Raw genomic sequence first — 288,358 nt, forward strand, 5'->3', positions numbered from 1 at the left:
TTATTATATCTTTATGATGAATTCAACCTTTTATCATTAAAATGATAGAAGGGCCTCATAATACCTATTGCCATATAGTCTTTTTTGTCTAATATCACTACAAAATATAATTACACCAGCTTTCTTTTAATTAATATTTGCCTGGGATATCTTCTTTATCATTTTGCTTTCATTCTTCTTGTGTCCTTTTATTTTAGGTGTGTCTAGATTTTTAAAACTTTAGGTCTCAAAATCTGCCCTTTAACTGATTGTTTAGCCAATTTATACTTACTGTGATTATTAATAATATTTACATTTCTACCATCTTATTTTTTATTTGTTTTAGTTTTCCAAACTCCTTTCTCTCCCCCTTTCTTTTTTTTTTTTTTTTTTTTTTGTCTAAATTGAGTTTCTGTTTTTGCCTTCTGATTCCATTTTCTCTTATACTGGTGTAAAAGTTATACTTTCTCTGTTTTTAGTGATTACCCTGGAAATTTTACCATTCACATTTAACAAACTCTAAAGTGAATCAATACCTGAACCTTCCCAAAAAGAATACAAAGAACTTAGAACACTCCACCTCCACTCACCAGCCTCACCTCTTCTTCCACCACCTATAAATTATTAGAGTCCAGTATTTGTTCCTTTTTTCAACCCCCAAAATTGTATACCCTTACAATCTTTTATTATTTTTTTCAGACAGTGTTTGGAATTATCCATATATTTACTGATTTCTCTGCTCATGATTTTATCTTCAGTCCTTCTTTATGGGATCCTTTTCTTTTTCTTCCTGAAGTATATCTTCTAGAAATTGTTTTAGCAATGGTCTGTTTGTAATAAAATCTGTTTTTTCCTAAAAAATCCCTATTTCGACTTCCAGTCAAGATGGCAGTGTAGGCAGACATGGCTTGCCTCCTCACATAACCATATCAAAAATTACAGCTAAAATATAGAACAACTGTCGCTCAGAACTGTCAGATATCAAGTTGAATGGAAGTCTGACAACTACGGAATTTTTTAAAAACACATCCATCCAGACTGTTAAGAGGAGCGCAGATCCTGAATGGGATAGTCCCATATCCACACGTGGTGGATAAAAATTCAGGAGCCATATCTCACGAGTGAGGAGTTCCAGCCCCACAACAGGCCCCCAGTTCAGGGTTCCAATGCCAGAAAGATAAGTCCCCACAACTTCTGGCTGCAAAACCCAGCAGGGACTGAGTTGGTGGAAGAAATTTCTGGAGCCCCAAGCAGTTCCTCTTAAGGAAGCCACACATGGACTCACCTACTCAGACTCACTCCCTCTGAGCTCCAGCACCAGGGTAGCAGTTTGAAAGACACCAGTGATATACAGGGAGAAACTGAAGTATCTGGCATCAAAGCAAGCAGAGGCCATTGTCCCTTTTATAAACCCTTCCCACACAAAGCCAGCTAGCTGGTGCCATATCTGAAACCCCATCTACCTGGCTAACACTGATTGACCTGCCTTGAAGATCCCCAGAGACTCCGTCCCACCCAACTTACAGGCCCACTAAAGCTACTTTTCCATATGAATGGCTGGTCTTGGCTCATGATGCACAACTTCCTAAATCCTCTCAAACAAGTACCACCTGGCCTCAGTGAGCCCCAGGCCCAGCACTAGCAGCAGCCAGCCCAGATTCATAGCTTGGCTTCACCTGGTTATCTCCAAACCTAGTACATGTAGCAGCCATCTCATATGTCTCTATAGCTCAGCAAGGGTGGCCTCGGAAAAACACAGATAGTGGCTGACCTTGGCCTGCACCACCCTAGAATCCCAGGGCCAGCGCACCCAGTAGACCACTTCAGACCACCACCACCCTGCCCCTGCAAAGCTGATCCCCCAAGGAGCGGTGGAGGTTGGTGGTAAGTGGTTATAGCCAATTCTTGCAGCTCACTGGCCTGGGTAAATCCCTCCCATTGATCTGCCAACAGCAACCAAGGCTCAACCACAACAGGAGGATGTACTCAGCCCACATGAAGGGTGTACCTTGAGCACCCAGCTTGGTGATAGGGAAGGCTGTGCCACTGGACCTCACAGGACACCTACTACCCTGGGACACACTATCAAGACATGGAGTCAAAGCAGCTCTACCTTTTACATACAAACAAGCACAAGGAGGCTGCCAAAATGAGGAGACAAAGAAACATGGCCCAAATAAAAGAACAGATCAAAACTCCAGAAAAAGAGATAAATGAATGAAGATAAACAATCTATCAGATACTGAATTAAAACACTGGTTATAAGGATGCTCAAGGAACTAAGTGAGGACCTCAGTAGCAGAATAAAGATCCAGTCATAAACAAAGGATACACTAATTGAAATAAAGAACAATGTACAGGGAAACAACAGCAGAGTGGATGAAGCTGAGAATCAAATCAATGATTTGGAACTTACAGAAGAAGAAAAAAAACAACCAGAAAAATAAGAAAAAAATACAAAAAAATGAGGATAGTATAAGCAGTCTCTGGGACAACTTTAAGAAGTCCAACATTCACATCATAACAATGCAAAAGGAGAAGAGAAAGAGCAAGAAATTGGAAATGTATTTGAAAAAATAACGAAAGAAAACTTGTCTAATTTGGTGAAGGAAATAGACATGCAAGTCCAGGAAGTGCAGAGTCCAAACAAGACGGATGCAAAGAGGCCCAGTCCAAGATACATCATAATTAAAACGACAAAACTTAAAGATAAAGAGAGAATCTTAAAAGCAGCAAGAGAAAAGCAGTTATTTACCTACAGGAGAGTTCCCATAAAACTGTCAGCTAATTTCTCAAAAGAAACTTTGTAGGCTAGAAGGATTGGCAAGAAATAGTCAAAGTCATGAAAAGCAGAAACCTACAGCTATGATTGCTCTACCCAGAAAAGCTATCATTTAGAATCAAAGGGAAGACAAAGAGCTTCCCAGACAAGAAAAAACTAAAGGAGTTCATCATCACCAAACCATTATAATATGAAACATTAAAGGGACTTTTTTAAGAAAAAGAAGATCAAAACTATGAGCAATAAAATGGCAAAAATACATATCTATCAACAATTGAATCTAAAAAACAAACTAAGCAAACAAGAAGAACAGAGACAGAATCAGGAATATGGAGAGCGTTTTGATGGTTGCCAGATGGGAGAGGTGGTGTGGAGGAATGGGTGAAGCGAAGTGGTGAAGGGATTAAGAAGTACAAATAAGTAGTTACAGAATAGACATGGACAGGAAAAGGGCAGTATAGGAAGTGGAGTAGCCCAGGAACTTATAATCGTGACCCATGGGCATGAGCAATGGTGGAAGGATCGCCTGGGGAATGGGGGCTGCTGGGGGGAGGTAGCCAAAGGGAGAAAAATCGGGACAGCTGTAATAGCATAATCAATACAAAAGTTTTTGAAAAAATAAAAATATCCCTATTTTACCTGTTTCTGTTTTACACTCATTCTTAACAAAATAGTTTTTCTGGGTTAGCAGTTATTTTCTTTTAGTACTTTGAAGATATTTTTCTGTCTTACAGATTCACTGCTGTTGTCACCGACATCATCTAATTGTTGTTTCTTTGTAAACAATTTTTCCTTTCTCTCTAGCTGCTTTTACGATCTTCGCTTTGCCCTGGCCGGGTAGTTCAGCTGGTTAGAGTGTCATCCTGACTTTCCTAGGTTGTGGGTTCCATCCCTGATCAGGGCACACACAAGAATCAACCAATGAACACATAAATAAGCAGAACAACAAACCTCTCTCTCTTTCTCTCTCTCTCTCTTGCTCTCTCTTTCTCTCCCCCCTAATCCCATCTCTCTAAAACCAATAGTAAAAAAAAAAAAAAAAAATCTTTGCCTTTAGTGCTCTCTGGTTCTTCTGCAATATATCCAGCTGTGCATTTCTTTCTTGTTTAACCTGTTGGGTATATGTCGTGTTTCTTTCTATCTACAGGATCATGTCTTTCATCAGTTCTGGAAATTCTTAGCCATTATTAGCTTTTCAAATATTGCTTCTCCTTCATTCTCTCTCTTCTGTCCTCCTGGGATTCTGACTGGATATTTTTCAGACTTTCTCATTTCATACTCCCTTCCCTTTAACCCCTCATTCAAATTTCTCATTTCCTTGACTCTCTGCATTCTGGGTAATTTTCTAAAATCTGTCTTTCAGTTCATTAATTCATTATTCAGTTCATTCATTATTGTGAGTTATATTGAGATATAATTCACAAGCAATAATATTTACCCTTTGAAAGTGTACAGCTCGTTGGTTTTTAGTATATTCATACTTGTGATGATACCAGTACCACTCTCTATTTCTAAAACATTTCTATCACCCCCGAATACAACCTTTAGTGGTAACCTTGTAACCTGAAGTAGTCTCTACCAACTTCCCTCTATATCTGTCCTCAAAAAAACCCCACAAATCTATTTCCTGTCTTTACAGATTTGTCTATTCTGGACATTTCATATAAATGGAATCATACAACATACAGCCTTTTGAAAATGGCTTCTTTCATTTAGCGTACGCATCATCCAAGGTTCATCCATGTTGTAGCAAGTATCAGTGCTTTGTTCTTTCTTATGGTTGAATAATAGTCCATTGTATAGATACATCACACTTTGTTTACGTATTTACCAGCTGAAGGGCATTTGGGTTGTTCTTACTTTTTAAACATTATAAATAAGGCTGGTATGAACGTTCACGTACAAGTTTTTGTGTGGCCATATATTTTCCGTTTCTCATGGTTACAAACCTAGAAGTGAAATTCCTGGATCATGTGGTAACTCTAAGTTTAACACTTTGAGAAACTGCCAGACTGTTTTCCAAAACACATGTACCATCTTACAATCTCACAGACAAGGTATAATAAATTCCTTTCTCCACATCCTCCCCAACATTTGTTATAGTTTGTATTTTTGATCCCTTGCTTATTTCTATGACCCCCATATTTTATTTATTTAAACATTTCCTATCTTATATCTCATTTTTGTCTTTTATCTTCATTTCCTATACTGTAACTTCTGTCTGATAACTGTAATAACTAAAAATATTTAGAGTCTAAATGTGTCATTTTTTGGATCTTCTATTCATGGTGGCTTATTTCCTTCTGTGTTTGATGATACATTTCAGTAAAAATGTAAGGTAGGATTTCTGTTTTCCTCATTGCTGTATCCCCATCATCTAGAACAGTAACTGATATATAGTAGGTGCTCAGCAAATCTGCTCAATGACTAAATGAGTCCTGAGGACCTAAACAGTAGAGGAAACCCCAAAGAAGATGTGCCTTTGCTTCTGTGGGTGCAAAGATGCCTACTAACTGAGGATATGTTAGCCTCTATCAGTCACGGTCTCATTGAGAAAGTGAAGCCAAACACTCTATGTATTTATTCCAAGTATATTCACTTGTGTGGATGCAAGGCAAACCATCAGCTGCCCCTGGGTGCAGATCACCTGTGCCCCAGAAGGTTGCTTCTTGCCCTTCCAGGGACTGAAGACAGGCAATCAGGAGACAGAGTTAAACTAGGAATGTTTAATGTAAGGAATTATTAAGCTATGATAAGAGACCTATAAGATATATAAAGAACTACAGAGCTGGAAAATAGACTTTGTACAGAGGCTCCCACCCCATAGCTGGGGTTCAGACCTCTCTGGAGAAGATGTGGTTACATCCCACTGGATGGCAAAGAAGTTTTCAAGGTGACTTGGGGCAGAGCCTACTGGAACCCCATGAGGCAGAGGATTCTGGGAAATGTAGTTTCTGCTTCTCTGTAATACAGAGGAGACATGGGGGGTCGGGGAAGCAGTGATGATACAGAATTTCTCAGAGACCTGAACTAAGACGGAGTCTTGAGTCCGATCCCCACACTGCCGTTAGTGCAAGCTTTCCTTTGCTTCCCAATCAGGGCTTCCTACTGCAGTCTCAAATCCAGGATTTTTTGTTTGATTTTAACAGTGAGGGACCTTGGAGATTTCCCCTACTTCCTGAAACCCAACAATACATTACAAATATTTTTTCCCGGGATCCAGTTGTTTTATATGAAGGGAACTCTTCTGAGAATCTAGCCCATCACACTGCCAAAAGCCGGAGATCCAGGCCACTTTTAAAAAGAATGATTCCAACATGGAACACTCCTCTAAAATCAATGGAATAATTGTAATGCTATTGCTTGCAACAGAAAAAAAAAAAAAACATAAGATATAAGTGATTCAGACTTTTGGCTGTATCACAGGGTTCTTTGAGGATCTGATGAAAACTAGGCATTCCATAAAAATAATAGCCTTAAAACATGTTGCATACAATTTCAGGTGGTTCGAAGGTCCCTGATGCCCATTTGTCGACCTTGTCCCTGGAGGGTAAGAACCTGATCAAAGAGAAATAAAGTCAAATACAAAAAAATCTCAGTCCAGCTTTTCTATAGAGGCCAAAGCCATCAGAAATTTTCTTCAATGCTTTTCTGACCATAAATAAAAGCATTTCCAGTTAAGTGTTCACTGCTTCTAGCATTTTCATTTTGTATTATATTAAAAACATAGAGAAGTTTTTCATTTTGCATAAAGTATTTGGCAGTGGAATAAGGCTCCTCGTCTACAATGACTTCATGCCTGTTTCATAACGATCACGTGTAGTTTTACTAATGTTATTATACATTTTTATATTTGTAATGACTTTGCTTATATGAGATTTTCATGACTTCCCTTATGTCAAGACCTTAATCAGGAAAAAGTCCTAACTCAAACAATGTTCTTATGGGGAAAACTGAGTTTTATGCAATGGCAAGTTTTTTCAACTGTTTTCAGGGATGCCCTGAGTGAAAAACTGGATTGTCTTATTTCCTGCAAGTTAACCTTGGCCCCTGCCCCCCGACCCCCTGCCACCCTCTGTGTTCCCCAGGGAAGGGCTGGCAGAGCAGGAAGAATTGGGAGTCCACTCTTGCCTTTGGCTTGATAGCCTTGGGCAGGTTAGTTTACATCTCCAAGTTTCTGTTTAATCATCTGTCAGAGAGCAATGACAATAGGCACATAATGGTCGGGAAGGACGGGAAGGTTGCAAGAAATATTGGTGTTGTGGTGCAGCTCAACAAATGCTCACTGACTGACTGGGAAACTGAGAGCCGGCTCTGTCTAGCTAGGAAAAAGGATCCAGCTTTGTCTGCTGGGTCCACTTATAGTTATGACTAGCCCGTTGTTCGATGGAGGATCCTGTAGCCAAACAAATAAATAGTTAATTTAAAGTCAAGCAAGTAGGGCTTTTTGCTTTGTATGGAAACTTAATTCCCAGGCAGTCCATACATTATGTATAGACTACCTTGACCTGAGCCCAGCACAGGAAGTCACAGAAGCGGGGGAAGAGCAGAGGTGAGGTGGGGGTGAATGGCCTGATTTAGAGCTTCCCTCTCGTATTGCAGGGATAAGGAACCTCCAAGGCCGTAGGAGTCGTCCGGAGGATATCAAGGTGCTTATTTCTGCTGTAGTCCACAATCTTTCTTGATTCCTATTGTGATGCAGAGTGTCATAAATTTTTAAGGTTAAAGATCACTTGAGCCCTGGCCCAGTGGTTCAGTTGGTTGGAGTGTTTTCCTGTACTCTAAAAAGGTCACAGGTTTGATTTTCAGTCAGGACACATAACTAGGTTGTGGGTTTGATCCCTGGTTGAGGCAGGTACCAGAGGCAACCGATTGATATTTCTCTCTCATATTGGTATTTCTCTCTGTCCTCCTCTCTCTAAAATCAATCAACATATTCTCCTCCCGTGAGGATTAAAAAAAAAAAAATCACTTGAAATGGCTCAGCTACTTCGGAAGACAGTCAGCAGTTTTTTATCAAGTTATGTGTATACTTACCATGACCTAGCAATCCTATTTACCTAAGACAGTGATTTTTCAAACGGTGTGTCCCAAGACTTTTTAAAACATGCTATACCTGCCCTGGCTGGTGTGGCTCAGTGGACTGAGCGACAGCCCACAAACCAAAGAGTTGCTGGTTCAATTTCTGGTCAGGGCACATGCCTGGGTTGCGGGCCAGGTCCCCAGTTGGGGGCATGTATGTGAGAGGCAAGCAATCGATGTGTCTCTCACACATTGATATTTCTCTTTCTCCCCCTTCTCTTTAAAAATAATTAAATAAAATCTTTATAAATAAATAAATAATAAAACATGCTATACCTGACTATTTCATCAGGGGCACTGACTTCCTTTGGACTGTCAAATAAAAATGACAGCAGCCAAAACAACAAGAGCCGTCTGGTGTGAATGAATCAAAATTATACCTATTTTTTGTCAGATCGGCAAAAAATATATTTTTGTGTGTGCTGCAGAATTTTAGTATTCGTTTATGTGTGCCATGAGATGAAAACAGTTGAAAATCGCTGACCTAAGAGGTATTTATTTAACAAAGAGAAATAAAATACATGTCCACACAAACGATTTGTACACAAACATTCCTAGCAGCTTTATCGCAGTCACCCAAACTGGAAACAGCTCAAATGTCCTTCCACTGGTGCAGGAATTAACAAACGGGGTACATCCAGGTAATAGAATTCTACTCAGTAATAAAGAGAACTGAACTCCTGATACATCCGGTGAGACAAATAAATTTCAAAAGCATAATCTTAAGTGAGGAAACTCAGACAGAAAAAACTAGATTCCATTTATGTGAAACTTAAGAGAAGATAAAAGATAATGACATAAAAAAGACCAGCGGCCGTCAGGGGTTGGGGCGGTGGAAGTGACTGCAAAGGGGCACGAGGACATTTGTTAAGGAGATGGAATTATTCTGTGTCATGGCTGTGGTGGTGGTCATAGCGAATATACCTTTGTCAAAACCCATTGAATTATACTTTAAATTAAATAATTTTATGTGTAAATTATATTTTAATAAAGCTGATTTTCACAAAAATGACGTGGCTTGAAGCTCTCATGTTTCTCAACAAAACCTGAGACTAGTTTATTTAAGTTTAACCTTAGACTCATTTATCAGGCAGGTCAGTGGGTCTCAGAAATTCCTGAGGACCTGATTTTGGTGAGAAGGGCTGATTAGGGCTCTAAAACCAGAACTTCTATGCTGGTTTCTGCTCTGGGAATCCAAAGGTTCCACGCCCAGGAGGAAATTCGGGGTCACTCCTATGATGTGGAACAGGATATTGAACCACCTGGAGGGGTTAGAGGGGACCCAGGTGACAGCCACCCCTTAGATGACCTCACATTGGTGCTGAACTTCAAGTCTTTGTGTCTCCTCTGGATTAAGCATTGTCTTCCCAGAGCTTCCCACTGGGAAACACACTTCTTGCCACCAGGGCAATGATGAGTTGTCAAGCTCTACCACCTTCTCTGAGCCCCCCAACAATCTCAGAAGGGGGCATTTGTGATCATCCCCATTTTACAGGTAAAGAAGCCAAGACTCAGAGTGTGGGTGGCTTTTCTAGGATTACACGCCCCGAATCAGCCTGGATGGGGCCAGATCCTCCCTACAGCTTCTCTCTTCAAAGCCCTCGATTTCGGCAACATGACTATCTGTTCCAGGGAACAGCTCTTCTACTTTGCCAAGGTGAGGCCTATGAAGATACCTCCAGGAAAAGCCAAGAGTTTCCCAAGACTAACAGCTTCATGTTTCTGTAGCACTGCAACAGCTGATTAAATGTCGAAGTCCGACCACCCTGATTTCAGAGTTGACAATTCTTAAACAGCTTTTAAAAGCAGATATTTATTACTCTTCATTTGTCATGGCTGTGGGAAAAAGCCTCGCTCAAACCTGCATGGACTGTCTGGCCAGGCTGTTTTTGTGGTGGTTTCCGAAGCACACAGTCCCCGGAGGCAGGCTGCCCACGTTCACTTAAGGCTACACTGTGGGCAGGCTGTGTGGCCTTAGGTGAGTGGCTCAGCCTCTCTGTGCCTGAGTTTCCTCATCCGGAAGCAAGGCAAAAATTATTCCTACCCCCTAGGGCTGTTGTGAGGGTTAAACAGGATAATCCACATGAAGACTGGAGCCCAGGGCACAGCACAGAGCAACTGTGTGGTAAATGTTAGTTGATGGGAGTGAAAGAAAAGAAAAAAACCCTGAATTCCTTTCTGGGCTTTGAACCTACAAACTCCTAAAACATAAAACACCATGTAAATTCTGGTTTGAGAGTCCTGCCGTGAGCCTTTCCCCCCACAGGCTCAGAAGCAGGTCCTTAGGAATTCTTCTGAGGCCCACTGATCTGCCTGAAGAATGAATCTAAGATCAGACTTAAGTAAATGTTGCTATAGAGTTCACGTAAGTGATAGGGATGTGACATTAGGAGAGAGGCAGGCCCTGGGATCCCCTCTCAGCTTCTCCCAGCTCTGAGCAGTGGGTGGGAGGGAAGGGGATAGCTGGGAGCAGCTCATCTGGGCCGCAAGGGGGGAGGCAGCCTTCTGGATACGAGTCAAATTTATACCCACATGTAGAAGAGAGTGATCTCTTCCACTGAGGAGGAAGGAAAGAGCACAGAATCTACTCTCGAGGCTTTTGCGCAAGTGTGCAAGCCCAAGGTAGTGAGCTGTCCTCTCCTCCCTCCCTCGTCTGTCTGGTAGGAGAGGGGACAACCAGAACTGTGCACCACCTGGCCTCTCTGACGGGCCCCGGTGAGCACCTGCCTCCAGCTGAGCCAACCAGAATCCCCCCATGGGAATTCACACTCATTCTGCCTGTCACTTGGGTAGGAGATAAACTTGGAAGCTTCCATGCTTCCTAGGACACAGGAAAAGCTAGTCTTCAGAGAGACAGAAGGACAAAACAGAAGGGGTTGGAGGGAGGTGACTTGCTGGGTACTCTAAGTCCCACCAGTTCTTGTTTGTACCCAAGGCCCAGCTGCATCCTTATGCTTAGATTCCTTAAGATGCCCTTGTACCTTTATAATAGAAAATCCACCTGCCCCCCCCCCAAGAAAAAGAAAATCCCATTTTCTCATCAACTTGTCCCTAGTTGCTTTTCTTTTTAAAAAAAAAAAAAAAAGATTTTATTTATTTTTAGAGAGGGGAAGAGACAGAAACATCAATGTGTGGTTGCATTTTACATGCCCCCTACTGGGGACCTGGCGCACACCCCACACATGTGCACTGTCTGGGAATCGAACCAGCGACCCTTTGGTTCGTAGGGCAGCACTTAATCCACTGAGCCACACCAGCCAGGACCCCTAGTTGTTGCTGGCAGTCACAACCACAAGAATCTTAATGAAAGCAGCATGAGGCAAACACCTCTTCTCTTTTCCTACAGTGTGACTTCTGGATACCCTCCCAGCTTCCTAAAGAGTGACTTTAGCCTGGAGAAGGGTGTCCTATAGGTGACATCAGCTAACAGGGACAGTCAGTCCCCACCTCCTTCTATGTCCCCTTAATCTCCCTCCAGTACCTGGGGCCTGTCCTCGTGCAGCCTTCTAACCATGCACAGTCCATGTTTCCCACATGCAGGTCCCTAAATCAGGCATAACTGACCCTTCCTTGTCCATTTCCTTTGTCCTCCTGGGTTCCAACATCTGAGTTCAGGGGTCACTGTGTCATGCCTCCCAGGTGGTGGCTGCAGTCTAACAGGGGTCTCCAAAGCCTTTGGGGACAACCCAGTGCAGGAAGATGTTTCGGGGGAAAAAATTTTTTTTTAATTCTTAAATTGACTTGATGGTAAGAGAGCTGGAGTAGGAGTAAGGAGTCTGGATTCTGGTCCTGGCTTTGCTTATAACTTGCATGTGACTTCAGTCTTCAGTTTCTTCAGCTGCAGAATAAAAGAAATGGATGAGATCAAAGGCTTCCCAGGGAGCCCTGTTGAGATCATCACCTTGGAAACCGCTAGGGAAAAGGTGATGACACCCGGGGCTCTGCTTCTCCGCTCTCAGTGCAACCCCACTGGTACCTGTTTTATCCACTGAACATACTTGTCAGATGCTGTCTTAACCCAGGTTCCCCAAGAGGCAGAGTTTGAGGCAGAAGCGTACGTGCTAACATTTTAGGAGGGCATGCAGTGCCAGGAAAGCTGACGGCAGGAAAATGTAGTGAGACCAAGAAGAATGAAGAGCGCACCAGTGCATTGCTGAGCTGGCCACGATGAGCATCAGCTGATGCAAGGTCTTGTGGAACCTTCTTTAAAGAGGCCACGTGACGCTTAGGGCAGTTCCTCCAAAAGAAGGAAAAGATTGTGCCAACCCGTTTCTTGTTGGTCAAAGGTTCACTCCATGGAGTGCCCAACACTCCTGCACTTCTGAGGCCAGAATTTCAGAGGAGGTGGGGGGTGCAGCTGGCTTGTGCTGAAATGAAACAAGTGGCGAGGACCTGGAAGACAGCTGGGGCTGAGAGGAGCTAAGGCAGTGCATTAAAAAGTATCTGGAATAGCTATAATTGAGAAAGAGTGAGAGCATCTGCTAAAATAAAAGTCAAAACCACTGGGCTGCATAATCTGAAAGGGCCTTTCCAGCTAAAAAGTTCCTTGTTGCTGTTCACTGAAATGGCAGCTCAGAGGACCGAGATCATTTACCAAACTTGTGTGCAGGAACTGAGTCCCCAGAGTCACAAGCAATATCCCTGGAAATGTGTATCCTTCCTCGGCCAAGAGTTGGGCCAATGTTGCTCTACCCCACATCCCTGAGAATTTCCGTGCAATCTTAGGGCTCTACAGATGGTGTTTTTAAAGAGTCCTGTTAGGAGGGGACAGAGAGGGACTCATATCTCGCCAGGCTGCAGGGAGTGTTCATCTTGTTCTTTCAGGAAAGCCTGGCTTCCCTGCCAGCCTGGACTCCCTTCCACTCAAGGGCCAGCTGCTGGCTTCAGACAGAACACAGATTTGTTGGTATTTAAGGGATTGGAGGATTAAATGGGTCAGAGAGGCCCCCTCCACAGAGCCTCATCCTGTAACGGCTAGAAGCCCACCCCCGGGTGTTACTAAATCCATGATCACATCCTGGGTGCCTCATGTCCCTTCCTTAGGAGCCCAGCAGGCTTTCAAAGCGAATGAGAAATTGGGGTCAGTGCGGGGAGCCTCATCCTTCTTCTCAGGTGTGAACACAAATCAATCTGCAGATGGAAGATCTGACTCACCAAAATTAAACCTGGGATCCAGGCTGCCATTACAGGACCTTGGGCACATGACTTCAGCTCAGGAGACTGATTTCTCTCTGCTTCAGAATAAGGACATCACCGGCTCTGCTTATGAGTGGTGGGAAGCAAGTGAGAGGAAAACAAAAAAGCTACAAATCAAGCACACCCTTCAGTGGAGCAGGAGGGGAGCAGTCCTCCTAGGGAGGGGCCTGGACTGCTAACTGTGAGCACTGCAGTGTGGCCTGTGGCCTGTGGCCTGCTAGAGCCCAGTCTGAGGCCGATGGACAATGACTGGGTGCAGGCACCTCCCACAGCTGAGATAGGACATTTGGGCTCTGGTCAAAAGAAGAAAAAATCCAATGCAAGTGTCCCAAGAGAGAACGCAGGGAAGAAAGTAGAACGGAAATAGGCATAGTTCTGACCCCTCACATCATGGAGGAACCATCAGGTCTAGGAGACTACTGTAAATAACAAACCCACCAGAGCCAGGCTCTGCGCTAAGTGCTGCACGTGCATCACTTCACTTAATCATCACAACCCTAATGGAGTAGATGCCACAGCCTTCTTGTTACAGATGAGTAAACTGATGCTGAAAGGGGCTGAGCAATTTGCCTAAGTGTCACAGATACGGAGGAATAGTTCCAGGATTGAAACACAGGCAATCTGCCTCCCAGACTCTTGTCGGTCTTTGCCGCTTGTCTCTCTTCTCACAGGGACGCTGTCTCCCCAGGAAGCCTCTTAGTTTCTGATTGTCATCTATATTCCCTTGACACACAAGTCTGTCCACCCTGCTCACAGGTCTGGCCTAAGCTTCAGATCTAAGGGTACAACAGCCTTCAAGATTAATGTGCCCAAGGATGAATTGTCACAGCAAACCTGCTTCCCACTTTCCCACCATGACATTCAAGTCACAGCTAGGATACTTCCCACATGACTCAGTGTCATCAGCTTTCTCCTTCCCACTGTCACTGTTAGCAGTACAACCCCCTCACTAGAACAACTACGCCCCTCACGCCCTACCTCCCCGTCTCCAGTCTTGCCTTCTCTCATCTATCCCCACGCTGTGACTGGAAGGGTCTAAAACGCAATATGGCTGTGCCACGTCCTTCCCCTATACCCTTATACAGCTCCCGATTGTTCCCAGGATAAAGGCAGGGGGCCTTACCCGGGTCAGCTGTTACTCTTCGACCCAGCACTCTGGCGCTCTCACTGAACTTGTTTCCGTTCCTCCAAACACCAGCATACCTCTGGATGCCGGCCTTCCTTCCCGGCTGTTCCCACTGCCTGGAACATTCTTCCCCACATCCCGTCGACCCCTGCTCAGACCTCACTGTCAGCTCATAAGCACAAAGTCACGTCTGGGACGTCTGTCCGCCAAAAGCCTGTCCGACCCCAAGGCCTCCAGGTCTCTGCCCGCACAATATTCAGTACTTTCTGCTTCACACCACTTACCAAGCCTCCGCTCCCACCCCCAAACCCTGCTAGAGCGGGGTTTATCTGTTCCTGCCCGAAGATGCGCTTCTCACAGCAAGAATTTAGCACACGTTCAAATGGGAGAAAGGGAAAATGACATTTCCAATGCGACAAAGTCCAAGAGGGTGACAAAGACAGAATTGAAATCTGCATCGCCTCCCCGCCCCCCAAACTGAAAGAATTAGAGGGTCCTCTGAGTGCTGCCCTCCTATCCCACCGATTATTTATTTCCTAGCGTCGAGGGCCAGAGAGGTGACATTAAAAAAAGCAACGTCTTCCATCTGAGGAAGGAAGGACATGAATCCCCCAATCTTCCTTGTCCTCACAAACTAGGGAAACCCGCCTCGCCTCCTCCCTAGGGGAGCATTGGGGTTAGCCTTTCCGCAGGTCCCTACCCAACTCCAGACCAATACTCCGGCCTCCACCGGCTCTGGGAAAGCTTCCCAGCCCCGCAACGCTGGCGACCTCAGCAAACCCCAGCCCCTACTTGTCCAAACGCGCAGCTCAGACGGGCCTCCGCCCCCGCTTCTCGCCGGAGACACCGAGATCGCTGCGTTCTTCCCACCCACCGCGAGCTCGCCCCGCCTTCTTTGCTCCTTGGGTCCTTTTCCGGGTCCCTCCCTCTCTAACCTCCGCCGTCAGCCCCGCCCCTGCGTCTCTGTCTCCCGCCCAGCCTCAGGCCTTGAGCTCTCCCGCCGGCCCGCCCCAGCCCGCCCCAGCCCGCCCCCGCGCGCGGTATTTGTTGTCGCCGCCGTCAGGCCAGTCGGGCCCTCTTTGACTTAGGAAAGCAGGGCCGAGGAGCCGGCCGGCTGGCGGCGGGGCAGCCATGGAGGGCACGGCGCGGAGGCGGCAGCAGCCAGGAGCGGCGGGCGCGCAGCCGGGCGCCTCCTTCCTGCAAGCCAGGTGGGCGCGCTCCGGCGGAGTGCAGCGGAACCGCGTCCCCGCCACGTGATGGGTGCGGGCGGCCCGGGTGGACCGGCTGGCTGCCCGGCACGGCTGGAGCGGGCCCCGGGTGGGTCAGAGGCCGCCTGCGGGTCGGGCTTCCCTGCTCTGCCTTTGCAGTGCTCTGTCGCCTGAGCCTCGCCTCCCATTTCGTTCTTTTCTTGGAGGCGCTCCGAGACCTGCGACCTGGCCGGTGCTGAGACAGTCACTCAGCTTGGAAGACCTCCCCAGGGGCCTTAAACACTCCGGGCAGGGGCGGCAGTCCCAGAGGACACCACTGCTCACTCGGGACCCCGACGCGCTTGCAAACCTGAGTGCCACCTCCAAGATCTCGGGACCCCGCAACCCTGATTAGGACGTGGATCCTGGTGTTATTGAGGAAGCTCACTCCTTGTCCCGGGGAACCCAAGATTGAGAATGTAAATGTAAGAGGGAGAAGTGTGGACGCTCCTCTCCAGAGAAAGAATGAGGAAGGGCTCTTTTCACGTGGTCGCCGTCTGGTTCTCAGCAAGGGGAAGACGTTATTGGTTGATGTAGTTGGGACCAGGCAGGGTGGAGGAAGAGGCGCGGAAGCCACCTTTTAACCTTTCCCTCCATTCTGCTTTAATCCCATTTAACAGACTAGAAACATTGTAGATCAGCAGGCATTCATTGATCATCTCTAGTGCCCAGTGCTGTGCCAGGCACTACGGGGGTGGACAGGGTGAAGCCGGGAGGGGCTCACAGTAAGGAAAGAGGAAGGAGCTTCGAGGGCTTCGTGGAGGAAGGGGTACTTGAGCTGATTCGCAAAGGACTCGGTAGGTGTCACAGGGAAAAAAGGCTGTTCCAGAGGGAGTCTGGGGAAGGGCAAAGAATGCGATGGTCCTGGAGCTTTCTAGGTGTACAGTGGCAAGAGGATGCAGACTGGTTGTGAAGGACCTTTAATGGCCAGGCTAGGACCAAAGTGCAGAATTTAAGGAGACACTCTAGGGACATGGTACAACCCCGAGAGTGAGTGCCTACTTAAGAGTTGGGCTCTGTGTGCCTCACACTAGTTCCTGCTGTAACTGGCAGGTTAAGGATGCTGCCTTTATTCTGTAGGTACAGGAGAGTCACAGAACGTTCTCTTGAGAACTAGTGTGCTCAGAGTTGATCCTAGGAAACTTGTGGTATGATTTCTGATGAGGTGGGAAGTCTGAGGCTTGGCTGAGGATAACTCTTTCTCCTGCTACTGAGGGACATCTCGGGTCAGGATCCCTTTCACGCTGGGAGTCTGAGTGCTCTGAACTGTGGGAGCTCAATTAGAACAGTCTGTGGGTATCAGATGTGGTCACCACTTTCTCTCAACATGTGGGCCTTCCATGTGCAGCATCTTAGTCTTTTTGTATTTTGCATATGGGGAAACTGAGACCCAAGAGTTTACATCATTTGCTGGCAAGAACCAGGGCCTAAACCCAGGGCTTCTGACTTCTGGCTTCTGCTCCTACTACTACACTTTAGCTGCTAAGGAGCAATGCCTCTCTTTACTCCTGCACGGGCTCCCTATCAGTTAGGATGCTCCCTGGGGATGGGGTGAGAGGCTGGCTCTCTCTCAGGGTGTCTCTGTCCCCTTCACTGGGTGCCTCTGGGCCTGTTCTCCATATCATTGCTGCTCTTCACAGGTAAAATCATCCTAATTCCTAGGATGCATGAATTTCCTCTGCTGCATCCTTACACACCTCTAATGACAAGGTGCTCATTACCTTTTAAGGTAGCCCATTCCTGCTCTGTTGACAGGTTTTTTTTTTTGGTTGGTTGGGGTTTTTTTTGTTTTGTTTTTTGGGTTTTTTTGGGGTATTGTAATCAAACTAATACATGCCTGAGATCCAATAAAATACCCAGAGGGTTAGAGTAAAAAGCAACGGTCCCCTGTTTTACTTCTTTCTGGCACTAGACACAACCATGTTAGTGTCTTTTAGCTGTTTCTACCCATTAGTCATATATCTAAATAATAATAATAAACACTATGTAGCAGTTTCTGTGGACCATGCCCTGCTCTTAAGTTTTTGCACATATTTTGCACATCACCCACAACTCTTGATGTTGGATCTATTATCCCCTATTTTACAGATGAGAACACTGAGGCCCAGCACGTGAGTAGCTTGCGGAAGATCTGGTTAGTGGTAGAGCTGGGATGTGAACCTGAGTAGTCTCCAAAGTCTGCACTCTTAAAAGTTCTGTTTAGCTGCTATTTCTTGGTTTATCAGTTTCACCTTTTAAGCTAATGTTTACCAACTGGCTTCTTGCGCCTGTGAGTTAGCTTGCTTCTCCCTCCCTCACCTTCACAAGATGATGATTTTAATCACTATTTTTAGTTTTTCTCTTTGTTACCATTATAGCTTCAGAGAATACTATATACCATTATTTCTTTTTTGGTCAGTTGTAGGCGGCATCTCTTGATAACTTTTCAAAAGGAGAATGTTAGTCCTCTACCTACTCTACCCTTTGGCTATCTTTACCCTTTCCTCCAACTCTTGTTATACATAGTTTACTTTAATGTTGTCAAGGTTGACAATATTCAGCTGCTGTTTTTTAACCATATTGTCTTCAGTGTTTTTATCTGGATTGATTCTAAACTTTGAAAATCAACAGATTTCCATTAAATAAGCCATATAGTGTTCCCTACAGAGCCAAGTCATATTTAACAGTTACATTGGCTTTCTTACATTGCTTTTGTTTTTCTTAGAGTTTCTAATTGCCTTTTTTCCTCCTATTTGCCTTTATTTTCTCATATTTTGTGGAAACTTTGCATCGTGTCAGGTATTTCACCATTCTTTATATAGAACCTAACTTACTCTGTGAATAGCCCTCTTCGTGGTCCCTGCTTTACCCCACCATGGCCAAGGCCTCTTCCTTTCCTGCTAGGCAGTCTCGCAGATGCTGCCGACCGCTTTGAATATTTCAGCTGCATGGTATGCGCTCCCCAGCTGTTGCGGTATCAGTTTCCCCATATGGTAGACTTGGAACCCCGTGGAGGAAGGAAGGCCAGCCGTGTTTCGGGTTACCTGCCATTGTGCTGTCACTCTTGTTCTCAGCAGTAGTCTGTGATGATGGAGACCTAGAGCTGGCATAGACTTGGGGGCAGGGGGTGTCAGGGTGTGAAGTCTGTGGAGTCAGCAACTTGGGACAAGCTTATGGTTGTTGGTCCCCAGGACAGGGTAGGCAGGAGAAGATGACTTCACCCTCCGTGATCTGCCTGCAATGGTCAGAGATCCAACAGCAAAGAACAGATGCTGATCAGCGTTTCCCAAGTTGGGAGTCTGCCCCATACCTGTCCCATTTTCCCTGCCCTGCTAGGCCAGACTGGACTAATGGCAGGGATCCCCCTTAACTGAGGTACCTCCTGAGGGGAAGGAGGAAGTAGTTACTGAGTCCCTATGTGGACACAGCTTCCTGAGACCCACGCCTACATGCTTTTCCCATTAAGAAACGCCGATTTATTATTCTATCCATCCATGCATTCATTGGTTTGTTTCTTGTATGTGCCCTGACTGGGGATAGAACCTGCACCCTTGGCGTGGCAGGATGACGCTCTAACCAACCAAGCTACCTGGCCAGGGCAGAAACATCATCTCTTACCAGAAGAAGCAGGGAATGGGCAATGGGGTAACCAAGGAATAGTCGCTACAGCTCTTTACTACAGTAGGCTTTCAAAATGCCTTTATTCCCTGTACCAAACATCCTTCTCTTGGCCCAGTTTGGAGGTTTCTAGAGCAAAACACTGCGGGGTCTTATCCTCCTCCATCCAAGTTCTTCAGACCCAGCGGTTATCCTTATCTGCTGCTCTTGGAGGCCTTGCCCCGTGGTCACTAAGGGGGAAGGGCAGGGTGGAGCCTCCATACCAGTCACTGGGCTCAGATCCCTGAGCAGTCCTCCCAGCCAGTTTCTGCACAGCTATCCAACCTGAGGCTCAGCCAGCCCTCCGCCCTTCTCTTTCTCCCTTCCATAAACCGGGCATCTCAACTCCATGCAGTGCCTTTCTCATTTCCACCTCCAGGCCTTTGATCCTGTTCTCCTGTTGCTTTTCTGCCTGGTTAAATCCTCCCGTCCATGCTTTGGGCTCCCTTCCTCCTGGACTTCCTGTACCTCTCCAGGCTGCCCTGACCCCTCTCTAACTTGACCTCCTAATGTGCTGCACAGCATATTCTAATGAACAGAAACAGAATAGCAAGCAATGAAGAGCACAGGTCTTAAATTCATGGCGACCCGGGTTTGAATCCTCTGCTCTTCCGCATTCTTGGGTTGCAGGTGACAGAAAGCCAGTGTGAACTGAAGCACCGTCAGCAAAGTGGAACGTATCGGCTCATGTGGCCAAATCACGGGCCTTGGGGATGCCTGGACCTGGGTGTGTGAAGACTCTCAGAGCTTTTTCTCCTGCTTTTCCTTGGTCCTTTCAGCAGGGCTGCTTCATCCTCACTGGGCTGTCTCTTGAAGCTGGAACCTCGGCCACAGGCAGCTCTAGGTTTGCATCTTAGCCCCCCAGCACCAAAAGGGAAGGAGGGCTTTCCACAAACTCTAGTTAGAAAAGTCCCACTCGGTCCAGCCTGGGTTACTGGCCATCTCTGTGGCTAAGGAAACTTTTTTTTTAATTGATTTTAGGGAAAGGAAGGGGAAGAGAGAGAGAAAGAAACGCCGATTTGTTATTCTACCCATCCATGCATTCATTGGTTGTTTCTTGTATGTGCCCTGACTGGGGATAGAACCTGCAACCTTGGCGTGGCAGGATGACGCTCTAACCAACCAAGCTACCTGGCCAGGGCAGAAACATCATCTCTTACCAGAAGAAGCAGGGAATGGGCAATGGGGTAACCAAGGAATAGTCGCCGCAGCTCTTTACTACAGTAGGGGTGACATTGGCTAAGCACTTATTGCATGTAAGCCTCAGTCTCCCCATCTGTAAAACGGGGGTAAAAGCCCTGCTTCCTCGTATTGCTGTAAGGATGAGATGAGACCGTACAGGTGAGGCTCTTGGCATAGCACACAGTCAGACTCCATCCGCGGTGGGGACACTGCGTAGAGGGGACAGGAAGACTCCGCTGACCTGGGAGGGCCCGCGCCACCTGTCTTGTCTGTGACCAGAGGATGATGAGATCCCTGGGAGCTCGCCTTCCCAGCCTCACAGTTGCTCTGCCAGCCCAGTGTGGACCATCCTTGGAATTGGCTGTAAAGGATTCTGGAAAGTCAAGGAAGCAATAGCAGCCTTGACAGGAAAACCTCTGGGGTGCCTTTAAGCTAATGTTTGCCACTAAAAAGAATGAGTAACTGGTAATTGAGACTGTTTCAAACCAGCTAGTAATCACTGAACCTAAACCAGGTACTGAGCTGAGAACTCTGGAGAATACAAATCCATGCCACACCGTGTCTGTTCTCAGCATAAATGGAACAATGAAACGCACACCTCAATCATCTTAAGAAGTAGTGGGCTGCTTGTCCCTGGACATGTGCAAGTAGTGGCAGGGATGCTGAGAAGTGGATTTAGACTGACGGGAAGGTGGGTGAAGTGAGAGAAACCAACGGTCACTCCTCTTTCTGAAGGTCTGGATAAGAGAGGAACACTCCCGCCCTGTGATGGGTCAGGCTGGGAGTCAGAGATGAAGCGCTCCCTGTAGTGGAACTGGTGGGGCTTTAAGAAAAGCTTCATCGGGGAAACCTTCCTGGAGAAGGCGGCACATGCACTGTGGCCCTTGAACTTCAGCTCAGCTGTAAAGAGCAGAAGGCTAAATGTTTTGCCGGGGTGGGGGGGGGGGCATCCAAAGATGTATTGTCGTGTGGTGCTCCACTTTTTACCGTGGCTGTCACACCAGCTTGTCCCTGCTGGCTTCCTTCTTAGGTTTCACTGTAGACTGGTGGGAAGAGGGATACCAGCAGCCCCATTCATACCGGCTCCTGGTTCAGGAACCAAGTGGAGGGAGGCCCTGTTCATCCAGAGTCTACAGTCTTTAAGGAAAATTTCACGAGAGGGCTGCACCAATAAGGTGCAGCTCAAGTCACACGCCCATCCCACAGACCAATCATGGGGCACAGTGATAGGATGGGGGTTAAAAATAGAAGCTCTGACACCTAATCATGTAGATTCACATATGTGGCAATGTAACGGGGCAAGTTACTTAATACCTGGGGTCTCCATTTTTTCACTTGTAAAATGGGGGTAATAGCCCAACCTCAAAAGGTTTCTGTGAATATTAAAACGATTAAATGAGATGATACATGTAAACAGCTCTAATACTGCCTGGAATACACCAAGTGTTCAATAAAGGTTAGCTGCTACCATCCATCATCATGTTCCATGTTTTTCAGCTGCGTTTGTATCCTTTGCCCCATTTGATTTCCTCATCCTATAGGTGAGGCAAGCCGACACGTACTATGCCTGTTTGGCAGCTTCCTTCCTGGATCCCAGAGGAGCTTAAGTCAGGGCAGCTGGAGTTCACTCCCCGGCCACCTTCCCGTTGGCCACAGGCCCAGACCCCAGTATTTCCTGCAAAATCCTTTTCCTAGAACTTAATTATGTGTGTTTCCTTCTGCTCCCAAATCCCCGGACCTTTGTGTGGCTCGCTGGTGGCGGGCGGCGGGGAGATGCCCATGGGAGGAAGGGAGAGCACTGATGCTCGCCTGGTTCGTCTGCAGGCACAGCTCCATCAAAGCCGATGAGGCCGCCGGCACGGCTCCCTTCCACCTCGACCTGTGGTTCTACTTCACTCTGCAGAACTGGCTTCTGGACTTTGGCCGCCCCATTGCCATGGTGAGTGTGAAGCTGTGGACAGCCCCAGCCAGCAGTGAGGAGGCTTAGTGAGACTTGAATTAGCTGAGTGACCTTAGGCAAGTCATTTCCTCTACTGGTAAACAGCAAGAATAGGCCTGGATGGTTTCATGTCCTTTGACTCTGCGACTGTGGCGAGGCAACTGCCAGCAAGCAGGGGAAGGGGTCAGGGAGCCTGAGCACTCACACTGTGCCACCACTTCTATCTCACCTCCAGGCCACCAAACTAGAGGAGTATGGGAAGGGAGGCAGAGCCTCCCCCCTGGCCATCCCCACAGCCTCGGAATAGTAGTATTTTTCTGGAGGTGGAGTATAGGCTGATTTTCCAGATAATGTATGACTCTGAGTCTCAGGTAATTTTTATGCTACCTGGTGAAACTCCCCTTCCCTCCAAGGCTACTTCATGTGTCAGTGTACAGTGGTGGCCTCCACAGAGGAGATTAATACTGAACAAGCACCAAAGCCCCTCACTTGTAATAGACAGATGGATAGACAGGTAGATAACAGAATGTGAAAAAATTGAATGAGGTACCACCACGTACCAAGCTGTTAATTTTTGTGTGGCGGTGGTAAAAATAATATCCTCTGCTGAAACTGACCCCTTATACATGCTAGTGATAATGTCAATTAGCAAAGTCCTTTTGGAAAGCAGTTCATCAAGGTGATAACTACTACCTAGAATAGTGCCTAGCACGGTAAGTGCTCAGTACACTTTCAGTGAGTGAATAATAATCGTAGTAAGGTAGAAATAGCAGCTAACTTACATTAAGTGCTTACTTTGTTCTAAGCTCTATGTGGTTAAACTTATTTAGTTCTCACATAAACACTACATTAATCTCAACTTTATAGATGAGAAGACTGGAGGACAGAGAGGGTAACTGGCTCAAGCTCACCCACTGGCAAGCGGGCGAGCCAGCATCTGCACCCAGGCACTCCGGCCCCACAGCCCACCCCCTTCCCTTCATGTGTCTCTCCAGGACCCTGATATGTTCATCCCTTCTGACACAGTCAGATCTCTTCCAAGAATCTACCCTGAAGACGTAATCAGCCAGAGACATAACCTCTCTACCCAAAGATGTTCATTTCAGCATTGCTTACAATAGCCAAAACTTGCAAGTGATTTCAGTGTCCAGTAGCTGGGACTGGGTCAATCAGCTTCACTGTACCAATTATAGAGAATACTACCTGGCCATTAAGCAGGGATAATGGATACTATAGAGCAACCTGAAATGTTTAAGGAGAAAAGAGGTCCCTAAGTGGCATGAATTATTGACTGATTACAAGTCAGTTACGATCCTAAGAATCTTTTTTGTTCTTTATTTTTATTGTTTACGTTATTACAGATGTCCCCATTTCTTTACTCCATAATCCTAACAATCTTATTATATACATGTTTCAAAGACGAAGGGGACGAAGAAGAGCTTTCCTGGCAGTGTGTCGGGGAGGCATTATGGTGGATGCTAGTTCTCCTTTCTGCAGACTTTTTTTTTTTTTTAATGTAGGAGAAAGAAAAGGGACAGAGTCAGGAGTCAGGGCATCTGATCAGGCTTTGGGTGACCATGGGCAAGCCATTGTCACTTGGGCTTCGGTTCTCTCATCAGCAAGAAGACTGGCAAACTAGCTGCTCTGAGCCCCCTTCCAACATGAAGGTCCCACATATCGGAGGACAAAGGAACTGCCCGTCAGACTGGTGTTCTGGGGACAGGAGAGATGGGGCCAGGACCAGGCTCATGGCTTTGCTTACTCATTAGGACTCAGTCTCACCCTGCCTAGAGTTGGACTTGTGGGGAGAAGACACATTTGAAAAGCTCACGTATACACGGGAGCTTTTCAAATGTACGCACGATAGCCCCAAACTTCTAATAATTACAAAATTAAACTATTTACCAGTTTTTAAAGTAATAAATATTAGCTGTAGCAAGTCAGTTCACACCCAGGTGTATAAAGTAGTGAGACTCTCCCTTTCCAGTCCTGCCCCTGACAGTTTGGAGGACACTCTTCCACTCCTTTCTCTACTCATACAGACACACGTGCACATCCTTTTTGACAGGCGGTATGTTTTACAGGTTTTTATAACATATAACACATCATTTCTGTTAATGGCTACTGAACCTTCTTTATCTATAATAAATATGTACTATAGTAGATTTGATTAGTCCTATTTGGTTGAAGAGTTGGCGTGTTTCTGGTATTTTGCTAACACAAAGAGTATTTCAGCCACCATACAGGTCTTGCTATAAATAAAGATAAAGTGCTACACACAGGAATAAGAGAGAAAGAAAGAAATTGAGATTTCTGTATCCTAGGAATTGTATTTCCGCAGATTAATCTCTTATCCAGTGTGGCAGTTTTGAATTACAAGAGTAAAAATTTTTAAGTTTTTATTGAAATTTTGGGTCATTACACATGTTCTCAATCAACGGATACTAGAAGTATAGGTTGGCGGTGTGTGTGTGTACAATACTTTGACCGTGAATAAGGATGTTCACTCTGACCTCCACAAAGCCAGGACTTCCTGGGGTAGACCAGAAGGATGAACTGCCCCTGGCCTGCTTCCTTTCTCCAGGGAGGTAGGAAAGGAAGAACTAAGGCTACTTTGGAAAACTCACTTATTTTCTCCTTTGTTCCCTGATGTATTCTCTTGATCCGGTTTGGAAGTAGTCCATCTGCTCAGTGGATAGGGCATTTTTCCATACCTGGGCCTAGTAACCAGAAGAGCTTGTCATCATCAGAGGACGTGGAGTACCTGATCCTTAAGAGTCCCTGTAGACCACTTGGGCTACATTTCTTATGTTACAGATGGGGAAACCCTAGAGAGGGGAAGGTCACCAGGAAAGTTGGTGGCACCAATGAGTCCCAAAGGAGCCTCCAACTACCAGGCCAGTACCCAGGGACATTTATTTAGTACCCACTGTGAGAGGCACAGGCTCAGGCCTGGATTTGTGTGTACCGTGTGCCTGGGGACAAGTCCATTTGAGTTCTCTGCAACTCTGCTTCTCTGTCCAGGGACTGCCAAGGGGATCCCAAGAGATCACAGAAAGAATGAAGAGTGTGTGAAGGGGGTGGGGGCTGACTCCCCAGGGGCCTCGCAGGGCTCTGCCTGGCGAACCCACTCCTCTCCTTGCTCCCCAGCTGGTGTTCCCTCTCGAATGGTTTCCGCTCAACAAGCCCAGCGTGGGGGACTACTTCCACATGGCCTACAACATCATCACACCCTTCCTCCTGCTCAAGGTACAGTCCCAGTGTCCCTGCCCTTCCTTCCCACCCTCACTGCCACCTCCAGCCAACAGGGAGCTGGTACCAGCCCTGGGCATGCCCTAAATCAGGCTTGCCTGTGATAGGGGGACACACCAAGAGCCTGGGGGCCCAGGGGAGGCAGGGTGCCTCTGGCTGGGAGGGGTGGAGACGGCCTCCCCAAGAGGAGGTGTTTGATTTGGGGTGAAGGAGGAGAGGCCTTCAGGCAGAGGGCCTAAGGACAAGGCCATGCTCAAGAAACCAGAATACATTTTGGGAGGCTGAAACAGGAGAGGCTGGGTTGCCCTGGAAGAGGGCAGGGACCAGTTAGAAAGGCAGGCGAGGGCCAGGTGACAGGAAAGGCAGGAGCAGAGGGGGAGCTCTATCCTCTGGCCTGGAGACCCTGACTTCGAGATGCCACTGGGAGCAGACTTAGCCAGGGCTGCCAGCTTTGCACTTTGCCACAATGAGGGCTCTTCACTATCACCATCTACTATCCCCATCATTTTGTTTTTAAATATTTCAAACCTCTGAATGTCAGAAATGTATAATTGCAGAATTCAGAGGAGTCCCCAGTTAAATAATGTAACTTTGGAAGCACCCTCCCTTATCCCATCCCTGTCATTCTTTTTGTGCTTGCCATGGACCAATTGCACAGAAATCCGTGGGTCTCTTCAACAGGCCCGCCCAGCCACCCAGGGGCACAACCCTGGGAGGTGGGAGGACTGAACCTGGCGCCCCGGCGTCTGGGTGGAAGGCCTAGCTGTCACTTCCAGGACATGGCTTGTGTGTCACCTTGAGCAATGAGCGGGCCCCTCTTTCCTCTCTGGGGTACGGAGGTGCTCTTTCCATGGCCCTGCTGGATTTGCAGGTATCATGTGAGACTCCAGAGGCTGGGATGGCCCACTAAAGGGACCCACAATTTATGAGTGACTTCCCAGCGGGTGGCGCCCATCCCACCCCAGATGCGAGTGAGGGAAGCAGGCAGAGGTGTCTCCTATTGTGATGGAGGCGGGATTAAAGCACTGGGACCCCCTGTGACCGCAGCTCATCGAGCGATCACCCCGCACCTTGCCTCGCTCCATGGTCTACGTCAGCATCATCACCTTCATCATGGGCGCCAGCATCCACCTGGTGGGCGACTCCGTGAACCACCGCCTGCTCTTCAGTGGCTACCAGCACCATCTGTCAGTCCGTGAGAACCCCATCATCAAGAATCTCAAGCCCGAGACACTGGTGAGGCCGCCTCGCCCACTGCACCTAAACCCTGGAGGCCAAAGAGATGCCCCCGCCCGTCACTGTGCCGACCCTCTGCCGAGGGCAGTCTGCTAGTGAGGGCACTGTCGCAGCACAAGGCAGGACACCTGTTATTAGGAAATGCGCGCTGAATTCCAGCTGGGCCCCGATCCCGACCACCAGAGGGCAGCGTGTGGGGATTGGGGAAGGGGGCGGACGTGGGGGAGAGTGGCGACGAAGTGGGGGGGCTGTGTGGCCACCCCTCTCACCCTGTTACCCCTATACCCTCAGATCGACTCCTTCGAGCTGCTTTACTACTATGACGAGTACCTGGGCCACTCCATGTGGTGAGTGATGGGGCCAGTCTGCCTACGCAGGGGCCCTGGCGCCCCGCCAACTCTTCCACGGGCCTCAGAGACACCGGGCCAGATTCTGTGCGCTTCGGGCCTCCAGGCGTCGAGCGCGGCAGCTGGAATGGGTTCACCACCCCTACGCGGGCGCGGTGAGGTCCGCTCGGGTGAGGTGCCCCGGCCCTGGCCCCTCCGCCGCCTCCTGCCGGACGGTGCCTGCGATGGCCACTAGAGGGCAGCGATCAGCCGTCCCGCCCTCGCCCGGAGCCTGCAGCTGATGGGGGAGGAGGAGGCCTTCGCACTGATAAACATCCCCCCCCACCCCGCAGGGTGATGCGGGGCTGAAGACCCCCACCATGTCGTGCCGCGGCCTTTTGAGGGTGGAGGAGAGAAGCAGCTGAGAAGGGCCAGCTAGACCAGATTGGGGGGGGGGGTGCTGTTTGTTCTCCCCCCACTCAGAACTCCGAGGGAGAGCCCCTCCCCCTACCCCTCCACTCCGCAAAATTGGGGGTTCAGCCACAGGACATTCAGAGCCTAAGCTGGGAGCAGTCACCCAGTCATCTGCTCCAACCCCACCCCATCCCCCCACTTACGCAGGATAAGCTGGGGCCAGTGGAAGAAGGTATGAGCATGGGCTGACAGCTAGGTAGTGACAGCGACAGCCCTGGACCTGGGGGCCTCGCTCCTCTGTGGGGTGGGCTCTCAGGTCAGACGTGCCCTACACTTGTCACTGTGTTTCCAGGGACTTTCAGAGCCTGCAGGGTTGCTCCTGCTGGCTTGGGGGGTCCTGGACAGGCCTCTTGCCAGCTCTCCCTGACCTTTGCCAGAAGAGCCTTCCCGTGGAAGGCTGGAGAAGGGGGAAGGAGAGAGGCACAGAGGCCTGAAATAGCAGGAGAGGACAGGGGACTGTATGAGGGCCAAAGGAGGGGGAACGAGAAGGGTGGGAGAGGAGACAAGAGGGGACGTGAGAAAGGAAAAGGGGTGCCTGTGTGGGGAGGAGAGAGGGCGGCCCTTTGGAGTGAGTTGGGGAGGGGAGTGCAAGGGTGAGGCTGTGGGCTGAGTGTGAGGGAAGGGGCTTCACAGAGCCCCTCGAGGCCCCCAGCAGGTGCTAGTCTGCTTTTTACTTCCCTGGACCTCAGGCCGCTCTCTGCTCAGCCCTGCTGCGTCCACCTGTTTCCAGCCAGTGAGAGGCCGGGGCTGCTGTAACCCTACAGCACCCTACCTCAGGCGTGACACCCTCTGACGCACATGCCATAAGTGAGGTGGCCAGAGCAGTGTGGAAGGGACATCCCGACCTCCCCAACCCCCGACCAGCCTGTGGGCCTCTTGAGTTGCATGTGCCCAGGGAGCCGGCCTCATCTCCCTGCTTCCTGTCCCACCCTGGACCCCCTGCACAGGAAAGGCTGGCAGGGACTGCAAGTGCGCTCCCCCAAACCAGGCATTTTGTAACCCATGAGGTGACACTGCACGGGATGTTGCAAGAAACCAGTACAAGGACTCATGGGAAAGAGGGTCTGGGAGGGGCAGCGGGGCAGGCCTCTGAGGCACTGGCTTCCCTGTTGCAGGTACATCCCCTTCTTCCTCATCCTCTTCATGTACTTCAGTGGCTGTTTCACTCCCACCAAAGCCGAGAGCTCAATGCCAAGGGCAGCCCTGCTCTTGATGGTGCCCAGTGGCCTGTACTACTGGTGAGTGGACACTGGACCAGGGGCACGGGATTGGGGGGACTCTCAGTGAGCCAGGCAGTAAAAATGCTCCTGACCACAGAGCTGGTATGTGACCCCAGGTGAGACCTCACCATATTGGAGCCCCTGCTTCCTCCTCTTCTGGGGGGCAGTGACAAGGGCATGTGGTGGCCAGTCTGTTACCCAAAAACCAGGCCTAAGGGTGCTGTCTCCATCCTCATGCCCCTCTACGCGGTGCCCCACCTGCCAGATCCCCAGTGCTACGCTGGGGCCAATAGACTCCATGTCTAACACCAAGCCCTGTAGAGCGCCCTGGGTCTCAGTTTCCTTCCCTGTGGAATGCAGGTAATACCTGCTTGCCTCCCTCTCAGGAGACAGCGAGAACCCAGGGGGAGACCAAGGGGGTTTATAAACTGCAAAGCACCACAGCGATGACAAAGACAGATACAGGGAAAGCCCATGGCCCGTAGTTCTCTGCCGGGTGTCTACTTCCCTCCAGCTCTCTCTTCCCATTAGAGAGGACCCAAGCTCGTACCCCTCCTCTGTCACTTCCACCCTGAAAACAGGCTCCCCCGTGGGATGGTGAGTGTCACGGGAAGGACTGACCCCTCTCTCATGGGAAGCCTTCATCAAAATGGAAAGGACCTTCTTACCTGGAGCCAGCTGCAACCCACCTCCAGGTGGGCTGAGAGGGTCTGCCAGGGTGAATCTGTATGCCCCCCTGAGGACAGGATTGAAAGAAATGAGTGTCAACTACAGCAAGAGGGAAGGAGGGTAGACGCAGGGAAGAGCTTCCTGCCCAGTTTGTACACACAGTGTGTTGGTGCGGTGATAGCTACAGCAGTAGCAGCAACCACTTGTTGAATGGTATGCTTTCCTAACAGAGAGGTACACAGCTCTTGTCAGGAACCTTGAAAACAGGGCCATTTATGCCCCCTTTCTGAGAAAGAAAACAGGCTTTAAGATGTCATGTAAATTCCCAATGTCACACAGCCACAGAGCTATAGTTCCTTGAGTGGAGTGGGTCACCATTGGGTTCTCTCGAGAGGCAGGGGAGCGGACCAGATAACCTCTTAGAAGCCCTCCAACAGGTGTCCCTGAGTTTCTGACCATGTGCTAGGTGATGCCTGTGGAGCTGCAGGGAACCCTGGGAGATCTGAGACGAGATTGTCCCAGCCTTCAAGGAGACAGTAGTCACAACCTCTATAAATTGCAGCTGCATTCCCAAACTCAGGTGTACATAGGAACCACGCTGGTAACGGGAATGCATCAAGCAGACATCAAGTGAGGCAACGGGGAATGGTGGGGATTGTGGCAAACTAGAGTAATGCTCTAATGGGGGCACCTGCTTTCCCCGCTAATTATTGTCATGTGGGAACACAAGTGGAATGTGACCAGAGAATCCAGAAATCCCTATTTTCAGGTATTTAGTTATTTAACTATTGGCAACAAACTCGACATTTTAAAAAATAGTAACTCTGCAAGCCAAGTCACTGTGCTGCACGTGGGCAGTGGCTCAGAGCGGGATGGCCCCGGGAGCCCCTCGTTAGACGAGCTGTTCTGACTGACTGGCCGGGGCCGCCTGGTACCCGGATGGAGGGGAGACACCGAGCAGAATAGGGCTGTCTTAGCGCCCACCTCACCTCACCCACTGGCCCTTTAGGTACCTGGTCACCGAGGGCCAGATCTTCATCCTCTTCATCTTCACCTTCTTCGCCATGCTGGCCCTTGTCCTGCACCAGAAGCGCAAGAGCCTCTTTCTGGACAGCAACGGCCTCTTCCTCTTCTACTCCTTCACCCTCACCCTCCTGCTGGTGGCGATCTGGGTCGCCTGGCTATGGAATGACCCTGTACTCAGAAAGAAGTACCCAGGCGTCATCTACGTCCCTGAGCCCTGGGCCTTCTACACCCTCCACATCAGCAGCCGACGCTGAGTCCCTGGCACCGGCCCCCAGTGCTCTGTTGGCAGGAGATGGGCCATAGCGGGGGCGTGAGCATGGGGGGCCGGGGCTGCGCACGCACGTGTGCATAACCATGACTGAGAACATGAGTGAGAGTACACATTGTGCACATGGAGAGGTAGGTGTGTATGTGCGCGCACATACGTGTGGAGTGTATCATCGGAAGACTCAATTGTTTTGTTCAAGTTTCTGTTTGGTTGGGATCTCTCCAGGGTGGGATTTAGTTTACAGGCAGTGTGTCCAGGCCAAGATATGAGCAGTGCCTTCCTGGGAGCCTGCCTGGAGTCGGGGCCCCTCACTCTCACTGCTCAGGGCTGATCCTTCCTTCCTGGGAAGCTCCTGGTACCTGTACAGGGGAGCCCTGGGTGGGGCTGTGGGGAGGGGATTTGGCATGTCATCTAGCCCCTGGCCCACTCCTCAGACCCACCCTGACCCTGGAAGCCAGGTTACATATGTTACATGAACTTTCTGTGTATTACATGAACTTTTTGTGTATTACTGAGCAAAACATGTCCCTTCTCTGGGTTTCATTTCCACTAGATGGGCCCAGGGTTCCAAAGTGGGTTGGTGGGCTAGTTGCAGTCTCCTCTTGGGACAGCCTGGGAATCGATGAGTAGTTTTATATGGTCACTGTCCTTGTACCCTGAAAGAGGTATGTGCACCCCAGGCCCTCACCCTGCCTCAGGTTGTGCGGGGTGTTGAGCCACCCGGCCCCAAGGATGCACATGCCAGCCTGCTCACCTACTCCCCAGCCAGATGTTGGGGTCTGGCGATAGCAGCTCTCCAGCCACCTCCCTCTGCCAGAAGCTCCGTCTCCATCTTCCAGGAGGGTCGTGGCACTCACTTCCTGTCAGCCTGACTGCAGGTTTTTGAGCTGCAGCTGATGGCAGGGTCCTCAAACCCTTGCCCTGTTCCCTGAACTCCTTTGGGGGGCAGGTATTGAGGCTCCCTGCAGTCGGCCTTGCCTCAGTCTGAACCTCAGGCCTCCTGCCAGGGCCCTGCTCCCAGAAAAGGAAGGCCTCATTCCCAGCAGGACGCACCCCCGCTTCTCCAGGCGCTATGTACAGGTCTCCTCACAGCTGCAGGGATCACGGCCGCGTTCCCAGCCAGCACTGGCCCACGTGTGCTTGTGGGTCTTGAGGGGCCTGTCTTGCCTTCCCTGGGCCCCACCTCCTCCTCTGTTCTCAGGGAGCCCCATGCCTCGGATTCTCCTTTCACGTTGGGGCCCCTCTGCAGCCACTAGGGTTTCCCCAGCCTCTGGTCGGTCCCTGTCTGCTGGCAGCATCGGGTGGTGAGAGGTGTGAATAAAGTCAGTGTGAAGCTGTGCCTGGCTGGGGCTGTTGCTTTGTGAATTTGGGAAGCAGGAGGGAGGGGGAGTCCCTAGAACAAGGTGAGGAGAGTGGCTGGTCTGGGGCCCGGGCAGGAGCCCTCAGCAGACCCCAAAGGCCCCCTCAGTCAGACCCGGCTGAGAGTGGTGCTGCCCCTGGCCCTCCATACCACTTTGTAGGGTCCCTGAGTTGACAAGTGGGGACAAGAAGGGCCTGGGTCAGTCCCAGACCTCTTCAAAGGAGTATGGGGCGGGGCGGGGGGGACTGGCATTGTCAGATAGGGCATCTCCTGGCCTGCCTCTCAGACATGCCACCAGCCCGGTTCAGAGGCTGAAGCAGAGAAGGTCACCTTGTAGGGGGGTTGGGGGCCTAGTTTGTTGAGGTTGGTACTTAGCCTTGGCCCAGTCACTTATATCGGTGCAGCGGCAGGCGGGGCACGGGCCTCAGCCCTTGATCTTCAAAGGTCTCAGCCTCTCCAGGCAGGCAGCCGGAACTTACCGGGCTACTGTTATCAAACACAGCGGAGGGGCAGCTGGGAAGGAGGCTTCCCACACCATTAAGCCCCAGTGCTCCTACCTGCCCAGCAACCTCATTTGATTCCTTCCCTACCTCAAGGACACTGCCCCTCCAATCCCTCTCGGGCCTAGTCACAGAAGGACTTAATAGGCATTGTCTGAGCAGGCACAGGCCTGGTTGTATGGGAACCTTGATAAGAAATCAGTAAAAAAAAAAATCAAATAAAATAAAAGGGATGAAAGTGATTTTAGTTGACCATTGAACAACACGGGTGTTAGGGACACTGGTACCTGCAGTCAAAATTCTGCAGGGAACTTTTATTTTTAATTGTCGCCCAAGGACAGGCCTATTGACTTTTAGAGAGAGACCAACGGATGGGGAGAGAGAGGGAGAGAAACATCAACTAGCTGCCTCTTGTGCACACACCAACCAGGACCAAACATAACCCCGGCATGTGCCCTGACCAGGAATTGAACTGGAGGCCTTCCAGTGTATGGCACAATGTCCAAGCCACTGAGCCACACTGGCCAAGGCCCACATATAACTTTTGACTCCTCAAAACTTAACTGCAGTCAGTCCTTTATATTCTTGGGTTTCACAACCATGGATCCAAAGAGCATTTTTGCTGACTATACTAATAGCCAACTGTTGACCAGAAGCCCAACAAATAACTGATATTTTGTGTGTTATATGTATTATATACTGTATCCTTACAATATAGTAAGCTAGAGGAAAGAAAATTTCATTAAGAAAAGGAAAAGAAAATATACTGTATTTATTGAAAAAAATCCACATATAAGTGAAGCTGCGTGGTTCAAACCCATGTTGTTCAAGAGTCAACATATTCCAAATGGAAAGAAATCACAGTGAATTATCAGAGGCTTAGAGATTTCTGTCCCTTTTGACAGAGAACTCTGGGTAGCTCACTGGAAACTTTCCCTAGCAATACTTTTTAATTGACACCTGGCTTCACTCCATCTGCTGAATCAAACCTGGTGGTGGGACCCGTCAGGGGAACAGAGTCTCAGCCCCCCAAGCGGGGGGGAGGGCGTCCTCTGTATGTAAGTGTAGCATGCATACAGCCTAGGACAGCGGCAGTTGGATGAATTTTTCGATAGTGACCCCTCCTGCAGCCACCACCCTTGTGCAGGTGCTTCAGTCATGTAAGAGACACCCCGCAGAGACACCTGAAAACCTAAGGGAGGAGTTGGCAAGGGCGGGTCAGTAAGGATGCCTTTGGGGCACATGGCTTCAGACCCCAGCCCACACTGGCTCAAACCCAAGGAAATGTCTCGTCCCCATCCCCAGCCCCTTCCAAACACAAGGTGATTCCGACTGTGGGCACTGGCCTGGTCGCTCCAGAACTTCCCCCAGGCCTTGGCCCTGTCCCCTGCCATCCCAGGGCCTGGCCTGACTTTCCTTCACCTCTTCCCCCTGGCAGAGCTGTCAGCGAGAAGCTCCCCTCCTCCCCTGCCTCCTGCCCCGGGCCAGCCTCCTGTCTCCTCAGCCCTGCTGGGAAGGAGTGAGAATCCTCCAGCTGAAATCATCTGGGTCTAGGAGGTGATTCAGCACAGTTTGGGGGAGAGGAAAAACTTCCACGTGGAAGTGGTCAGGAAAGGAGGGAGGGAAATGGACCAGGGGCAGGCCCCACTTGTCCAAATGCCTCGTACAAATTAGCCAGAGGTCCCTCTTCCTCTGGGCAGCCGCAGCCCCTCACTGGGGCCTACTCGTCCCCTGGGCCGGGCCCCACCGTACAGGGCACACAGCCTGTGTGGCCATACAGACGGGTCCTGACAAAGAGTGGGGAACCCTGGAGGTGGAGCCCCACTGGTAGGGCAGCTACCAGCTGTGGACAAGGAGCTGGAGGGGAAGACCCCAGCCGCCCAGCTCAGCAGCTCTAGGGAAAGCCCCACCCTGCCCGCACTTCCTCAGCGTGTGTGTGTGTGTGTGTGTGTGTGTGTGTGTGTGTGTGTACACAGTGGGGGTTGGGGAGCAGCACAAACCACTGAGGAAATGGGGAGAGTCAGCAGCTTCTGACGGAAGGAGTGAGGACTGCGGAGGGGAGAGAAGGGAAAGGAACAAAAGGAGGAGCTTCCTGGCCCTGGCGGGAAAGTCACACAAGCGGCCGCCCTCTGAGCGCCCTGGGGAGCCCACTGCGGGGCCTGGACCCCAGAGCTGGCCCCCATCCCCATCCCCCCGGGTACCCGGAAGGGAGGAAGGGAACTGACCCATTAAGAACCGTTGGACAGTGGCAGAGGCCATCACTGGGCTGCACCATCGTGGTAGGGTCCCCTCCCCACCTACAAGAGGGTGTGTGATGGCTCCTAAACAAGACGGCATGCTAAGGACCCGACCCCTCGTCAGCCTGCTTAGTCCCAGGAGAGCGACAGGCCCAGGACAGCCCCATTCAGGCCCCACTCTGTGTGTCACTGACCCCTTCTGGGAGTGCAGGGAGGGCTCCCAGCGAGAAAGGGAGGAATGTTTGTCCATTCGCTTCAGAGCATCAGCTTTGCAGTGCGGGACCGAGGCCCCGGCGAGCCCTTCTGCAGCCCTGTTTTCTCAAAACCCAACCAGCTGCTCTGCCCAGGGCTTGCTGGGCATCAGCTGTGCAGGGAGGCTGGAATCCGACCCCTGGCATTGGGCCTGGTCTCCATGGCAGCTGCGGGTTTATTACAGGGGCCTCCACCCAGCTTGGCGGACTTTCGACTTGAAGCAGGAAGGAAACCAAGAAGGCAGTCTGGGAGCGGAGAGCCCAGGGGTGCAGCCGGAGGCCCCGCCATGGTAAGTGAGGGCCTGTGTCACCTGGCGGCTGACCGGGCTGGTGGCAGGGGAGAGGGGGCGCGGGCCGCCCGTTCATGGAGTCCCTTCCTGACTGTTTTTCTCTGTCTGCTGCAGGCCAAGTTTCTTTCCCAGGACCAAATTAATGGTAGGTTGGGTCTTTAATTAGCAACTCACAGCAAAATATGGGTCTCATTAAGCAATTTGCTCTGCTCAGTTTTTGTTGGTGGGAAAAAGGCGGCTGAGGGGAGATTTGGGCCCACCCACAGGCAAGAGCCAGAGGCTGCAGGGGAGGTGGCGCTCAGTGGAGGTGGGGGGAAGGCTCACAGGTAGAAAAGTTGCTGTTACATCTGCCAGGGCGATTTGCAAGTGGGGGAAATAGGAGAGAGGGCTCATTTGATTTTCCTCCAGAACCTGGTAGCTGGATGTGGGGGAGGAGGGAGACAGAGGATGGAGAGAGCAAACACAATTAACTGGCTGGGGCTGAGGGCCCAACAAGAGAAGGGGGGGCTTTGTACTCGGCTGAGCCAGAGAAAAGGGCCCCGATCTGCACTCTCAGGCAGCACCTTCTGCTCTCTGGGGGCCTCGGTCTCTTCGCCTCTAAGGTGGGAGGTCAGCTTAGATGGTCTCAGGTCCCCTCTACCCTTACATCAAGCCTCGTTTTGCTGTTTGGAGCACTTATTCCATGAGTCCCCTAAACTACTGGCCCCCCCAGCAGGTTTCAGTTTCGCGCCTGCAGAGTTCTGCTTCCACGAGGCCGAGGGGAAGAGTTGGGTTACACAGAACGAAGGGGCCCAGGCCTGGATGAGAGGAGGCCCAGCGGAGCCCACGCAGGGTCCTGCGGGCCCGGGGGGGCGGGGCTCCAGGCTGCCTGGGCGGAGATCCCGGCGGTCTGGATACCCAGAGCTTGGTCTAGAAGGAAGAGTGGGGGAGTGGGTTGTAGGCTCCAGGTGGGCACCTCCCCAAAGACCCCTTGATATCCTCACCTCAAGAGGAGGGCTGGAGCGAGGAGCCTTAATGCACAAGGTCCAGGGTAGGAGCCTCATGCGCTGGTCTCAAGGTGAGGCCGGGCGGAGTGTAGCGGCCAGCCTCAGTGCCCCCTGGCGCATCTGGTCCCGAGGCCCACTGAGCCTTCCTCTGAAGCCCCCAGAAGAAAGAAGGCAAACTTCCCTTTGTACCCCAGTGTCTGACACCAAGAAAATGGCCACTCATGTTTAATGAATGAATGATAGACTGGACAGGGGTGGCCTGTTGGAGTGGGAAGGACAGGCGCCTTGGAGGTAGCGGGCCTGGGGCCTGGCACCTCTGAGCCTGTTTTCTCACCTGTGAAGTGGGGGTAAGGACACCACCTCACAAGGCGGCCGAGAGGATATTAGCCATGCGCCTGCCACTGGGCCTGGGGCAGCCCGGTGTCACCAGGGCACTAGCTGGCATCAGCCAGGTGGTACAGTGAGCTGGTTGTTAAAATCGGCCATTGTTAAGTAATGTAAGATTAAACAACATTCCACCCCCTGCATTTGTACAGAAAAATGAAAAAGATGGCCCTATTGCAAACAGCAATGCTAAAGATTTGAAAGAGGTTTTAGTTTAATGGATATAATTTGTACAAGGGTAAGAAATACTTCAATAGTAGATCACTTATCCAATTGAATAATAGATTTCATTGGAAAAGAGTTGCATCTTTGGCAGGTGACCTCACTTATCAAATCGCAGTCCCCACTCCCCACCCCCACCCCCCCAAGCAGAGGCTCCACCTGGGGGGCTTTTGACCAATTCTGATGGCATGACGGCAGGCCCCCCCGCCCAGGTCTCGAATCAGAATCTCTTTGGGAGGGTCCAGGGATCTTCCCGGGCTGCCGCTGGCCTCGTTGTTCCTCCAGAGCTGGGAGATGGGGGTGGAGAGGCGGTGGGTACCCTGCTCCGCTGGGCTGTGAGAATGTGGCTCTTGGGGCTTTAGCTCCTGTGGGCATTTCCTGTTCATCCAGGGAGAAAGGGCTCGAAGAGAGCTGCAAGCCCCATCTAGTCAGAGCCCGGAAAACATCCTGGTGGCACCCCTTGAAGTGCTTAAGAACAGGACCAGCACCTGTGTCAGAGGGCAGCTTGCGAGTTCGCAGTCTGGAGGCTGGGGTCTGGAGCAGTGGGTTCAGCACTGCCTATCACTGTAATAACTGTCACCACATATGAGAGCCACTGTCTGCCAGGCCTTCCCCAAGGTGAGGGATTTCTGGGCCTGCCAGTAACACAGAGACATTATGATCCTCCTTCCCCATGTAAGTTGTCTTTGCAAAGGTCCCCTGGGTGTCTGGATGCCCTGCTGCGGGCTTCTGGTCTCCCTGGACTGGACCTAGAGGAGGGGAGAGCTTCCCTGTGGTTTGAGTCAGTTGTGGGAGGGGAAGAGAAGGAGCAGAGAAGGAATAGGGTTGCCAGGTAAAATACAGGGCACTCAGCCCTGGCCAGTGTGGCTCAGTGGGTGGGAGGATCATCCTGCAAAGCAAGAGGTTGTCGTTTGACTCTGGACAGAGCAAGTGCCTGGGTTGCAGGCTTAGTCCCAGTTGCGGGGGAGGCAACCAATTGATGTTTCTCTCCCTCTCGCTCTTTCTCCTTCTCTTTCCTTCTCTCTAAAATATAAGTAAGTAAAAAATACAGGACACTCGGTTAAATTTGAACGTCAGATAAACAATCATGCAAAAATTTGGGACATACTTATACTAAAAAAATATGTTCTTGTTTATTGGAAGTTCAGTGTTGAACTTGGCAGTCCTGTATTTTTATTTGTGATGGGAAGGGGGACAAAGGGAGTGGGTACAAGGAGGAGGAGGGAAGAAAAAAGGGAGGAGAGGACGAGGGCGTGGGGGGTGAGGCGGAGTGTGAAGGAATGCTCTGCTCCTGACTCCCTTTTCTGGGCTGTGCGCAGAGTACAAGGAATGCTTCTCCCTGTACGACAAGCAGCAGCGGGGGAAGATAAAAGCCACCGACCTCCTGGTAGTGATGAGGTGCCTGGGGGCCAGCCCGACACCTGGGGAGGTGCAGCAGCACCTTCAGACTCATGGGATAGGTGAGTGGGCTGGGCCAGGGCTGGAGAAGACGTGGGCTGCGCTGGGGGGAGGGCCCTGAGCCCTGCGTCTGTGGTCCTGGGCAGGGGCGCGGCAGATAGGTGCAGGCGATAGAGGTGTGGACAGGTCGGAGAGCTGAGGGGCAGGTGGTAGGCGGAGGTCACCAGCTGGGAGCTTTAGAGGTCTTCGCCAGTGGCCTCTGAGCCAGACATCGCTCAGGCTCCCTTCCATCCTCCCAGCAGCTGGTGACACCCGCATCTCAGAGCGGACCATGGGGTCTAAGCTGTCCAACAAGGTAATCACAACTCTGCAGTGAAGGCAGGGCTAACAGTGATCCCAAAATGGCTTTGACAGGACAATTTCCTTTTGCTGAGTATTTGTCACGTGCTTAGCTCAAACAACCCGATGAAGAAGGCACTGTTTTACGGGTAAAGATCAAGGTTCAGAGCCATTTGGTCACTTGCACAAACGCATACGCCAATGGTGGAATCAGAGCTGGGACCCAATTCTTCTGATTTCAAAGACTGACCTTCTAGAAACTATGCAATTCTGGGAGAAACAAACAAACAAACAAAAAAAGGTGGAAGAAAACTCAGCCAAAACATTGCCAAGCGGTTCTCTCTGGGATGATTTCCATTCCTCATGGATGATTGTCATTCCCTTTACTGTTATTTCCTGTATTTTTGACAGTGGGACCATACAGGATTTTATAAGTGGAAACAAGTTGGTTTTTTAAAAAGAAAACAAGAGGGGTATCCATGGTTGGGGTGGCTCGCACAAGGAAAGACTAGCCCAAGAGAGAGGGGGTGGCCCAGCAAGAGCACTTGACCAGGAGGCCATCTGGAACTCAGTTGCCTCACCTCTCAGATGGGTTCCCGCATGGGCTGGCGTTACCCCAACCAAAGACCCATCAAGTGTGCCTGCAGCAGCGCTGGGAGCCTGTCCAGGGCAGGCCTCTCAAGGCCTAGAGCCCAGAGATGGGGCGCCAGTGACAAAGACTCCCTGTTTCCACCTCCAAGGGGTGGTGGTTTCCTTTGGTTTCTGTCTCCTCCAAACAGGGAGCTGTGGTCAGGGCAAGTTCCAGTTTCCTGTAGTTATACCCCAGGCAGGGGCAGGGCCGAGCCCCCCAGGCATGCTCAGAGGGGGAACATGGGCCAGGGAGCCCGGGGTGGTTGCAATGAGGGGAAGGGCAAGCAACAGCCCAGGCAGGACCAGGAGGTTGACACATAGATGTACTTCCCTGCGGTTCAGGGCATGAGAGAAGCACCCAGAAGGGAGCAGAGGAGGTGGTCCTCCATCCTGGACCTGCCACTGCTCCAGGGGGTGACTTCCCACTCAGAGCGTGTCTCCTTAGTGGGCAACACGGGGTGATGATAACCATAGACCCTGAGGAATGTGGGCAGGATTAAATGAGGCATGTCTGTGGTAGGAACTCAGCAGAAGGGGCTGCGCCTCTTCGCCACGACCACTGCCACATCAGGGCCTTTCCTGAATTGGGTGGCCCTTGAGCCGGCCAGAAAGGCTTGGGTAGGAGGCCGGCTGGCTTCCCCAGCAGGAGCCTTTTCCTCCCTGTTCACTCTGCTGTGTTTGGGTATTTCCTAGACAAAAATGGAGAGCTGGATTTCTCCACTTTCCTGACCATTATGCACATGCAAATAAAACAAGAGGACCCAAAGAAAGAGATTCTTTTGGCCATGTTGATGGCAGACAAGGAGAAGAAAGGCTACATCATGGCGTCTGAGCTGCGGTCAAAACTCACGAAACTAGGGGAGAGGCTCACCCACAAGGAAGGTAATGGTCTGGTTCCCTCTTTCCCCACAGCTGGAAAGGATTAGGAAGTTGTTGGGGGTGGGGGTGACCCCCCGCCAAGCATTGTGCAGACACTGCATTTCACACATGCCCCGGGAGGCTGTGCCTGGATGGTGAGGCGGGTGAGCTGTGGACTGGTGCCCGAGGGAGAGCTGGGGGGTCTGGGGTACCCAGAGGAAGGCCAGCCCGGTGAAGGGAGGGCCTGGGGAATCCTAGCAAGGACCTACTTGGGCCTCCCCTTGAGTTTAAGCTTTCACGGTGGGCCTTTATTTAGAGCTATGCCACCCTGGGAGCACTAGAGCCCTCTTATAAAGACACAGGGGAACCAAGTGGCTTGCAGTGGCAGAGCTGGGAGCTGGACATAGGTCTGCAGGACATTTGTTAGCTCCCCACACTCCCAGGCCACCTCAGGCTCTTTTCTTTCACCACAGCTGTATTCTTAAGTCATTGCTGATGCCAGGTGCCCAAAATGAGCTGCTACTTCGTTCCCTCTCCTCGTGCCTCAGCCAGCTCTCACGGCTTTCCAGGGCGGTGTCCAGGGCGGTGTCCATGGCGGCCTTTGCTGGGACTGCTGGTCCCAGAACCCCGTGAGGGGCCTTTGCCCGGTACCTCCCAGCAGCCCAGCATGCCTTCCTGCCTCTGAGCCGAAGGGCCTGGGTCTTCCAGGGAAGCCCTTCACAGGTGGTACAGGGCCACCCCCCATGCTGGCACTTGCCGGCGTTCTTCCAGCCTGTCCGGCTAGCCTGTCAGTCCTGCCACAGCAGCCATTTCGAGTCACCAGCAGAGTCTGCGCCCACTGACCCAGGAGACTGTGATTCCCCGTCAGGCTGCTGGGCTTGCAGTGGTTGGGACAGGAGGCCTTAGCCAGGACACCGTGGGTGCAGGAAAGAGGCTTCAACCACGCCAGGCCTTTCGCCTTCGGTTAGATCACAACCAGCCAGCGGAGGCGGGGCCAGGCTGTGGTTGGAATTAGATTTGAATCCTTGGCTCGCCCTCATCCTGGAGGACCTCAGTCGGGTTTCTTCACCTCTCTCACCCTCCTCAGTTTCCTTGTTGGGAAAAAATGAGGTTACAATAAACAATCCCTCAGGTCCCTCCAAGAGCTAACATTCTATAAAGCTGACTGCTTAGATTTTATCTGCAGCCACAAAGGCACAGCGCAAAGCATTTTAAAATCGTGCTACAGAAGGCAGATTCAGCTGCACCCCCCGCCCCTTTTCCTGGCTGGCAGCTTTCGTGCTCTTGCACTGTGGCTGTTTTCATGGGAACAGGGGAAACAGGGGCTCGGCAGCCCTCTCCGGCTCTGACGACACTGCTCGTAGTGCCTTTTATGGACCAGGTGGAGTGTTAGCAGAGACGGCCAGCTGGGGCCTTAATTCTTATGGTTAATGATCTCTGTCTAAAGTAATACCACGGGCCCCAAACTCATACATATTTCTCATTTGTTTAACCAGTTAAGAAGCATTTCAAAGAAAATGGCAACGTATTCCCGACAAGCTAGGAGACAGATTTCCCTTCCGTTGGCTGTGGGAGACAGGAAAGATGATACTAGGAGTCCTTTACCCTGATAGAAAGAAAATGTTCACTTTTATTAGAAAGCATCCTTGGAGTAGCTGGAGAAGGCTGTGAAGGAGACCTCCCTTCTAAGGTCTGGGACAGGCTGACTTCAGCACCCTGGTTCTTTCTGGGTTCAGCATGAACCACCACAGTGCCCGGCAGGCAGACCCCACCCCCCGGCTGCCCAGTGTGGGCCCTCTTCTGGGGGCGGGGGGGGGCGGGGAGGCTGTATTTGGCAGGGCAGCTGGTGTTGGACCAGTCCACTGGGATGGTTTGAACCAAGTGGCCTGGTGGGTAGAAGTTTCTCCTTGAATTAACTTACATTCTTCCTACCATTCTAAAAATATTCAGCACTCCCATCAGCCTAGGCACACAGCATAGTAATTACAGTTCAGAGAAGGCTGGTTAGGCAGAGAATCACAGGGTACTTTCTCACTGTCCAGAGTCCTGTATCAGGGACGTCTGGGGCTGAGGAAGTTGACATAGGACAGTGAGACAGTTTCTGCAAGAGGGTCCAGGTAGTTCAAAGAGCCGAAGGTATGTTGGCCCCGAGAGGCCACTGTGGAGAAGTTTAAGCTGAAATGGCCCTTCTTGCCAAGATCTGGGACAAGCTAGTATTTTGTTCAAGGAATCCAGAAACAGAAGAAATAGTAAATGAAGTGATTTTTTTGGAGCAGCATCACAGAGAACAATGGCAGTTTTGTACCCTTTCAGCTTTAGACACAGTTGAATTTATTTTCTCTCATACTCTCCCCACCCCCAAAACACAAACTTTTTAAAAAAGGTGATAGTGGCAGACACCACTTCTCAGCAAGTCCTCTCTTGGGGTGGGACATGCTCATTTGGAAGGGAAGGCCCAGGTGGCCCAGGATGGAGCAGCTGAGGGTGCCTTTTCAGCTGGGAGGGTGGGCTCTGGAAGTAAAACCCATGCCGAATGCTTCCACAAATATAGGTACAGGAAATATAGGCCATTAAAAAAAAAAAAAAAAAGGAGGCACAAGTGGGCTTCAGTGACTGAATCCTCACCAGCCCCTGCAGAAAATGCAATAAACTCCGAATTGTCTCAGGGGTCCCCAAGGGGTAGGGGGTGGGCTGTCCCGTTCCGCTGGCTGGCTTACTTCCTGGTCTACGTGAACAGACAGCTGGACACTCAGGGAAGACCTCTGGGGAGCCCCAACCCCCAAGAACTCGATGTCCTATAATGTAACACTAAAGCTGAACTGAAAAATTAATGTGATTTATTGCAGTGGATGATCTTTTCAGGGAAGCAAATATCGAACCAAATGGCAAAGTGAAGTATGATGAATTTATCCACAAGATCACCATCCCTGTGCGAGACTACTGAATACTGAATGAAGAGAATGTAAGAAAGCCTCCCCTGGGCCTGAAAAATCAGATGGATGAATTTTAAAGAAAAGTGTTCCTTTCACTCTAGGGAGGCAACACAGTGGCAAGATGACATTACCTGACTGGAGCAGAAGGGAACTTAGCAAATGAAATGATTTCAGCCATGGAATTAGCCTGCCTCTTGTCTTTAATAAAAGAGTTTTCCTGATTTTGATCACTGCCATTCGTCCAGCCCTTTACAGCCGGGAAAGAGCTTATGGCTTGGAGTTGGACCTGGGTTCCTCTCCTGCCTGCCGTTTCCCAGCTGTCTTTGGGCGAATCATTTCATCCCTCAAAGCCTCGGGATCTTCACGAAAGTTGGAGTTCTATTTCTTACCTCATGGAGCCTGCTGAGGATGGTCTGAGTTAAGGACTTGAAAAATATCTTTGCAAACTGTAGAGTACTGTGCAATCCTGAGTTACCATGGTAGTGCTTCTCCCGAGAAGGGCAATTACCCGAAAGACCAGGTTCTGTATCTGGTGCTGGAATCATCTTCCACATTTCCAAGACAGCCAGTGCTGGTTGAGAAATAGCAATACGCAGAACTAAAGCAAAGAACTATGGCAACATTTCTTGCAGCACCACAGGGCCACTTACAAATTCTCATTTCCATCTCAACACACAGTGACACAATTGAGATTAATTCATAAACACCAAGTATATTGCCCTGATTGGCGTGGCTCAGTTGATTGGGTGTCATCCTGAGAAGCAAAAGGTGTCCTGTACCTACCTGGATTGCAGGTTCAGTCCCTGGTCAGGGCACATACGATAAATCAATGTTTCTCACATTGATGTTCCTCTCCCTCTTTCTCTCTCCCTTTCCTACTCTTAAAAATAAAACCTTTAAAAAAAAAAAAAAGGCACTGAGTATAGGGTGGAAACATTCACAGTAAAACAAGGCAGCCTCAACTGAACAGTGGGAAGAATGATCTGCCTTTACAGCCTACATTGAAGGAAGACAAAGCAAACCAGGTATGACAAGGTCTCGCAGAACTTAAAAGGCCCTTTCTGATGCTTCGGTCAGAATTTCCAGGTCTTCCCTGGCCTACTACCAGAGAGGTTCACAAGCCTAGGACGTGTCAGCTCAAGTGGGTCGAATTGATCATGGCTTCAAGCCATTTCCCCAAGACTAATGGGAATTAATGAGGGGACGTAACAGGACATAACTATGATACAGCAAGAGCCCTGGGAGATAGTGGTAGGGGCACTGGCCCTGCTGGGAGCAATTCCAGGTCAAGTGGCTGAGCTATGTAGCCAGGAGGTGCCAGGCTGGTGCTGCCTGTGTGATCCAATTTGTGGATCCACTGGCAGAGTCAGCACGACCCTAAAAAAGGCTTGGAGTCACATTAGCGTGTTGAGGGGTAGGAGACAGGGCAGAGCTCTGAGTAGAGATTTTCATCCTTATGACATATCAAAATTGGGCTCTCCGGGCTGTGGCTTTGTCTAATGGTGCTTAGCGGCTAAAGCCTAAGAAAATAAAATTGAAGGAAGTATGTTTTTTGGGGTGGTTACATAAGACACACATCCAAGGGCCAGGCACAAGGGAAGCTGCAGGGGACAAAACAGTCAGTCTTAGTGCAACTATCTCACAGAGCTGTGGGCTTCAGACCAAACGGAGGTCCTGAGAAAGAACTCTTTTCATTGCCCCAACAGTGGAGTTACCAATGAGAAGAAATCCCTAGGAGCTGTAGAGAAGGGTTTTGTGGAGGGCAGGCGATAAGTGGCCCAAACCACCAAGTAGGTGAAGCTGTGACCATCTAGCTGCGGAATGCAGGTTCACTGCGCAAGGGCAGAACCAGGTTTTGTGCATTCCGAGCTTGTATGGTTTGGCAGCCATCTTTCAGAATGTGGAAACAAATACAGATTTGGTGGAACTGCTCCTAGGACCCTGTAAGAGGCCAGAGGAAGGGGCCCAGGTGCTTAAACCTCATCATCATCGTGGTCAATCTCCTTGAGGGGCTGGTTAGATGTTGGCACCCCATAGAGAACTGCTTCATTTCCCTTTCAGGCAAGGCTCAAGGGTCCTAGCCTACATTTCTTAACTCATCATGGACATTAGGAAGCAAATCTACACGGCCAATCTGGAATACCAAGGATTAGACAGCAGATACCTTTGACTTATTAGATGGGACAGGGCAAGTAAGTTCTGGGATATAATGATAAATGAGGGTACTTTCCCTTAAAGCCTTTTTGTTTTTATCACTGAGTGGCCCCAGTATGGTTTTAAAGGAACTTTTATTAAGCCTAACAGGTATCTTAAGTATAGCTTGCCAAAAACTTACTAAGTGGTATGGAGTGGTCATCAGAACCTGGGGCTCATCTCAGCTGACTCAGTGTCCCTAATTAAGAGTGTTCAGTGGCTAGGATTCTAAAATCCTAAGACATGTCCGATTTAAACCTCTATCTCAGGAAAGGCTTTTGGACCACGCCATGTCCAGGTTTTATGCTCATTCCTAAAATTCCAGTCGGTTCACCTAGCCCCTAGTCTTGTTTACAAAGAGGCGACAGTGCTCTTAGCTCTCCAACTGTAGCTTATAAAACAGATTTAAAACTAAACAGATGCTGTGGTTCATGACAAAGCTAGCCATATTCCAGTAAGAAAAGGGAATGATGGCTGTACATTCATTACCTCAAAGCATGATGCAAAACAATTACTTGTCACGCTTTGAAATCTCGGGATGAAAGGTGCTTTGGAAGCACAAAGCCTATCACTCTTCTCATACAGACTGTGCCCTTGTATACCCAGCCGTGTATTTTACAGAAGACAAATTAACTGAAGGCTTTTCTTTTATTACATCTAAAGAGCTCTACATAAACAGGTAACATTCAATAGGTAAACAATTTTTTTCCAATGCATGTAATAAATATCTTCACTTGGTACTTTTATACAAACTGACATTGGTCTACTATACATTTTTAAAAGCCATTTTACTGGTTTGGCATGCGGTATGGAAATTCTAAGAGAGAAAGTCTTAAGGCAATGAATCACAGATTTAAGTTTATGGAATTTATGGTAACTTTTATATCTGTTTATATACATTTTCCCCTTTGTTAACTGAATAATCAACAGCAGCATACTCTGGAACCACCGGCTATTCTCCCTTTCTGAAATCTAAGCTTTGTGTGTGTGTTTTTTTAATTAAAAAAACAGAATTCAACATTTATTGATAAAACAAAATTCTTACTAAAATAATTTCAAATGTACTCTAAAGTTCTGAAGATCTTGAAGTGTTTTTCGTATTTCAAACTGGAATTGTTTAAAAACAACATTCCTTTAACAATCAGAAATTAAAATTGGGATATATTTTCATTCAGTTTCAGACATTTGACTCAAAGGAAAATCGGCCAAGATACCACATTTTTGAGAAGCTTAAGTGAATCTTTCCTAAGTTGGTAATGATACAGATTTGTGAAAATGTCTAAATATAGAAATTTTTTAATGTTCAAAATAAATTAGTCAACCAAGTGTGGCATGGTTAAACTTCAGATTGTTTTAAAAAATGTGTCCAATAATGCCCACAAAAGTAACTAAAAGCCACTTCAACCCTGCTAGTCCAACAGCTATGTTACCAAGTGTGTGACACACTCACACAGCACTGTACAGAAACACACACATACACACCTATGATGAAAGACCGTGGCAAGGGCGATGCTGACAACTTGCCCAAAGGTTCTGAGAATCACCATTTGTCCACAAACAGCATGTCAATGTTGTCATGGGTGAGTGAGGGAGCGAGGGTGGGCTAAGGAATAAAGAGATGAAATGACCATATGCTTAAAAAAACAAACAACTTAGAAGATAAAGGTGCAGTGAATGACTTGCATGACTCTGCTAATAATTACTACAGATCATGAAAATCTGACTAATAATATTGGCCATGAGACCAACAGAGTAATAGCCACTACTACTGTCAACATTTTGAATGGTCAACAACTGAAGGGAACAAACTCCTTAGAGTATAGAGTGAACTAAAATAAAGAGACAAATGAATGGTTAGTTTCTCCTGTGGAGACCTGACCAAAGCCACTAACTAGACAGACATTTATTTCTCCCTATTACCTATTCTTCCTGTGGGTTGGTATAACGCAGGATACTAAGGGGAAATTAACCCTCTCCAAAATTGGGCTGAAGTAAGACGGGTTTTCAACTGGATTATTCAAAGAGTTTGTAATTCAGCATCATACACAAAGTTATTGAACAGAATTTTGAGACGACTTAAAACCAAGGAAAGAAAAAGAAAAAACCAGAAATAAAGAAAACTATTCATTTTAGGTAGTTGAATTAATAGAAATGTCTCCTATAGTAATGCAAAATAAGAAGCAACTCCCCATAATTTAGGTAATTTCTATTCCAATTCGAATTTAGACACAAATTATGATACTATTAAATATTAGCCTAAGTTAAAGTATTTTCTTACCATAACACCAGATTCATTTAAAAACTTAACTATTTCCTGTTTTAACCAACAATAAATCTTTTTTTATTGCGAATTGTTTAGTGACTAACTCAGCCATGTATGTGTGGAATACACATGCGTTGGGGAAGACTATATAACTCACTTGTCACTCACACACACTTGTCTATAAATACATATATACACACACACATATACATATCAACACCAACTTGTTTTTCAAAATTCAAGTCAACAATTTAGTGACAGAGAGATGCTGTAAGAAACATATTATTTTTAGATGCCACATAGTCATGTGAACCATTAATTTTATCATACAACCAAAGATACAGCCATCTTGAAGTCTACCTGGATTATAATGGGTCATTTTGTTACCACTGCAAGGTTTAAAATGACAATCTTATACACAAAGGTGGTCCTTCATCAACTCTGAGAACATAAACAGTTGTGGTATAAAAACCCAGTCTGGAAAACTGGTAATCATTATGCCCCTTCTTTATCTTTTCTGTTAAACCTGCTAAACCTCTCAATCAGCTAAAAAATATTTCCCATACCTTCAGTTATTCCCTGGAGAACGTAACACCTTCTCTCATAAGGATTTGGAACACAAGTAGAACCGCTTTTCCTTCCCTCCAACCCTCACTCATCTCCTGAAAAACAGTTTTCAATATATTTACATGTTCCATTATTAATAAGAATAGATCAGGCTGATCCACGAATTCTAAAAGAAAAAAAATTGACTTTCATATGTCATGCTTGTTTTTAAAAGGTGAAGAAAAAAATAAACAAGACAACTAAGAAAGTAAGTACACTCAGAACAGAGAGTAAAATGACTAAAAATCAAGCCCATTTGGAATTTCAGCTGTCGACCAGAAAGCAGATTTCTACAGACTGACATGTGTGGTACACTGTACTTTCTGAAGAGAATATACTTTCAGGATAATTGACTTTTTTTTTTTTTGAGATGACATAACCTTACTTCTGTCAGCCGCACAAGACACCCAACAGGGCTTTCTAAGCTATTTATACTTCTCATTTTGGTATGAAGATCTTACACGAAAACTTGTTACCCTGTGGCTAAAAAAGCAGGTGTTCACAGACTTGGTTTAAGTACATAATACTGGCAATCCAAATTTAGAATAAAGAACTAGACTAAAGTGTATTATTTGCAGGTCTGCTAAGCCTACTCCTTATCCAGACAGCTTTACTTCAATCTCTAAAAACATATTCTCAGGGGTATCTAGCAAATAAGAGCGCGTGTGTCATGGAGAACATGCAATTGGGATAGTCCATAAAGATGCTCCTATGTGAGTTCAAGACCCTCAAAGCACTTTAAAGGAAGCAGGCTACTGATTTATCAACTGAATGCAAACTCGGGAGAAGGAACAGTAATGACAGAAAAATACAGACACAGACACACTGAACACACACACCCACGAGCTATGTCCTGGAAATACACAGGGAATGCAGTGGGACAGATGAGGTTTATAACTTAAGGCTGGATAAAATATGCATACACACAAACAGAATCCAAGTCTGTCATTTTTAGAAAAATGGAAATTAAAACTATCCCCTCAGGCCCCTCCCCATAACAAAGAAAAGCCCACAATTTAAAACTTCATACATGCAATTCCTTTTCTGTTATTGCAAATAAAATAATGCCATTTAAGTAAAATAAAACCAAAACCATAGGACAAAGAGTGAAAAAAATCTTCAGAATCCAGGAAAATTGAACTGAAGGTGGTTTGTGGGTACTTGTTTTTTTTCTTTTTTTTCCTTTTCTTTCCTTTTTTTGGTTTTTTTTTAAACAAGTGTTTTTATCAGACAGGCAGTCTTAGATTTATATACAAAAGTAAAACTGAAAATATAGTTTTGTTCTCTGTACATTTCTTTTAATTTTTTTCCCTAAAAAAAGGAAAAAAAACCACACACTTGTGTACTTTTCTAAACAGAATAAGGTAAAACATAGCACAAAGTCCTTTCTTTCTGCCAAGTTCATTTAGTCTGGGGAGGGGAGGAGAGCAGCACAGGCAAGGAGATCAGTCCAATGAAATAATGTCTGGTATGATGCCGAAGATGGACGCTGTGTCCGTGCTGCTCCTGTTGGCGACGGTGTGGCTGTGGCTCTCCCTCAGGCTGTTGGAGGACACGAGGCTGCTGTTACTGCCACTGCTGCTTCCGTTGGTGGTTGGCAGAGAAGTGCTGCCTCCTGCATTTAACTGATCGAGAAACATCTGCGAGGAGGTATACGGAAAAAACCGAGACGAGTGTAAGAGGTCTTGATCATCTGAAACTGCTGCAGCGGCAGCGGCAAGGAGGGAGGTGTTATAATGCTAGGGAGGGGGAAAAGACAAAACAAATGTTAATTATACTTATAAATTCATAACCTTTCTCTTAGCAGAACAAAGTCCTAACTTTAATATATTCTGAGAAGCTAGTGTTTTTGAAATACTTAATAAAAACATTTTTGCAAAATCAAACGGCCTTATGAAATGAATGCATCGTTGATCCTGAGATATTTTGTGTTTGAAACAGAAGAAAAAAATTTTTAAATTGTTTTAATTTGTATTGCAACCAATTTTCAAAATTCGTTTTCCAAACTGGTACATGCTCAGAAGTAGTAGAAAAGAGAAGAGTCTACTCTTTCTCTTATGGAGACATTTGGCCAAGAATTTATCAGTCAGTATGATTCATTCCTCTGTTTCATTTTAAAACAGCACTGGAAACCAACAAAGAGATAATGTTCTTACTATATACTCAGGCACAGTTGACAAAGGAATTTTTATTTAAATTCTTAACACCTTAACGATACAGTAATGGGTATGACTACTCTGAATTTTCTAAGGAAATTTATTTTCTTTCCCCTGGCTACATATTACACTTCTAAATATTTTAATATACAATTAAAATAACCATAATTTTTTCATAAAACATACCTGATTGTCTCCTGATAAGAAAGGAAAGAAATCTAATCCTGTGGGAGAGAAAAAAAAATCAGTTTTGAAAACCACCACCAAAACTATCCCAAATGTCCCAGTACTTCAAAAATATATAAAAATCTTAAATGCTAATTCTAATTCATTTATAATTTTATTTAAACATGAAGAGTTGAGCTGAATGCTTTACATCCTTCCCTTCTCTAGATTACTAAGCCTGAAGTCCAAGCATTAGCAATGACTTGCCCTCCGTCATGACTCCATTCATGGGACTTGGCCCCTTGGTGCCCTGTGAGACCTAGCACTGGCCCCGTAAACCGACTTAACGCTTTTCACCGAATGCTCTTGTTGACACCTCTTCAGTAAACTTTCAATCTATTCTACTCCTCACAAGCATCTTATGAGATACGTTAATTGTTGCCCCGATTTTTGTAAATGAGAAAGTTTGAAGGTGAAAGGAGTTAAGCAGGTTGTAGCCCAGATTTTCTTTCTTTCTCAAATTTGCTCACTTGCCACTCACTCTCTGTACCGTATTCTGACTCAGGAGTCTCCAGGGCGTGAGGGGCAAAGACCTGAGAGGATGCCCGACGGCTGGGGTGGTGGCTATTACAGAAGGGTCAGCTCTGATTCCTGGCTGCCCGGGAGTCACAGCAGGCCCGCCCTTTCCAATTCACATTCTTGGCCACATTGTCTAACAGGTAATACAACGAAGATCAAGTAAACCAACGTGAATAAAATGCCTCGTTTATGACGTCTGAACTTGGGGAACAGTATAAGCAAAGCTGGATAAAAATATGACATCGACACACATACTTTGGGGATCCAACTCCTGACTACACTAGGGCAGACTGTAACGTGAAGACCTGCAGTTGGGCTACATGAAAACTAGGGCTGCACTGTCCAACAGAGTAGCCACTCACCAATGATATGGCTATTTAAATTTACTAATACTGAATAGAACAAAAAATTCAGTTCTTCAGTTACAATAACCATGTTACAAATGCTTAGTAATTACATGGCTAGTAGCTACTGTACTGGGCAGTAGGTTACATGATCTCTATCACTGCAGGAAATTCTGTTGGATGGAGTTGAAATAAGCTTTTTGTTACAATCACTTAAAATCCACTCAACTGTCTCAGCTCCTAAGAGTCCTTGCCAAGTGGCCTGAGTTTTTCTATTGGGGAGGGGTGGAGGGAGACTTCCACTTTGATTTTTGTAGTAAATTTTCTACAATGAGCCTATATGGCTTTTTGTAATAAAAAAGAAAAATGTTCTTAGATTATATTGCTTACATACAAATTATTAAATTATAAATATATGAGAACTAATAATTCTTTTTGATAATGTAAATGATACATTATTAACTCAAAATATGCTGTACAAATGAGTAATGACAGTTCAAACTACTTAAAAAAAGAAGAATCGGTTTCACTGGAACAAAAATTAAAACCGTGCAATTTCTCAATTCTGCATTACCTAAAAAATAATACAATATAGTACCCACAAAGCCTGTTGCATCATAACTGGATTCAGGAAACAAAACTAATACCATAAATATCACAATTCAAATCAGCACATAAGAAGTCATTCTAAAACAATTTATAGAATACTTTGAAGTTCACAAAACCTAAAGATCACTGCATTAGTTTTACCACTGGTAGTAAAACACTGGCTATTGATGAAAAGTACAAACAAGGAAATGGATTTGTATTTATTTATGACCTGTTCTGAGGTCCAAGCCCATTTTCCCAATCTTTCATTTCTTCCTTAGATTCACCCAGAAGACTATGTAAATCAAAGCCATTTAAAATGCTATGTGATGATATACAAGAACCAGTGACTCACCTTGCAAGTCATAAGGCATGGGTGTCATGTGGAAAGGATGCCTGTAGTCTTGGATGAGGGATGCGTTAATGTAGCTTGTGTCTACAGCAGGGAGGCTTGGGGTGCGGGATACTGGAGATGCTTGATGTGGAAGACTTAATATGCTAGAGGGAAAAGGTTTGCATAATTTTCATGAGTCATTTGAACTTTTAAGTCTAACAAACAAAGGAGCTGCATCTCATAATGAGTTCTAACTTTTCTGCTAGAAATAAAAACAAAAGAAAAGCAATATATATAATTTAGAGTATTATAATTACAGTTGTTCTTTGGTATGCACAAATATTGGTTCCAGAACACTCATGGACACCAAGATCTGCAGATGCTCAAGTCCTTTTAGTTAGCCCTCTGTATCGTGGGTTCTGCATCTGTGAATTCAAACAACTGTAGACTGCAGATGCAGAACCTACAGATACAGAGGGCTGACTGTATTAGGAAATAATCTGTATACTTAATAGCATTTTGCAGAGGTTATTTTGGAGAAACGGATGGATGCAATGGTATCCAATATTCACAAACCCTATGCTGTCTTAGGATCATCATACCGCATTTTGCTGTGTATAATGTACACTTAGTTTGCCCAAATTTTTGAGGGAAAAATAAGGACATGAATTATACATGTGTGTAACAATTACATACCATGGATAGGGTATAATCTGTGTATAATGCGTACAAAAATGTGGGTGCTCGTTATACGCAGCAAAATACGGTAATCTACACTTTCAGAATGCAGGGGGAAGGCAGGGCTAAGCTACTTCAATGGAGATGAAAGGTATTTACAGCAGATGATATTCTGAAACCTTTTAAAAATAAGCACTGGAGTGTCAGCTAGTAAAAAGGACACACAAGTCCTTGCAAAGAAAACACAGGCAAGACTGGAGGATGTAGCAATCTGATCAGTGAAGAGGTAACAGCTGGCCTCAAGACTTGTAAGCTTTTATGAGAACAAAAACTAGATACTCTTTATCTCAGTATATATCCAACGCCCGGCACAGTCACCAGCACACTGTTTGCATAAAAGGCCTGCTGAATGAAAGCAACAAGACAAGAAGAGATGCTCCAAAATGAACAGGTACAGAGAGTTTTTAAAGGGAGAACAGTATAACTGCAAAAAGAAGAATAAAAAGTGGAATTCTGCAACAGTGTGAAATGTTTAAGTAGCTGAGTAGTCAAATTATTTATTTATTTATTACAAAATATTAGGCAAAAAGCAAAAAGGAGGAAAAAGAAAAAGAAAAAAAAAAAAGAACTGAAATGATTTTGAAAAGGAAAACAAAGAATTCTAAAAGTCCTGAGTGCAAACAAAGGATCATATGGTACCCAACCATTAGGAGACTAATAGGTAAATTACAGAAAATAAATGGAAAAACAAAGCATAAAGAGTCTATCTTTTGCTTTTAAAACTTCATGTACAGTATGTGGGATGTGGAAACGCAATTTCAATGAGTCAGAATATTTCAAAAGATCCTAAGGTTGGGTTTCCAGGAATAGAATTCTGGCTATGACCATCTACCATATTTTATGAATGGGATACTAAGCATAAAATACACTCTCATTTGCTTCATTAAAACAGTTCATCTAATGGAAACAATTAAACCTCTTGCATCTATAAAAAGTATCATTTTCCTTTAGCTGTCTCCTCTGACAATGCCAAAGGGATTTACAAAGGAAAAAAAGGCAGCTGAAATTCTAGTCTTGGTATACCCAACAGCAAAGGGAATTTCTGGATGAATACTAAACACTCAGTGGCTGAAGACTGCAAAGTGTTTCACATTTACTTACTTTTTTCCCTCCAATTCCCGCCTGAGTTCTTTTCTTTTTTGTGATAACATTCTGAAATGCATTTCCCCCTTTACAATACACATAACAAATGCAATATGCTGGCTTTAGGCTTGTATTATTGCTTAGTCATTATTGTAAAATGGCCACTAGTGTTGAATATGGCATTATTTTTCTCAAAATATCATAAACTTTCAGATTGTTTTATCTGAAAATAGAGAAAGATCTGGCACTTGCAAATACTATGTCTGGGTTCAATCATGCACTGGGAAGCTCAGGAAGTAGTTAACGCATCTAATGTAAATTTTGAAATAAAATAAACAAAGCTATCTTTGGAGAAACAGCAGTGTACATATCCAAAGAAGAAATGTTAGATTTCTGCACACTCAAAAAATTTCCTTTAAAGAAAAAAGAAAATATTCAGACAATAAAATTACTGCATAGTTTATGTATAATCAGAGGTAAAAATGTTCATAAAGTAGGATTTAAAGTAGAATTTGTGTTTATTCATTTTATTTAGAATAATATTGCTTTTAATGTCTTTATTTCTGTCTATGCTGAGATAAGCTATACTACAGTGAAAATACCAACCTGTGTTGTTTGATTATGAAGAATTCTGAAATAGTCAAATTCCTCCAACAAGCAAGGAGCTACATTTATGACAATTGTGCTTTTACTGTTGCAATTTCAAGTAATTGCAAATATATTCAAATAGAAGGTCATTTTATTTCATCAAATAATACCAAACCTGAAAATAATTTAACTCCAAGCACAGAAATGCCTTCTCTTGGTCTGGTGTTAACTTTTTTTCTTGAACCCTGAAATCTGTAACAATGCCTTCTGTGGACTTTCCTTCTTTCACTTACATTCCTTCTTTAGGCAGTACTGTTTGTTGAAAGGAGATGTTTTTGAATATCCCATACTCGGTTATAATAGGCCATGTAATTCCCCGGATATAAATACACCTAAAAGGGGGCACATCTATTTCTAACCTTTAGTGAGTTACAATTGTGCTTCAGCAAAGCATGAAGTCTTTTTGCTGAGAATCCCCAGTCTGTCTCATGAGACCAACAGTCTGTTTAAGAGTACAACTAGAGTTAGCTACTTTTTTTTACCATCTTCTACAAGGTGTTAAACCCTTTAAGGTTAGGACTGTACTTATTCATTTTATTATCACCCATTTTTATACAGCATGGGGTGTCTTACATAAAATAGATAACAGTATTTCATGAACTGAACTGAAGCATAACCACGGCACATTATTATTGATATGAGACTAATGGGAAATAAGCCTACAAAATAGAAAGCAGTAAGTGTACTACAACTTAAGTCTTTGGCTTCTTTCATTGCCAGCCTCACACACTCTGAGACAGGTTGAAAGCATTTATTTGCTCGTCCTCTACTTTCTACTTGAAACACGCCACTTAGGGTTAATTTTACAACGTACACTTTCCAGATTTGAGTAAGTGTTCTAAATCTTATGAGTAACATTAGAATCATTTGGAAACTTATTTAGAAATATAAATTTTCTCACTCCCTATTCCTAAGTCAGACATGATGTGGGCTGGGAAGTAATGTGTGTTTTAATAAGCCCTCTGGGTGATTCTGATGTACCCTGAAGTTTGAGAACCAGTGAACGAGACCCATCGTTTGGTATGATGGATACTATATCCAAGTGACACCTTTAATGCATTATCTCAACCCCTCAAGAATATCACACACCTGGGAAAAATTTAACCATTGACTGCTAAAATTTAATCTTTGATTGCTAAGGTAAGTTTTATAATCATGCATAATAATTTTATTTGGCATATCTTTTAATCCTATTTGCAAAATTTGCAGTGTCCTTTTTAAAGGTCTCAGCACTTACCCTTTATTATTCAGTGGTGATGTGGGAGATAGGGAAGGACAGGTCCTCTTGGCAGATGGCTCTTCCTCCTCTTCATCAGATGAACTGTCAATAGTTAGGTCAATCACCTCCACTTTCTTATTTTTACTTGAAGACTGGTGGTGAGAAGCCACCTGATGCTCCAGTGTGGAGCTCAAGCATCCTGTGTGAGAATGATTAAAACAGAAGGCAAAAAAGACCTATGACACCTCTCTTTATTTCTCAGTGTGCTTATTACAGTTTAGACTTACAGTATTGCTGGGGTCAGAAAGTAGAAAACCAACAGTGGTTCTGTTTCCCTATGCTTAAAACTACTACTTATTACTGGTTATTAAAAGGATTTTTTCTTAACAATTTTGAATCAGGACAATCAAAATGTATGTCCATTTCAAAACAAAAGCAGTTTTGAGGGCAAAGACGACCTACTACATATGTTTACCACTACAGAACATGATATACTTATGAAACGTTATAGTAACATTTCTAAAAAGTCATAGCCTCACCCTAACCAGAGTGGCTCAGTTGGTTGGAGCATCATCATCCTGTAAACCGAAAGGTCACAGGTTCGATTTCTGGTCAGGACACATGCCTAGGTTGCAGGTTCAGTCCCTGGTCAGGGCATGCACAAGAGGCAACCGACTGATGTTTTGCTCCCTCTCCCTCTCTCTCCTTCTCCCTTTCCCCTCTCTAAAATTTAAAAAAAAGGAAAGAAAAAAGTCATAGCCTCTCTTCAGCAAAACCATACTAAAAGCCAGGGGGGAAAATGCAAATAAAACAATGTTCAACAATCTGTACCAAATCTGTTAGAAATTTAAAAGGATACCATTTCAAAAGCATGACTTCACAAAGACTTATTAGATTTATGTTACTTTGAAATCTTATACCACACAATTTTAAAAGCTGGCAAAAGTGTATTTTAAAGGAGCTTTATTACTTCAGAACATTTAATCAATAATTTAATAAGAGTTATTGAGCTATCCATAAACTGCTGAGTGTTTTTTTGGACACAATTTGAGCATTTTAATACTGAAAACCAAGGCTTTACAACAGCAAGAAGAATGCTCCACTCTTTTGGAAAACGGACACTCACCATCAACTCCATTGTAAGAGGAAGAAACTTCCTGCACTTCCTTTTTTGATCTCATTGGTGCCCAAGAGCCATCCTCCTTAAACTGTATTTCATCGCAATCTGTACAGTACTTTAGGATTTCCATAAACAAGCTATAAAAAACAATTTGTCCTTTGAATATCACATGTTAAATGGAAGATAGATTGGAATTACTACTGTTCAAAAACCAGTCAGACCCTCTGTACAGGTATAAATGTGAAAGAAGAAAGTAGACCTGATAAGTTATATCTGTTCTCAAAATTTAGGGCTAAATAGAAAGTAGTTATTTAAACTATGGTACCTTTATGCAGAGGAACATTATGTAACCACAAAAACTGAGGTTTCCAAACATTTTTTAATATGGGAAAATGTTCACAGAAAGTGGAAAGGGGCCAAAAAAAGAAAACCTTACATTTTAAAAATAAAATTCTGTATACATGTGGTAGAGAAAGAATGCTTATCTGAGCGGTGACACTGTATTTTTTTTTTCATACTTTTTTTTAACACAGTCCAAATTGCCTATGAAAAGCCCAATTTTTAGTGAGCTTAAGTTAAACAGAGTTTCACAATTCTTTCGTTCTTTCTCTAGTATGGTCCACATGTCTACGGAGAGATGGATTCATGTGCAGAAAATGTGTAAGCACAACCTGTTGGAACCACTGGGGCTTAAATGGTAAATGTCAAGAGGCAATGACAGCAAAGCATGTATTTCTAAAACAAGAGGACATCAAGTTAAAAAGGTAAAATGTTCAAAATATCATTTACTTTGAAAAAATACTGATTTCTAGAATCATGAAAATCCTAAAAATAATGTAACTCAGAGAACATGACCTGATAGAAAACAAACCCAGGTAACAGATATCATTTCGAGGTACAAGGAAAAACTGTAAATGACATACCCATCAATAATAAGGTGTTCATATGGGGCCTTCTTATCACAGACAGGACAAACCCAAGTTGGTTTCTTCTCATTCATCTGAATATAAAGAGTTGCATCAAAACACTGCAGATGAGAACACGTAAGGGCCCGACATGGAATTGTCAGCCGCATTTTACCAAGCTTTAAAAAAAAAAGACAGAAGTAAATATCAGACCACTGTTATTCAAAATTCAAATTTAAAAATTTTCTGAAGCATAATGTATATGTGTTCTGATTTAGAGCATACTGTGTTTACTTTTCACCAATACGGAAGAACATTACACACATTTTCTGTGAAATATCTATAGGTTAAAAGATTACAGTATTTCTTTAGATAAAAAACGCACTATCTAAAAGTCTACAGCAAGGGTTATTATTTACCCTCACAGCTCACAGATGGGCTCTTGCGGGGGACTAAGGGCCATGAACTTCTTAAAATAATACATAAAAGTTTGTAAGTAGGTGCATTTTTCTGGAGAGAGCGCTTCAACCAAATTTTTAAGAGTAATCCCTGATCTAAAAACAGCTAAGAATCATTCTACTGGGGACCTGGAAATGAAAAAAGTTTGTCTTATTAAATACCACAGTATACAATGGCATTTACTGTCAACCTGGTATCTGAATGAAAGTAGTCTGCAGATCAAAATGAAATGAATGGCAAGCATTCCCCACAATGTTTGACTTAATTGCCAAATGACAGCTCTGGGTGGAAGCCAAATATGTGCACTCTCTGTATTTCCTCCCTCACTGGGCACTATCACAAGCGATGCAGCAACATCCTCGGACCTCTAGCACCTCCAGCATTATTTTAAGATTATCTTACTGCCCTGAAAATGATGCCTAGGCTGACACAGGCTGAGCTTGTCCTATGTACAATAAAATCTGCTGCGTCTGGTCGGTAAGCTGCTAGTGGTTCAAGGCAGAGAAGCTACACAGCAACGTTCTGTTCCGATAGGGAGTTGTCGTATCACCACCCCCTTCCCTGGAGAACACCTTGTACGCTGCAGCTGTATTACCACTATGGGCCCACAGAGGCCACAATGCCCATAAAGAGGCATACCTCATTTCAGTGCACTCTGCTTTATTTTTGTTTCACAGGTGTGCATTTCTTTTTACAAATTGAAGACAAGACCCTCCACCAAAAAGATTACGACTTGCTTTACTGCAGTGGCTTGGAACTGAACACTCAATATCTGAGGTATGCCTGTAGTATAGAAGTTACCTATTTTCAATAACCACATTATTTGCTGAATACCAGGAAAAGATTTTCCACACATTTGCGAGCTTATAAAATATAAAGGCTTGAAAAAGATTGTAAGTTAAATGAAGAAAAAAAAAGAGGAAAAGATTCTTGGCTTAGAATAATTTTGGGGAAATGTGCAATATCCTAGTCTACCAAGGAAATTGTCATTTGGGGCCCTAAATTATTGTTCTGATATCAATGATTTGTTAGCTTCTAAGAAAGATCCTTAACCTTTCTGGGACTCATTTTCTATCTCTGAAGTAACACTGTTTCCTCCTTACTTCAACAGGATATAGTGATGAAGAATAAAAAAAGGGCACAGAATGTGCTATAAACTTAGGAGAAAGGAGCAATGCCAGTTTACAGCATAGGAAGCATGAACAGGAGGGATGCAGAAAAAATGACAGTTCCCTTCTCTGTGCTCCTAACTTTCTCCTGCATATGATTATACTATTTATGTGCATGTTCCCTCCTACTAGAAGCACCTTGGACTCATCTCCTTATCTTTGGCACTTGAAAATGTACCTGCGATACAGCAGGAAGATGGTCTGGTGTACTGACAAAGGCCTCAGCTGTGTAGGGTGAGCAGTTTTAGGAGGCCCCATTCGTGGAGGCTGTACACAGCACTTCATGAGGCAGTCCTGAAGAGGAGTCTAGAGTTAGACTACCTAGGTCTGAATCCCAGCCTCACTACTTACTTCTGAATCCTGAATGTTATTTAGTCTCTCTGAGCCTCAGTTTTGTAAAATGGGGATAAAAACAGCATCAACATTAGAAGGTTATGGGGTTTAAATGGTTTATTGCATAGTGCCTGAAACATACTGAGTACTCAATATATGAGATCTGTCCATCTGGAAAAGCCCAGGCATTGTTAATAAAATGAGTTTGCGCAACACTGATGTAACCTGGCAGCCAAGAAGAGTGGACTAGAAGGCACATGTGTGAACAATGACAACTTCACTGTACTAGTCACTGGGGGCAGTAGATGCTGTTGAGAATGTGTACTGTGTGGTCATCGCATTCAAAATGACTGAGTGAGTAGAGCAATGAATCTGCATTAGATTTTGAGTGAAGTTTGAACATTTCTCCGCAGAAACCATCCAGCTGATTCAGAAGGCCACAGCTATGGGTAACTGGTGACTGGCAGCTTCATCATGACAATGCACCCACTCATGCATCACGTCTGATGTAGAATCTTTTGGCAAAACATCAAATCACCCAGGTGATTCAGCCGCCCTACAGCCTGGATTTGGCACCCTGTGACTCCTGGCTTTTCCCAAAATTAAAATCACCTTTGAAAGGGAAAAGATTTCATATTGTCGATGAGATTCAGGAAAATACAATAGGGCAGGCGATGGCAACTGGGAGAACTGTGTGAGGTTCCAACGTGCATACTTTGAAGGGGACCGAGGCATCATTGTCCTATGTACAATGTTTCTTGTATCTTGTATCTTCTTCAAAAATTTTCTCTTTTTCATATCATATGGCTGGATACCTTCTGGACAGACCTCGTATGTCACCCATTATTAAAGTACAGCAACATATCTGCTTCAAATCACTTTGCAAACTATTAAGAGACCCATCCAAACCTCAGCTCATTCTTCAATTCTGTACTGATACAGTATTCAACAACTTCATTAGTCCCTTTGTATACTTCTATTCAATTTTTATAGTTTGATTTATATAAGCACCTGACAAAAGGGCACAAAGAACAAACTAGCACTTAGAAAGGAAAAAAGCATTTATTTACCATTAGCCAAGGCATGCTTCATCAGTCCAAAGACCAAAGACATTTTCCAAATAACACTATGGTTGGTGGTGCTAAATTAAATTTTTACATTCTAAATCAGAGCTTAATTTATCTGTGAAGTGGAAATTCCTACCGAGTAGGTATTTTTGTTACTGCCTTAATACTAAGTAGGGAAATCAGAGACTATGAATCCTAGACAAATACATAGTAGTAGACACGCTCATGTACTGCGTAACTAGCAGGCTACTTCTGATAGTTTATGAAAACAATAGATAAGAAGACAAGGTCTTCGTCTCACATACCTTCATCCCTATAATCTCCACCTGTCAGCTTATCTTTTTGGTGAGAGAGCAACTTTACCGCCTTTATGATCAGCCACATTGACATGTTTACCTACAGAGTTTTTAAGGAACACTACCACATGAGTGGCACAGGAAGAACATTTATAAATAGGTGTAAGAAAGGAGAAGTTCACTTTCAAATGCACTGTTTATTAGCTGTCACACAAATGCCTTACTACAAAGAATCACAAAGTAACTATTTAATCCTCCTCCTGTTCCTGATTTTTAAAAACAGTCACTCAATTCTAAATACTTCTCTACAAACGGGCACTGATTTCTTTAACTTGGTATCACTACAGAATCTGAGCTTTGAACATCTTTATCTTGTAATTACAAATTCCCCCTACCCCTTTGTAGGATGTGGTGGATATCTGCTATCATTTGCAAATACACACTTTGAAAACAACTACCAAATGAGTTTTTGAATGCCACTAACCTTATTATACATAGTAGCTCTATATTAGTAATTGATGATGGTGCAAAACACCCAAGCTAAATTTAAGTTTAAACCAGCTTATATCAAAAGGACCCTTTTAGCCAATAAAATATGTATTAACCTTGTAAAAAGAAATAGTGATATTAAGAATAATTTCACAACTCTTTCTTCATCATATTTCATAAATAAATTTCCAAGGATTTTACTACTACTTCTATCAAAGCCAAGTCATTTGTATTTGAGTTTACAGGTCTGAGGAGTATCTTACAAAGCAGGGTCTCAAACATTCTTCTAGCTCTATTTTTAATAAATCAGAACTAAAATTTCCCAGGGAGCAAAAACATTTTCAATTATTTTCATTGCCTTTAGTTCTATGGCACACAAACAACAGAAACTCATTTATTCTGAGCTGTGTATATCACAACAAGGGCAATTCAAATGCACAGTCAGATATCATATTTACATATTTCAAAGGGAACAAATCTCTTTTATTATTCTATAAATTTGATATATAGATGAATTGTCATTATTAAGTTTTACTTTTTATAGAATAAAAACACACATAATATATTGCCTTACTATTCCAGAATCATTGTAAAGGGGATTGTCCCTTAGGCAAAATAAAAATCCATAAAATTATTATAATTATGGTTTATAGTTTTTTCTCTATAATCTGAATTTTGAAAGCAGATGTCAATTTCAAATGAACTGCTAAAATTATTGAAACTAAAGAGGGATTAGCAGGGGGAATATGGAAAGAAGCAAAAATTGACCCACTAAATTAAGAGGTTCAAGGAAGCACAATGTGATTATTAACATTTTCTAATAATAGCAAAGATATATGAATTATAAAATTCAAAACTAGTTCTAGAAATAAAAATGTCAAGATTTGTACTGTAGTGCTTGCTTATATGAATAAATGCTTCATCTACATGTTAAATGACAAAAATGTCATATATACATTAGCACAACTGTAACTTTTAAAATGAAACTGCAGGAGAAAAAGAGTTCTTCCAGTAATTTAAATGGAAGATGAAGCTTATGAATTTTCTAAATTTTTCATATTCTCTGTACTGATGTTTTATAATGGAATGGGGTGCAAGAAATCATGTGGAGGAGGAGGGTGGAAATCAAGATTTGGGGGAAAGAAAATAGGATAAGCACAGATCCCCCCCGCCATTTTTTTAATCTTTGTCTTCTCATCCTCCACTTACCTGGTCTGTGAACTATTTTTCTAAATGTTAAAAAAAATACCAGATTCCTTTTACAGCATAGCCTGTTAAAATATTTATCTAGTTACTCAGGAATCCACCACACATACATCTGGCCAGTATTTTTTATTGTAGTTTTTAAAAAAACCATAGTATTAAATTTACCACCTTAACCACTCTAAGTGTACAGCTCAGTAGTGTGAAGTATATCCACATTGTTATACAACAGATCTATACCTACTAAGCACAAATTTCCCCTCACCCCAGTCTCTGGTAACCATCCACTTTCTGTTTCTATAATTTTTAACAATTTTATGTACTTCACATGAGTATAATCATATAGTATTTATGCTTTTGTGACTGGCTTACTTTGCTTATCATGATATTCTCAAGGTACATCCATGTTGTAGCATATGACATGATTTCCTTTCTTTTAATGCTGCGTGATATCCCATTGAATGCATATACCATGTTTTCTTTATCCATTCATCTCTCAGTGGACATTTTGGTTGCTTCCACATATTGGCTACTGTGATAAACATGGATGTGCAAAATTATCTCTTTGAGATCCCACTTTGAATTCTTTTTGATATATACCCAGAAGAGGAATTGCTGAATCATGTGGTAATTCTGTTTTTAATTTTTTGAGAAACCACCATATTGTTTTCCATAATGGTTGCAGCACGTACACTCCCACCAACAATGCACAAGGGTTCCAGCATCTTGACATCTTCACCAACAGTTGGTATCTTCTGTTCTTTTCATAGTGGCTGCCATGATGGATGCGTAGTGATATCTCATGTGGTGTGGATTTGCGTTAGTGGTTAGTGATGCTGAACATCTTTTCATGTGCTTATTGGCCATTTTTCTATCTTCTTTGAAGAAATGTCTGTTTCAAGACCTTTGCCCATTTTAAAATCAGGTGTTTGATTTTCTTGTTGTTGAGTTGTACAAGTTCCTTATGTATTCTGGATATTAATTCCTTATCAAATATATGGTTTGCAATTATTTTCTCCCATTCCATAGGTTTTCTTTTTGCTCGGTTGATTTCCTTTGACAGGCAGAAAATTTTTAAGTTTGGTGTAGTCCTTTTGTCTATTTTTGCTTTTGTTGCCTGTGCTTTGACATCATAGCCAAGATATCATTGCTTATTCAATTGAAGTTTCCACCCTGCCATGTTTTCTTCTAAGAGTTTACTAGTTTAATGTCTTATGTTGTAGGTTTTTAATCCATTCTGAGTTAATTTTTGGATATACTGCAAAGTAAGGGTCCAATTTCATTATACTGGACCCAAACACACAGTTTTGTTTTCCTAATGTCATTTATTGAACAGACTGTCTTTTCCCCACTGCAGAGTCCTGGTACCTTCGTTGAAAGTCATTTGCACATATATGCAAGAGTTTGTTTCTAGGCCTCGTATATTGTTTCACTGGTCTATATTATCTATTTTTATATCAGTACCACACCATCTTAATTGCTGTTGCTTTGTACTATGTTTCAGTCAGAAGAGGGCAAGACCTCATACTTTGTTCTCATTAAAAGACTGTTCTGGCTTTTTGGGGTCCTTTGAGATTCCGTAGAAATTATAGGATGTATGTATGTATGTAGCCAAAAATCGCACTGGGATTTTGAGAATGCACTGAATATGTAGATCATTTATTTTGTAGTTTTCAATGTATTAGTCTTTTATCTCTTTGGCTAAGATTATTCCTAATATTTTATCTTTTCTGATGCTATAGTAAATGGGATTGTTTTCTTAACTTCCTTTTCAGATTGGTCATTGTTAGTGTATAGAGAGGTAAATAATTCCTGGCTGTTGATTTGTATTTGTATCCTACAACTTTTCTAAATTTGTTTATTAGTTCCAACAGTTTTTGTGGAATTTTTATGGTTTTCAACATAAAAAATGTCATCTGTGAACAAATCATTTCCTTCCTTTCCAATTTGTATGTCAATTCCTTTTCTTGTCTAATTGATCTGGCTAGAACTTCCAGCACTATGCTGAATAATAGTGAGAGTGGGGATCCTTGCTTTAACCCTTCTAAAGTAGGGGTGTCCAACCTGCAGCCCACGGGCCATATGTGGCCCAGGATGGCTATGAATGTGGCCCAACACAAAATCATAAATTTAATTAAAATATTAGGAGATTTTTTTGTGATTACGTGTCACAATGTATTTAATGTGTGGCCCAGAGATGCCAAAAGTTTGGACACCCCTGCTAAAGATAGGTATTTCAGTTTTTCCACATTATGAAATTCACTGTGGGTTTTACTCAGCTGACTATTATTCAGGAAGCTTCCTTCTAATCTAGTTTGTTGAGTGTGTTGATCAGGAAAGTATGTTGAGTTTTGTCAAATATTCTTCTACATCAATTGAGATGATCACATTGTTTGTCTTTCATTTTGTTAATATGGTATATTACATTGACTGATTTTTGTTTGCTGAATCACCTTTACGTTCCAGCCATAAATCCTACTTGGTCATGGTGTATACTTTTAATGTGCTGATAAATTCAGTTTGCTGGTATTTTGTTAAGGGTTTTTTGCATCAGTATTCATTAGAGATATTTGATGTAGGGTGTTTTTTGTTTGTTTGTTTGTTTTTTTAATTTGTCTGTCTGATTTTGGGATGAGGGTAATACCAGCCTCATAGGAGTTTGGGAGTGTTCCTTCCTCTTAAATTATTTGGAAAAGTGAAAAGAATTGGTATTAATTCTTCTTTAAATGTTTGGTATGATTCTGTAGCGAAGCCACGGGGACCCGGGCTTTTTTTGGTCTCCTCACTAGTTAGAGGTTCGTTCGGTTTCTTATTTCTTCATGATTCAGTCATGATAGGTTGTTTGTAGAAATTTATCCATTTCTTCTAGGTTACCCAATTTGTTGGCATTTAACTATTCATAATAATCTCTTATAATCCTTTTTATTTCTGTGACATCAGGTCTCATGTCTTCTTTTATTTCTAATTTTAGCTACTTGAACCTTTCCTCTTTTTTCTTAATCTAGCTAAGGGTTTGTCAATTTTGCCTATCCTTTCAAAAATCAACTCTTGGTCGCATAGATTTTTTTTTATATTGTTTTTCTATTCTCATTAATTTATCTCTGCTCTAATTTTTGTTATTCCCTTCCTTCTGTTGACTTTGGGTTTAGTTTATTTTTCTTTTTCTAGCTTCTCGAGGTAAGTTAGGATGTTGATTTGAGATCTCTCTTCTTTATTAATATAAGTATTTAGTACTATAAACTTCCCTCCTCCTGCTGCTTTTGCTGTATTCCATAAGTTTTGGTATACAATGAATTTTGTTTTCATTTGTCTCCAGATAGTTTCTAGATTCCCTTGTGACTTTTTCTTTAACTCATTGTTTGTTTAAAAGTGTGTTAATTTCCATGTTATTTGTAGATTTTCCTGTTTTCTTTCTGCTATTGTTTTCTAGTTTCATCCCACTGTGGTTAGAGAAGATACTATTAGGATTTTATTTTTAAATTGGTTAAGACTTGTTTTGTGGCTGAACATGCGCTCTATCTTGGAAAATGTTTTACATACACTTGAGAAGAATATGTAATCTTCTACTGTTGGATGGAATATTCTGCCTAAATTTGTTAAGTCAAATTGATATATAGTGTTATTCAAGTCCTCTGCTTCCTTTAATGATCTTCTGTCTAGTTCTTGTATCCATAATTGAAAGTGAGGTATCAAAGTCTACTACTGTTGTTGTGCTGCTATCTACATCTCCCTTCAGTTTTTGTCAATGATTGCATCATATATTTGGCAAAGTATTTTTTTAATAAAAACATAAAAAGCTTAGAGTCAAAATATTTTCTCTAAGGAATGACTATGGTAAGGAATAAAAAGGAATAAAGGATAGGATTTGGTGTTTTTTATTAACTGTATTTTTTTCTATAGTTTACAAAAGTTAAACAATGGAGTTCCTTTAGTACTTACGAGACAAAGTAAGTTTTCTTTAAAAAGAGCTATATACACTACAGTATTATAGACTAATTCAAGAGCGAATGACTTTTTCATTTTGTGTTTGAGGTTTTATAAATTAAGAAAGACTGAGATGTAGAACAAATAACATTTAATTTCTGTTTAATTTATTTGTTTCTTCATTACAGAGTAGTAGGGTTTCGATGCTAAAAACTTTCAGTATCAACCCCGGCTGGGTGGCTCAGCTGGTTGGAGCACCATGGGTTTGATTCACAGTCAGGGCACATACCTAGACACCTAGACTGCAGGTTTTATCCCTAGTCAGGGCATGTATGAGAGGCAACCAACTGATGTTTTCTCTCTCCTTTCTCTCTCTCTCTCAAATTTATAAACATACCCTCGGGTAAGTATTTAGAAAAATAAATATATAAAAAATAAATAAAATATTTTTAAAAAAACAAAGTTTCAGTATCAATCCTGCCTGAACAATCCAAGCAAACCAGGAAACAGCTGTATCCGCTCATTCTCCATACTTTCTCTCTAATTCATATATGATTAATTTGAATTATATAACAAAAGATAATCAAAATGTCAAAGTAATTTAGTTGTTCACATTATTTTTGTATGAAAACCATATTCATTTACCACTCCTACTATTAGTGAGCCTAACATCAAACTAGTTCGCAAATAAACCTTCACAACACATTTTTTGGAAAACATTTTCACAAGTTTAATTATTTAGTATACCTTGGGCCTTATATTTATTCTGTACAAATGATTGATTTTGGTCTCATTTTCTGGTTTAAAAATATATCTAGGTTATTTTTATGTGCATAACCAATTCAATTATTCAGGCTAAAGAGAATAGTTTTTAACTGGCAGATTCTTATAATGTAGTCATTGTTGGCAAAATTGTTATATTGGTAATCATGGTCAGATTTTTTTTCAGAAGGATATTATTTTTAAAAATGAATTTTTATAAGTACACTGAGATAAACATTCCTTATTTGGAGATTTTACACTTGAAACTGGAATACAGTTATTAATCACAAATGATATTTAAATGATTTACTAAGAGTAGAAAAAATTTTATATTTGTAAGTTTGTTCAGATTCCAAATCCAAGAACTAAATAATAATGCCTTTCCACCTTTATAAACTGAAACAAAGGCAGGTACATTTCAAAAGTAAACAAAATTTCTCAAATACTGAAAATACTTATTAAAAGAGAAGTATATGTGTTAAATCTTCTGGAAAGTAAATATTAGTTAACACTTACTGGGCATAGTAGAGAAACCCTTAGGCTGGTTGTAGCTATTTCACTGTCTGGATCCGCAGTCAATTTCTCTTTAACTGACATTAGATGAAGAGAAAACAAACAGAAAAGTTTACAAAGGACACATCACTAATGCATTATAAGAAAAGAACACAGAACTTAAAATGAGGAACCTTAAAAAACAGAACTCAAAAAAATCTGTTCAATTATTTTCCAGTCAACTGAATGGAAAGATAAAAGTTATACGGTTTATAATTTCTATAATGAACAAAGGAAGGAAAACCATTGTCTATCTATAGACTGCCTACATTTCCTGTAAGTTTCCTGTTTCTCATCCATGGAGCAAAAACTGCATTGCAGTAACATAAAGGAAACCTCTATAGCAGGTTGACATATTCAGCTGATGGCAGACCCTGTTTCTTTTAAAACTCTTCCTTTTAAACTATGACCAATATTATCTTAAAAGAAATTAATAAATAGCAACTATAAAACATTTAAAAATTTTCCCAAAACTCAGATAACAAAATACTGTTTACAAAACACATAATTCAAACTTCAAATTATGAAAAAAAAATAGTTCAGCTGCTTTTTAATCATATAATTATTTGAGTTGTACATTTATTTATCCATAAACCAATTATGCTAGCTTGGGCAAATCAATCCTCCTCTCTGAGCTTAATTTTACTTCTAGCAAAATAAGGACCCACATTAGATAATCTCTAAGTCAGTTCAAAATTCCAATGGTTCTTAAGAGAGAGGTCACTAGTAATTTCACTTTTAATGGAATTCTGTTACTCAGTCTAATATAAGAAGGGACTTTTATACTTCTCATGTGGAAACCTGAGGCATCTGTTCTAAAAACTGCAATTTAGAACTTCAATTAAACTGCAACATAAAATTGAGACTGGAGATGCCTCAATGTAATATTCCAATAACTTTTGAACTGTTCTACAATAATTTTCAAGTCTTTATATGGAAAGGGGGCCCATGTGTAGTGACTGTGTACACAGCCAATCACAGAATTTCAGAGCTGCAGCACAACTGTGTACAGGTAGTTAACACAGAGTAAAGAAAATGGGGAGAGAAAAAGTACTCAGACAAAGAAGAATGATTTCTGAGTAAATGCCTGGGTGTTGAAAACCATTTATGGGAATTAAGATTCCAGCCTTCTCTGGCTAGATGGATCAGCTGGTTAGAGCACCATCCCGATATGCCTAGGTTGTGGGTTCGACCCCCAATCAGGGCACATACAAGAGTCGACTAATGCATGCATAAATAGGTGGAACAACAAATCCATCTTTCTTTCTGTCTCTCTCAAATCAACTTTTAAAAATTCTGCCTTTATTAAACATAGTGATCATACAGTCTAAATTTTTTTAAATATTTTATATATTTTTAGAGAGGGAAAGGGAGGGAGAAAGAGAGGGAGAGAAACATCAATGTATGGTTGCCTCTCAAGCGCCCCCTACTGGGGACCTGGCCCGCAACCCAGGCATATGCCCTGACTGGGAATCGAACTGGCAACCCTTTGGTTCGCACGCTAGTACTCAATCTGCTGAATCACACCAGCCAGGGCCATGATAAACAAATCAACAAACAACAAGTGCTGGCAATGTTGTGGAGAAAAAGGAACCCTAGTACACTGTTGGTGGGTGTAGCCACTATGGAAAAAGTTTGGAATTTCCTCAAAAAGCTAAAAATGGAACTGCCTTTTGACCCTGCAATTCCACGGCTGGGATTATACCCTAAGCATCCCGAAACATCAATTCAAAAGAACCTATGCACCCCAATGTTCATAGCAGCACAAATTACAATATTCAAGTATTTGAAGCATCAGTAAATGAGTGGATCAAAAACTATGGTAAGTTTACACAATGGAATACTACACAGCAGAAAGAAACAGGGAACTTCTACCCTTCATAACAGCATGGAAGGAACTGGAGAGCATTATGCTAAGTGAAATAAGCCAGGGGGTGAAAGACAAATACCATATGATCTCACCTATAACTGGAACCTAACCAACAAAACAAACAAGCAAGAAAAATATAACCAGCAGCATTGAAAGAAAAAACAAACCGACAGTAACCAGAGGAAAGGAGAGAGGGGGTAACTGGGAAAAGAAGGAAAAGGGTCAAGTCAAGGAACATGTATAAAGGACTCATGGACAAAGCCAAAGTGGGGAGGACTGAGTAGAAGGTGGGGGTGGGTAGGACAGGGAAAAGTGGTGGCAGGAAAATGGAGACAAATGTATCTGAACAATAAAAAAAGCTAAATAAATAAATTTTTTGAGATGGTCCAAATCTTAGATATTACACTCAACTGTCTCCTAAGTCAGTGATCTCAACTAAGATGTACATCAGAACTATCTATAGAGCTTTCTAACTGATTTCCCACTGAATCAAAATGGGAAAGAGGGACACCAATGGGTAGTTTAAAAAGTCATTTCATGGCCGGAAATCGCAAATTTTTAAATCTATATACCTCATAGGCTGTCTCACAGCTGAAATAACCCCTATGTTTTTAGCTTGGAAAATACAGTTGTCATATCACCTATGCTAATTGATACATGTAAATTATAAAAAGTATGGCTTTCCTATTTTAGACCCAATCTTAGTCAACCCTTTCTTACAAAGATACACTTAACAAATAGTATTTTTTTAATGGTAACAAATAATTGCAACACAAAATAAACATGCAAATAGAATTCTAATGTGATTACCAACATTCCTCATGTCTCCAGTACCCATCACATACACAGCAATGGGAACAGTAACTGGCTTTGGATTTTGTCTAGTTAATCTTCCACTTAATGAAGAAATACCATAGATCAGCATTATGCAAAACAAAGTTCAGTGTTTAGTCATTCAAAAAAAAAAAAAAAGAAAAAAGAAATAGGAGAGGCAACCTGAGGTGGTAGTAGTAAAACCCAATCTAAAACCAGCCTAGGTCAGAATTTTCCCTTAGTCAAGTCATCTGCTTTCTTTATGCCTCAGTTTCATTATTTTGTAAATGTCAATAATAATAATCCCTCAAACATTGGTTTAAAGATTAAATGAATTAACTGAGGTAAAATGCTTTAAAATAATCTAACATCATACTTAGTAAGTATTAGGTATTGTTACTTGAAACAAAATGTGATTTTTATGTTCACTTTCTCCCAGAGGTGGGATAATTTCCCAAAATTATTTTAAAATCAGCTTGTCAATTTGTTTTTTTAAAAGCTCTCTCTTTCACCTTTGCCATTACAGACTCAATCTGAGCCAATCTTTTCATGTAAAGACGCTTTCAAAGATCGTACTACCATCTTGATTGGACTTAATCTACAGATCACTTTAGAGAGAACTGACATCTCTCCAATAACAATAATGAGTGTTCTGATCCATGAACAAGGTATATCTTATACATTATTCAGGTCTTATTTTAATTTCAGCAATGTTTGTTACTGTTCAGCACACAAATCTTACACATATTTTGTGCAATGTATCCCTAAGCATTCCTTATTTTTGGCTGTTACAGTAAATTCTTGCTTTTTGATTTTCAATTTTCAATTGTTTACTGCTAGTAGAAATACAATTAACTTTTTATAAATTGACTGTGTACTTACTATGCAACCTTGCTAAAGGCATGTATTAGTCTTAACAGCTTTTTGTTGATTCTTTAGGATTTTTTCTACATAGGGAATGAGGTCACCTTCAAATACAGAAAATAATTATCCATTCATTTCTAATCTACATGTTCCTTTTTTCTTGCCTTATTGTGCTGGCTAGAATCTTGAGGGTAGTGCCAAACAGAAGTATTAAGATCACATATTGCCTTGTTTCCAATCTTGGGGTAAAGCATTCAAACTTTTTCACCAGTAACTATGATATTAAGTAAAGGCTTTTTATAAATACCCTTTATTACACAGAAGCAGTTCTTTTCTTTTTCTATTTTGCTGAGAGTTTAATCATGAATGGATATTGAATTTGATCAAATGCCTTTCCTCCATCTGTGGATGCATCATATGGATGACCATATGATCTTTTTTTTTTTTTTAGTTCCTTGAGGTCTAAATTATGCTGATTGATTTTAGAATACTGTACTAACCTAATATTATTGGAAAAAGCTCTATTTGATCCCAGTTCTAAATATTTTCCCAAGAGAAATGAAAATGTATGTATACAAAACTGGGATATCCATATTCAAAAAAAAGCTCTACTTGACTTTAAGTTATTTGATTTAGTCAAGCACAATTCTGAAAAAAAGAAAAAGCTGGAAGACTAATTCTAAGACTTACTATCAAGCTACAGTAATCAAGACTATGGTATTGGCAAAAGGATAGATATATATAGGTCAATGGAAAATAACAGAGTCCAGAAATAGATTCATACTTCTATGGTCAATTTTTTTTTTTTATGAAGGTGCCAAGTTAATTAAGTGGAGGAAAAAATAGTCTTTTCATCAAAGTTTATGGAACAATTGTGTATCTTTATAGGGAGAAACGAACCTCTAACCTTCCCTTGCCCATATATATGAATCATATACAAATGTTAACAGACATTTCATCAAAGCTGGAAATATTGCAAATAAGCATATGAACAGATGCTTAACATCTCTAATCACTAAAAAAAATGCAAGTTAAAACTACACTAAGATACTGTTACACTCTGACCAGAACGGCTAAAATCAAAGCAATCTGACAATACAAAGCACTAGTGAGGCTGGGAACAACTCAAAATCTCACACATCATTGATGAGAATGCAAAAATAGTATATGCACTTTATAGGACATTGCTAATCTGTTTTCCATACACTCATCACGTGACACAGAAATCCCAGTTCTAAATATTTTCCCAAGAGAAATGAAAATGTATGTATACAAAACTGGGATATCCATATTCAAAATGTAAATGTTTTAGCAGCTTTATTTATGACAGTGCAAAACTGGAAACAATCTAAAGGTAAATCAACGGATAAACAGAGGGACAAAATATGGTACGAATAAATAGACTACTACTAAGTAATGAAGAGGAATAAACTACATGAAAAAACTTCAAAAGCATTATACTAAGTGAAATAAGCCAGACACAAAAGGGTACATGCTGTAGCATTTCAAATATCTGACATTCTGAAAAAGGCAAAACTACAGAAACAGGAATCTCATTAATTGTTATGGGAACTAGAGGTAAGGAAATGAGACGGGCTGCAAAGAGCCGCAGAGGAACTTTCTGGGGTGAAGGATGTTCTTTATTTTGTGACAGTGGTTCACGATTGCATACACCTGTCAAACTCATCACACTGTATTCTTAAAAAGGGGAATTTTGCCCTGGTTGGTGTGGCTCAGTGGATTGAGTGCTGTCCTATCAACCAAAGAGTTGCTGGTTCGATTCCCAGTCAGGGCACATGCCTGGGTTGCAGGCCAGTGGAGGGCGTGTGAGAGGCAACCACATGTTGCTGTTTCTCTCTCTCTCTTCCTCCCTCCCTTCCCCTTTCTCTAAAAATAAATAAATAAATAAATAAAACTTATAAAAATATTTTTTAAAAAGGTGAATTTTTATTGCTTATAAACTATACTTCAGTAAACATACTGAAAAAGGAAAAAAAAATACCATGTTAAATTTAATCACAAGAAAGTATGGAAGAAAAATAAAGTAGGTACCTTATTCTTTGTGGCCAAGAGAATAAAAAATAAAAACAAGACACAATATTCATCTGGCTGCATCAACCAAAACATGAGAAGTCTTCCAGAAGTTAAAAGTTTTCTTGTATCATTTTGAAACGCTGTGGTAACAGTATTTTATTATATGATCTATAATAAAGTTACAGCTAGACACATTTAAAATGAATCCACCCAGGGATATACTTATTGATTTTAGAGAGAAGAATGGGGAGAGAGAGAAAGAAGTATCTACTGGTTGCCTCCCACACACGCCCTCACAGGGGATTGAACCCACAGCCTTTGGTTCACGGGACAAGGCTCCAACCAAGCTACCCGTCCAGGGCTAAAGTTAATTTTTTTTTAAATTTCTGTTTGTCAAGGCTATGAGAGTTAGTCATTAGTCACATGTGGCTGTATTTAAATTTAAATTAAATAAAATTTACAGTTTAGTTCCTTAGCCTAAAGTTGCATTAGCCACATTACAAGTGCTCAATAACTACAGTTGCTGGTGGTTATCACATTGGACAGTATAAATGTATAACATTTCCAACATCACAGATTGTTTCATTACAAAGTATTGTTCTAGGTTTGTTTTCTGAAGATAATTTCTATCCTTTCTTAATATTAGATTATTTTATAGGCTGGAAACAGCTGAATATATTAAGTCCAATATTTCATTTTAGAGGCAAGGAAACAGAGGTACAAACACCTGATTTTTATTCTAGATCTCTTTTCGCAGTTTACTTCAACTAACATCTGAGGATCTACTATGTGCTAGATAGGCATTATGCTAAGCACTAGGAGCACAAAGAAAAATAAGATTAATTCCTGCCCAAAGGCACTCATAGTCCAGTAGGGAATAAAGATGCTGATGGAGGTACGTTCAGGAAACCAGCTAGAAGTCAACTTATCTACACTGAGGGGTTCTGATATATCTTGTGGAGAATGTGAAATCTAGAAAATAACTAGAGTTTTAGGCAAAGGAGGCAAACAGAGAAGTTTTGAGGCATAAAGAACAATACTTGCAAAGCACTGAAGAAAAAGAAAATAATTCAGTATTCTTGAAACAAAGTATGAGAAGAAGCGTGAATACAGATGACACTGGAAAATAATAAGCACGTGCTGCATCATGGAAAGCTGCACATGTCATAACAAAGTTGGAGTTTTTATTCCACTGGTGGTAAGAAAACATGGATTGCAAGGGAATGGTAAAAGATTAGATCTGTATTAATCACTTAGGTTACTATCAGAAGAGATGTGACAAGAAGCCAAGAAAGGAGAATATGTTATTTAAGAAAAATTTTTTAAAATAAAGGCAGGATATGAGAACTTAAACAAGAACAGTGATGGTACAGAGAGAGAACAGACAGATTTGAGAAATAAGAGTGTAAGTTTGATAGAACTTGGTGAGTTCAGTTTTAAATACTTGCATCTGAGGAATCAATGGATTGTTTCAGTCACAGCAGTTAGCTATACATCTATATATGACATTGAGGGGAAGGTCTGGGGTGAAGATATCTATTTGGGAGTTGGTGCTAGTTTAAACCACAAGACTGAATGTGATTATCTCTAGAGAAAAGTGGACCAAGGATGAAATCCCTGGGAAAACAAACATTTAACATGTTTCCCTTAAGAGAATACGTTGAAGGCAAGTATTGAGGAGTAAGAGTCAGAAGAGAATTTCAAGCAGAAAGTGGTTGGTATGAAACACATACACACACCCCATGAAAACTGGGGGGAAAAAAGCATTAAATTTGGCAATCAGATTTTGCTTTGTGACATCTCTAAGAGCAGTTTCAGTGGAAAGACAGGAGTTAAAGATCACAACGGGTTACAGTGAGGAGGCAGAAAGAGTAAGTATAGACAACTCTTTCAAGAAACTAGGATGAGAACAATAGGAGGAATACAGAGCTCTACCTCCAGAACAATTTGTTTTGTTTTGTTTTTTTAAAGGAAGAAAAGAACTTGAAAGGGAAAGCTGACAAAAAGAGACCGTAGAGAGGGAAATGAAAATACAGGACAGGGAGCAGTTGTATGAGGGAGCTACGTCTCTTACTGCAGTTCCTGAGCATCTCCTTCTGGATGTCTCATAGCCGGATAAAATACCAAATGTCTAAGAATGCACTCCGATCTTTTCCCTGCAACATGATCATTTCAACACTGTTTTTTTTCCATTTCAGTAAATGGCACTACCCTGTAACCTGGTGCTTGTGAAGCCCAGAACTCCCTGACCTCTCCTTTTCCTTCACTCCCCACGTCATCCACCACGATGTCTATCCTTCGACACTTCTCAAACTGTCCGTTTTCCTCCACTGCCATCATTTATGATGATGCATAATGCCTTCACCATTACCTTAGTGGAAGATATATTTATCTCTTATCTGTACAATGGGTTCCAAACTGGCATCACTGCATCAGCCTCACCTCCGCTTCAATTCAGTCATCAGCGATCTTTCTATTGCTCAAATCTGATCATGTCATTCTGCTTAAAAATCCGTCTATCACCTATGTGGCCATCTCTCTGCCCACTCTCCTCCTTTGTACTATCTAGTCCAGCTCCATTGGCCTTGTCTCTTAGCATATCCCCCCTCCCATCTTGGGGCTTAACTGCTCCTCATCTTTATAACCTTCCATTAAACATCACAGCACAGAGAGGGCTATGGTCTCCTGTTGCTACCTCCAGAGTTCCCTGTCTTTCTTCTTTAAGGCACATGTCACAACTGTAATTCATTAATGACTTGTGCAATCATTTAATTCTGCCTTTCCCACCAGACTGCAAACTTCTGGGGGATGCAGAGGTTGCATGTGTCTTGTCTAATGCTATAGTCTCCTGTGCCTGGAACATAGTAGACTCAATATAATTTCCTGAGTAAGAAGAATAAATGAATAAAAGGTTAAGCAGGAAAAGGAACATTTCCTCCTGTGACTGAAGAAAATAAAGTAGGGTAGGGTACAGGTGCAGATACTTTAAGTAGTTATGGTGGCCCTAAGATTAAGGAAGAAATGGACAGTTTAGAGAATTCACATCTGGTAGCAGTGCCTTGCATTCACAGGCACTGAGAGAGTGGGAATGGTGTTTGAGTCAAATATGGCCAAGTTTTAATTAATTAAGTGATTAACCAAGTTTTGCTTAAAGGCAGAGGAAGAGGAAACAGGAACTTGATTGACCAAGAATTAGTACAGGACTATTTTTGTGATAGTTGTTCAAGGGACAATTCTACACAAATGTAGAAACCACAATATAAAAATCTACTTAATCAAATGAATCAAAGAATGAATTTCTTTGGAAAAAGTCTAAATACTATCAACGTTATTCTTTCAAGAATATAGTAGTGCCTGATTTGACTACTAAAACTTTGCCAGTGGACTTCATTGATAAGAGTGACTCATATTTACAGTTAATTTGATTCTTCAAAAATATCTGAGAAACCTGCCAACATTTTCTTCTGTCAAGTTGTTTTACATAATCTTTTAATTGCACAGTTAATATGTTAGGAAAGTTATTTCTTTACAGAGAGCACAAAGGCAAACAATCTGTTCTTTAGTTAGTTAAAGCAAATGTCTTATTGGTGGGATCCAAATCAATGTTTTTTTGGTTCCCAAGGCCAATAAGATAAGATACTAACTACCATAAAAATCCTACCCAATCTGCATGCACTGTTCACTTCCAGCACTGTAGCAGAGATGAAATAAATTGCTTTTGATTTAGGCAGCTTTTGCTGCTTAATAGTGGCTAACAGTGGATACTTCCAGAAAATAAGAGTGATTCTAGGCTCACTTTCCCACTCTCCCTCCAGATGATGCTACAGCTACAAAATGGGAAGGAGTTAAAGAGCTTGCACAAAGACAGCCTGCATCATCATCATCATCATCATCATCATCATCATCATCATCATCAAGTATAACAGCTTCATCTGCCGTTATTTCTTCATATTACCTTTTCCACACAGGCTCACCTAATTCCAGAATGCTTTCTAATTAGATGAGATTCTAGCACTATGAGGCAAATACAGAGAGTCTCAGTAGAATGACCAGGAATGGACTTTAGAGTGTTAAAAAAAATTCTTCTCTTGCATTCTCCTTCAAAATAGATGCTGGATTCTTCTCTTATTTCAGGATCCCCCATCATCTGCTTGTCCCTGCCAAATGGTGCTTCCACTCCCCTAGACCCCAAGCCACTGCTGTCATTCTAGCTCTCCACTATCTGTCAACAAATGCCAACCCAGTCGGCCGAAAGTGTGCACCCCCGACTCAGGATTATTTGCCTGTTTAAAAAGCCTCTAGAAAAATCCTCCAATGAACTATTGTAGATATACAGATACTCAGAGGTAGTGGATCTTTTATTCTGGCATAGAAACATGTTTTAAAAAGACAACAGTTATGTCACAAAAGGAGATGAGAGGAAAGCTGGCCTTACTGTTCCTAACCAAAATCCAATAGTAGGCTTCATTCATCAATTCACATCAAGAATTCTTAAAGGGTAGCTATCTAACTCCTGTCAGTAAAAATTTTATTCTCTAAGCACCCAGCCCCATTCCGAAATCCACCCATGAAAAATCTCTCTCAGAGAGAAGAGAATAAAAGAAGACCTTTGTTCACCTCTTTAGAAAGGCCAACAAACTCTGGCCTTAACCCTCAAATATTGAGGCCAGAAGAATAAATCTGCAGATCTTCCTACTACAGCTCACTCAACAGGACAAAGTGAACTATCTAGCTATTCATTCCTATGAACCCAGACTTTCGAGGGGTTTTAGAAACCATGTGGTACAAACCTAGTTATAGATGAGGAATATGAGCCTCATAGGAGTAGAGTGACTTGTCGAAGGCCACATAATTAATTAACAGCTGAACTTATTTCATTATTATTTCTACCATTCCACTGACTCTCTTTTTGCTTTGTTAATGCAGGGATGTAGTCACCATATATCCCTGCACATTTTTTCTGGATAATCTTATATGTAAAATAATTCTTATGAAATATATGCAAAGATTTCCTTTCCATCTCCTAGGACTTCTTAAACATTTACTTTCTGAGGATTTAGTAAAATATCTATCCATGTTCATGTACTAACTTTACAAAGGTAATTTTAAGATCAGTAAAACACAGATTATAAAATATAGGACATGACAAAGATATTCAATTATTCAAGTCAATTTATTCTAGCTCAAAACAAGGTTTTCAGTTCAGTGTTTTCAATCCTCTATGGTAAAGACTAATTTAAAAAAAAAACAAAAAACAACCCTAAATTTCTTGAGTTTAGAAAATACTACTCTAACCTTTACCAAAACAGTTCAGCTACTCAAATTAAGTAAGTTTATCATACGTACTTAAAGCTCTAGAATGATCCGGATTCCTTATTCCCTTTGCTCGTAACCTCTGAAGAAGAACTGTTGAGGACAATTGTTTTACAAGATATACTGCCATGGAATAGTTCTGGAAAAAAAAAAGATGCAAAAAACAAACAACACATGTAAGTAAATAGTACATCTAATTTAATCACACAGTGACAAGGAAAGAAAACTAATGCTTTTTAAAACATCTACTGTATGCCAAACACTATCTTAGGTGTTTTCATGAAGAGTAATTCTTTTAATCCTAACCAAAAAGCTGCTGAGGTGATCAGAAACCTACTTTGATGGATGAGGAAAGTGTAGACTGTAGAGAAGTAAAAGAACTTGCCCTAATTTTGCAACTTTCCAGTAATAAAGCCAGGTCTCTCATGCTTCTATATTACCAGACTACCTATGCTTGAAGCTAATCAATTTAAAGCACATATAAAAAAACATGATTACAACTAAATATAAACCAAAGCCAATAATATGCTAAAGTAATCATGAGCTGTAATTAGGAGGTAACAGATATATATAAAATAATAGTTATTTTAAAAATTACAAATTAGATTGGCTTCCTAACCTATACTTATTTAATTTCTCTCTATGCCTTTAACTAGTTCTTGAAAAAGAGCCTACTTGGGCTATTATCAAAACAAGCAGAGGGAAAATTAAAGATTCTCAATGAGAAGCTGCTAGTTTGGCAAATGAATAGATGAATATCCATTACCAGCAGAACAACTATCCAGAGATGGAGGAAGGAAAGGGGGACAAAGGAAAGAGTTAATCTACAGGACAAGGCAGAGCGAAGGGTATGTGATTGGGAAAGAGGAAGAAAAAAGGGCCGAGGCTTATGAAGGGTAAGAGAGACCTAAATGAGAAGGCCCACTTCCCGTTTGGTGTTGGAATCAAGTGGAGGATCTAGTGATTTGGAAAGAAGCAAAAGAAAAAATAGCCACTGCCATCATCTATCTTAAACTTACATACAGTTTTGAAGCAGTCAACATTAAGACTACCTACTTCATTTAAACCTCAAGTCCTATGGAACATTAGCATGGTAAGCATTTTTCTAAGTGAAGGTTGATGAAACTGAGGCACAAAAAGATAAGCAACTTGCTCATGATCATGCATCTGCTTGGTGATTAAGCTGGCACTAGAAACCAAGGGGAAAGAGTAGAGATGCCAGGAGAATGGACTTTATGGCCAAGGTCAGTACAGTTCTCCCAAGTTCTTGCTTTCACATTCACTGTCTGCTTTGACTCTCTTAACCTAGTCCAATGCACATTTCAACTTTCAGTTCCTTTCACAGTTTTAAAAAACGCTTTTCTCCTCTTTTGATCACAGAAAAATATCCTACAATACCCTCTGAAAGGTCAGTTTTTCTTTTAGAGTTCATGATCACATGTTACACAAGTTCTAAAAAATGAAGTGTCAAAGCTAATTTACTTTCATTTATAAATTTAACAATTAATGAGGAACAAGTAACCTTAATATCTGCCTAAATTTTAGAGCATATAACATATCAATCTAATATTAAACTAAAGGCTTCTTTTGGGGGGGGAACCTTTATTCACCTTTATTATTTATTTAATTAAAGTTGCAAGTATGATAGAAACTGGAGAAATGCTAATTAACACTGTGAAATTATGTACTGACAGCTGAATCTTCAGAACTAGGAATTACCCTAAGGCTTTATATAAAATTTTAAAGAAAGATCAAGTAGAAACCACAGCTACAAGTATAGTGAAAAGGTATGCTCACTCTAGTTGAAACATGTAACCAAATAGTAAGAAGAAGAAAAAGCAAAAAGCAGTAGTAACAGCAAAAACGACATCAGGTATTAACAAATGCTACTTGTACTGATAATATGGAATTAAATTTTACATCACATGAAAGAGATTCAGCAGCAAAACCCCCAAACCTTAACAGTGGTATAGTATCTCTTCTAGGTAGATGTTATATTGTCCCCATTAACCCTTCAAAAGCACTACCTAACTCCAACTATTGATATTTATTGCATTACACTGATGGATTTGGTGAAAGCATTTGTCAAATGCTTTCTCTGGAAGTCTTCAAAACTGTCTATCAAGTTCATTGGACATTTTCCCCATAATTAAGATATAATCTACTTATTAAGTGCTCTTTATACCAGTATCTAAATAACTTCTCTACAATAAGCATTTAATAAATGCTAAATGCAGTGACTACCGGAGGTAACTGTAAGAAGTTACAATAGAATATCTTTACAAGTTGAATTAAAACTAGTGACTGAAAAACAACTAATAAATTCTCTTTTGGGCTTTGAAAAAGAATAATTTTCTTTCAATGTTTTACTTCAAAAAGGTCTCTAACTCATAGATGGGGAGCCTGCACAAAGATCTTACCTTATCTCACCTCACCTCATAGACCTTCAAGTCACTTAAGATACTGTCTTTTTTCTGAGGTACGGAAGGCAACCCATGGGAAGAGCCCCTCCCCACTCCTCCAGTGCCGTGTGTCAGCAACTACATTCCCTCCTCTCCTACGGTTTTCAGTCTTGTTCACAGTTCACTGTAAACACCCTGATGTTTACCACACTTCTCCAATAGGCTGTACTTTTCACACACAGACCCCCCCCCAAAAAACCCAAGCATTTTAACACCCTCTTCAAAAAGGGGGTCAAAAAGGGGGTCAAAAAGGGGGCCAAAAGGGGGAACTAAAGACACACTAGAAGTATAACATTAAAAAAGATTCAGAAAACCTAAAGACAATAATTAGGCAAAGGAAACAAATGTGACCTTGACAATTCTGAATTGATAAAATTCAAAATCTGTTTCTCACAAAGATATCCAGTAAAAGAGGAATATAGGAATATATCACTGATAAAATTAAGCTCTATCAAAAATTAATAATTATAATACTTAATGTTGTGACACTAGTACTATTCTCATTAACATAAGAAACAAGTAAAGATATGTCCATTAACACTCATATTATTTAACATCGTTTTGAAGGTGCTAGCCAGCACAGTAGAACAAGAACAAGAAAGTATGGCATACGTATTAGGATTATTTGTATAATGATACATCTCAAACTCAAAATTACCTACCAAGAAGTATCAAGAAATCAACTAAAAAGCTATTGGAACCAATATATGAAATAGCTCGTTTTAAAATAAATCAGCAATAAGTAAGATATGGGGGAGTATTGCAGAGCTACATGTCTTTCTGCAATTACTTTTCCAACATGTCCACTCTCTTTAAGCCCCCATTTATTCCTTCAGTCTCAGAAGATTTACCTCGCTTTCTATCTCACAAACATGAGATCTGATCAGAACTTGCTCATCTCTCCAGTATCAATCATATACACTTACCCAGTCCTTTTGTTTTTCCATTAAAAAAAGAAGCTGTCCCTTTGAGCTATCCTGTGTTACTATGTAGTTCACTACTGATTATTCTTTCTTTCTCTTGTACGTTTAATCTCTTCCTCTCAAAAGGATACCTGCCATCATCTTTTATACATGTTAAAGACTCTTTCCTTAAAATAAAAAATAACTCTCACACTTCTCTCCGGCCACACTTCTATAACTCACTATCTCTACTGCTTCACCACCACCTGGTTACCTTCTTGGCTTCTCCTCCCACCATCCACCAAAAAGAGCTCATGCTAAATATAAAGTCACCTTCATGTTCCTGATCCAAAAGGTATTTTTTTAGGCTTCATCATACTTGACTTCTCAACATCTGTTCCATACTGCTTACCATCTCCTTCCTTTTTGAAACTCTTCCCTTTGCCTCTCATGCCCACCTTCTATGGTTTGGACCTTTCTTACCTCTCCAGCCTCATTTTGTATATTGCTCTTCATCTTTCTCGGCTCTCTAGCTACAGTGGCTCCCTTTCAGTCCCTTGAAAACAGGTGCATTCACCCCTGCCACAGGCTGTTGTGCAGGTGGCTTCCTCTGAACCTTCTGCCCGATTCCTTCTACCCTTCTCTTCTCAGCTCCTGGTTCAGCTAACCACTTTATCAGGGAAGCCCTGCCTCATCTCTCCCTAGTTCAAAATATCCTTCAGTACAGTCTAAAATCACACCCCTCTCCTGTATAGTATTTATGATAAATAAGTTCACGTTTTTGTGTGTGTGACCACCTAACCCCTGAATCTCAGGCTCCAAAAAGAGCAATAATTTTTTCCTTGCTATCATACTACAGTATTGTTCACTGCATACAGTAAGCATTCAACAAATTTCAATCGAATTAGTGAATAGATATGAGCTCATATCACAAAACTGAAGTAATTAAAAACATCCTGACATTGTTCCAGAAAAAGAATGGTAGAGTAAGAAACAGTATTTTAAAAGTTCAGAAACACACCCAGGATAAATAAAAATCAAATGTGTAACAAAGGTGTCTTCTGAATCAGCATTTATTTAATGGTATTAGAACTAAATGACTAAAAAAATGAAAGTAAATTTTTATTTCACACCACACATAAATTTACGATGGACTGCATATTTAAAGGTAAAACAAGGAACCTCCCAAGTCTAGGAGGAAATATAAGCAAATGTTATTTATGTAACCTTGGGAAGGGCCGACAGACTAAGCACTGATGGGGGCTAGGAGCAAGAGCAAGACTATACAGGAAAAAAACTGGCTCCATAAATAACCACAGACATAAAAATAAAAGGCAAATAAACTAGAAACAAGTATTTGCAGCATGGGAAGAAAGAATAGGTCTTAATATATTAAGAACTCATAAATTAATGAGAAAAACAATATAGATATGAATGATTTTAACATGTAAATAATCACAAACATAAAATGTTAAATGACAGTAATAATAAAAGGTATACTACTTAGAGCAATGTGGTGCCATTATTTATATATTAAAATTGGTAAAGATTTTTTTAAAATGCAGTGTGGATAGGGTATGAGTCAACAGGCATGTGAATAAACACACAGTCAGAGAATAAATTTGTACAATGCATCTTTTCATAAGGTAATCCATCAACGTACACAATTATTTCTTAAAATTCTGCATGCTCTTTGACTCAGTAATTCCACTTCTAGGAATTTACTCTAAGGAAATGATCACATCCCTATGCAAAACTACAACTACTAGTATATGGTATTCAAAATGCTCTTTGAAGTAGTAATGAATTAATCAATAAATAAATCAATTAGGTACTGACTAGGAATCAGACTAAATTACAGCACACTCATATTGGAATATAAAGCAGCCATTTAATATCTTGTAGATGAGTATGTAATGACATAGGAAGACATTTATAATAAATTGCTGAGTGAAAAGATCAGGTTATAAAACACTGGAATTTCACGATCCCATTTTTAAAATGGGAACATGTTGAAAATTCATTATGAGACAAAAATAAATCCCTTTGCAACTCATTTTATAACATGATTTACATATAAGCTCAGGTAGCCATGGAGATTAACCCACCATAATACAAAAACCCAGTAGAAAAAAAAAGTACTCACTCTTCCAATTTCTGCAGTCCAAGAAACAACAATGGTGTTTGGTACTGTTGTGGACAATCGGACAAGTGAGGTGATATTAATTGGTCGGCTGGGTCGCTTTGGTTCCACACCATTTTTAGTAGGTGGAAGATAACCCTAAGGATAAATATAATTTATTTCTACTTATTATCTCTACAATCATTTCAACTTCCATTTTTATAATCCCCTTACAAATATGCACTAGAATACATGACTATTCCCATTAAAAAGAAGCAAACATTTACAAAAATTTCCTGTGTTTCTCTAAATAACCCTATAATACTATAGTAAGCCTGAAAAAATTATTGGTGACAGCCCTAGCTAGTATGGCTAAGTGGATTGAGTGCTGGTCTGTGAACCAAAGGGTTGCCAGTTCAATTTCCAGTCAGGGCACATGCCTGGGTTGCGCGTGAGGTCACCAGTAGGAGGTGCACAAGAGGCAACCCCTACATTAATGTTTCTTTCCCTCTCTTTCTCCTGTCTTCTCCTCTCTCTAAAAATAAACAAATTCTTTTAAAAAAAGTAAAGAATCAGGATGAGTTCATAAAGATCTCGAACAGGTATATTTATAAGGAATATCTGAAAGTTAACCAATAACAGCCCCTCTTCTCATCCTCTGTTTAAGACACAGCATTCTTCCATTCCACCATAGGCTTCCAGATGTACGTGAATACAGCTGAAGTTTTACTGAAACAATGTCTTCTCCCCAAAATCCAGTGCAACATTTAAAGCACCCAACTCCAAGGCCTTGATTTTGTCTCCAGTGCTAATGTCACAGCTATTAACTGTATATAGTTGGTACAAGTGTTTCACTAAGTGAATATATATCCAAAATAGAGATGTTTTCTCAATGACAAACTACAATCAACAACAGTTGTTTTGACTTATGTAATACCTGTGTTGGCAATGCATTGAGTAAAAATAGCTTTTAGGACTTACTGGAAGGCTGCAAGGTTTTGTATTCACTTTCACACAAAGATTGGGTGGGAAGTGATCTTCTTGTGGACAACTGGTTTCTGATAAGCAAAACCTAAACAATAAAGAACAAATTTAAGTTCCTTTATTAAAAGATGACCTCAATATTTTTGCTCAACAGCTTATCTAAAAGATGGTCAAACTTAATTTAAAAAACTATCAGACTAGACATTTCATATGATGAACAAGCATATTTAAGCATGTTTAAAGTAAATAATTGTCAATGTAGTTTCAGTGGTCATGACTATCCATGTGTGGTTGTCTGAATATTGTTTCCAATCATTTGAGCGTGTTCTGAGGGGATGGAGGAGAAAGGTTTTGTAGTTGGAACAAATTTAAGTAATTCTGAATCAAAAAATAAAATTAAGTTTCCTTAATATAGAACTTCTCACAGCTAGGCTAACATCCATTGTAATTTTTTAAGAGGGAGACATAACATACAGTATTTCCTACCTTTATTTTCCTGTGGAATTGTTTGTTTGTTTGTTTTTAGTGAAATGATCTAAGTCCATCCCCTGGACCTAATTCTATCCACTAATCAAGGCACTACATTATTCCCTGAGAATTGAAGATGTCAAATAATAACATTACTTATACCCACATATATTTAGAATACTATTTCAGAAGCCCACCCTGGCTGGTGTGGCTCAGTGGGTTGAGCACCGGCCTGTGAAGTGAAGGGTCACAGGTTTGATTCCCAGTCAGGACATGTGCCTGGGTAGCGAGCCAGGTCCCCAGTTGGGGATATGCAAGAGGCAACTGATCCATGTTTCTTTCCCACACTGATGTTTCTCTCCCTCTTTCTCCCTCCCTTCCCCTCTCTCTAAAAATTAATAAATAAAATCTTTAAAAAGAATAAAATTAGGTGAATTTTTAAGAACCTCTAAAGAATAGTAACTTCTAAACTGTGGATATGTATTGTAGTCAACACTGTACCTTAACTGGACCTGCACTGTGAAGTCACATTTGGTCCCAGAAATATCCCTAGAAAGGACAGAGTAAGAACTACAATTATTTTCAAAATACACACTTGAAAGCTGATTCAAAGACACTGCTACTCCAGGTAGTTTTTTCAAATGATCAGAAATACAACTGTTTTTAGGGTAACTAACACTATAATAGTATTTTCAATACTAATATTTGCAAGACACTAATACCCAATATGCTGTTTTATAAAATCGCTTATAGACAAAACTAGATTTAAAGGCCAAACTGCAGGTTACACTTGAAGACAACTTACATTGAACTACTGATTTGCTGCACTTGTTGTGGTGTCAATGCAAAAGCAAAACAGGTTTCTCGAAAGCGCTGACTGTTGTCTGATGCTAAAGAAAAAAGAAGAATTATACTTTTAATTATCTTTACATTCATCAATAAAGAACACAATAAAAATAAATAACCAATCACATGCCTTTCATGAACTGAGATGTATTCTACAGTTTAGATAACAAGACAACTAAAGCACTAAATAAGAAATATGCCAATTGTAGAAATAGGCACAAAAATGGCTAATTCCAGAAGATACATCAGGATTTAGATTCAGAAAATATATAATCCAAGAAACACTAATAAAAAATTATCTAATTGTATAAGATTGGCATCTAAAAAGCATACTTGTAAATAAAACATGTTGATATTAATTTTACTTAAAGTAGAACATAAACCCATTTAAAGATAAAGTACATGGTTTCTCAGCTAAGTAACAAACATACTCACCTGGAGATCTGCATAGGTAAGATGACATTTAGTCTTTAAGGCAAATGAAGAATTTTGTCATCTCCTAACTATAACATTCAAGTTTTACCCAATAAACATCATATATAGTTTCTCCTATACTTAAACAACTTGACTTCAGAATCTGCTTGTGGTCACTCACTATCTCAAAGATGAAAAGAGTTACAAGAATAGAGGAAGGGACTAAAGAAAAAGGAGGGAGGGAAAGAGAGGTGGAGAGAGAGAAAAGAGCAAGAGAACAGGCAAGCAAGCACAGGCATAAGATAACTTTTTGGTTAGTGACTATTTCAGTGTAGAGCAGGGATTCATAAAGCATGCTGCTGTGAGCAACAACAGTTCTATTAGCTTTTAATACACATTATATATATGAAAAAATATCAGTGGTCAACATCCCTCTTGTTCACAAATGTTTTCTCAGTGCTTGGCACAAAGAAGCACTGCTTGACTGTTAACGGAATAAAATAATATGAAAATTAAGAAATACCAGATTAAACTATTTAAACTGTACTTTTTCAGGGTAATTTTCTAGAACTAAAAGATCCCTAGAAGTTATTACCAAGGAACTCCTGGTCTGTGGGCCACTTAAAGCTGTGAAGAAAAAGTAGCTGAATTGGGCCAACTCTTGCTTAAAAATTGGGTTTGGTATGACTTGCAAGCAACATTCCCTCCACAACTACCCACCAAACTGCAGAATGCCATGCTGAAAAACCTGTACAAACATTTAACTATGAGAAAGAGAATAGGAAAAATCATTGCTACTCTTTCATCTCAATATACAGTAGGAGTATCTGTTAACGGATAGGTTTGTGTTTCTGATTTCTATGACGTGGGACAGTTTTTCTCTTAAAGAATCTATCACCAAGAAATAGTCACTAACCAAAAAGTTATCTTAATTATGAAGTATCGACCTGGCAAATGGCCGATAACCAAGGACTAAACAGCTTCCTGGGTCAGGCGTAAAGTAAGTAACTCCTTTGTTTCTTACAGATTATGTCTCTATAAAGATTAAATATAGTCCAGTAGGTTTAGCCTAATTTAGCTTTCTGGCTCCATTCTACAACAGTGCTAAAATAACTTCCTGATTACAAACAATCATATTACTCACTAGGCAAAAATTCAAATCATTTTAGAATATGTATGTACAGTAAGTTTTGGACATGCACATGCAGATTTAGAGAAAGATAGGACTAAATAATAAGGCAGTTTCTTGTGCCATACAAAGAATCAGGTTATTACTTAACAATAACCCCTATTTACAATATATCCTCTTTTATATGCAAATTATAATTTTCACAGTTATTACTATTTATCTGGAAAAGCATCTTTTTACACTATGTGGTTTTGAGGCTTCATTTCCACTATGAACACCAGTGAAGAATTTGTAATTTGGGTCTTTGATAATAGATTACCTAAAAATTTTTTCAAGTGACTTAAACTATCATTACCCCTTTCAGAAAAAATTCAGGTGAAATAGAATCATAGAATCTTCATACTAAAAATGACGCCTTAGAAGTCATCCAAAACAATGACTTCCAATGTTGGGGGTATGCATCAATGTGTACACAAGACAATCCATAGGGATGCAGGAAAAAATAGCTACTTGTAAAACAGGAGATTTAAAAGTAGAGATTTTACATAAAAATCTAAAATCTAGTTTACAAAAATATCTAAAATTTTATATGAAAACCTTATACTTCTATTTTTGTGTTTTATAACATACATTAATATAATAGCTTAATTATAACACATATAAATATATAGAGTATATGATAAATTATTCAGCTGAGAGGTCCATATGATCAAATACGTTTGTGGACCACTGATCTAGAGTTAAACCTTATTTCACTTCTTCCATTCATACGTTGTTTGAATCCTTTTAGAGATGGGGAAGAGTGGCCATTACCTTGTCAGTCAGAAGATGGCTGGTGATAAACAGTTTAATTGTAAGAAAGCTTGCCACCCTATAGAGAGCAGCAAAGTTTAGTGGAAAGAGATGAGATCAAAGACCTAGATTCCAAACTGGTTTTGCCACATATCTGCCATATGAACTTAGGTATTTACCCACTCTGAGTTTGTTTCCTTCAATATATAAACACACATACACACAAACCCTAATTTGGTTATTTTGAAGAAAAGAAATGCAGTAGGGTATTTAAAACAATGAAAAATTTCCTTTTCTGTGCCCTTTCCTCCTTACTTATGCCCTTAATGGTATCAAAATATATAATGCTGTAACTTCTGCCCACTGATGTAATACTTCATCCTATTTCCAGAGACAGACATTCTTCAATACTTTAGACACCATTAATGTGCCGTGACTCTTCCCACTGCTTCAGGTGAGATTTCAGAATTATTCACCACCCTAATCTTTTTCCTCTATAAAACAAATCCCAGGTTGTCATACCCTAAAGTGACAGCCAGAACTAGCCACACTCTGTCATAGCACATATTATTCCAAATATTTGCAGCCCCTCTGTACTAGCCCATCCCCATGGGAGGATTCTACCTCCAGTGCCACTGATACTAGCCCTGTCCAATGAAATGTGAGTGGAAGCATACTGCTTCCAAAGAGAATGTTCAAGAGCTATCCTTTGGTTTTACCATCTACTTTCCAGTCTGCTTTGATTTTAGAGTGAAGAGAACATGGAGCAGTCCCACAGCTATAACGTAAGCAAGAAATGAACCTTTGTTGTTTGCCACTGAGATTCATGGTTGCTTATAAACTGACTGATAGATCATTCTAGATAGCATGTGACTAGAAACTATTTATCAACAACCATTTAGTATTGTTAACCCACACAACAATAATGAAGAAAAGGTGTCTACTCCTTTTTTAGATTTAGAAATTGAGATTAAAGTAGTTATGTAACTGTCAAGCCTCATATAAGTAGAATCAGAATTGGAATTCATATCTACTTGTCTTCAAGGCTCATGTTCTTTTCATCACATGCATTTATTAAACTCCCCTAACCTAGGCGCTATACTTCTATAAATGCAGCCCAGTGTTACACTAGATCACAAGAAATAAAAAAAGACTCTTCCCCTCATCATAACTGGTTATCATATTTACATATTTCCTCCCATAATTTGTTTTTATATCAAATTATGTATATAATTTGAAAACTTGCTCCTAAAAAATTATCCTTGTCACAATTATATTTTTCAATTACAATCTATTATCATATTTTAATTATTACACTGTATTCTATGTCCAGGGTATATGAAAATTTTAATTCACTCCCCTGATTAGTCAGTTAGGTTGTTTCTAACGTCTCATTATTTGAAACAATTGTGTGAACATCTTTGGATTTACAGATTTGTTTTTTGAAAGGGAGAGCAACTTACTGCCTTTCAATCAGTCCCAGATGTGGAATTTCTGGGTCAAAAAGAGAGATTTTTATGGATTTTAACACATCACATGTGATTTTCAAATGGCTGTAACAATTGTAACACTTTATTAGCAATTTATGCACCTACTAATTGCACCCTACTCTGGCCTACATGGAGTCGTTGCTAATTTAATGGGTGGGTCCTTCTTACTCCTTAGCAGTTTAATCTGCATTAAGAATTTCCCCATTTTTAATTTCCTATTTAATTGTTTAATCTTGTCCTACGCCCATTTTTGTATTTGCTTAAGGGACACTGACCCTTGGAAATTTGCTGAAAATATTTTTCTCAGCCTGTTGTATTTATTCATTCTGCCTACATTTTTGAATAATATAAAAGTTAAATTTATACGTAATAGTCTAATCCATCAATCGTCTTTGTAAATTCTAGTTGTTCCCCTTCCTAGGTTCAATCAATTAAAAATTCAATTCTTTGGCCTGTTGTTTCTATGTAATTATTAATCTGGAACTTATTTTAGTATGTGATATCTTAAAAATCTAAACTTCTGTTACTACAAATTGCATATAGTTATACTAACACATTATTTGTTAAATAATCCTTTGCTTCCCTATGGATATATGAGCTTCCTTTATCATATATTAAATTCTTATATCCAACATGGTCTATTTTTGGGCTATCTTCCCAGTGGTCTTTTTTATCCTGGTGCTGGCACTCTACTTTTTTTTTTTTCCATCCCACAAGAAGCTGTAACTTTATTAAAGATAGAAACAGTACAAATTTCAAACCAAGCTGCAGTAATTCTTTCAAAACACCAAAAAAAAAGGGGGGGAGGCCCGGGGCCCTCCTTTTAGATGGTTACATCGTTAATTCCATAATAGCATTTACAATATCATTACTGTTGTTTTTCAGGGCTCGGACTGCCTTTGCTCTTGACACATTTGCTTCTGACATGACCAATTCTATGTCTTTAACTTCCACACCTGTTTCATCAACCTCTTCCTCTTCACTTTCCTCTTGTACAGTTGGAGTCTGTGTGTTTTCCTGAATGTTTGAGGCAGCCTCACCTTGAACTTTGAATTTCTCAGCAGCTGCTAGTTGTGCCTGCTGAGATAAATCCTCGATCTTGGCTTCCCCAAAAACTATGTAGGTATCTGAAGCTGGGCTCTTGTAGACATCTGGTTTTGTGAGGACAAAGAGGATATTCTTAGATTTCCGGATAGTGACCCTAGTCACTCCTGTAACCTGTCGAAGACCCAGCTTGGACATAGCCTTCCCTGCCTTCTTTTCACTCCCGCTCTGTTTTGCTTTACTGACTGGTTCTTCATCAATTTCAGCTGCCGCTGCCAGCTGAGCTTGTTGTGTGGTTGCCTGTGTGGAATCTTGTTCCTCGAGCTCTGGTACTGATTCATCACTGTCAGATTCTGTTCCAGACCCTGTCTCAGCCTGGGGCTGTGGCAACTCCTGCTCTGTAGCAGGGACGGTTTCTGTGGCTTCAGTGGGCATTTTGTGAAGGGAACGCGGAACCAAGATGGCGGCAGGGCACTCTACTTTTTAACTGTTATAGCTTCATTATGTTTTAATATATTAGAGCTGAGTTTCTCTGTTCATCTGTTCTTGTTTCAGAACTTTAACATCAACTCAAATATTTATTCACGTCCAACTTTTTGGCATCTTTGTGCCACACTGGAAGGAGAAGAGTTGTCTTGGGCCACACATTAAATACTTTGCAATACATAATATCACACACACACACACACACACACACACACACAAATCTCCCAATGTTTTAAGTAAATTTACAATTTGGGATTGGGCCACGCTGATAGCCATCCTGGGCTGCATGCAGCCTGTGAGCCGCAGCGTGGACACCCCTGAATGAACTTCCAAATCTTTTGCTATGATTTTTAAAGCCCAATGGTATTTTGACTAGAAGTGCAATATACCTATGAATTACTTTGAACTGGTATCTTTATATCTTTAATCTTCCCATCCTCAAGTACAGTACCTGTGTCCATTCATTCCCTCAAAGTTTTGTCATTTTTATTATATAAATTAATTATACAGTTCCCATTAAGAATATTCTGATGCCAAATATTAATCAAAAGAACAAATGAATAAATATTCATATAATGGAATACTTAGTGGCCAAAAAAATAGAGAAAAGTCAGGAACACCAATTGCTGGTTTCTTTTCGAAGGTCAATAAAATTGGTAAATATCTATGAAGACTAATAAGAAAAAGAAGAGGCACAAATGACCAATATCAGAAATAAGAGGAGACATCACTATAAATCCTACAGATATTAAAAGCATGTAAGAGAATATGATGAACACATACATGGCAAAACTTCTGACAACTCAGAAAAAAATTTCTTGAAAATTAAAAATTACCAGCATGAATTGAAGAAGAAATAGATAACCTTAATAGTCCTGTATCTAGCTAACAAACTGAATTTGTAGTTAAAATCCTTCCTGAAAGAAAACTCTAGGCCCAGGTACCTTAGGTCTACCAAATATTTAAGAAAAAAAACAATACCAATTCTACATAAACTGAGGAATTCCATCAAACATTAGAAAGGAAGCAATATAAATTCTAGACAAACTCCCAAAATATTAAAAATTAAAAGGCAGGAACACCCAACTCATTCTATGAAGCTAGTATTCCAGTTCCAAAGTAAAACAAAAACATTACAAGAAAATGAGCATAAACACAAATATTCTTAACAAAACTTTAGCAAATCAAATCTACCTATATTTAAAAAGAATTATATATCACAACCAAGGAAGCTTTATCCCAGAAATGTTGCTTCCACATTCAAGTCACTAGATAAAATTTAATAAGAAACACCGTATTGTCATTTCAATACATGAAGAAAATTCATTTGACAATAATTCAATATCCATTCCTGATTTTAAAAATACTCTCCGCAAACCAGAAATAGAAGTGAATTTCCTCAACCCAATAAAGAATTTATACAAAAGACCTACAGCCAACATTACATTTAAAAGTGAAAGACTAGAACTTTCCCTAAAAAATTAGGAAGAACGCAATGATAGCCACTCTCATCATTTCTACTCAAAGCTGGGCTGGAAATTCTTACCACTGTAACAAAGCAAGAAAAAAAATAAAATCATCCAGATTAGAAAATAATCTATCCACAAACAATATGATGACCAATGTAGAATGTGTCTGATACAATCTACAAAAAGCTATTAGAAGTTAATTTAGCGAGGTAAAGATGATATACAGAAATCAGAAATTGACATTTAAACAACATATTTAGAATAGCATCCTCTCCAATTGAAATACTTAGAGATAAATCTCACAAAGAGGTGCAAGATCTGCACACAGAAAAATTCTGAGCACTCAGAGAAATTAAGGACACATACAAATGAAGAGATATACAGTGTTCATGCATCAGAAGACTCAATGTTGTTTCCAAACTGATCTACAGATTCAATGTAATTCATCAAAATCCTAGCTTTCTTCTTCTAATAAAGAAATAGACCGGGTGCTTCCAAAATTCATGTGAAAATGCACAGCACCTAGAAGAGCCAAAACAACTTCAAAAAAGAACGAAGCTGGAGGGCTAGCACTAGATGATTTCAAGACTTATAATAAAGCTACAGTAAATAAGGCAGTATGATGTTGGCATCAAGATAGAAAATAGATCTATGGAACAGAATAAGAGTCCTGAAATATGCCTACATATACACGAACAATTGATTTTTGACAAATGTGCAAATGTAATTTAGTTAAAAAGAACACTCCTTTTTCTTTTTTTTTTTAATTGAGGTAAACACTGATTTGCAACATTGTATGTTTCACCTGAACAGTCTTTTCAATGAATGGTGCTGGAACAACGAGCTATATGCAAGAAAAAAATTTTTTTAACTCAAAATAGAGTATAAGTGATAGATACCATGGAAAAGGATAGAGCAGGAAGCTCCAGGGATTAGTTCCTCCAGCAAAACAACAATTAAGCTGGGAAAGCCTATCAGGATCAATGAATCTAGAATCCTGGAACCTAATCAAATAGATAGAGCTAGGGAGTACCTGATGAAATTTGTTAAAAGAGGTGTGTGAGTGATCTAAGAGCTATCTCCCATTCCGTAGACTCACTGTGGCTGTGAAGACTCTGGTCTGAATTCCTAGCGAGGCTGGCTGTGCTAGTATGGATAGCAGGGACTTAGACCTCCAAAATTTTGGGTTGTAACATTTTGTTTGGCCTGGCAGTTCCCTAAAAGACCAGAGCAGGTATTTCCCTTTGTTTCAAGACACCCTCAGGCTTCAGCAGCTTCCCCAACAGCATATATCAAAAGATTTAAAAGATATTACAAACTTTATTTTCTGGATCTAGACATTTTAAGAGATCTGTCGGGTCACAGGCTGACTGAAGAGACAATGGAGGAGACACTTCACAGATTACACCCAACAGGAATACACACTTTGCAAAAGTAGTGTGGAAAAATCACTACACAAATGGACAGCTGCAGCCCTCAACAAGTAACAAAAGCAATCCCTGAGGAGAAAGAAAAATGTGATTTCCAGAGTTAGCACAGTAAAATACTCAAAATAGCTGGTTCTCAACAAAAAAAATTACAAGGATAGGCATAGAGGCCAATAGAATGTAAGTGCAAGCCCAGAAATAAACCCTCACATATATGGTCAATTGATTTGACAGGCATGCTAATAATACTATTCAATTGGGAAAGAAGTCCCTTCAACAAATGGTGCCAGAAAAAATGAATATCCATAGGCGAAAGAATGAAGTTAGACCCTTACCTTGTATTGTATACAAAATTAACTCAAAATGGAACAAATACTAAACTTAAGAGCTAAAATATAAAAATCTGAGAAGGAAACAATCTTTATGATTTTGTATTTTGCAAGGCTTTCTTTTTATATGACACCAAAGGCACAGGCAAAAGAAAACAATAAACAAGACTTCAATAAAATTAAAAACATTTATGCATCAAAGGACACTAAAATGAGAGTATAAGGACAGCTCACAGAATAGCAAAAAATATTTGTAATCATATATATGATAAGGGTTTAATAACTAGATAAGGAATTCCTGTAACTGAACAATAACAAGAAAAAAACCCAATTAAAAAATGGGCAAAGAAGTTGAATAGGTATCTCTCTAAAAAATATATGTAAAATGACAACATCTACCTGAAAAGATACTCAGCATCATTAGTTGTTACAAAAAATGCACAACAAAAATCACATACCACATACACAAAACCAGATACCAGTTCACACAGACTGGACTGGCTATAATTAAGAACAAAACAAAATTAAATAAATGTTAGTGAGGATATGGAGAAATTGTAACCCTTCCTCATACCTCGATGGTGGGAATATTAAAATGGTGTAAAAGTTGTGGGAAACAATTTGACAGTTCCTCAAAAAGTCGAACACAGAATTATCAGTAGGACCCAGCAATTCCACTCCTACGTCTATACTACCCCGAAGAGTCAAAAGCATGGACTTAAACAGATACTTGCATGCCAATGCTCACAACAGCTTTAATCACAATAGCCAAAAGGTGGAAGAAACCCAAATGTTCATCAACAGATGAATGGATAAAGAAAATGTATATCCATTCAATATTAATATATTTCTCAGCCATAAAAAGGAATAAAGTTTTATATATGCTGAAACATGGATAAACCTTGAAAAAATTATACTAAGTGAAATAAGACAGGCACAACAGGGTAAATACTATACAATTCCATTTACATGAAGTATCTAGTAAAGGCAAATTCACAGAGACACAAAGTAGATTAGGGGCTACTAGAGCCTGGAGGGGAGAAGGAGGAATAAGGAATTACTGTGCAATGGGTATGACGTTATTGTTTGTGGTGATATAAAACTTCAGAAACAATGGTAATGGTTGCACAACACTGGGAATGCAATTAACATAGTGAATTGTACACTTAAAAATTGCAAATTTCCTTTTTATCATATGTATTTAACCACAATAAAAAGATTAATAAAATATAGACCTAAATTAAAATTTAAAACTACAAAAGCTTTAGACGAACATGTGAAGGAAAATCTTTGTGACTTTGGATTAGGCAAAGATTTCTTAAAATATGATACTAAAAGCACAATCCATTTTTTAAACTGATAAATTCAACTTCATAAAAATTAAGAACTTATGCTCCAGAAAAGACACTGTTAAAGCAACGAGAAGAGAAGCCACAGACTGGGTTAAAATATTTACAAATCACATATCCATTAAAGGACTTGCAGCCAGAACACATCAAGAGCTCTTACAAGTCACTAACAAGAAAGTTAACATCTTAACAAAATTTAAAATGGGCAAAAGATGTGAACAGATACCTCACCAAAGATAAACATACAGATGGTAAAAAAGCACATTAACAGATGTTCCACATCCTTAGTCTGTGGGATATGCAAATTGAAACCACAATGAAGTACACGCTTATTAAAATGTCTACAACTTTAAAAATGACAATACTAAGTAAGCACTGACAAGGAGGAAGAGCAACTGGAAAGCTCATACACTGGTGGTAGAAATGTAAAATGGCCCAACACTATCAAAAGCAGTTTAGCAGTTGTTTTAAAAAGTTAAACCTGCATCTATCATATGACACTTATTCCATTCCTAAGTAGTTTACCCAAGAAAAACAGTAAGTATATAACCATATAAGGTGTGGGCCAAAATTTTCATAGCAGCTTTGTTTTCAACAGCCCAAATCTGGAAATAACTCATGTGTGTATAAACAGGTGAGTGAATGAATGGTGTTACATCCACAAAATGAAATACTACTCAGTAATAAAAAATAAATTACTAATACATTGAACATAAATAAATCTTAGAATATAATCTTAAGAAGCTGGACCTCCCTCCACCCCCAAAGAGTATTCTGTACACTCCATGATTCTATTATATAAAATTCTAGAAAATGCAAATTAACCTATTGTGACAGAAAGTATATCCAATCTAGGGTTTGGGAGGGAATTAGAAGGGGTAGCAGGGAGGGATTACTAACTTTGGGTAGTGATGGATATATTCATTGGAACACACCCCTGGCAAGGAATGTTGTGGTAAATGATTACTACTCTTAATGAACTCGACCTACATAACAGTTTTTTTGGCACAGGGTAGGTGAAAACCTACTCAGAAAAGGTTCACAAGAAAAAGGGAGAAAAGACATCAGAAACAGTAAATCAACACACCCTGGCAAGGAATTTTGTGGTAAAGAAAATGGAGGCATAGCTGGAGGGTAATCAAGAGAAATGCAATTTGTTTTTAAAACGAGAAAAGTTAGCATAAAGTTGTATCTTAATGGGAATACATATAATACATATATTCATTTTGTACAAGCTGCAGTAGTGATGGATTACTAACTTTGGGATTGCGATCGTGATAATGTCACATAGTCAACATGTATTAAATTGTACACTTTAAATATGTGCAATTTATGGTATGTCAAGGATATTTTGATAAAGGTGTTTAAGAAAACAGTGACTAAAGCAAAAAGGCAAAAAAAAAAGGGGGGGGAAGGGAAGGAGAGTTGAACAACCATGGGGAATTGGTACTAATATTTAAGGCTTAAGTCATGGAAGAATTAGCTAAAAATTCAGAAGGAAAAACAGGGGGAAATGGCATTCTTGGTACCAAGGGTAGAGAGTATTTCAAAGCCAGAGTGGACAGTGTTAAATGCTCAGAGGTCAGTTAAGGTATGAATTGGGAACTGGATTTACCAACCAACAAGTCACAAGTGATCTTAGCAGGACATGTTTTAGTGACATGGGAGGAGTAAAAGCCAGACTGCAATGACTTGAGGTATGAATGGTGTGTTAAGTCGCTGCTTGACTTTATTTAACACTTAAATATGAAAGCTTTAATTGTTTTTCTATCTGCAATATCAAATTCCACAAAAATCTCAGATTTGTGAATTATTACCATACTATTTTGAATTATTGTAACCAGTCTTGGAAGTCTCCAAAATTTTATAGTGCATAGTATTTTTAAAATTTTGCTAAGATAGGAGTTTAAATACTGTTTTGAGGATGCAGGATGGGTGTACCTCAGGTAATACCTCAGCCTCTCAATGTGACCTGAATTTTGTATTTGTCAGTAGGTCTCACTGAGTGTAAAAACAGAAGTCACTCATATTTTCACTCATTCTATGTTCCAATTTATTAAAAAAGATGAAATGTCCTAGTACTGCCCTAAATTAAGAACACATACAAAGGTCACAGTTACTTAAAAATGTTCTCTTATGCATATTAAGGGCTTATTGTGTTCATGGTAGATTTTCAACAACCATACCCTCATAAATATTAATTATTAATGTTTCATTTGTAAGAAAGAAAAGCATTCCCCATAATATCCAGGACATAATTATAACTCAAAATACAAAAAATATGCAGAGAAAATTAAGGTTTTTGAAATTTCCTTTTTTACATATTGCTCCACAGAGAGATAAATTAGATTAAAAAAGAGAAAGAGGAATCATGTTGCAATTTACATAAATTCAAAACACTGGACAGTAAAACCTAGATACATAAAATAAACAAGGTTCTTGAGGTTCTGATGATAGAAACACTGAGCTAATCTAAGTGGCTGTACTTTCAACTGCTCTAAAAATATTCGCTATTCTACCTCACCAGCAGAAAGAAAAGCTAAAAATAGTCATCTTTCTGTTATAGAGTATTTCTTGCTGTCTTGGGGAAAGTGAAACTAAAGTACCTATCTACAAATGTCAGCCTTAAAATCTTTAATGAGCTCACTGGTTTATTCACACAAACAAAAACCTGGAGAACTATGTAGTTTTTTTTTAAATAAAGCTCGAATGATCCACTAGACTGTTAACAACCATTAAGACAGAAGGTTGCGCCCTGGAAAGGTAGCTCAGTTGGACCCTAAATTCAGAGCACATATAAGAAGCAACCAATGAACGCATAAATAAGTAGAACAACAAATCTCTCTGTCTCTCTCTCCCCCCGCTCTTTTCTCTATCTCTATTTTAAAAAAAAAGAAAAAGGTTGCAGAAAATTTGTTTCCTCCAATAAAAGGCACAAACTGAATTATCAAACAAATTTACACTGCTTTAACTACTTTACCTTTATAAAAGTGGGAAGTTTTAAAAGCAAACATTATTAATGACATGACAACAGTCGTAAAACTTTAAGGGAAAAAAGGCAAGATATAGACTCGATATGTAGAGCATAAGGACATTTTTATATATATGCATTAAAAGGTCAGTAAGAGTGAGCACAAACTGATTTCTTTGCAACTACTTTTAAAATTCTTCACATTAAAAAACCACTGTATTACCACACACATTGACTATACAGTTGGAATGTTCTACTGCTAGATTTTGAGAATATTCATGGTGTCCAGTATTTCACAATAAAACCTCGATACAGTTTTTGGGGTACAACAAAAGTTGCATATGCATTTTTCTATTCATACAGAACAAAAACTGTCAATAGTCAGAAACAGGAAATAACTGTCACATGCAATATTATTGGTCTGTAGCTCTATAAAACCCTTTGATTTCATCTTATCACACTTTAATTGCATCATTAATTTATATTAATAAACTCATTTTCAGTAAACTTCTCTATGCTTTTTTCATTATCTTTCTCCTCTGTAGTTTAATTCTATCTGTCCTAGTTTTCTTATGTTATGGCTCAGTTTACTGAGTACCTGGTCCCTTGATAGACTTAATCAAATAAGCCTATATAGACTCTTTGGCAACTTTAAAGCTAAAATTATGGCGAATATTTTATCTGGCCCATCTATTCTCTCACAGCTGGCAGGCTATCAGGCTATTTTAAGGCCAGTGGGGTTAATAAACAGGACTGGGTCAAACCAAGCCAATAAGCTATGACTCAAGTCTGATGATCAATGTTTTAATGCAAAAATAGAAAAAAGGAAGCAGACTATAATTGGCAAGTTAGTTTTCCCTCTTTATTTTGCAAAAAAAAACGTTTTTCATCATTTTCTTTCTTTTTCTCTTGCTGGTAATATACAACCATTCCAAGTTAGGGGGAAAAAAATCTAAAATTCTGCTACTTAATGACAGCAGTTAAAAAGCATTTTGATGTATATTCTTTCAGGCAGCTAAAAAGTGTTTTGATGTATATTCTTTAAGGCATTTTCCTATACATACATCTAAGTGTAATATAAACATTCTGTCACTTTAAAATGTGTAATTAAAAAACCCTTTCAATGTCAATAGCATATCTTCATCACCGTTTTAAGTGGTGACATGGTATTCTATTATATAGATGTGCTAAAATTTAGCCAATCTCCTACTGCTGGACATTGAGGTTATTTTCAACTTTTCCTTCCAGAACCAATGCCTTGATGAATCCTTTCCTCCCTCTCTAGGTGTATGGGTATGTGTTTTTCTATAATCTTTATTTCTTAGGGCATTCTCTTAGAAAAGGAATGTGTGGGTCAAACGATATACACATTATTAAAGCTTTTGTACAAGTTGCAAAATTGTTTCCAGAAATGTCCTTTCACTTGGGTAAGTGGATATGAGAGTTCTAGATTTCCTTGCCAACACTGGACAGCAGATAAAAAACATCTTACTGTCTTAAATTTGCATTTCTTTGATTACTTTATAAGTCGACTACTTTTCATATCTTTATTGGCTTTACGTTGTGAATCACTCTATCTGCTGTATTAGTCATCTCTTAATGTTTTCTTTTGATGTTTCGAAACTGAGAAATGATTACTACTCTTAATGAACTTGACCTACATAACAGTTTCTTTGGCACAGGGTAGGTGAAAACCTACTCAGAAAAGGTTCACAAGAAAAAGGGAGAAAAGACATCAGAAACAGTAAATCAACACACCCTGGCAAGGAATTTTGTGGTAAAGAAAACAGAGGTATAGCTGGAGGGTAATCAAGAGAAATGCAATTTGTTTTTAAAACGAGAAAAGTTAGCATAAAGCTGTATCTTAATGGGAAGCATCTAAGAAAGAGGCAAGTAATTGATGATACAGAAAAGAGGGAAGAATTACTAAGCAATATCCATGAATAAGGAAGCAAATGGAATCTAATGCATGAGTGTAAGAGTAGCCTTAGCCCAGAGACCAAAGAGTTCATCCAGGGTCACAGGAGAAAATGTATACAGCATATTGTCAGAGATGTAGATAGGTGAGTATAGGTACTTTTGATAGTGGGAACTTAGAAGTTAACTTTTGATTCCCAGTGCAGAAGAAATAAGCAGCAAAGTCAACAGAGAATAGCGCCATGTGAGATTAAGATGTGGAATAGTCATCTGGCAAAATGAGACAATACATAAACTAGGGTAACACTCTGTGACAGCTGGGTAGGATTAAGCACTCTGACACACAAATTACTCCTCACAGCCTTTCGTACATTAAAGATATGTAATATGGTCATATATTACAAATATTTTCCCTTGGTTTATTTTGCCATTTAATGTAATAAAGGTTTGGGGTTTTTTTGAGTCCTCATAATGAAATTGTCTTGTTTCCTTTCCTTCTTCAATATTATTTACGTATTTTAATGCATTGTTTAAGCATTTATTTAAATACAACCTGTATTTCCTGATATTTAATTTTAAGCAGTTAAATCTTTAAATAATTTTCATATTATTCTGATAAGTTATAAGGTAGGAATCTTACTTTTCTATGCTTAATTACATATTCCTAAACAATTTAACATTAAATTCATGCCACTAATCAGAAATTTCACTTTTATGCTATTTTCAAATTGCAAGTTTTACTTCATTAACTGCTTACTCAGGCACGAGTTCCACAGTTTCAATTACTATACCGTTGCAGATATATAGTATGTTTTATATATGGTATTACACATAGCCCTTTTTCAGAACTCCTCTATTCACCCCCCCCAATATCATACTGGGCATTTTGGTTATGGTACCCACCACATCCAAATTCCCCTAATAGTTGTACCTTTCCAGCATGCACCTCGTACCAGGGAGGCAACTCTAGGCTATTTTCTGTACTGAACAGCCATTAATAAGACTAGGGAGCACAATTTTCCCAGGGGTCGCTTATCCACTGACTCTGGGCAAAGCATTAAATGACTAGGCCTGAAGGGATCCATCCATTAACAACATATTAACTAAAATCAATTCAAACAACCTTCTTCCAGGATGTGGAGTACAGAACATGGAGTGTCTTAAGTGCTCTTTGTACCCAGAGACAAGCAAAACAGATGCTTAGAAAGATATAGAGGTGCCACAGAAGAAGAGGATGCATATAACCAGACAGAGAAAGAACATAATCATAGATTTCTGATTCTGGTTTTGATTCCCATATTTTCTTACAATAAACTTTTCTTAGGTGACCTGAGGTATTATTCATCGTTGTAATCAAAAAAGCCTACAACCCAAAGGAATTTTAGAATTTGATAAAGCTCTCCTTCACTTCCCTTCATCTCCCTCTTTATTAAATGGGATTTTTAATTACAACTACACTACATTTATTGAGAACAGACATCTTTCCCTGCACTGTATCTTTCTATATATTAAAGTTTGAGTTGGGCAGGGCGGGGGAGTCTGTAAACATTTTTTTTTCTTCAAATAAGTCCTGTACATTTGATGAGTATTCTTTTGTATTTTATTTATTGTTACATGAGATTTTTTTTCTTCAATTTTCTAACTAGTTCTTAGCAAGCACATCCATATTTCTCATAACGTGATCCACTGAGAAAATACTTTGAGTTGATCTGAAGGGAAAAGGTTCCATAATCAAAGAATTTTGGGAAGTTCTTGAATAAAGCATCTCTCAGTTAGAGATTTATACAGCACATTTAAAACCCTGAGAAATTATTCAATAACAAAACTTATTTAAATTTAAGTTCTCAAACTTAATGGGACATGGTCAAAGAACACCTACTGGGATCCCAAGGAAGCAATATCCAAGGATCATATTTTGTAAAACAGTGGTATATAAGCTAGTACGCATTTCTGGTATCCTACTTATTTAGCAGTTTCTAATCCCCCAATAGTAACTTGTTTGTGACTCTGAGTATCAGAATGGACCATATGACCAAAGTCTGGGATGAGAAGTACATTGCATTCCCTTGCCAGAACTCATTGGTCAAGGGCTGGACATGGCATTTATAGTAGTTCAATCACAGTGCAGCTCAAGACTTTTTCTGGAAATGTTAGGACAAAGACTCTTCCTCTTTTTGGCTAGATTTAAATCTGGAAGAATTCCAGGTACTGCTGGGGACTGCACACTGCCTAGAAAACTGAGACCAACATCTAGGAAGCAGAGCCACAAAATGGAGAACATGAAACAAATTTGTTACACAAATAGTCACTAAACAAGTATTTATTGAGCACCTACTAAGTGTAAACAAGTATTTATTGAGCACCTACTATGTGTAATATATTATTCTAGGTACTTGGATTAATCAATGAACAAGAGATCAAAACCTCTGCCCTTTTGGCACTTACATTCTAACAGGAAAAAAATATTAACCATATCATAATAAATAAAGTATATTAGAAAGTGGTGAACATTATGGAAAAAATAAGACAGGGTAATAGGAACTCAAAATAATGAGGTAAAATTTTAAATAGGGTAGTCCTGTTAAGTCTCATAAAAAGTATTATCTTGAGTTAAAGGAGATAGCCATGTGGATATCTGTGAGAAAAACATTCCAGGTAAAGGAAATACTCATGCAAAGGCCCTAAGAATACACAGTATATTTGAGGAAAAGCAAGAAAGCTAGTGTGGTTACAGCTAAATTAACATAAACCATGCTAGTAACTGATGATATCAGACAGGTAATGAAGAGAGGGCTAGATCATAAGAATTTTGGATTTCACAGTGAGTCACATTGGAGGCCAATGAAAAGTTTTAAACAGAGAAGTGATATGATTAGGTTACATTTAAAAGAATCACTCTGGCTGACTCTTATTTGTCTATGTGACAATACTGTTAAGGGGGACAAAGGCAGGAGCAGAGGTCAATATAATAATTAAGGTGAGAGATGATGGTAGCTCAGATCAGAGTAGCAGCAGTGAAGGTTGTGAGAAGTGGTCATACTCTGCATATATTTTAAAAGTAGAGCCAACAAAATTTCCTAACTAATTCTGGAATCCAAAATACTAATTGGATTCAGACATAATAAAAGAGAAAAATCCAAGACAACTATACAAATTTTAACCTGAGCAACTACATAAATGAAGATACTCAACCAAGAAGGAGAAGACTGTGGGTATAATTTGTTCGGGAAGAAAGAACAAATCTTTACTTTAGGACGTAAAAAGTTTGAGATACAGATCTAAATGGTGATTTTCTTATAGGAAAGTTGGATGTGAATCTGAAACTAATGAGAGGTCTTGGCTAGGGATACAAAATTAAGATCTTCAATGTTAAGTTACTATTAAAAGCTCTGAGACAAGATAAACTCACTGAGAAAGTAAGTATAGACAGAGACGAAGTCTGGGAGAAGAGGAACAAGGGAAGAAGTGTAAGAAAAAATGACCAGTGAGATAGAAGGAAAATCAAGAGAGAGTAGTGTGCTGAAAGTGACGTAGTGCTTACTGCAAGTAGGAGAACCTGACTGACTCGGTCAAATGCTGCTAACGGATCCCATAAGCTGGGGATTGAACAGAGACCACGAGCTCTGGCATCACAGATGTTCTTGACAAGGGAGGTTTCAGTGCAATGATGAGAGCAAATGCCTGACTGGAGTGGACTTAGAAGAATGGAAGGCGAGGAACTGGAGACAGATGTACAGATTTGCTCACGGAATTTTGCCGCAATGTGGAGCAAAGCAATGGGGTAGAAGCTGGAAGGGAAAGTGGAGGGTCAAGAAAGGATCTTGGTAATGTTTGTTGTGCTCAGCATCAAGCCCTTCATTCTTTGCTTATAAAATCTAATGGATTTGCTTATGTGTTTATATCAGTTTTAAGTGGATTTTTCTATCATTTACAGTTTTAAAAAATACTCATTTTTTTTACATTAACGTTTAATTAGCTCTCATGCTGAATCCTTAATTAGTTCTAACAGTTCCTCACAGTTGATTCTCTACTTTCTTGTACAAGAGTTCTTGTATAAAAGCAGCTGGAAGTTTCTAGCTACACTACCACTCTATACTAGCAAGGGAAATTATTTTAATAGTTTCACTTCCTACCTGGTAGTTCAGATTGCAATGAAATGACTGCGCACTCAGTTTTTTCTTAAATGGGTATCTTCTCTAGATAAGTATAAACACTAAGTATTTACCATCAACCTTTTTCCTGTTTATAAATGTTTGCCACTTTATCTTTCATCAAACAAAACTATTAGTTGTATAATTGCATTTAGATATCATTTAATAGCCATTTTCAAATCCATTCTATACTATACTTTCTTTTTTGAAGTATAAAATATTAAAATTTGAGTAGCAGCTTAAACATCATGAACCCAGAAAGGCTCCAAAGACTATAATTATCTAGTGTAAATATTAGGCATCTAATAACATTTACTCATAATTAATTTATATTTATAATACACAAAGTAGAAATTCCAGGCATTTGAGTAAATACTGATTTGTACTTCTGAAATACACCGCTTAATAGAACTCTACCTTACAAACTAAGTATGTTTACTTTGCTGTAGGAAGGAATGGAATTTCCTTTTGATAAGGATTAAGAGGACTCATGAGGTTGAAGGTGGTGGCAAATGAATCCATATTCAAGCATACTTGCTATGATCAGAGGGGAAAAATAGCTGTAAATTAATGGGTAATCCTTGAAAAACATCTAATTACAAATAAGCAAACATGTACAAATAGTTACAATCCTGGACTCCTATCCCTAAGAAGAGAACCTATCAGTTTCAAAAGTAGAAATGTTAAGAATATCAAGATTAATTTAATGGAGCTGAACCAGAAGAATGCTGAAGCAGATGTGAGCATCTTAGATTTAGCTCATTGTTCAAAACTAGTTTTCCTCTATGGTATCAAATAACCATAAAAATGCAAGATATTTCGTTTTACCACAGTCCCCAGGTAAAAAGAGTTTGGTTCCCTTAGCCAGTCTATTTCTTTGTACCTCTCCTAACAAGAACATCTTGCCATGCTGACTATGATGCTAGTCTTAAAGATCCAGTAATGATTTTTTTTCATACAACAAGCCCCTAAACATAAGCCCACTTCATCTGTGTTCAGCCAAAGAAACAGCAATCTGATCCAATGCTTAAGGAAAGCATACTGTGCAGTTTATCTATTTAAACATGGCACATTATTGTCATAGACAATTTCAACAGTCAGACTAATACCTTGACTTTCAGAACCAACTTCCTTCACTCTATAGATCAGACTGTTTTCTTCTATTTTACAGGTAGTATTAGAAGGAAAATGGACGGGTTTCGTGGGGTTTAACAGGAGGGGCCATCTGCAGACCTGGGGAAAATGCCACAGTGAGGAGCTCAAGAGACTAAACACCTAAGAAGGGGGGAATATGAAGTGGGAGAAGCATAAATAAAGACAAATGGCAAGATGCCAAAAACAACCTCCCAATGAAACTTGGACTGGACCAATTTTGTATATAGGCAAGAAAATAATTTCTCCCTATTGCTGAAGTTCACCTTCGTGTACCAAAACACTCTCCATTCATAGAATCTAGAAAATCAAAGCATAGGTTACTTTTCTCAGAAGCACAGAGACAGGTTTAACCATCATTTTCAGCTTTGACAGGGGAGGAAGGGGAGTACAAATAGTTGAGTTCCTCTAATATATGCATTCTCTTTTCTTTCTCTTCCTCTCCCCAACTCTGGGTACAAATGAATATACTGTGTCTATATACACATATTAATATATGCAAATATATGCATACAAACTAGAGTATACAAAATCAACTGGAAAAGGACACATCACCTTTAATTGAATGAATATCTAAGTTGCAGTTCACTGTATAGAAAAAGAAGTATACTTTGCAATGACTCTCAGTTGAAGAACTGAATCAGGCTAATAATTATAATTTTTTTAAATGATAAAATGTTTAACTGGCGAGGTGATTTCTTAATTATCAAAAAATACTAGTGCCTATCCTTTAATTTTATATAGGAAGTTAATCTATGTAGAGCAATAGGAGATAAAACAAACCACTATCATTACTAACTGTAATTTCATTTTATATAAAGTTAAAATACATTTCAGAAGTTACATTAAAAGCATAACATTAAAAGGCCCGCATGGCTCAGCTGGTTGGGGCATCAACCATAGACCAAAAAGTTATGGGTTCAATTCCCAGTCAAGGCACATGCCCAGGTGGTGGGTTCAATCCCCAGTTGGGGCATATACAAGAGGGCTGCCGATCGATATTTCTCTCTCACATGGATATATCTCCTCCCCAACCCCCTCTAAAAAGCAATGAAAAAAAATCCTTGGGTGAGGATAAAATTTATATATTTTTTAAAGCATAACGGTAAAACTAGAGGTGAAATGCTAGACTGGGGGAGCAGAGTAAAAGTAAGCTGCACATTTAGAAAGGCTAATATAAATTATTCATGAGGTATAAAAACTCCAGCATTTTTTATTCTAGTCACACTAAGTTAAGCATCATTCTCCTCCAAACATTCTTGTGATTTAGCAAATTTAGATCTTAGGGTGGGAAGATGAAAATTAATATGTAAAACATAAATGTTATACATAATTACGATCTTGACTTAAAATTGACTTCAAAACCACTCTGTAATTGCCATGACCTGTATGGCTCTATTGGTTGGAGCGTCATCCCATAAACCGTACAGTCGCAGGTTCGATTCCCAGGCATGGCACAAGCCTCAGCTTTGGGTTTGGCCCCTGGTTGGGGTGTGTGTGAGACGCAGCCAATTGACGCTTCTCTCTCACATCAACGTTTCTCTCCTTCTCTCTCCTCCTCCCTTCCTTCCCCTCACTTTAAAATCAATAAGCATGTCCTCAGGTGAGGAAGCATAAACAAATTAATTATACACAAATATACAAATGATAAATACAAACATATGGCGTGATTTACTTTATCTAAAAGTTAATCATGAGATCAATTTTACAGAAACTCCATTTTTAAGTAAAAATATAAGTTACAGTATCAAGGTTATCTGATAAACAATAACGTATTATTTCTACTAAAGAGGAGGTTTACCCCTCGGTTGGGCATCATCCCACAAAACTAAAGATCACCAGTTTGATCTCCAGTCAGGGCATATGCCTAGGTTGCAGGCTCAGACCCAGGTAGGGCATGTCTGAGAGGCAACCTATCAATGTTTTCCTCTTGAATCAATGTTGCTTTCCCTCTTTTTCTCCCTCTTTTCCCTCCCTCTAAAAATATAAATAAATAGCTGTAAAGGAAAAAAAGGGGATGCTAATTCATATCCCGCATGAAATTTGAAAATCTGAATTCCTAATCTGCTAGATGGATAAAATTACAATTTGACATTTTAAATATTGTTATGGCTCCACTCTTTTGGTTGATCTTTAACTCATTTCTCAATGTATTCATCAGACTTTCTTATCCCCTCCCTATCCCACCTACTTTGAGTTGAATGACTGCTTCTTAGCTTTTTGAATTCTATGCACTAGAGTCTTCTCATATAATCTGAAGTAAAGCACTAAAGATGAATGTATATTTCTCCATTTTATAGCTTCTTTCATAATCATAATTATCAATCTATTTAGACTTTCATTCTCACCATGCAATAGGGGGAAATGCCTCTGTAATGATTCTTATAAGCATTAATTGTTAATAAAAATTTTGAGGAACTAGCCATCTACACAATCCAGACAAAATAAATCAATGAATAAATAAATGAAGAGGGAAAGAGAGACAAAAGAGACATTGGTTTACACTGAAAAATTGTTGATGTTGGTAGGAAATTTTAGGTTTAAAAGTGGTAAATTTTAAATAGTAACTACTTATTAAATAGTAATAGAAGAGAGAATTCCCAAACCATTAGAAAATGGTAGGGAAACAAAGAAAGCATAATTCATTTTACTGAGGTTAGGGAACAAAAATAAATGACAAAAGAAAAAGATGGCAGAACAAAGACCAAATATAGTAGTGATAACATAAAAATGAGAATGTTACATTTTCAGACTGAGTTTTTAAAAAACAAACTATATAATTTCCAATTATGAGAGAGAAACCTACCATGAAACACCACTTCACACCCACGAGGTTAGCTATAATCAAAGAGGCAGTAAGTGTTGGCAAGAAAAAAGAACCCTCATACGTTACTGGTGAGAATGTAAAATGGTGCAACTGCTTTGGAAAAGCCAGGCAGTTCCTCAAATGTTAAACCTAAGAGTTACCACACGACTCAGCAATTCTACTCTTACATATATAGCAAACATAAATGAAAACATATACCCATGCAAATACTTGTACACAAACTTCATAGCAGCATTATTCACAGTAGCCATAAAGTAGAAGCAATCCCAATATCCATCAACTGATGATCAATAAATAAAATGTGGTTATTTCCCTACAAGAAAATATGATTTCCCCATTAAAAAAAAAGTACTGATACATGCTACAACATGAACGAACCCTGAAAATATATTAAGTGACAGAAGCCAGCCACAAAAGCTCACATATTATATATACTACTTACATGAAATGTCTAAAATAGGCAAATCCATAAAGACAGTAGTAGTTCCAGGGGCCAGGGAAGGTGGGAATGAGGAATGACTGATAATGGGTACAGGCTCTTTTTCTGCACTGATGAAAACATTCTAAAATTCATAGTGGTGGTATACTAAAACCAATGAACTGTACATTTTAAAAGGATAAATTTTATGGTATGTGAAATATATCTCAATAAAGCCATTACATATTTAAATGCAATGGACACCCTAAAACAAAATGCCACAAAAGGTTGAAGAAAACAAAACAAAGAACAAAGTTTCTATCAGGCAAATGCTAATTTTTTAAAAGTTAAACAGAAACACAACAAAACAAGGTGGACTTAAAGGGAAAAAGTCTGAAAACAGAAAATAATCAGCTTATCTTGAGGCTCTCCCCCTCAGATTGAAAACAAAGAAAGAATGGTCAGTCTTACCAGTATTATTCAGCACTGTACTAGGAATCCCAACCACTGCAATAAAGCACGGTAAGTAAATGAAAGGCACACAGACAGTAAAAGAAGAAATAAAACTGTTCCTATTTTGCAGTCAGCACAGTAGTCTACGTAGAAAATCCCAAATACACATAAAAAAAACTTCTTAGAACTAAGAAGTGAGCTCAGCAAGGTCACAAGGCACAAAATCAATGACAAAAAAAATCAATTGTACATCTACATACTAGCAATGGACACAAGAAATTAAAATTTAAAATACAATTAACACTTGTGACCACTAAAAAAAGTAAAATACTAAGGTATAGCTCTAACAAGGACACAACTTGTACATTGAAAACTACAAAATGCTAATGAACAAAATCAAAGATGTAAATAAAATAAGAATCATCCCATGTTCATACATTGGAAGGCTCAAATTGATAAAACTATTAATAATTCCTAAATTGATAAGTAGGTTTAATGCACTCCTATCAAAAATCCCAGTAAGATTTCTTTGTAGATAGACAAGATAATTCAAATATTTGTATGGAAAGGCAAAGATACTAGAACAGCCAAAAAAAACCTTTTAAGCAAAATAAAAAGAAATTACTTCTTATGTAGTTATAGTAATCAAGATCATGTGATATAGGTGGGAGACAGACACACATATTAATGGAACAGAACAAAAGACCAAGAAATAGACCTGCACAAATATGGACAAATGATTTTTGACAAAGGTGCAAAATAGATTCAATGAAGGAAGGATAGCCTTTTCAACAAGTGGTACTGGAGCAATCAAATATCCATATGTGAACCTCAACCTAAACCCCACCTTATATATAAAGTAACAACAAAAAGATTATAATTTTAAATGTAAAACATAAAATATAAAACTTCCAGATAAAAGCATAGTAGAAAAACCAGATATAGGGTTAGGCAAAGAATTCTTAGACTTGATACCAAAAGTATGATCTATAAGAAAAAAAATATTTTAGTTTTGTTTTCCACAACTCTATTAAGAGGATTTAAAGAACTACAAAGTAGGAGCAAACCACATATTCAAAAAAAAAAAAACAAAAAACTATTATCTAAAAAGATGTTAAGAACTCTGAAAACTCAATAATATAAAAAAACTCTAATACTCCAATTAGGAAATGGACAAGAGATATAAAGGGAAATTTCACTGAAGGGATATTCAGAAGACAAAAAAATAAAAAGACATTCAACATTATTAGCCATTAAAAAACAATGAGATATCACTACAAATCTATCAGGTGGTTAAAATAAAAATTAGTGATAAAACCAAATACTAGCCCAGGATGCAGAAAATCTTGGATCACTTATTTGTGACTGGTAGGTACAGTCATTATGGAAAATAATTTTGCAGTTCCTTTTAAGACTAAAAATAAACTTACTACATGGCCCAGCAAGTGAACTCTTGGACATTTATCCCGGAGAAATGAAAACTTATTTCCACACAGAAACTTGTACATGAATAGTCATAGCAACTTGACTCACAACAGCTACACACTGAACGATATGTGTTCTTCAGTGGGTAAAATAGTTAAACAAATGGTAGTATATTGTATGACAGAATACTTCTTGGCAGTAAAAAGAACAAACTACTGATATAAACAGCAACTTAGATGAACCTCAAAGAAATTATGCTAGTGAAAAAAGCCAATCCTCAAAGGCTATATAAGGCATAATTCCTTTTATATAGTATAGGTGAAGTAACATAATTTAGAGCTAGAGAACTGACTAGGGACAGAAGAGGGTGAGTGAAGCTATGAAAGCGTGTAGCAAGAAGGGGTTTTGTGGTATTAGAATGTTAAATATCATGATTGTGGTGGAGGTCATATGAAGCTATACATATAATAAAATTGCAGAGAGCTACACATACACAAATGAGTACATAAAATAACTCATAAAACCTGAATAAGCTCTGTGAATTGTACCAATGTCAGTTTCCTGGGTTTGGTATTTCTCTATGCATAGGAAAGACAACTAACAATGGGGGAGGCTAGGTGAAGAGCACACAGGACATTCCTTCATGTACACTTTTTATAACTTCCTATAAATCTATAAATATTTCAAAATCAAAAGTTTTTTAAAAAAAGAAACACAAGCTACAGACTGGAAGACAATAGCTGCAAACAACATATCTGACTAAGGACTAGTATCCAGAATATATAAAACTCTCAAAATTCAGCAGTTAAAAACAAACAATGCGATTAAAGTAAGTGAAAGGTGTGTGCACGTATTTCACAAAGGAGAATATAGAGAAGGCAAATAAGCACATGCAAAGATGTTCAACATCATTCCCATTAAAGAAATGGAGATTAAGAATACAATTAAGATATCCCTACATGCCTACTTAAACATCTAAAATAAAAAGTAACAATATGCTCTCAAGAATGCAGAAAATCTGGATCTCTCATACACTGCCAGTGGAAATGAAATTATTTGTGAGAGACAAAAATTGGAAACAACCAAAATGCCCTTCAACGGGTAAAAGGATAGAGAAACTGTCATATAACCATACCATGAAATACTACAATACTACTTAGCAATAAAAAGGAATGAATGGTAAATTTCCAACACTAATCATAAAGTCAAAAGATATCACACTGGAAAAAAAAGTTGCAATTTATACATCAAAGCGCTAAACTCCTTTATTCTATGTATCAGAAGAAAAAGCCCAATAATCCAATTTTTAAATGGGCAAAGTTCATGAACAGTTCAAAGAAAAAGAAATACACTCATCTCAAACATATGTTAAAAAAATCTTTACCCTCTTAGGAGAAATGCAAATTAAAACTATAATGAGTTACAAATAGTCACGTACTAGAAATGATCAATAAGTTTAATAACATAATTGCTGAAGGCACCGGGAAAAACATTCTCTGCATAGACATCAGGATTACAAATTAACACAAACCTCTGGAGAGAAATTTGTCAACAACTATCAAAATTTTAAATGTATATTCTTCTTCTAGGAATTTATTTTTTAAAATATTGGATATATTTAGACATGTGTATAGTGATATATGTCACGGAACATTCTCACCACCTCTGTTTTCAATAGCAGGAAAATACTTAAATGTCAATCAATAAGAGAGTATTTAATAAAGCATAGTCCAATCAATCACACACTAAGTAGATGCTAAAAAAAAGAATGAGGCAAATATTTGTATTTGCCGAACTCTCTGGAAAAACATAAAAGGAACTGAAAACACCACCTGTGGTTAAGATAAAGGGAGGAGAGACTTCCTTTTCATTATAAGCCCTTTTTGTAACTTTAGATTTTTGTATCAAATGAATATATTGTCTCTCCAAAAATTTTAAAATAAATAAAAAACTAAATACAATAATTACATGTTAGTGGAGAAATATACAACAGATAAGTGGAATACAATAAGACTGAGAAAAATATTCATTCAAAAAAGTTTGGGAGAAATAAGGGCCTTACTTTCATATTAAAAAAAAAAAAAAAGCAAAATCCAAATTCGGTTTTTAAAACCCCACAAATGTCAGAAATAGAAATGTAATAAGACTGTTAATTTAATCATCTTGGATATAAGGCATCGAAATTCAGGCAAAATCTAAAAGCCATTGTCTAATATATGAAAAGCAATCAGTATAACAGACCGTATTAATAGAATAAACAAAACCAAACAAAAACCACAGGATCATCTCAAAAGATGGAGAAAAAACATATAATAAATTCCAAAACACTTTCATGACTTGAAAAATTTCAACAATCTACAAGAAAAATCCACAACTCACATCATACTTGATGGTAAAAGACTATAGTTGCTTTCCCTCTAAAGAGCAAGATAAGAATGTTTACTCTTCAAATTCAACAGTGTATGCTCAACCAGGATTTGTGGAACATAATAAGCATGGTTTAAAATATGAAAATTAATCAGTATAATATACCACATTAACAGAATGAGGAAAAAAACATATGATCATCCCACCTGATGCAGAAAAAGCTTTTGACAAAATTCAACGTCCTTTCATGATTAAAAACACTCAATACCTAGGACTAGAAGGAAACTACCTCAACATAATAAAGAGCATACATAGCCAGGTGGCTCAGTTGGTTGGAGTCATCTTGAATCCTAAAGGTTATGGGTTTGATTCCCTGTGGGGGTGTATATGGGAAACAACCAATCGATATTCCTTAATGTTTCTCTCCCCCTACCCCCTTCATTTCTCTCTAAAATGAATAAACATATCCTTGGATAAGGATTAAAATAAACAAATAAAGTATATTAAAAACCCACAGTTAACACCACACTCAATGGTAGAAGACTGAAAGATTTTTCTTTAACATCAGGAACAAGACAACTTTCTATTCAACATCACATTAGAAGAACTAGTAGAGGATTCACAGCAATTAGGTAAGAAAAAGAAATAAACAGCATCATGCTGTTTATTTCTTTTTCTTACCTAATTGCTGAAAGGAAGAACATTATCTCTGTTCACATGACAGGATTTATATGTATAAAACCCTATAGAATCCACACACACAAAAGAAAACTAGTAACATAAACAAATTCAAGAGTGTTGCAGGATATAAAATCAACAGAAAATCAGTTTCATTTATATACACTAATAATGACCAATCTGAAAAGGAAATTAAGAAAACAAACCCATTTTCTATTTAAAAAGGTAAAGTACTTAGGAATACTTAACATCAAGGAGGCAAAAGACTTGTATGCTGAAAAATTACAAAGCATTGCTGAAAAAAATTAACACAAGCAAATGAAAACACATTCAGTGCTCATGAATTGGAAGACTTGATACTGTTAAAATGTCCACACTATCCAAATTACAGAATCAACGCAATCCCTTTCAATATCTCAACATAAATTTCTGAAAAAAAAGAAAAAAACTTGAAATCTATATGGAATCTCAAGCGATTCAAAGTAGCCCCAACAATCTTGAAAAAGAATAAAAAGAACAAAGTCAGAGGCCTCATGTTTCCTAATGTCAAAACACATAACAAAGCTATAGCAATCAAAACAGTATGACACTGGCATAAAATCATAGACCAATGGAAAAGAAACAGCCCAGGAAAAAAACCTTTGCACATAAGGTCAAATGATCTTTGACAAGGGTGACAAGACCGCATAGGTGAGAAAGAGCACTCTGTTGAAAAAATGGTGTTGGGGACACTGTATATCCACATACAAAATAGTGAAGTGGGACTCTTCCTTAGGTGCCCAACCCACAGCCCGTGTAAATTTACTTAAAACCTTTTTCCTGCTCATCAGTTTTCATTAATGTTTGTATGTAAACTTAATGTGTGGCCCAAGACAACTCTTCTTCCAGTGTGGCTCAGAGACACCAAAAGGTTAGACACCTCTGCTTGTAGTATGTACAAACATTAATTCACAATCGATTAAAGACCTGAAACTATAAAACTTCTAGAAGAATAGAGGGGGCAGATACTTCACGATACTGAATTTGGCCACAATTTCTTAGTTATGGAACTAAAAGCACAGGCAACAAAAGCAAAAATAGACACCTGGGACTACACTAAACTTTAAAACTGTGCATCAAAGGAAACAATCAACAGTGAAACGGCAACCTACAAATGGCAGAAAATATTTGAAAATCACATATTTAATCAGGGGTTAATATACAGAATAGATAACTCCCATAATAAATAAACAACTCCTATAATTCAACACTAAAAAAACAATTAAATTAAAAAATGAGCAAGGGACTTGAAGAGACATTTCTGCAGAGAAAAATGAATAGATGCTCAACATTATGAATCATTAGAGAAATGCAAATCAAAACCACAATGAGATACCACACTTCAGACCCATTATGATGACCATGGGGTGTGGGTGTAGTGGAGGGGGAAGAAAGAAAATAAGTGTTAGTGACGATGCAAAGAAACTGAACCCGTGTGCATACTTAGTGAGAATGTAAAATGGTATAGCTTTGGAGAACAGTATGGTGGTTCCTGAAAAAATTAAAAATAGAACTACCATACCATCCAGTACTCCCATTTTTGGATATATATCCAGAAGAACTGAAAGTAGGATCTCACAGTAGCCAAGAAATGGAAGCAACCCTAAAGGTTAATCTACAGATGAACGGTTAACCAAATGTGGTTGGTATAGGCATATAACAGAACATAAGTCAGCCTTAAATGGGAAGGAAATCCTGTCACATTGTACAATATGGATGAACCCCAAGGGTACTGTAAGCCCATCGCAAAAAGAAAAGTACTATATGATTCCACTATATGAGGTACCTAAATTAGTCAAATTCTTATAAGAGTAACTGCAATGGTGGTTATTAGCAGCTGGGGGGAGATGAGGAGGAAATTAATTGGGAGATATTTAATGAATAAAGTTTCAGTTTTGCCAAGTTAAAAAGTTCTAGCCCTGGCTGATGTGGCTCAGTGGATTGAGCCCCCGCCTGAGAACTATGAGGTCATTGGTTCAATTCCCTGTCAGGACACATGCCTGGGTTGCAGGCCAGGTTCCCCTCTGGGGGTGTGCGAGAGGCAACCAACTGATGTTTCTCTCTCACGTCACTGTTTCTCTCCCTCTCTTTCTCCCTCCCTTCCCTTCTCTCTGAAAATAAATCTTTTTAAAAAAACATTCTAGAGGTCTATTGTGCAACCATATGAATATATTTAACACTACTTAACAGTGCATTTAAAAATGACTAAGGTAAGTTTTTTGACAATTAAAAATTCTAAAAAAGGAAATTAGACACATCCCATTAAAAATAATTATACTCCTCCCAGAAAAGAATGAAGCACTGATGCTGCTATCACATGGATGAACCCTGAAACCATCATGCTAAGTGAAAGAAGCCAGTCACAAAAGGCCATATGCTACATGACTCCATTTACATACTATCCAGATTAGGTAAATCCATACAGACAGAAAGATGATTAGTGGTATTCAAGGGTTGGGAAGAGTGGGGGAATGAGACTGACTGCTAATCAGTAGTGTTTCTTTTGGAGGTGATAAAAATTTTTTGGATTAAATAGGGTGATCGATGCACCACTCCATGAACATACTAAAAAACCATTAAGTTTAACAAGGTAAAATTAAAGTATGTGAATTATATCTCAATGAAGCTTTTTAAAAAATCCAAACATCATAAAAGTTTTATTTGAGTGACGACTTAATTGCTTTCAAATTCTGTGTAATGGAAGATATTATAAGTTATATAATAAGTGACAAACCAAGATAAAATATTTACACCATATAGTAGAGGGCTGACTAGTATACATTATACAGAAAGCATGAGCCAATAAGGAAAAATACAAACTAGGAAAATGAGTAAAGAACATGAACAAGCAATTCACAGACTAGAAATGGTTAATAATCAAAAAATGTTCAACTTCAGTAAGCAAAGGTCTATAAATTAAAACAAGGTATTATTTTCCTTTTATCAGTTTATTAAAATTTTTTAAATTATTGACAAAACTGTGGGTAATAAGCACTCTCATAAAAGTGTTGGTAGAGTGTGAACTTTGGGGGGTGGTGTGGAGGAAGCAACTTAATAGCAACCTAGAAGTATGGATATCCTTTGACCTTGGAAAACTACTTTGCATTTAAAGAAATACTTAAGTACAAAAACATATATTCTTATATATAAGAATGCTCACTGGTATAGAGCAAAAAATGGAAACAACCTATATGTTCATGGAAAGGATTATACATGATACATTCTGTGGAATTCAAAGAAATAAAACGACTTATCTGGGAAGGTATGCATTAATATCCTATGGTGTTAAATATAATTCAGAAGATGCGGGGCGTGGGGAAATCTCTATTTTTAATAATAAACACCCTCAGTAGTTTTGATTCCACTACTCCACAAGACAAAAAATGTTAAATTCATGCTCTCTGATAAATATAATCCCTTTAATTTTTACCCTATGTTATACCTTTTAGTTTACTTTGCCTTGTGTTTTCTAAGATGAACTAATGTATGTTTGATTCCTCCACATCATGAACTCCTTGAATGTCTTATTCTTTCCTCTCAACTAGAATGAATGGTGCTTAGCACAAAAAATGTACTTAACATATGTCAGATTAATGGATAAACTTTTAAAACTAAAAAATAAGTTATTTTTCATTTATTTTTAATAAAGTCACAAATCTTTTAGGAGAAAGGGTAAAGAGGATCTACTTCCGTGACCATTGATTATTTACATAAAAATGAAAACATGCTTTATTGAGATCTTTGTTCTTTTGGAATGTTTTACAGTGGCTTAGTTCGTATGGAAAGGATAAAAATGAGCAAAAAAGGGACAAACTATGATAGAAAATAATACACTAAATGAAACCTAAGTTCATTTTATATCTTTTAAAATTTTAGAAGAACTTCCAAATTTTACCTATTTTTCCCTATTTTTAAAAATTTTTATTTTTCAAACAATTTGCATTCAATATCATTTTGTATTAGTTCCAGGTATATAGCATAGTGATTGGACAATCATATACTTTACAAAGTATTTACCCCAATATTTTCAATTTCTACCTGGCACTGTACACTGTGATAGCAGTATTATTGACTATATTCCCAATGTTAAATCCCAGTAACTATTTTGTGACTAAAAATTTGAACTTCTCAATCCCCTCCACCTTTGTCACCCAACCTCCCAACTCCACTCCTGCTCTGGCAACATAAGTCTGTTTCCTACATCTATGAGTCTGTTTCTATTTTGTTTGTTCATTTATTTTGCTCTTTATATTCCACATAGAAATTAAACCGTATGGTATTTTTCTTTCTCTTATTTCACTGAGCATAATACTCTCTAGATTCATCCATGCTGTCGCAAGTGGTAAGATTTCATTCTATTTTATGTTTGAGTAATAGTCCACTGTCTATATGTACCATCACTTTTTATCCATTCTATTAATAGGCACTCGAGTTGCTTCCATATTTTGGCTCTTGCAAATAACGCTGCAGTGAACATAGGAGTGCAGATATTCTTTTGAATTGCTGTTTTAGGTTTCTTCAGATATATATCCAGAAGTGGAATCACTGGGTCCTAAGACAGTTCCATTTTTAATTTTTTGAGGAACCTCCATACTGTTCTCCATAGTGGCTGCACCAATATTCATTCCCACCAACAGTGTATGAGGGTTACCTTTGTCTACATCTTCATCAACACTTGTTTTTTGATTAATTGATGATAGTCATTCTAACAGGTGTGAGGTGATATCTCATCTTGGTTTTAATTTGCATTTTTTCTGATGTTGAACATCTTTTCATGTATCTATTTGCCATCTGCAAGTTCTATTTGGGGAAGTGCCAATTCATGCCATTGGCCCATTTTTTAATTGGATTTTTGGTGGTGGTGGCATCGAGTTGTATGACTTCTTTATACATCTTAGATATCAATCCTTTATCAGGTGTATTGTTGGCAAATAACTTCTCCCATTCAGTAGGCTGTCTTTCTTTTTGTTGATGGTTTTCTTTGCTGACCAATGACCTCTTAATTTGATGCAATCCCATTTATTTATTCTTTTCTTGCTTCCCTTGCCCAAGGAGATACGTCAGAAAAAAATATTCTTAAGAGAAATATCAGGTATTTTGCCACCTATGTTTTTTTAGCAGTTTTATAGTTTCAAATCTTACATTTAAATCTTCAATCGATTTTGAGTTTATTCTAATAGTATGAGGTAAGACGGTGGTCTAGTTGTTTGTTTGTTTTTAATATATCTGTCCAATTTTCCCAACGCCATTTATTGAACAGACTGTTTTACCCCATTGCATATTCCTGCCTCCTTTCCTACTATATTTAAGGACACTTACAATCTTCATTTTAAGGTCTTTCTACATCTTGAAAAATACTGTAAATTATTTTAAGGCAAAAAAGGTTTTGCTCCCCAAAATACTAGAAAATCATTAGGAATATTTCAAAATTAATATATGTGTCATTTCAACAGAATCAATCTTAGCAAAAACCTAAAATCTAGACTAGACTGGAAAAAAATTGGTTTTCTTTGAAATATTCAGGTATTAAATTATAAAAGGTCTATAATGTTAACATAATACATATTTGCTGCTTCTTTTTTCTAGTCCTCCTATTCTTCCTAGCATCACTGTCTTTTCCACAGAAACCCTGCCTTCTCATGATGTCCCTGAAGTATGACAGCTTCAATTTTGTTATTTTTGCCTCCAGCAATAGGCTTAATTTGCTCTAGGGCCCACTTGTTAGTCTTTTCTGGTGGTACAAGGTGTCTGTAGAGCTCTCCTCCAACACTATCTTTCAAATGAATGATTTTTTTTTTCTATCAGCCTTCTTCACTGTCCAACTTTACTTTTATACATAGAGGTTTAAAAAAAAACAAAACCTAATGCACAGAGGTTTAAACATACTTATTTAATCAACTGTAGCCATCATTTCCTTTGTGATTTCTTAAATTGTATCTAAATATAAATTACTGACTTTACATTTAAAATTCACATGGGGAGATACTGAAAAGCATAAAATGCTATCAGATATTTATATTATAGATAAGTGATTTCCCTTTCTAATCTACATCTTAAAATCTCATTTTTAAAATTAAAATAAAATTTAAAAGCAGAATTAAAATATTCAAAAAATACAGCTCCAAAATAAAGACTGAAACAAAATTCTAGGAACCACAGAGGTGTAGAGTTCATAAATTTGTTTAAAGACAATTCAGCTTTCTTTTTTTAACCTACTTAATTTAATCCTAATACTGCCTTCAAAATCCAGCTTCTTTTGCACTACAATATCCCCATCCTTCGACTATCTAAAGCTTATTTACATTTTAGTTTCAATAAATTTAGCAGCAGTAATGCAAAAGAATTAGAATGACTAATCTCTGCTCAAAACTATTAGGGTCATCTGCAAGTTCTGTCAGCACTGAAGTATGCCTAAAGAAAGGGAATGGCCCAGATATCTGTCTAGAAAATTCCTTAAAGAAATGGATTGCCAAAATTGGGTTCCCCCTTGGTTGTACCATCCTACCTGCCCTATGATTACCACAACCAAGTCCTTCAGCTAGGCTATCTGCAACTCGTTTGTTAACTAAATTTTGATGAGCACACTGAGCCAAAGTGGTATAGAACCCACTGGCAAATTCTGAAATGCACATCTCAGAATATACACTACACATCGGATTCTTCAATTCCATCCCTGAAAATCTTATACGTTGGGTTCCTTTGTTAGACTGTACTCACTTGCTTCTGAACCTAAATGACTGGCTCATTAATCTCACAATTACAAAACTTTAGTTCATATTTACAATTACACAGAAGAGTTCTTTACTTACTCTGATTGTCAAGATTCCTTTCCAATCAAGAAGTCAATCATTCTTAGTTTCCAAGATAACACTCAAGAATACAGATTCCCATTTATTAAAAATACATACAGCCCTAGCTGGTGTGGCTCAGTGGATTGAGCACCTGCCTGTGACCCGAAGGGTCACAGGTTTGATTCCCAGTGCAGGGCACATGCCTGGGTTGCAGGCCAGGTCCCAAGCAGGGGGTGAGCGAGCTGCAACCACACACTGATGTTTCTCTTCCTCTCTTTCTCCTTCCCATCCTCTCTCTAAAAAATAAATAAATTAAATCTTAAAAACAAACAAAACACTACATTCTTCTGGGCTCTGGGTCACCATACATAAACAGTAATAAAATTATTAAATTCACCAGATAAATGTAGATTTGGAAGGTACAGCTTAAATTTTGTTGTGGAAGTATGAAAAGTTTCTAGGGAAGAAATGTGCCTACACAAAAAAAAAATTATGGCTTTGACTTCCCAAAATTCAAGTACAGAAGATCACAGTTTGTGTTGAATTGTTAGAAGGCAAACTTTCTAAAAGCAGAGTAGAGTGAATCATAAAACCTTTGAATGCCCTTTCGAATACTTATCAGAGCCTGTGTCCTTGAATTTGCATCACCTGATCTCCAAGCACTGGTTATTAGGCATGTGGAGGAAGGCAAACTCAATTATAAAAAATGAGAGAAGAAAACTGAAATATAATCCAATGCCAGAGGAGCCTTTGGCAGAAAACACTGGTAACCAATATTATTAAAATGTAACAGAAACCTTATCCACACCGCACAAAGCGAGATGGATCATTTTAACTATTTAAAAGTACTGAAGCATCTGCGCCTTTTTCCTAAAGGCAAAACCCAAGTCATGTCTATTTTTTAATAACTCAAACCTTTTATACAAATTACTCATACATCTTCCAAAGCCTAAAATAATCATAATTTTCTATACAGAAATATTCTACTTTAAAAAGGAAAACAATCAATCTAGCTTTCTAAAAAACTGTGAACTATAATAAACCCAGTCACCTAGGTTGTTGGTCAGTCTTCCCTAGAAGTATCCATTTATTGTCCCACATCAAATTAGAATTACTTGTGACAGAACTCAAGAATCCAAATACTATATATAGTCCAGACAACAAATATTTGTAATGTTTTATGGAAATGACTGTTTGACAAACAATAAACTTAAACAGAAGTCACCTTCTAACACGTAAAAATAAAACAAATAAATGACCTATTTAATCACAAATTGAATAGTGATATCCATGTGATCAATTAAAATATGTCTCAGTGTTTCAAATTCTTCACTCTGTAGCATCCAAATGCTTTCCAAACAATATTAGGACACTTTTAGAATTAAGAGAAACAAGAGGAGATCATCTTCACAGATAATTTCCAATTTTTATGACCATTTTTAGTTAAAAAAAATTAGAAAAGATGCCTGTGAATTGTTCCATTTTATCCTCATTATTTACTGTCACTGTCCTAAGAATAGGATTAAATTGTATTAAGTTCTATAAGAAACACTACAAACATAAAACTGTACAATAAAATCCTAATTTCCTTACCTCCCTACTCTCAGTATTTCCCCTCATTATAATCTTTCCAAAGAAGGGATAGATAATTAAAAGATTTCTTTTAAAAAACAAAAAACAAAAGAAAAACCTCAACCGTAAAAATTATAATCCACATTGTTCCTCCAGAGAAGAAACCACTTAAATTATTCTTAGGCAAGATAAATAAAACTTCTAATTACATTGTCTTTGAAGAATTAAATAAGAATGGCACAAAAGGAAATCAGTAGAAGCCCTCTTAGCTGACTTCTTGGATTAACTGATGCTTAGCAAGAACCATAGATGTTTATTTTCAAACTTGTTTATGCCAGTTGCACTTGTAATTCCAAAACTTAAATATTACAACACCAATGAAGTGTAAGCGCAAAAAGAAAAGAAGAGTTGCTGTTTTTATAAAAACTAAATTGAATGCTCTGCAAAGACCCAATTAAGAGCACACTGCTTTAAATAACACACATTGGAATTAGGTGAGTGACAACTACAAAGGATATTTTCCCCAGTTTTAACAGACTGTGGACTCAGATTGCTTAACAGGTGTTTAAATGCTCTGTGTCTGCATTGAGGAATCTAAAATTGGGAAATCAGCAGTCTCAAAGGAAAGGCCTTGACCTACATCATAACACTGGCAAGTAAACATGTAATAACATGTTTTGCATTAAAGTAAGATTCTTAAGTTACTATGTATCAATTTTATCATTCATCAGTCTTACCACTTAACTACTGGTTCCAATAAGACAGAATATTATATATCCTTCAGTAATCAACGAGGAAAATACAATTTAGAACATTAGAAACAACACTCAATGTCAACAAATATTCCTCATACCAATCTATAAGAAATCTTTTAATCCATGGATACATGATGTAAACTTATTCAAATGTACTGCCTGAAATATTTAAAAATCTGAAAAGGAGCCCTGGCAGGATAGCTCAGTTGGTTAGATACGCCAAGGTTGTGGCTCCATCCTCATAAAGGAAATCAACAGATGAATGCATAAATAAGTAGAACAAGTCAATGTTTCAATTTGTCTCTCTAATAAAATCAATACATAAAAAGAAATAATAAAAACCTGAAAAGGAAGACATCTCTTGAGAAGATATAATTTAGTTTAAATTTGATATACAAAGCAAAGTTTGAGATGACTCACCAAACTTTTTACATGACTACTCCAAATGAATACAAAGCTGTTTGTTTTCTATATATTAGCCTTGAAGTAATTATTAAATATTTGAAATAATTAAAAATATTTAGAAGAACTATGCTTAAAAAAATGTATTTTCTCTTTGAAAATATACCTGAGTCAGGGAGATAGAAATGACAAAATTTGTAACAAGTAAAAAAAGTGTATTAATGAATTTGGTTATTCAATTCTGAATCAAATAAAATACTGAATCCTAAGAATTACTATTCTTTTAGTCACCAAGAAAAAATTGTTTTTACCATTATGTTCTAACACAAGCCAACTTAATAAATAGAAACAATAATCTTCTAAATAATTGTATTATTCTGAATAATATTAAAGGATTGAGGGTAAATGTCTTGCCTCTAAATTGACAATAACAAAATATTTTAATCCAAAATTATTTATCCATTTGATTTTCATAATTGGGTAAAATCAAATTATGATTGGTGTGGGTGAGATCATAGCTCATCCACACCAAAGTGGCACACTATGCAAATGATACTTCAAAATACACTTTTAAGACATGGTATCCAATATACTGTGAAGAATAAAATTTTTCTGTGCCCCATTATTTATATGAACCAATAATATATGTGACTAAGATCCTTCTGGGTTAAGTCAGTATTTGAGAGTTGCTTCTTCATTAAAACAAAAGCAGACACAGAGAGAGAGAGAGAGAGAGAGAGAGAGAGAGAGAGAGAGACACACACACACACACGCACACACACACAGAGTAATGACTCACTACAGGAACACAATAGAAATTTTTAAAACTTACCTCTAAAGGAGTGTCGATGGATTCTACATTAAGCATGTGATATCTTTGTAATTATGGGAAATTTGTAAAAAATATAGAATATATTGAATATCCAAGTCATCAATTAATCAGAGATCAGAGTTAAGTGTGGAACAATAAAGGGAAGGATACACCTTTTTCTCCTACTCTATTTTCTCATCCCTATCATTAAGGTACTGTTTATGATACGTGGTATGCCTTAATTGTATATGGATTAAAAAATGGTTAAAATTCACTGAATAGAAATAAAAGACTATTGTATTTAAATGAATGGGAGAGCTAATACATACTTACTGAACAACTACCATGTAACAGGTTCACAGTTAGCTATTTATTACAGATGAATACAGTAGAGCCCTTACCATTTCGAGGAACTCACAACAAAATGTAGGAAACTGAAATTGATTCTGAAATGGAGGGTAGGGGGGATAGACAGATTAAGTGGAGAATTTTAGATTAATAGAAAAGGTTAAAAAAGCATCTGAAATGGGCTTCACAGAACAAATAGATTTTAATACTGACAGACAACACACAATATCAAGCACTTTACAACTACCTTGACTTCATCTCCCAATTCCTCTAGTTAACTATGGACAATGAAAAGAATTCTCTCTGTAATATGTGGTTCCAAAATGAACAAAGACCTTAAAAGTACTTTAAAATTAAAGAAATAATAATAATTGTAAGAATGGATATGAATTATCTAATGAAATGGGGGATAATAATTATTTCAATTTTCTCGTAAGATAAACCATGCATAAAAACATTCAGCTTGCATCAGAACACCTCAAAATCTGTTTAAATCTAGTGCTTGAAGCCAAAATAGAAGGGAAATAAGTGAAAAATTAAATTTACCTGTCACCTTCTTAAACTCAAGTGATAATCATGATGAACTGGTTAGCTGTTAAGAGCTTGTAACAATTTTACAATAAAAGTATTGAGTTGGCCAAAAACTCCGGTATGTTTTTTCCATAAAATAAAAGACATTGTTCATTTTTATCAGTAACTTTACTGATTTGGATACTTTGAGTATGGCGGGTATCTCCCACATAGTAGAACACTGAATTTCTCAATTAATGCCTCGATTTGATCAATGTCAACTTCACCTGGTCTAGCATCATCCAGCAAGAAATCTCCAGCACAAAACTTCGTAAACCACTTAACATGTCCATTTGATCAGTCACAGCACTTTCTCCATACAATGCACAAATCTTTTTTTGCGTTTCACGTATAAAGGACCCATGGACAAAGCCAAAGTGGGGAAAGATTGAGGGAGGGTGTTAGGGGTGGGGCAGGGGAAAGAGGTGGCGGGAAAATTTTTACCTTTCCTGAAATAATAAAGCATAATACGCATGAAATGTGTATTTTCTTCCATCTTCAATATTAAAATGGCTACACAAAAATTCACTCATATTGATGTTTTTTCTTTTAATGGATGCTGATATGACAGCTGTCACAATACAATCTAACAAAATTGTTTTGAGTGAAGTTAGACAACTAAGAGCTACTAGAGCCATCTTACAGGGAAAAAAAGAATGAATTTTTTGGCCAACCTAATATGTTTTAGAAACAAAGAGAATGCTGGAAGTCATTTAATTTTTTAGAAAATATTATTTTGTCACATTCAAAACAATCTACTGGCAAAAGTAATCCTTTAGAAAACTGAATTCTATGATGAAGTAAGTCACTTCAATTAATGAAGTACAGAAGTAGTCTTTTAATAACCCTAAAGAATTTTATAGATTTTTTTATTCTTTTTTAAAATAAAAGAGCTTTAAAATATATCTGCAGATTACTCAATCTTTTTTCAATAAATCTTTTTCAGATTCACTGAGCATTCCCCTACCCCAAATTTTTACTGAGTCAGTAAACCCCCACAAATTACTCTCTGGTAAGAAAAGACCTTACAATTACTTCAAATAAATAATTTTAAATGATTATAAGAATAGATAAGAATTACCTAATAAAACAGGGGAATAACAGAAAGATTTTATTTTTTTTTTTTAGAAACATGAACCATGCATCACAAGAACATTCAGCTTACATCAAGACATCTCAAAATCTGTTTAAATCTAATGCTTAATGCTAAAATGGAAGGGTAAAAATTGAAAAATTAAATTTACCTGTCACATTCTGGACTCAAATAATCAGAATTCCTTATTTACCTATTACTATTACATATTAATAAATTCATAAAGATAGATGTTCCTTGAAGTATTAAATAAGATATAAGATATAAATTATGGTATCTTAAGTTAAGCTACAAAGGCATGAAAAGACAATTAGCATGCACAATTAGAAATAAACATATATTCACGCAAAATAATTTAAAATTTTCTTAGTTTAATTTAAAATATTATCCAACACAACCATGTGTCCAGTCCACATTTCTACTCTCTATAACAAAATTTAGATGCATATGTAAACGACTCTTATTCATACCTGTACTAGTAATTTGTGTTAGTGAAAATGAAAACAGCAAGGCACATTAAGTAATTAAGATTAGAAAGAAAATTTGATTGAAATAAGCCAGGGGGTGAAAGACAAATATCATATAATCTCACTTATAAGTGGAGCCTAATCAACAAAACAGACAAACAAGGAAAATATAACCAGCAACATTGAAAGAAAAAAGAAACCGACAGTGGTGTGAGGGAAGAGGGTGGGGGGTAATGGGGAAGGGAACAGGAAGGGTCAAATCAAGGAACATGTATAAAGGACACATGGACAAAGCCAAAGTGGGGAAAGATTGAGAAAGGGAGGTAGCGGTAGGTGGGGCAGGGGAAAGTGGTGGTGGGAAAATGGAGACAAATGTATTTGAACAATTAAAAAAAACAATAGCATCAAAAGAATAAACTACTTAGGAATAAATTTATAAAAGAAAAAGAAAAAAAGAAAATTTGAGAGCTGGGAATCAAGTCAAAGCCACCATCATTCTTTTCCTTTAAATCTCAGGTGATGTTCACTGCAGCATGTTTTTGGGCAGCAAAACACTGGAAATTTTTGTCTTTTAATAAAGGACTTCTTTAAATCATAGAATAGTATACAGTCTGTAATAAGAAATAAGCTAGTATACACATGTTCACATATATACACACCATATAAATGTGTGTACATATGGCCCTCAATTAAAATGGATATATATATAACAGACAAGAATGCCTATAATATACTATGGGGAAAAAAGATATGCCACAGAATACTATGTATAATATGATTCCTTCATGAAAAACAAGAGACATAATTTGCTTATACATATATGCATAAACAATAAACTGCTAACAGGGAAAGGACTTTGGCACTTGCATTTTTCATAATAAGCATGTGTAAGCTTCAGAAATATACAGTAGGTTCTCAACAGCCTACAGTTAGTTTTCTTATTATGGCTTTTTTAAACATAAAATAATGTGATATAAAATTTGTGTTGTTTGGAAATGACTCCTAAAATCTTGATTTACTCAGGTAAATTCTGCAAAATATAATTAAAAACAAACATTTCCCAGTTCAAAGAATTTTAGTAAATGTTTTCAAAATTTAACACTCAACAAACCCCCAAACTGCGATGTTTAATTTTTTTTAACAGGGTCAGCAAACGTCTTCTGTAAGACAGTAAATATTTTAGGTTTTGTAGACATACATGGACTCTGTGCATATTCTTTTTTTTTTTTTAAAAAAACAGCTCTAGTATTTTTTTTTAACATTCTTAGCTCAGATCCACAAAAAACAGGCTGCAGACTATATTTGCCTTGCTCACCACAGTTTACCAACCACTGATTTATAACAACAAACAAGCATCTGGAAATCTGATACTTAAATAAAATACACCAAAAGCATAAGAGATCACAATAGAGTCAGTTTTATTCTTCATTAAATAAAGTAAGGTTGTATTATAGCAATTAAAATTACAAGTTGATAAAGTCTATTAATATGCTAGGTATTAATCAAATAATGGGAAAACACAGTAAATGGTATTTCAAGCATTTGTTATTATATAACCATGATAATGCGTACACCTGCAAAGCACATATATCCACTTTTAAAAGTCAGTTGAAACTGAAATACTACACATCAAAGCTCAAATCTCCTTTTCTAATAATTAAAACCACTGACTTATTTAAATAATCAAAACTAGTTAGTCATTTGTTTTAGATGTCATCAATCCTGGAAAATTAAGAACCGAATTTAAAGGCTAGTAATAATTACTAGGTTTTAGTTTTTTAATTTGTAAGGGTTATAATAAAATATTAATCAACAATCAAAAATATACAAGTTTATATTTGAAAATGTTTTAATATATACTAAGTCAGAAACCATCACTAAAAACTTGATTATACTTTTTTCTTTGTCGAAAAGATAGCTGTTATACATTTGATTCTATCTAAAATTGAAAGATTATTATCATCCGGATGCCATTACCAAATGTAAAATTTCACTTTATATAATAAACTGGGTCAAATTAAAACTCTAAAATGAAAATGTATCCCCCAAAAGTAACCAAATAACCATTATAGAATAATCTTACCTAGACTGGTGGGTTTTATCAGTTCATCCAGTAAATCATAAAATGGTAATTTCTGAAGTTTTATATCCGGATGGACTGGGTGAAGAGCTGATGTAAGGTGTGGGAGTTCCAGTTCATGTTTAGGTCCCAGAAGAGAAACAGGGAGTAATGGTGATGATGCAGGGTGACCATCATAAGTGAGTTGTGGAATGGTAGATGGAGACAAAGTTGCTGGCATAGGACCTGAATGTACGCTGGGGATGGACAAGTCCGCAGGCGTCATGATTTTCTGGGGGAACCTCCGCCTATAGAGTTCTTTAATTTTCATTTGTACAGCAGGACTGCAGCCAGCCTTTAGCAAATGCAGGGCTTTCGTGAGAAGTTCGTGTTTGCGTCCGTGCTTGTTTCTCCCAGCGTAGCCCAACAGTACTTGAAGTTCAGAAACTCTAAGGCTCATAACCATTTGCTTAGAGATAAAACAGAAATGTTAAACATTAGTATTCCAAGAATATAATTTACAATATTAAACAATACTTGATTATACCATTTTTTCTTTATCATTTGCTCAGAGAACAATTCATTTACTATCAATTCTAGGTATTTCAAATTTAGTTTAATCACTTAAGTAATCAAAGAAAATTAATATTAATAAATTCACTGACTTCTACCCAGGGCTATGAAAGATTAACCACATCTCACCCCATCCCACTGTTTTGATGAAATTGTCAAGTATTTATCAAGCACTCACTGAGTCTCCAGGAGAATTCCTAGTACTATATGGATGGCAAAAGATAATAATGAGTCCTCAAGAACATTTGTTTTCTTGGGGGAAAACTGTTAAGTACATATGAAACACATCAACAGCCCACCTCAAACACCAGATGTATGCAGGATATAAATAACATCAAGTACTACATTGTATAATAATTCTGGAATTTGTAGGACTTAAACAAGACCTTTTCTGAACCATGATATGCCAGATACTTTGATATTTACATATTGGTTGTCACTAAATTGTTCCAACTCCACAAGGTGCTAACCTTCTTTTTTTAAATATGAAGAAACTAGTTGAGAAAGGTTAAATAACTTACCTAAGGCCACAGAGCCACTAAGTAGCAGTCAGGACTCGAAGCCAGTTAATGTATGATTCTAAAGCCCATGCTCTTTCCACTAAACCGTTAGGAAAAGGATGGAGCTGGAAACATTATTGAGGCACTCCCCAGCAAGGCTAGACAAAAAAGTCCAGGAATTCAATCCACATGCCATAACAGGTAAGACTAAAGTAAAGAAATCTGTTTTACTTTGTTTAACGCTGTGTTCTCAAACTGATTTAGTCACTGTTTTTCTTTTTCTCCCCAACTACTAAGAAAGGGACTGTCAACAGGAAATGTCTATCTATACCAATCCTCTCATTTTAAAGTAGGGTAAAATGAAATCCATAAAGAAGAAATGGCTTACCCAAGATCACACATCTATTAATAGCAAAATCCTGACTTTACCACCACTGACAGGGTGTAGGTGTTAGGATACAAGACACATGTAAGCTTACCATTTACTATTTCCCCAACTGTGTTATGCCCTCACTTCATACTAAAATACCAATACATAAAGGCTAAACTGCCTTCCTTAATTCCCCACCAGTCCCTGAGATGACAGCCAATCCTCTAGTTCTTTGCATTGCAAAACAGTTAAAGAAAAAAGTAAAATAGAAAAAGAGTATATAAAGAGTTTTATATGCAATATAGCTGGTTAATCAAAAAATTATGAGCCCTCCCCCTACTTCTCTGGCCTCCAAAATGCTCTGTTTCTTCAAAGTCCAGCTTTTGCTCATTTGGCCTGGCAGAACTAATAACTCTCTCCTACTTTTACTGGCCACTTTTCCTGTCTTTATTTTAGCATTTATCTTGCTGTATTTTATTTTCTGTTTATACAAGTGATTCCATGACCCGGCTGAGGTCCCCTAGGGCACAAGACCACGCTGTCCTCAGCATCTAACACTAAGGCCTGACAAGAGCAGAAACTCTTCAAATGCCAGAGAGAAAGGACAGAGGCAGGTGAGGGAGGTTAGAGGGGAGGAGGGGGAGGAGGGGGAGAAGAGGGAGGAGAGGAAGTCAAACAAGAAGAAAGGGAGTGGAATCCACAGTGATTTGTTTTACATATAACTACAACATAAATGCAAATGAACTCCCAAATCCTTACGTTCTATAGAAGGCATGCAGAGATATAATGTAGATATAATGTAGATCTGGAACAGACCTAACAACAAAGTCAACCTGAAAACCTATAAATGTTTCTTTTTAGGTGTCATCAGAGGTTAAATTATTATTAACTATAATGTCAGCAAAATATGAATTTCTCCATACTATTCAATGTCCTCAGAGTACAAAATAGTGTAAAGATTTTTATCCCTTATTTTAAAAGAACAGGGATCTCAACAGAAAAGCAATATATTAATAAGTAAGCCTCTGCTTTTAAAGAAATAACACAAATTATGCCTCAAAAATTACAAGGTAAAAATAAATTTAAGTTGGCATTGGTCAAATGGACTTCATTTTACAGAGAAAACTCTAAGTTTTAGAAAGAAAAAAATGTCTTTCCATTTCAATTCAACTCCATTCTCCTAAGACAAACACAAACAAATACAAAATTTAGAGTTTATTACCATAAACTCTTCACAGATGACAGATTGTGTCCTTATTTTATTGATATATAAAGCTTTAAATGCAGCACAGATGTATTATTGTTCTATTTTTATGGAACAACACATTAACAATTCACATAAAGTAAAAGCTTGTGCTTGATGCTCAAAAAAAGTTAATGTTGGTAAGTATAGTTTTTGTTTTTTACAGGATGCCTAATCGATCATCACAATTTTGGGGCAGGAAGTATCCTCATTTTTACAGATGGGAAAGCTGAGGCCTAGGAAGGTTAAGAAATTTGTTGGTGCTTTGGCTGGTGTGGCTCAGTGGATTTAGTGCCAGCCTGCAAACCAAAAAGTGGCCAGGTTCAATTCCCAGTCAGGGCATGTGCCTGGGTTGTGGGCCTGGCCCCACTAGTTGCAGGTGTGCAAGAGGGAACCGACAGATGTATCTCTCACACATCGATGTTCCTCTCCCTCTAAAAATAAATAAATAAAATCTTAAAAAAAAAAAAAAAAAAAAAAAAGCCCTGGCTGATGTGGCTCCATGCATCCTGCATCCTGTCCAACGACCTATTGGGGGCATGCAAGAGGCAACCCATCAATATTCCCTGCGCACATCGATGTTTCTCTCCCTTTCCTTCTCCCTCTTTCCCCCTCTTTCTAAAAATAAATAAATAACTTTTTAAAAAGAAAGAAATTTGTTAAATGTTGCACAACTATTTCTACTCCAAATGCTGCATTTTTATACTATGAACCCGTTTTTTAGAGAAAATAAGACACATGTCTTTTAATCAGGACACAGAAAAATCTTTTACAAGATTAATTTATTTAGCATTCAATCTCCATTTCAAGCTTCAACATTTTGGCTTTAAAAAAATTGGTGGTTAAGAAAAGAATAACCTAGATTCAAGTTAACCATTGCACCTTATAATCAAGTATACTGAAAGATATAGAGCTGCCATCTATTGCTATTGCTGAAGCAGTTGTTCCATGTTCCATACTCAAAAACTGTAATAAGCATGCAGCATTTTTAAAACTAAATAAAAGGGGTTGGGGAACACAAACACCTGAAGCATCACTCAACTGAAAAGCTTCAGAGAAGCATGGAGCAGTCACATGTGAAGTGTTGACAAGACAGAGGAAAACTAAACAGAGCTGAGATGCTAATCAATTATCAGTGTTTACACTATTACTATGGCTGTAAATAATATTCACAACTGAGCCAAAAGTGTATCATTACTCTTCGTTATTTGTATGACCCTGCTTTCCTTATAGTTAATAATTGCACTGTTTTTGCATTTGCTTTAATTTTCTAGTTTATCTTCAAGCTCTTGCTGCAAGTGTTACTTTCCTATTCCTCCAGTCCCCCTCCATCAGGTTCCAACTTGGACTGCTTGTTGTCTAGGCATGGTACACAACTACAGTCACAGAATTTCCCTTTAACTTATCCTGGTAATTCCCTTGTCTCTCTTCCTAGTGGATCCCTGTTTCCCTGGTCTCACCTCCTTACTGATTTTCTCTTTTTAGTAGGGTATTTCCACCTGTAATTTCCTGAGAATGGAGTATGGGAAAGACGTTTTTTAAATTCTTACATTGTCTAAAATATCTTCACTTACCCATAAATTAAAAACTGAAATTGATTCAATATAGAATTCTAGACAAGAAAACATCTGTTGGAATATTGAAGACCTTTCCTCAATGTCCTCTGGCTTCCAGTGTTGCTGTTAGGAAGCCTAGCCACATTCTGATCCCCAGTCCTTCATGGTCACTTGTATGTCCCCCTCAAGAAGCTTACAGAAGGTTCTATTTATGTGCTCTGAAATTTTACAGTATGTCTCAGGGTTGGGTCCCCCCACCCAATTGTTTGAAATGATAATTGAGCATCTTTTAAATGTAGAGACGAATGCTTTTCAGTTCTGGGGAGTTTTCTTAGAATAATCTTCCTTAGACTTTTTTTCCTACTCTTCCTTCTTTGCCTATTATAATGCTCCTTGAGACTTACCTTCTGATAAACCCATCACAAAATAAAAATATTTTAGGTCAAAAATGCATTCAATACACCTAATCTACTTAAGATCATACCTTAGCTCAATCTACCATAAATATGCTCAGAATACAATATCCAAAAAATACTGGCAAGACAGTACACTGAAGAGTATCGATTGTTCTCCCTGGTGATGGCAGGCCTGACCAGAAGCTGTAGCTCACTGCAGCTGCCTGGGATCATAAAAAAGTATCTTAACCACATACTGCTAGCCTGGGAAAACATCAATGTATATGCCTTCAGCATCATCATAAAGTCCAAAAATCTTAAGTCAAAACAACCTAGGTGGGGAGTCATCTATATATATTTAAGATACTGATGTTCCTACATTGATTCTTTAATTTTCCTTTATATTTTTCCCCTTACATTTTATTGGCCTTGTCTTTTAGCTCTATTTTCTGAAAGATATCCTCAACTTTATCTTCTAACTCTTCTATTCAATTTTTAATTTCCATAAACTCCTTTCTTTAAGCTGTATATTTCTTTTTTCCTCTTTTCCCTACATCTTTTTCTAATTTTCCATTCTCTCTGAGGATATAAATTAGGTGTTTGACGTTATTGCTGCTCTTCTTCTGCTCCCTGCACTGTCTCTGTAACCTGAGTTCTTTTTTGTTATTTGCTTTGGTCTCTGCCTTTCCTGCTTGACATTTTCTTCAGTGAGAGAGAATCCTTGGCTGTACATTTATATCTAAGGATAAGATCCTAAAAAGATCTGTGTGAGCACAGACCAGTGAGCAGACCAGTGTACTTCATTCTAGAATAATCAGGCAAGAACCTGGCTATTTTTAGAATTCTTTTATTTTTCTTTTGTTTGATCACTTTTGACAGAAAGGAATCCTCCAATCTCCTTAGGCAGTATAAGACTGGCTTACAATTGTTCTAGGACAGAGTGGGTAAATGGGAAGAGATGAGGGGGAGGTGCTTGTAATTCAATAAGACAGTTGATTTAATCTCCCTTTCAGATACGTAAAATACTACAAACATACACACGTATATACTGAATACTTATACACATTTATGAGAACACTATTCCAACTACAGAGGCAGGAAGCATTCTGAAAAATATAAAAACAACTCTATATTCAAGCAACATTAACAAGCATTGTAGACAAAGTACTTCTGCGATTAAATAGAAAGTGCCAGTTTTATTGTCTCATAAGTTATGACCTTACATTATTGAAGGTCATAAGAAATTGTGCATAAGACTTAGGTACTTCCTGTAGAACAACATAATTACTCTCCTTCAAACATCCCACTGCAGTGGTTTAAATGATTAGTCATTAGGCAGACTCTGAATTCTTAATCTTTATCTGGTATCAATTTATAATCAATTGTAAACCAAAATGAATTCTAAATATAGACAAAATAGGCATTTAACAATGTCATAATCTCGTAATTTTACTTTCTATCCACAAAAGCAAAGAAATCATCAAAAATTCTTTAACTGAATACAGTAAAGCCTATACTACAGTACAATACAACAAAAATACTTAATTATTTTCAAAGACAGATTTTTTCATTTAATAAAACTGACTTCTGGATCATTTCTAATCATCTCCATTTGAAATAGTTAATAAGCAGCTGTTAGATTAGCAATTTGTCAACAATGTCCAGTCCAACCAGAAAACCTAGTTAGACAGTTTCTACTAAAGCAGCAAGTCAAGTTGGTTACATACTTCTCCATAGTCCTGTTCCACCCAATTTATTTTATTTTTTTCTCAATATTAGATGACTGAAAAATGGCCTGTAGTTCCTACTCCTCTAGCTGATCATCTTCCTCCTCTCCTGATCTATTCCATCATACTGGTGGCATTTAGCTTCCACATAATGACAAAATATGGAGGTCCCATTCTCCTTCAAGCAAAGAATAACCTAACATTCCACTGAAATGGTTTAACATAATTTCCAATTTTTGATAAATTAATCATCCCCATTTATGTACTATCACATCTCATGAAACATAATGGATATATTCCTTCAAGAAATTCCTTCTAAATGATAACTTGAATGCTAAAAATAACAAACCCAACTAAGATCATTTTAAAATTTGGGTATTTTTACTAATAAAAAATGAAGTTTAACTTTTTTTTAATTTAGAGTTTAAAATTCTAACACATTGCCACACTTCTTGCACAGAGGGAGAAAAACATGACTTTTATTTCAGTAAAAAGCTGCTCTGCAAACAGATGTTCAATAAATGTTTTTTGGATCAATGCATAGGTCCTAAATAAGTATGCAGAAAGAGGGAATATAGGAACAAACAATGAACACATAAAGACATGCTAGTCTTCAAAGACAGGCACATATAATTATCGGATTAATTCAAAAGTTACTGAATTCATACTATGTGCTACGTACATGTAAAATATGTAATATACTAGTACATATAAAATTTGGATTCCAGTACTGACAGCCACTAATTGACTAGATCACAGTCTTTCAGGGTTTGTTTTCTCACTTCAAAATATGAGAAATTAACAAGAAGTTCTCAACAGTTTCTTAAAATTTCAAAATTCTATAATGCTACAACGCTATTAAATGAATTCTCATTCTACTCTTCTACGGTTAAAGGAATACAAATAATTAAAACAGTGAAACCCTTCTCTATTAGGAATGTTTTCCATCAAGATTTTAATTGTCTTTTACTTGGGATAATAGAGTAAAAATAATGATAAACCTAATATATGTTAAATGCTTACACTATGCCCATTACATACTAATTACAGTAAACATGATTATCTTATTTAAACCTCTCAAGAACTCAAGGGACAGAGCATTATTATTTCCATTGTCTGGATTTAAAAACAAAAAAAACAAACAAATAAACAAAAAACCCTGACATCTGGATAAGAAAACCCATTCATTTTTCAAATAAAAATCTAGAATTAAAAAAAAATAAGCAGAGCTTTAAGAAAGTTTAAGTCACCAAATTATAAAAGATTGAGTATTCTTTCCCAAACTGCACCAATGAAAACAAACAAAACAATGTATCTGCAATTAAAGTGTAAACAAGGCAAGCAGCAATAAAAGAAACAGCATACTCTATGTGAAGGTTAAGAAGCTGAAAGGGTTAAGAAGCAGAAAAGGAGAGAGAGATAAATAGTAACAAAACAAAAAGTGAGGGGGGGAAATGCTTTCTATAGCTAAACAAAGTCTTTAAATCAGAACCTTCAATCTGGGTCCCACAAAGAGATTAAGGAAAAGCGCTAGAAGGAATGTATCAAAAGAACTATTTCAGAGTAACAGGTGTAATCTACTCAAGGTTATAGAGCTAGCAAGTAAAGGGGCTGTCTCAAGTCAGATGCCAAAGTACACGCAATGCTGCAGAGTACTGATAATGACAGACATTATTAGATAATTTGAAAAATGATGTATATTTTTGGAAATACTAATATCATAACATAAAACAGAACTCTGGACATCTTCTTGTCCAACTATCCATTTGTAACCTCCTTAAATTGATGGTTTCCTAACCTCTGCTGAAACACTTCTCTACGAGTTCACTTCTAAAAGCCTAATTTTATAGCAGCCTACATTACTGAAAAGTCTATGAATTGAAATTTTCCTTTAACTTCCACCCAATGATTCTAAAAGGTTGTCCTGTTTGTGTACCAGAGTCTATTTTTAAAATGTGTTTAGAGGGCTCTTTCGCTTCAACTGGCCTGGTTTCTAGACCCCCTTCTCACCTTGACCATTGTTCTCTGAGCATTCTGCAGTCCGTCCTACTCAGAATGAATGAAATAATCCAGACAGTGGTCTGACTAATTTTGAATACAGCAGTATTACTACCTCTCTTACTATGACCATGGTATCTATACATATGTAACCTAATAAGGCATTCACATTTTAGGCTGAGTGGTCTGTTTTATTTGGGCAAGGGGAAGGATGTGGTATGTTTCAGCAGGAGTGGGAGCAGCAACCACATCATACTGTTGTTCATAAAAACCTTTACTGTTTTTCACATGAAGTGTTATTAGGTTAAACTTCCTTATTCTCTAATACAATTTTTTTAAATTTAAAAGTAGAACTTCATATCCAATACTGTTAAACATTTTTTTCAGTCATCATTTACTTGGGTTATCATCATTTACTTTCAATACCCTTTTGAAGAACTGCACCCCACACCCTCCACTGCAGGACTAATCACACGGTGTTGTAAATCACCGATTTTTTATGTCCTCCCCCCCCACCAGACTTTATGCTTTTCAAGGGCAAGCACTTCTCTCTGTGTATAGTACATGACACCTAGTAAATGCCCAAGAGATGATGATCAACTAACTCCCCTGGATTCTGCCATCTAACATATTCTTCCCAGTTTCATACCACCTACAAAATCTGAGTTTTGCCTCTTAAGTATTCATACAGGTCATCTTTGAAACTGGAAATGTAACAGGGTCAAGACTAGACAGCCCTGTGGCACATCCTAAGAGATTTCCCTCCACTTAACAATAAAGTTTAAGATTACAAATGAGATTGTTTAACTACTTAGGATACAGAGCAATACTTTTCCCCAGGATTCCCCAATCTTAAACGCTGTGTAGGGTACACAAGAAAAATAATCAAGGTTATCACATTTGATTTGTAGATTTCAGACAAAAACAAATTAAGAAAAAGATGCGCATTTATGTTCTAAAATGCCCTGGGAGTGATCCTTCACAAACTATAGAAAATATTAAAAAGAAAAAAATAGGTTTCAAGAAAAAGTTGTTCAAGTCTTGCAATGACAGCTTAAGTATTCTTTTACATCCTATTAGAAATCTATTAATGATAATATTCCTTCGTTTTCAACACAGAATAGAACATTTTTATCCAATTATTCTACTAGTTATGAGAAACAACTTCACAACAAAAAATGCTTTATTCTACATAAAGTGAAACTGCTAACCCACTACAAAACTTACACAGATCATAATCTTCAGAACAGATCATGATGATTAATATTTACAAAGTTTTTAGAGTAGCGAAAGAAAGTTTAAGAAATATTCTCTTTAGGAAAAATTCCGCTAACATACACAAAAACACCTATCAAAGTAAGGATCATAAAAATATACTACACACTAAAATTTATGGAGAAGGAAGATGAGCTAGCTACTCACAAACTTCCAGCACCAAAAACTCTTAACAGCATCCATTTTAACATATCCAAAATACTAACAAGGAACGGAGGGAGGGAAAGATGGGAGGAAGAAAGAAGCAATGCCAAAGTTACTGACAAAGAGTAACTTTTTTAATGCAAAAAAGTAGAAAAAACATGTTTAACTGTTATGTCTAAAGGACAATTTATAAATTAGCCAACAAAGAAAGAAATGTACTATGGTTATACTAAAAGAATATTTTAGCTTTTGTTGCCATTAAAAAGTGAAAACATGAGCTTATCATAATCAAAAAGAACAATAAGCAGAAACTTATTCTTAATATCATTCCTTAAACATATAACTAATCAAACTGCAGTGCATTTCTCTAAATTCTCAAAACAACCAATGTCCTTAAAAATAGAAATTCAATTCTTTATGTTCTAAATCTAGAAGGCATAATTTTCCATTTGAGGATCAAAAATGTAGAGACAGATTCTGTGACAGAAGAGAAACAACACCTATCACTGAATCCTAAATCTAAGATGCTAAAAAGCAAGAAATAAATGCAAGTAGATTGCCCAGTTTGGAAGAAATAACACCAAAAAGGCCTTTTAAAAAACCTGTTCAATAAACTAGTATTTAATTCTCAAAGTTTCCCTAATAATAAAACTGCTGTATTTTTTAGGACAATGTATTTGAGATTCTTTAAACCTTCAAATTTTACTTATTTGAATAGTTAGTTAGCTGCCTAGACATCACTAATCAAAATCCCAAAATAAAACTTACAACTAAGAAGCAGTATGACTGAGCTTCACATTAAAGAGCTCAAATTTAAATGACAGGATACTCCAAATCAGCACTTTCCAAAATATGATCACAGTGTTAATGGATATTCAGAGAAATAGGGTTCTGTGGCAAATTAAATTCAGGAAATTCAAGATTCTGTCATTCCTCATGCTTTCCCTTCTCAAATCATATTAACATATTAAAAGTCCCAAGATGTCCAGCAGGAAAAAAATATTAATTTTACATCTAACATTTTACAAATTTACCTCAGTACGAAACTCTTCTTTATTATCATCACTGTTTAATCTATTATCGTCTCATTTCTTAACACTTCATAGAGGAATAATTCTGGAAAAAATTAAAGGTCTTCCAAGTTTTCCAGGAATTCCATTTTATGCCCGTTGTTCTAGCAAAATTATTAAACACACTCCCTTTCACTCTTAAAAAGTATCCCTGTTCGGATGACAAATTATATGGTCACCCTAAAATTAATACTCTAAAACTAAACACGTATTATAAAACATGTGAACCACCTTTACCAAATGCTACTGCATGCAGTGAAAATGTTTATGTAGATAATGATTAATCGTCATTTGTTTTCCCAAACCTCTGAAAGAATTTCCCACTAGCAATCCTATATAAAGTTTCAAAATACTCTGGACTACCAAATTTCTGCTAACTGAATTCACAAACCAAAGAGCTTTAGACAGTAAAAGATATCTATAATTACATAATTCTAAAAAAGAACCCATTATACCTAATTGTAAGGAAAGGACAACTCTTAAAAACATTAAAGCAGTCCATAATAGATGTTTCAAGTATTAAAACACATTTTAAAAAAATTATTCCAGGCCTTAATTGTGTGAGTTCCCCCAAATTCTTGACTATTTTCACTCAGCCCAGTCTTCCTCGGTGACCTCATCTACCCCGTGACTTCAAAATGCCATTTCTAAGTTAATTTCCCAATCTTTATTTCCAGCTTAGTCTTTGCCTCCTGAATTACAACTGCACTTCTTCTAAACATATCTATGTCCCAGAAGCACTCAATATTTCCAAACCTAACACATCAAATTTCTCTTAAACCTTCCATCCACCTAACCAGTCATCCAAGCCAGAAACTTCTACACCCCCTTTCTCCTTCACTCACATCTATTTACTAAGTCATGGCAATCCTACCACCTTAAAAGGTCCAAGTCCCAACTACCACTTTAATTCAGATTACCATGATCTCTCCCCTAGATGTCTGCAAGGGACTCAACTGTTCACCCCATCTACAGTATTGTCCCCTCCAAATTACTCTCCACACTAGTGGCCTTTCTAAAGTATGTAACTGATCATATCACTGCTTAACTTTTCATTACTCAACTGCTCTCAGGATAAAAGCCACACTTCTTAGCATTGAGAATGATCCAGTCTCAGTCATTGCCATTAACCCCCTTAACCAACTCTTCACCCTCCAGGATTTTTATACACGTTGTTCTTTCAGCCACTAACTCTTTTATTTCTCATTCCAACCTTTTTCTAGCTAACTCCAACTCATTCAGGTCTCAACTCCGATGTCACCCATCACCTTTGAAATACCGTCCTTAAGCCACACCTCAACATTACTGAATTTATCCTTTTATGTACTCTCCACTTTAATCCAATACAACCCTTACCATACTACATGTAAGAAAGGCCCTATTTACTTGTTCTCAACCATACTATAAGCTCTGTCTAGACTATGTCTTGTTTACAATCAATGAATAAGAGTACTGATAGTATGGCATTTTTTAATTATTATGAATCATATTAATAGGGCAAACATATACACATTACCTCCCACAAATACAAAGGACATTGTATAATTCTGCCCTGTGTCTGCACAGCATAAAGAATTTTATTCTTAATCCTACAAAAAATAGAGTGTTAAAAAAACTTTCCAAATTGCATGAAATTCAGGAGAGGGGAAGAGACTGACATAACAAAAAAGTCAATCTGACTTAAGAGTAAATAACTGAAAAGGGAAATTAAGATATGAGACCAATTTAGAGGTTGTTGGTTAATACCAACGTGAAACAGAGTCTGAAATAACGAGGTGGTAGTTGTGAAGGAAAGGAAGACATAACATTAAGAAAGACTCGACAAGATTTGGATGTGGAGGCAGTTTGTAGTTCAGATGGTTCGGAAATATGGAAACCTTCCTTGAGCATTCAAACCAGGTCAGGTCTCCTTGTCACATAGGCTTACAGCATTTTGTCGTTTTCCTTTACAGAACTCACTCCCATAACTACACCTTGGACCTTTCCACCAGAGCCTGCACCACTTCGAAAATCACTAATTTACACATTCTATTCTCCAACTACCACCTCCTATTTTTACTTGCTTAAGTACCTCTACTGCAACAATTCAACTTCACGTGTTATCTCCGATTCATTAATGCTATCACTCTCCGTCGATCGCCCCCTTCAAGTTCAGTGTAGTAAGATTCCATAGTACATCGTTTAACACTCCTTTGCAAAATTCCCTTCCCTCCCTATGCCTGGCACACTCAAATGGTCCCAACTTTACAACTCGGACAGAGAGAAGAATGCATGCATGCACGCAGGCAGGCAAACAGATGTTACTGTACATCCATAATCATTCATCTCAATGGGCACAGACAGCCCACTAGATTTTCCAGTATGTCAGAAATCAAAATCCCCACAATTATAATTTCAGATCTTTTCCTTGCTCTTCCCACAACTCCTTCTTCCAAAAACTATCTTTAAAAAGCATACATAAAAGAAATGACCGCGCGTTAACAATGCACTCAACATTGTAAACTGACATTTTTAAAAAATTTCTAAAATGCATTTTTGCTAATTATAAAAACATGGTTATTGTTAAAATTCAGATACAGGAAGGTGCAAGAGAACCAAACTATTTTTCACATACTTATTGGAATACTAGAATATAAGTTGCACAAGGGCAAAACTCAATCTACTATATTTTGCCTGCATAATGCGCTCCCATGAATAATACACACCCACATTTTTGTGCGCCATTATACACAGGGTTATCATACCCAGGTATAATGCGCATCCTTATTTTTCCCTCAAAAGTATGCATTATACATGGCAAAACACGGTATTTCATTCCTAACTGACTACTGAGCATCTAATACATATATGGCACATAAATCAGTCCTTTTTTTTTTTTTTTTTTTGGAATGGATAAGAACCCTGCTATGGAAGGCCAAACATGAAATAAGCAAAAGGAAGGAATGAGGAAAAGTGCTTACTTATTTTCAAGATTAACCCAATATATACAGCACAGTAAAGGAGTTATTCTTTTTACTTTACATAAAACACTTTTTAATGTATCAAACAAAATAACAGACAAAATATATAAAGTATAACAGATTTTAATGTCTGTGTTTCTATCATTAAAAGCTAAACTTTTCTCATAACTCTGATTCAAAAGTACTTTTCAAGACTTAACCAAGTGTGCATCACTGCCACAATTAAGTCCCTTCTACTTCCCCAAACATTTTTAGGCATTATTGCTGGATTCTATGGGCATGTATATGAGAGTATTCGCCACAGTAAGGCATATTGCAAAATAAGGTCTCCAAAACTTTCGTCTCCACCTCTACCTATAAAATCCTCCTCTTCAAAGAATGCTATATCAAATTTGGTAATTTATAACACTATGTTGTAGTTAAATGGTTTAATTAGAAGCAATGGCTTAAAAACAACCTTAAAGTAAATGATGTAGAAAACTAATTTCACTACCAGTTTCAATTTTATAAGTAACCTATTAATCCAAGTTACCTGGGAGGAAGTGAGGAACAGACAAAATGGGAGTGCACAAATACAGGCCTCGAACTTTTGGAATACTCTATTAAGTTTGATGTTTTATTAGTCTTCTATAAGTTATACATTCTCCTACAAAGTTATACTTATTATTTTGCATATGTTGTACATTTATTTATTTGTTTGTTTTAAAGCAACCTAGCATCCTGATTGTTGTGGCTCGGTTGGGCATCATCCTTGCAAAGCAAAAGTTCACCAGTTCAATTCCTAGTCAGGGCACATTCCTGGGTTGCAGGCCTGGTCCCCATTTGGGGTACATATAAGAGGAAACCAATTAAAGTTTCTTTCACACATCAATGTTCCTCTGTCCCTCCCTTCCACTATCTCTAAAAATAAATAAAAATTTTAAAATAAATATAAATAAATAAAAGCACCCTAGCTTTGTCTCAGAAAACAATTTGTTATCACTCAATATAAATCTTTTTTTAACCATACATAGGATTTTTGGGGAGGTCACCATTAAATGTCTGAATTTTAAACAGATTCTTGGACTGGGGAGCTCAATCTAGCAGCTAATTCAACTTTAGCACTAGTCTAACCCTCAAACTAGCTTTGAAAAGTAGCTTTTCAAAGAACTGCTACATTCACCATGAAGCTCCAAGAGTTTTCCCAATTCAAACTTGGGCTTCTTGAGCATTTTGACTTCTCTAACAAAGACATCATGGAGAGGATAAATAAACTGGCAAGCCTTTTCTGTCTCTCCCAATGGCATCTGGAATCAACTTACTGACAATTTCTTTCAAGTTATTTGTTAGTATTTGTCTGACTTTCATCATCATCTTCTGGATTTGGCAGGCTTATTAATGTTGAGCATAAGAGGTCTTCTGCTTGTTGTTTTTTAGTAAAACCAACATAAAACAGATAAAGCAAATAACCAACAGTGGTAGTCTTGACATCAACATGAGATTGAATCATAGTCTGCCATTTTTTCATCATGCAGGACATTTTGTAAGAGTAAGATCCATGCTATGGAAATTAGTTGCCCTAAACAGCGTTAGTAATGAGCCTGAATTTTCTAAATCCAACTTCATCATTCTGCAGATCAGCTAGGCTCACTTCAAAAACAAAACCCTTGAGACCATCAGATCTAATGTTGGTTCCTTGAATTCTCGTGACCAGTGTTTTCCTAATATTTCTTATATTGAACATAGCCGGTGCTTCACATCTATTTTCTCAGAAAATAGATCCATCACTTTCTTCTTGGCTCCCTTTCTGCCATGTTCATAAGGCACTGGTTCTGCCAACCGCCATGGTGCTGCTCAGAAAGCCAAAAGGGCTCAATATAAATCTTATTTCAACATTGGCAACTACTTAAGAATAGTTATCATATATTAATATAGTTTGTATCATGAGCTTCGCAGAAAGTTTACAATGTCCACAAGTTAAATACAAAGTGACGTATACAACCATCTACCTATTCCCTCACTAAAAAGAAAACAAAGACAGTAAAGAAAGAAAAATTCACAAGGACAAAGAGCAAAAGACAATAACCAACAGATTTAAAAAAAAAGAAAAAAAGTTAAGGCAGTGGTCCAGTCTTCTAACATGAGAAAATGAAAGGGAGAAAATCACCAAATTACAAACAGATTAATACAGGAAAATTTCCTAGAAATAAAGGACATGTGTCTCCACACTGAGTCACAAAGTACCTTAGCACAATGACTGAAAAATACACCAAAGCATTTCATCATGCAGTCTGAGCACACCAGAAATAAAGATCCTAAAACATCCAGACAGGTCATGTGTAAATGGCACTCTGTACTTTCGTTTATTTAAAAAAAAAAAAAAAAAAAAAAAAAAAAAGACTAAAAGAAAATGTCTAACTCTTCAAACAAAATTATATCATACTTCAAATTGTCTAGTGTTTCATCCAAGAGATAAAACTACACTTTAGAAAAAATTATCTGAAAAGCTAAGATTTATCAAAAACTTAAACTTTGAGTAAGATCATCATTAAAGTTCAATATTAACTTTATTCAAACTCCTTTTGCTCCTAGAAGATTTTGGTTACTTTAACTTGACAAAATAACTACCCTAAAAATCAATGATACTTTTTTAAAACCATGAGGCCTGGAGGGGAGGAGGGGGAAAGTAGCTCACAGAAGACACAGGACTCTCAGAAGTAAAGACTTTATGTAAGTTTTTCAAAAGAATGAGTTATGGTAACTAATTTTTTCCATCAATGTAAAACATTCATATGTGAAAGCCGATGAGAACCAATTAGTTTTCTTAAATACAATTCAGAAATGTAGAAATTCGAAGTTAAGCAAGAAGTACTTATCAAATATACATATTGTTGTTGGTCTTAAGCAGATAATTACGATGAAAGATAGTATCTGTCTGTCCACCAGACTAAATTGTTTACCGGCAGGAATTACATTTTAATTATCTTTGTATACTGATGACTAGCACAGTACCAGGCACACAGTTTACATTCAAGTATTTACCGAATAAATGAGTGCATAAAAAGGCCTAACATATAGAAAATAAAAAAGTTCTCTTCAATACCTAGATTTAATGAAGCCAATATTAAGAGAGAGAAAATATTAAAGAATCAATTTGTAAATCAAATCAAAATTTATTTTCATATTAATAAGGTATTATTGACTTCTTCAAATACCCTAAAACCACAGCTAATTAATAAGAGCTTGAATTTAACTATTTGCACTTCACATCAATATTTTTCCCGTGGTTAACTTTATTGGTAGAATTATCTTGGATGGAGGATAAACCCTTTAAATTCCAATAGCATTCACTCACAGCATCCTCACCCCATCCCCATACATACACTAACACACATCACCCTCAGACCCCAATCCTTCCAGTTACAATGACAGATGTTTAATAACAAAAAAGGGCCACTTTTACTAAAGCTACAAATAAAACTGTAATCTATTTGCAAAATAAAATGTTCAGTATCATGCTCCACACCCTCATGAATCACCTGTTAGATCAGCAGGTGCCAGAAAACTAGTAACTTAGTGGAGTATAAAGTGTTTACCTACAAGCAAATACATTCTAAACAATTATCAACCAACTATAAGTAGCAAAGTTAAACCTACTCAACAGAACAAACTATCAAATACTTACAGCACAATCTGTTTATATGCAAGTACTGCTAATTACTAAAGACTTTTCTCTAACATCTTTTCCATTAGGCACAGCAGGGCTGTCACTTGAAAAAACTTTTTAAAAAGTCTGAAATTAAGGGTTATTAATTTCCACTGTTGATCCTTAGTCTGAACTATTCCTTGGATTACTATCTCAACTCAGGAGTGAAAACTAATGGCAATCCTAAAATTCATGTTCTCTTCTCTAAGTATTATTCAATTAGACATAAAATACCATAGTTTTTTTTTAAAAATCCTCACCCAAGGATATGTTTGAGGAGAGAGAAACAAACAAACAAACAAACAAACATCGATGTGAGAGAGAAACACTGACTGGATGCCTTCTTGTAGACACCCCAACTGAAGATCAAACCCGCAACCTGGATATGTGGCCTGACCTGGAATTGAACCCACCACCTTTCGTTCTGTGGGATGACACTCCAACAAACTGAGCCATACTGGCCGGACTAGATTCTTTTCTTTTCTTTCTTTTGTTTTTTTTTTTAAAGGACAGTTTGGTGCCACTGCCTTAACTTGTGCTAATGTTCCCAGCAGCTTTCCCCCTAGTTGCTTTTGCACCAACAGTCCAAATGTCAATCTAGGGGAAACCTCAAATAATATCATATTTTGAAAGACCCCACACTTTGTTAACAGCTAAACTGGAGGAAAGAAACTCAGGAAACAGTAAGGTAAGTCATAACTCAAAGGCTGATGGCCTATAGGAGGGATTAAGAGGGACCTACAAGGAAGGCTTGAAGACAGAGTTCCTAGAAGGAACTGTAGATATCTAAGGGTTGGCAGGTTTCAAAACTGAAGTTTTGTTATCTTAAACAAGGATGCACCCAGCATATTTGACTTTGGAGCTGATCTTTTTATTTTTAATAAACATTTCATTTTAAAACTTTTAAATTTACAAACACAAGTTCCCATATACTCCATGCCCAGTTTCCTGTTACAATGAACTAATGTTGATACATTATTATTGAATTAGCCAAAAAGTTCCATACAGTGGCTCTAATAGTACTTAGTTGTCTGTGACTTCATTCAAAACAATTGTTAGGCTTATTATGATAGCTGTCATATCAGTGCGCATTTAAAAAAAACCTATCAAAATTGGTAAATTTTTTGTGCAGTCATTTCAATACTGAAAATGGGGGAAAATACGCAACATTTTTGGTGCATTATGCTTTATTTCAAGAAAGATAAAAATGCAACTGAAAAGCAAAAAAAAAAAAAAAATTGTGTAGTATATTGAGAAGGTGCCATGACTGACAGAACATGTCAAAAACGGTTTGCAAAGTTTAGTGCTGGACGATGCCCCATGGTCAGGTAGACCAGTTGAAGTTAACAGTGATCAAATCGAGACATTGAGAACAATGTTTCACCATGTGAGAAATAGATGACATAATCAAAATACCCAAAGCAATAAAATTATTGGTGAAAATTAAAAATATATCTTTTATTTTATGGAAAAAAACCATAGACTTTTTGGCCAACCCAATAAATATACATATGAAATATTTACACTGTTGAAAACAATGAGACAATCTCATTTGGAACATGTCATGGAAAGATCTTCAGTATGTGTTGCTAAGTGAGAAAAGCAAATCAAAGGATACAATGCATTGTATGATCCTTTTGTTTGTAGGAAACATATTTATGTACAAATACATTCATTTAATAAATACTGAGTTTCTTCTATGCACCTAGTTTGTTCTGTATCTAGACATATACACATACAATAAATTAAAAATATTATACATACTTAAATACTCACAAAGAAAGATGAATAGCTCAGACACAAAAGGGTACATATTATATGATTCCATTTATTTGAAATGTCTGAAATAGGCAAATCTACAGAGACAGAAAAAGATTAGAGGTTGCCTGAGGGTGAGGTGAGTTGTAGGCAAAGGAATGATAGCTGAAGGGTGCATGACTGCCTTGGCAGGGGTAAGAAAAATATTCTAAAACTGGTTATGGTGATGGGTGTACAATTTGTAAGTAAATTAAAAACTAACTGTGAACTTTACATGGATGAACTGTATGGTATGTAAATTGTCTCAATAAATCTGTTACGCTCTGCTCACCCCCAAAAGAAGAGATACTAAAGTAGTTGGAGGGGGGGAATGATGAAGACCATTAAAACTTGACACTACTGACCTGGCTGGTATGGCTCAGTGGATTGAGTGCCAGCCTGCGAAAGGAAATGTCGCTGGTTCCATTCCCCTCAGAGCACAAGCCTGGGTTGTAGGCCAGGCCCCCAACTGGCATGCAAAAGGAAATTGACCAATGTATCTGTTGCACATCAATGTTCCTCTCCCTCTCTCTCTAAAAATAAGTAAGACCTTTAAAAATAAAAAAAAAAACTTTACGCTGTTTACTGCTATATCATTACAATGAGAAATGTTCTCATTACAATGAGTAATGTATTCATTTATTATCTATACAAGGTAAAGATATAAAAATAAACCAAAACAGTCCTTCATAAATTATCGTGGATGTAATGTCATTCAAGTTCATCTAAGAAACAATAAAAAAGTGTGAATATGTGACTCTATCTCAGAACATTTACAATTTAGATTGACAAATAGACATGTACATCAAGACTTCTCACTAACAAAAATCTTGAACATAATTTGTTCACTTAACAAATATATCTTAAGCACCACTGTGTCCACAGGGAAAGGATGGGTGAAAATGGAGTGATGTACAAAACAATAATGGTCAACAAAAAGAAGCAAACTAACAGCTCTGGCTTTAAGTTAATTAAGGACATTTGCTAGACAGCAGGGGAGACAATGCACACAAGAGTAGACTGGGGTCAGCCTAAAGAAAATCTTAAATACAAAAAACGAGAGCTAAGACTTTATCCTGTTTTTGATGGAAAGCCACTGGAATGACAGGATGAAAGGAGTGTTTTGGGGAAATTAACCTGGCAACCAAAGGGGGGAAATTGAAAGCAAAGAAGAATAGCAGGAAAGGTAAGAAAGAGATGAAGTTTTTTAAAATAGGATCATTAGTAACAGGCCTGTGAGTGTTAGTGATATTTCAAGCTTACTAATTAATGTTCAAAGAGTTTGTTTGTTTTGTTTGCTTAATCCAAGGTTAAGCAGAAAAGGAAATAAGGTGGTTTGTTAATTTTGATGAATTTTAGAAGTGCATAGGGAAGAATTACCAGAAAATTCTGAGGAGAGAAGGGATTTGGAGAGCTATCTTTTCATCTAATACCACTGAAACCAAGAGTAGATGGAATCAAAAGCAATGGGAGTTCCTTAATTTTTAACATGGAAGGGCAAGTGTAGTACAAATATTTTGTAGCTAGAGTAGTAAAAAGTGCGTGGCAGTTAGAACTACTATAAATTGATAGTAAAGGTCAGCTAAGTACTTTTATATTTCTCTATCACCTATTTCCAAAAATCCTAATGATAAAATTTGTTACATAAATGCAGGTTTAGGTGAGGACTAAATTAGACATCAAATTTATAGTATGATCAGTTTCACACCCTTAATTTTACCAACTGTTCCTTCTACAGGCAGTATTTTCAGATGCTATACAAATAATCCTAGTTCACATATACACTTATTAACTGATTTAACACATAAAGGTTCCTTCTTAAAATAGGAAAATGTTTTCATTGCCTATGTAATCTCCTTTCTACAACAGCCTTCTGGAAGCAATCTTATCTACCAATCTAATACTGTGGTATCACTTCTCTGAGATTAAAAAATGAGTAAAGCAAGTTTTCATTTGCACTTTCTGTAGATTAATGTTCAGCATTGCTTTTTAAAATGCCAGTTAAAAACAGATGAGCATCTAAACAAGGCACATAATCTTACAATATTTGATTATTGTGATATAATTTCCCAAAATCAAACATACTTGAAGTACATACTATTTCATAATCCATTTCATCCTTTATTAAATGTTCTGAATCAGAAGAAATGTTCACTTACATTTTATAAAATCTATCTCTGCCATCATTTAATAATCTTATCTAAAGGTTTATAGAGACAAAAATAAAAGTATAGATAATGAACAAATCAAAAATTTCACTCACACTTCATCTATTCAAAACACCATTTGCATTGCTTCCTAAAGCATCAAAAGGACTGTCATATTAATATAGTTAGACTAACACATTTACAAACTTTTATATCATGCTGTTTGTCAAAACATTGTTTAAAACAGCAAGAAAGTAGAAATAATCTAGTTGTCCCATAAGGTACCAGCTGAATAAAATACAATGTTACCTTTCAAATGATCATATAGACCTGTATATTTACTAACCTGGAAAGACAGCCATGGAAAAAAGCACACTACAAAGAGTACTGTGGCATCTTTTTGTGATGAATATACAAACACATATGCTCAGAGAGAGAAAATCTAACTGGATACCCAGATGTTAACCATGTTATTTCTAAGCGCTAAGATTACAGGTGCTGTTTATTTTTCTGCCTAATTTTTTCACTATTCTCTTAAATTTTCCCAAGCAAAATGATATTTCCAAGAATATGATTCCAACTAACTCCAAAATCTTCCTTGCAAAAAACCCAAGTTACATCCCAAAACACCCCAGGGCAAAGAGCAAGAGGGAAAGTATCAACTATAATATAACCAGAATTCTTAATAAACAAGGCACCAGGACTAGCATGGCACCTCTAAGGCAGCTTACAGTACATTCTGAAATCACAAGACCTAGGTTCAAGTCCCTGCCACTTTTATTTGTGTGACCTTGAGCTAGTCTCTTACCCTTTCTGGGCTCACTTTTTATCAATAAAAGAGGTATTATCTGCCTGTCCTATATCAAAGAACTGTTGGAAAGATCGAATGAGATAATGTGATACATTATGAAATGCAAAGCACTATATATTATTCAAACATTTAAAAAAAGGTACTTAATGTCAGAGCAGAATACTTTAGAAAACACAATTCTATGAAGTAATGAACCAGGGGTTTTGTGTGTTTTTAAAGGCTACATCTCATCCTAAATACCCAGTTTTTCAGAAACTTAGATACTTCTTTCCAGTAGCCACTACAATCATTAGCCATGTTTTTCTCTTTTTAAATCCCTAGCTACCAGCAGGAAAGGGTACGAATTACAGTGAACTCAAAAGCCTCAGCAAGAACCACGGAGCAGCGTGTTGATGGAGTTCACTAGGAGAAACCCAAGGTTAATCAGCTATGGACTCACCACTAAGCACTACAGCAATCAACAGGGATTACAAGAGACTCTTTGAAGAGAAAGACAATACAATCGCGCAAAGAAAACGGTGGAGGAAAATGCAGTATTTCAAAACAATTACATGAAATACCTAAAAACTCAAGTGTTCTATAAATTGTTCTTAAATAATGTTCATAAAAATGGTGATCTAAAACAAAAGCCATCTAAATGTGGTACTTGACAAAAATCAAGTTACGGAGATTCAAAAACAAATCCATGAATAAATTGTCAATTTACTTGCTTATATCTAAAATAAAAGCAGAGAATTACACACCACAAATATCAAAATTAAGTGGCTATCTCTTGAAAATAAAGAGGCAAAATATGACGATAAATTTACTGGCATACTTATAATACTTTTAAAAGTATGATTTTAAAAGTATGGTTGTCTTCCCATTGAACTCCACTACTTAATCCACTGAATTGATTATTAACTTATTCCTTTCCACTGTTCCTCCTGTAAGCTAAAATGCCAACATAACTTGATGAGTTTTAATGCAAAAAACATTTGTAATTTTTTTAAAGTACTTTAAAAGAAGGGATACCTGAAGCTGTCAGATAATTAACTTCCAAGATCATCTAGCCATCACACCCTCCTGCTTTTAACCTCCTAAAGATAATAAAATGCTCACTCTTCACATTCTCACAAATGCCATTTACGGATATTCCCTAATGAAAAATTAAACCTTTCACAAACAAATGTGCACAGAGAACTCTTTTTGATATACATGACTCACAATCCAATTTTTATTGGCAATATCTTTAAGTGTTGCAGCTTGCACCATTCCTACAGGGGACATGGATCTCTCCATTTTTCCATCTGATTCTTTGTAGATTTGTTATAGATTTAAAAGGACTCACAAAAATGGGCCATGAGGAAAATAATTATGAATATAATCCACAGCAAAATAATATGTGGGCTATAAATTAAGATAACCAAAAAGTCACTGCATTTACTCAAATCCTCATAGCTGGAAATCCACTGGAAGTAATGTATTTTCACCTAAAACTTTGAAAAAAATCTGGGTTTTTCTTAATTCTAAGTGACTTTCCCTACCTTATTAGGAATAAATGCTATTTACCTCCAAAAGTCATGAAAAACCATCAAAAAATATAATTTCCGAAAGGAGTATCACTGCACAGATCATATAAACAAATTCTAAAACAACTATGATAGGCATTCCTAAGATCATCTTCCTCCTCCAAAAATAAGAGCAAATCTAACCACAATCAAGTATTAACAAGATTTTTAATACAGCTATCACCAGCTAAGCAATTTTTCACAGCCCCTCAAAGTATGGGCACACACAATACAAACCAGTATGTTAAAACAGTTATTATAATTTGAAAAAAATCGTACAACGGGGCCATAAAAGTAGAAAACAACTCCCCTGGAAAACCTCAAGAACATTTTGGAGAGAGCAAAAAAAAGGCGATCAATTTTAGAAAAATGTCTTTCCCCAAGTGTTTAGCGTTTATCTGATACTGGCTCATTTTTGTAAAGAGAAACTTTACCTAACAAGACTCTCACCAGGGATCAGATCTATCTATCCCCAAAGGCACTTTCTTAAAATGAGAAAGAACAAAGGAGGAAATCTCCCAGCATGTGCTTTCCATACCAATTTCTTTGGACAGCATCAAGAGTGACAATATAGCCAGCACAAGCTTTTCAGCTTTACTCTGGTCCATGTAAAACAGAACTGATCAGCTTCATTTGAAAGGATTACTAACAAAATAAATATCAGAAGGCAAAGATCACATAGTGACTACATTTTAAGAGTAAAACTACAGAAAACATGAACTAAAGTTGTGTACTCTTTAGTTTAAAAGTTAATTACCTCCAAATATTCAAATTCCTTAGGCTTTTCCATTTCAGTCAATAGTTGGAAAAAAAATACCGAAACTAACCACTCTAAATCTGCTCTCCCTTAATTTGTAATTAGAAGTAAATTGTAAAAGAATGACACTCAAAGACAGTGTGTGAATACACAAATTTTGGGATATTAACATTGCAAAATTATTGGGGAAAACGATCTTTCAGCGAAGCTTTCCACAGAAAAACTCTCCAGAAACTAAGGTGGTGTGGTGGTTCTAGAAGTTGTCGTTTCATTATAACGTAAAAAAAAATTTTTTTAATGATTTTTACTAATTATAATAAGAAGATTCCTCAAAGATTTACAACTGTATATCCCAATCCCCACTGATGTCAGTTCTCTGGGTCAGGATATAACCAGCTGCTTGGTTCACACATAGGAAGCCACAGAGAGGGGAATATCGCGTTCAGAGCCTCGAAATAATACCCGTTAGTTAAAAACTGCTTGCTACTAAACCAAAATTATTCGAGCGGAGCCCCATTTATCACAATCCAATCATAAGGGTTCCATCCCTCCCCCCACCCCCCAACTGCTTGTATAGTGGTATATTTGCTTCGGTAAAGAAGCCATCATCAGGTAAAGAAGATTGGGGTGGGAGAAAAAGCGGAGCAAAGGGGGCACCCTTTCATCCAATTTCGCGAGGCGTGAGTAATCGGTACAGTTGAGAGGAACGGAGGAACGTTCTATTTATTGGGGGTTGAAGTAGGATGAGGGGAGAATTTCCTTCAAATCAACATGGCCAGCAAGATGTCCCTACAAACAAAAGGCAACGGGGGGATATAAACACGAACCATTCACCTCCATCAGCTATAGCATCGCCATCATGGTGTGTGCAGAGACCCCCAAAGGCTCCTCTCACCCTCCACACTAGCCGAAGGAAAAAAGAGAGGTGCTTCCCACCACCCACGACTGCTTCCAAATACGGTTTCTCCCCCCGACTGCCCAGAATCAGAGAGAGTAACGTCCCGCCCAGGCAGATTCCCCGCTACCTCTCGGCCGAACCCTAACGCCGGCCCGGGGCTCACTAAACTTTACTGGAGCTTCTCCCCAAATACCCTCCCTATCGCCCCAGGATCGTGTTGCCCTCGAGCGGGGCACCCCAAGAGCCTCCTGACAGGCGGGCAGCAGGGGAGAGCCGAGTCCGGGGCGGGGGCAGCGGGGAGCCACGGAGGGGCGGGGCGGCCGGAGCCAAGTTCCCGAGGGTCTGAAGAGAGCGCCTGACAGGAGCCCGGGACTGCAAAGAAGGAAGAGGAAGCGGCGACGGGAAGCTTCCCAATCCCCCCTACATGTACACCCTACCCCAGCCCCCGCACCCCAAGGGGGGGCTGGGGAGGCTAACTGGACTAGAAGAAACCGAGCCTCAGGGGTAGCCGCAGCCTGCACCTCCGACTCCCGATCTCTTCCCCCGCCACCCCCGCCAGGGGCGCCCACAACAATAACACGCCGGCGACGACCCGTCAGCGCCCCCGAGGCACCCGGGGCCCGCGGCCCGCCGCTGCCGGGCCCCCTCAGCTAGGGCCAGGCGCGCCGCTCCTCCCTACAACTCCAGACCCGGGTGGAGGCAGGCCCGAGCGGCCCCCCAGGGCCAGACCCATCCCCCCCGGCACCAGCGGCACAGTCTCCGCGGCCGAATATTAGAAGTGAATTCGAGCTGCGCTTTACCTTTAGTTCCGCACTGTCCGCCATCTTGCGTCTGTCAGCGCAAGCGCACTGAACCTCGCCGGGGGCCGCGGCTAGACCCGCCCCTCTAACCAGCCTGGCCCCGCCCCGGCTCGTCCCCTCTCGTCCCTCCACCTCCCCAGTCCGCCCCCGGCCTCCGCCCCGCTGCTGGAGCTCGGAGCCCCGCCCCGGGCACGTATAGCTGCGAAACGGACACGTAGCATTTAAATAATGGCGCCAAGAGGGGAGGTTTGACAGTTACTCCCCCTACAGCATCCCCACCCCCCATCCTGGCCGGGCTAGCGCCTCCAAGGACCGACCGCTGCGGGAGGACTGCTGGCCTGAGCCCCACCCCTACGGGGCCTGAAGAATCCTTCTGCAAAGTTTCGAGGGCTACAGTCACAAAAAACAATAGTGCCCCCCTCCCCCAATAGCACCTGCTACCTGCGGGGGTACCCGTGGACTAAAAATAACAGTCCGTTATGTTTAAAGATCACTTAATGAAGCATTTCCAGGTTTATTAGCTCAGATCCTCCTCATGACAACTCAGTGAGGTATACAGGGAAAAGATCACAAGTTCCTTGGTATATAAATATGTATTCAGAAATGAAAGCTCAGAGAGGAAAAGTAAATAGCCCAAACAAGCATTTAACAAGGGGCCTAAGACAAAATTCTGAGGACATTCATTCATTAACTAATTTGTTTCAGCAAGAATTATTTAGTGACTATGTACAGGCCCTGTCTCTACTGGTTATGTATACAATGGGAAATTAAATGCAACAAAGTCCCTGCCAACTGTAGTTTTTTCAATGGGAAAACAGACAAGTGAACCAGTAAAGATACTACAACTGGTGATGTGTACCAGAAAAGAGCAAATGGTCCAGTGAAGGAAAAAAGGGGGAGGTATATTTAACCCTGGGAGGGCTTTCTCCACTAAATTAACATTTAAGCGGACATAATAATTATTTCACACCTTTCCCTCTTCTAAAAGCCTCTGATACCTCTTCCCCCAAACCCCACTTTTTGCTGCTCAATTTTGCTTCACACCTCATACAAAAAAACACACACACAAAGCAACAACAACAAAAAACTCCCCTGTCTTCTCACCATCAAAACTACTCTTATAGGCATAGAAACTTGAGGTTACTACGAATGAAGAAGTGTACCTGTGCCTCTGAAGACCAGTCCCTTCACAGTGACTTGGATTTCTTTCCCTTCCACATTCCTAAAGATTTTACTCCTACAATTAATTACCTTGCCTTCCCAGCATTATTACTTTTCCCTCTTTGTATTAGATTACTCCCATCAGCATATAAACATACTAAAATTCCTGCCATCTAAAACAAATCTCCCTTAACTAAAAAATCCCCTCTGGAACTGCCCGATTTCTCTCCTTTCTTCCTGCATAAATTCTCAGAAAGGTTTTCCAAATTCTAAAGGACTTGTTCCCAATTCCTCACTTCACATTTACTTCTCAGCCTACTCTGATCCAGTTTTGACTTCCCTCATCAAGATCACTTATGGGGAGGGGTGTCTAAGGGGACTAAATGCTAATGGAAAAAAAATACAATAAAGGTTAAATTTTTAAAAATCAAGTAAAATTAAATTTAAAAGATCACTTATTGAGATTACTGACGATCTCCACGTTTCCAAAGACAATTGCCAATTCTCTATTCTTATGTAAATTGACCTCTCAGCAGAACTACAAGCCTGTAACAAGCTTCCTTACTTTTAAAACATTTCTTCCCACTTAACTTCCTTCAGTGTCTCACTGTTGGGGTTTTCCTGTTCCTTTACTGGGTCTCCTTTTCAAAATCATTGATTTCTCCCCTTTGACTCAATCTTTAAATATTGCTGTGTACCAAAACTCAGTCCTTACTCTTATTTTCTCTATTTTACTCTCCCCAAGGGATGTCATCCAACTCCTTGACCTTAAGCCTGTAAACTGATGACTTCCAAATTTCTGTCCAGCACAGACCTCTCCAACAAAACGCAGTTAGCTGCTTAATATCCCTACTTCATGACTCAGAGTCATCTCAAACTCACGTCAAAGAGCCTTGATTTTCACCCCCAATCCTGCCCCTTTCCGAGTATTCTCAGGGAATGGCACTGTCGTCCACCCAATTGTTCAGAGCAAAAATGAAAAAATATCCCTCGTTCCTTTCTTTCAACCTTCTCTCACATCCAGTTCATCAACCAGTCCAGCTGACTCTGCCTCTAAACCATATCCCAATCCCTGCCATTTCACTGGATCTCCACTACCATCACCCTTCTCCAAGCTGCCATAATTTCACAAATGGACTGCTGGGAAGGCTACTCAACTACCAAGACCACACTAAGACTTCTGTGGCCTTAGACACTTTGACCTGTAGAGACTGTGGTATAATAAAAAATATAATTCAACTTTGTCCCTGGTTCCCAGCACAGAGCTCCTAACACTCTTGAAACTTCCTTATAGTATTGTCTTTTTGTTATTCACAATAAGCCTGAGTTTATGTTAATGAAGTTACTCATAGTGGGGTTCCTGGTGGGAGTTGTCACTGGAAAGACCAAACATGAGATTAGAGCAGCAATTTTCAACCCGTGTGCCTCAAGAATTTTTAAAACTTGCAATACCTGAGTGCTTAGTCAGGGGTACTGACCTCTTTTCCCTTAGAGTAAAAAAAAAAACAGTAACAGCAGCCAGCACAACAATAGCCGTCTGGTATGGCTGAATCAAAATTATACCTATTTTTTTCCTCAAATCAGCAAAAATATATATATATATATTTGGTGTGCCACAGAATTTTAGTAATCAGTTTATGTGTGCCATGAAATGAAAAAGGTTAAAAATCACTATGTTAGAGGGAGGTTAGTGAACATATGGAAGTACTGGGAGCGGGGTGCCAGGAGAGATATTGGAATCTGTCGGCTCCCCCAGTGCTTTGACCTACGCATCTTCCATTTGGCTGTTCCTGGGCTGTTTCCTTTATAATAAACTGATAAACATTAAGTAAAATGTTTCTCTGAGTTCTGTGAGTTGTTCCAGTGAATTATCAAACCTGACGAGGGGTTTATAGAAATCTTCAAATTGGTCATTTAGGAGTACCAGGGGCCCATGGGACTGGTGACTGGTAGCTGAAGTAGGGGCAGTCATGTGGAACTGAGCTCTTAATCTTTGGGGTCTGAGCTTATTCCTGGAGTTAGTGTCAAAATTGAATTGTTAATATTGAAGAAGTGATGTGCAAAGACGCTATATATTTGGTGTCAAAAGGAATCTCAGAGTCCTCTTCTTCCTTAAAAAACTATTAAAGATTATATTTTACAACCACATTGGTATAAAGACTAATGTAATCCAAATATACTTACTTTTCTTCTGACTTTGAAGATTTAGAACATCTTTGTGGAACCCTAAAACTATTGCGGTCCTCACCCAACACAGAAAAATTAACTTAAAATAAACCATAAACCTAAGTATGAGTTAAAACTACAAAACTCATAGAAGAAAACTTAGGAGTAAATTTTTATTATTTTGGGTTAGGAATAGCTTTTTTAGACATGGAACAAACACATATTTTTGGTAGGAATGATATAGGCACTTTGGAAAATAGTTTCACAGTTCTTTTGAAAATTTAAAAAATGTACTTACCATACAACCAACACTTGCACCCTTGAGCATTTACCCCAGAGAAATTGATAGGGGAACTCAAGCATTAAAGATTTTAGCCTTAGCTATAGTTGATAGGTTTAAGCGATTAATGCATGTGGAAAACTGTAATTCCAGGAATTGGAATGCATGACCTATGTGACTCCATAAAGTCCACAAACAATTCAACCTTTATGCCTTGGGGGTCTGCAAGGATGGAGACAGTATCTGAGTCACTGCCTTCTAGGGAGGGAACACAGATAAAGAATTGTTGATGAACAGATGGAAGAAGTACTAGGAAAATCACCCACAGACTGCAACTCTTATCTCATTAACCTTCTTTTCCAAATGCCTTACCTACCCTTTCTTCTCCTTATAAAAAGGTCATCTTGAGATGAAATGTTAAGATGGTTTTTGAGGGTACATCACCACCATATTCTCAGCTCGCAGGCATCTGAATAAAGTGCCCATATAGATTCAATCCTTGTCTCTACTTACTGGTTCTGATAGTGACAGGCAGCGCAAAAACAACTTTTTTGGTTTCAAATTGAAGACTTATTTTCATGCAGAAGGTTGTACAAGAATGTGCATAGTAGCTTTGTAAGTTCCCCAAACTGGAAACTATCCAAAGCTCCTTAATTGGGTAAACGGCTAAACAAACTATGACATATCCAGCCCTAACCTTCTGGCTCAGTTGGTTGGAGCATCATCCCATACACTGAAAGGTTGTGGGTGTGATTCCGGGTCAGGGCACGAAGCTGGGTTGTGGGTCCAATACCCAGTTGGGGTGCCTATAGGAGGCAACTGATAGAAGTTTCTCTCTCACATTGATGTTTCTCTCTCTCACTGGCTCTCTCTCCCTTCCTCTCTCTCTAAAATCAATAAATATATCCTCAGGTGAATATGAAAAAAAACAACTATGACATATCCGTACCATGGAATACTACTCAGAAATTTTTTTTTAAAAAAAGAACTATTGATACACACAGTTTGGATAAACCTCATGGAAATTATGCTGAGTGAAAAAAGAAAAAATCCCCAAAGGATGCTTATTGCATAATTCCATTTGTGTACCATTAATGGAAAAAACATAATTATAGAAATTTTTAAAAACACACATTAGTGGTTGTCAGGGTATTAGGCATAGAGGGAGAGGCTAGGTCTTGTCAATGTCAATTTCTTGGTTTTTCCGTGACTGATGTGGCTCAGTTGGTTGGGCATCATCCCACAAAACAAGAGGTGGCTGGTTCAATTCCCAGTCCAGGCACATGCCTGGGTCACAGGTTCCATCCCTAGTTGGGGTGTATGCAACCAATCAGTGTTTCCTGTATCAATGTTGCTACCCTTCTCTTTATCCCTTCCTTCTCCTCTCTCTAAAAATAAATAAATACGATCTTTTAAAGAAATTTCTTGGTTTTGATATTATGCTATTGTTCCATGAGATGTTAACTTTGAGGGAGTTTGGGTAATAATGCCTATGACTTTCCTATTCATTTTTTTTTGAAATCTCTTGTGAACCTACAATTACATCAAAATAAAAGTATATATATATAAAAATATATATGTATGTCTAAAAAGTGTGTGTATGTATAAGATGCAATATATAAAAAAATATGTGGAAAGAGGAACATCAGCAAAATGGCAGAGTAGGCAGCTCCCAACTCGCATACCTCCAGATACACACACACACACACACACACACACACACGCGCGCGCGCGCACACAGCCCTGAACTGTCAAATCAACACTTTAGAGTTTCAGAAAACAAAGATTTACAGCAACCAAAGAAATGTTTAATCCAAAAAAAAAGGCAAATGGTAAAAATCTTAAAAATGGAAAGAAAACTTAATGACATTTTTACTTACCCCTGCCCTACTCCATGTCTTGAAAACAGCAGAACACCTTCCAAAGATGGAACCCTGGTCCCTGGCAAGCATTGTGTTTGTTCTAACCTGTCTGGGGCTAGCTGAGGGATGAATTCAAGACATTCGTCTCCATTTTTTTCCTAACCTAAAACCCACAACAGAAAAGAAATGGGCATTGCTTGAAAGCATGGTAAGGTGAACAACCAACCTTCAACTGTCTGAGACCAAAGATTACAGTTGGTACCTATAATAGACCATTTAAATGTCCAGTTTTTGGAATCTGTGGACCACACTGGAAGAAGAAGAGTTGTCTTGGGCCACACATTAAATATGCAGTGACACATGATCACCAAAAATATCTCATAATGTTTTAAGTAAAATTATGATTTTGCACTGGGCTGCATTCAGAGGCGCCCTAGGCTGTGGAAATCTAAAGCCTAAGAGTAAAATCTGGGGAGAGAAATTCACTGGGAAATTAGAGCATTCAAATTCAAAAGTGCTCATGAACACAGGGGCATTTATAAAGCCACCACATGCCTTGGACAAGATGAATGCCCAGAAAAACCTAAAGAAATCCTAAGATATGTACACTCAGTGCAAACAGGAAGAGCAGGCTGAGGAAGAATTTCAAATGGCCTGGTAAAGTGTTAAAAGAATACCTCCACATAGAGCCAGTTTGCAAAGATTGGGAAAGGTTCTTTTATATATGAGTATTTTTTTTATTTTTTGAGTTCCCAGTGTTCAAGGAACTCTTAGTAAAAACATTGGGTGAATACAAACTGAGACTTCAACAGTCAAGAACAGCAAACCCTGCCCTAGCCAAGTAGCTCAGTTGGTTAGAGCATTATCCCAACAACCCAAAGGCTGTGGGTTTGATCTCCAGTGAGGACACATACTAGAAGCAACCAATGAATGCATAAATAAGTGGAACAACAAATTGATGTTTCTCTCACTCTCTCTGAAATCAATAAAATAAAATTTTTAAAAAACACAGCAAACCCTGAGGGAGAGAATTTAATTTCCAGAGTTAACACATTATATTAAAATGGCAGTTTTTGACAACAAAAAATAAATCACAAAATATACAAACAAACAGGTGAATGTGGTCTATTCCATGAAAAAAATTGATAGAAATGATCCCCAAGGAAGCTTGGGCATTGTACTTATTATACAAAGACTTTAAAGCCACTGTCTTAAATATTCTCAGAGAGCTAAATGAAGAAAGGAGAAAGATGTATGAATAAAATAAAAATATCAATTAAGATATAGATCCAAGTAGAAATTTTGAAACTGAAAAACGTAACAAAATGAAAATTTCACTGCAGAGGGATTCAAGAGCAGATTTGAGCAGTGAAGAAAAAAAAAAAACAATTAACTTGAAAATAAGATAACTGAAATTATCCAATCTGCAGAGCAGAAACAAGTGAGCAGGTCCTAAAGGGAGAGGGGGGTACCATCAAGTGGCCCAATATACATACTACGGGAATTCCAGAAGTAAAAGAGAATATTTGAAGAAATAATGGGTAGAAACTTTCCAAATTTGATGAAATTTACCAATATAAACATTCAAGGAACTCAGTGAACTCCAAGTAGGATAAATTCAAATTGATCCATGAGACACATCACAGTTCAATTGTCAAAAGTTGAAGAGAGAGAATCTTGAAAGCAGCAAGAGAAAATCAACATATTGCATACAAGTGTACTCAATCAGACAGCTCATTTCTCATTAGAAAGCATAGATCCTAGAAAGCAATGAAATAACATATTTAAAGCTCTGAAAGAAAATACTGGCTGGTATGGCTCAGTTGGTTGGAGCATTGTCCCATAAACCAAAATGTTGTGAGTTTGATGCCTGGTAAGGGCACGTGCCTAGGCTGAGGGTTTGGTCCCTGGTTGGGTCACATATGAGAGTCGACCAATTAATGTCTCTTTCTTGCATTGATGCTTCTCTCCTCCTCTCTCCCTCTCTCCCTTCCCCTCTCTGAAATCAATAAATACATCTTCAGGTGAAGATAAAAAAAAAAAGTATAAAAAATTGCCAACTAAGAATTCTATATCCAGCAAAATAGCCTTCAAAAGTGAAGAATATAAGACGTTCCACAATAAATAAAAGCTAATAATAAAAAACTTTATTAATAAATCTGCCCTAGAAGAAAAGCTAAAGGGAATCTTTTAGGCTGAAATGAAAGGGCAGTAAATAGTAATGAAGCCCTGTAAAAAAACAAAGAACATTGGTATGTAAAAGAAACTACATAGGTAAGTATAAATGTCAGTATTATCGTACTTTTGGTTTGTAACTCTTATTTTATTTTCTATATGAGACAAATACACAAAATAAGAACTATAAATGTATACTGATGAGCACATATATATATATATATATATATATATAAATGCAATCTATGACAATAACAATGTCAATGGTGAGGAACAGAGATATATGAGAGCAGAGTGTTTGTATATTATTGAAATTTAATTGTTGCTATTTAGATTGGATTGGAGATTCACTAAAATTTGTATAAAAAGGGAAAAAAGGGAAGGAATCAAAAGGGAATACTACAAGACAATCAACCAGATACCACAAAAAGGCAGTAATGGAGGAATTAAAGAATAAAAACTATATAAGTCATAAAGAAAATAGTTAAATGGCAGAAGTCATTTCTTTTCAGTAATTACTTCACATGTAAATGGATTAAACTTCTCAATTAAAAGATAGAGATGTCAGAATGGATTTTACAACCATGATTCATTTATATTCTATCTACCAGAGACACTCTTTAGATACACAAAGAAATTGAGCCCTAGCTGGTGTGGCTCAGTGGATTGAGTGCCAGCCTGCAAACCAAAGGGCCACTGGTTCAATTCTCAGTGCAGGGCACATGCCTGGGTTGCAGGCCAGGTCCCCAGCAGTGGGCCCACGAAATGCAACCACACATTGATGTTTCTCTCCCTCTCCTTCCTTCTCTAAAAATAAATAAATAAAATCTTTAAAAAAAAATTATTAAACCAGCAACCGTTTGCTTTGCAGCTGGGCGCTCAATCCACTGAGCCATACCAGCCAGAGTAGTATTTTCTTCCTATAGCATTGTTGTAGTTTCTTTTTCAATTGGCATGACTAGAAGTTGCTATTTTAAAACTTCTATCCGCCACTTATTTAAGACAAGTATCCTAGATTAAGTTGTTTCATACTATTTTATTTGAGGATGGAGTTCATTTTCACTCCTCAATATATTTTATGTATTTCTCGTATGCTCCTTCACTCATTAGTTCATTTAGTTCTGAAGGGTTACTCAGAGTCACCTTGATCAGCCAAGCGCCTCCATGACCAGATTTGTTGACAAGTCCTGAATTTTCTGCAAAAGATTCATTAATTTCAGTTGCTTCTGGTAGAGGAAAAAAGAGTTCACTAACAGCTTTAACACTTTCCAAAGCACCAAACTCATCTTGTGTGTTCCATTGTGTCTTAATTTCAGGCAGATACAGTGAACAACATCTCCCAAAGCTTCCTGTGCAAAATTGCTGATTCTCACTATTTCAATACCATTTTCGGCTGTTATCCATTCATGTTTCTCTGTGAATTTACTCAGGGAGAGCAGATTGGGGCCTGTGTGTAGCGTCTGAGCAGCACACGCTCTCAAGCTCAAGGGCGCAGAGCTTGCAGAGCACTCAGTACAGATCCCACAAAGTGTGCAGGTTGCAGGCTGAGACCAACAAGTTCCCAGCGCTCAGAATGCTTTGTTCAAGGAGTGGGTGATAAAAGTTTTCACAAATCCGTTCTGTCAAACTTCATCTTTTAAAAGGAGAGTTCACTTCATTTACATTTATATTGATAAAAGGTTTAATCCATAAAGGAGATATAACATATTCAAACATATATGTACATAATGACAGAATTCCAAAATATATGAAGCAAGTATACATGAAACAGTCTCCAGAACAGACTATATGTTAGTCCACAAAACAGGTCTTAATAAATTCAAAAATATTGATATCGTACAAAATATCTTTTCCAGCCACAATGGAATGAAACTAGAAATCAATAACAGAAAGAAAACTGGAAAATTCACAAATATGTGGAAATTAAACAACACACTCAGAAATTGCCAATGGATCATACAAGAAACCACAAGAGAAATTTGAAAATACCCTGTGACAAACATAAACAAAACACAACATACTAAAATTTACAGGGTACAATGAGAGGAAAATTTACCATTGTAAAGGCCTATAATAAAAAAGGAGAAAAGATTTCTCCTGGCTTGTAGCTCAGTTGGTTAGAGTGTCATCCTGATATGCAAAGGTTGCAGATTGATATCTGGTCAGGGCACATACAAGAAGCATTCAATGAATTCATAAAGAAATGGAACAACAAATCAACATTTTCTCCATTTCTCTCCTTTCTTTCTCTCCCTTTCTCTCTCTTTCTCTGTCCCTTCCTCTTTCTCTACCACCTTTCCTCTCTCTAAAAATCAGTAAGACTTAAAAAAAGAGAGAGAAATATTTCAAATGAATAATTTAATTGTATACCTTAAGGAACTAGAAAAAGAAGAGCAAGCTAAACCCAAAGATAGCTGATGGAAAGAAATAATAAAGACTAGAGTAGAACTAAGTGAAAGAGTAGAAAAACAATAGAGAAAATCAACAAAAGCAAAAGGTGGCTTCTTGAGAAGATCAACAAAATTGACAAATCTTTAGCTAGATTGACTAAGGGAAAAAGGAGAGAATAAAATCAGAAATGAAAGAGTGGACACTACAATCAAGGTCACAGGAATAAAAAGAAGTATAAGAGAATAATATAAACAACTGTAGGCCAACAAATTGTGTAACCTCGATGAAATGGACAGATTCCTAGAAACACACAATCTACCAAACTGACTCAAGAAAAAACAGAAAATCTGAACAGACCTGTAACAAGTAAGGAGATTGAATCAGTAATTAAAAAATCCTCTCAACAAAGAAATTCCAGAGCCAGATGACTTAACTGGTGACTTATACCAAACATTTAAAGAAGAATTAACACCAATCCTTATCAAACTCTTCCAAATAATATTTCCTAACTCATTCTGTAACATCAGCATTAGCCTGATACTGAAGCCAGACAAAAATGGTAAAGAAAACAAAACTACAGACCAATATCTCTTCTAAATCCCTTGGTTAAATTTATACCTAAGAAATTTACTTTTTAAAATACTATTACAAATTAAGTTATTTTCTTAATTTTCTTTTCAAATTGTTCATTGTTAGTTTATAGAAATACAACTAATTTGAGGGTATTGATTTTATATTTCACACCTTTGCTGAATTTGTTTAACTCTTAAGTGGCAACTTATATAATTTATCATCATAAAAAAAATAGTTAAACAGCCCTGGCTGGTGTGGCTCAGTGGATTGAGCGCCAGCCTGCGAACCATAGGGTCACAGGTTTGATTCCCAGTCAGGGCACATCCCTGCATTTCAGGCCAGGTCCCCAAGGGGGCACATGGGAGACAATCACACATTGAGGTTTCTGTCACTCTTTCTCCCTCTTTCCCCCTCTCTAAAATAAATAAATAAAATCTTTTTAAAAAATAGTTAAACAAACACATTTAGAGGCAAATTTATAGTCATACATGCTTACAATAGAAAATTAAAAGGGTGAAATCAGAGTAAACCCCTGGATAAAGGTGGTGCAGAGTGGTCTAGAGACAATGGAGGGGAGCCTGGAGACAGAGGCTTTGGGGAGAGAATTGCAAGAATAGCTGGTGGGATCTTGGTGCTGACTCTTCTCCCATACGGCAGCAGCCATTTGGCTCAGGCAGACCACTCCCTTGAATGGCAGCAGCGTGAAAAGACCCAATAACCCCACACCCAGCAGGGACTCTGTCCTGCCCTGTGGTGCCTAAGCCTGACTGCTGAGTGCAGAGTGACTAGATTGACAGCTGAAGGAGACAGCCACAGACAGTAAATTTCTAGAAGTCTCCAACAGACTGCTTAAGGTCAGACAGGGTCAACAGCTGACATCGTCAGAGGTATATCCAGAAAGAAAAGACAGCGGTCTCCTACCATAGAAGTTCACACCACAAAGTCAGGAAGTCAAGACAGATCAATTTAAGAAATAGAAGCAAAAAAGAAGAGTCTCACAAAAATCTCAACAGAAACACTACAACTCAGAAGGGAATGACAAGGAATATTCCAAGTCATGAAAAGCAAAGGCCTGCCACCAAGACTGCTCTACTCAGCAAGGCTCTTAATTAAAATGGAAGGCAAAATAAGGAGTTTCCCAGACAAAAGAAGTCTAAAAGAATATATCTCCGCCAAACCAGCACTGCAAAATATGCTAAAGGGACAGCTTTAAGAAGAGTCTATGAATACCTAGTTCCTTTCACAGCCACCAATACTTGATATTACCAATATTTCTAACACTTATTAATCTGATTGTGACAATGATGTGTTATTTTAACTGTTATTTTATTATTTGTTGAAACTAAACTTGTTTTTGTATATTTCTTGCCTATTTCTATTATTTTTAAAAAGCTTTAAATGACTTTTTTGGTATGCTTTATCCTTTTTTTGATTAAATGTTTGTAGAATTTTTTCTCTAAAAGAAACTATTAACCCTTTTTTAGATGAGTTGCAAATACTTTCTTATTCTATTACTTGTCTTTAACTTTTTTTACATGTATATTACTGTATAATCTTAAATGTTTAATATAGTCATATTGTCAATATTTTACTTTATAGCCTCTGGGTTTGAATAATTTACTCCAGGATAAGAAAAATATTATTTTGTATTTTCTCCTAAAACTCCTTAGATTTTACATATTGATTTTTAGCTCACCTGAATATTTTTTTGTATAATGTGTGAAATAGGGCTCTATAATTGTTTTATTTCAAGTAATAGTGGTCCATGCACCTTATTTGTTGAATAAGTCTTATTTTCCTCATTGATTTGAAATATCAGTTTAGTCATATATTACATTGTTAGACAGATATGTACATTTGTTTCTAGAATGCTCATTTTATTCCATTGATCTACTTGATTATTTCTATGCTGGTGTCATGCTGTTTTAATTGCTGAGACTTTATAATTAATTTAAATTTTTAAATATTTTATAGTGGATTTTGACATTTAAAAAAAAGAGAGAACCTATTTGAAGAAATAATTACTGAAAACTACTCAGCTGTAAAAAAAGAAAATTTTACGCTTTGCCACAGCATGGAGGGACCTAGAGAACATTAGACTAAGTGAAATAAGCCTGTCAGCCAGTCAGAGAAAGACAAATACCATATGATTCACTCATATATGGAATCTAATTAACCAACTGAACTAACAAGCAAAATAGAGAGAGTAATTGGTAGAGAGCAGGCTGACAGCTCTGGGGGAAAGGTTATAGGGTGCAAGGGTTGAGCGAAAAGGAAAAAGGACACATGGACTTGAAAAACAGTGTGGTAATTGCTGGGTGGGAGACAGGGTATAAGGGGGATCAATAGTAATGGAAAAAATACAATAACAAATTTGATTAAGGAAAAAAACCCTAAAAATGTTTTTCACAGCAAAAAAAAGGGGGTTAAATTAGATATATACATTTTCATCTCAAGAAGATTAGGAGAACAGCAAGTCAAATTCAAACCAGCAGTAAGGAAATAATAAAAATGAAAGCAGAAATGAGATTTGAAACAAATACAAAGTAGAAAACATCAATAAAGCCACAAATTAGCTATTTGAAAATTCTAATAAAGTTGGCTACCCCCTAATAAAACTGATCAAGAAAAAAAGAAATTACCATTATCATGAATAAACAAAGGATCACTAAAGATCCTATATTCACAAAAAAAATAATAAAAGATACTATGAACAGCCTGATTTCAATTCAGCTGATGATTTAAATGAAATGATCAAATTATATCCATAAATCATATAATTTACCAAAACTGACTCAAGAAGAAATAGAAAAATGAGAATAGTACTACATCTACTAAAGAAATTGAATACATTATTTAAAAGTTTGTTACAAAGAAAACTCCAGACACAGATGGTTTCACCAGTGAATTTTCCAGGCAATTATGGAAGAAACCTTACACAAAGTCTTCCCAAGAGTAGGAAAGGGCATAACACAGTCAACTCTTTATGAGACCAGGACCTTGAAATCAAAATCTAACAAAGATATTACAAGAAAGGAAGAGTATATTCTCTCTCATTCCCATGGAGGCAAAAATCCTAAGCAAATCCTATTACAGAATTGCTAATAGAATATAACCAAAAGGCACCTATTCTAGGGACACAAAAAGTTATTTAACATTTGAAAAACAACCTTTTTAATTCACCACATTAACAGAAACAAAAACAGAAAAATCATAGGATCATGTTGATACATTCAGAAAAAAGTTAATAAAAATTTAACACATGTTCATGATAATATCTTTAGTGAACTAGTAATAAAAGCAACCTCCATTGTATAAGTATGTACCAACTACCTACAGAAAACATAGTTAATGGTAAAATATTGAAAATATTCTTTTGATAATGAGAGTGAGCCAAAGATAAGAAGCTAAATAGCAGAAAATATCGGGATTAGAAAGGAAGTAATAAAAATGTCATTCACAGGGAACATGATTGTGCATGGAGAGAATCTACAATAATTCTTAGAAAAACTATTAGATACCTATTAGAATTAATAATTGAATTTATCAAGGTCACTGTATATAAGGTAGGCTAACAAAAATCAGTTGTGTTTCTACAATATATATCAGCAATAAACAAATAAAAGATGGAATTCAGAAAAAGATGCCAATTACAATCACATTTTTTAAATAACAAAAATATTTTGGAACACATTTTTTTTAAAGGGCCTCTACACTGAAAACTATTAAACTTTTGCTGAAATTAAAGAAGACCTAAATAAATAGAGAGATTAAGCTCTTTTCATAGATTTGAATACTCAGTATTGAAAAGATGTCAGTTCTCCCCAAATTGGTATATATTTAGTTGGGATATATTGCAACCAAAATCCTGGTATGTTTGTTGTAGATACTAATAAACTGACAAATATTTATAGAAATGCAATGATTCAGGAAACCTAAATGGAGGCTTCATACTACTAGATATCAAGACATTGTAAACCTAGAGTGATTAAATCATTGCAATATTAACATTAGGATAGATAGGGAAAAGGACAGAAGAAATTGCTTAGAGACAGTTGGGGAAAGTGTGATCTTTTTAATAACAAATATAGATCAAGCAAATATCATTTAGCAAAAAATGAATCTTAACACCTTCAAACCAGACATAGAAAGAAAATTCCAGATAGATTATAAATCTAAATATGAAATTTATTATAAATAAATCTTTTGTGAGTTAACATAGAAGTATATTTTCATGACCTTAAAGTAGATAGAGATCTCCTAAATAGAACACAGTAAGTGCCAACTGCAAAGGAAAACATTAGTAAGTTGGAGTATGTTAAAACTTAAATTTTTCTTCATCATACTACACTATTAAGAGAGAGAAAAGGTGAGAAGATATTTGAAATACAAATGATTCAGCAAAAGAGATCCTCTAGAATATCAATTATACTAGAAATTTATTAAACCCCTTCAAGTCAATTCAATGAAATAAGAAGCAGACAATCCAACAGAGCAAATAAACAAGGGACTTGAACTGGCACTCCACTAAAGATCATATCCTAACTGGCCAATAGATATATAAAGGGATACTCAACTTCATCAGTCATCAAAGAAAGACTCATTAAAACCATAGAGTGGCAAATCTGGGAGAAAGAAAGGAACAAATTGGGCTCAGCTTAAGTGCAACGTTCTCTAAGGTACCTTCTTGTCTAAAGACTGTGCCTGGTGGAGTTTATTTCACCTACAGTCAACATTTGGCCTATTTTTGGCTGACTCACATCTAAGTCACCTCCATCATAATAGACCTCATAGAAGAAATTCTCCGTGGTGGGAGTTTTGGTGGGAGAGGACTGCCCAGAGCGAGCCACCCAACATGGAGACCAGAAGCTGAGGGAAAACAGCTTCATTGTTCAGTCAGAGGGACAGGTGCATAAAACAAGCCCAGTCAAAAACCCCACCGCTGACCCAGCAAGCACAGCTTTCTGCAGCATGACCTGCTGCCTAGTCTTTGGATCTCTCAGGGTCTAGTTCACTTTGCAAGTTCACTCCTCCAGGCTCTTATTGATCCTAAGAACTCCCAATTATCTTATAATAAGTTTCCTTTTAAAAAAAATTGTTCTACTTACATGCATTTCTTTGCATGCAATCAAGAATCCTGATGGAGCTTTGGCCAAGTAGCTTGGTTGGAGATTTGTCCCTCTACACCAAGGTTCTGGGTTTGATCCCTGTCAGGGCACATGCAAGAATCAACCAGTGAATGCATGGGATGGGTGCAGCAACAAATTGATGTTTCTCTCTCTCTCTCCCTCCTCCCCTCTTCTTTTCTTTCCCTAAAAATCAACTTTTAAAGAATAGTGTTGGATCCATCATTCATTTGGTCATTTTTTTCATTGCACTTATCAAGGTGTATAATTATTTTATTCATTCATTGTTTATCTATTTGGTTCTGACCTAAGAATAAGCTTTAGACCCTGACTGGTGTGGCTTATTTGATTGGGTGTCCACCAAAGTGAAATGTCAGTTCGATTCCCAGTCACAGCAGATGCCTGGGTTACCTGTTTGGTTCCCAGTAGGGGCACGTATAAGAGTCAACAGATAGATGCTTCTCCCCCACATTGATATTTCTCTCCCTCCCCTAGCTTCTCTCTAAAAATAAATAAATACAATATTTCTTTTCTTTTTTTTTTTTTAAGAATAAGCTCTAGGAGGTTAGGGTTCAGATCTGTCCTGTTCTGCACTGATCCCCTACACTTAGAACAGGGCCTGACATATAACAGGTACTCAATAAATACTAGTTAAACGCATGAATAAATGAATGAATGAATGAATGAATGAATACTTCCTTTACTTATTATGCTGCTGTTTTGTCTGTCTCTTCAGGCAAGGGGTTTTCAACAGCCATCTTCACTTAAATGTTTAATTCAACATATTTTCTTGTCAGGGCATTTTAAACTGACATTAAGAAGTCTTCATTTAGTGAGTCTAGCTTCAAGATAGGCCTAGGATCTAATTTCAAGTTGAAAAGTTAGAAAGCTGCCTCATGTTGCTGCTCCTCAAGTATTCCCAGATATTTATATAAGCTTTTAGTTGCTAAAAAAAAAAGTTCAATTTTCTTTTTCACTAACATTCTTTCTTTCAACAAAGACTATAACTGTAATTTTAAGAATATCCATTATTTTAGTGAACTAAATAAGCCATTTCTTACTTTGAATAAAAATAAAAACAAAAATTTTATTTTGAATAAAAACTAAAATTTTTCTGACTTGACCCTCTTGTAAAAGTATATTATTAACTGAGGTTATCAGTCTTTAATAAAATTGCAGAATGAAATACCAAGTAAAGGAGGATATAATAAGAAAATATCCCAACTATAACACATTTTGACTTTGGGGAAAGAATTCAGTCTCAAAGATTTGGTATTTTTACTCAGCTTTAAAGCAACATTAATTTTTTTTCTGAAGGTGGGTTCAGAATGCAGTGACTTCCTCTTAGAACCATAAAAATAGAGTAGCAGAAGCACTACTTGCAGTTAAAAAACTTGACCCAGAGATATGGGTAATGAAAGATTGTTATCATTATCTATAACTTCACTGGAAACTCAAAATTCACTCAAAATAAAAAACACCTGTGATAGTCATTAAGTTTGTTCACAAACACCCAAGGGTTTCTTTTCTGTAAACCTGGTAAGATGAACATTTTTCCCACACCATTTGAAGTTAGGTATTATATGATTTGTTTTGAATACTGAAATATTAGAAGAGGGCAGTTGTGTCACTTCCAGACATCTGTGCTGTGCCCCCTACTTCTTGCTGTGATGGTTGTGGAAGCATTTGTTGAAGTGAAACTTCCATCAGCTAAGGTTCGGGAGTAACTACCATGAGCAGATGCCTCTGCTGACCAACACTGGCTATGCAGTACAGGCAAGAAGTAAACTTTTGTTTTAAGTGACTGAGATTCGGGGGTTTGTTATATACCATAACCTACCTTATCCTGGTGATCCCTAATAGGAGATGCTGCCAGAGCAAAAACCTATCAACGTATCATTGGTTTTGTGGTGAGGGAGCAATGACAAGAATGGTGAACCATGTTATACAATTGTGAAATATTTAGTAGGTCTGTTACTTGGAAGGTAGATTATGTACCAAATGAACTTGCAACTCTAGAAGCAGCAATAAGGAAAACATCACGTTGGCTGTATTGGAAAAGGTATTAGAGACAGAGATGGAGATAGTGATAAAGGTGAGAGAAGAGTGCAGAGACAGAGAACAGGGAGAGAAACTGGGTGGTTTGCACATAGGGATGAAAAGCAAAAGAAAGAGTTCAGATATTCAGAGACTTGCAGAGTTGGAAGAAAGACAACTTCTCAACACAAATTATAAAAATCATAAAACAATGAAAACTCTGCCTTACAGCAAGGATATAATCAAGGCTTTGCTCTCACACTCCTGTTTAAAACCTCTTAATGGATTAAGGTGTTGTTACCAAACTCAAGGGGTTCATCCCTTGGGGTTCTCTATTTAAAAACAAGATGTGGTTGTCACAGGGTAGTTACTTGCAGCAAGTAACAAAGACTAGCATTTCATACCCAAAGCTCTGCCTCCCCAAAGGGAGGCTTAACCTTTGCTTATATACACCATTTGGTCAACTACATGTTGATTTCCTCTTTGCCCTTGTCTACTTTCATCTGGTTCAGTTCCTCAGCTCATCCTGTTTACAGCTGCATCTACAAAACATTATGCTATATTTTAACATTTAACAAGAGCCGTTCTTAGTAAGGCACATGCCTAGGTTGCCAGTTGTTTCTCTCTCCCATGGATGTTTCTATCCCTTTCTGTCTTCATCCCTCCTCCTCTCTCTAGGAAAAAAAAAAAAAATAGCAAGAAAATGGAAATAACATATAGAACTGCCCGAACCTTGAGACCCTTGTCCTATGTAACAGTGTCAGAATTAAAGTTCCAACCAGATGGGACTTAGAGGTTAAATTCTTTGGGAAAGGGTGAGTGAAGGTATTTTGATTATGAGAAAGGCATTTGGTGACCAGAAATGTGGATTGTAATATTCCTTATGAAAGCAGACACCTACCAGGCCCAATAACAAGAGACAGGGATTGAATCTTTATGGGCGCTTTATTCAGATGGTCAGTGATCTGAGAATACAAGGGATTTGTATCCTGACAGACCGTTTTAAATTCCATTTTAAACCAACCTTTTTTTTATAAAGAGAAGAAAAGTGTAGGCAAGGGGTTTGGAATTCAGGGAAAAAGTTAATCAGATAAAAGCTGCAGCATTCTTTCATTTGTGTCCTGAGCAGTGGTCTTGATGCCCTGGGCGGTGATCTTTATCTGTGTCCTGGGCCATGGGCATCTCCCCCAGGAGTAAGATGGCTCAGATACCATCTTGATTGCTTGCAGTCCTCCTGAGGCACAAAGAGGGAACTGCTTATGGTCTCTTGCAGTCAGGGTGGGTCATGCCTTCAGTTCCTGAAACAATAGCTTTTTACATACATTAATTACTAAGCTTATTAGCTACTACCTGAAGCTAAAATTTTTGCAGCATTTGAGTCCCCCATCACTTATGGCTGTTCACAAATACCTTGGTTCTCCTAAGCATGTGGTAGGATTGTTCTTCTCCATTCTGTCTGAAATTAATCCTGACCATGTAATTGAATTTGGTCAAAAACGGTGAAAGAAAATTATGTGGGTCCCTTTTGGGCAGAAACTTTAAAAACTAGTGCTTCCTCATCATCTCCTCTTCCTCCCTGCCTTAGTGACTACAAAAGCACATCTTGATATGCAGCCTCCATCAGCCTGGTTTCTTAAGTGACTATAACCTGAACAGTCTCTGCCAAAAAATACGCCCTTTGCCCTGGCTGTTCCTTCCTCCTGGAATGCTCTTTCCCATGTATCTGTATAGCTCACTCCTTCACCTCCTTCATTTGAATCTTGGCTCAAATGTTACCTTCCTAGAGAGGACTACTTGGACCACTTACCATATTTTGTCGTGTATAATGAGCACCTACTTTTTTGTGCGCATTATACACAGGATTATTACACCCCATTATCCCCATGGTACATAATTGTTATACACATGTATAATGTGAATCTTTATTTTTCCCCTCAAAAATCTGGGCAAATGTGCACATTATACATGGCAAAATACAGTGTTTAATATTCAAGCTCCCTCTGTGCCTCCTTAATGTGGACTCAACTGATCCACCTAATCCACTTCTGTTCTTTTCTATAGTAATGGTCATCTTCTAGCACTCCTATTAAATAATCTATTTATTACATCTATGGGCCTTTCTTTCCCACCAGGATGAAATCTCCTCCAGGGCAGGGAGTTTTGTCTATTTAGGTCTCTCAGCACTTACTGCCTAAGTAGATGCTAAAAAAAATGTGTTGAATGAGTGAATAAAACACAACACAAAGCATTAAGCGTACTGTATTTCAAAGCACTTATTATTGAATATTAGTATTATACAAGTGCCCAATGTAAAACAAATGCTTAATAGATTTTAAGCTTTTGTCCCTTTCCTTTATATCTTTTACAGCACTTAGGACAGTGCTTTATGTGTACTAAAGAGTCACTCCTCGCATTCATAACCCCCTTTTTAAGTCTGTAGAAGTACTGTTTACAATGGCAAGCCAAATACTGGGCCTCTCTAATTTCAGCCCTTTCCACCCCCCAAAAATCAGCCCTGGTGGCTCTGTGACCAGGGAGAGAGTGTGCAAGTGACTAAGGTAATGCTAGTGGCCCCACCTTATCAGATCTACCTGAACTACTAGGGACTGTTGGGTTCCATAGAAAACTAGCTCTGGCACCAATCTCTGACAGACTATTCAAATGCAAAACTTTTAGCAGGTACAGAGGCTTGGCTCTAAGATAAAATTGTCACGAAGTCTCCAGGGGTTGGAAAAAACCTGGCTGTGTAATCACTGTGGCCGTGCTTTGTTTAAATAAGAGTGTTGAAGGAATGTGTTCAGGGCTAAGCTCAGACCATTTAAATTCTAAAAAATTCAAAAAAAATAAGGTAAACACTTAAATGATTTTTAAAGGTTAATAAGAAAGGAGACTATATAATTTATGTAACCTCTACCCTTGGTTCTAATAATCAAGTTGTCTTATGTGGCATGTCTGGGGGAAACAAAGATGTACATTTCCATCTGTGAATGTACAATGAGATTGTACATCCTGGATTTGCTGGGGGTATGCTCAATATCAAATATTCTGGCGTTGGCACACAGTGTGTCTTGGATTTTTGTTTCTGAAAATATGGCCACCATTTTAATCTGTTGGCATCGTCTACTCTAACACTCTTATTTTACAAAGGAGAACATGAGGCCCAAAGAAGGACTCACCAGGGCTAGGCAGTTTCTGGCACACCAGTGCTAACTAAACATTTGCAGACCAAGCTTGGGCCAATGGCTTACTTAAAATAAGTAAAATGTGGCATTACTATTCTTCCTTTTCCCACTCAGCTAGAGATCATCCAGCCTCTGTGTGCTGCCTGAGCTCCCCACAAGTTCTAGGTAGAGAGAATATTAGCAGCCACAGATCCTTCAAGTGAGTTTTTGCAACCTCGTTGGGGCCTCTGGGCACCAGTTGCACATTTCGCCAACAGCTGTCTTAATAGTAGAATGTGACACCGTTCATGCAGGCCCTTCGGAGAAAGCTGTCTTACTTGTCATCAGGCAGCTCTGCAACCCACCCTCCAACTGACAAGATGGAGGATAAGGGCCAAGTCAGTGGTGGCTGTCTTTATAGACTGGAAATGAGGAAGTTAATAGGGTGCCAGGCATGAGAATACTGACAAACAGACTTCTTCTCTCTACTGGAGGGTGACCAGTAGACCCACCAGAACTACTCTTCAGGGGACAGACAGAAGATGTAGGGGATGCTGTGACTGATGTACCGCCATATTCCCCTTCAGGACTGAAGTGCTCATTCATCCTGCAGCTGGCATCTCAGAGGAGACTTTTTTCCTGGGGAAGCCACTCTTAAGACAGAAGGAAGCAGACCATGGAGCAGAAGCCGAGAGAAGATGGTGAAGGGCGTGAGGTAGCAGACACCGTGGTCTCACAGAAACCATTCAGAAGTTGGGGCCTATAGTCAAAAACAGAGGAGAAAAGTAAAGAGATGTTAAATCCCTTTCTCAATGCATTCTTAAAATCACTTGAAGTAACTTGAGATGTCTGCCCTTCTTCCAAGGAGAAAGAGCCTCAGGACCACATGTAATTGGGCATCTGCCTTGTGTCTTTATTGTCTTCCCACTTTCTGCCTTGACCCTGGGACCACATGAATGGGACACTCTGCCCACATTTGTCATCTTGGACAGAGTTCTCTAAACCCCCAACTTCTGGCTGCAGTCCTGTTCTGAATTAAGTGATGACCCAGAACAAAAGTGCTTCAGCCTGCCTGACTCTAAGTACTGCATGTCCCTTTGGACATTATCTTGGACCCGGCCGCTCCTCTGGGGGCTAGTCTGATGGCAGGGTCTATTTCTCTAGATCCATCCCCTCAGGCTCTGTCTCTCCTTTACTCCCCACTAACCCATGATGCTAAGGGTACAGCCAAGTACTCTCATGTTCTAATAATCCCCTATTCTTTTTGGCTTTAGTTTTACCTCTAAGAAAACACAGACACGGGTCCTTACTATTTTAGGGGTTTAGGTTACCCTCCTTTTTTTGTTCTCTCGGCCTTTATGTTTTATTCTTTACCAGGACTTTCTCAAGTTTCACAAATTTATCACATCAGAACTAAGGGTTATGCAGAACATCTAACTAGTAGAATAAAGTGTTCACATTGAGTCTGAAATATTACTTCCAATATTTCTTGTCATAAAAGTTGATGGATTTTTTTAGCGATAGATACTTTTAAAATAAATTTATTTACTTATTTTTTAATGTTAGTATGCAAAATTTTAAACGCACAAAAGGAATCATCCAGGCTAATTTATCTACAATATACATATTTATTTCTACTCTGTTAGTTGAGTGTGCAGTCAATTGATGATGAATCAACTAATTTACTTCCAGGTAACCGAAGGTCAACTTAAAATGACAACTACTGATGACACTGTTTGATTGACCTGGGTCATAGTGTTACTTAAGTCATGCATTCTGTGACTCCAACCTTGAATTAGTTGGCAAAAATTAGTGGTTCTTCCCACTACACATCTCTTGAATCTATCCCTTCTATAGTTAAGTCTTGTCTTGTCTGTATAACTAGATGTTATATTGTCCCCCCTGTCTGCCAATATTTGCTCCTCTCTATTCCACTCATTTGAGCAGAGGGAGGAATATGAAACCTTCAAAAAGTCTGAGGCAGAGCAGAAGGCAGAGGCAGGCAAAGCTTTCTAGATTTTGTTTCCCCAAAACCCAAGGAGCTTGAGGGGAAATTAGAGGGTTTGCAAAGGAAAGAAGGGAAGAAAGCTGTTTGCAGATGTAGATAGTTATTTAGGAGCAAAAATAAAGTTCCTTGGTAGGAGTGGTCCCTGATCAAAAGGGAGCCTGATCCTGCTTGCTGGGAGGTAGCAAACCCCCAGAATGGAATGGCCGCTGGCTATATCTAGGCTGGGTGACTATAAGCAGACTCACAAAAGATGCCCAAATCTCCAGTGTGACAAAAGTAACAGAGAACTACTGGGCCTAAAGTGACTATGTGGGCAGGGCCAATGGTTGTCTCAGTGGTAGCACATATCTGATGAGGAGACATTGCCTCCTGCCCCCATGTTGGCACTGGGTGAGACTCTGGAGCTGTGAGGCACCACCCCTGCTGGGGAAGCTGGAAGAACTAGGGTCAGATATCAGTGGGATGGCCTCACAGTCAGTTAAGTAACTTGCCGAAGTTCACATACCTGCTGACTCTGGCGGAGTTGGCATTTCAGGCCAGGTCTGCCCACCTTAGCACCTGAGTGCTTAACTACTCTGCAGGAGTGCAGAAATTAAGTACCTAACATTTCCATCAGCTTGATAACTTTTTGCCCCAGAGTCATGAGGGCATGTATATCAGACACCCTCTTCGGCGACTCCCAGAGAGGCAGCTGTGAGCAGGGAAGGGGCTTGGCAAGCACAGTCCAGACTCCCTGAGACTTGCTGAGGCATATGACACTGCCTGGCCTCAAGTTCCTCATCTGTGAAATGGAATTGCCACATTTACCTCATAGGTGAATTTGAGATAAGATAAAGAAGATGAAATGAACTACAATATCCAAATGTCTGGATTGGGGAGTAATACCAGGAAGAACAATAACAACTTGTACTTTCACACACAAAAACCACAGCCCCAAGGCCCTGCTGGACCTTCAAGAACAATTCTGCTCCTGATGTCTCAGCTCTGTACAGCCTGCTCCCTTTTCCTGGAACATTTTGTCCTCTCCTCCCCTCTCTATTTCCCCCTTTGCAAACTTCTGTTGATCTTGTGATCTCAATGTAAGATGTCGCCGTCACTGGATGGGGGACGTTCCTGGAGCACACCCCACCCAAATGTCTAGGTGACACACCCCTTCCCTGGGCAGTCCCTCCATGAGTGCCCTGCCCCTTGAGCACTGCAACCCCCCATTCACCGACCCAGCAGCTGACTCCTCTTCCCCCGCATCTGCCACTCTCCAACTAAACTAGCAAGCTCCTGGAGAGTGGGGGTTGTACTTTATCATTGTATTTCTAAGGTCTAGAAGAGGGCCTCACACCTAACAGACACTCAATATTTTAAAAATCTGTTAAATGAAGGAAGGTACAAATATGCCCTCTGAGTCACCAGAGATAGATTCATTTATGGTCTCAACAGTTTCGGTGCCAAGTGTGTTGTACTGCAATTGAATTTCCTGAAAAGTGGTAATCCAAATACTGTTTAAATATAACAAAGCTAGTCATCAACCACCCACAAGCAGATCACAAGTTCCTCCTTAAAGGGCTTGATAATTCTCTGGCTTGCCTCATTGTGCCTAAGAAAGTTCTTGAGAAACATTTGCTGAGTAATCAGTAAACATAATACACCTTTTCTTGACCAGTGTGGGGGCAGAATTAACTGCATGAATTCTTATTGTTTTCCACGACTCAGAGCTAAGGGGTGTGCTATGTTTCATAAATTATGGAAATTGGGTCTTTTTCCACCCAAAAATATCAAAGTCCAGCATATGTGAAGCCTGATGCCAGGAAATACGGGGCAGCCAAGATAACCTAGAGTCTTGATCTAGAGAGCCTACTCACAGTCTTATACTGGAAGATAATAAACAGTGCACCATTCCCAATCTTAACTTTGGCTTCTGCTCAAGTCCACAGATTTGTGCTTTGCTCTCCTTCAGTACCTCAAGCTGGTCAATGAGAAGTTAATGAACTAAGAAGTCAGCCAAGCCCTAAACATTGACTCTACTGACCAGCCACAGACATTCCACAATGAATGATGGGGGAAAATTCAGTCTTACAGCAAATAGTACTGGATTAAAATGTCTTCCACAACACCATGACAAGCAGTTGGGCCATTAAAATTACAAATTGCCACTTAGGCTACTGTTTTTTGTTTTCCCGATGCCCTCTTGAGCTGTTCATCTCTCTGCCAGAGATGACACAGATATGTGATATCTTGGTTTTATCTTAGGCTGGAGTAAGTGCAATGAAGTCTCCTATAAGGATTTGGATAGCTGGTCTCAGGACACAATTGTCATCTTTTTCAACACTCAGTGGGGTCCAGGCACAGGTGATACATTTCCTCCTCAGGGAAAAAGTGGACATAGAGATGTCGACTTTTTTTCTGTCGGGTTTCTATGTCTCCCTCTATGCCTAATTTTATAGAAGAAACTGTTTTAAAAAAAAGATATTTTATTTATTTTTAGGAGAGAGGGGGAGGGAGGGAGAAAGAGTGGAGAGAAACATTGATGTGAAAGAGAAACATCCATCAGTTGCCCCTGGATTGGTTGTCTCTCGTGTGCACCCCTACCGGGGACCGAACCCACATCTCAGGCATGTGCTCTGACCAACAATCAAACTAGTAATGTTTGGAACAGTGCCCAACTGAGCCACACCATTCAGGTCTAGAAGAAGAAACTTTGACTGATGGGCCCAAGGCTGGCCACCTGGAGCAAGCAGAACCATAAGCTCCTTTCCTAGGAATCTAGAATCAAGACTAAGAGATCCATTGTCAGCATGACTGGTTTAAGGACAGAATTTGTAAACTCGGTACTTGCGAGTGATGATTTCTGCCACATGGTCTGTGGAGGTGAGAAAGCCAGAATGCAGTTAGAAAAAAAAAAAGGAAAGAAGGAGAGTGAAGAAAATGAGAATGTTCTGACAGCATTCCAGTTCTTTTCTGAGACTTGGCTACTTATTGTTATTCCATGAGACACCTCTGTGTCCTCATAATAAATAAATCCCCCTTTTGCTTAAGTTAGCACAAATTGGCCTCTCTTACCAACTTGTAATTACCAACTACTTACTCCATTACCAAGTTGATTTAATCTATTAGGCAAAATTTTCATAACTAATACTGAGGCCCATACTGTGGTAACTCTAAATTTCAACAGGAATTTGAGTAGAGGATTCACAACTGACACAGCTGATTAGCGCCCAGGCATAAAGGTTTACAGTTTGGTGATTTTCCAACTTTTTAAAAAAGAAGATTTTATTTATTTATTTTTAGAGGGAAGGGAGAGAGAAAGAGGAGACAAACATTGACACGAAAGAGAAACATCAATCAGTTGCCTCTTGCATGTGTCCCGACCAGGATTTGAACCCACAACCCAGGCATGTTGTGGGGGCAGAATTAACTGCATGAATTCTTATTGATGCCCTGAACCCAATGCCGCCTTCCCGGAGCCCATTGCAGACTTCCATTTCTACTGTCTTTTCTCCGCTGCCCTGTCCAGGAATAAAACTGGTGGCCTTTAGCTTTGCAGGAGAATACTCAACCAGCTAAGCCACATTGGCAAGGGTTTCAACTTCATTTTTACGTTTAACTCTTACTGTTCTTTGATTTTGCCCAGAGGATGCTACGGTGCTAGGACATTGTCAAGAAATACATATTTATGGAATTAACAAAAATCAGTGATATGCAGGTCCATGTTCAACAAATGGCTTTGTCTCTGTGTATGTGTTAGGATGAGAGTCCTAATGTGTAGCACTTGCCAGTTCTCAAGGTGTAAATACTCTGTTCATAGCCAATGCCAAGCTATCTATGTGAAGTCAGCAAATGCAGTTAGAAAAAGATTCATAGTAGCACACTATTATACACTATTTCTTTTATTTATTTATTTGTTTACTTATTTATTTTAATTTATTGATTTAGAGAGGAAGTTGTGGGGAGAGAGTAATTAATTTGTTGTTCCGCCTATCTATGTATTCATTGGTTGATTCTTGTTCGTGCCCTGATTGGGGATCAAACCTGCAACCTTGGTGTATTGGGATGACATTCTAGCCAACTGAGCCGACTGACCAGGGCCAATTTTATACACTATTTCTACCATACATGTATGATAGATGTAAATTACCTCAAGAATACCGGTAATAATAACATGGAGTAAAATAATTATTTAATCAGTATTTATTACTTTTGTTTTCAATATAATGCATTCAATACATTCAAATTTATGCATTTGAATTTTAATTATGGCTCTGTTTATTAACTGATAAAATTCCTATTAATTCAACCATTTGCTTTTGCGAACTGGTAAAAGCTAGTTCCAGCACACCACTGATTGAGATGAATGTTTGTTGGTCAAATTCAAATACAGGTTTAATACTGGGTTAATAGTATAGCTAATGCAGAGTAATCTCAGTCAACCTCTCATTGCTAGTGCCTGACACATACATTCTTTTGTTCTTCCTCTCTCAGAAACTTCTCATTTCCCATGGAAGATGTTCTAAATATTTACCTACCCTTCTTTCAGAAAAAGTAATTCCCCAGCCTTTCCAAGGCGCACCCACCTACCCCTATGCACCCGCTCCCTGGGACAAGCCCTCTCCTCCAGGACATCAGGCCATTAATTGCAGTTAGCCCATCCCAAACCAAACTCATTATTTTCTGCCTGAACTTGCTTTTCCTTCCCTTCTCCAACTACTTTACAGACTAACCGCAAAGAACTATTGGTTCTCTATCTCATTTAATACCACCGCAATTCACTCTATTTACTAAGGTGGAACTCTTTGTGCAGTGGTTGTCAATCTTGGCTACACTGAAATATACCTGTGCCTGTGCAGGATACCACAGCAGTGATTCAGACTTAATTGGCTTGAGGTGTGGCTTGGGCACTGGGGGAAGGGAGACGTAAAGATTCCTAGGTGATTCTGATGTGCAGCCAAATTGCAAACCCCTGCTTTAATATCAACCTTACCTATTCCCACTTAGCGTTCGTTATTTTTAATTGGCAGCCAAAGAACAGTCAATTCTGCCTCTGAGATGTCTCCCGAGCCCACTGCAGACTTCCATTTCTACTGTCTTTTCTTCGCTGCCCACTCACCTGACTACCATAACGGCTTCTTGACAGGTCCCCCAACAGTCCATCTCTCCTCCTGTAGGACATCCCCTTGCAATCACCAGAGTGACTTTCCAAAGTGCAGGTCTTGTCACCCACTGCAAAACCATTCGAGTGGCAAGCATTTGCACCACAATATTTGGATGCCAGAATTATAGCATCTCATTATCTTTCTAAATCAAATTAAATTGACTTTGAGCATCCAATTTCCAGGACAGTGGCTTATTATTGAGAATTTTCTTTCCTAGAATGGTACAATAATCCCAGGAGGCTAAAAATTGCTTTCCTTTACTTTCTGACCCCATCTTTGTTACCATTAAAATGCTCATTTATCTAACTTGTAAAGCAGCTCACTCTCTCTGATTCAAGCAGGTCACCTACACTTCCATGCCACCGTTTCTGGGGTCTGACATCTCTGGGCCCAGCACACAGCCACTATCAGTCTGGGGTACTGTGTGCCAATGGGTGTCCGGGAGTTCACCCATGGGCCCCCACCCTCAAACACTCAGTTCCTCCCCTGTCTTGGGGAAACTGCTTGCCTTCTCAGCACTGGAAGACGTCCTTCTCCCAGAGGAATCAGTTTGTGAGTTCAACACAAAGTCCTGTTTGCTGAAGGGCCCCCGGCCTGGCAGTCTGAGGCAACCTTTTTGGTGTAGAGGAGACTCCTGACCTACTGACCCTGGCCTGGTCTCAGCAGGTCTCTTCACTGGGCTGGGGCTCCCTTTTCTCAGAGAGAGCGTGGTGCTAGCACCACCTGTGCAGGTAGCTATGACTTTTCCTTTTCTAGGCTTTTGTTATAGGCTCACCCACCATCTTATCAACACATTCTTCTTCTACTCAACCCTGCAGAGTAGCAAACTGTTGAAGGAAGGGATGGTGTGGTCAATGATTAAACGACCTCATTGTTAACTGGTCACTAGTTGCAGAATCCAGTGTCAACCCAAAAAGGGCTCACAGCATTGGGAGTTTGGAAGGAGTGTCTCTACTCTATTCAGCTGGTCCTTCAACATCCCTCTTGGCCACTTCTAGCCATTCTCCCTGAGTAGGAAGGGAACATGAGCTACCTGTAGTTTTCCAACCATGCACCCCCTCTTGTGGCCTCCATAACTTTGCTCAAGCTGATCTCTCTGCTTATAATACCCCCACTTCTATACCCAATGTGATCATTTTCTTCATTTAATACTCATATAAATGTCACCTTCTCTAAAACACTTCCAAAATCATCTCCTGAACACTGATTTATACCTCCATTTTAGGCCTTATCATGTTACTATCATTAACATTATACATGTTGTTTCATGTCCCCCATATTCACATTAACACCTCACACAGTAGTTCCCCCCTTACTAGACGGGAATACATTCTAAGACCCCTAGTGGATGTCTAAAACCGGGACTACCACCAAACCCTATATATAGTACATATTTTTCCTATACATACATACCTATGATAAAGTTTATGACTTTTTGGCACATCCAAATCACCAGCATCGTTACTCTTGCACTGTGGGGCCATTGCTAAGTAAATTAAGGCTTACTTGAACACAAACACTGCAATATAGTCAATCTTATAACAAGAAGGCTACCAAGTCACTGATGGATGGCAGCGATTCACAGGACGGAATGGGACTGTATGAAATTTTATCAGGCTACTCAATCTGTACACAATTTAAACATTATGAATTGTTTGTTTCTGGAATTTTCCATTTAATATTTTTGACTCTGGTTGATTGTGGATAACTGAAACTGTGGAAAGTGAAACTGCAGATAAGAGAGGGACTGCTATGCTGGCGAATTTCTTATGGAGAGGAACTCTGCTTTTAAAAAAATCTTCGTATCTTCATCACCTTTCACAAGTCAGGCATGTGTTAGATGAATCCCAGAATGTTAGAACTATAAAGCATTTGGAGGTCATCTAATTCAATGGTTTCCCAACTCTATTTTAGTTCTGCAATCCCTTTTATCAAACAAAATCTTACATGGAAACCCACTATATAAATGCGTGAGAGAAGAGAAGCCCTAGTTAAAGCAGGTACCAAGAAAGGTCCATGGACCCACAGGTCAAAATTAAAAACCCACAGGTCTTGCCCAAGCCATCATTTCATTGCTGGGCCAACCACGACCAGCAGACACTTCCATTTTACATAAATCTGCTCCACCCAACATTTTAGGAAAGTTGTCACTTTATTCTCTCCAGTCTTCTAGAATCATCACAGGCTCACAAGAAGCATCAATGCCCTGTTTTTAAAAGCATTTGTGGGATGAACAATTTCCTTTGCTGTGTATTATACATCCTATTAACCAATTCTTCAAGGAAGGTGTTTACAGGCAAGTTATTACTGTGTCAGGATTGCAGAAACATGAATAGCAATTATCCAGGTTTTTTTCTGTTGCTTTAAAAAATATTTCCCCTATAATATTGTGTGGGTGTTTGTGAAATTAACCAGCTTATGATGGTGCCAGTAGCTCTGCCAGTGTGCCTCAGTGAGCAGTTTTGAGCTGCAAAAAGACTCTTCCAGGCCGAAGATCCTCAGGAAGTATATTTAGTCTATTATTATCAGGTCCAGTTTGGTTTTATTGTTTTTAAGTAATCCAAAGCACTCCCTTCTTTAAAAGCCACAGTGCACTGAGATGCAGCTCCTTTTGAGGATGGAGTCATTTGCTTACGCTTATCAGGTCTCTGGTACTTTTACGTAAGGGAAGCCACACACACACACAGACACACACACACACACACAATTATAAGGGAAGCCACTGGAAATTCTCAGGGTCAAATTACAATTGTTTTGAGAAGTAAATGCATAATGTGAATTCCTGCGGAGGGGATATTGTCATTTCTATCTCAACTCTTTGAACCTGACCCTTCCTCCTCCTTTTGCCTCCACCGTCTGGAGTCAGGCCTCACCTTCTCCTGCATGGATCTTCGTTTGCTGTGGCCCCCTAACAACTTTCTCTGCCTTTAGTTTCAACCCCTACAACCCATCTTTTGAGCTGCTAGAGTGTACTTTTGCAAACTCACCTGTGTTCTTGGGAAGGAACATTCAAACCTGCAGAGAATTTTTATAAGTTTATTTGCACCAAACTGACAACAATTGCCAGGAAGCAACATCTTAACAGACTGAGAAAATGCTCCGGAGAATGGCAGTTTTACAGTTTATTGTATACATTACAATTAAAGGAAGAGGCCTAAGGAGAGTTACATGAAATTCATTGGTGGTAGATTAGGGAGGCAGGGAAAATCACAGCAGGGTAATCTCTGAGATAGAATAAAAGATGACAGCTAGTGGGTATGGGGAGGGATTGAGCAAAAAGGAAAAAGGACTCATGGACATGGACAACAGTGTGGTGATTGCTGGGGGAGAGGGGTATAGAGGACTAAATGGTAATAGAAAAAAATACAATAAAGATTAAATCCAAAAATGAAAATATAAAAAAATGAAGAAAATTTTTAAAAAAACCTAAAATGAAGAGACAAATACTTCTTTTACATTGGTAGGTACAGGATGGTTAACAGTTAACGTTTACAGCACAGAGAAGTGGTATGCAGGAGAACAAGATAACAATGAGGGGTTCCATAGTCTGTGCTCTGGTGGGAGACTGTGCCCTGTGGGGTCTGGAGTAAAGGGGATTACTCTGTCAATCCTAAAGTATGTTATTATAGATGCAAAAAGACAACAGACCGGCTCAGTTAAGGTAAAGATTGGATTTGGTCAAGGAAGATACGGGCCTAGGATATGATTACCTGTTATGACTCACTTTTTGTTAGGAAGTTTTAATTCCAGACCTTCCTATGTAGTTACTTTAGGTCTCTGAGTTTGTAAGGTCCAACATGCAGGTTTCCCTTGAGTTTGTCAGGTTTAGTGTGTGGTCCTTTTTTCATCCACAGGGTGGTGACTGAAAGGGGCTTCTGGGATGCTGATCTTATTCTGTTTCTTGATTTAGGTTCTTGGTGACATGGATGTGTTCACTTTATGAATATCCACCAACCTGTACATTTATGATTTGTGTGCATTCTTCTACTATAACTGGTTTACTTGTCCTGTTAAATTGTGCTCCAGGGACACTTGCTTCATCGTCTTCATATCTCAGTATTTAGCACCTTACACATAGTGGTTATTCTACAAATCCTTGTTGAATAGTATAGGAATAAGTGGTTAAATCAACAAATGAATGGAATTGAAGACTCAGATCACAAGGGCTATGGATTGTTCCTTAAGCTAGATGATTAGATATACAGAATGGAACAATGAAAATTTGGGGGTGGGAGAGGGACATGTGTTTGTCCCCAAAGGTAAGAAGTTGTTTACAAGTAGGGTGTTCAGACAAGAGGAAGGCCAGAGTGAAATGAGGCCCTGTGGAGCACCTGTCAGCACAGCCACACTGAAGTCACCATGCCCTGCGCACTTCCGGGTCAGCTCCTCTTCTTGACCTCTCTATTTTGGTTTCTAGGGCTGCCATCCTCCCAGTGTTGAACAAACTCATAAAAAATCTGGAGGCTTTGACTAGAAATAAATGATAAAGATATATTTATTCAAGGGTTTTAGGATTTGTAAACTGGAAACACAACTAAGCAAAATGTTCAGAAGAAGAAGGAGAAGTAGGAGAAGAAGAAGAAAGAAATATTAAGAGCTCTTAGTGCATTCTTGAGAATAATTAGTCCCGCACTTTTAGCCCAAGGATTGGTCCAGGATAGTTATCAGACAGATGTCAGGGAGTCTGTACGATAGATGCCAGGTGGTCTGGAGGATGGGCGCCAGGAGGTCTAGTCATGTCTGCTGGTTTGGATAATGGATCTCAGGTGGACGTCAGGTAGTCTGGATATGCGAGTCCTTCAGGGGATAATCAGAGGGTTATCTGGAGGTCTGGGATATGTCCAGGCCTTGATGCAGGACTGGAAAGTTCAGAAGTTTAAGTTCCCAGGCTAGGTAAGGCAAAAATAGAATAGTTTCCTCATGCCTCAGCCTACTTGATTTTAGTAATTTAGCAACATGACTATAGTGTCTCCATTTTATTTTTCACTCTTTGCTCGGGTTTCTGGGGCTGCCACTCTCCCAGTCACAAAAACATCAAAATGCTTATTTTGTTCCTCTCCTTTTTGTCCCATCCACATTCAGTTTGCTCCCAAACCAAATGTTCCTGAAATCAATTGTCTTTGCATTCCCATTGCTGGCCCCTTTGTTAAGACTCTCCTGGCTTCTTAATCTAATAGCTCCTAACTGTTCTCCAATTAGGACTTTTTGGGAAATAGAGCCAATAATGGAAACAACAATTTTTTAAAAAGAAAAAGTGCTGGATGGGAAGACTCATTCAGAGATTATAGGGATGACTTATGAAACTTCAAAAATAAATAAATAAGTAAAAGAAATGCTAGAGTCAAGGACAAGAAAGTCACCAAGACTCCTTGGTGCCTCTTTCTGTGCACATCTTAGTAATCTTAGTTTGCATATCTCTCTCATGTTCCTCAGTCTCCCTGGTAGAAATTATGACCATTGACTCACAGCCAAAGTTTAACATCTGCTTTCAATATACCAGACCTGATAGGGACTAGAATCTCCCAGGTTCAATTCTAAATTCCCATGCAAGAGATTCTGACTGGCCCAGCCAGGTCAGGCCTATACCCTAGGACCACTCAATTGTGTTTTGGGGACAAGGTCCCACTGTGCCAAACACTGTCCATGATGGAGCACCATTGCCATGTGGATGGGGCAGGACACTTCCCAGGGAAGAACAGCTAGACAAACAACCCAAGAATGAACTTAGACCCTTGTCCTTTAATCTGTCTGCTGTATAAGCCACACAGGGTTATCCTTCCCAAAGGACAGCTGTAATCAAGTTACTGTCACTTAGCAACTTGGACCTCTCATCTACAGTCACCTTGTCTTGTCATTATGCCCCAGGACAATCTATAGTTGCCCTACAGTGGGCCTGAGTGAGATGGTGACCAAAAGGGGCTTCTGGGATGCTGGTCTTATTCTGATTCTTGATTTAGGTTCTTGGTTACAAGTATGTGTATATAGGCATATATAGGCAGATAGGTATAAAGGCCTGGGCATTGCAGCCTGAGCCGGGAGAGGTCTGCCAGGCATGACTCCCTGAGAATTCTCTACCTGGTTGGCCTAGGCTTTGTCAAGCTTACATTGCAATTCCACTTCCTCTGTCCAGTCCTGCTTCTTCGCCCTTCCTTTCTTAAATGTTGACCTCTAACACACTCTGTCTATATCTGCTTCCAGAGAAGCCAAGCTTCAGCAATTGCACATCCTTCCGCCCACTTAGATTTCCCATCTCCTACATCTCTTCCTGCCTTGATTCATCCTACCCTTCAGATGCCACCTCTTCTAAGAGGCCTTTCTTAGTTGCCCCAATCATATATGCTCTCCCCATGTGGCAATCTCTGTCATCACCTTAGATGGCATGCCCCTTTTATTGAACTTGCCTCATTCTCCCCAATATTGTAGCTGTTTGAGAGCTTTTCCATCCTCCCACCCAATACACAATAATCCATAAATTCTTGCATTGCAAGGTCTATTTTTGCTTTTCTTTTTTCCTTCTCTCCGATGCTCTGTTAGGTACGTGGTGAATTCTAAGTGAATGATTATTAATGTTCCCAAATTCTTGGGAGAATCAGGCAGTAAATGAATAAAAAAGACAAAAGCTCTTAAATTTTTTTCTTGCACAAGACAGGCTATAAATAAATTTTAAAGTATCAAATGTTTGCAAAATTGTTTAATCTTCTGTACTAGCCTGTAAGATTCTAAACAATAGGGAATTTATCTTATCAATTTATGCATACCCTTCCAAAGCACAATTGTAGGAACATGCAAGAGAGGGGCTAAACCCACTGGGTCTGTAGCCCTCTAGAACCGGGGTCACATCTGGACTCTATCGCTTATTTCCTGTATCATCTTGAGCAAGTTGCTTCACTCATTTATCCCTTGGTTTTTTTACTTGTAAAGTGGGACTATACCTGCCTCATAGGGTTATTAAGGGATTAAATGTGATAACTCATGTAAGGTATAGTGTCTGGGTAAGGATATGGTATTATCTAATTTTATTTATTATGAAAGGGTATTCTATAATGTTTACTAAATGAAAAAATACAAAGAAAAAAGGAGGAAGAAAATAACTTGGCGAAAACCTACTTAGACATTTGCTAAAGTAGAGACCAGGAATTGAAAGCTGAGATGCCAAGTCACATGAGGTTCATAATTATTTCATCCTGCTTATACATGAGAAGGAACTGAGTGTTTGCTTATAGAAGGTACTAAATAAATGGAACTCTTCCAGAGGTTGAAATGGGAGAGGAGATAAAGGTAATAGATCTGTCTTAGACTAGGGCAGCTGTTCTCAAACCATTTGGTCTCAGGGCCCCATTACCCGCTTAGAAATTATTGAGGATCCAAGAACTTTTGTTTATGTGTGCTAAATCTGTTGGTATATAACAGTATTAAAAACTGAAACAGAATATTTTTAAATACTTATGTTTTATTCTTTAAAAAGTAACAATAACAAACTCATTTCATTTTAACATAAGTAACATAGTTTATGAAAAAAACCGCTTTCCACACAAAAAAGGTGGTGAGAGAAGTGGCATTGTTTCAGTTTTTGCAAACAGTATATTTTGCCATGCTTAATGCACTCCTGTGTATACTGTGCACCCACGCTTTTGGCCCAAACTTTCAGGAAAAAAATCTTTTTTTAAATTTTTAATTCAATTTTTAATTTATTTATATTTAGAAACAAAACTGATTATCATATTCCAGAGTATTATTTTGCTTGCAGATATCATTATTGCTTTCCAGAGTTACACTTTTAACACGAAAGCATAAATAAAAGAATTAAAAACATTTATATAGATACAGAATTAGTGCTACCCCTGTATAATGTGCGTCCTTATTTTTCCCTCAAAAATTTGGGCAAAATACAGTATATTTAGTGTCCAGCCAATAGAAGATAGTTGGTTTCTCATATCTGCTTCTGCATTCAATTGGTTGTGATATGTTGTTTTGGTTGAAGTGCATGTAGAAAATCCAGCCTCACACAGGTATGTAGATGGACAAGGGAAGGGTATTTTAATAGCCTTTTCAGATAATTGTGGATATTCCTCTTTGCTATTATTGTAAAACTTTGAAGTCTGAAAATCTTCCCTCGATTTAAGTCTCAAAATCTAAGCCCTCGATCTTGGTTTATCAGGACAATGCAGTAACCAACTGAGCTACCTGGCCAGGGCTATTAACTTTTAATTTTAAAATTGGTTTAGATTTACAGACATTGAGAGTTCCCATGTACTTCATACCCAGTAATTTTCCTTATTAACATTTTCCATAATATCTGAAAGGTTAGTTGCAATGTGGATTATGAGCCACATCCATGAACTTTTCCTACTCTGTTACATTAAAGTCCATGTACTTTGAATAGATCATCTTACTCATGTATGACTTTCAAACATTATGCATTGCCTCATTGAGTTATACAGATCTTTCAAGTGTTGATATAGTGCATTAAATGATATTAAAATCACATTTGCTAATATTATTACTAATCTCATCAGAAAAGCCTTTAAATATTAGAAAGCTGTCAGGTTCCCAATGGCAAACACAGGTTTTCCAAAATTCTAGTTTTTAATTAAAAACTTGTCAGTCGTGTTCCTTAAAGTGATTGGCTCACTTTGTTTATATTTAAGGACTGTCTGACGAATACCCAAGTCTGAATAACCACACTTTGTTAGTCAGTCTTGAATTCTTTCATATAAAAATAATGTTTCACAAAAAAAGAAGGAAATTCAGTTTGCAATTCAAAACAATTGCACCAATATTTCTCTTTAAGACAGCTATTTTTCTTCAGTATTTAACAGAAGTGCTTTACTCATTCATTCTACTTCATCATAGAGGACAGTATTAAAACGGCATGTACTCAAGGGTCAAGGTTTAATAAAATTAATACTTTCAATGCTTCATGAAGGATTCTAAGTGAATCTGGATTTTCTTGTTTGTTTTAATAAGAGTACACAGTGGTGAAGGATGTAATGACTATCAGTAAGGACAGTTTGGTGCCACAGCCTTAACTTGTGCTAATGTTCCCAGCAGCTTTGCCCCTCATCGTTTTTGTACCAACAGTGCAAATGTCAATCTAGGGGAAACCTCAAATAATACCTTGGTATTATTACAAAAATTGTTTTGAAAGTCCCCTTAGAATAGTCTCAGGGATCGATAGGGGTCCACAAACCACACTTTGTTAACAGCTAGACTGGAGGAAAGAAACCCAGAACACAATAAGGTAAGTCATAACTCAAAGGCTGATGGCCTACAGGAGGGATTAAGAGGGAACTACAAGGAAAGCTTGAAGACAGAGTTCCTAGAAGGGATTGTAGAAGACCTTAGGGTTGGCAAATTTTAATACTTAGGTTTCAATTGTCTTAAGCAATGATGTACCCAACATATCTGACTCTGGAGCTGAGTTTTTGGGTAAATTTTTAATTTAAAAAAAAATTGATTTTAGGGGGAGGAAGAGAGAGCAAGAGACACACTGATTTGTTGTTCCACTTGCTTACATATTCATTGGTTGCTTCTTATATGTGCCCTGACCGGAGATTGAGCCCTCGATCTTGGTTTATCAGGACAATGCAGTAATCAACTGAGCTACCTGGCCAGGGCTATAAACTTTTAATTTTAAAATTGGTTTAGATTTACAGACATTGAGAGTTCCCATGTACTCCATACCCAGTAATTTTCCTTATTAACATTTTCCATTAGTATAATTGTTACAAATGATTAACCAATACTGATACATTGTTATTAAAGTCTCTGTTTAGATTTTCTTAGTTTTTTATCTAATGTCTTTTTTTCTGTTTCGAGATCTCATCCAGAATAGCACATTGCATTTAGTTGTCATATCTCCTTACGCTCTTTCAGGCTGGGACAGGCCTGATCATTTTTAATACTCCCTTCCTCTACATGACAAAATTTTTTTCAATGAGAATAACAAAAGAAAACAAGTAATGTTAATGGTCAGGGTCAGTAAAAACTTTCTTTTATTGAACTTTTCAGATATGCGATCACGTCAGGGAAAAAATAAATACTACAGTACAAAAAAGGAGAAAATTAATGAATAATACTTAATTATATTAATGTCTTTCTCTTTAAAGAGGAAAACTTGTGTCTACTTATTAATTTGTTTGAGTAATGAATAATAGCATTATAATTTCTGTTTTCCTGGTTTGTTCTTTAGTTTTTAAACAAGTAACTATAAAAGATAAATTAATTACAAATACTGTGCAAGGTATCATTCAAAACCATGCACAAACTAAAATTTCTACTTACTAAATAAAAATATGCCATCTCGTAGTTCTTACTCTGTCTCAATGTCTTAAATTTTAAGCATAAATAAACATTTCACATGGTCATAAAGAATGACAGAATAGACGTAAGTCAAATTCTTACAACCTTGTATTGTATTATCATTGTTTATTGCATATGTACTGTTTAAATGCAAGGTGTTGTACCACAAGGGTCAGAGACATGAATTGGATCCCAAGTGGGCTCAAGAGGGCTTCGGAACTGGATGGCTATAGCTGGGTCTGCTTGCATGTGTGATATAGGTAAGTGTGGAACAGAGTTTTCTGAATTAACTTCCATGTAGAATACATTTATTAAGAGACATGAAATCATAATAAAAATTTTAAGCACTTATTTATTTATTTATTTAGAATAAAAACTCAACAATAAACTACTGCAGTTGTTTAGAACTTAGATCAACAAAACATTTTTTTCAGAGAGGATTATATTATTGCTGACATTGTTTAGAATTGCCATCACCTTGTAATAATAAAAAGCCAAGGAATTTTTAAAAGGTTGTTTTTTTTAAAGATTTTATTTATGGATTGATTTTTAGACAGGGGAAGGGAGGTGGAAAGAGAGGGAGAGAAACATCAATGTGTGGTTGCCTCTCAAGTGCCCCTCTACTGGAGACCTGGCCCACAACCCAGGCATGTGCCCTGACTGGGAATCGAACCAGCGACTCTTTGGGTCACAGGCCGGCACCCAATCCACTGAGCCACATCAGCCAGGGTGGAATTCTTAAAAGGTTTTATTTTTGTTTTTAAGTTCCCCAGAGAGAATCCATCACTTCCATTACCTGTCCCTAAGGGGGACTGGTCCCAACACTGGCTATTGGTAGTATATCACTGTTTATATGAGACCTTGAAGCTCTGTAACCTGCCTGCAATCATTTGCTCTTTATCTTTTTTTTTCTTTATTATTTTCTACTTTTGGTCACAGATGCCTTTGGAAGGAGGTAACATTTCCATCCTGATTTGTATATGGTTTTCACATTATAACATCTCTGAAATTGAGACCCCTATAGAAATCAATGAGTGGCATCCTATAATTGCTATTGGCCAGATAGCAGTCACAGTGCTGTGGGTGGTCATGTGTGAACTTGGTTATTGTTTCCCATGGTGTGACCAGCGTGAGGCAAACCATCAGTGTTTCTGTTGACAAACTATTTGAGGAAGGAACATGAGTCCTGCCTGTTGTTTGAAAACCTCTGTCGACACTTTCTGGTAAGATCCATGACCAGAATGGGAGGCAAGGGCTTGGAGGAAAATCCCGGAGACAGTCAGGGAGCGCTCTGACAGAAGGTTGCGTGGCTAATGCTCTTGGCAGCAGAGAGGACAAGATGGTGCAGAAAACACAGACATCAATTATTTACTGTCAGTTGAAAAGTGATAAGAGAGTTGGCCTTGGAATGTAAAGAAATTTTAGGACTGCCTTGGCCAATTGTTGTCTATATTTCCCTCTTTATGTATGAGTGATATATAATAAAAGCAAATGTCTAAATGAGTATGAGAGAGCTGTTTCAGTAAGTACAGAATTAAAACACCTAAGTGGTAAGAAAGTGTAGTGTCATAGTTTATTTGGCAGCATTTTTTTTTTCATTCTTAGCCACGCATAAAATGATAGTGTATCTTGATGATATCATAGATTCAATGACTTATGGGGGCAATATTTGGATTTAGGTATACCCAAGGGTTTTGAAACACCACCCTTGGGAATGAAAAAACTCTAATATATCCTTTCTTTCTTTCCTTATTGTTTTCTTCCCAGTAGAAAACATTTGCATATGTATTATGAAAGAAAAAAAATTCAAGACGAAAGCCCCCCATAAACTCAGTCCTCAGTGGTATATATTTTTTAAAATACACTAAATATATTTTGAATATATTAATATTTAAGTGTTTGATACTTTTTAAAAAATATATAATGTAAATGTAAATTACGAAGCATAAAACCAACAACCATGAACCCATCTCCCACTTTAAGAATTCCTATAACATTCCTGTAGATTACATTTCTTACATAATCTTCTCAAGCCCATTCTCCAATCTCTCCACCAGGGAAAATGATGTTTTTGTTGTTATTTTTCTTGCTTTCAGTGTAATATTACTATATATGTGTGACTCTCTAAACGATGTGTTCTTTTGGTTTTCTTGCCTTTGAACTTTTAAAAAAGAGTCTTAACTATACATTCTTCTGCAACTTGCTTTTTGCGCTCATCATATTTATGAGGTTCATTCATACTAATGCCTGTATTTCAGGGTTTCTCAATCTTGACACTGTTGACATTTTGGACTAGATAATTGTTTGTTGTAGAGGTCTGTCCAGTGCATTGTAGTCTCAGTTAGAGCCGGACACATAGTAGCTTCTCAGTAAATATGTTTTCTTCTGTAGTCGATACAGTGATGTGCACATCAAGGTGCTCAATAATAATATTTGTTGAATGAATGAATGAAGGAGTGAGTGAGTGAATGAATGAATGAACTAAGCTTTACTTCTCTGGAGGATTCTATTAGGGTTTGTGCTGCTCTATTCCCTCACTATTGGCTTGGTTCTTTTCTTAATCTTTGAATTCCATCTGGATCTGAACTAAATAGTGCCCTTTCACCACCGCTCCTCTCCCTGTGAGGAGTCACAATTAATCGGGGAATACTTGGCCATCCAAAAAAGTAGCTTCTGGTCAGTTCCAACTGAGTGTCAAAGACCAGAATTTTCTAGAGAATCCCAGCATTCTGGGTTGCACGGATATCTTCGGTATTTAAATATTGGTAATAAACTCATTTTTTTTTTTTTTTTAACAACACACAAGACAAACTGGAAGTGTCTAAGGTGGGCTTCAGCCAGCATGCATCCAATTTACAGTCTCTGCTTAGAGTCAGCCACCATGGGTCTGCTTTCAGGTACTCAGGGAGGTAATAGCCGTTGGCCTTGAGAATAAGGCCCTCACACAAGGCTCGTACTAAAGGAAGGGTAAGAGAGCCAACATTTGTAGGCGCACCCTGCCAAATACACCAGTTCCTTCAATTCCTACAGCAGCCTTGCGAGATAGGTGTTATCACCCCCACTTTAACAGTAACAGAAGCTCAGAGATATTCCATCAATTGCTAGAGTTACACTTTGCTACTAAATTATGGGATTAGGATTTGAGCACTGGACTGTCTGACTAGACTATAAAACAGGGCCTTATTCCTCTCTGTATCCTTCCAAACACAGGCCTGGGCATGAAATTGTGCTCAATAAGCATTGTTGATTGATGACTAATAAGACATGCTTATGGCTATATCTTCTTGACACTTAAATAAGAATTTGAAATTCAGTTTGTCTATGCCAGAGAGACAAATCCTTCTACCAAATAAGAAAAACATCATGCATAAACAAATATATTGAATGATCTGAGTGGAGCTGTTACATAAATTGGTATCTAAGAGATACAGAGTAAATATTTAAAAGCATAGAGTTGTGGCCCTAACTGGCGTGGCTCAGTGGGGGGCGTCATCCTGCAAAGCAAAAGGTTGCCTATTCGATTCCTGGTCAGGGCACATGCCTGGATTGTGGGCCAGGTCCCTGGTGGAGGTTGTACGACAGGCAATTGATTGATGTCTCTCTTGCACATCCATATTTCTCTCCCTCTGTATCCGTCTCCCTTCCCCTCTCTAAAAATACATAAATAAAATCTTTATTAAAAAAAAATAGAGTGTGTTACTTACCAGCTTCTCACAAGGTCTTCCCATTCTCTCTCTTCCTCATCCACAAAAAGAAAGAACACATTCATAGTTTGTTTTTTTTTTAAGGCCCCAATTATTATTTCACAAGTATACCCTGAGTCAGATTCCATAGACTAAAAACCTCAGTTGCGGTGTAAGTGGCTGGTGCTGATGACAATGAAACCTTAACTATGCACAGTGATTATTATCTCAATGTCAGTATTTCACAATGTGAAGCTCAAGTTACAGACTTAATCCAATGAAAAAACATAAGAGGTATTTACAGTCAAAATACTTGTTGAAAGACTCCCCATCTATAGAAATATACAGAATAGCTCCAGGGGAATATATCATCATTTTCCTAAAAATTTGGCAAGAAGCGGGTAGGAGTCAACGATAAGCCTGGCAACACGGAAGAACATTTCCTCCTTTCGGTGGCACCTGGCCAGCTCCTGAGAGCCCGGTGCCAGCTTCCCTGAGCTGCAAATGGCTTAGGGTGATTTTATCTTGACTTTATTATCCTAACTCACAACCTATAGAAGTAATAAAAGAGGCAACATAACAGATGAAATGTGAAGCACTAGCAATGAGCCACGACCAATTTAAGATGAAGTTCAAAATGCATAACCAAGTAACAGACTAAATCCAAATTCAAGCTGTAGGTACTGAGGTGAACAAGTTCCCCAAGAAAGTAGTGGCATTAGAAAAATACAAGAAAGAAAAGTGAAGTATTTCTTTGATTCCAGGTGGGGCCAGACAGGCAGAGAGTCTTTATCTTCCCTCTTGGGAGGCTTGAAATGAAAGTCATGGGTGATAAAAATTTTCCATATAATTCATTGCACTGAAATATTATTTATAGTGATATCATACTAATATTAAAATATCATGAGACTGACCATAATTTATTCATGAATTCATTTATGAAATAGGTTTCAACACCCACGCTGCCATATTTCCGCCTTCAAATCACTCACAGTCCATGGAGAGAGCTCAGTCATAAAGACAAATAGTTACAGGACAAAATGATAAGTTACAAAACAGAAAGGAAAGGCACACAGGGGAACAGCCTGACTCCTCCCTTGAGGATGGAAAACTGGGGGAGCAACTGAGACTCTGGAAGGGGCAGGGAATTACCCCATCGTAGAAAGTTGGGCCACCAAAACCAGAAGTCTAGGATGTATGCAGAAAGCCAAAGTCCAGAGCCAGAATGAAGTCTTTAAGTGGACAAAACAAAGGACTCAGGGGCACCTGAGGTACCCCTTCTGGGGTACAAAGGAGGTCAGATTGACCCAATGGCCTGAGTAGTCCCTGCTGTTCCCATGACCCTGCCTCTCCCTGTGGCCTCCTTACAATCCAGCAACCAATGGGTTAAGATGGCCCACCAGGGGCTCCTAGGGCTGAGTTAGTTGTGTGCTAGGCCTGCTTCTGTTTTAATTGTTTTTACATGCTTGTCAGGGGTATGAGGTATGGGTGGATCAGCCAAGTTTAAGGTTTAAGGATGTGATGAAGGGAGTATCTTGCTCTTCTGGGGGGGTAGGGGAAGTTTTCTTAGAGACATTGGTAAGTAGGTCGGTATGAGTTGGTAGAAATAGGGAGTGAGAGAGACGAGTGTACAAAGGCAAGAAGTGTGTGAGAGGGTGAGCTATGAGCTTGAGAGGCCCTGGTTGCAGACGAGCTGGGCCCAGGGGGCTTGAGCCACGTGGGGACGCGTCAGGTGCAGGCTCTGGGGCGTGGACTTTATCCTGCAGACAAAGAGGACACCATCTCTTTAAGAAGCAGGGGCTCTGAACCTTCGGGTTCCCAGGAGCTCTCACGGCCTTGCTAGGCAGGCCTGACTGCTGGCAGTCACCATGCTTTTTTCTGTGTCCCAGAGAACAAACCACAAGGAAACAGGAGCAAGTTGTTTGCTGCTGTCACTACCTCTGCACCAAGTAGAGTTACAGATATTCATGTCACAAGGAAGCTTTGCTTGAGAGAGAGTATCGAGGGGTGCAGATGTGACCACACCAAGGGGGCCTCACAGGGGTAAGCAGTTCCACTCCCCAAGTCCTGGGATACAGCCGTTTCTCGGGGCCTTGACCTTTGACCTCTACTGCTCTCAGGGGCTGAAGAGTCTCTAACGGCCCAAGAGGTAGTTTTCACAGGCCCTTTATGGCAAACAATGCATCTTCATATTGAAGGAATGCTATCTTACTAAGGACACGGCTCATTTGTCCCTGGCCTGTCCCTTGGGGAAATAGCTGAATTAGATCCAAAGTATAAATATCACCTGAGAATCCAGCAGACGTTCCTTCCTTCCCATATGGGCATAAAATCACCTTTAATACTACTTTATCTTGTTCAAAGTTTCAGGAACTCCAAGGGACTATTCGATGCTGCCACTTGCCATCACACCATCCCTCAGCAGAGGAAACTGAGGCTCAGAGAGGGTAAGTCCCACGGTTCGTGAAGCTGAGATTCAAACCCAGACTTATCAGAAGCCCCAGTCCTTGCACTTACCACAGGCCCACACTCTCTCCCCCTCCCCAGAAGGTAAGGCCAGGCCAATGCAAGGACTGCCATTTCCAAGGGTTTGGGGGTCCTTCTAAAGTTTACTTAACAGGTCAGCTGTGTTTAATAATCTTGTAACTCAGATCATTCTAACTGGGCCTTGAAAACATTTCATGAAGGTGAAAAGTGTGTGGGGAGGGAGGGTTCATAATAATATTTTGCATTTATGAGACGCTCTGTGTTCTCAAGCATTTTAGTTGCAACCGTACTGAGTCACCCAGCCCTCCTGGGAGGGAGTAGGGGCCTTCATTATCTGAGGATTAGGGTGGAGATTTGGGAGGCTGCTTGAACTGGGCTGTTCCAGGCTTCCCTGGCTTGCCCCTCCGGGATTACAGTCCTCCACTGGGAATCAGAAAGAAGACCGTTTTCATGGTAGGGACCCTCCAGCACCATGCATTCCTCCCTGACAGCTCACCGGGGCCTCTAAAACCTTGCTCAGGGTCCTCTTGAGAGTAAGCTGCTTTTCCAAAGGCGGCTGGCCACACTTACCCTTCTGCCCCCTCCTTTTATTCCCCTTGGCATCATCATACAAGGCTTAACTAGGGGGGTAAAGTAATTAGGGGGAATATCAATGTAGCCATGGAAAAAATTTTAAGTATGCATGCTAGATATTTTCCCCCCATAGACTTAGAGAGAGCGCCAAGAAGTTAAACTCCTGATCCCAGGTATGTCTGTGGGTACCACAAGCCCCCGGGCTGCCAGACTGCACAGCGCAGCCCTCTGTGGGGTCTTTCAGTCCCTAACCCTGTGCCCCATGCTTCTCTGAGAAAGCTTCCTCCTGTTTACTTTTGCCTTGCAAATCTGACTTGCAAATCTGTCCATTCTGCCTTGCAAATCTGCTTCTACTTTTTAGGAAACTCCACCCCAGGACTTTATCTCACCCCAAAACGTTTCCTACCCCAGCAGTACAGTTCCTTAAGTCTGAGTTATTTAGTCTGGAGCAATTTCCAGGGGGTCAGCAAGACAGACCACAGAGGCAGTGGCACTCTGTTCCTCAGAGTAGGGAGTTTGGGAAGACCTCACCGATCTCTTTAGAACCTCTCCGACTACCGCCAGTCACCCCAAGAGTATCAGATAGGCTTCTTTATTTTTCTGAATAATCAATGAAGAACTGTTGCATCAGATGACACATATCCCCTCTCAATTAGCCACAGTGCCCACCATCCCCTACCCCCAGGCTGATAATCTGATTTCTATCATCTGTGTTCCCCCATAGGCGTCTGTGTTTACAACCACTCTTCCAAACCCACAAGGAAGAAAAGAAACATTTTCCTAATTGTCTCCTAATTTGCAAATCTGCTTCTCTCTCAGTGGAGTTGGTACTGCACATTATTACTGGCATTGTGCTTCATCCTTTCTTTTAACCTTCTCCCTCCCTTCAAACAGGGGGTTTTTGGCTCTGTTGGAATTTTAAAATTCCATTACAGAGCTGCTATCTCTTAAAGGCTGTTCTTCTCATTAAACAAACACACTCTCAAAGCTTTGAAACCAACTGTGGGGTTGGGGCAAGATGGTGGGGAAGGGGAGGCCACACAACATCCTTCTTACCAAGCGAAGCAGGTGAGAGGCCCTGACCTTCAGCTGCTGATATTCTTTTCCATGTGAGCACAAGGGAGCTGCCCCAGATCAATTCACAGAGACCCAGGCTAGTGAAGGGTCATCTGCAGCGAAGGATTCGGGTCGGGTTAACCAGGGTCCCAGAAGTTGCCATGTGAGTCACTCTCCACCCCACACTCTCCTCCTTCCCACAGCCTTGCACATGTGGTATAACCATCACAGCACCCTTTCTACCAAGCCGGCTGCTCTCTCACAAGCCTTCTCGGTGCATCACTCTGGGCAGCCACCACAACTTGAGCAGAGGTGACAACTGTGATGAAACCTATTTCCTATCCTTGATGTAATGGGAAGTACACTGGCTGGGTAATCAAAAGACCTGGATTCTGGATTCAGTGCTGCCTTGGACTCACTAGGCTATGTGGGGCTTGGACAAGGCTGTTTCCCTCTGTAGACATGTTTTTTCATCTTTTACATAAGGTGGCTGGGCAGGTAATTAATTGATTTCCAACCTCACCTCTAGGCTGAGTGAGTGGAGTGATGATTTGGGTGAGAAGGACTGGAAGAATTCAGAAAAAGAAGGAATTCCCGTGGGTCAGTGGCCCTGGAGAGGGTTCCTAAGTTAGTGGAACCCACGCCAAAGCTGCTGGGGACATTTGGATAAGCAGGAGGCTATTCCATCAGGCATAACCAACAAAGGCATGGGCGTGAGAATGTACTGAACTGGGAGAGGGCCCATATTAACAGTCATCTTGTAAATTTCTGTGCTAGATGCATGCATTCACTCTCTCAATAAACATTTCCTGTGTCTGACCATGTGTCGGGCATTGTGCTAAGCGCTCAGATCCTACTGTGAATAAAAAACACACACAGAGCCCCCAGAATGGTGAGCTGCCTCTTCTCCCACATGGAAGTAAAAATGGAACTGGCAGCAGCTCTCCCTGTGGCCCTTGAAGAGGGGTAAGATGACGCATTTCAATGGCTGAGTGTACACAGCCAAGTCACCTAACCTCTCAGTATTTGTGGGGAAGACAAGTGGGGCGCTTCATGAAAAAGACATTTGATAGACTGGAAAATCCTCCACAGATGTTGTCTATCAATCTCAATTGTAATGATAATAAGAGGATGAGGTTCTGGTGGTGGATTTTCAGGCAAGATCTCTGAAGTGCCAGAAAGTACTCAAAGCCCCTGGAAACCAACTCATCCAAGTAAATAAAGCCAATGTTGACCCTTGCTCTCTGATCTGCCACCTTCAATGTTTTGACCCAGTGTAGACTCCCCTTTTAAAAGCTCATAAGAAATATTTCCTCACTATAATTACAGACGAGGCTCAGGATCTCTGTCGTAAGAAGAGCTGGTAGAAAAGAGACAATTAACCAAGGCACATAATTGAAGGGTAGATAAATATATCCGGTGGCAGATAAGGCCCCTTCCTATTGGATACTATTCCCAGTATCCAAGGGCAGAGAAAGGAATGTGCTTCATTTAGACCAGAGGATGCTGAACACTTTATTATTAAAGGCTCCTGTCAAGAAGTGAGGTGCGTGTGAATGTGGGCGACGGAGACTTCCGGGTGCCTCCTGCATGAACTGAGTCAACATGCTCCCTTCCCTACCCCCAAGGCGGTCCATGCTGCCCACAGTGGCTCCATTTAAAACCTCTGCTAATCATGAGATCGGAAGGAACATTTGGAGTAGAGACAGTATGACTCCTGTCACTGAGCAGAACAATGAAAAGTTCAAAAATAGTAGTATCCACTAGTGGAAAACCAATAAACATATAATTTCCAGGTAATAACTATCATATAATTAGCTCTCCGCTTTTATATGCCACAGAGGAAATTGGGTCGAGGAGCAACTGTAACACACAGCTTAATAATCGCCGTACATTCCACAGCAAAATGAAGATTTTTTTTTTCCAACAAAAATGGAAGGCCGGAGAGCACAAAGACCGGGTGAAACCGGCTGAGACTAGGTCCAATTCCTACCGACTGGTGAGCATGGTTTTTGGGCGATAGAACGTGGGCTCTGGACTCAGAATCCGAAGAGCTGGTGCTCCTGCCAGCTCTGGTCGTTTTCACAATGTGACTGCTCTTCCAGCTCTCAGTGTCCTACCCAGTAAGCCGATGGTGTCGGACTATCTCGTGCATTCTCATCGCACACAAAGGGATGGAAATTGGTTCTTGGGGAGGAGAACAAATCTAGATATTAGAATGGTTTGCGGCCCTCCAAAGCTCAACCCTAAGTTTGAGGCAAAATCTTATTCCTCAGTGTTTATTTCCCTCATCAGATTTTCTTTGGTATCAAATGCACTGGCATTTAAGTTCATGGGAGATACAAAAAATGCTTGCAAGGTCAGTGCTGCAAAATCATGCGTGTGGTTGGAGGACTTTCTCTTCATCGCTTGCTCCATCAAAAAGTCCTGTCACCAGCCATGGCTTGTGCATGCCTGTTGGCTGCCATTCACTGCCTCGTGGGTACAGTTTATGTTTATTTTGCAACGCTTTTAGGTGTGGCTTGGGCTTTGAGAATTAAATAAAAATAGTTCATATTTTACTATTTCATTCCACAAAGTTATTCAATCCATCAATAATTACATCAAGTGCTGAAAAGATAAAAATGTAAGCAATATCTGAAAAAATACCCAGCCAGACACAACACACACAGTGCATAAATGGATATACAATATACCTATGGTGTGAAAATTTCATGGGGACAATAATTAGGGTGGAAAATTCTAAAAATTTTGACTCTTGGGAAGGTAATAATAGGTTGAGGACACCAAACTAAATGATTCTGAGAGTCCTTCCAGCTGTGAAATTGCATGATTGAGAATTGTCCTGTGAATTAGTGTCCATCCAGCAGAGCATGTCACTCACTGTCTTGTGAATTTGGGAAGGGTTCCTTAACCACTCTGAGCCTTGAATTCCTCATTTGGAATAAAGGAATGCACACATACATGAGTAAATAACAGCATTGTCCTTTGAGGGGAAGAGAAGTAGATCAGTTTGACCAGTGTTTTAATGTGTGTTCTCCTAAAAGCAGAGCCAGAGACAAGGACTTGAGTGCAGATAGTTTCTTGGGAGATAATTCCAGGAAGCAGGAGTGAGGAATTGAAAACATCAAGACAGGAAATTAAGAAAAGCTGATAAAGGTGTGAGTTGGTTACTGCGATGGACAGATGGGTCTCCAGCCTGCTGGCAAAACTGAGGAATCATACAGCATGCATCTCAGAATTGTTCTGCTGAAGGTTGGGAGGCTGGGGCATTTAAGTCCTGATACCCATCCTTCTTGGCGGAAGGTTACCCCAGGAATATTGACTCCTCGGCACTTCAAGGATGCTCTGCATTTAGACTGAGGGAGCTTCTGCAGTTTTGGAGAAAGATTTGAAGCAAAAGAAAAGGGGTAAGATGCATGGAAATAGCATTCATGGCTGCAATGGTGGCACAGAGCATCCACGGACTTTGCCATAACTACAACAGAGTGTTACTGAGTAGTAGTTCTGGCCATAGTGCCATCCATACATCCATGGAGCCATCCGTGTATCTTCTATGCATCCATTCATTCATGCATCCATGCCTGCCTCTCTTTATCCATCCATCCATCCAACCAACCATTCATCCACCCACCCATCCACTATACTCCTTCCTATTATGACAAAGGATTTGAGGTGAGTCACCAACATGGGCTAATACCCTGGGAAAGTCTTTCCTTTTTTCTGGCATTGCTTTCTTCTTTGGGGTATCGTTATGGCTGGTCTACAGCCCCCTACCAGCTTTGGGTTCTAAAGTCTAATACGAACGAGGATTGAAAAACCAGGCAGAGTCAGGATTGCGAGCAGCCCAACACAGTGGAGAACTGAAGTAAAGGTGTGTTCTGGTGAGGCTGGCAGATTGTCCAGCGGCAAGGCCCTGGTGCAGTTCCTTCCCTCCAGAGTCTTGTCCTCTGCAGCAGAGCTTGGTGTCCTCTGAACACTTGGCTATTGAATCTGGCCGTGACTGAGCCCTGGAAATAGAATTAAAGGTGGTTGGGAAGCAATACCATGAACCCTGATCCAGAATTTACAAGTTTATCCAATACACCACAAAACAATTTATTAATTTACAGCGAGCTATAACTGCCAAGAGAGTCAGCACTGTTCATGGGTTGATCAGCACACTCTCTCTCTACAGGAAAGCTGGGAAATCAAACACTAAATGCAGGCTATTTGGGCGGTCTGGATTCAGAGCCATGGGACACAGCAAGTGGTCTTCATGACAGGTGTCACCGTGACAGTCTCATGCATCCATCTGTCTCTGGGGGCAGGCTCGCAGGAGGTCTGATGGCGGGTCTGCCTTCTCCCCTGACAGTATTGAGACACATGGCCAAATTCAGTTCTCTGAGTTGTCACCCCAGCTGTCCACACTCCTACTGAGAGTTCTTATAATTCCGAGATTGAGTACAACGCAATTGGTTTTCAATCAAGTTTCTTAACTGCAATCCCATCGCAGTTCTGCTTCCTGGAAATGGCATCCGAAGCACTGTGGCTGGAGTCCTGGGTGCACTCAACCCTTTCAGCCACCTACCCAGGGTTGTTTTAGAATGGCTGATGGCATCCATCATATGTAGGTGTCCCAGGTTGGCCCTCAGACAGTGTGCTGGCTAGCTGTCCCCTGCTCCCTGGCAACACATGCACATCCTGCCCAGAACTATTCTCTGCCCTACTCTGTTCCCCAAAGTCCATCCCTGTGGATGCACCTTCCAGCTTCCCTTGCCAGTTTGCTTCTGTTTGGCAGGTGATTGGGTACAGGAAGAGATATAGGCCATATTTTTTCTTCCCCTCTATCTCCCTACTGTGATGGCCTATCTTTGGTAGCGGCTACCTCCCTCCAAGGCTATAGCACCTGACAGGCAGTCCCTACTTCCAGGTCCAGCTTGTACTGGGCTGCGTAACACTACTTACTCCTCTGGTTCTATCAGGCCTCTCTCCCTTAGATGCTAGTCTCTGAGTGCCCAACATCCCCTGTTGGTTCCCTGAACTCTGGTCATATCTCTCTATCTCGTTATGTGTCTTCATTTGAACCATCTGGGGTGAATACTACTTCTTGCTACGACACTGACCATTACAGAGGGTAGGTATCCTTAGTCTCAAAGTCTCTGTAGGTACCCATGGTAATTTTCCATACCTTCATGAGAAGGGCATTATGTTTTCATGTGGCAACGTATGTAATATTAGTGTAAGAGCAAAAGCAATTGATATTGACAGGCTTAGAAACCCTGGATATACTAGAAAGTGTTTCAAGCAATGTCTCAGCTGGACAGGAGTACAAAAGGGAGGAAACAATTACGACCATCAGTGACTTTCTCAATGACAAACCAGGAGGGCACGCCCATCCTGAAAGTAATCCCATCACATTTCACTTTATGAGAAAATAGAGGTCTCGGGTTTAGAAATTAAATAGCTTATCAATCATAGATATTAAGGTTATTAATTATTAAAATTCTAATCATGCATTAAGGTACTTTAAACATTTAAAAATACACTGAGCTTCTAACAAATTAAATTTTACAAAAAGAACATTGGTTGAAACTAATGGAAGTTAATTTTTCTGGGCCTCCCTTTCCTCTTGTTTGGCAGAACATTTTTTATTATCCTTCTTACTAGTTTAAAAAGTCTAAGTCATTGTATGCCCTCTGCTACTCTGAACAAGGGCAAGTTCATATGTATTACATATCCATTTATAGAATATTTATGGAACACTTACCATGTGCCAGTCACAATTCTAGGCTCTGGACAGGTAAAGGTGACAGATAAAATCCAAATTCTTATGGAACTCAGAATCTAGAGAGGACAATAGACCTGTAAATATAAAATTATAGTATGCCTTGCTCTGGCCAGTGTGGCTCAGTTGCATGGAGCATCATCCTGTAGACTGAAAAATCACAAGTTCAATTCCTGGTCAGGGCACGTGCCCAGGTTACAGGTTCGATCCCTGGTCAGGGTGCATATAAGAAGGCAACCAATCGATGTTTCTTTCTCACATCAATGCTTCTTTCTCTGCCTCTCTCTCCCTTCCTCTCTCTCTAAAAACAATGAAAAAATGTCCTTGGGTAAGGATTAAAAAAATTTTGAATTATACTATGTCTTGATAAGTGCTCAAATGAGGTTATGATTATGAATAAGTTACAATCACAAATAAGGGAGAGCAAAGAAGGTGAAATTTGGTCTAGATATTGAAGAATAAAAATGCTTTTCCAGGAAGGGCAATAGTGAAAGAGCATTCCAGCAAAGGAAGTTATAGGTGAAAAGACCACGTGCCTGTGGACTAGCAAGCAGTGGGGATTTGGGCATTAGGGCCTTGGAAGGCAGGGAGGGTGTGACGTGGGAGACGAGCCTCTGCAGAGGCCCTTCATGACCTCCTGGAACTGAGTCCTAAAACGTGTCTAAATCCTAGTTTTGCCTTTTCCTTCTGTGCCCTTGGGCACATCAATCCTTGTGAGCCACCATTTCCTTATCTCTAAAATGAGGACAATAATACCTATTTCTTATTGCTGTTGCAAGGCATGAATAAGGTCATAAATGGGAAAGCAGCTCTTAAGTTCCTGCCATACCACTTACTGGTTGTGGGATATTAGGCCAGTTACTTAGTCATTCTAAGCCTCGGTTTCCTCATGAGACTAAAATAATACTTACCTTAAGTTATGTTTAGAATTTCAGGGCAAGCTTTCCCCCTCCAAATAATCAGTATGCATCTTTCTTTCCGCTAAAGGGCATTATAGAAAGAGTTGTGTTTTCCTTCCCCCTCCCTGGCTGCCAGGAAGCTCAGAAAGTCTGATGAGAGTATGTCCGCCAGCAACTGCTCCCAGACTGCACCCGCCCTGGTATTGCTTTTTAAGTTTGTGCTTTGTTTAAATTTTTAATTCTTGAATCTTTTTTCACTTACCCAATTCTTTTCCATGAAAATATGTACTCTTAGGATATAGGAATTTTAATGCTTTGAGAATATCCTTATGAATGGGAGCATCTTTATTTAATTTCTTGTTGCTAGAAACTTAATGACCTCCTATCCTCATATTTAGACAGAAGACAGAATGACAAACAGAAAAGTGGGAAAATTAAAATAAAGCGGTATTCCCATGTACATATAAAGACCCAGAATTATGGCAGTGCAGCATTAAATAGCACCTGGACCTTTCAGTTTATTATTATTAATTTTTAATTATATAGATAACTTATGAATACATTCTCCTTGTAAAAAAATTGAACATTGTTGATAAGGCTAAAGTCCTTTTGGAGTTCCTGACTCCAGTACCTTCCCTGACTCCCCAGAGGAAACCATTAGTGTCAGATTATCTGTTTGGTGTATAAACTTCTCTGCCCTTTCTGCCATATCTGCCATATGCATATATATGTACATGTACATGTATACACATACACTTATATGTATATATATTCCCATATTGATGGACTCATCTTTGTATTTTAACAGCTAACCTTCTGGGCTATGCCTTTCATATTTATGATTACTTTTTAAGACAAATCCCATGTATATGAGTGAAATAATTTATGAAACCTAAGAGAAAAAAAGATATCCATGGGAAATATCTTTATTGAAACTCCATAACCTACAAGAAAATAGAAAGCTTATATTTGCCCAACAACTTCCAGCTATTTTCCCTCTTCTGGCTTAGTCTCTGAGTACCCAGGGCTTTCATGAGTTGGCAGGGCAACAGACACACTTTGTGCCAGAGGGTGAATGTAAGAAGGAAAGATCCTTAGAGATCAGTCCCAACTCCCATTCTACAGATGGGTATATCAAAGCCCAGGCCACACGATTCAGTAGCAGCCAGGTAGAAACCCAGAGCCAGGTAGAAACCCAGACTCTTAATTCTCTGGTGGTACCCTTTCCTTGCTTTCTCTTTGGGAACTTGTCCACAGGCCGAACTGTGTGCAGTCGCTCATAGATGCTCTACTAAAACTTAGACCAACCTTGTGTATATACTGTGCACATTGCAGAGGATGTGGAAAAACTGTGAAATTGAAGGATATTGTAGGGATGTGTTCATTCATTCCCTTATGTGAGTGTTCATGGAGAATATCCTCTATGTCAGAACTGTGATAGGAGACATAAGGACACAGAGAGGCATCAGACCTGATCCTGCCCTGTAGGAGCTCACAGCTTATTTGAGAACACATGACCAGCACAACAATAGCTACAGTGCCATGTCTAAAGAGCGAGGTGCCATACAGAGGTGGAGAGTGTAGAGAGAGCTCAGGCACCACTGCACCTACCAATGGGGTGTGAGAGAAAGCTTCTTAGAGCAGGCGGCATCTGAGTGGGCCTTGAAGAATGACTAGGTTAGATGAGGGGCAGTAAGTGAAGGGAACTCCAGGCATGGCAAGGTGCTGAAGAAGGAAAGCAAGGAGGGTTTCAGAGAAAAGGCAGAGTTCGGGTTAATGGGCAATGCGAGGATGCTTATCAAGGGAGGTGGAGCCAGGCTAAGCCCCTTGCCCTGGAACCAAATCTGGTCGCCTTCGCTAGAGCGCATATCTCTGAGGAGAGACAGCTGGTCTCATATCTCTGAATCCCCTTGATCCTGGGCAGAGTCATGCATACATTGAATTATTATGGATCATATCCTATTACACTATACAGCATTATATTAAAAATATTTAACATTATATATAGTGCACACATTATATGTATATATTACACAATATAGTAGCTACGCATACATATATTTAGAAGGGAGGAGGGGGAGATGCGAGGAGGGAAAGAGGGAAACAAGTAAACAAACACAAGGAAATTACCTTCCTGTCACCCACTCTTTCCCCTTCCCTGGAGATACTGTGTTTCCTCATTCTAGGAGCCTAAATAAATTGTCAATTCAATCTTGTGCGGTAATGTAGATGTGTCCCAAGCGATTTGACTGCGTGCTCTAGTATGGTAATCACTATTTATTACTTCTTAGAAGTTGCAAACAGCTTTGCTATTCTCCCCCTCAACAGGAATGTGTGACTATCATGAATCCCTCAGGAACCAGGAACAAACACTTACCAAATTCACTATTCTTAGGGGAAAAAAAAACATCTTCTCTAATGATCAGCATGAAATATAATTCCCCTCAAATTAGCAAAACTTTTAAATGAATGAGAATATGCATAAACATGATGGGGGTATTTCAACTTGTATGAATAAAGTATTTATGAAGAATCTTAAAATGTTCATACCCCTGGACAATAATTAACATTCCACAAATTTATCCAAAGGGAAAAAATCTGAAAAGTGGACAGAGAATTAAATACAAGGGTGTTCATTTCACTGTTATTTGTCATGGGAGGAATTAGAAAATATAGAAATGTCCAACATGAAGGTTATAACTAAGTAAATTACAATCCACCCAGCCAGTGGAGTATTATTAAGCGGCCCTACAATGAGTATCCATGGAAAAGTTCTTAATGACATAAAAATATGTCCACATGTGCGTGTGTGTGGTTTGTTTATCCCTAAATACTTCAAGTGTTTTCTCTAAAAACAAAGTCTTCTTCATGTAACAATAACCATATCAGAAAATCAATAATGATATGTTAGGACCTAATCCACAGACACAAACATTTCACCATTGTCCCAGCAACATCCTTTATAGCGAAAGCGAAAGAAATGTTTCTTTGTGGTCCAGGATATAAGCCAGGCTCACATGTTACATTTAGTTGTCATGTCTCTTGAGTCTTCTTTAATCCAGAATAGTTTCTTATTTTTTTCTTGTCTTTTATGATTTTGGTACTTTTTAACATTATACATCAGTTATTTTATAGAACGTCACTTACTTTGGGTTTGTCTGATGTGTCTTCATGATTAGATTTGGGTTATACCTACTTGTCAGAAACATGACAGAACTGTTGTGTCCTTATCCAGTCAGGAGGCACCCGATGTCCCCTTTTCACATCACTGGTGATATTAGCTATGATCACTTGGTTAAAGCAGTGACCTGTAAGCTTTCTCCACTGTAAACTACTTTTCCCTTTATAACTAATAAGCATCTTGTGGGGAGATGCTTTGAGATTATGCAAATATCCCCTTTTCTGTCAAGTTTTTACCCATTAATTTTAGCATCTGTTGATATTTATTTGAAAGATTTATTACTATGGTGATTGCCAAATGGTGATTTTCTGATTCCAACAATCCTACCTCATTTATTAGTGGTAACTCTACTCTAAGGAAGAGCTTTCCCTTCTCCCCCATTTATTTATTTATTTAAAAAATTTTTATTGATTGATTTTAGAGAGGGAGAGGAAGGGAAGAGAGACAGAAACATCAATTTGTTGTTCCATTTATTTATTGATTGCTTCTTGTATGTGTTCTGACTGGGGACTGAACCCATAACCTTGGCATATAGGGATAACAGTCTAACCAACTGAGCTACCTGGCCAGAGCCTTCCCCATTTATTTATTTATTTATTAGAAAATTTCTTATTTTATTTATTTTTATTCTATGAGTTATTATTTATTATATCATGATTTATTTTGATGTTCAAATTGTCCTAAAGTTGGCCAATGCCAATGGGACCTCATTCAGCTGAATTTGTGGGGGGGGTGTGTGTGTGTGTGTGTGTGCGTGTGTGTGTATAGCCATTATTTTTATGGTATTTCCATACAATCTGAAGCAACAAATATTCCAGGCTTCTCCTGTACCATCCATGTCTCAATGCTAGAATCAGTCATTTCTCCAAAGAAGCCTTGGTTACCCAGAGTGGATAATAGTATTTAGGAACCAAGATTTGGGCAATAAGTATACTCTTCGATATTAAAATGTCATTGCTTCTGGGCCCTGTCAGAAGTCACAGCTAGGAAACAAACACATATACCTGTATTTGCATATCTGAAAATACATTTTTATATAATAATAAGTGATTAAGTAGAAAAATACAGAAATATATACATATATTTATATATATCAGACTAAGCCCACTCACAACCTTAGAAATGATAGAAGGACAAATTGCATGTTCAAAAACAAGTAGGGGCTTTCTTTATGGTCTAAAAGAGTAGGAATCTCAGTGATACTGAGAGCAGACAGGGAGCAACACCAAGATGTTCCATGTCTAGAGGTGATGGGAGGAAGTTGAAAACAAAAAAGTACGAAATAGGAATTGATAGGGGAACTGTGGCAGGAACAGCCAGGCCTATCGGCCTTGCATTTCTCCATGTACTCTGTGTGTAAGAGCTTCGGGGGTAAGTACTTGGATTAATGAGAAAAGGCCATGTACTGAGAGGCTGTCAAAGTCTGGAAGGAATGAGAAACATCCAAGCCTAGAAGACCAGCTGCTGAGATTCCGACCCAGCAGCAGGTCCTGCCCATCAAAATAGTATGGAATACAAGTTCCAGCAGCTGTTTTGCCCCTCCTTATAAGCAAACTGCTCAACTGGAGGCAGCCATCAGCCTAACAAGACAATACAGCTGCAAAAATGCACATATGGTCAAGAATCGCCAAATACATGCAGTGCTCAATACTATGTTTTTTAAAAAAGATCATAGATCCAACAAACAGATACATGTACATCTGAGCAAAGGAAGTAAATAGGGTTACCAGAACTAGACTTAAAAATAAATGTAATTATAAACACTTAGATAAAGAAAAGTATTTTATCCATGAAACAGGAATAACTGGTTGTAAAATAGAGATTTTGTAATAAAAGATATAATTATTGAAATTAACAAATAGAAGGGCTAATAGCAAAATGAACACAGTTAAAAGAGTAAATTAGAGAACTGGAAGATGAAGTCTAGGAATTCTTTTAGAATGCAGCACAAAGTAATAGAGAAAGATAATAAAAAGAAAACCTAAAGACATGGGGAACAGATTCAGAAGTGCCAATATCTGTTTTAAAAGAGTTCCAGAAATATAGGACAGAGATAATAGAAAAGATATAATATTTAAGGAAATAATAATAGAGATTTGCCTGAATTTAAAAAAAAAAGTATGTCTTCAGATTGAAAGGATCTAGCAGGTACCAGTAGGGTAATTTTTAAACCCACATATAGACTAACCATAGTGAAATTTCAGTTCACAGGCCAGCGCTCAATCCCCTGAGCCATACCAGCCAGGGCCAACCATAGTGAAATTTCAGAACACCAGGGATAAAGAAGGAAATCTACATTAAATGCTCATTTAAAAAAATCAGTTTGACCTACTACAAAAGAATGATGTCAAGTTTCTTCTTGGCAACATCAACTCAGTATCTTGAAAATGCTAATGTAATGCACACTTAAATTTATTACTTAATAGCCAAATCGTTATTTAGATGTGAGGATGAAATAGAGGCATTTTTCAGATATAAAAGTACTCAGAAAGTTGACTTGCCTCTCCCTCTCTAGATTCCTTCTGAAAACAAAACTAAACAAAAGAAAAACAATTAGATGTTGTGCTCCTGTTAAGAAAAAAAATCCAAGAAGAAACAATGTCATACAAAAACCAAAGGCAAACAAAGAATTTAAGGAATCTTAGTAAGAACTTCCCAAAAATTAAAAAATAACAACCTGGAACTAAAATTTCAGACGTCAGCAAACTAAAACTATGTAAGAAATATCCCACAAAAAGTGGAGGGAACTAAAAAGCTTCTTGTCAACATTTTTGCTTTGTTTAGGTGAGAACATACATACCAATGAATTCTTTAAAAGTATATTTGTAAGTGTGTATTAAAATGAATTTTAATAAGCACATGAAAAGATGTTCAACATCATTAGTTATCAGGGAAATGCAATTCAAAACCACAATGAGAGATCACTTCACACTCACTAGAATCGCTATAATAAAAAAGAGATAATAATAAGTATTGGTGAGGATGTGGAGAAATTGGAACCCTCATACATTGCTGATGAGAATGTAAAACGGTATAGCCACTTTGGAAAATAGTTTGGCAATTTCTCAAAATGTTGAATATAGAGTTTTGAGGTTTCTTTCAGGAATGATAAAATGTTCTGAAATTACTGGTGATGGTTGGGCAACTGTTTAAATATACCAAAAATATTCCATTGTGCAGTTGGAAAAGGTGAATTTTATGGTGTATGAATTATATTCTAATAAAGCTGTTATAAAAATGAGTGTTGCAAAGAAATATTATTCAGGCTTAAAAATGAAAGGAAATTCTGACATGTTACAACATGGATGAATATTAAAGGATTATGCTAAGTGAAAGAAGGCAGTCACAAAAGCACATATATTGTATGGTTCCCCTTATATGAGCTACTTAGAGTAGTCAAATTCAAACAGACAGGAAGTAAAGTGATGGTCAGTAGGAGCCGGGGGAGGAGGGAATGCAGACTTACTGTTTAATGGGGGAGAGGAAAAAGTTCTGGTGACAGACAGTGGTGATAGTTGGACAATGTGAATGTACTTATTGCCACAGAACTGTGCATTTTAAAATGGTAAACTTTATTTTTTGCACATTTTCCCACAATAAAAGGATGATTGTTAACCGATGGAATATGCAACTTTCAAATCAGTAGAAGAAAAAGCTGAGGAAAATCGGGAGGGTCCGGAGCTAAGTATAGTTGCCACCACGATGGCAGCCTTTGCTGTGGAACCCTAGGCGCCCACATTGGGATCTGAACCAATGATGCTGGGTTCTCCCACATCTCCAAAACCAGAGGTTAATGCCCAGTTCTTACCTGGATTTTTAATGGGGGATTTGCCAGCTCCAGTGACCCCCACAACCTCGATCACTTAGTGGTCCTTCAGTAGGAGTAATGGAAATGAGATCACCTTTACTTGCAGGTGGGTCACCACCACAACCAGTTGTACCAGCTCATAAAGATAAAAGTGGAGCTCCACCAGTTAGAAGTATATATGATGACCTTTCCAGCCCAGGGCTTGGATCAACACCTTTAACTTCAAGAAGACACCCAAACATGTCAGTAATGCAGAGTCCTCTTGTTGGAGTTGTCACAACTACTCCTGGAACAGGGCAAAGTATGTTTAGTCCAGCAAACATTGGTCAGCCACGAAAGACAACATTATTTCCTGCCCAGTTGGATCCTTTTTATACTCAAGGAGATTCTCTGACTTCTGAAGATCACCTTGATGACACATGGGTAACTGTGTTCGGGTTTCCTCAAGCATCTGCTTCCTATATATTATTACAATTTGCACAAAATGGGAATATCTTAAAACATGTGATGTCTAACACAGGAAATTGGATGCATATCCGTTATCAATCCAAACTGCAGGCCCGGAAAGCCTTAAGCAAAGATGGGAGGATTTTTGGAGAGTCCATCATGATTGGTGTAAAACCATGTATAAATAAAAGTGTTATGGAAAACAGTGACAGGTGTGCTTTGTCGTCTTCATCTCTAGCCTTTACACCACCAATCAAAACCTTAGGTACACAAACGCAACCTGGAAGTACTCCTAGGATATCTACCATGAGACCTCTTGCTACAGCATACAAAGCTTCTACTAGTGACTATCAGGTCATTTCTGACAGACAGACACCAAAATAAGATGAAAGTCTTGTATCCAAAGCAATGGAGTACATGTTTGGCTGGTAGTATAGTAAGAGCTAAGAACTCAATCAACTGCAAAGGAGGAGGCTGCTACATTAAAACAGCAGAGCACTGCCGGGAGGCCTTCGGTTAGTTATATAACCACTCTTGGCAGTATTGGATAGCTATCTCCTACTTCTTTTTGAAGACTTTTTCTTTAATGATACAGTATATTTGTAGCTCGCACTTTAAAAGATGCTTGAGATTGTTTTAAAGAAACAAAAAATCCCTTTAGGATTTTGTGCTTTCTATGGTAATGCATGCTTAAGCACAAAAAACTCAACATTGATAATTGTAAATTATATAATTGAGTTTGCAGTGAAGCTTTGTAGTCTTCCTGAATTGATGGGGTGAATTTCATGAAAGGTAATTGTCCAGCTACTTCTAACAAAACACAAACATAATAGTTAACAATTTGAATTATGGCCTTTTAATTTAGGTAGTATTTAATATTTTAATTATCCTTGTTTGTGCATGTCTTTTCGTGGATTGTCATCTTTCAGTATACTTAAAACCAAAACAGTTTTTTAAAAAACCTACTAAAGTTCTTGATAATAAACTTTGCCAATTATAAGTAAAAAAAAAAAAAAAGTTGAATAGATAAAAGTTAATGTTTCCAAAAAAATCCAAGAGAGTGGGGGAAAAAAATATAGGAAACTCAGAGTAAGCATGGAAATGGAGAATACAAATAAAGTGGTTAGGAATAAGTGAAAGAATATCAATAATTATGAAAATATGAGTGGTTAAACTAACCTATTAAAAAAGTTTTCATTCTGAATTTTTAAAAAATACAGCATATATATTATTTATATTGAAAATATACTTTGAAAAATTACATAGGAAAGTTTAAAAAAACCTGGCGAATGATTAGCAAAAATATTTTTCATATTGATAAAAAGAATAATTTGCCAAAAGTTATAATACTTACAAGATTATATGTACCTAACAACATAGCTATGAAATATACAGCAAGATTTTATAGAATTACTAAAAGAAATACATAAATCTTTATAATGAGAGACTCTAACGTGCATCCCTCATATCTGACAAATAAGACAAAAAGTATAAAGGTAGGGAATGTCTGAGAGCAAAAATGTATTTAGTTTAGATCACATTAACATCTGTAGCAAATAAACTCAAACATCAGGAGCTTAACCCTTAAACAATAGAGGTTTATTTCTCTTTTGTGTGGAGTCCAATCTTTGGTCATGAGGTCTCTGCTCTGCACAGTCATTCAGGTATTCAAGCTGAGAGATACTCTGCCAGCTTCAAAATGTGGCTTTTTAGGTCACCTGAATATTGATATCCAGACAACAGTCATAGTAAGAGAGAGAATGGAGAATTACATGTGAAATAATACATAAATTTTCTGCTCACATTCCATTGGCCATACTGAGTCCTATGTACACATCTAGAAAGGCTAGAAAATGTAGCCTAGAAATTGCTAGAAAGGCTATGAAATGTAGCCTAGTATGTCAAGGCATAAGGTGAAAACAGGTTTTGTTTATTAGTCAGCTAACCTTTAACACCAATTAACAACCTATGAATCTAACAGATACATGTGGAACTCTGAACCCAACAGAGAATGTATGTTTTTATTTTTTTCAAACAGAATAGAATTTTTACAAAAATTGACTATTAGATTGTACAGTAAGTTCCCAAAAATTTCTTAATCGATGTAATACATTTATTGATGATACAGAAATAAAAGTAGATATCAACAATATAAAAATGGCTAGAAACTTGTATACATGTGGACAATTTTAAAAAGATTTTTTAAATTTATATTTAGAGAGGGGGAAGAAACATCAATGTGAGAGAGAAACATCAATGGGTTGCCTCTCACATGCACTCCGACCAGGGACGGAACCCACAACTCAAGCATGTGCCCTGACCAGAATCGAACCAGCAACCCTTTGTTTTGCAGGATGACACTCAACCAACTGAACCACACCAGCTACAGCTACATACAGGAATTTTAAAGCACAGGTCTAAATAATTAATGGGTTGAAGGAAAAAAAACCCATAATAAAATTAGAATTGAATAAAGTACTACTTTAGGATTCAGTCAAATTAATTTTCAAGGAAATACATGGACTTACATGAACTTACAAAACAAGAAAAAACTAATGATGAAGGAACTTAGCATTAAGACTGCCATACCAAATTACCACAAACTTAGTGGCTTAAAACAAGAAATATTTATTGTCTCAGCGTTCTGGAGGCTACATGTCTGAAATAAAGGTGTTGGCAGGATGACAACTCTCTCTAAAGGCTCTAGGGGAGGATACTTCTTCGTCTCATGCTAGCTTTTGGTGATTGCAGACAATCCTTGGCATTCCTTGTTGTAGATGCATTACTCCGCTCTCGGCTTCCATCGTTGCAGCGTCTTCTCCCTGTGTGTCTGTCTCTGGGTCCAAATGTCTTCTTTTTTTTTTTTTTTTTTACAGAGACACCAGTCATGTTGGATTTAGGGCCCATCCTAATTCAATATGACTTCATCTTAACTTCATTACATCTGCTAAGACCATATTTCCAAATAAGGTCACATTTCTAGGTTCTGAGTGGGCATCAATTTTGGGGGACACTATTCAACCCAGTAAAAAAGTAAATGGAAAAGAGATCTACAAAATATAAAGAAAGTAGAATAAAGGAAAATCATAAATACTGCAATAGAAAGCAATTTAATAGAAAAAAGTGAATAAATAAAAATAATTATTTGCAAAGACTTAAAGAAATAAACTTTTTCAAACTTGTTCAAGTGTAACAAAGGAATGGAAAATTAACATTATATAGACAGACAAAATGATCAAACTACAACATACTGACTCAGAAGAGATTTTAAAGTTATAAAAGATTACTGAATAATATTATGCAGATAAGTATGAAACCCAGATGAAATGGAAACAGGAAAACATAAATTATCAGCAATAAAACAAATGGAAATGATAGCCAAAGATCTGTCCAGTAAGAAGATACTGGTCCATGTGGTTCCATGGGAGAATTTTACAAAACCATAAGGGAACAGATCGTTCCTATCTATATTACATAAACTCTTTCAGAGCAAAAAGCAAAAACGGGGGGCGGGGAGCTACTTATCTTATTTTCTTGGAGAATGTTCCATGTGAGCTTGAAAGATCTTTATTCTGCTGTAGTTGGAGGAAATAGTCTCTTGCTGTCCATTATACTCAGTTGATTGATGGTGTTATTGAATTCCACTTTGTCCCCACTGATTCTCTGCCTGCTGAATTTGTCCATTTCTGAGAGAAGTTTTGAAATCTCTATGATAGCAAATTCATCTCTTTATCCTTGCAATTCTATCCATGTAGTTTTTGCCCCATGTAGTTTAACACTCTGTTTAGACACATACCTGTTAAGAATTATGTCTTCTTGGAGAAATCACCACTTTATCATTATGGAATACCCTTCTTTATATTTGCTAACTTTCTTACTTTGAAGTCAGCTCTGTCTGAAGTTAATATAGCTACTCCTATATTGCTTAGTGATATATTTTTCTCCATCCATTTACTTTTATCTGTATATTTAAAGTAGATTTCATATAATCAACATATAGTTGGGTCGTGTTTTTTGATGCACTCTGACAATATTTTTTAACTGGTGCATTTAGACCACTGACACTCAAAGAATTATTGATATAGTTGGATTAATATCTACCATATTATTTACTGTTTTCTATTTGTTGCCTTTGTTCTTTGTTCTTTTTTGTGTCTTCCACTGTTTCTCTAAGTTAAAACCTTTTGTGGTTTTAATTTAGCAGTTTCTATGATTCCAGTTTTTCCTCTTAATTTTTCAGTTTATAATTTTTTTAGTAGTTTCCCTAAAGTGTGCAATATGCATGTACAACTAATCCAAGTCAACTTTCAAATAACACTATACAACTTCAAAGGTAGTATGAGAATCTTATAATAAAAAAAAATCCTAATGCCATTTTCTTGTTCCTTGTAGCATTGTCATATGCTTATATATAAGCATATACAAGAATATACATAAAATATATACGTAAGCACATATAATCAAATACATTGCTGCTATTATTTTGAACAAACTATTATCTGTTAGATCAATTAAGAACAAGAAAAATAAAAGTTTTACTTGATCTTTATTTATTCCTATTCAATGTTCTTTCCTTTATATGGATCTGAGTTTTTGGCCTGTATTATTTTCCTTCTCTCTGAAGAACTTCTTTTAAAATTTCTTGCAAGGCAGGTGTGCCTGCTACAAATATCCTCAATTTTTGTTTATCTGAGATAATCTTTATTTCTTCTTCCTTTTCAAGGCTAATTTTGCAGGATACAGAGTTCTACGTTGCTGGGTTGGTTTCTTTTCCCCCTCTCTCTCAATCCTTGAAGTATTTCACCTTACTTTCTTCTTGCTTGCATGGTTTCTGAGAAGTCAGATGTGAATCTTATCTTTGTTCTATAGTAAAGGTGTTTTTGCCTCTGGCTTCTTTCAAATATTTTTATCTTTGATTTTTCTGGAATTTGAAAATGATATGCTGAGATATAAGTTATTGTTGTTGTTTGGATATTATTTATCTTGCTTGCTGTTCTCTAATCTTCTGAGCTGGGTTCTGAGTTTCCTGAATCTGCGGGTCTGTATCTGACATTAACTTAGGGAAAACGCTTACTCGTTATTGTTTCAAATATTTTTTCTGTCCCTTTCTCTCTTTCTTCTCCTTCTGGTATTCCTATTACATGTATATTTTACCTTATGTAGTTGTCTCACAGTCCTTGGATATTCTGTTATTGTTATTGTTTTCTCACTCTTTGTTCTCTTTGCTTTTTGGGTTTCAAAGATTCTATTGATATATCCTCTAGCTGAGCGATTCTTTCCTCAGTCACGTCCAGCCTACTAATAATTCCATCAAAGGCATTCCTCAATTCTGTGACAGAGGTTATTAACTTATTTATCTCTAGCATTATTTTTTTGGCTCTTCCTTAGAATTTCCTTTTCTCTGTTTATATTGTCCTTGTGCTTTTGCATGCATACTTTGTTACCTCTTGGAATCCTTAGCATATTAATCATAGTTGTTTTAAATTTCCAGTCTGATAATTCCAGTATCTCTGCCATGTATTATTCTGATGCTTGCTGTGTCTCTTCAAAACTGTGCTTTTTGCCTTTTGGTATGCTTTTTCATTTTTTCCTAATAGCCAGACATGACACACTGGGTAAAAGAAACTGCTTTATTAATCATTAAACAGAATTATTTTTTAAAAATTACAACATAATTACTCTGTGCAAGGAAAAAAGTATAGAAAAAAGACTGAAAGGAAATGTACAACGATGTTGAACAGCGGTTGCTGCTGGGTGATGTGTTTATAGGTGATTTTATTTTCTGCTCCCCGCCTTTACACATTTTCTGAAATGTCCATGAGTTACTTTATAATTAATCATGGAAATGGAAAGGACAAAATAAAGGGTCTTTTTAAAAAACCTACTGTCAAATGCAATCTTTAAAAAAGTGTGCTTACACCCTTTCGCCCTAAAGGAGGCCCTGACATTTAGGAACTATATAAAACAGTCCGAAGTACCATTTAATCCTATTACTCTTCTGAACCTCGTACAAACCAGGGGATGATCCTTTGGCTTTTTAAAAATAAATCTCCCAAGGACATGAGGCTCGTCTGCAGAAGAGGGAGATGAAACTCCCAGGCCAGCGCTCCTCCCCCTGCACCATCTGGCGCCTGGGAATTTCATTAAACACTGGCCAAGCTAGCCAAATAGCCAAACTTCCAAATTCGTCTTCGAAGAGAGTATTACTTGCTCTTAGGATCACTCAGCTGTTGAGCCACTAACCGCTCTCTGCGCTCCGTGTCCTCCTCTACAGAATGAGGGAGCTGTGCTGTTCTAGCAGAGCTGGCAATTCCAGGTTTCTAAGACAACCTATGCCTCCAGTCTCTTCTCTCTCCCTCAAGGGCTCTGCTTCTTTTTGCTGGCTCTGTTATGGTCTTGGCAAGCCGTTTTCCATCCCAGTTCTACCACGAACTCACTTGTTGGGAGTCCTTAAGCAAGTCGATGGCTGTCTGAGGACCTCAGTTTTCCTACCTGTACAATGAAGATTTAGACCCAGACCAGATACTTTCACATTCTGTGAGGTGCAACTCTGGAGTCGAGGGGAGGACGGATGGGGAGAGCAGCCCCCTAGGTTTATGCTTTGCATATTGGCGTTCTGGGTAAGATTTCCTCTGAAACAAGGATCTGTTGCTACAAAGCTGCCTGCAAGTCACTGGGGCTGGGAGACTTGACAAGTCCTTTCCCAGGCTGACACTCCGTTTCTCCCAAGCTCAGCACTCGTGCTTGCTTTCCCGAGTAGGGGCTGAGCTATATAGGAAGCAGAAGTCGCCAGTGATACTAGATGGTGTTAAGATTTGAGATGCTCAGATCCACTCAGCCCACTCAACCACTTCTCCCTCGTCCCCCACCCCCTCTTGTCACCTAGGCAACCTGACTGGGGCACTGGGCCTGCGGTTCCTCCTCCTCCCTCCTTCCCCACCCACTCCAACTCCAGGCCTAATTCTCACCCCTCTCGCTCTCTGCCCACAGCTTCTCCGAGTTCCACCTTTAGGGCTGCCTTTGTGAACATGTTAGCCGCATTCCAAGCGGGGGCAGAGCACAGTCTGTGGCTTCACTTGACCAGCGAGCCTAACAGCAACTCTGCTCAAAAACAGAGCAGTCTCCACCCCCACCCCACTGCAGAATACAGCTGGACAATGCTCCCCGCCCCCCCTCCGAAAATAATCCTGGTTTGCATGCTGAATTTGCCTGTTTTCCTGGCAGCCTGTTGCAAGCAAAGGGTCTGAGTTTGCAGGGCAGCTCTGGGAGCTCTGGGAGGCCTGAGTTGGTGCTGGAGGAGACCAGGGTTGCAGGGCGTGGGGGAAGCAGAGGGACTGGGTGCCCCCAGCAGTTCTTTGCTCCAGATGGGAGGTCAGGGGCAAAGGGTCCTGGGTTTTAATTTACGTCGAGTTATCTCCGTGACCAGGCAGCCCGAGCTGGGGGTCAGGGTGGGGTGGAGTCCAACTGGGCTCATCAGGACCACGGTTAAATGGGAGCAAGGGGGGAGGGGCGGAGATTAAGGAACTGGAAGAGATGGACAGAAAGCTTTATAGAAGGAACTCGCTGGGGTTTGCCCTGCAAATTATGCTGCAAAAACTCTCTGGTTCAATTAAGGGAATGAACTGGACCCTGAATAAATACTAAAGGGAAAGTGCTAAGCTGGGCTGAATCTCAGCTCTAAGGAGTAGCAGGACCTTGGGAATGTCTCAGATACTCAATAATTAAATAGGAGTGATAGAAAGTGTATGGACTTGAGCAAGGGTCAAATACTAATAAAGCAATTAGAGCTTATAAACAAATCCAGCAGAGTTGCAGGGTACAAGATCAATACACAAAAATCAGTTGTATTTCTATACACTAGCAATTAAAAACCCCAAAATGAAATTTAAAAAATACTTCCATTTATAATCGCATCAAAAAGGATAAAAGGGTAAATCAGAACTCTCCACATTTTCTGCTAAATTTCTTCTGTAAATCTAAAAATTCTCCCCAAAATACTTCATTGATTTTTTTTAAATTTAGGAATACATTTAACCAAGGAGATGCAACACATAGATTATAAACATTGCTGAGAGAAAATAAAAGAGCTCTAAATAAATGAAAAAAAAATTCATGTTCATGGATTCGAACATGTAATATTGGCAAGATGGAAATGCAAAGCAATGTATTCCTATCAAAATGGCCTATTCAGTGCCATTCCTATCAAAATCTCAGGGGCTTTTTTTTGGTGGAAGTGAACGAAGTGATCCTAAAATTCATATGGAATTGCAGAGAACTGCAAATAACCAAAACAATCTTGGAAAACAACCAAGTTGGAGTAATCGCCCTTCCTGATTCCAAAATTTACTATAATGCTACAGGAATCAAAACAGTGTGGAACTAGCATAAGTATAAACATACAAATCCATGGAATAAAATTGAGATTCCAGGAATAAACCCATTCATCTATGGTCAATTGATTTTCAAAGGATGTAAAGACCATTCAATGGGGAAAAAGTCTCTTCATCAAATTGTGGTGGGAAACTAAATATCCACTTTCAAAAGAATGAAGTTTGAACTCTGCCTCATACCATATTTTAAAGCTAACTCACAATGAATCAAAGACCTAAATGTAAGAACATTAAACTCTTGGAGGACACATAGAGTAGATCTCTATGATCTTAGATTTGGTAGTGGTTTTGGAAAATGACACCCAAAGCACAGGAACAAAAGGAAAAAGAGGATAAATTGGATTTTTTCAACATTAAAAACTTTTGTTCATCAAAAAATGCTATCAACAAAGGCCAATGACAGCCCTCAGAATGAGACCAAATGTTTGCAAATCGTATCTCTGATTAGGGAGTTCTATCCAGAATATATTAAAAATTCCTACAACATCAAGAAAAAGACAAAACCCCCAGTTTAAGAATGGCAAAAAGACTTGAGTAGACATTTCTCCAAAATGTCTGCATAATTTGGTTATCTTGAGTATTTTTCAAACCTCTGGCCTTAAGCCATTGGTCTTAACATCAACTGAGTGAATTGCAAGCAGCTACAAACATTTCAGACAATGAAAAAAGAAAAGAATAGAATGAAAAACAATCAAAGTGCATCATAGGTAATTAAAGTAAGTATTAAATCTGTGTGTGAAACTTCTCTGTTGGTGTATGTGTGCACGCATGCATTCTAGGGAGCACCTGTGTATCAAGTTGTGATGTAACATGCATTTCTTGGTGAGGGTTGCAGTTTAAAAAGCTTGAAGGCCACAATTTGGTAACACCCAGAGACTTTAGGAAGGCCCCGAGCTGAAGGAAAGCAGGCCTGATTTGGTGGGCAGAACTGAATGACTTTAAGAAAATTTCCCATCCCCTAGTAAAACTGGGACAGTGGCCTGCCCTGGGGACTTGAACTGGGGAGGCTTTTGCTTTTGCTACACACACACACACACACTACACACACGCTACACACACACTTGCTACACACACACACACACACCCCTCCCCCCACAACCACACCCCATACCCTCCGCCCATTTAAGCAAAAACCAAGCGCCCCTCTCAGGTGTCTAGTTGTCTCTTTCATACTGTGCCTCAGGATCCGTTCGTGGCGCCAGATGAACACCGCCCCCACCTCCCGCTTTTGTAATAAACCAGGCAGACTCATTTCAGAGCTACTGACTTTTCTGCTCTCCTTACTCTCTCCCTTTTCAGATGTCCCCTACTCCCCTGCTTCTAGCTCCTCCTGGCAGTTTTGGCCCTATACAGACCCTCACCCTCATCCCTAACCCCAGCAGGGAAGAGCGGCACCCCTCCCCCCATACGCACACCTAGCCTCACCAGAGGTCTGACGTCACTGTCACAGCCCTGGGCAAGGACTGTCTCCTTTGTGGAAGGGACGCCCTGGGGATTTCCCAGCTGGGAATTGTGCTGAGGAAAAGGTGGCAAAGAGTAGAAAGTGTAGAAAATGTGGGCAGTTGACAGACCTGAACTATCGTTTGGTATTGCTTTAGGGAGTGGGAGGCGAAGTGGCCTTCTAGTGCTTGGGACCTGACGCCAGAGCCCTCGCTGCACCCTCACCTGTGTCCTTGCCTGGAGAATGGCAGTTCTATGAACACAAAACCTATACACAGCGGAACTCGACAGGTGGAGAAGGATAAACGGAGACCCAGTTTTTAAGGACTATCTATGGGTTTCAAAGTGATTTATCAGATTGGAGGCTTTAAATCCACTCCTTCTAACAACCTGGGTGTCACCTGTGTTGCACACACCTTTACCTTGAATTGCCTATCATCCATGACCACAGCCAGTGTCTGTGAACCTGCCACTTCAGCTCTTGAAGTTTCATCTTCTTCGACTGTAAAATGGTTCGAATTTTTCATGATACCCTTTCATAGGATATCATGAGGATGAAATAAACTAATACATAGAAATACCTTCACAGAGTGCCTAAAGCAAAATAGGCATGCCACAGACGGAAGAGTTATCACAGACATCTTTGCAATATATCACATTTTATCATTGATATCACATTTTATAATTTGGTTGAAAATTAGTAAAAACACATAAAGCAAAATCACCCATAACCCAAGTCTGCTTAAAAAGAAAGAGCACATGAGGCTCCACTCTCTACTTCCTGGATTAACAATTTACTGTGTATCCTTCTTTTATTATTTTTTCTTTAAGTGGAAGTGGACCTACACATTGATGATTCTCGATCTTGTCATGCTTTTTTTAAAGTACAGAAATTGAATCATGCTATGTATCTGTCTAATTTTTCAACTTGTTTTTTTCCATTTAATATATCATGAACGGTGTAGAAGTGCAGACATTTCTTTACTGGGTATTATCTGTCTTTTTAGTTTTTTCTAATCTGATGGGCAGAAAAATAGTGTTTCATTGCTTTCTGTTGCATTTCTTTGACTAAAGTCAAGTCAATCATCTTTTTATGTCTTTTGGAGGTTTGCATTTTCTCCTCTGTAAATTACCTATTCAAACCAATGTTCTTTTGGGCTTTTCATATTTTTCTTATTGAATTGTGGAGTACTTTTTGCATAGGAAGGACATTTACCTTCGGTCTTATGCAAATATTTTTCTCCACTCTGTCATTGCCTTCTGACTTTATTTATGGTATCTTTTGCCATTTATAAATATCTTTTTAGGTTATTTACAAAGCTTTTCTTTTCTGGTTTTCCTGGGAACACTGTTGTAGTTGTCCTCTCTCCACTTCCCAGTGACAGCTGGCAGTGAATGTCCTCACTGAGCCCTACTCTGTCCCTTACACCAGCACCTTAGGTTCTTATCTGTCAACACAGTGTAATAATGCCTGGTGCCGGGAAGTGTTACATTGCATCAGAAGAACATGGAGAAAGGCAAGGACAGAGGAGCTGAGACAGCCTGAGCAGGCAGTGAAAGAAGCAGCGTGGCCCACAGATACAGCGAGTAAGCTGAGGGTGTCAAGGGGAGGGGGTAGGAGTATGGGAATACAATATTTTATTTAAAATTTTTAAAAACTCAATAATTCAACAATTAATATGGGTTAATTAGTGGTTAAGATAGGGAAAAACAAACATTGGATCATGGTTCACACCATCCACAAAATAAAAATTATTTCAAATGGATGAAATGACTTAAATACAAAAGAAGAAGAAGAAGGAGGAGGAGGAGGAGGAGGAGAAGGAGGAGAAGGAGAAGAAGAGGGCAGAGGAGGAAGAGGAGAAGAGGTGAGGTGGGAGTTTGCGGAGCTGAAGAGCTGAGAAAGCAGAGATGAGGAGGGAGAGGAATTTGATGACCTTGAACTGAGCATCTAAAAGTCATGCGATCTGATACTCTGAATAGGAATTTTAAAGCCAACAGCATCTTGGAAAGGAATTTTGTTTAACTTTTTCAAAACCCATTTCATTCTTTACAAGCCCTACAAAGTGGCTGGTCCCACACCTGGGAGGCATATAAAAACCTCCTGCCAGGCCTGAAATGAAAGAAAAAGAAATTGGAAAATAGGACCTCAGCTCAAAAGTATGTCTCCTCTAGAGTAAAGTTTAATATATATTCCAGGCTCCATAGATCAAATGTTAATTTTCTTTAAAAAAAAATCAAGAAAGTAGGGGTACCCTAGCGAGAGCTAGCCCGAGTTCTTCAGCTCTCCACAGCTCGCCTTCCCGAGCCAACAGAAACAGCCCTGCAGCCACATGCAGGAGGGCACCTACTCCCATGGAGGGAACCGGTCTCTCTTCCTAAAACAGCCCTGGGGGAAACAGGACATGGGGTAGAGGTCTTTTGGGATCACTGCAGCTCTGATGCCTGAAGCATTCCCTGATGGCCTTTGGCATCCGTCACCTCTGATTTTGGGTCTCCACCATCAGACAGCAAAACTACCCTCTACCTCTATCCTTACTTCTACAGCCTTGCTCTACCTTGGGGCTTCTGCTCACTGCTGTCTCTCTGGACATCTGCCTGTAGGCTTCTGTCCCCTCCTGATCCTCCACAGCATGGGATGCCACCCTTTGAAACTCACAAAAGAGAGGGCCTGATGGGTTCAGTTAGTCACTGGTGTCTTTCGGGGACCGTTTCATTGACTGCCATTTGATCTGTAGCAGCCTTTGCTGGGCTTGTTGCCTGCTTCTGCTCCCTGGTAGTGGGGTCAAGCATTCCTCAGAAGGAGCTCCATATGGGCCTTAAGGCCCCAAGAGCAAAGTAAGCTGTTGTCCAAAACCGACCCCTTCCAGCAGCATACCCAACTGCAACAAGATTTGACATCTGGCTACCCAGTTTATGGCACATTAGAAGCAGTCAATGATAAAGCAGGGAAATGGAAGATGAGAAAGCATTTACGTTCATTAGCCAAATGTAATTTTTATTCATTTATGTTGCAGCTCCGCTTTATTACAGGGAAGCTAAGGAGGAAGCAGGCAAGAGGGGGCTCCATGGAAAATCCCACCAAATAGCCAGGTCCCAGCTCTGCCTGTTGCAGGCCAGGAGAGGATCAGTGTCCTGTCCCCTCTGGACCATCCTATGGACCCAGGGCCTGGCAGCTTGGGACTGAGGTAAGAAGTGGCCTTTTCTGTTTTCCCCAGGGACTTCAGTAGGGTGTCCATCCTGTGCCCAGAGTCAATGTCAACTTCTTAGAGGGCAGGTCAATGTCAAACTGACCTCCTCCCAGGTCATGTCCATGAAGAACTAGTGATTCTTCAAAATCCCGATGCTTGAACTACTTATGGGGCTGTCTCAGGACCACTTGTGACTCCAACATGAGGGGGCCCCCATGCTCTAGCCAAACATTATTAATCAACCAATATGTGTTAATATTTCGACACATCTCAACAACAGTTCTCACTTTCTAAGCAGTAAGACATGGTTGCTAAAAGCCCACACTGGGAAAACAGGCCAAAAATTATAATACAAGAAAAGTATAATTGCGATATAAAAACTCAGGAAGCTACCAATTAGGGCCATTTAGGGTCAGGGCAAGCCTCGTCTCCTTCAGTCACCCCAGTCTGCTCCTACTTTACAGCACTTGAGATTCAGAATAAACCTGAGCCATGGGAATGTTAAACTGGGTTCTAAAGACTCGTTGATTAAGAATAATTTAAATTTTTGATTACTGATCTGTCATTCCCCCCTTTGTTCGATGGACAAAAGTCAACCACAGGCCAACTATTTGTACAACCTTTGCGTCGACGTCGGGCTTCTCCTATTTTTTCACAGGCTATCATCCCAGGCACTGTTGGGACTGCACCTTTAGACATGGGCTCCTGGCATAAATTCCAATCCTAGATGGTCCACTCCCACCTTCTGCACTAATAACTACAGCTTTGCTGCCACTGCTCTCGGAAATAGCACTTACTGGGTGCCGACACTGTCCCAGGCACTTTATATAAACGAATACTTTGGCAACTTTACAACACCCAAGTAAGGTGCCTCTGAGGGTGCGCTAATCCCGTGGGGTGGGACAGATGTCGAAGCCTTGAGAGTTAGCCAGGCTAAGAGTGAAAATGACATTTCCTAATCCTCCAGGCTGGCTCGGAAACTGGAAGCAGCTTAACTGAGTGGCTCTCCTTTTTGTTTTCCTTAAATATTTATAAAGATTTTGGGGTTTTTCGGGTTTTGTTTTGTTTTTTGCTTTTGTTGAAATTCCAGGAGAGAGCACTGAAAGGAAGCAGCAGGGACCTGTGAGCAGGAGAAGTGGGACTGAGATGAAGAAACGTCCACTTGGAGAACAAAGTCAAGGCTGGGCGGGCCTCCTCCTCCACTCTGCTTCTCTGTTCTCCGCAAGGCTCCTTCCTAAGCTGACCTTGGAGGTCCTGGGTTTTGCTATTATGAGGGAGGCAAGGTCCTTCCCCTTCCTACAGCATATGTATTTGCCAGAGAATTCAGCTCGGGATAGTCTCAACAACCATGTTTTGAGATTATTCTAAACTCAATCTTGCATCTATTTGGATTCTTTGTAATCTTTCAGATTTTACCATTTAAAAAAAAATCCAGGATCATTATTAAAAGCAGCCATAACTAACAATTCTACAATTTCTAAGCTCTCTGTGTCACTCAGGATCCCTGCAGGGGATCAGTGTAATTTGAGGAAAGTTTAATGAGGAGACTGTTTACGGAAGTACTGCACCCTGGGGCTAGCAACAGTGAGGAGCCTCTGCCTCTGCCTAGGAGAGAGGGAAGTGGTGGCCAGTAAAGGGACAGGAAACGTACAGAGAACGTCTTCAGACAGGGGCTGTGGCCTTAAACAGAGGCACAAAGTCAAATCATGGTAACCAGGCACAGGAAATTGAAAAAACATCTCTCTCCTCAATTTCCTCTGGCCCTCCTGTCTCTCACCTGCATTTCCAATTGCCAGACCCAACCAGAAGCCACAGTGCAAGGGCTACAAAGGTCAGTCTCCAAAAAAATGGGAAGAGATGAGGGGCGGATATAGAGGGGCAAATAGGAGATGTCCAGTGCTTCTGACATCAATATTAATAATAGTTATATTGTTAAATTAATTATGCAGTGGCAACGATATTCATAACAGCTTTCTGTCTGAGCCCCTGCTTTGCGCTCTTTACACTAAGCTTGTCTTTTTCCGGAAAGGAGATGATGGCTCACAGGCTACTGTGATTGATCTTCGGTGTCCTTGTAGAAAAGCAGTGGCGATTACCCTCTATGAAGGAAACTCATAAGAATTAAAATAAAAACCCATGACCTCAGCCATCTGGGGTATATTAGTTATTTGCCGCTGCTAACAAATTACCCTAAAACTTGGTAGTGCAAAGTAATAAACATTTATTGTTTCACACAGTCTCAGTGGGTCGGGGGCAGCTTGGCTGGTGGTTCTAGCTCAGGGTCTGGCCTGAGATTGTCAAGAGGTTGCTAAGGGCTGCGTTCATCTGAAGACTGGGTTTGGGCTGAAGGATTCTCCACAGCCTACGTGGCTCACTCACTTGCCTTGCAAGTTAGTGAGGGTGTGTGTGTGTGTGTGTGTGTGTGTGTGTGTGTGTGTGTGTGTCTGTGTGTGTGTTTTCAATCCTCACCCTAGGATATGTTTATGGATTTTAGAGAGAGAAAGTGGGGAGGGGAGAGAGAGAGAGAAACATCTATGTGAGAAACATCGATTAGCTACCTCCTGCACATGTCCCAACCAGGGATCGAACCCACGACCTAGGTATGGGCCCTGACTGGGAATCTAACCTGCAACCTATTGGTGTCCAAGACAAAGCTTCAGCTAACTAAACCACTAGCCACGGCAGTGCTGGTTTTTAGCAAGAGGCCTGAGTTCCTCCCCACATGGACCTCTCCGCGGGACTGGTAGAGTGTCCTCAGGACATGGCATTTGGCTTCTCCCAAAGTGAGTGATCCAAGAGAGCAAAGCAGGGCGGAACCACAGTGCTCTTGTGACCTAGTCTCACAAGTCACACACCATCGCCTCTGCCATATGCTATTCATTAGAAGCAAGTCACAAAGCCCAGCCCACACTCAAGGCGGAGCGCGTGGGTGGAGATTAAACACCATCCCTTAAAGAGAAGACTAGTAAAGAATTTGTGGCTATATTTTAAAACCGCAATATATCACTATAGCAATATCAAATATACATGTGATTGAAGAATCTGGGGATGGATTGAAACTACACTGTACCTGTCACCAACTGAGGTGAAATCTCCTGAGCACATTGTGTTCTGTCTGAAGAAAGAATATGTTAACAGAAGGCGTCTAGTTTCCACAGCAGCTATGAAAAGATGGATAATACTGTGCAGAGAATGGTGAATCCCGTCAGTGCAAGTTATCTGATAAAAGGAAAGCCAGGTTTGGTTTGTGGACAGGAGCCTATCATGTTGGATAAAATATCTTTCAGAATTATCCATTTCCATGGGTGGGAGGCGTCTTCTGGGAAGGCAGTGTCCTAGACAGTCGGCAAGAGGATTTCAGTAAATCTAAAGAATCACCTCCACTTAATATTAATTAATTGTTAATTTTGGATGTTCATCGGTGTCGTATGAGGGCAGCTAATGGGATGCGGACCTGAGCATTTCCAGACCTGCAACGCTAAGGATTGCATAGACCCATGAATGTAGAGATCCTGCGCTGCAGGGCAGTTACTGCCGTGGGTGATATCCTCAGCTCACCATGCCTTTCGTTACTGACGAGCCTCTTGTATAAAAATTCATGTACCTTTACCTCCTTGCACCTCTGAAAGCAGGATGGGTCACCAGCAGCATTAGCGGAGCCACCCACGAAATTCAGCCAGGGTTCTGGCTCTTGCTGCATTGGCTCAAACCAGCGCGGGCTGTTCTGGAAATGTAGCCTCAGTGTGTGTCACCAGTATTTCTGTCAGCATGCAGAGAATGCAGACTTCATCAAACTAGACTAAGTGAGCTTCCCTGAATGGCTCAACCAAGATATCTACCAGGTAAAAAAATGCTAGCTCTTCATACATAAAAATGTTTTAAAAACAACTTTAAAAAACTGATGTAATAATAGGATACTATTTATGATAGCAAAGACAGTGCGAACAACCCAAATGTCCAGCAACAGGACTAGAAGCATAAACTATGTTACAACTGCACAGCGGAACACTACTTGGTTGTAAACAAGAATGAAAAACTTCATAACCAGTGCTCTGCAAAGGAACTTTCTGCATTGATGGAAATATCCTCCTCTGTCCGATATGGTAGCCACTAGCCACATGTAGCCACTGAGCACTTGAAATGTGGTTAGTTCAGCCAAAGAATTCAATTTTAATTTTATTAACTTTAGTTTAGATAACTACATGTGGCTAGTAGGCTCTCCTATTGGACAATGTTCCTAAATATATTGATATTAGATTATCTCCAGGATAGACTGTTAAGTGAAAAAACAAGGTGCAGGAAGTATAGGCCATTGTTTAGAGAATGTTACTTTTAGGATGAGAAATAAAAAATATATTTATATGGGCATGAATTTGCACTAAACCACTGAAAATATAAATAGAAATGGTTACCTCCTAGACAAAGGGAACAGGGTAGATGGGGATGGAATGAACGTGATATTTCTCGGCGTGTACTTTTTTATATTATTTAGATTTTCAAACCATACAAATGTATTGTTTACTCAGTAAAATAGAGTCAAACAAAATAAAAATAAAATTAAAGAAAAAAAGGGGGAAAATCCACATAAGGAAATACTCAGGACATAAATGATAAGAATGGATCTCTCTCCTTTTGGATGCTCATTGAATTTCTGCTGTTATATAAGGCAATACAGACCGATCCCATGCTTCTTTTTGGCCTTAGTTGCCTGGTAGAGCAGAGAAAAACTTAGGCCTTAGCTATCATGTCTTACATTTATCTAGGTTTCTAGTATAACCTCTCTCCACAGTCTTACCTTGTATTTTGCTTTTGTTAATTTATCCTTCTTTCATTGTAAGCGCATTTTAATCATTTTTAAAAGGCAAAATTTTACGAAAAGGACAAGAACATAAAATATTAGACTTAAGAAGACAAGAGTGGACAATCTTGCACATTTTTTGATAGTTTAAAATGATAACCTTTTTCAAATGTAATTTGGAAGTATCTATTAAATTTTTTACTGTACATGGTCTTTGATTCAACAATTCTTCTAAGAATTTGTCTTACAAAATGCTTGTAGAAGTGTGTAAGATTTAAGTGCAAAGGACATTCATTGTTCATTACAAATAATAAGGAAAAATTATAACCAATCTAAATGTCCATCAATATAGGAATGGTTAAGTAAATTATGAAAAAAACATGCAATAGCTAAAAATAGTGAGCCAGAGTTGTGTTTATTGACATTTAATAATGATCAAATTTGGAACAATAAGTAGGGCAACAGATTGCTAACTCTTTGTTCTCAGGGCTCCTTTATACTCTTATAAATTGATAAGGAACCCAAAGAGCTTTGGTTTTGTGGGGAATGGTTATTAGTATTTACTATATTAGAAATGAAAACAGAGACATTTTAAAAATGTACTTATTAATTTATTTAAAGTTACAATAATAAACTCATTACATGTTTACATAAGTCACATCTTTTTTATGAAATTGAACAATATCAAACTCTAACAGTGAGAAGACTGGCGTTGCCTCGCATTTCTGCAAATGTATTCAATATCTGACTTAATATAAGACTGCTGGGTTCTCATATGTGCTTCTGCATTCGATCTGTTGTAATACGTTGTTTTGGTTGAAATACAGGCAGAAAATTCAGCCTCATACAAATATGTAGTTGGAAAAGGAAGGATTATTTTAATAACCTTTTCAGGTAATTGTGGATATTCTTCTTGGTCACCAAAATTCCACAAGTGATAGTTTCTTTTTTTCTTTTCTTTTTAAGATTTCATTTACTATTTATTTTAGAGAAAGGGAGGGAGACAAACATCACCAATCAACTGTTTCCCCCATGGACCCCAACTGGGGACAGAACCAGCAGCCCAGGCAGGTGCCCCAACTGGGAATTAAACTGACAACCTTTGGCTTTATGGGATGACATCCAACCAATGAGCCATACTGGCCAGAGCAAGTGGTAGTTTCTTAAAAGTTAGTTGCAGTGTGGACTCTGAAGCCATATCAATGAACTTTTCCTACTCTGTTCATTAAAATCCATTGGTCTTTCACTTTGAATGATCCTTTTACTCACGCACAATTTTGAAACATCACTCATCGTTCATTGGAAAAATATTGGTTCACTGAGTTATATAAATCTTTGTAATATTGACACATTTTATTAATAATATTTTAAAATCATATCTGTTATTATCACCACCAACTCATCACAAAAGTCTACAAGTGTTGGGAAGGTGTCTAGCCTGACAACAGAGAATTGATGTGGTATAATTTCTTTTTTGTTGAAAAAATTCTAAATTTTGCTTGAAAGTTTGAATTTCATCACTAGTAATAAATATTGTCAGTTTTCCCTGACGTAACAGGTTCCTTTCATTCATTTTTGAGAAAATGTCTGAAAAATGCCCAAATTTGAACCACTATAGTTTACCTATTAGTTGTTATTTCAAGTAAGAATAGTGTTCCATGGGAAAATAATTGAATTCAGTTTGCAAGTGAAACAATTGCACGTTACTCCTCCAGCCGGAATGCTGCTGAAGGGCTCTCCGTGTACCTCTCCTCTCATGATACAGAATCTTGAAAAAAAAAGTACTCCAGGTTGAAATGTAATAACATTAGTCATGAAGGGCATTCCTGGGGAAACTGGCATTTCTGTTATTTGGAGTGTGTGTTAGTGAAGGATACATGACCCGCAGAACAGTTTGGCGCCAGCACCTTCACAGAAGGCACAGCAGTTTTACCCACTTTTGCTTTTTGTAACATCAGTGCAAAAGGCAACACTGTGGGAAAAAAAAGCCAATAATGCCTTAATAAAATTATAAAAATAGTTCTGGCCTTGTGAACTCTCTGAAATGATCTCAGAGACCTTCTGAAAGTCATAAGCCCACCCTTTGAGAACTGCTAATACAGCATATAATTCCTTTTTTGTTTAAATAAAAACAGAGAACAACAAAAAACCCCAAACCAAGATACATACCAAAATGCTAACAGCGTCTACCTCTGGCAGTAGATAGTGATAAAGTGGTGTTTACTTTTTATTTTGTGCACTTTATTTCTCAATCCTTTACTATGAGTATGTATTTCTTAAGTAATTAAAAAACAGTAAAAAAGAACAAGACTAAATTTAATTTAAATTATAAACAACAATTACGACATACTCAGGAATGTATAATACCCTTAGAACTATGTTCATATTGAAGATAAGAAGAGATTAGAAACATAAAGCAGGGAGCTTAAATTATTCAAAAACAAAACAAGACAAAACAGAAACCTCACCCAGAGAAAGACCTCATCTCCCACAGGGCTGGAAGAAGGAAGTGTTGCTGTGAAGGTAAGCCTAGGCACACACCAGACCCAGGTACTGACACGCATGACCCATCTGATACCTTTAGATGAACTTTGAACATAAATCTAAAACACATTCTGTCTAGAAGGCAACAGCGTTAGGTTAGAAGAGTGATTTGGCATGTTAGAAAGCTTACAGATTCCTTTCCAGAGGAAAGAGAAAATCAGTCACAGGACCCAGGGCCTACAAAGCAGGTATCTATTAAGTTTCTCCCTGGTGCCTTTCCCAGCTCTGTGCCCTCCTCTCTCTAAACTGGGCCCCTGTCACCTCTTGCCTTTGCGGGATCCAGTGCCCTTCTGATCTCTTCTACCCCTCTGCCTAAGCTTCTTGGTGTCAAAACCATGATATCAGTCATCTACGCCCTAGCATAAATGAGTCTCCTTTACTAAGGTGTCTCTCTGGAATATTTGCTTGTTAGGCAGATCTCTGATGGTAGCATAAAAGGCTGGGTCCTTCGCAAGGCAGCTTAGGCGCCATAGGCAACTGGTGGGGAAGCCTGTCAAGTGGAAGCCTCTTTCCAGAGCTTCTGAAATCATGCTCTGTGAGTGGCTATCTAAAGTGAAGCTTATCCTTTCTGCCCTGTTATATCAAATAACATCAAAGAAGTTACTTCCCCTCTCTGGGCTCTGTAAAGTGAGTGAGTTAGACTAGTGACCTCCAAGGTGGCCCCTGCTCCGGGGTCCTGTGACTGAGCTCCTTTAATATAGGGTAGTGCTAACTTGTGAGGCCTAGGGAAATGGCATCTTGTTTTCAGTTCCTGAATTAAAAGAAAATTCAGAGGAAACTCCCCGCATGCTCACTCCCTGCAGTTTGCCTCCCTCCCCCTTCTCTTCCTCCTGACCTGTGTCTCCAGGGGGAAGATCAAACAAAGAGGTTACCAAGGGTGGTGGAATGCTGTGTTTGGTTAAGTCCTAGGCTGGATGTGATTACACGGTTCCTGTGACTGGGGAAACCCGATGGGGAATGTGGGAGGAGGGATTCTGGTCTTTAGGAGCACACCCCCAACCACACATGCCCACACGCACACACACGTACGTGACCCTCGACACAATTATGAGTTGCTAAAGTTTGAGCTCCAACTCCCACCTCTACCTCATGCATGGCTCACTTCCTCTTTTTTGAAAATGTATTATTAAATTATAGTTGACACATAATATTGTTACTTTCGGGTGTACAATATAGTAATTAGACATTCATACATCTCACAAGGTGATCACCACAGTAAGGCCAGCAACGATCTGTCCTGGTACATAGTTATTACAGTAGTATTGACTGTATTCCCTGTGCTGTACATTATATCACTGTGACTTATCCTGTAACTGACGGTTTGTACTACTTAGTCCCCTTCACCTTTTTTACTCATTTCCCCCAACTCCCCACCAACAACCATCAGTTTGTTCTCTTGATCTATGAATTTGTTTCTATTTTGTTTTTTTTTAGAGTCACAAATAAGTGAAATTATATGGTATTTGCCTTTCTATGACTTATTTCACTTAGCATAATACCGTCTAGGTCCATTCTTGTTGTCACAAATGGCAAGAGTTCATTCTCTTTATGTCTAAGCAGCATTCCCTTGTGTGTGTATAACATCTTTTCTTTCAATTATATTTAATTGATTATGCTATTACAGTTGTCCTGATTTTTCCCCCATTGCTCCCCTCTACCCAGCACCCCCGACCCCCTCAGGCAATCCCCACACCATTGTTCATGTCCATGGCTCATGTGTATAAGTTCTTTGGCTACTTCATTTTCTACACTGTACTTTACATCCCCATGGCTATTCTGTAACTACCTATTTGCACTTCTTAATCCCCTCGCCTCTTCACCCATTCCCCCACACCCTTTACCATCTGGCAAACATTGAAATACTCTCTGTATCCATGATTCTGTCTCTGTTCTTCTTGTTTGCTTAGTTTATTTTTTAGATTCAATTGTTGACAGATTTGTATTTTTTGCCATTTTATTGTTCATGGTTTTCACCTTCTTCTTTTTCTTAAATAAGTCCCTTTAACATTTCATGTAATAAAGGTTTGGTGATGATAAACTCTAGCTTTTTCCTGTCTGGGAAGTTCTTTATCTGCCCTTCAATTCTTAAATTATAGCTTTGCTGTAAGTCCCCGCTTTTCATGACTTTTAATATTTCTTGCCAATCCCTTCTAGCCTGCAAAGTTTCTTTTGAGAAACCAACTGACAGTCTTATGGGAGCTCCTCTGTAGGCAACTAACTTCTTTTCTCTTGCTGCTTTTAAGATTCTCTCTTTAACATTTGGCGTTTTAATTATGCTGTATCTTGGAGTGGGCCTCCTTACATCCATCTTGTTTGGGACTGTCTGTGCTTTGTATTCACTACAGGTTAGTGAGGGGAGGGGACTGGCCCATTCTGCATCTGTGCCCCTCCTACCAGTCTGGATGGATGTGATTTCTTTAATTCCATAGATGTCAGACTTCCGTTCAACTCGATTTCTGATGGTTCTGAGTGATGACTGTTCTGTATTTTAGTTGTAATTTTGATGTGGTTGTACGAAGAGGCAAGCTGTGTCTGCCTATGCCACCATCTTGAATAGAAGCCTATGTAACATCTTTATCATTCCTTGATGGACACCTAAACATCTTTATCCATTATTGATAGACACCAAGGCTGCTTCCATTTCTTAGCTATTGTCAAGGGTGATGCAATTGAACACAGGTGTGCATATATCTTTTCAAATTAGTATTTTTGATTTCTTCAGATAAATACCCAGAAATGGGATTGCTGGGTCATATGGAAGTTCTATTTTTAACTTTTTGAGGAATCTCCATACTGTTTTCCATAGTAGCTGCACCAGTGTACAATCCTATCAACAGTACACAAGAGTTCCTTTTTCTCTATATCCTCACCCATACTTATCCTTTGGGTTTATTTGTTTTTATTTTTATTTTTTGATACTATCTATTCTGACAGGTAGGTGGAGGAAGAAGACACTATCTTCTACCCTTCTAGGTTCTTCCGGCTGGTCTAATAATTAAATCAACATGAGACAGATCAATAAGAGAAAAATAACCAAATTTAATTACATATGTATATTTGGGAACCCCATATACATAAGAGAGTCAGAGAGCCCCACATACATGAGAAATTCGGGTACAGAAGGTTAAAATGAGGTACAGATAGCATTCTGAGCTGAGGATGAAGTGAGGTGCCACGGGACTTTAGAGGGGAGGGAGGTCAAGTAATTCACAGGACAGTAAGAAGAGCAGATGTTCAGCAATTAGATGTTAAAAGTTATTTCTGCTAATAACTCTTATTACGGGCAAAACCCTCAATTTGAATTCTTTAAGGGAGAGGCAGAAGTTTCTCTTGAGCCTGCAGGGTCTTGACTGCCTTCATCTCAAAATAATCCACACACCAGAGTGGCATATCTTGGGGAGGCCTATTTCAAACCCCTTCAGGTATGAGGTGATATCTCATTGTAGCTTTGATTTGCATTTCCCTAATGATTAAACATCTTTTAATGTGCCCATTGGCCATCTGTATGTCTTTTCAATAAATGTCTATTCATGACCTTCGCTCTTTTTTAAATTGGATAGTTTGGTTTTTGAGGTTGAGTTGTATGAATCCTTTATATATTTTGGATATTAACCTCTATTGGATATATCATTTGCAAATATCTTCTCCCCTTCAGTAGGCTGCACTTTTGTTTTATTGATGGTTTCCTTCATGGTACAAAGCATTTCAGTTTGATGTAATTCCATTTGTTTATTTTTGCTTTTGTTACCTTTGCCCCAGGAGACATATGTCTAAAAAAATATTGCTAAGATGATGTCAAAGAGTTTACTACCTATGGTCTATTCTAGGAGTTTTATGATTTTAGGTCTTACATTTATGTCTTTAATCCATTTTGAGTTTGTTTTTGTATGTGGTATAAGAGATGATCTAGTTTCATATTTTTGCATGTACCTGTCCAGTTTTCTTAATACCACTTATTGAAGAGACTGTCTTTACTCCATTGTATATTCTTGCCTCCTTTGTAATAGAATAATTGATCATATAAGCATGAGTTTGTTTCTGGGCTAATTCTTTTACATTGATCTAAGTCTCGTGCCAGTACCATACTGTTTTGATTACTATAGAAGAGGTCTTTTATAGGCATTCATTTTTCCCATACAGATTATTGGAAAAGTGAAAAACTTTCACAAATTAAAGGAATAAATAAGTGACTTTCTTCTATGGTTGTGTCTCACTGTCTGTCTTCCTGGCAATTTCTGAAGGGCAAGAGTCATGGCTGATTCCTTTCTTTATACCCCACTCCTTTCATTAGGCCTAGAACATGTTCTATTTCACAGGATTTTATTTAATGTACAGATGCATAAATAAATGAATGAATGGAGAAATAAATGCTTCCATTAAAATTGAAAAAACGTTTTTACTTTTTTTTTAATATATTTTATTGGTTATGCTATTACAGTTGTCCCAATTTTTACCCCATTGCTCCACACCACCCAGGCCCCTTTCCTCCAGCAAGACCCGCCCTCAAGTTCATGTCCATGGGTCATGCATATAAGTTCTTTGGCTACTTCATTTCTTACACTGTTCTTAACATTTCCTTGTCTATTCTGTACCTACCACTTCGTACTTCTTAATCCCTGAACTCTTTCCTCTATTCTACCCCTTCCTCCCTCCAAATGACCTCCTTATCTATTATCATTCTGTTCCTCCTCTGGTTGTGTGCTTAGTTTGTTTTTTAGATTCAATTGTTGATAGTTGTGAATTTATTGATATTTTAATGTTCATAGTTTTGACTTCTCTTTCTTAAATAAGCCCCTTTCACATTTTATATAATAATGGTTTGGTGTTGATGAGCTGTTAGCTTTACCTTGTCTAGGAAGAACTTTATCTGCCCTTTGATTCTAAATGATAGCTTTGCTGAATAGAGTAATTTAGATTGTAGGTCCTTGCTTTTCATCACTTTGAATATGTCTGGCCAATCCCTTCGAGCTGCACGGTTTCTTTTGAGAAATCAGCTGATAGTCTTATGAGAACTCCTTTGTACGTAACTCTCTGCTTTTCTCTTGCTGCTTTAAAGATTCTCTCTTTATCTTTAATCTTTGGCATTTTAATTATGATGTGTCTTGGTGTGGTCCTCTTTGGATCCACCCTGTGTGGGACTCTTTGTGCTTCCTGGACTTGTATGTCTATTTCCTTTACCAAATTAAGGACATCTCTTTCATTTTCTAATAAGTTTTCAATTTCTAGCTCTTCCTCTTCTTCTTCTGGAACCCCTATGATTTGAGTATTGGTGCATTTGAACTTATCCCAGAGGCTCCTTAGACTATCCTTGTATTTTTGGATTCTTTTTTCTTCTTGTTCTGATTGGTTGTTTTTTGCTTCTTTATGTCCAAATTATTAATTTAATACTCAGCTTCATATACTCCACTGTTGATTCCCTGTAAATTTTTTTTATTCACTTAGTATAAACTTCATTTCTGCCTGGGTCTTTTTTATGCTGTTGAAGTACCCAAATGAGTTCCTTGAGCATTCTAACAACCAATGTTTTTAACTCTGTGTCTGATAGGTCACTTATCTCCATTTTGTTTAGCTCTTTTTCTGGAGTTTTGTCCTGTTCTTTTATTGGGCCATATTTCTTTGTCTCCTCATTTTGGCAGCTGCCCTGTGTTAGTGTCTATGTAGAAAAAAAATGTTTTCAAAGGTAATGGATTATTCCCCATCAAGTATCACCATGTCACTTAACATGTTGTCTTGTCTCCATTTTCTTCACCATAATTCACAAAGGACTGGCCCTGGAGACATGTTCAGGTTAGCTAAAGAAGGGCAAAATAAATGGCTTGTGCTGGCACTTTTAGCTGTGTCATTTAAGAAAGTCAGCAGCCCTCTGAAGCCCTCAGTTTCAACTCAAAATTAGGGTTAAAAATACCTGTCTCAAGTCTGTCTATAGAGATGACAGGTGAGTGAAAGAGCATCACAGCCATAATGACTTACAACTGTATTATTAGAAGAGCCTCCGAAGGCCCAGAGAGGCCAAAAAATTTGTTCAGGGTCACCCAGTGAGTTAGTGACAGACACTGATACCACTAGGTTGTGTTCCCCACGTGGTGCCTGACTTACTCACCCCCTTGAAGACTCATAGCAACATAAGAGCAGAGCATACTTTATCTTCATCATCCACTAGCCTATTAGAGAGCAGTTGGGACCATCAGTTCAATGGGGCATCCTGGAACTATTTGTAGGGAGATGGCTATCTGGCTGGGATGAGGCCAGGGTCAGAGACTCAGGCTGTGCCCATTACATAATCTTCTGGGCACATGCACCTACAGGCAGCCTGGGCTGGTGGAGAGGGAGTGGGGGTGTAGACACCCCTCTGGCACACAGTTGGTGTCATACAAATATCCCCGTGGCCCACCCTGGAGTCACCTACAGCTGTGGTGAACAGTTCCTGCATTCACAGGCTTTCTGCTTCAAAGCTTGCTCCTCCCTGTCTGAGGGCTTTCTGTAGAAGCAGGAGCCTGGGGCAGGCTGACAGTGTGGAACATCAATAGCCCTAGATGTAAACTTTACCCAGTGAGGAACAGTTGTTGATGGATAACAGCTTCCTGGCCTCTCAGAGGGTCCCTGGTGGGACTGAGCTCTCTCTGCCCGGAGGAATAACCTGCTCATCAATGCCCCTTAACAAAAGGGTGACTTTCCTGCCTTCCCTCTCACTTTCCCACTCCCTCACTTCGACTTCCTGGGATCATCTCCCAAAAAAGTAATTACTACCAAACCCTTGTCTGTAAGTCTGCTTTAGGAAAATCCAAGTGAGGACTATCGCCTCTATGCTCCCTAAGGGGAGAGACAGCTAGGAGGGCAGAACATCTTATCCACATACCCATTCAACAAATCCACGCACTGGGCACACTTCCTCTGAGCATCTTCACGGTAAAGGCTACTGTGTTAGGTGATGCAGCCCTAGGTGGAACAGCTTGGAGGGCTTAGCTGTCACCTGGGTAATTTGTTTGGCTTCGATTCCCAGAGTGGCTCTTTGAGAGGTGAGGTGAGGTCAAGGAAAAATCATGTAATTGAAAAGCCGGAGAACCAGTTCCGGGGCCCAGTTGGCCTATTCATTCCTTCATCCATTCATCCATCACAATTTTTTGAGAGCAAACTATGAGTAAAGCCTTATGCTGGAAGCAAACATGTAACAGTAAGATAGCTGTAGCTCCTCCCTCCATGGGGCATTGCAACTCAGGCCCCGCTGGCCACAGGGTTTCAAACAAGCCCTTCCCCTTTCTGGGTGGAACCGCACCATCCTCAAGGGCCTTTCCAGGCTGGAGCATCTGTGCCTCTAAGACAGAGCAAGAGCCCCTGTCCTCCAGCAGCAAAAACTCTAATCCTTCCTCAGGGATCTGAATATTTGCAGGTGGTAATATTCAGCATACTCTGCACAGCATAAAAGCGGTCAGTGTTACAGTGCACAGTGGAATTTCTTCCCTCAAAAGAAACATAAGATGGAAAGAATTTTTTTTTTTTAATTTTAAACTTGGCAATAAAGTGGCCAATGCTGGCTCCTCAATGTAGAGGGTACCACAATCCCAGATCCCCAGCTGCCAAGTCCCATGCTCAGTTTAGAGGGTGTGTTACATAGGACAAGAGTCTCAAGGTCTGGGCAGTTCTAAATGTTATTTCTCGCTAAATGTTAAAATGTAGCATGGTATTTTGCAGATGCAGCTGTAAACAGGATGAGCTGACAGGAACTCAACCAGATGAAAACAGCTAACTACAAAGAAAAAAAAAATCAACATGTAACTGACCAAACAGTGTGTATAAGCAATGGTTAAGCCCTGCTTTGGAGAGGCAGAGTTTTGAGTATAAATCCCTGTCTCCTTTATTTGCTTCAAGTAAATAAAACTACCTTGCAACAGACCATGCCTCATTTTTAATAGAGCACCCCAAGTGGCGAGCACCCCAAGTGGCGAGCACCCCAAGTGGCAAACCCCTTGGATTCCATAACAGCTTCAGGGCCTGGCCACAAGGGATATCTACCCCGGTGCCCTGAGCACAGTTATCTGCACAGTAAGCTACACAGGACATCCTAGGAAAGTTGGGGGTGGGAGACAGGACTCTCATCACCAAATGGACCTTGGCAAGAAGTCACTACCACAGCCTCCAACTTAGGAGTCCAGGAAGGAAGTTCTGTGGTCCTGGCCCAGTGCTGTGTCAGCAGTGCCGGGGAAGGGTAGAAACACCTCCAGCGTGGACACTTAGGGTCAAGATGAGGTCACGAGAGCAAGTGGCTGGGTGGCAGGTTTGGCCAAGGCCAGGCTGCCAAGCCTACGCACAACCCCTTTGCCATCTGCTTCTTTGTAATTGGTAACATTCTGCAGGCCGCTGGATTAGATGTTGTGGGAGGTGTAGCAGCTGCCATTCCTCTTTGTAAAGATGCTAGAAACAGAGTTGGTTTTGACCCCAACTCTGGCCTCTGGAGCCTGTGGCTTGGTGGTAATGGTGGGCTTCTCTCCTTCTGTATCCTCTGCTTTTATCTGTACAGTAAGTAGGAGAATGGAATCTCAAATCCAGAAATCCAGCTCTGTTTGTCCTCAAAGCCCATGATTTTAACCTCTATAGTACAAGGTCATTGGGGGAAATTGTCAACCCCCCAAACCGCCCCGCCCCCCACCCGGCCACCTCTCTGGGCCTCTCTGCAGCACTGCCAGCCCCAGGTGGGCAGGGGCCGTTTGGTAAGTAGGGGCCTCCTGTTGGGAGGAAGGCCGCAGACAGTAAACCCACCCGGGCTGAAGTCTTGTGGATTTAATGTGTTCCCCATTCTGAGTGTAATCTCAAAAGGGGAGGTGGAACAAGAATGATATTTTTTTTTAAATGGCCGAATTAGCTTTGTGAACTTGGGTTACTTCACTGAACTCCAATGTCTTCATCTGTACCATGAGAATAACATTATCTTTGCCTTGAGGTTGTAATGATTAAATGTGGAAAATACCCAGAATATAGTAAGAATCCATATATGTAGAATCTTGGGCCCTGCAAAAGAGAGATTTGAGTTTTCTTTACTGACCTGTGGGTTGTAAGACCTGCCACACTGATTTTAAGCTTCCTGCCTTTACTCCTAGAAGCAGGGGCAGTCTTGCCTTGGTGAATGATTTTTAACAAAGTTGCCTATTTTTAACAAAGTAGCAGTAAGATCTGTGAAAAGCTGTGAGGGATAACAGGACTTTGAGACGCCCCCACTCCTAGCCCAACCCTAAAAGAAATGTGCACAGAGTCTGTGCAGTGCTATCAAAACTCCTAACACCATTGGTCTGTGTTTCTCTAAACTCCTACCAAAGAACCCTTTATAGTTGCGGAGAAGAATGTATACTGCCAAGAGGTTTAGATATGCATATGGAATTGGCTTCCTGCCAGTAGGAAATTTCTTAGAATACACTTGTGTGCTCATAAAAATTCCTGCAGATTCTTATATTTTATGCCAAAATATATATGTATTTAATTTAAAATAAAATAAAAAACATGTCTCCCCACCCCCATAAAATCTTCAAATTGGCACTTCCAGCAGACGCAGTGTGTTCCGCCTGTGGCTTCGTGCTCTGCCCGGTTGGGCCACAGGCCCCTTCCATGGTTGTACCATCCCGGTTTGACGGTGTTGCTCAGGAGCCAGGGTAGGAAGCTGACTCACCCCACCACATCTCGGAGCCCCCAGCCCTGGGTCTGGACTGTGCAACCACTGGCCACTCCACGCGCACAGGGTAAGTAAAACACAACCAGAGTTAGCAAGAGCACAACACGCACACGAACTGAAAAGCCTCACCGTTGTTTGGGGAGAAAACGGGACTTGAAAGACCTAGATGACATGGGTGCCCTATTAGTCACGGTCTTAGATGGTAAGTAAGTAACAGAAATTGACTCTGGGTAATTTACTCAGAAAGTACTTTTTTGGTCACCAGGCATTGGGAGCTCAGTACAGGGTGAGACCTTGGATCGTGTGGGTGCAGGCTGGGTTAGAGGCTTGGGGCGGCTGCGTGTGCCCTGGTCAGACAGGGCAGGCTGGTGGGGGGCGTGCAGGAACCGCAGCGGCCAGGCTGCGGGAGGTGCGGGCGTCAGAAAGCACCTTATTGGAAGACGTGAGACAACGGGAAAGGGAAGGAAGAACACAGGCTCCAGAGGAACAGGCAGGAGGGCGGTGTCTGGGATCTAGGAAGCAGGCACCGGAGGGTAGTCACCAGAACAAGTATGAGTTGGCCCCAAATATTTTCTGTTTTTGTATCATCCACTCAAAATTCAACTTTCTAGAAGAGATAATCTGGTTGGCCTAACTGGGGCAGCGTGGCTCATCCCTGGCCACCAAGGGTGGGGGTGCCCTCTAGAATGTCAGATGGGAAAGCAGTTAACAACTAAAATAGAACAACAATTTAATAAAAGAAAAAGAAAAAGCAGTCAGTTACTAGGGCAAATTGTGGTGCTCTCACCAGAAAAGTGGGTGTAGAATGCTGGGCAGGGGCAATTCAAAGCTCCAAAGCCAGCCTGGCTCTCCCCAAGGGACTCAGAAGTCGTGTTCAGGAAGAGTCTGCCATCTCCAGATCACCAGCATCATCAGCTGCTTCTAGAAGCCTGTCCCTTTCTCAGAACGCAGAACCTTTCACCCTGAGCAAGAAGCTTCAGCATAAAGTACAAAGGGCCCAGAGGAAAGAAAGCCCATGTGGACAGACCCTGTCCTCAGCGGGATGACCCACCATCATAACCACAGCCAGTCAAGAGAATGGGTTTCAGCGAGAGAGGAGACAAGCCCACAAGGGAGAAGCCAGGCAGAGGCCTGGGCTGCTGTAGGCGGCTGGACCACCTCCGCGGTTTGGCCAAAGGTCGACGCTGGCGTAAGGCCTTTACTCTGAAAAGTGTGGAGCCAGGACTAGTTTGTCAGCCAGACCCTTCTTGCTGCAATGCCAGAAACAAAAACAAAAAGAGAGAGAGAAACAAACAAACAAGAAACCTCACAAGAGGAACAGCTAGACATGCGGTATACAAATCACACAGATATATAAAACATTCAAGTAGTGTGGAACTGTACTGAGTAAAAAATTAAAGTTTGTAAAATGACTCTCTTTCCCCAAGCCCCCCAAACATATGCCCCCTCGTATAGAATCTCAAAGTACCCACGTCTCCCTTCTCAGCTGACAGCAGGAGGAACCCCTGGAGTGAAGGAAGCGGGGAGACAGGGCAGGGTGGTTCCAGAGTTCCAGACCTGCACCCAGCACAGAGGATAAAGCGGGAGCTGTCTCAGACACACGCGGGGAGATACACAGCTCTACCCTGGGCGCACCAGGCAAACAAAGACAGGGTGAAAAGACAGGGAGGGAGGGCAATGGAGGGAGAGCGAGAGGGGAGGGAGGGAGGGGAAGAAAAGGAGCTGGAATTTTCTTTTTCTTCCCCCATCCGCCCATCTTCCTTCCAGAGGTAACAGCTGTTACCAACCTTTCCTTACCGGTTTACTTAGAGATGGCTGATAATCGGATAAGAAATCAACGACTGTGTTATTTGCCTGTAGGCATTTTACAAAAAGACGAGATATATTTTTCTCCTCTTCCTCTCAAGAAGGCACAGCCACTTGTGCCCTGGGGACCAGGCCTTCCCCATCATCCTCCTCCACAGAAAGGAAGCTCTATGGGGCAGGAGCTTTGCTGCTTCCTTCTTGTTTCTCTAGCACTCAGAGCTTGGAATACGGTATACGGTATACACTTCGCAAGTACTTTTGAATGAATGAAATTTCTTTCGTCTCCCCAAACGTCCATGAGATTCCTGTTTCACAACACCCTCCCTCTGATTTAACCAAGTCTGAGTGAGTTATTGTTCTTTCCAACCAACGACCCCCAGCTGGAGCCCCTCGCCTCGGTTGTGCACCCTGAGACCGGGGAGCAGGTTATGGGGCTGGAAAGGCAGGGCTGACCTCCTTAGGTCTGGAGCCAGAGGACCTACCTTTGTGTTTCTGCTCAGCCGCCAGCTGTGGGGACCTGGAGAGATGTAGCGGAGGCTGTGCTATGTCACTCAGAGCCCCCATCCAGGGCTAAAGCAGTCATTACCCTAGCAGCTGGGTGTGTTGAAGGCTGATTGCTCTCAGCTGAGTCCTCTGGGGACTGGCTTTGGCCCAGAAAGGACCACCTTTCTCAAGGCCACCTCCTCTTCCTGAGGCAGCCCAGAGACTTGCCTCTAGCAAAGACAAAGCCTTGGCCCCCTCCTGCCAGGAAGGAGCAACTTGCAGAGCCACCTCAGCTCCAGAGCAACCTAGGGGAGTGTCTGAGGCCTCTGTAAGAAGCCTCGTAGCCCCCGCCCGTCTCCGCCCAGTCCTGCCTTCTTTACTCCCCTGGTGCCGATACTAAGAGCGCTTCCCAAAAAACTTCCTGCACACCCGTGTGTCTCAGGGCCTTCTATCCAGGAACCCAAAATGCCACAAAGGCCACTTAATCTCTATTCCCAGATTCCTTAGCTATACAACACAGGTGTTAAAAATATAGGCTTTGAAGTCAGACAGATCTAGATGTTAATCCTACATCCACCATTGCCAGCTCTGAGTTTTGGGGCAATTTATTTAACCTCTCTGAGGATATAGTAGACACTGCTACTGTGTCTACTCCCATCCCCTCAACTTAACCTGTGATAGCAGGGGACAGTTTCATACAAGCTCAGAATCACCTGCGCTGGCACTGTCCCACCGTTTGGAGGGATGTCTCCAAGCTGCAGGATCTCCATATGCTTCACTGACGTATCTGGGCCACAATGTGGTGGGACTTAATTCCCACCCTTTAGAATGAATGCCTCCTACTTGCCACTTCGTGCTCATTTGGTCTCACTAACACAATGTCATTGATAGAGTGCACTAACGTGACGTTCCGTGCAACGTCCAGATGGTCAAGGTCCCTTCAGACTTCATTATGACAGGAGGCAGGTGAGTTGCCACAGCCCTTATGCAAGACACAGATGTATCCTGTTGTCTGCTCCAAGTGAATTTTTTAATTTTCCTTTCCGATAGGAACAGAAAAGGAGGCAATACACAGGCACCAGGTATTGGAAGCTGTGTTGATCTGCTTCCGCAAAGATACCTGCTTAGCACAACAGCAATTGGGGCTACTGCTTGGTGAAATTTATGGTCGTTCACTCTCATCGCACATTTTATCCAGTGGATCAAATGGGAATGTGACAGAGAACAGCATCCCTGCACTCTTTCATCTTCGAGGGTGGCCCTAATTTCTGCCATCCCACTGGGCATGCAGTCTTGTATTTGATTTACTGTCAGGGTGAGGGAAAATTTAAGGGACTTTGGCTGGCCTTCTGTGCTATACTAGCTCTTATTCCAGAGGTCAAGGAACCAATGTTGGGGCTCTACCAACAGCTAAGTATGTCCATTCCAATAATACACTCAAGAAGCAGTGATCAAACCACAGTGGACTCAGGGACCCGGTGAACTCACTGTGAGCCAAACCTAAGCCAGGGCTCCTTTATTACCTGGTCCCCACACCCTCTTACCCCACAGTCAATAATTCTTCAGTATCCTTGCTATTCCCCTTTCTCATGCTTAGTTATGCAACTACATGGGCATGGATTCTTTTTGAAAAGACCTGGTGGAAATACTGCTGAATGCATCTGCCATGATGTTGCAGGTCCTCTAGTCAATGGCTCAGGTCCAGAAACGGGGTAAGAGATCCTGACATTTCACTGGGGGTGGCTGCTTTTAGCCCCCTGATCATCCATCCTTGATTTCTTTTGATTGTCTAAATTAAGTAACACACTGTTGGCTCCCCATCTATCCTGCCTGTAGGAACACTGTGTTCTTTAAACCATACCCATAGCCCTCTGGGGGTCAGGCTCTCCTGAATGCCGCTCCTATTTGGCTGTTTGTTGCAATAATTGCATCCACCTGACTTCTATTATTTTGGGATTCTATAATCCCTCTAAGAGCATCTTCTACTGTCAGTAAAACTGGTCCTCTGCCATTCCCCTCCAGCTCATTCCTTATTGCTTCAGAAATAGAGCGTTCTCTAGGGCCTCCCATAGAACAGTGTTGGCTGGTGGGTTTTCTGGCCCTGTTTGTGTTAAAAAAAAAAAAATCAACAGATTAAATTTGAAGATCTAATTTGCTTTATTAAGCAATTCACGAATCAGGCAGCATCCCATCTAGCAACTCGAAGCATGCTCCAAGGAGCTGTACGAAACGGAAGGTTTTTATAGGCAGAAAGAGGGTGGGGCTAAGAAGTTAAAAGAAACAGACTCATAGATACAGAGAACAACCCGATGGTTGCCAGGCGGGAGGAGGTTGGGGGGCTGGGTGAAAAAGGTGAAGAAATGAAGAAGTACAAATTGGTAGTTACAGAATAGTCACAGGGATGTCAAGTACAGCGTAGGGAATACAGTCAATAATGTTGTAATAACAATGCGTGGTGCCCGCTGGGTACTAGACTTATCGGAGGTAACCCTTTGTCAACTAGATGACTGTCTAAACTGGTATACTGTACACCTGAAACTAATACAAAATAACATTGGATGTCAACTGCAATTGATAAATAAATAATAAAAAGAGTGCATTACTTCAGGCAAGGACGTTTTCCCTTAGGGGAAAGCAGGGGAATCCTATCGGGCAGATTACCTCACGGTTCATCAGGAAACTCCACGCTGATTGGCTTAAGATTTCACTCCTGGGCTAAATCTGCAATCTGGTTAGTTATTAAGTTTTGATTTGGTGATGTGCTCAGCAAAAGTGACTCCATTTTGGCCTGCTGTTCCTTTTTTAAAAGAGCATGTACTTAAATACTCTTGTATGCCCATCTCTCTGTGCTGTGTGACCTCTTCCTCTGCTGTCTGGTCTGCCTCGGCAGTTCTGACATTCCTGCCTCACTTCATGTGGACCACTGCCTTTCCCACACTGTCTAAGATCCGTCTTTAAAGTATGTTAGCACCATCTCCTGGGTTCCTTGCCAAGATATTAAATCTTGTATCATGGGAGAGTACTTCCATGTCAATACCTGCTCTTATTCAACTTTCCCTCCCTCTGCTGTTGATCTGGCCCCTCAGGATTTAGGTCTGTGCACACTCCCTGCCTGCCTGTATTAGCCAGATCATGTAGCTCCTTCCAGGTAAAGTCCTTCTTCTCTCTCAGCAGGCCCAGCCCAATTGGGATTTGATTCTTGCTGCCCATCAGAGTCAGAAAGGAGGTGGAAGTAGGTCTGAGGAAGACAAGCATTATCATGTAGGGCACCAATATCTTGTAGGGAAACCACATGTGGCCTTCCAACAAGGGGACCACTATTTGTCAGCAAGAAGTGGGTCACTTCTGTGGGCCCGGTGGGTTCAGAAGAATCTGAGAATTCAAGGTTCTCAACTGCATTAACTCGCGTACCAAGTCTCAGGCTCCCACCCCCTCCTAATAGGGCTCTGATCTTGGCCTATAAGGCCTGTCAGGAGTCAGAATGACACCTGCTCTTGAGCTCTACTACTCTTACCATTAAGTGCTAAGGTTGGTCGTCCCTCTGCAGGAAGGATTTCCTTAAATCTTGCCCAGGAGGCCCTCTGGCTTTTGCCTTTTGCCTTGGTGATTTTTCCCTTTGAGACGGTCATTGCTGCTCTTTAGTAAGTCAAATGGGCTCAGCAACAGTCATTCATTTCCATAGTCCTTGGACTCACTACTTCCCTCAGTTGCCGAAGACACTGCACAAGCCGGTGACCCCCTTCCACCCGTATCTCCCCCAGTTCACCAGCAGGGAACCTTAACAAGCATGACGTTATAGCATGCTGGGGACTAACTGTCCTTCTACACCAGTGATAGGGTCTTCCCTGATAGCTGGGTGGCAAGAACCCCTGTCCAAATCCCACTTCTGCCTCCCAGGACCCCTCTGGCACTAACTCTCTTGGTTTGGTTTCCCTAAAAGCAGACTCTGAGATGGAGAATTGTCTGCAGAAGGTTTATCAGGCAGGCTCTTGGGCAATACAGCTGTAGGTAGTAGGTCAGGATTGGGAAGAGAGAGAAGCTAGTTCTCAGGGTGGTTGCACCTGAGACCTCAGCAAATCCTATAGGGAGCTCTGGACTGGGGTGGCCCTTCAGAGTGTCCCAAACAGAGGCAAGGAGGCTGGGCCTTTACATTTCCTCATTGGCCAGTCGTTGCCTGCAGACTGCCCTCGGGCGCTTGGTCTCACGCTGGTGGAGGCAGCAACTTGTGGCCGAGGACAGTTCCCAATGAGGAAAGGAGCTGTGAGAGATCAGTAGCCAACGTTCCCAGCAGCTGGGAATGGGCGTGTGGGCCCTGAAATGGGCGACCGAGGAGGAACACTGCAATGTCCACTCCAGTACCCATCTCCTCAAGTTCCTGTGAGAGCTGAGTGAGGTAAAACGTGCCAACAGCTTAGCCATGTGCCACACGCATAATATTTTTTGAAAAAATGGTACCTATTGTTCTTGCTATTTATAATAATCATCATTATAATTTTACAATAATACAAGGCTGAACCATATAAATTGTTGACATTTAACCACATCTGATTTATAAACATGGAGATTTCATATGGTTCATCCTGGTAATTAGTAGAAACAATTAATCTAATACCTGACTACACATCTTATAGAATTATTTGCGGACCAGCTAGAGATGGGCCTACGTAAAGACACTGTTAAGTTGAAAGTTTTATTAAAATGTCGACGTACTAGATTATTGATATTATCTATTTTTACTTTTACAGTATCTAATAGAACGACTATGTTCAGGCTTCCCCAGCCAATGATAATAAACTATTTTATTTCCATTAAATATTCAAACTGCAATTTACTTTGAACCCTGACCCACATGGGACCTCAACCCCTGTAGGGTCCCCAGCTATTTTGGAGAGCCCCTCAGGCCTGGGCTTTACCAGGCCCAGAGCTTGCCCTTTGGTTTGTCCCCTCCAGCTTCCTCGATAGGTCCCCACACCCTCTGTGACTCTCAGTCTGCTGGACATGGCCACCCTCTATGGGTGGGTGCCACCCCTGAACCCACCACTCGGCCCCAAGCATGGCTGGGGCCCATTTCTCATTGCATCATACTTAATAGAAACCAGGCACAGCTTCTAGGAGGAGCTGACAGAATTTGGGGACCATGAGAGAAGGGTGTAAACAAGAGAAATCCTCATAACCTTGATCAAGGTGGTTTTTCTGAGACCCCACAGATCCCAGGCTGGTACCCAGGTCCACTTACCTGACTAGCTGCAGCCTGCTCCACATGGCAGGGTCCAGCTCAACTCCACCTATAGGGTTCTTGGAGCATGTCTTCCTTCAAACAGAAAGAGACAGACAGGCAGACAGACTTCCCAAAGGCCCATACCCTAAGTCTCCAACTTCTGCCCCAGTCTTCCTCCCAGGATGGGTGGCAGTGGAAACTTCCCTTTGATGGAATTTCTCCCTCCTAAGGCCATGGCCTCACTCTATGCAAACAGCAGGGCAGTTACAGAAATATGGAATGGCCCGAGATGAACACAGTTCAGGATATTGTGTACATATTATGTGTGCTCAGCCCAGCCTGGTCTAGGCCTTTTCCAGTTTTTTTTCCAGGTGACGATCATGTTAAAATGTGCTTCCCACAGTTCTCTGGATTGGAGTTTCAAAAATCTTCCAAAACATGCAATCAGAGTACCTGCAGTTCCATAAGAACAAGAAACACTTTATCACCCAGTGTACTCTTAAGACAGAGCCGAGAAACCATTCCTTACCCTCTGCACCCAAAAGAGCACAGTGTTAGCTGAGTGTCAGCTACATGCACCATATACATGAGACCTCTACTCTTATGAGCTTTCCAGTCACTGAGGGTAAAAGACATTAGAGCCCTGGTTGACAGGACAAAGGCCTGTCCAATGCTGGAACAGACCAAGCATGCCTTTCATCATGTACTGCTAGAAAACTGTGGTCGGCAGCTTCTGAAATAGCTCCCAGTGACCCTTGCCTCCTGGGATTTACACCTTTGTGTAACGCCCTCCCTCCGTGTTTGAATGTGTGCACATGTGCACGGTGGTTTGGTTGGGGCTGGTGTACAGCTGGACCTAACGCCTTATTCTAACAATTAGAACACAACAAAAACAATGGCTGTCACTTCCAAGATGAAACGGTAAGAGCCTGGGACTTACGGCTTGCTGCACTCTCTTCTTTCTCAGCATGCTACGTTGGAGAGGCACATCTGATCAGGACCCAAGAGGAGCTAAGCCAGTGGGTCCAACAGCTCCCAAGGAATTGAATCCTGCCAACAGCCTCATGACTGAGCTTGGCCTCTGAGCCCAGTCGCGCCTCGAGAAGACTGCAAAGTCTGCTGGCACCTTTATAATAGCCTGTGAGAGGCCCTTAGCAGACGACCCAGTTAAGCAGTGCCCAGGCTCCTGACCTATGGAAACTGAGATATGAAGGTTGTTGTTGCAGCCACTAAGTTTTGGGGTTATTTGTTATGCAGCAATAGATAATTAAGACAGGAATAATCTCCATGATGTATTCTTAAGTAGAACAAATCAAGGTGCAGAAAAATGTGTATATTATTTATATAAAAAGGGAAACTATATTTATATTTCATGTGTGTGATCTATATATGTGTGGTTGTCCATATAGATTTTTTCTTCAATATACATAAAATATCCCTGGAATGATATATAGTAAATTTATAATTTGGAGGATGGGAAGACTCTGTGTTTGGGGGAGAGAGAATTTTCACTATACACTTTTTAAAAAATAAATACTTTCTTGTTTATGCTATTACAGTTGCCCCAGTTTTTCCCCCTTTGCCCTCCTCCACCCAGCCTGCCGCCCACTTCCATAGCCAATCTCTACGCCCTTGTCCATGTTCATGGGTTCACTATATACCTTTTATATCTTTGTTTTGTATTATGTGAAATTGTTGACTATTCAAAAATAAGCATAATATATATTTTTTTCATGCTGTGTATTACCTTTATTTAAGTACAAAGACTCTTCCGCTCATGTCCTCTAGAGCTCATTCACCCACTGCTCTGTTTGGCTGCCAATCTCATCGCTCCCCTGAGCCATGGTAAGGCGGGTACTCTTTCCACGGGAAGGCAGATCCACAGTTTGTTGACTTTGCTAATAACAAAAATGTTGGAGAACCTGGTGGCAAAGCTGTTGCCACAGGCATCTTTCACATGAACTACATCCAAAGAACCAGAGTGTCTCTCTCTGTTGGGGATCACACCAACTCTTCTCAGGTTAACCCCTCCAGTCCCCATACACAGGTCACCGTGTCAAACTTGATGAAATCAGTGGTTTTCTAGTCTCCTAATCAGTCTGAATGGTATCATTCACCTTGATGAGGGGATCAGGGTAGTGAATGGTGCAGGCATCATGGATCACCAGTCGAGGTACCCACAAAGGTCCTCCTCACTTTGCACAGCTTGTACTGGGCCTCCTCAGACGCAATACAATGAATGGCAAAGCAACTCTTGGTGTCATAGATGAGATGGAAATTCTCCCTGGTCTTGTCAATGCTGATCACATCCATAAAAGCAGCAAGGTAGGTTAAATTGGTTCAGACCTTGCCATTGTTCTTGATAAACGAGGTCTTGATAATGCAGGTCTTCTTGACTTCTCCTCATGTTAGAGCATACCTACGTCAGTTCTTTAGGGAAATGATGAGAGGGAGACATTCTCTTAGCTTGTGGGGGCTGTAGATGGACGAGGAGCAGACACACGGGCCAGTTTATCTAGTATACAGGATTTGGAGCTGCTACACACTTCAGATGCTTCCTGGGGCAGCATAATATATTTTTCAAATAATAAAAATAAATCAGTCAAGAATGCACCCAGGAAAAAGAGAACAAAGATAATTTTTAAGGTAGTTAAATAATTAGGCCCAAAACTGAGGAGCTAGTATTGATTTGTGCCTGCCTTTTATTCCCTGCCTTCAGATGCTGTCAACTCTGCTTTCAGAGTATTTCAAATCTGTCCTACTTCTCTTTCTCTGTCTTCACTCCTGCTACCGAGACCAGGCCACAGGCATCTTTTGCTTGGACTAGACTATTGCAATGGCTTCCTAACCATTCTTCCTGCTACTGTTCCTATCTCTCTCTCTGACCATGTTCCACCCAATTGCCGGCAAGAGCTTTAAAAATTAAAAAATGAGACCAGGTCACTCCATTCAAATTGGCGTTTTCAGGCCAAATTTTCACTGTTTCTTCTACCATCTTTGGTTTAGAAAATAGGTTCTAATTTTAGAAATACTCCTGAAAAACAAAGGGGGAAAGGTACTGATCTTTATTAGGTGCTTATGTAAAGCAGACTTTACATATATTATACTGTTTACTCTTTATAGCAGCTCTATGGTAGGCCCCAGTTACTGCCCCTATTTTACAGATGAGAGTCGAGGTCAAGGAGGCTGCAGTATATGGCCATGGGCACTGTCTGTTTAGCATCCCCCTCCCCGGGACGCACCTCCCCTCAGCTCCATCTACTTGCTTAATGCGGGAGCTGTCATCATCTGCAATTACCCTGCCTCCTGGCCACCGCTGACTGACTCAAAGGCGGTCATCTGTCCTGATCTGGGCTGCAGAGACTCCCTGTCCTGCAGGGACCCCTTCCCCAGCTGCTAACAGCTGCAGGGAGACAAGTGAGCCAGAACAGGAGAGAGGCCTTTGACAATCATCACTCTCAGCTGAGAAGATGGATGCTGATCTGTAGTGGTCAAAATTCCCTGGATCTGGGCCAGGAAACACAGTTACTCCTCTCCCGTCTACTCTGAAATTGAGTTGGTCGCTTTCTCTCGGTTATCACTTTCCCACTTTGCCTCAATATCAATGTTTATAAAATAACGGGGTGGGGATCAGTGGCGGGGTGGGGAGTGTGGATTGGAGGAGATTATGTCCGAGGATCCTAACTCGCTGTGTGACCCTGGGAACTTTGTTTCCCCACTCTGGGCCCCTGTTTCCTCAGCTGTAAAATGAGTGTTGAAGATGGCAGTGGGGAGGGGGGAATGGATGAGGCGATCTCTAGAAGATCTTTCCAGCTCAGAAAATCACGGGACCATCCAAGGTAAGATGCTGCCTCCCTTCTCAATAGGAGAGACATCTTTCCCCCTAATTTTTTGGCTGAGCCCCTCCTGGCCTCTTTAACGATAGGATGGTGGACCTTCTAATGCAGGACTCCTGACTTGGAAGGGGCCGATCTCTCTCAGAACAAATGAACCACAGAGACGAAAACCATCTGTGGTGCGGTGGAGACCCTGCCAGAGGCCCCTTAGCAGCCTGCCTCTTGCCAAGACCCGAGCCCCCACCCCCAGCCCTCTCGGCAGCTCCTTGCGCCCGAGATTTGATTAAATGTTACATTTCCCATCATGCACTAGGGCCTGCTGCTCGGAGGTTACTAACTGCTCTTAAGAGTTCTTTATACAACTGCATTTGGGCTCCCAGCCACCAAATTCTTCCTGCTCATGCATTACTTAGATTAGCTAAGGATGTTGGCATTTAGAGCCAAACTCCAGCATTTATCTCAGAGGCGGCCTCGTGACTGCCGCGGCTGTTATTTCCGTGCAGGACTCCTCTGCAGGACTGTTCTTTGTACTGTGGGGTGTTATATAGGCTCTTGTTGTATCTATAATTCTGCACAGTTTTACAATTATTTGGTTAGGAGTACATTCCGCCGTCGGCCTCTTGCATGTCGTTTGGTCTAGGAGACCAGGCAGCAGACTCTAACCACTTTTGTTCCCCAGAACCTCTTCAGATGACCTGAGCTGGCCCCTCAGCTGAGACACGGCAGGTCTAGTGCCCTCCACTGCCCGGGATGCCAAGAGGCCCTCACATTTATGTGACGTTTGACAGCTTGTGAAACTTTAACTTACACTCAGACTTCTATAGTTGCCATTTTACAGATGAGGAAATTGGGTCTTTTGGAGAAAATCCTTGTCAACTACAAAGCAAAGCACAACATATTAATAATTTTCACTAAGCAGCCCAATGTCTTAACTGTGAGACTAGGGCTTTTCCCACTGCACCACAATTGCCTATTGTTTATTAAAAAGAACACCAACTTTGAGAAATAGATGCCCCACCCAAGATGGTCCATGCCAAATGTTAGGGCCCGGCTCAGCTGCTGTAACAAAGAGATCTGATAAAACCATGGCTTCAGGAACAAAAGAGTTTTTTTTTTCCCCCTCATATAATAGTGTACGAGGGCTGGCAGCTCTGCTGTACAAGGTCTGTTGTAAGGATTCAGAATGAGGTACCCTGAGATGTGCCTCTGTGATATGCAGAATATTTTAAGCTAAAGGCAACCAAACTCCTGTGGGCTCAAATGAAACTTCTGCCTACCTCCCCCTTCCCTTTAACTACCCAGAAGAATTTAGAGGTCTTGCCCATAACGCAAAATTATCAGAGGTAACCTTTTCGACCCATCTGTATGGCAAGGCAAGGCAAACTTATCACCCTGCAAATAACCTTCCTCCCCTCTGAATCCCCAAGGTGATCCTTAGCTCAGGATGTCATATACTTCATTTTCCCTTTCTGTCTCTGAATCTCTCCTGACTCTCTGTATGTGGGGTTTCCATATATACGTATATGATGAAATTTGGTTATGTTCTCTTGTTAATCTGCCTTGTATAAATTTAATTAGTAGACCAGCTGAAAGAAACCCGAAAGGTAGAAAGAAGTTTCTTCTTCCTCCACACTGTTAAGACCCAGGTTTTTTCCAAGTTGTTGCTCTGCTATCTCCAGGGTCCAGTTATGATCTGAATGATTGAAACTGGTTTTGCAGCCACATCTGGTTTGCAGCTGGTGGGAAGGGAAAAGAGGAAGAGACATGTTCATGATTTTAAGGCCTGAGCTCCCAAATGTCACATATCATTACCACTTCCAAATGGGTGGTCACATGGCCACCCTTAGCTCCGAGGAGGGCTGGGAAATATGATCTAGCTGATTGCCCAGGAAGAAAGGGAGATGGATTTGGCTGGGTAAGTAGCAGGATCTTCCATGCAAAGCTTTGAAAATCTCCAACTCTCATTTATACTCTCCTTGACCTTCTCCCAACAATAACTCTCACTGTCTTTCTCTCTAGCCTCTACTTGTACCTGAAAACCAAACTTTTGAGAACCCCCTTTGGATTTTGAAGAACTTCTGATCTTCTAACAATCATTATTTAAATATTTTTTCATTCTTTCAATTATAATCCATCCTCTGTAGTGAGCACATAATAGAATCATCTTTAAAATACTCAAAATATCCCATTAAGAGAGCATTATTATCCTCTTTCTGTAAGTGAGCAAATTAAGACTCTGGAAAACTGAGTATCTGATCCAAGGTAGAATTAGAATTAGAATTTGAATTCAGTTCTGTCCAACTTCAAAGATCACACTCTTCCTGTCACACCACAGAGATGCTAGATGGATGTATTGTCACTATAGCTTTTCTTCCTATCCAAAAACAGCCTCTGAAGATTTGGTGCTGGTCTAAAAGCAAGGTCTGTGGGACTAGGGGAGACAGGCAGGTGAAGGTTTGAAGCCTCTTTATAGACCTCCTGCATTGCCATGAGAATGGCTTGGGGACCCAGGATCATAGCCTGTTGGAAGCATCTTTTATTTTAGGACTATGTTGCAGTTTCCATTCAGAAACTGTCTAAGACTGTGACCCAGACTCTTCTTAATTAAATAAAAAAACAATTCTTAAGAAAACCAAAGTATGTGTCTTTTTTTTTTCTCCTCACATGAGGACATGCTTACTAATTTTGGAGAGAGGGAGAGGGAGGGAGAAGGAGAGGGAGAGAAACATCGATGTCAGAGAGAAACGTTAATTGGTTCCCTGTCTTACGCGCTGCCAGTGGGGACCTGGCCTGCAACCCAGGCATGTGCCCTGACTGGGAATTGAACCAGCCACCTCTCAGTTTACGGGACCATGCTCCAACCAACCAAGTCACACCCAGCAGGGCCTAAAACACATGTTTTATTTCCAGATATTGTTTTACAGAAAAGGATAATCTAAGAAGAAAAACTTTTTTTTCAAATTCCTGGAAAAGCCCACTTCTCTTATTACCTAGGGACCAATGTGACTTTCAGCTCATGTCCATTGTGTTTTTGGACAATCTTGCAATTAACTTCTGGGACATCAATACTGGGCCCGATGGCGAGGAGGAAGGGCCATATGTTTAATAACTTCATGTGACAAACGGATTCTCTGCCTGCATCAGACAGCACAAGCAGAGAGTTTCCAATTCCAGACAGAGGGAACCTAAGGGCTATCAAAAACGAGACCCCTGCAGGATGGGTTTTTGGGGTTTTTTTTTTACTGTACAAGCCCCGACCGTGGGCTCCTTCACTCCCAAGTCACCACTGTACCTCTGGGCTGCTCCCAAGGCCTTCACATTTTTCTTTCAACTAAACTGACATCTTTTCCTAAAAACATTTGTCTGCTGGCCTGGTGTTTCCTCTTGCATCATTTAAACTAAATCTCATTCCTTCCCCTACGACAGCGACAGCGCTTTACTTATCCAAAGATAGGCCTTGTCTCCCAGAGGCTCCTTTTTCTCCGGATGGAGATTCCAGGTCCTTTAACCCTTTCCCGGGGAATAGCTCTGAGTTTCCTAACGCCGCAAGAAGCTTCTCTGTACCAAATTTCCATTCGTTCATCTCCCTTATATTGGTAAGAAATCTTTTGGTAAGATGTGATAGAAATCCAACTCAAATCAAAGTAAGACTAATAAACACAAATGGGGGAGGAGTTGAGAATATATTGGCTCAGGGAGCTGAATTCCAGGAAATGAATCTTTGCCTTCAGGCATGGCTGGATCCAAGAGCTCAAACGTTATTGTTAGGACTCAGTTTCAAGGAAAACAGACACCCCCTCAATCACTCTTACCCTCTCAGCCACGTGGCTTTCACTGTATTACCTTTTTGGACCCCAGAGTGCTCAGCACAGTGGGGGCTAAAAATTCCTTGCTGAATGGACAAGTCATGCTCAGAGAAGAAGGCCAGCTCTATGCAAAAAAGGAAATTACCCCAACAGGCAGAAAGTGACTTAACAAATAGTTATTGAATGCTTACTCTGTGCCCGGGCATTGCTCTAGATTGTGGATGAAAAGAGGGTGCTGTAATAAATCATGAATTTCTAACTGGGCAGGTCATGGTGAGTAGTCAGACCACAAGCCTATCACGTTTTTAATAAAGGTTTTTAAGCAAGCCCTGTCCAGTTTGTTCCTGTGCATCTAGGTTAGCACGCCTTTGAAATGCCACAACAATACCCCTTGAAGTCATAACTGACTTTAAGAAAGCACACAATCGTAACAAATCTGTAACCCAATTTTGCCCTGCTTTCTCCCACTTTCAGGCCATGTTCCTTGTGTTCCCTCCTTAACTTCAAATGCATATAAGAAACGCAAAATTGTTAATCTCTGACGCATTTCAGATCTTGCTCCCTGGCATTTGTTGTCAGTTTGGCTCAAATAAACTCATAAAAATTCTCTACAGGTTTAGACTTTCTTACGTCAACAAGATAAAGGAGCAAAACAGACAAAGCTCTCGTCCTCAGACCTAACCTTCCAGTGAGAGAGGGGTTGGGAATGGTGTGGAGACAATAATGATAATAAGCAAATTGACAAATACATAAAATGACAGGTCATATGAAATTCCAACACATGCTGCAACATGGGTGAACCTTGAAGATATGCTAAGTGAAATAAGTCAGTCACAAAAGGACAAATACCATGATTCCCCTTAACATGAAGTATCTAGAGTAGAGAAATTCAGAGACAGAAAGTACAATGGCGGTCAGTAGGGGTTGGGGGTGGGGGAAACGGGGAGTTAGTGTTCAGTGGATACAGAGTTTCAGTTGGGGGAGACAAAAAGTTCTAGAAATGATGGTGGTGATGGTTGCACAACAATATGAGTGTAGTTAATGCCATCCAATTGCACATGTTAAAATGGTTAAAATTGTAAATTTTTCATTATGTACATTTTACTGCAGTTTTTAAAAAGCAGCAGGTAATGATAAGTGCTAGAAAAAACAAAAGCAGGGAAAGGTGAATAGGAAATGCCACGGGAAAGAGAAGACATGTTTTAGATAATGAAGTTCTTTCGGATTGGCTGACATTGAAGCAGCGTTCTGAATGGGGCAGAGGACTGGCCTGTTGACTCTGGAGGTGCCGAGAGAATGTGCCAGGCAGAGGTAACAGTAAATGGAATGGTCCTGAGAAAGCACTGATGTTTTCTGTCAGAACAGTGAAGAGGCTAGTGTGACACTGAGGTTCAGGGGCAGCAGAGGAGACATCTCACAGGGCCTTGATCGTTATAACAAGAGCTTTGGACTTGACTTTAAGGAGTTAGGAAGCCATGGAAAGGCTTAAATGGCATATTACTCCCTCTTCTTTTTAAAATGTCAAACATTTTTGCCCTGGCCACTGTGGCTCAGTGGATTGAGGGCCAGCCTGTGAACCAGAGAGTTGCTGGTTCAATTCCCAGTCAGGGCACATGCCTGGATTGCAGGTCAGATTCCCGGTAGGGAGCACTCGAGAGGCATCCACACATTGATATTTCTCTCTCTCTCTTTCTCCCTCCCTTCCTCTCTCTAAAAATAAATAAATAACATCTTTAAAAAAATAAAATAAAAAACAAAATGTCAAACATATTTAAAAGAAGGGAAGGTGGGATAACATACCACCTGGATTTAAAAATTACTAACATTTTGCCATGTTTACTTCATCTTTTTTTTTAAAGGTTTATTTTATTCTCATTAAAGAGAGAGGGGAAGAGGGAGAGAGAGAGAAGCATTGATGTGAGAGAGAAACACCAGTTTGCTGCCTCCTGCATGCACCCCAACAGGGGATCAACCCCACAACCCTGGCATATTGGGATGATGCTCTGACCAATTTCGCCACCCAGGCCCAGACACAATTTTTCTTAGGTCTCCTAAGTATTTAAATCTCAGATAGTCTCTAATCCCGTTCCCTGTGCTTCTTTTTATCATACTTCGACTATCAAAGAAGTTAGGGCAGTGCCCCATGGAATGTCCACAATCTGGTATTGTGACTTACCTGTTTAAAGCAGCCCTCTTGCTTGTGTGTGGATTAATAGACTGTAAAAAGCCAAGGATGGAAATCAAAAGACCAGTTAGAGGACATTGTAATGTTGACATAAGAAATGTTCAAACCCGTAGAGAATTTTTATAAGAGTTTATTTGGGCCAAACTGATGACATATGCCAGGGAGCAAGATCTCAAATACTCCAGAGAATAACAATTTGCAGCTTCTTTTTTGCGTTTGAAACTAGGAGGGAGTTTAAGGAAGATTACATCAGGATGGGAGAAAGCGAGGCAGGGATTGGATTACTGGATAGTTAAGATTATGTGCTCTCTTGGAAAATCGTTAAGGTTTATTTCTAAGGTGTGTTAACCTAGATGCACAGAAACAATGGACAGGGCTTGCTGAAAACAAAGATAAACTTTTTTTTTAAAGTTTACTGACCTGCCCAGTTAGGAATTTAAGATCAGATCTTGCTATGAGGTTACTCTCCATAGAATCCCCTCCCCACTGTTTTTTGTCCATAGTAATAAGAACAAACTCTAAGCCCACAAGGACAAGAGTACGGGAGTGGAAACAATAGGGGGAAAGAGCTGTCCTCACCTGGGGAGAATGTAAAGCTGATAGAGGAGTCTTGCCGTCGTATCAGAGTAGAAGAAACCAGTTCATCTGGAAGAAACCCAAAAAGGCTTGGCAGCTGGGGGTACCAGGTAACGCAGGAGGTGAATAGGAGGCCAAAACCAGGAGACTTAGTTGATTATCACACTTAGGGCTTTCTTCCCAAAATACTCTCCCTGCTCCATCTCCTTTAGTGAGGTCCACCAGCTGACAACCCTCTCAGACTTCCATACAGCTTCTCGGTGTTTCATTCTTCAATAAGATTAGACAAAGATTACCAGTAGGTAGAGGAAAGCCTTTCACATTAAAGACAATAGAAAAAACACAAAAATACAAATTTGGAGAAAACAAGGACCATGCAGGGAGAAATAAAATTTACAAATAAAGAAGTGTCACCCATATTTAACATCCTCGGAAGAGTAAGAGGAGTTACTGTGAACAAGTAAAAAAAATACAGTGTTATAAAAAGCAACAGAGAACAAGACAGAGCTTTGAGAAATCAAAAATATGGAAGCTAGAATAAAAATAATTTAAATATAAGGGTTGGAAGGTAGTGTCTAGGAAATTACTCCAAAAGTAAATTTAAAAGATTGAGGCAGAAAATAGAAAAAATTTAATTAAAGGATCAATCCAAGAAGGTCTAAAAGGCAGTGAATTTAAGTTTCAGAAAGAAAGAACAGAAAAATGGAGGGGAGAAAATTAAGAAAGAAATATTACATAGAAATTTCTCAGAACTGAAGGACGTGAATGCCCAAACTCAAAGGGTCTACTGAATGCCTGGCACAATGACTAGAAAGTGGGCCTTGCCAAGGCACATCATGTTCAAATTTCAGAACATTAGGAATAAAGAGAAGTATATAAAAACTTCTGGGGAAGGAAAAACAGATTGCATACAAAGAATTAAGAATCAAAAATATATTATGCCCTAGCTGGAGTGGCTCAGTTGCTTGAGCATCATCCCACAAATCGGAAGGATTCCGATGAGGGCACAGGCCTGGGTTGCGGGTTTAGTCCCTGGTCTGGGTGTGTCCTGAAGGCAACCAATCAATGCTTCTCTCTTATACTGATGTTCCTCTTCTTCTCTTTCTTCCTCCCTTCCCCGTTCTCTAAAAAAAATTAAAATATCTTTAAAAAATATATTATAAGCTCTGGTTGGTGTGGCTCAGTGGCTTGAGCGCCGGCCTGCGAACCAAAGGGTCGCCAGTTTGATTCTCAGTCAAAGCACATGCCTGGGTTGCAGGCCAGGTCCCCAGTAGGGGGCACACAAGAGGCAACCACACACTGATGTTTCTCTCCCTCTCTTTCTCCCTCCCCTCCCCTCTCTAAAAATAAATAAATAAAATTTTTTTAAAAATAAAAAATATATATTATAAAAAATACCTTATCTACCCAAAAAGTAAAAAAAATTATATAAGGTTTATATATCTAAAAGTAAAAAAAAGGTGTATATATCAGACTCTAACAACCTGTATGCTTCAAAATATTGACAAAAAAACTGATTTTCAGTTTAGAATTCTACACCTTACAAAACTATCTTTCAAGAGTCATAGTAGATTAAAGATATTTTCAGATGACCAAGTTTCAAAATTTTAAGTCTTATATACTTTTTCACAGGAAGTTACTAGAGAATGTGCTCTATCAAAATGAGGAAGTCAGCAAAGAGGTGGGATCTGAGAAAAAGTGACCTAACACAGAAAAGAGACCAGGTGGATTTCTCCTTTCTTTCTAAGAGAAAAGAAGTCTTAGAACAAGAGCTGAGCTCAAGCCCAGGACTCCCTGAGCTTGTGCTCCGAGTCCAGTCCACACTGAAGCAGGAGGCTAGGGGGCTCCAGTAAAACAACGACACTAAAAGGAAAAAGACATAGATGTACCATTTGTTTAACCTTGTAGAAAACTGTCTTAGAGAGGCTGTTGAAGATCAAAGAAACTATGAAAATGAAAAAAAGAATGAGATAGTTATCAACTCCACATAAAAACAAAAGCTGTATGAGACAGGAAATGTCACATGGTATACTATCTGACTCAGCAGAGAAGAGTGTTTCATCAGTCATAATAATGCAAACATTGAATATTGATTTAACTGACAATATAACCCTATTAGATATCTTAGGAGGACAAACAACTGCAGGTAGGGGAGCTGTTTAAGAAAGGTAAATTCTTGTCTAGCATGATAGAAAATTAATGAGTAATGCCTAAAATTGCAAATTAAGAAAATGAAGGAATAGGTATTTAAACAATAAGAACAGGTAACAACAAACTATATTCCGCAGGCTAAATCCATTTTTGTAAATAAATCTGCTTCTTTAATAAATCTGCTTGTTTAGTTGTATTGAAACAGGTCCACTCTTACTGATTTATATGTTACTTATGGCAGTTTTCTAGCTACAAGCTGAGTTGAGTAGTTGCAACAAAGACTGTATGGACCACAAAGCTGGAGATATTTACTATGTGGCCCTTTACTGAAAGAGGTTGCCTTTCTATAGAAAAAGTAAACCTCTGATTTAGAATAATGGAGATAAATACATGAAGAAGTAGCCAAAAAGGTTAAAAGTGGTTGTACTGGGATGCTTGCTGTCTTGTTATAAGCCTCTGAATACTATTGACTTTTTAAATGATGTGCATTACTACTTCTGATAAAAATTTTGAACTGTTGTTTTCAAGGAGGTGTCCGGGTGCCCCTGGAGGGACAGAGCAGGAGGCCCGGGCTGACATCAGGGTTCCTGCCTGAGCCTTACCCTGCTGGCTCCTGCTCTTTACCAGCTGTTCGCCATCGCGTCTAAAAGGGGCTGAGTGAGTCAGAGCTGCCTGGACAGTTTCACAGGACTTGGACACCGGACTGTAGATACCAGACTTGGGAGGAACCGCTCTGGGCCAGCCTCCTGCCTTAGGCCACCATCATTTAGGGTTGTCAATATCATCAGTGAGTGGCAGTGTAATAGTTCAGTGGTTTAAGTGACTGAGCTCTGCTGTTAGACTGCTTAGCTTCATACACTTCAGGCTGTCCCTCTAAGTAGCTATGACCTGAGCAAGTTACTTAATTTCTCCGTGCCTCAGTTTTGTCATTGATAAATGGGGTGAATGATGCCTCCTTATAGGCTTGTGGTGAGCTTAATTCAACGAATACATGTAAGAACACTTAGCACAGTGGCAGGCACATAGAAGCCTCATGAATGTTAGCTACTACTATGGTCATTCTCACAAATGGCACACGGGGATCTCGAGAGGGAAAGTGGCAGGCACTACGTCACACAGCAGTTAGAGGCAGAGCTAGGACGAGTGCCTGGAACTCTTCTGTCTCAGTGTCTCAGTGCAATACTGTCTCCTTGCACCATCCCAATAAGCTTTCATACACCTAAAAAATCCCTGAAGAGATACACAAGAAATGAACAACAGTGGTTACCTGTGGGCAGATGGGGAATGGAGGGATGGGACAGAGCGGAGGGATACTTTATTTTCACTTTAAAATTTTCAGACCACGTGACTGCACTATTAACAGAAAACAAGAAACCAAACAATGGATTAATTAAATAAATGAGATTAATAATGCCTTTTTCATGGTGGAGATCAAGTAAGGTAACAGAAGGGAAAGTCTTTTCTACACTGAAGTGGTATCTAGATGTAAATGCTTGTTGCTAATAATCATGGTGCTTTTTAGTAAAAGCAAACTTAGCTCTGGATTTTTGGAACAACCTGTAGGAAAGGACATAAATTTCAGGACGTTCATTAGCCAGGGTCTCCTCTTTGAAGAAGGAATAGGTTTCCTTCGCCACAGGTGGAGCCATCTTGGAATGCAGTGGAAATTTCCACCTTGGCACCTTGCAAATAAAAGCTCCCCTCCCCCCAACCCGGCTCTCCCAAGCCCAACACTTTGAATCCAGGCCCCCAGTTGGACAACTCTTCTGGAAAACATGATTAAGGCTGCAAAAACTGGGGGTTTTATTGGGGATGACAGCGAGGGCCACAGTTTGTTTTTCAAGGGAGGGAACGAAGTCCCAGAAATAGCTGAGCTCGAGCTGGCAGGAGGCTGGCAAAGAGCAGGAGGCCCCAGGGCAACGCTCCCAGGCCATGTTGACTTTGGACGGGCTGCCTAAGCATTGTAAACAATTGCAGAAATGATTTCCTACCCTGGCAAATGTCTTGTTTGGACAAGGGGTCCCCTGCCCCCACTTCTTTAAAAGGCAGTTTTATCATTTGTTTGCAAAAATGCTCAATCCCCTCTTTCTTTTCTTGTTCTCTCTGTGGCTCTGGTCTCCTCCAGAGCCAGATGAAAAATCTTTGTGTTTCTTTAATGTTAACCAAACCCCCACTCCTTTTTTAAACTGTTCCAGGTCTGTTGGACAAATACTACCCAGCAACAGGACTTACAAGGGTCTGTTAAGAATTTTTTAGACTGGAGTCTTTAGCCAGAGTAACTTAAAAAAAAATCTTTTTTCTCTCCTTGTTTATTACATTTTAAGCTCCTAGCACAATAAAATCTGCACACAAGGATTGGGAAAGCAATAAAAATGCAGCTCATAATGCCTTGGCCCGGACCAGCTAATGCTCCATCTAGACACTGAGGTAACAGATTTGGTCTCACTCACCCTCCCAAGGTGTTAGAATAAAAAATAAAATGGGTTTTCTATAAGGAAAAAGCATAGGACAGAACCGTGAGCTTTGCTGGGCTGCTGGTGAGGGCGGGGTTTCTGGGGCTGGACGATGGGATGCACATTCTGAAAATCAGCCAGAATCTGGAGCGGTGCAGAAAGAAGGAATATTCTGTTCTTGACCACCCAGGGACAAGGGCAACCACAGACCAGATGGGGAGCAAGATATACTAACCTACGTACTGGCGTGTCACAGAGCTTCAAAAGGGAGAAGAAAGGAGGGAGAATAGGGAGGGGTGAAAAGGAGGGACGGCCAAGGACGGCCAAAGCGAAAGGGAACAGGAGGCTAGGGGCACATGGAGGAGGAAGAGGAGGCCAAGGCTGCATCAGTCGCAGTCCCTGCTGGAAACAGAAGCCCCCCTCAAGCTGGGTAACTGAGGAGAGTTCAGTGCAGGGACTGTCGACAAGGTGTAGGCAAGAACTGAGGGAAAACCAGAAAGGGATGGTGGGGGCTGGACCCGGAGCTAATGACAGCAGGGAAGTTCTCCCTGGGCCTCCTCCAAAGACATCGCCTGAGAAGTTACGTTCTTATGATTCATTCTATCATCAAAGAGTCAATCACTCTATCTGAAGATATTAAAAAACCACCAAAAGATGAATCCAAATTAAGAACTTACATGGGGGGAGTTGAGGTATAAAAAAACTGACGGTAAGCATTACATCCATTTAAACATCGAATTAAGCATAAATAACTGCAGTGATTGTTTCCCAGGAAAACAATACAATTGTTATAACTATTTTGAAAAATGAACCTACCAATTATTTTTTCATTGCTGCTGACAATAGGTTATGGAGGGCAAAAATCAAAATCATCATTATAAAGGGAAATGGGAGCAAATACAAGGAATAGAGATTGATGCTTGTTTGTTTTTATTAGGGCAAAATATATATAACATAAAATTAACCATTTAAACTAGTTTTAAATGTACAATTCCACATCATTAAGGACATTCACATCGTTACGCAATTATCACCATTGTCCATTTCCAGAACCTTTTCATCTTCCCGACTGAAACTCTGTCCCCATTAAATACTAACTCCCCATTTTCTCTTCCCTCAGCACCTAGCAACCACCACTCTCCCTTCTGTCTCCATGTATTTGACAACTTGAGGAATCTCACATACGATGAATTATACAGTATCTGTCCTTTTGTGACTGGCTTCTTTCATTTAGCATAATGTCTTCAAGGTTTATCCATGGCGTATTACGTGTCAGAATTTCCTTCATTTTTAAAGCTGAATAATAATCAAATCCCACATTTTGTTTATCCATTTATCTGTTGAGAGATATTTGGGCGGCTTCCCTCTTTGGGCTATTGTGAATAATGCTGCCATGAACATAGATGAACAAATATCTGTTTGAGTCTTTCTTTCATTTCTTCTGGATATGTACCCAGAAGTGGGATTACTGGATCATATGGTGATGTTTAAAATTTTTTTGAAGAATCGCCATACCATTTTCCACAACAGCTACAAGGATGATTGTTTTTGTTTTTAAATCGCCAATGTCCTTATTTTCCTTAGGAGGGAGTAAATGATATTGCTTCTTTCTCAAAGATGACAAATTAAGAAATATTGGTTAAACATATTTAAAATTACAAAGGTAACCACAAGTAGAACTAAAAGGTCTGAATATTATCCAAATTGCCAGAAAGCAATAAACAGAAACAGACCACAGAGAAGCACAAAATCAGAAAACACAAAATATGATAGTAGACTATCTCTATCTGATATATGGATAAATAAAACCAATATAAACTCACTTTTTAAAAGAAAATGAAGGCCAGTCACATGTTACCAACAAGAAACATACCCCAAAACAAAACCCAAAAAGGTTGACATTCAGGAAGGAAAAAATATATTACAGGCAAATACAAAAAAATAAGCCAAAGTTTTGTTAATAATAATAAGTTGAATTCAAGCTGTTAAAAACAAAAAACAAAAAACCCCACAGACCCAAAGTGGCATCATTCATGCTAAAAACCCATGATACCAAAACTAGATTTTATATCTTATCTAATTGCAATTTCAACTCCATCCGGAAACACAATCTTAAACAGGACGGAACTTTCTGGTCAAGCACCAGTAAGGTTATCTGTGACAGGGGTCCTCTCCATCTCCCATAGAAAAGAGAGGCAGCCTACACAATGAAAACCCTCCCTCTTTCCTTTCCCCCACAGAAGAGTGCCTCGCCCAAAATAATCCTTTCTTTTCTCTCCCTAATAGCTCCTTGCCCTACCCTTCTTCTATAAAATCCTCCATTTTGTACAACTCCTAGGAGGGTCCTTGTAGTTCTTAAATGGGATGCTGTTCAGCTCACAAATCAGCTTCATAAAGCTGATTAGATCTTCAGATTTACTCAGCTGAATTTTGTTTTTTTTAAACAAAGCTAAGAAACATTATAATACATAATAGCATTGAAATATTTAAAGTAAAAATATAAAAATTATAAGGATTAATTTACAGAATGCAAAGCTGAAATAAAATTGTGATAAGATGTTTTAAGTCACCTCTCTCAGACCTTGAAATCAGAGAGAGAGAAAATAAGTTGTGATTTTGAAATTTTGAATAATATATTTAATAAGATTGATAATAGATAGCTAACTAGCCGGACAGACAGGTAAGTACATAGAATATGTATCTTAAATATAGACTATTTCTTAATTTGCAAGCATCAAGAGACATTTACAAAATTTGATAGAACAATAGGTCACAAGAAAATAACTTATAAAAAAATAAAAATAGAATCAGTCCTATTCTCTGACTGCAATGCACCAAAACTGACCATTAACAGCAAAAATAGAACAAAAATTAGAAAACACTCCTAAATGCCTTCTGTGTTGAAAGGAAATTAAAAGAGTAACTGTAGAATATTTAGGGGGAAAAAACCACAGACAAAGATCTGTGACCTTGAAAACATTCTAAGTGATAGATGACACAGGCCATATATTGTACGATTCCATCTGTATGAAATCCAGAGTAGACGAATCTATAGAGACATAAAGCAGTTTAGTGGTTGCCCGGGGCTGGAGGGAAAGGGAATGGGGGCTGACGGTTTAGGGATGCGAAGTTTCCTTCTGAGGTGCTGAAGCTGTTTTGGAACCAAATAGTGATAATGATTGTACAACAATGTCACTAAATTATATACTTTAAAATGGTTTAAATGATAAATTCATTTTAATGTGTATTTAAATACAATGAAAAAAAGGAAAAATCTATGATAAGAGCGATTTATGTTTTCATTAATGGTAGACTGGATAATTCAGACCAAACTAAGGACAATAGAAAACATGGACAGTATATGAAAAGCAAGGAATTACAGAATAATAGGGCCAAAATTCAGAACAAGGAAATCTAGAGAGGTAAGCTCATTATTAGCGTTGCCCTTCCCCAGTGGACATTTGATGGGCCCAGAAGAGACAACTGAGAAACCGGGAAGCGGAGCAGAGTATTTGTCAGGCTTTTGGGGCTGGGGGAAAAACTGGAGTCTGTCCCAACACCAGCTGGTGTACTGATACCATCGGGATGCTAACCACCGTTGTGAGCATCAGACTCCCCAGGTTTAAGGGCCTCGTCAGTGCCCCAAAAGACCATCCTCTCTTCAGATACAAGGCCACCCACTCTTCTGACCAACTGGCTACAAATTCAAGGTTTCCCATGAGTCCCTCAGGTTCAGTATTTTATTAGAATGATTCACAAAACTCAGGAGAGCACTATATATTTTTTTATTTTATTTTTCAATTATAGTTTACATTCAATATTACTTTATATTAGTTTCAGGTGTACAGCATAGTGTTAGACAATCATATTCTTACAAAATGTTCCCCCCCAATATTTCCAGTATCCACCGGGCACCATACATAGTTATTACAATATTATTGACTATATTCCCTATGCTGTACTTTACGGGAAAGCACTATATTTACAACTGCAGTTTTATTGCAAAGGAGCAGCCAAATGAAGAGACACACAGGGCGAGGTTTGGGAAGTCCTCAAGCACAGAGGTTATGTGCCCTTTCTCCACGGAATCAGAACATATCGCTTTCCTGGAACTTCAGTATGTCCACCAACAATGAAGCTCCACAGAGCTACAGTATCTTGAGTTTTTGTTGGAGTTTCATTACATAGGCATGCTTGAGTGAATCACTGGTCTATGTGACCTGACGCTATCTCCAGGCCCCATCTTCTTCCTGGAAGTTGCAAGATCAGGCTGATATCATGAGTCTCATATCATGCCTGGTCCTGAAGTTATCTAAGGTCTCACCTCAAGTGACCTCATTAGCACAAACTCAGGAGTGATTCCCCAAGAGCACAAAGACACTCTTGGGAGATTCTATGGGTTTTAGAAGCTCTCTTCAGAAACCCAAGACAAAGACCAGACAACTTCTTTCTTATAAACACAAGCCTACCCTTAGTCTTGGGCCATGGTTCCCTTACAACAAAATGATCAACACAGTCAGAGCATCTAAATTTGGTGGAACATTTATATAATATACATAGGAATAGTCCAACATAAATATGCCTAATATTTAGTGGAGTGAGTGGCGTATAGGGATAGGAAGATTTTTAACTCAATTTCCTAATGCATTTGACCACCACTATCAGTATTATTATCTTGACAACAATGCTAATGTTACATCATTTTCACACTATGGTAGATGTAACCTGAAAAATAAGAGTAAAAAGATATTGGAGCCTTGGCTGGGTAACTCAGTTGCTTAGAGCATCGTCCCCACATGCCAAGGTTGCAAGTTTGATCCCTGGGCAGGGGACATATACAAGAAACAGTCGATGAATGTATAAAGAAGTGGAACGGTGAATTGACCTCTCTCTCTCTCTCAAACCAATAAATAACAATTTAAAAAAGAAAAAAAGGAAAGATACTGGCACATTACTACTGCTTCCTTCAGTTACTGATCAACCATTAGTCTAGTCCATTATCATAACATGTACAAGTATATGACCAAAATGTGTCCTAGGGCAAGGTCACTCAGGTTTGCAGGTCTCCAGTCCATCTTCTCAGGTTCCAAAAGCAGCAGTAGTCTCCAAAGTATATGGCTTCACTCTTTCAGGTATCTGGTATACTTAAGCTAAGAGACAATATCATATCTTGCTCTGAGCCTCATTTGAGATGTTGATGTAATATTAGATTGCCCTCACTGAGTTTATTTATTTCTTTACCCTCAGCTGCTATGCCTCTTTCTCTTTATTCACACCCAAACCTCTCCACTTTTGGAAGGGCTGTTAGGTTGGGCCACCATACTGGTCTAGATCATAGGCTGCAATACTGGTCTAGCAAGTGCCTCCTTTTCAGTTCACTCTCATTTATCTAAGGCAGAACTAGTGGGCTACTTCTTTTTTCTTTTTTTGATAGAAAATTTTAATTGTTTTATTTTTTCAGTTACAGTTGATATTCAACATTATTTTAAATTAGTTTCAGATATGCGGCATAGTGGTTAGATATTTACATAGTTTATGAAGTGATCCCCCCAATAATTCTAGTACCCACTTGGTACCATGCATAATTATTACAATATTATTGACTGCATTCCCTATGCTGTACTTTATACTCTCGTGACTATTTTGTAACTACCAATTTGTACTTCTTGACACTATTGGGCTATTTCTACCACTGGGCAATATAGATGTATTCACTGTTATCCTCAATTTTGCCAGATCAGGTGAAGGAATAACCTGTTTCATCAGGCTTGTCAAATGAATTTAAAAAGTCTGGAGGCTTTGGCTAGAAATCAATGATAAAAATTTATTCAAGGGTCCTAGGGTTTGCAAACTGGAAACACAGCTGCACAAAAAACCAGAAATGTTCTGAAGAGGAAAGAAAAGTCAAGAGTTCTTATAGTGCATTCTTGAAAGTAATCAGTCCTACATCCTTAGCCCTAGGATTGGTTATCAGGCAGCTGTCAAGGGGTCCGGATGATGAGTGCCAGGTGGCCTGGTCATGTCCAATGGTCTGGATAATGGATGTCAGGTGGTCTGGATACATGAGCTCTTCAGGGGGTAATCAGAGTTATCTGGAGGTCTTATGTGTATCTATGTATTGATGCAAGACTGGAAAGTTCAAAAGTTTAAATTCCCAGGTTTGTTAAAACAAGAATAAGATCATTTCCTCATGCCTCAACCTATTTGATTTTAGTAATTTAGCAGGTTTATGACACTGACTTATTTTATTTCTTTATTCTATTCCTCAGTCCCCAGGAATTCTGACTATATTTTTAAATCTTTATGTTTCCTCTTGTTGATGTAAGAAACATCCAAACATGGAGAATTTTTATGAGTTTGAATCAAACTGATGACAATTGCCAAGAAGCTAAATCTCAATGGATTGAGAAAATGCTCCAGAGAATGTTAGTTTTACAGCTTATTTTATACATCAGAATCAAAGGAGGAGATATAAGGGGTGTGGGGGGTTACATGAAATTCACCGGTGGTCTTAGATTAGGGAGGCAGGAGACAGCAAAGCAGGGAAACAGCTGAGTTGGATAAAGAGTAAAATGGAGAGGCATATACTTTTAACAGTTAACATTACCAGTACATAGAGAAGGTACTTAAGGAACAGATAACAATGAGAGGTTCTGTGGTCTCATGCTCTGGTGTGGTGGATGTGCCCCGAGAAGTCTGGAAAAGGAGATTACTTTGACATTCCACATGTAGGTCATCTTAGATGCAGAAAGACAATAGACAGGCCCTGACCAGTGTGGCTCAAGCTCAGTTGGTTGGATGTTGTCTCGCAGAGCAAAAGGTCACTGGTTCTTTGTAGGGCCCACTCTCCTGATCTCCCCGAGTCTGTCAGGTTTAGTATATGGCTCCCTTTCCATCCACCCTCCTTACAAATCATCTCTTCTTTGGGAACTTATAGTTGCAGTCTTGTCTCTAGGACCACTTCATCAGGTAGGAAAAAGAAGCTGAGGTAATGCAGCAAGAAAATATGTAGTTATATCTCCATCTTTCCCCGTAGAAAGAACTGTATAGTTGGACCAGCACCCTCCCCCACCCCACCCTATTCCCAAATCCACCGAAAAAGCGGAGGGATCTATGTAGTGGGGACACTGCCTTGGCACCCTTTATGTTGAGTGTCAGTACATGCTCATGAAGTCACATAAGCCAGCACTTCATGTCTGAATCTCCTCCCATTTTAGACTAACAGTGTTTTAATTGCCTACTCCAATTCTCTATCAATCTGTCATTCTGAGGAGGCTCTCTCTCTGACCATTGTTGAACATTAGGGGCTATAAAGCATGTCCTTAGTATGAAGAAATGTGACATGGAGGTCCAAACTGCTGTATTATCTATCTCCTGTTTCAGTTCCCTACTGGTACTCTGGGCATTTGCATCTACCACGAGGTATGCAAGGCCCAGTCCAAAATAAGTGTCTTGTTCTTGTCAGGCCCCCTTTGTAGGCTCCCAGTGCTATCAGCATCTGTCCCACTTGCCAGATATGTTCAGGACTTTCTCTCCAGGGAATCTTCCCCACAGCCACCTGCAGTCTCTGCCACTTAGTTCTTATTGTCATTTTGTGCCTCAGAAGGTACCAAATGATGATGCCTAAATCAGCCCATATATGCACTGTTGCAGCCCCACAATGTTCATTCAATTCATACCCGTAGGTGGCCACCTCAAGTGCGTACACCAGGATGTCCACTCACTGGATCCAGTGACTTTCTGATCCTGAGAACAGTTTCTACTAGTGGTGTTCCAACTATGTTTTCTTAGAGTCTGTATTGGTCTGTTTGGCATCCATTAATCACAGGGCCAAACTAACGGCAGAAGTTGTTTACACCTCCCCTACAAGCGAGAGTCCATACTTTTAACCACCCCCTTATGTTACCCTCACATGCCAAGACAATATTTCCCCTGCCGTAAACCAACCCAGGGCAGGTACCAGACAGCTAGGGACAGCTCCTATGCCCCAAAGCCCACTGGAACTATTCAAACTAGCCAATCCTAAGCTGTTTACCCTGCCCTGTCTTGCCTTCCCCATGGAAACCCAAATAAAGGCCCTGGCCTAGGTCTTCACCTCATTGCTTTCTGCCTCCTGACCAACACTGGAGCTTTTTCTTGTGAACCTGTGTGGCATAACATGCCCCCTCCTCTCAGGAAATGTAATAAAAATCTTCTTTCAATGACATTAACATCCAAGTGTCATCACTCAGTCACCATTTAAATTACAACCCAGGCACAAATAAGATGGGCATTGAAGTGTCTTGCTTTAATACACCCCTCAAACTCCCACAGTGGTTTCCATAGAGCTGTGCTCCATATGGGCATCCCTTTATTTGGCCGGTATTTCATCGCCCTTCTGCCTGACCATATGGCCAGGCCATTGACCACTGCCCATGAGTCAATAAAAACTCAAACATAGGGGCAAACAGCAGGCAATTCAGTCCACTGAGCTGACTTGTTTTGACTGTTTTTCAATCAGAGTGGCAGCCTTCCAAGCAGGATGCTGTCCATTCACCTTGGAACTTCCATCCATAAACTAAGAAGCTCTTTGTTGGTCAATAGAGAGCTGTTCATAGGCCACCGTCCATGTTGCAATAGGCTCCAGTAGCTCCTCAGATGGCTTCAAAGCCAGTCTTCGGGCAAAGGTCTACCTGCTTGTGAATAGGCTGAATAATTCTTTGTATTCCCTCATAGCTTTATTAAAGAACTAGAAACTATAAAAGGAGACCAAATAGAAATTCTAGGTATGAAAAATACCATAACCACCAGATGTGTGGAACTAATAATAGCAGATCAGACAAAGCTGAGGAGAGAATTAATGTGCTAAAAATGGAACTACAGCTATATCCAGATTGCAAAAATAAATAAGATATATAAGTAAAAAGAAGCAATACATTAAGAAGACCTAGCTTTCCTCCACTTTTTGTTTCTGTGCCTTTTGCAGAGCAATGTTGGGACAGAGCAATGTTGGGACAGAGCGCTCAGAGTTTCACAGCCTCTGTGGTCCATAGGAGCCACTGTGACAAGGGCTCAGGGAAGAATTTGCCATTTTCAATGGAAACAAGTGGCAGTTCCTAGTTTTGATGATTAAGTACTTTGGATCTGGATTTGCCACACCTTTCTCTATAGTAAGATACCAACTGCTTAAGAAATAAGGCTCTTTTAGTTAATCTATGAAACAGATACGAAAAGGAACATTTTAAGAGGTGCTATCTCTTTGAAAAATGTTTCAAACCGTTTGACTCAACAAACTAGATGTGTTTGTAAGTAAACTTATGGCATGAATCCTTAATGCCTCTTTTCTGAACTATGAAATGTGATAATTGAACATATGCATACTTTTTTATTTAGGTAAATCACAATATTAGTTTCTTGATCAAAATATGTGTGATTTAGCTTGTTTCTTGGTCTTAAATTCTGAGGTTTTATTTAATTTTTGATTCCTAGGTCATGGCCTTGTTGGTAATTTGTGTCAAAAAAGAGAATGCAAACTTAAGGGAAAAAAGATCTAACATACATGCAATTGGAGTTCCATACATAAAGGAAGGAGAAATGAGGCAGAAAAAATATTTAAAGAGATGATGACTAAGAATTTTCCAAAACTGATTAAAGATATCAAGTCATAGACTCAAGAATTCCCACAAACTCCAAAAGAGGATGTAAGAATGATAACCACATCTAGACAAACCATAAACTCAAATGTAAAGAAAATCTTAGAACAGGAAATAGATAGCTTTCCTTCAAAGAGTAGTAATTAGAATGATATATAAAATCTCAACAAAACAAAGAAGTCCAAAAGTTTATGCAATAATATCGTCAGAGTGTTAATACTATATCCAGCAGAAATACTCTTCAAGACTGAAGAATAAATAAAAACATTTTCCAACAAATAAAATTAAAGAGAATTCATCACCAGCAGATATGATTCAAAGGAAGCATTAAGGATGTTCTTCAGGCAAATGAAAAAACATGTCAGTTGAAAGTACAAAGATATAGGAAGAAATGAAGAGTAACAAAATAAGCAGAAATATAGATATATCTAATTGACTATTGATTGCCAAAAACAATAAGAATATTTTTGAGGTATAAAATATATGGAAATAAAATGCTATTTACAAATCACATATAAGTTGAGGTGGATGGTAAATGGAGTTATAGTGTTCTAAATTCCTTACATTATTTGGGAAGAAGTTAAAACTACAAAGTAATATTAGACTTTGATACATCACAGATTTATTTGTAATCATTGGGATAACCACTAATAGAATAATAAAAGTATATAATTTTCAAGCTAATAGAAAGCAGAAATAAAATGACAACATGTATCCATCCTAACATAGACTAATAAAGCAATAAAAAGACCCAGACTCATTTGGTCACCTAGTTTATAGCAAATGTAACACTACAGTCCACTGGGGACAAGGAAGATATTTTATGATACAGTGCTGGACTAACTGGATATCCATATAGAAAATAAACTTATACCCTACCTCATATCATACCAGAAAAAAAAATCCCAACTGACTGCAGATCTAAATATGAATGGAAAAACAAAAACACTTTTAGAAGAAAACATATGAGAACATTGTCACAATCTTGCAGAATGCAAAGATTTTAAAAACAGGACCAAAATAATGGGCTAACTACATACTGTAAAATGATAGATTGGACTGTTTCTTTCCATTTCTCTTGGGTATATGTAGAAGTGGAATTCTGGGTCATATAGTAACTCTATGTTTCAAACAAATTAAAATTTTAAAAGTTTAAAGGACTCCATAAAGACAGGAGCAGAAATGAATGCAACAAAAAACAAACTTATAATGTAAAGAATGGTTAAAGTCAAAAGACTGTTCTATGAAAACATTAATAAAACATAAAGCCCCTAAGAAAATGTATAATGAAAAAAAGTAAAAGCATGAATTACCAATATTAGAAATGAAAATGACATTGCTACAAATCCTATAGGTATTATAAAGATAAAATCATGAACAACCTGATCTCTTTAAATAAATTGAAAATTTAAGTGAGTTGAGAAAGTTCCTAGAAAACTGCAACTTACAAAAACCAACAGAAGAAGAAATAGAAAATCAGAATAGTATTCCATATATTAATATAATTGAGTATATAATTTGAATCGTCCACAAAGAAAACTCCAATCCCAGAAGGCTTCACTGGCATATTCTGATAAATATTTAAGAAAGACAAGTACTATGATTACACATACTTTCTAGAGAACAAAAAAAGAGGAAACACACCCAAACTCAAATTATGAGGCCAGCATAACCTTGTTACTAAAACTTAACAAGGATAACAAATAAAAGAAAAAATATAAGTCAATCTCACTAATGAGCACAGAGGCAAAAAATCCTCAGCAAAATAATAGCAAAGTGAATTCAACAATATACACAAAAGATAATAAATACATCCTGAAAGTTTGTGTTATTCCAAGAATGTATGGTTGGTTTAAATTTAAAAATTATCACTAAAACTTACCACATGAACAGGATAAAGAATCATCATCTAATCATATAATAATTTTCCATAGAAAAAGTAATAAACTCAACATCCATTGATGGTCACCCATCATCATCCGGACGCTTATGCACATCCCTTAAATCCCTTAAATTTCTCATTCTTCCTACTTCTCTCATTCTTCCACTATGACCCTGGAACTCATAGTTCCACCCTGGGCAAAATGCCCTATTCAACCTCTTCCCCAAACATTCATTTCCAGAACACAAAGCACAGAGAAAACAAAGAGTATTACTGTGCTTTGTGTTTTGGTTCAGCTCCCGCTGAACCAAAGTTCTTTGAGGGTAAGATTACACATATGATTTCGACTTTTTTTAAGTCCTCACTTGAGGATATGTTTATTGATGTTAGAGAAAGAGAGGATGAGAGGGAGGGAGGTGGGGAGAGAGAGAGATCCATAGTTTGCCTCCCATATGCTCCCTGACTGGGGTTCGAACCCACAATCTTTTGGTGTATGGCACAACGCTCCAACCAGCTGAACCACCCTGCCAGGACTATGATTTTGTCTTTGATAATTTCCACAATGCTTAACTCAGGATACACAGTAGGTATTCAATAGATAATAAATAATAAGAACTGTATTTTACGGGTTTACCTATGGCAGTTCTTAAAATGTTCTAAACACTTTACAGGCATCAGTTCATTTAATTCTCACAAGAAGGACAATTATTATTCCCATTTTACAGATGAGGAACCAAGGCATAAGGAATGAAAAACTTTGCCCAGAATCACATAGTAGGTAAGTGGGGTGTCTGAGATTCAACTGCAGGGCTCAGGCAGCCCAGCCTTAACTATAAGATACTGTCAAGTATAGACCAGCTAGACAGAGCAGATTTAGGAGTTCAAAATCAGAGACAACAATCTATATGTTTAATAACAGAGGCTGGTTAAAGAAACTGTGATAGACTCATGTCACCATCAAAATGATGATATATGTCTGTATTTATAATACCAAAAGCCATTCACAACATAATTGAAAAAAGCAAGCTAGAAAACAGTATAATAAACCTGCACATGATTGTTTATAGCAGCCTTACTCATAACTGCCAAAAACTGGAGGCAAGGAAGATGTCCTTCCAAAGGTGAATGGATAAATAAACTGTGATACATTCACACAATGGAATATTATTCAGTGATAAAAAGAAATGAGCAGGTGGCCCTGACTGGGGTGGCTCAGTGGGCTGGGCCTCATCCACAAACCAGAGGGTTGAGGTTCCCCTCTCAGCCAGGGCACATGCCTGGGTTGCAGGCCAGGTCCCCTCTGCTGGGGGTGTGCCAGAGAGGCAACTGATTAATGTTTCTCTTCCTCTCTTTCTCCCTCCCTTCCCCCTCTCTAAAAATAAATAATTTTTTTAAAAGAGATGAGTGATTGATCCATGAAAAGAAATGGAAGAATCTTAAAAGATAGCATAGTGAAAGCCAGCCTGAAAATGTTACTTATGGTTTGACTCCATCTATATGACTTTTCAGAAAAGCTAAAACTAGAAAGACAATAAAAAGATTAGTAGCTGCACCAGTCAGACAGGGAGAGACAACAGGAGGAGCACAGGGGACTTTAAGACAGTGAAACTATTTTCTATGGTGTTGTAATAATGGATACATGACGCCATGTATTTATTTAAACTAAACTTCACAGCACAAAGAGCGAACCTTAAAGCTATGGGCTTTAGTTAATAATAATGTAAAGGTACTGGCCCATCTATTGTTAACAGATCAACCACACTAACGCGAGATGTTTATAACAGAGAAAACTATGAGGGTGGCAACAGGGGGTATAAGGGAACTGCACTCTCTCCTCGATTTTCTGTAAACCTAAAACTGCTCTAAAAACGAAAGTATATTATTATAAACAAACACTATAATGGCACGATCCCTTTCATGTCATTATACCTCTGTGTTTTGGGGCATAGAAAAGTCTGGAAGGACATAAAATTAATAGCAGTTGTCTCAGAGTGGTAGGATTCATGAGATCTTTCTCTTAGTTCTACTTGTCCTTATTTTCTTAACAAAAGCATGCATTAATTTCATATAAAAGAGTAAAGTGAGGATGTGGGGGGAAGGCCGGGCCCAGGGGGGCCCAGCGTTGGCGCCACGGAGAACGTAGCTTTCGCCAGTCCGCTGGGCAAACGCTACGCTCGGCATCTGCTCCGCCCACCGCGTCCCTCGGCCTTTCAGCTTTGTGTCCCCGAGGCTAGGAGAGTGAGAGAAAGCCAGCGAGAAAGAAAATTCCTCCGGTGCAATTGCGTCGGCACCAGCAGGCCGACGCAGGGGCCGGGAGGGGGCACTGGGAGCTTGGCCCGGGGCGCAGACGCCGGGTGCAGTCCGGGGGGCGTGGCCGCCGCGCTTGCCTGGCCATCAGTGGGCTGGAATGTTCCCGCGGCAAGTGTACTTTGTTCTGGGGATGGGGGAGGGTGAAGCGGGAGCAGGGCTCCAGGGCCCCTGGGTCTTGGAGGGCAGCCAGCTTTCCGTTCCCAGGGAGCTGGTGGGGGAGGGGAGGCATTGTCTAGTTCCCAGGCTGGGCAGCTGCGGGACACTGTCGGAACCCCTGGATTCCAGTGCCAGACTCGCTGCTGCATGCCTGAGGGGTCTGGTGTCTGAACCTCTCTGGGCCTCAATTTCCTCATCTACAAAACTGCGATAATAATGGCTGATAGCTAATGCCAGATACTGTTATTAAGCGCTCTACAACCCTTGGAGGTAGGTGCTGTTAATGTAATAACATAATATCCTATTAATAAACAAATATCCCCTCACTGCCCAGGCCGTTGGGTCAGCACAGATACTCTGGCTGTAGAAAGCCAGATCAAGCTTCCTTCCAGGTGGTAACATGTACACCATTATTTTTGCACTTTACAGATGAGGAAAGAGAAGCTGAAGAAGGTTAAGTAACTTGCCCAAGGGCATGCAGTAACTAAGTGGCCATCCTAAAATGTACACCCAGTCAGACCAGGAGACCCTACTCTTAACCACTCTACTTAACCAGCTTCAGGAGACCCTTAAAATCTATGTATTTGGACATACTGCAATCCATGCAACAATTCTGAGAGAAGTAGTATTAATAATAATTGTTGGTATTAAAAAATGGTAGTTACCACCAACTGTGGGCTGTGATTCTTGCAATACCTTATGAGAAAGGCATTAATATTCCCAATTTAGGGATGAAAGATCTAGGCACTGGGAGGTCACTCAGTCCTAGGGGGGAAAATTCATTCATCCTGAAGCCAGGGTCCCACAACAGCTTAGCTGTTGCCTCTTTTTGTGCAGTATTTTATAGGAAGGCAGACTCCTCCAGAGTCTGATTACAGAGGCCAGCCGGAGGACAGGCCTTCCTTCTCCAAAGCTTGTCAGAGCCAGCTTTGCCTGGTGATCTGAGAACTTTGGAGAATGTAACGAGCCTCGATGATACTGACACTAGCTGGGGAGCTGTTCCTCTCTCTTGGATCTGCTGCTTGCAGGAGCTCAGCTGCCTAGTGCCTGTAGAAGCATCTTCACCCAGAATCACGGCAGAGGGCAGGTCAGTTGCCCTGAGCTGTGGATGATGTCATTCTCCCTGTGTGGTTATAATTTTTTTCCCTTCCCCTTACACTCCCTCCAGCACATTGCCTGGAAAGTCCTTACTGCCCTCCCTTTACATCCCTCAGCTTTCAGTTAATGGGCTGCCTCCTTTTAAAAATGTAAATATTGTTGCTTCTTTGTAACCCATCCCCCATATACCCTGAACCTACCACACTCTGGGAAAGAGGAAAAAAACCTCTCTTTTTTTTTAGATTTTTTTTTTTTTTTTTTTTGCATTTATTTGAGCCAAACTGATGACATATACTGAGGAGGAAGATCTCAAATGCTCTAAAACTCTTGTTCTTTGTAATAGACAATGTTTGTCTAAGACGGTTTGGCAAATAGCCACATATTGCTGTTGTTGCCATGTGGGTACACAGTGGGCACTGAATAACTGCTTCACATATATCTTCCCTCTGCCTGGGATGCTCTTCTTCCATTACCTACATGGCTCCCTCCCTCACCTCCTTCAGTTTTTACTTAAGTCACCTTCTTTGTGAGGCCTTCCCTGACCACCAAATTTAATTACGCTCTACAATAGTCCTGATTCCTTTTCCCTGTTCTAGTCTTTCCCTAGCACTTGTCATTGCCCTATGCACTTTATTGTTTTTATTTATTTTGTTTATTGTCTGTCTTGCCCCACTAGTAGGTAAGTGCCATAAGAGTGAGGATTTTAGTTCATCCCTTATTCCCCAGTGCCTGGAACTGGGAGGAAGGAAAGAAAGAGGAGGTAGCAGGGGCTCCCTGAGCCATTCCAACTTATTGTGACTACCACTGCTCCCTTGAAGGGACACATATTTCTTTTTCTTTTTTAATTTTTTTATTGATTTTGGAGAGAGAGAGAGAGGAAGGGACAGAAAGAGAGAGAGAGAAACATTGAGTTGCTGTTCTCCTCATTTATGCATTTGTTGGTTGAGTCTTGTATGTGCCCTGACCCGGGGTTGAACATACAACCTTGGTACATCAGGGCAACGCTCTGAGTTACCCGGTCTGAGCAGAATACATATTTCTTGTTCATGCTGTTTATTCAACATTTGCCATATCATCCCCGAAGTGACTTTGCTTGTAGTATCATCCCATTCTATTATTTGACTTGGCGGTTGTATATCTTATTATCTACCTGAGCAGACAGTAAATTTCCTGCCTCGGGACAGGGGAAAAAGGGATCTGATTCTTTGTACCTTCCCATTCCCCGTACCAAGAACAGGGCTGAACTTCTGTAGTTTCCAGGGCTCTTTAGATTTCATGAACAAAATTTTCACCTCTCCCTCCCTTCTTTCCCCTTCTTGCCCCCTTCTCTCCCCAGTTCCTCTCCATTAATATTAGACGTAACTGCTTAAGTTTGTTGGAAGTTTGATATTTAATGACTTAAGCTAAATAAATTCACTGAATTTTTTATGAATAACATTTAATATTAGTTCATGAGGGTCAATATGTGAACTATTTAATTTCTTAGCATATGACACCTATGTTTTCTCATTAAATGAAACAGAAAATTCCATACCTTGACTCTACTCTTGCCATAATTTGCATTCTTGATTTTCTCTTTACTGTCAGGAGGAATTTTTAAAAATTTGTCAGGTTGTCAGTGAGAAAGAGATGGAGATAATGAGTCGCGTTCCTGGGAGGTAAATGAAGACTGTTGACGTCCTTTGGTGGCGACACCCCTCTCCCTAGCCTTCCGGATAAGGAGGATGCACAGGTACGAATTGCCCTTAGTGTTTTGTTTCGTTTGGAAACATATCTAGCTCATTTGTTTTTCAATTACAGTTGGCATACAATATTATATTAGTTACAGGTGTGCAACATAGTGATTAGACATTTATATAACTCAGGAAGTGATCACCCCAATAAGCCTAGTACCCACCTGACACCATGGTCCGTAGTTATAGAGCATCACAAATGACTACAGCAAACACCAAATCTGTCCATCCTCTCTCTCCCTGCATTTCCCCAGGGTTGGCTGTGAGGTGGGCTGATGTCACATCCAACTCTGGAGCTGAAGGAACTGCTTAAAAAAGACTAGTGAATATAAGTTTTATTATCTAGGAAAATCTAACAATGGGCACAAATAAGAATTTACTACGTGATTGGAATAGGAAATTTCATCATTGTATTGCATGTGTATTGTATGATGGTAACTGGCACCCGTTGAAACCCTCTGTAAAAGGTGCCATTCTGATGGGTTTGATTCTAAAAAAAGTACATCCGAATGGGTCCTGCATAACTCTTTACAAAAGAGAACTTCAGGATCCTCGTGAGCTTTGTGGGAGACACAGATAACTGGAAAAAAGAACAGGGAGATGATAAATGGACTGATCTATGCATAAGTGGGTAGATAAACAAATGTGTGAATGGCTGGGGTGCTGTACACATGGCTGGATTTGCTGGGCCCATCACAGCACTGACCATATGATTTTAAAGATACTTGCTTACACAGTAGTCTTCCCTACCAGATTTTGAGCTCCTCAAAGGCAGTAAATTTATTTATTTATTTATTTATTTATTTATTTATTTATTTATTTATATCCTGGGCCCCTAGCTCAGGGTCTGGCGCACTGATGGAGGTACTAGTTAGGATGCAGCAGCTTTGGCTGCTGTTACATGCCATATCTCACCTGCATGAGGGAGCACCGCAAATCCACGGTGCATCCAGCAGGGAGGAAAAAAGGAGGGGAAAGCCCACATGCCCTCTTCAAAGCAGGACTGGAAGTTGCACATATCACTTCCACTCTCATCCCATTGGCCAGAAAATCATCACGTGGCCACGCCTGGCTGAAAGGTGGCTTGGAAATTTTGTCTTATTCTATCTAGGTGGCCTTGTGTCCATCTAAAAATTAGTGGTTGTAAAAACAGTAGAAATGGATATTGGAAGGCAATTAGTCTCTGCCTCCTCAGGGAGCAGCACATTCTTATTTGCTAAATGAATATAAACAATTAAGTGAATCTAACTGATATCTTAGGTCTATATTCTGAGAAGGAAAACCATGTAGAATCACATAACTAAGTGAAAAAAAGCAAAGTAAGATTGATGGATATAGTATGCAGTTCTTTGCTGCCCTTCTTTGCTGAGAGACATTTTGTTGAAAGTGGCAATAGGCCCAGATAAAATATTCCATTTCCCAGGCTCCCTCCAAGTGGCCAGGTGACGCCACTATGGCCAATGAGATATAAATGGAAGACAGCTGGAGACCTCTGGGGATGTTTTTGCATTAGTACAAGCATAACTTTCCCTCTTTCATCCTGCTCCTTCTCGATTTCTGAAATACAATGTACAAGTGAAGGTGAAGCAATCAACATGTGACCATGAGACTATGAACAAGAAAGCAAGAGCCACACGTTGACAGTCAAAAGATGGGAAATAGCTGGGACATTGATGATGTCATGACAGTGCTGCCTGACCTTGACTGCCTGCCTCCAGACTTCTCGTTAATGAGAAACAGAAACGTGTTCTTGGTTAGGCCAGGATAGCCTTTCTGTTTTATGCAGCCTAACTGATAGATATATCTACAGCCTAACTGATAGATGTGTATGTGTGTGTGTATATATCTGTTTTATATATACATATATATGAGAAACTCAGTGATTGTGTAGAATATCTCTGGCAGGATCTCAAGAAACTGTCGCCAGAGCTGCCTCTCCTGGGGAGAGAAGTCTTGAGTGGCTGGAGGACAAGTGTAGACAAGAGACTTACGTTTTACTTATAGTCTTGTATTTTTTAATGAATTGTTAGATCTATATATTCAACAAAAAAGTGTTGAAATAACATGTTACAATGAGGAAAGCCAAAAGACACTGTTTCATTTATCAATTTGGTGGCTCAAGAAAGACAATGTCCAGCAGTTGTATTATTGCAATATTTTGTTATGTCATCATCAGAGACAAAGTTGTCCCAAGAAATGTACAAGTGGTCGGTCAAGCACTCAATTTTGAAAATTATTTACTCATTAAAAATAAATTAGGAGATGTGTGCTATATACTTCAATAAAAGTGGGAGCTGGGGGGATTGGCTTGTTTTATTTAAATCAGAGAGACTGAATTGTCTCAGGCTTTAACTTTGTATCTTTAATTTTTTA

The 288,358-nt window shown here is 39.8% G+C and overlaps 5 protein-coding genes, 1 long non-coding RNA gene and 2 pseudogenes across 8 annotated transcripts; 4 read left to right on the forward strand and 4 right to left on the reverse strand.

The window, feature by feature from the left end:
* Positions 1–11,443: 11,443 nt before the first annotated feature.
* Positions 11,444–14,913, reverse strand: LOC129063251 (uncharacterized). The gene is made up of 3 exons (XR_008528334.1): positions 14,163–14,913; positions 12,998–13,102; positions 11,444–11,681 (listed from the first exon to the last, which is right to left on the reverse strand). It is a non-coding gene; the product is annotated as an uncharacterized LOC129063251 (long non-coding RNA).
* A 320-nt stretch (positions 14,914–15,233) lies between these two features.
* CLN6 (CLN6 transmembrane ER protein) lies at positions 15,234–31,957 on the forward strand. Of its 2 annotated transcripts, XM_054565229.1 has the most exons (8): positions 15,234–15,373; positions 22,055–22,169; positions 25,320–25,418; positions 26,469–26,657; positions 26,949–27,004; positions 28,573–28,695; positions 29,259–29,372; positions 30,356–31,957. In XM_054565229.1, the coding sequence occupies exons 1-8, from the start codon at positions 15,297–15,299 to the stop codon at positions 30,624–30,626; spliced, it is 1,044 nt and encodes a 347-aa protein (XP_054421204.1). In that variant the 5' UTR covers positions 15,234–15,296; the 3' UTR covers positions 30,627–31,957. The 2 variants fall into 2 exon arrangements, with proteins under 2 accessions (XP_054421204.1, XP_054421205.1); XM_054565230.1 differs by lacking the exon at positions 29,259–29,372.
* A 2,729-nt stretch (positions 31,958–34,686) lies between these two features.
* Positions 34,687–43,743, forward strand: CALML4 (calmodulin like 4). Of its 2 annotated transcripts, XM_054564234.1 has the most exons (6): positions 34,687–34,779; positions 35,174–35,278; positions 35,393–35,423; positions 38,190–38,330; positions 39,931–40,119; positions 42,942–43,743. In XM_054564234.1, exons 2-6 carry the CDS (start codon positions 35,276–35,278, stop codon positions 43,037–43,039), a joined length of 462 nt encoding a protein of 153 aa, XP_054420209.1. In that variant the 5' UTR covers positions 34,687–34,779; positions 35,174–35,275; the 3' UTR covers positions 43,040–43,743. The 2 variants fall into 2 exon arrangements, with proteins under 2 accessions (XP_054420209.1, XP_054420205.1); XM_054564230.1 differs by lacking the exon at positions 34,687–34,779 and having other exon boundaries at positions 35,150–35,278.
* Positions 43,744–45,544: 1,801 nt separating this feature from the next.
* On the reverse strand, positions 45,545–156,403 carry PIAS1 (protein inhibitor of activated STAT 1). The gene is made up of 14 exons (XM_054565231.1): positions 156,353–156,403; positions 130,121–130,565; positions 86,861–86,945; positions 86,557–86,604; positions 85,585–85,675; positions 84,628–84,762; positions 79,151–79,256; positions 68,188–68,261; positions 57,988–58,148; positions 57,071–57,201; positions 55,963–56,143; positions 52,278–52,420; positions 50,433–50,470; positions 45,545–49,829 (listed from the first exon to the last, which is right to left on the reverse strand). The coding sequence occupies exons 1-14, from the start codon at positions 156,374–156,376 to the stop codon at positions 49,536–49,538; spliced, it is 1,956 nt and encodes a 651-aa protein (XP_054421206.1). The 5' UTR covers positions 156,377–156,403; the 3' UTR covers positions 45,545–49,535.
* LOC129064149 (nascent polypeptide-associated complex subunit alpha-like) lies at positions 91,558–92,234 on the reverse strand. Its single transcript, XM_054565232.1, has one exon. It carries the CDS (start codon positions 92,203–92,205, stop codon positions 91,558–91,560), a length of 648 nt encoding a protein of 215 aa, XP_054421207.1. The 5' UTR covers positions 92,206–92,234.
* A 59,687-nt stretch (positions 156,404–216,090) lies between the features above and the next one.
* On the forward strand, positions 216,091–217,110 carry LOC129063277 (nucleoporin NUP35-like). Its single transcript, XM_054564242.1, has one exon. The coding sequence runs from the start codon at positions 216,271–216,273 to the stop codon at positions 217,021–217,023; it is 753 nt and encodes a 250-aa protein (XP_054420217.1). The 5' UTR covers positions 216,091–216,270; the 3' UTR covers positions 217,024–217,110.
* Positions 217,111–255,951: 38,841 nt separating this feature from the next.
* On the reverse strand, positions 255,952–256,736 carry LOC129063286 (40S ribosomal protein S4-like; annotated as a pseudogene).
* A 21,423-nt stretch (positions 256,737–278,159) lies between these two features.
* LOC129063292 (cytochrome c oxidase subunit 7C, mitochondrial-like) lies at positions 278,160–278,350 on the forward strand (annotated as a pseudogene).
* The last annotated feature ends 10,008 nt before the right edge of the window (positions 278,351–288,358 follow it).

Source organism: Pteronotus mesoamericanus, unplaced genomic scaffold, assembly GCF_021234165.1.
Source record: "Pteronotus mesoamericanus isolate MK-2021 breed Mesoamerican mustached bat unplaced genomic scaffold, CSHL_Meso_final contig_164, whole genome shotgun sequence".
NCBI classification, from domain to species: domain Eukaryota; kingdom Metazoa; phylum Chordata; class Mammalia; order Chiroptera; family Mormoopidae; genus Pteronotus; species Pteronotus mesoamericanus.

Bases quoted from the DNA above. Each gene is read 5' to 3' on its own strand.
- CLN6 (XM_054565229.1), top strand. From the start codon at position 15,297: ATGGAGGGCACGGCGCGGAGGCGGCAGCAGCCAGGAGCGGCGGGCGCG. The intron at 22,170-25,319 runs GTGAGTGTGAAG...CTTGCTCCCCAG, and splicing joins TTGGCCGCCCCATTGCCATG to CTGGTGTTCCCTCTCGAATG. The intron at 28,696-29,258 runs GTGAGTGGACAC...CCCTGAAAACAG, and splicing joins CCCAGTGGCCTGTACTACTG to GCTCCCCCGTGGGATGGTGA.
- CALML4 (XM_054564230.1), top strand. From the start codon at position 35,150: ATGGCAGCTGCGGGTTTATTACAGGGGCCTCCACCCAGCTTGGCGGAC. The intron at 35,279-35,392 runs GTAAGTGAGGGC...TGTCTGCTGCAG, and splicing joins CAGCCGGAGGCCCCGCCATG to GCCAAGTTTCTTTCCCAGGA. The intron at 40,120-42,941 runs GTAATGGTCTGG...GATTTATTGCAG, and splicing joins GAGGCTCACCCACAAGGAAG to TGGATGATCTTTTCAGGGAA.
- LOC129064149 (XM_054565232.1), bottom strand. From the start codon at position 92,205: ATGCCCACTGAAGCCACAGAAACCGTCCCTGCTACAGAGCAGGAGTTG.
- PIAS1 (XM_054565231.1), bottom strand. From the start codon at position 156,376: ATGGCGGACAGTGCGGAACTAAAG. The intron at 57,202-57,987 runs GTATGTCATTTA...TGTTTTTTATAG, and splicing joins GAACACCTTATTATTGATGG to CTTGTTTATGGAAATCCTAA. The intron at 50,471-52,277 runs GTGAGTCACTGG...TCTCTCCCACAG, and splicing joins CATGCCTTATGACTTGCAAG to GATTAGATTTCTTTCCTTTC.
- LOC129063277 (XM_054564242.1), top strand. From the start codon at position 216,271: ATGGAAATGAGATCACCTTTACTTGCAGGTGGGTCACCACCACAACCA.